This window comes from Triturus cristatus, chromosome 7, assembly GCF_964204655.1.
Source record: "Triturus cristatus chromosome 7, aTriCri1.1, whole genome shotgun sequence".
Lineage (NCBI taxonomy): Eukaryota > Metazoa > Chordata > Amphibia > Caudata > Salamandridae > Triturus > Triturus cristatus.
In genome coordinates this window covers 1,819,252,495-1,819,540,852 of record NC_140590.1, presented here as the reverse complement: position 1 = coordinate 1,819,540,852, position 288,358 = coordinate 1,819,252,495, and the positions used below count along the sequence as shown (strand labels likewise).

The 288,358-nt window shown below is 45.1% G+C and overlaps 1 protein-coding gene across 5 annotated transcripts; it reads right to left on the bottom strand.

The window, feature by feature from the left end:
- Nucleotides 1-140,468: 140,468 nt before the first annotated feature.
- Nucleotides 140,469-268,060, bottom strand: LOC146813264 (uncharacterized). Of its 5 annotated transcripts, none has more exons than XR_014966966.1 (5): nt 267,996-268,060; nt 241,764-241,872; nt 163,275-164,466; nt 153,021-153,100; nt 140,469-141,507 (listed from the first exon to the last, which is right to left on the bottom strand). XR_014966966.1 is itself a non-coding variant. In XM_085620110.1 (5 exons), exons 4-5 carry the CDS (start codon nt 163,731-163,733, stop codon nt 141,475-141,477), a joined length of 492 nt encoding a protein of 163 aa, XP_085476236.1. In that variant the 5' UTR covers nt 163,734-164,466; nt 173,798-173,877; nt 241,764-241,872; nt 264,233-264,359; the 3' UTR covers nt 140,469-141,474. The 5 variants fall into 5 exon arrangements, 3 of the variants coding, with proteins under 3 accessions (XP_085476236.1, XP_085476234.1, XP_085476235.1); XR_014966967.1 differs by lacking the exon at nt 267,996-268,060 and adding an exon at nt 264,233-264,359; XM_085620110.1 differs by lacking the exons at nt 153,021-153,100; nt 267,996-268,060 and adding exons at nt 173,798-173,877; nt 264,233-264,359.
- Between the last annotated feature and the right edge of the window lie 20,298 nt (nt 268,061-288,358).

Sequence of the window (288,358 nt, the reverse complement as noted above, 5' to 3'; positions counted from 1 at the left end):
TTTAGAGTAGGAGGCTGACGGTGTTTTTATAGTAATACCTCGCTTTTTACCCCTTATTTTTTTAGTACTGGCAGGAGTAATCTGTGGGGCTTTTGAGTTGAGGCTAGTCAATGGACAGTCTGCTAAGAATTGCTTGTTCCTTAGGCAATAGCTAGCTCCACTGTTCAATCCACAAATGTCTCTATTGACCTCCCCTATATCCCCCAGAGTCGAGTTACCACCTAATGGTGTTGTTAAGGAAGCCAAGTTCGACGTTAGATTGTCATTCGGAGTTTTATTCTCCGTCTGCTTGCCAGTTGTGGGAGGGGTTTTTATATTTGAAGCCTTCGTAGGGGGAACTCCCTCTAATTTCTTTGCCCTCCTCATGCAGCCCCCTACTCCTACCTTATTCTCCGATTTCTTGTTCCTTGTAACAGGTTCCCCCTTTCTCGTGTTGAAATTCAGGGTCTTTGAATCCTGGTCTCCTGGTGAATGCGCCGGATCCAGCTCCCGTGTCAATTTCGATGTTGGTTCAAACTCCGCTGCTCTGCCCTGGCCGACCCGGAAAGAGAACCTAGCTGCTGCCCTCCAGAAGCCGGTCCTTGCCTCTTGCGCTTCCGCCCAGACGCCGAGCGAGGCGTTGCCATTTGTACACGTGTCCGCGATGTCCGCGACTTTCCAACCACCGTATCTACAAGCTCGGTAGGTAAATCGTATCTCATGACCGAAAAAGTGGGCAGAGGCAAGAGAAACGCAATCTTGCCAACTCCAAACGATCTCTATGAGGGGTTTTTAAATTAGAGTGAAGGAACTGTCATATCTTCATGGCTGGTAGTAGACTGTAGATAGAGAGCTCCCGACCGGTTACGTTAGCCGGCCGCCATCTTCCTCTTTGTTGAATTTGAATTGAACTTCTTGCTCGAGGTTTTGTGGGTCAGACTGAGCACTTTCCCCTATATGATGTTCTTACTTCTTATTGAAACATTTTATTTCGGCTAATACGCCATAAAACGTTACAATAAAAAATAAAAAAAAAATGCTAAATTCAAATCAATTTCTATATGATGTTCTTATTGAAATTTATTTGAATTTAGCATTTTTTTTATTGTAACGTTTTATGGCGTATTAGCCGAAATAAAATGTTTGATGAACAGCAAAATGCTGTGCTTTATTGTTTATGTGCGGAAGGGAAACCATTTTAAAAATGACGACTTGCAACTTCTGCAACACTAAGCAGCACACATAAAAGTTACAAATCGCCATTTAAGATTGTTTATGTGCAGGAAGGGACACCGTTCTGCACATAAAAAATCATCCCCCACAACCCAGGCACCCCAGACTATCATCCAAGGGTGCCCGCGCTGGTGCTAGGCAGGTCATTTAGCGTCAGCGCAGGGGGAAACGCAGGGCTGCACCATATTCTTGTAAATACGGTGCAGCTCTGTGTTTCAGAAGTGGCAGAGTGCGGCCTTAAGCCAGGAAGGCTAACTCTGTGCTCCGTCACTTCCTTGTACATATGCCCCTATATAAGGATGTAGAAATGTCCCGCTGCCATTGGGGTAGAGGAACAAAATCAAATTTCCCCCATCAGGGTTGAGCAGCCACAGTATCAGGGAGAAAATCACACATGTCCAAATGTGCCAAGCGCAGAATCACAGCCCCAACAACAGAGGAGCCAGAAAATATGAAAGTGACAGGAAAGGGCGTGCACACCTGCCTAGTGCCCACAGGTGATCCACCCAACTGCAGGAGTCTCAGAACAAGTAAAAATGCAGCCAGACGTACATTAAAGTGATGGAAGAGAGCAGGTTGGGTCATTGGTGGGCAGCAAGAAATCAGCACAGACCGCGTGCAAAGAGCAGGAGCGTGTAAAATCTAGCTCCATCACTATGTTGTTCTCTACACTGTGGCACACATATGCTCTCACAAGGTACCTCTGGTTGTAAGACAAAACACACTCACTCTTACTTGTTCCCGAGTGTGCATCTCGGCCTTTGATTGTGACATGCTCTTTCAGCGGGTCTTTCCTTTGTCCTATCAAAACACACCCTCCTCGTGGGTGATTTATGTTGCTACTGTGTGACTGAACGTTTTAAAGTGTTGTTGCATCCTGGGGAGGAGGGATTCAAAGAAGTGCACTGAGCAGTGGCTCTCAGTGCTGCAGCCAAACTGGGGCCCTGACTGCTTCAGTGGGATTGTGGAGGGTGCCTGCTCCATCAGGATTGACTGCGTTACTGCCCCAGTGGGATGTGTCTCTCTGCTGATGGGAGAGGGGGCTCTACTGGAGAAGACCTGAATGTCCCACTGATGCAGTGGGGCAGGAGGTCTCCCTGATGATGCGGTTATGCTGAGTCTCAATGCTGATGGGGAGAGGGGGCTCTACTGGAGAAGACCTGAATGTCCCACTGATGCAGTGGGGCAGGGCGTCTCCCTGATGATGCGGTTATGCTGAGTCTCAATGCTGATGGGGAGAGGGGGCTCTACTGGAGAAGACCTGAATGTCCCACTGATGCAGTAGGTTTGGGGGTGTCCCTGATGATGCGGTTATGTTGAGTCTCAATGCTGCAGCAAAGGTGGGGATGCTTTGTTGGGGGTCTTACTCCGAGATAACAGTGTGCTACCACAGACACATCATAAATATTATTGTCCCAGAAGAACTGTGAGAAGTTACCGGTCTTTCATATGTAACGTGATCAGCATGCTAGGAACAGACCCAGGGATTGATATCAGTGTGGCGGCCTTTTTCTGTCTCCATGATGGCTAGTGCAGAGATCAGGAACTGAGCAGATAAAAACCCAACATGCCCTCACTATTGACAAATGGTGAAATCCTTCCTATGTATTGATATTTGCAAAAATAAACAAGCATTTGCAATGCAATAGGTCTCGAATTTGCGTGATCTTCAGCTGTCGTCTTTGTAAATATAAAAGTGGGTGCCGTGCTGCAACAGAAAGTGCGGCACCCGTGCTGTAAATACCCCCTGGGCCTTTTATGTGCAATACTAAAAAAAACCTTAAATATAAACATAGATGCACAGATAGACAAATACACACGTGCAAGTACAGATACAAAGAAACACGCATACACAGACACAAATACACACACAGACATGCACATATTTGGAGACACAGCCACATGTAGCAGTGTACACAGATGCAACCACACAAGCATACATACATGCACATACATGCACACATACATACACATGCAAGCACATACAGACAGAGACACACAAGCACATACAGACATGCACATAAGCATGCATTCACATATATATACAGCATTACCAAGAGGAGATACACACACACACGCATGCAAGCACGAGCACATACAGACACGCAAGTGTATACAGACAGGCACATAAGCAAGCATGCACATACATATACAGCATTACCAAGAGGAGATACACTCACACACGCGCATACAAGCACATGTAGCCGCTGCTTTATTCCTGCACAATTATGGATTTGGCCCATAATCCATCGACTGCTGCATAATCTGCAGTTTTAACAAAAGAAGTGTTTCTAGCTCAAATGTATCAAAAGAACTAAAAAGCTGATGACGTATTTTGTGCACAATAAAAGGCCCTTTACATGATCAATTCGTCATCTTTTTTCTGTACTTGGTAAATCTTTGCCCAGACAGTATTACCACATTCAAAATAAAGGCAAGTGTGTACATGAACACGTGCACCACATGCACTTTACACAAATCTGCAACTCACACAGAAGAACACACAAGTGCTACACCTCTTGCACACAGATAGGTAAATGAGCAGTTTTCATAGTCTGTCAAAAAAATGAAACCCATGGTGAAAACCGGTAGGCCCTCTCTCTAGCTGGAGGCAGGTAAAGAGGTCCACCTTGCAGACCAAAATCAGTATCACTGCTGCCACAGTCCATCCTCCACAGCCCAGTGAGGTGACACTAATCACACTCATGCAATGAGGGGGGAGATGGTTTGCCCATCTATCCTCAAAGCCTGGTTCCATGTCAAGACATGAGTCTCACTTGCTCAGTCTGAACTCCCGTGCACACTTGTGTGTGCACATATTCACGTGCAGCCAATCCAGAGCCTCTGACCCCAGCTGCTCAGCAGCAGACCTTGTTTTAAAAGGTAGACAACGGTGGCTAGCACTCTCAATTTAATTTAAGAGTGTTTACAGTGAGCGAAATTCTGTCCAATAACCAAGCAGTTCAAAACCAAAAAAACTAGGGAGTTAAGTAGGTCGGCACCCATTTTCCTACAATCAATTGAAATAAATTTTCAAAGGGCCTCAAGGAAGGAAGAAAACAAGAATAAAAATCAGTTTATTTCATCTTAAATCACAGTTGATGCACAGTACAGTTTCAGTGACAAAACAGATGAATTAGTTTGGGCTGTCAGCCAATGTTGCTTTATTGCAGAGGACGTGTCCCAGCATTGTGCTGACTCATGTGCAAAACTGTTTACAAGTTGGGCTGTCCCACACTTCTTAGGAACTGAACTTGAGTGTCATGAATGTCTCTGTGGGCAGCTTCCCAGCGCCCTACGCTATCAATGCTTTTGAAATGGTTATAGATATTTATGGGGGAGGAAGCTCTGTGATGTAATGTGCATGCTCCTGATGGCCGGGCCTAGTGTGCTTAATGTGCTCTATTTGTATTAGCTAGTTTACAATGAGTGGTTGTCAGACCAGACTGGGCTAAAGGGCAATTATCACAGGACTTAAACTTACCATGGAGAATGAGAATGAAGTACACAAACTTAGCACTTGACACAAACACAATGAAGAATGGGCGATGGATGAAGTCTTACTCAGGGAGGTGGTGTGGTGATAAAGATTTAGGGGCAGATTTACGTTCCCTGGCGCATCCAGGGATGCGCCAGGGAAGATGCGTCAATCAAGTTTGCCCTTGCGCCACCGCAGATGTGCCGCATTTACAATGCGGTGCATCGTGGCACAAGGACAAGCAGATGCGTGACGCATCTGCCGGCTTAATGTTGGTGCATTGCTTAAGTTGTGTCGCAAGCGCGACTCAACTCCAGCACTGTTCCAACCTGCCCTATCCCTAACATGGTGCGTCACGCCTTACACCTGCTCGAAGCAGGCGTAAAGATTTGACGCCCCTGCGTCGGAAAAGTGACTGCGTGAAATCTTGTAGATTTCACTGCGTCACTTTTCCGAGACTTCTTCCGACGTAACGCCCACCCTGCATACATTAAACCTGACGCGGGTTTACTGTGGCGCAGGGCTGTACAAAGTGACGCATCTCCCTAGATGCGTCACGTTGTAAATCTGTCGCAGGAGGACGCTAGCTTTGCACCACCGCTGCATCACACAAGTGACGCAACTGCGGTGCAAAAGTGGCGCACGGGGCTTGTAAATCTGTCCCTCGGAATTCAACAGATATCAAATAACAACAGTTCAAACATCAATGTCCTGCCAGTACTTTGGCTTATTAATGTAAATGTACTTTATTGCTTTAGGACTCTGTGCACTTTACCACTGCTAACCAGTGCTAAAGTACTTGGTAGAACTGGCTTACATCTCATTGGAATATTTAGTTTACTTATCAGTCCCCTGTAGGGTAACATGCCATTACACTTATTGTACCACGATCTCAATTAACCCTTAAAATTTGTCCCAGGCCTGCCATTGCAGCCTGAATACAGTTTTAAATTGCCAATTTGACTTGGCAATATAGCCCTCTTTTTGTTTTTTAAACAATTTTTGTTGTTTTACATCTAACTCATATGAACAGCACAGTTATGGGCCAAAACAATCAGATTCAGAAACATTCTCCTGTTTACTCTAGCAAGTATTCAGGATCGCCTATGCAAGTAAGTCCTTCCCATTGCTCTGCAGTCTTCTCGACCTTTCGGTCATGGCGCGGTTCAAGTTTGGGCGTTACGCCCCTGATTGTACCCAACTAACCCTAACCCCAACTCCAACTATCCCCATCAACCCCCCTCCCTCACCACCCTCCCAGGCGTGTCAAGTAGGGGCCAACCACTGCAGCTCCGGAGAGCCAATGCCATAAGTGTGTTGTGCATCAGAACAGATGAAGTCGCCACGGGGGCAAGCATCCCTCCCAATGGCCGATTGCAGTTGTGGGCTGACAGGATAAGGTGCGTTCAAACCTGACTGTCTATTAATCTATGGCTACCATGGGGCCATCCGCCGGGGCATCGTCATCTTAGTCCTCAGGGGTCCTAAGATCCATAACCAGCCTCACCCAAGCTCTTGCCCTCTCCAGTGCCTTCTCGCTGCCTGTTCTATGTGCAATTTGAAACCGAATAATTCCCTCACATTCAGCCCACTTTTCGAATTCTGCCTTCCACTTAGCTATGCTGGGGCCCTTTTTCACTTTCCAATGGGTGGTGATGGTTCTTTTGGCCAAGAGGAAACCCAAATCAATAAATTTACTAGTGATTTTGTTCTTTGAGGTGTGGGGAAACCAATGCAGGATACAATGTGCCCTGGTGGGGTTTAAGTCCCTATCAGTAAGATCCGTCAGCAAAATTGTCACCTCCTCCCAAAAGTTGTCAAGGAATGGGCAGTCCCAAAGTGTTTAAAATCCACCTCATCTGCTGCGCATCTTGGGCAGGACGCTGGGTGGGTCGGGAAATACTCATGCAACCGAGCTGGTATGAGATATGCTCTGTGGAGGATGTGGAAGTGTACTAACTGGAATCTTGCGTTTCTCATGGTTTTCCAGGCGCTCTAAACAACTTCACTCCATGCTCTATCCGGGATGTCTATCCCTAAGTCCGTTTCCCATTTGAGCTTCAGGGCTGTCATGGGGGATAAGGATTCTAGCGTCATGTGTCTATAAAGACATGTCACCGCTTTTGTGGTGCCCGCTGCCATCACCGCATATTGACACCCCATAGAAGTAGGTGGTTCTGTGAGGCCCATGTTCCAATGCTTCCTGATGGCTGCCGTGAGGGCTGTATATTGTAAGAAATCTCCTCCTGGCAGGTCATAGCGGGCCCGTAAAGCGTCAAATGGGATCAAGGCTCCCTAATCATAAAGGTCTCCCATTGTCACTAATCCCTGCTGCTCCCAGGCCTTCAGTCTCTGCCAATTGCCCCATGCGGTAGGGCCCTGCACATCTTCAGTGGGATTTCAGGTGCATAAGGGCACCTAATAGCTGCTCTCCACAGGTACCTATTCCAGCATTTCCGTGCCGTAGCAAACTCCAGGGTGAGAGATGTTGCCCCGAGTGGGAGCCGCAGCACTATGCAGGACAACACCATCAGGGGACCCCATACCTCTCTGGCCTCTTCCTCATCCCTGGTGGCTATTGCCACCCACTGTGTGACCACTGAAATTGGGCTGCTAGATAATACGTTTCGTAGTCCGGAACCGTTAGCCCTCCTTCCACACGGGGTCTCATGAGTGTAGCTAGGGGCACCCTGCGCCTGCCCTTACCACACAGAAATGAGGTGACCATTGCTGTGACCTGCTTAAAATAGGTTGCTGGAATCCAGACCGGTAAGGCCCTGAAGAAGTATAGCAGGTGTGGGAGAGTCACCATTTTAAGAAGCGCCACCCGGCCCACCACTGATAGTGGCAAGGATCCCCAGAATTCGAAGTTAGCTTTGGTCCCCCTGATTGCCTTTCCAATGTTCCCTTCGAGAATATCCTCCTGTTCATGGTAGACAAGCGTACCCAAGTAGGACAAACATCTGTCCTCCCATTTCACCCCTTCCGTGTTCTGAAGACCCTGTCTGCCTTTGCCCGTCGGGAATGAACATGATTTTGCCCACTTTACCTTGCTCAGGGCATGCAGCAGGGATTGGGCTCCCCTTAGGGCTTTGCATGTATTTGACAGGGACAGTAAAAGATAATCTGCATATAGGGTAATGTGATGGACCTGTCCATAGAAGTTGAGGCCTTGGTACGCCCGTCCCGATCTAGCATGTGCCACTAAGAGCTCCATTGCCATAGCAAACAACGATGGGGAAAGTGGACACCCCTGGCCCGTGCCCCTCCCCACCCTGCATTCCTCTGAGATCATCGCTCACGTCCTGACCCTGGCGGTAGAGTCTGCATATAAGAGGGCTGTCCAACTCATGAAATTGGAGCCTAGGCCCATCTTTCGCATTACATGGTACAGGTACGCCCACTCCAAGCTGTCAAAGGCTTTTTCTATGTCTATTGCAAAGATTGCGGTGGAGTCCGTGTTGTAGGAATCCGCCTCTAATATATGTAAAAGCGGTCTGACATTAAGCGCTGTGTTTTGAGCAGGGATGAACCTGGATTGGTTGGCGTGTATGAGGGTGGGCATATGGGGGAGCAGTCGAGTGGCCAGGATCCTGCTCAGTATTTTACAGTCAAGACTGAGCACGGATAGAGGCCGATATGCCGTTCTGTCCCAAGGTTGTTTGCCCGGTTTCAATAAAGGGATAATGATCGCCTCCCTAGTGGAGTTAGGTAACCTGCCAATTCTCTTAGTCTCATTATAAAGGCGCGTGAGTTGGGGGGCAAGCAAGTCAGTGTAGGCGAGGTAAAATTCTACTGGTAAGCCATCCGTGCCGGGTTTCTGTTACGGGCCATACTTTTGATGGCTACTCGTACCTCCCTTATTCCAATAACTTTGCCACATCTTCATCTAGGACCAGCAGGTCAACTTCCAGCATAAACTCTTGTAGTTCTTCCTCTGAGGGGACTACTCGACTACGATAGAGCTCGGTATAACAATCATAGAATAATTTGTTGATCCCCTGTTGATCAAATCTAGCTACCCACAGCTGATCTCGCATCTCCAGTATAACTGAACCACGATGGGCCGGATTTGCCAACCAAGCGAGGAGGGCGCCCGATTTATCCCTTTCAGAGTGTGCCTGTGTGATGTAAGTTTTATAGTCAAAGCAACGCAGTCATTCCACATTAGCAGCCACTGCTTCTCTAGCTTCTGTTAGTTCGCAGTGTTTGGCCGGGTTTTCAAGCCTATCCTTCTCCAGGGCTCTCAAGCGCTCGTCGTCTCTTTGAATGTCCTGAAGGAGGACCTTCCTAACCCCGGCCAGAACAGAGATGCACCTCCCCCTGATGACTGTTTTACAGGCGTCCCATTCCACGGTCACAGATGTGGCAGTTCCCTCATTAACTTGAAAGTATTCCGTGATAGCTGTTGCAATAGTGGTGTGGAAATCTTGGTCAGCTAAAGCCTCCGGCCTCAGCCTTCAGTTAGGAATCTTATGGCGTGTGCACGACCATTTTAACTGGGCTAGGACTGGATTGTGATCAGAGAGCATCCTGGTAAGGTATTGGCTGCTGCTAATCTCCCCATGGACGTCAGGTGAGCATAGAATGGCATTGAGGCGGACATGTAGCTGATGTAGGGCGGAGAAGAAGGAGTAATCTCGGGCCAAAGGGTGCTGTGCTCGCCAGGTATCAATTAACCTCCATTTCTGTTGGCAATTATGCAGCGCTTCTGCTAGTTTGTGTGCCGGCGCATTGGGGGGGGGTGATCCAAGTTGACATCCACAGTGCAATTGAAGTCGCCTCCCAACAGCAGTGTCCCCGTAAGAGAAGTCGCTAATTTAGGTGACAGTAAGGAGAAGGCCGGTTGATCTGTATTAGACGCGTATATGCAGCACAGGGTGAGGTCCCTACCATCTAGCTTCCCCTGTACCACCACATATCAGCCCTCAGGGTCAATCACTTGTGTTGTGCATTGGAATGGGTCTCCAGCTCTTATCCATATCAGTACCCCTCTCGCAAATGCAGAGTATGCGGTGTAGAAGACCTGACCCCTCGAGTGGCGCTGTAACGCTGTAACGCTCTCCCCTCTTGTGCCAGGAGGTGGGTTTCCTGAACGAATTCAATTTGAATGCCCCTACGAATCAGATAGGACTGTATCTTGTGGCGCCTGAGCATAGAATGCATGCCCCGGACATTCCACGAGAGACATGCTAAACCTAATGGGGGTCCCATTGCATATATTTACTTGGAACACATTTAAAAATACTCTCCCTCGTGACACGCCTGGATCCCCCTAAAAAAAGACCCCCCAAAAAGTAAAACATCCCCAACTCCCCCTCCCCAGGACAGGCACCCAACAAGGCCTCCCCATCCAATCTATGGTGGTACCAATCAACGTCTAGTGACTAAATAAGGGGCTGACTCCCGCTATCTACCTCGTAGAGGCTTCCTAGCATGCCGCCCCCCAACTATTGTTCTAGATTAGAAGCCCCGTGTCGGTTGTCTGTTACCTAACAGTCCATGTGAGGCTGCCACCAGTTCAAAAAGGTCACACCCTTGAAGCAGGAATGCCAGGCCCCCTGTTTAAAGAACGGTGATGGAGCAAACCCAGATCTGTTGACTGGGTGTGAGTGTTTGATTGGTTGTAATGCTCCGTCCATCACCACCCCCTTTTGTACCGCTTTGTTCGCCATAAGTTGGCAGGGTATGCTCAGACGTGAGTCCCTTGCTCACTTTGCCACTGGATTCAAGCAAGCCTGGCTGAAGACGGCTGAAATGCCTGAAACCGGTCCTAGGAAGCTTGTTTCCGGTCCAGGGAAGGCATGGCTTGGCAGTTCGGGCTGGACTGTTCCCATGAGGCACAGGGTCAGACTGATTTGCATATGGCCATGTCTGAACTGGGGTGGCAGAGTGGGCTAAAGAACGGTGATGGATCAAACCCAGATCTGTTGACTGGGTGTGAGTGTTTGATTGGTTCTAATGCTCCGTGCATCACCACCCCCTTTTGTACCGCTTTGTTCGCCACATGTTGGCAGGGTATGCTCAGATGTGAGTCCCTTGCTCACTTTGCCACTGGATTCAAGCAAGCCTGGCTGAAGACGGCTGAAATGCCAGAAACCGGTCATAGGAAGATTGTTTCCGGTCCAGGGAAGGCATGGCTTGGCAGTTCGGGCTGGACTGTTCCCATGAGGCACAGGGTCAGACTGATTTGCATATGGCCATGTCTGAACTGGGGTGGCAGAGTGGGCTAAAGAACAGTGATGGATCAAACCCAGATCTGTTGACTGGGTGTGAGTGTTTGATTGGTTGTAATGCTCCGTCCATCACCACCCCCTTTTGTACCGCTTTGTTCGCCATAAGTTGGCAGGGTATGCTCAGACGTGAGTCCCTTGGTCACTTTGCCACTGGATTCAAGCAAGCCTGGCTGAAGACGGCTGAAATGCCAGAAACCGGTCCTAGGAAGCTTGTTTCCAGTCCAGGGAAGGCATGGCTTGGCAGTTCGAGCTGGACTGTTCCCATGAGGCACAGGGTCAGACTGATTTGCATATGGCCATATCTGAACTGGGGTAGCAGAGTGGGCTAAAGAACGGTGATGGATCAAACCCAGATCTGTTGACTGGGTGTGAGTGTTTGATTGGTTCTAATGCTCCGTCCATCATCACCTCCTTTTGTACCACTTTGTTTGCCATAAGTTGGCAGGGTATGCTCAGACGTGAGTCCCTTGCTCACTTTGCCACTGGATTCAAGCAAGCCTGGCTGAAGACGGCTGAAATGCCAGAAACCGGTCCTAGGAAGCTTGTTTCCGGTCCAGGGAAGGCATGGCTTGGCAGTTCGGGCTGGACTGTTCCCATGAGGCACAGGGTCAGACTGATTTGCATATGGCCATGTCTGAACTGGGGTGGCAGAGTGGGCTAAAGAATGGTGATGGATCAAACCCAGATCTGTTGACTGGGTGTGAGTGTTTGATTGGTTCAAATGCTCTGTCCATCACCACCCCCTTTTGTACCGCACACGGTAGGCAGCTCATCTCAACCCAGATCATCGCCTGATCGGGGCTTGATCTTCAGCATATCTGCTCCCAAGCCCTTGCCGTCGCTGCGGTCCATGGAGGTCTCCGATCCACTGCTATGATGTGTGCTCACACCTGGCGAGGAGCCTGGGCTGGCCCGGCTGTGCAACACCACCGCCTGCAGTGCCTTACGCCATTCAAGACTAAGTTCCCTGGGTGAAGGAGCTTTGGTGCCTGTTCCCTGCTCCTGCGGGCTTTGCCGCGATGTTCTGGTAGCTGAGGTTGAACGATCCAGTGGGCTACGGGTTTCCAGCCAGTCCCATACATCCTGCAGTGAATTGAAGAATCGTGCACCCGCTGAATCTGCCACCCTGAGACGAGCAGGATACAGCATTGAGTACAGCAAATTCATTTTGCGTAGCCTAGTCTTGACAGCAATGTATGAGGCCCTGCTTCGTTGGACCTCTCTTGTAAAGTTTGGGAAAATCATAACGTAGTTGTTGCCAATGCGGAGCGATCGTTTTTGATGGGCTCTTTGTAAAATGTGGTCTCTATCACGGAAATGTAACAGTCTAGCCACCACTGGCCTGAGGGGAGCTCCTGGTTTCTGTGGTCTTGCCGGCACTCTATGAGCGTGCTTCAGTGCATAGAAGGGGGATAGACCCTCCGGGGCCACCTCGTTTCAGAGCTAATTTTCTAGGTAGTTGACAATGTCTGCCCCTTCTGACTTTTCGGGTATCCCGATGACGCTGATGTTGTTCCACCGTGATCTCCCTTCACTATCTTCATCTCGCAATTGCAGGGTTTTCACCTTAGCTTCCAATGTTGTCAGGGATCGACGCATCTCTTGCACCTCGGTCGCCAGGCCACATAGTTCTTTTTCAGCGGCTGCTACCCTGTCTTTGAGCTTTCGATGATCATCCTTTAGCAAGCTCAGGTCCGTACTAATGGCGTCTATCTTCCCCTCCAGTGCCTCTCTGGAGGCCGTTATAGCCTGCATTATGCCATTTAATGTAGGTTTCCTGGCAGTCCGCTCTCCCTGTGCATCAGGGACTTCCTCATCATCATCCGAGTGCTGATTAGGAACATCCATGCTAAGAGCCGTGAATCCCCGCTTCTTCTGTGGCCTCCCCATCCTGGGCCCACTGCCAGCAGTCCGTACGTCCGGCCGAGCACACAGACCTCTGGGTGGAGTGCAACCCAAGATCTCTAGCTGTAGTCGGTGATTTCGCAGGGGACGAGCTCTCACAGCGCCAAATGCAATCGACGTCCCCACGACGGGGACTCTCTTCCACTGTTAATCTTGTGAGCCGATGGGTCTCGCCGAGGCGACTCCGCACTTAGCCACCCACCTCTCTTACAAGCAGACCCCTACTTGCAATCACCCCAATGTGGCACAGCTCCTCACTTTTGTTGTGCTGGATGCTAGGTCAAACAGTCAATGTTAGTATGTCCCCTCCGGTAGTGCCACCAGTCCCTCTCACCTCTGGTACACATCCCGTGGGGCCAGCCAGGCATCTCCCTGGGCCTGGTGTTGGTCCTACTTGCGGACTGTGTCCCTCTCTCAGATCTCCGGTAGCGCTGGGACCTGCCGGTTCTCATGGGGAGTCCAGAAGTCGCGTGGGGGGATCACAGGGCCTCAGGGGAGACTGCTGGTTCTTCAAGGTTGTCACTCCTGCGCTTCTCCCCTTATTTGGCTCAACTCAACATTCCTCTTTGGGGCAGCAGTGGGCTTATCATACTCGTGGGCGGCCGCCCGCCGCTTCAGTGTGCTCCCTGTCCGGATGCCATTTTGCGCCAGGGACCGAGGCAAAGCTGGGGAAAATGCGTGTAACCCCTGACGGGCATCCAGGCCTCACCGCTTCTCCACTAGGCGCCTGGCAGCTCAGGTGAACTCCTCTGGCTCAGATCACTCCCCTAGTAGCCAGGCCTCCTCTCGCTGGCTGTCTTGCAGGGGATTTACCACCCAGCTGCCATTTTAGTGCCCAGTCTAGGGCCGCTCAGGGGGCCACTCACCTCGTGGACCGGACAAGCCCCTCAGTAATGCCACTTCACATCTGCAGTCCCCCAGGAGCTTGTCACCTCCCGACAGGCTGCTCGATCAGCTTCCTCCGCTCTGGCAGTGCGGCTGCTCCGTTGTTGCGGTGCCGCGGCTGGTATCAGCTTTCCAGCACCATTTTAGAGTCAGGCCCGCCGCGGAAACGTCCGGCTGTTTAATCCTGGGGGCACCGCCAATTCCGTTGTTTGTTACCCACAAGGTTGGCCCCAACGTCCCGAGGGCTCGCAGTTCCAGTTTCAGCCCCCTGCAATGTCTCAGGGGATCAGGATATCTTGGGTTGGGGAGATGGCAAACGGAGCTCCTCAGCTCAAGTCCGTCTCCGTCGGCTACTGCCCATGCCCCACTTGGCAATATAGCCCTCTTGCCCAGCCCTAAAATCCCTATTTCTTGCCAATATGTCACCTCTATGTTTTGCAATAAGTAGCCCATTGGGCAAGGTGCATTGTAATGAAAAGGTTGGAAATGCAATTTTAAGTTTTACACATTCTGGTAGTAAAAAAACTCCTAAATTAGTTTACCTTTCCCATTAAATAACACTAGGTTTCCTTACTACATTTAATAAGTGATTACTTTTGATTGAGACCTGGTAAACATTTCATTTTTAGTATCTATGAAAATGTAGCAAAAAATCCTCTTTAATGGTAAAGTCGGATTTAAAATAACACTCTTGAAAATGACACTTTCAGAAAGTTGGCATATTCCTGCCCATAGCCTTTCAGTGCCTGTAGCCTGTCTTAGGTCACTTGACTGGGTGTAACTGGCAGTTAGACATTGTGAATATGTCCAAACACACAATAGAGGGATTGGGTGTGCCTGCGTGGGCCATCTTCTAACTAGGGGTGGGAGGAATTTGCGAATTTGCCTTCTGCAAAATTCCGTGAAACTGCAAGAAATCTCCGCGAACACGCAGAATTTTGCGTGCTCGCTGGCATTTTGCTGCGCCCGTTGCAATCTATGCAGGGTCACTCTCAGGGAGTCAGGGGCAGACGAGCATCGTGCCAGATTGAATCCTGCCCTGCATATTTATCAAAGAAGATGCCACCATTTTGTGCAATTCCTCTACTCAGCTGGAGTACTTTCTACTGGCTAATCAGTAAGTGCTACCTCGTTGGATAGATGTATAGTGCTTTTTCCTACACTACAGCTGCATAAAGGGACAGAAGAGTTGTCTCCAGTGACCATGTGTCTGTAACTTTGTCACCGCACCGAATAGCGCTGAGGTCCCTTGATTGAGCTGTCCATCATAGTGGTGAAATGCCAGGAGGACGTTGCATACCGATAGTGTGTATGGGGCGTTTCCAAACAGACGGGGCTTCAATGCGAGTTCACATGCCTCTTGTTTATGAGGGTCAGAGGCCGATCAGAGCAGCAGATGAGGAGAAAGCAGCCTCCTGGTCACAGGAACTACACGGGGATTGCGCTTGAGAAACTCATGGATGCAAAGACCTCCATCAAGGATTGCAGCTAATTTTCGACGGTAGATATGTGGAGAAATCACACTTCGGGATCCTGCTTATTTTATTTATAATCTGTAAGTGCTTCCTGGTGAGGTTTAATATTACCGCATGCCCCCGAATTCCATTCCACTGCGGATTGCGGATGTTTCGACATTTTCGCGTTCTGCGCGGAACGCGGAAATGCCGAAATTTCACAAGTTCCGCGAGTGGAACAGAATTTACCACCCACCCTTACTTTTAACATGATGGGGAGGAGCTGATCATAGCCAACTTACAACTGAATAGATTGTGCTCGGCCTTCACACAATGAGCTTGTGCTCTGCCTTCACACAACAGGCTCATCATTGCTACATTGTTCCTGCAACCAGCTTAGAGTCAGGCCAGGGGAGTCAAGAAATTCCAAGCACTCCAAAGAGAAACTTCTAGAACTTCAAAGAAGACACCAGGTTTAAAAATAGGGCCCTCAGACCCACTCTTCTGTTCACTTCTGGAGCTGCAGATGGACGCTCAAGGACCTGCCTGCTATGCACTCTGCAAGATTGTTTTGCTTAACAACATTAAGTTCCGGCGAACCAACTCTTCATGTTACAGCATCGACCTCTCTCAGTAAGAACCACCCCCAAAGCTGCGTCTGCCATCATCCGCAATGCTGACAGGATTCCCGCACTACAGAAAAAACCATCTGTGACACCCCAGCCAGCCCTTCATGCTACTTTGGCAGACAACTACAAAGCTATCCCTGCTACACATGACCCCTTCCACAGCGAATAGAACTCTGCACTGGACTCAGAAGGTAGGTTTTTCAGAAGGACTTTTCAGGTCCTTGTATCCGTCCAGCATGGTTGGCCTGACCTTGTGACTTTCATCCAGTCTAGAACGACCAGATAGCAGCGAGTGATGCTTTGTGCTTTTTAGCACTGTTTATCACTTAAATATTTAAAACTTCATAACTTTGGTTGTACTGATTGGATTTTTGTCTTTTGGTGTTAAATAATTTATTAAAATGTACTCAATTTTTCTAAATTGGTGTGGGATTTTTCTTGTGTTGTGTTTTCACTTTACTACTGTTAGTGTGCTGCATAAATACATTGCCCTTAAATTAAGCCTGACTGCTTTTTGAGCAGATCTACCTAGGATTAAGCACAATTGTTTTTAGTGGTTCATCCTGCCAGGTATTGTGGCTATTATTTGATCATGGCTCACACCCCATTGAGACAACAACTCAATTTTTGACCCAGTAGCAGTGCCCACCGGGATTACAAGGCCAGTCTCTCTATAATGTCCTGGCCTACTGCCCATGATGGGAGTTCTCAGTGATACCACAGGGGGGAGCCAATCCTGCTTTTACGCTCAGATACAGTCAATGGTTCTTCCCTTCCAACCACTTCCCACTCATTAGGGATTTAAGTTTGCAGTACCATGTGTCTGGGAAGGTTCATGCAGTTTATTTGGCGGGCTATGCCTGTAGTGTTGCTGTCAGCGGATGTAGCCCTGATCTGGGCAGTGTGCAGTGCAGAACCTGCTGAACACTGAAAATCTGGCTCCAGCCCAGCTGAGAAAGCTATTGATGAGATTTGTTAGCAACAAGCAGAAGATGAACCAGCACCGTTCCACTGAGAGTGCACAGGAGCAGGTGGTTCCAGGAATTGTGGTGCTTGAGTCTTCTTTGAACCAAATTGCAAAACACCCCAACCCTAAAAAATAACAGGTGCCGAGGCTTGGTCTCAGGCCGGTCTAGACTTTTCTTTGGCTGGGTCCGATCATGTCTCATGGTCACAGCATTCAGAAGTTCTTCAATACATCTTGGTACTAATTGATGATTACAACTCACCTTCAGTTAAGATCCAGGGCAACCTTGATCACAGGGAGTCACTGTGACTACTGCAGGAGATACATGTCACAACCCACTCACATTGCTCTCACAAACACACTTCTTAGTTGTCTCCTACACCAGCTGTTTTACACTCACCACTTTACCTGCACACAGGCACATTTGTCACTTTTCACACTCACTTCTCACCCTGCACACAAACTCACTGCTCATCCTGTACCCACAGCTATTCCAACACACACAGAAAGCTCATAGTGTACTCACACTCTACTCACCTTACACACTAATACACTGCTAGCCCTGTACACTTACATACCTCTCACACTGCACACTCACGCACAACTCCCTCTCCCCTGACATCTCAACATGTGCTCAGATATTGCTGACCCTGCACTCACATACCATTGACCTACATCCCTCTCATCACTCACACAATTCTTACCTTCCACACTTCAACACACACTTCCAACCCTGAACTCAAACTACTTACCTTGTACACATCAGCATCTCTCATGCTGTGCACACACCTGCTCACACTGAACACAGTGCTCACCTTTCACACTCACACACTTCTTACCCTGCCCAAACACACATCAATCACCTCTCACCCATCAAGCATGCACCATTCACACTTCACAGACAGCACTCACACCATTCTTCCTACACTCATACACTGCTCATGCACCTCACCATCCAATCATACTGCTCATCCTGGAATCACACAACCTTCACCTTGCAATCACATACCTCTCACCTAGCACTAATACACCGATCACCCAGTATTCACCCACTACTCATCCTGCACTCTCTTACCACTCATACACCTCTTACCTAACAGTCAGCCACTGCTTACCCAGCAAACACTTACTGCTCAACCAGCAGTCAACCATTTTTCACCCTAAACGTACCCACCATTCATCCTGCCCTCACTTGCCACTCACCCTGCACTCACTCACTGCTCACCCTTTACCAACACTGCTCACCCAACATTCACACATCATTCACATCTCTTACACTGTACTTACACACCACATGCTCACAGAGAACTCTGCCTGCACATGTGCTATTCACTTTGCACACACACCAAGCACCTCCCACTCACACAGCTCACAAAGGACAAATGTCTCATCTTGCACTCTGACACAGCTCACCCTTCTGCCAACCTCCACTTACCCTGCACTCATACAACCTCATCCTGCACTCACTTGCCACTCACCCTGTTCTCATATACCTCTCACCCTATACTCAGACACCTCTCACCCTGCACTCACACACCTCTCACTCTGCACTTACCTTGAGCACTTATACATCTCACCCTCTACAGTCAACCTTCTCTCTCTACACATACACAGCTTACCCTGCACACACACACCACTCGCCTTAAACATATTGGCCATGTTCACCATTCATTTTGTGCTTGATGACTGTTCATCTGACACTCATGCACCACTAACCATCTAATCACTCAGATTCACACCTATGGAGGAGGCCCCTCAGCAGTGATTAAGTCACGGCACTCGGGTGGAATCTCTGCTATGAGAATTCTCATTCCAGAGATTCTGCCCCCAAGTGCGGAGACTTTCCAATGACTGTGGGGCCTCCGCAATGTGTGTGGAGGCCCTTTGTGAATCAGGCCCTCACTGTTCACCTTGCAGACATCCACCAATCACCTTGAACTCACTTGCACACTGGTTGATCATCAGAATCCATCCTTAGAGCACTGTTGCCCCAAAACCTGGTAGGGACACAACTGTGCCCTGTAGGCTTGTAACCGACCAGTCTGAGCCACAGAACCGTGAAGCATTTATAAATTATATTTATGGTTAGTAACAGTGTGACTTGATCTGCAGGTGGCTGATCTGCAGATCTGACTGACAGGAGCCTTCTTCAGATGAGCACCCAAGATGCCACACCTCAGCTTGGATGAATTCTATACTTACCTAGCTGGGATTTCTTAGCATTTTAAAAACAAGAAGTCAGGTAGGACACCTAATGAGCAATGAATGGTTACAAGGTGGTTTAAAGCTGTATAAATAGACCAATAGCTAAACAAAGCACATAGCAATTTTCATAGCACAATGGGATATTTAGTAACATATTAGAATAACAGAGGCAGTCATTCCTTGCAACTTTAACAAAAGCATTAGGGGACATCCCCCAGCCCTAAGGCATTTTAGCTTAAATACAGGAGCCTGACACTAGCTGAAACTTAGAAAAAGATGGTATAACACACATCATTCAGTACAAAGTCATTACACTCCTAAACATAAAGAGTGGGGAAATGCAAAACCTTTGTGCTGGAATAAACTGTCAGCAAGCTTCTCATATTATCATAATACAAGTAGTTGAGCTTCCCTCAGTTGTTCAGTCCTCTCTGATCCAGTCATCAACTTTGTTGTTTCAAGTGGGATGGAGTGATCACTCGCGGTCTGCTGAAGGGAAGATATAAGCTACGGAATAAGATTCCGCTCTGCACAACGTGATTCATTTCTGTTTCTACTTCTTAAAGAATCCAACCGGATGGTGTATTTCTAACAACTTCTAAGTGGTACACCGCACCATTTCTACTTGCTGTCCTCCCCTGAAGAAGACCCGCTGTGACTCAGTTGCAATCACGCACAACCCTGGGTCGAAACGTTGACGTATCCTGATAATCCACAACCTCCGTTCTCCATCCCACTTAAAACAACAAAATGAACAAGAGATGGATTGGAGATTCATATGTTTAGGGACTGATGTCCATTGAGTTCTACATTGTATATACTGTTTTATATAGCACTGTACATATTATCTTGACTCAAAACACCCTTTCACTTCTAGATCACTTATTCACTTATAAGTTACCCTTTCGCCTTTTTATCGTGACAACCAACAAAAAAATTGAGAAAAATTGTGTGATAAAAAGCAAAAACAAAACGCAAAAGATTACAATATACTAATTTTGATTGACTTCATCTATGTGTGTTTCCTTTTTTCAGTACATTTATTGTTTGAATTGTAAAGAAATTGTTTATCCAACAGAACCAATTATAGTATACTTTCTATACGCCCAGGTTCTGAGGGATACTGGGTCACCCATTATATTTTGTGTCCCTGTCAATGTAAGGCACCCTCTTGAAATGTCCTCTACCCTCTGAAACTCTATTGGTAATGTGAATGTTTCACTGTGGTAAAACAAAATGCTAAAAAGACAGGTGCAGTATATTATTCAATGACCTTACCTTATAACAGTGCTCCTGACTGCTACCCCGTGAGATTCAGATCAACTATGTGCAGATCATTCAGTTCTGTATTGACCTGGTACCAGCAGCTTGTCCTTCTATCTTGGTACATGTGACTGGTCCTACTGTCCTGGTACCTGCAGCTAGTCCTCCTATCCTGGTACCTGTGGCGAGTCTTACTATACTGGTACATGCAGCTGGTCTTTCCTCCTGTCCTGGTACCTACAGCTGGCCCTACGTTTCTAGTATCTGCAGCTGGCCTTACTGTCCTGGCATCTGTAGCTAGTCTTACTGACATGGTACCTACAGCTGGCACTTCCTCCTGTCCTGGTACCTGCAGCTGCTCCTTCTGTTCTGGTACCTGCAGCTTAGAATCTCATGCCTCAGCCTACAATCAGAGTCAAACTGCAATCACCAAAATACAAATTCAAATAAAAGACTTGGGGTCTTATTTTTCAAGTCCATTGCTGGTAGCGACACTTTTTTGGACACACTGGTGGCGCATTTTGCCTGGCCAAGTTTACAAGGACACATAAAGCCACCCTGCCCTGTGTATATATGCCCCCCTTTCATGCATTTCTCTGAGTGAAAGGCGCATTCCATGGATGTTGCTGTGGGTGTTCCCATGCAGCATCCATGGAACCCGACGCATTTCCATAAATCCAGGAATGCGTCAGATTCCATTGCCATCCCCAGGTGAAGTATAAGGTAGGAGCAAAGAGGGGAAATACCTTTATTTCTCCTTGTTTTCCTTTTTCTATGTGTGCTGCATTCTGCAGCACACATAGAAAACACCTCTCGTAATTGTTTTTGTGCAGAAAGGTGGCCCATCCTGCACAAAAACAACCACACCTACAACGCAGACACCATTGTACCATGGTGCAAGGGTGCCTGTGTTGGTGCATGGCAGTCCATTGTGCTCCAGCATAGAGGTAAATCTACAGGAATTTGCTGTATCTTGTGGATACAGCGCATTATTGCCCTTTTCTTTTAACGCATGGCAGCACGGCAGGAAGCCTTACTGCTCTACAGTGCATCAAAGTATTGCAAATGAGGCCCTGGGTGTACCACTGTTAACAGGTGCAGAAACCTATTCAAACTTGCACATCTGGGGGCTTATTTCTAAGCCCATTACGAACCGGTGCATCACTTCTTTGGGGGCATATTTACAAGGCCATGAAAAGCCAAGCAGGGTGGCTTTATATGGCCTTGTAATGCACCAGTGGCACAGTGTACCTGCCCACTGGTGCATTACAAGGTCATATAAAGCCACCCTGCTTGGCTTTCATGGCCTTGTAAATATGCCCCCTTTTCACACATTACTCTGCATGAGAGGGGCATTCCATGGGTGCTGCTGAGTGTATTTTGATGCAACATCCATGGAACCTGACGCATTACCAGATTTACATGGTTTAGGAAACCTGGGAGTGAGTCAGATTCCTATGCCTCCCAGGAGAGGCGTACGGGAAGCACAACCAGGAGAAATACCTTTATTTCTCCTTGTTTCTCGTTTTTCTATGTGTGCTGCATTCCGCCGCACACATAGAAAGAGAAAAACACCTCTCGTGATTGTCTTTGTGTAGGAAGGTACCCCTACAACACAGACACCCTTACACCATGGCACAAGAGCCTCTGCTTTGGTGCATGTCAGTCCATTGTGTGCCAGCGCAGAGGAAAAGGACAGGAATGCACCATATTGTGTAGATATGGTGCATCCTTGCCCTTTTCTTTTGACGCATGGCAGCACTGCAGGAAGGCTTGCTGTGCTGCACTGCGTCAAATTATTGTAAATGAGGCCCATGCTGTTTTTTCAGATGCACGCATGTTGGCTTGTCGCTGATATGTGCTCGATGGCTCAGAGAGCTAACACTTGCCGTGATATATGCTGGGTGGGTTCAGAGAGCTAACTCTTGCTGCTGATATGTGCAGTTGGCTAAGTGGGCTAACACTTGCCGCTGATTTGTGCTGGATGGCTCACTGAGTTAATACTTGCTACTGATATGTGTAATGTTCTACAGGTCATGAGGCTGAAGCGAAGCTGACTCAGCCTTTCATCTTTCCAGTGAATCACACTTTCCAGTGAATCTGCATGCCCACATATTGCTTGTGACACTGTAAATCAGTCCTGGCATTTTGGCAAAACTACATTGCTTTCAGGATCTTGTAGGCTGTTGAGCTTTTAAACTAGGTAGTGTAGGTACATGAACTTGCTATTAGATGAGGACAGGAATTGAAGGTAAAAAGAGTATTTTTAAAGTAGAAATGAGGAAAAAGAGCATCCAATTACCACTTGTAAAACTGGGATTTAGTGGGCGAAAAGGGGAATGTGCATGAAGAAAAGACCTAAGAGCATCGAAAAGCCAGTTTTGGAGGTCAACAGGTGAAGACTTAGAGGCATAGAGACGTGCAGCGGCCCAGCCGCATAGAGAGGTGCAGGGGCTCAACAGCATGGAGATGTGCAGGGGCCCAGCAGCATAGAGAGGTGCAGGGGCCCAGCAGCATAGAGATGTGCAGGGGCCCAGCAGTATGATGACAGGCAGGGGCCAGGTAGCTTAAAGAGCTGCATGGGCCCAGCAGCATGGAGACGTGCATGGGACCGGCAGCATAGAGACCTGCATGGAACCAGCAGCATAGAGGCGTGTAGGGGCCCAGCAATATAGAGATGTGCTGGGGCCAAGCACCATAGGGATGTGCAGGGACCCAGCAGCATAGAGACCTGCATGAGCCCAGCAGCATAGAGAGGTGCAGGGGCCCAGCAGCATGGAGATGTGCAGGGGCCCGGCAGCATAAAGGCATACAGGGACCCAGAAACATAGAGCCATGGAGGGGCCCAGCAACATAGGGATGTGCAGGGGCACAGCAGCAAAAAGACAATGCATGGGACCAGCAACATGGAGACGTGCAGGGGCCCAGCAGCATAGAGACATACAGGGGCCCAGCAGCATAGAGAAGTGCAGGGGCCCAGCAGCATAGAGATGTGCTGGGGTCCAGCAGCATAGAGATGTGCTGGGGTCCAGCAGCATAGAGATGTGCTGGGGCCCAGCAGTATAGATACTTGCAAGGACCCAACAGTAAGAGGCGTGCAGGGGCCCAGCAGCATAGAGACCTGCAGGGGCCCAGCAGCATAGAGACGTGCAGGGGCTCAACAGCATGGAGATGTGAAGGGGCCCAGCAGCATAGAGACATGCAAGAGCCCAGCAGCATAGAGATGAGCAGGGGCCCAGCAGTATGATGACATGCAGGGGCCCAGCAGCAGAAAGGCCTGCATGGGCCCAGCAGCATGATGAAATGCAGGGGCCCAGCAACATTGAGATGTGCTAAGCACAGCAACACAGAGATGTGCAGGGGCCAGGCAGCATAAAGACCTGCATGGGCCCAGCAGCATAGATACGTGCAGGGGCCCAGCAGCATGGAGACGTGCAGGGGCCCAGCAGCATCAAAGACCTGCATGGGACCAGCAGCATAGAGACGTGTAGGGGCCCAGCAATATAGAGATGTGCTGGGGCCAAGCATCCTAGGTACGTGCAGGGACCCAGCACCATAGAGACCTCCATGAGCCCAGCAGCATAGAGAGGTGCAGGGGCCCAGAAGCATGGAGATGTGCAGGGGCCCGGCAGCATAAAGTCATACAGGGGCCCAGCAACATAGAGATATGGAGGGGCCAAACAACATAGGGATGTGCAGGGGCCCAGCAGCAAAAAGACCTGCATGGGACCAGCAGCATGGAGACGTGCAGGGGCCCAGCAGCATAGAGACATGCAGGGGCCCAGCAGCATAGAGAAGTGCAGGGGCCCAGCAGCATGGAGATGTGCTGAGGCCCAGCATTATAGAGACTTGCAAGGACCCAACAGTAAGAGGCGTGCAGGGGCCCAGCAGCATAGAGACGAGCAGGGGCTCAACAGCATGGAGATGTGCAGGGGCCCAGCAGCATAGTGATGTGCAGGGGCCCAGCAGCATGGAGACATGCAGGGGCCCAGCAGCATAGAGATGAGCAGGGGCCCAGCAGTATGATGACATGGAGGGGCCCAGCTGCAGAAAGGCCTGCATGGGCCCAGCAGCATGATGAAATGCAGGGGCCCAGCAACATTGAGATGTGCTGCGGCACAGCAACACAGAGATGTGCAGGTGCCAGGCAGCATAAAGACCTGCATGGGCCCAGCAGCATAGATACTTGCAGGGGCCCAGCAGCATGGAGAAGTGCCGGGGCCCAGCAACATAGAGACCTACATGGGACCAGCAGCATAGAGACGTGTAGGGGCCCAGCAATATAGAGACGTGCTGGGGCCAAGCATCATAGGGACGTGCAGGGACATAGCAGCATACAGACCTGCATGAGCCCAGCAGCATAGAGAGGTGCAGGGGCCCAGCAGCATGGAGATGTGTAGGGGCCCGGCAGCATTAAAGCATACAGGGGCCCAGCAGCTTGATGACGTGCAAGGGCCCAGCAACATAGAGACATGGAGGGGCCCAGCAACATAGGGATGTGCAGGGGCCCCCCAGCAAAAAGTCCTGCATGGGACCAGCAGCATCGAGACGTGCAGGGGCCCAGCAGCATAGAGACAAGCAGCGGCCCAGCAGCATAGAGAAGTGCAGGGGCCCAGAGGCATAGAGATGTGCTGGGTCCCAGCAGTATAGAGACTTGCAAGGACCCAACAGTAAGAGGTGTGCAGGGGCCCAGCAGCATAGAGACATGCAGAGGATCAGCAGCATCAAGACATGCAGGGGCCCGATAGCATAGAGACCTGCATGGGCCCAGCAACATAGAGACATGCAGGGGTCCAGCAGCATGAAGACATGCAGTCGCCCAGCAGCATAGAGACACGCAGGGGCCCAGCAGCATTGAGACCTGCATGGGCCCAGCAACATAGAGACATGCTGGGGCCCAACAACACGACTGTGTGTGTTTTGTCTGGAACCGAAAGACAGAAGCCCTCTGTGCAGCCTTACCACCGGCTGAAACCAGAGGCCTTCTGCCCCGGGTTCATCAACTCTGTTTATTTAATATTATCTTAAGTCAATAAAACTTGTTTCCTTCCCGTATCTTTTGTTATCACATTGTGTGCACTCACCTTCCCGGAGCAGTAATCAGCCTTGAGTCTTTCTCTGAAAGTCAAACACAATTAACCACACATATGTACATCCTGCTCCGCACCTGGAACCTTTTGGCTACTGCAATAGACATAAATTCAGAGCATGGAAACCGGTCACAAGCAGGAATCCCTCTGGCTTTGAAAGGAGAGTGTGGTGACCCACCTGGCATGGAGGTACATTTAACCAACCAAACACAAAAAGTATGATAGGGTCTAAGGGAAAGTTTAATGACCTGCCTCAGTTCTAATCCCCTAATCCTATAATTGCAAAACAAATGAAAGGAACTGGGGGTCTAACAAAATCCTGCAGAGTGAGCAGAAGTGTAGGTAGAGGGCTAATTAGTCCCACATGGCAAAAAAGGGAGTAAAAGAAGAAGAAAGAGACATCCAAATGCAATCTATGAGGACCACAGAGCGAAGCTTGGATACCCATCAATTGTCTGAGTGATCAATCCTATCATCTGGTCATCCAATCAAGGATAAGATACTTCTCTTGATCATAGAGAGCATCTAATTTGGAGTGATTTCACTCAAAAAAAGGCCCAAGATCGTCAAAGGATTGGAGCGAGAAGACCAACAATTGCAAAGTGATAGAACAATTGAAAGGAATGCAGTGCTAGCAAAAGAGAAATTAAAGTGGTGTATTAAAATAGAATTGTGAAAAAACACTACTAGTTTAATATGTGTCTCACACTCTAAATAAAACAACAGTGCAAAAAGCAGTGTTAAACAAATAACTGCTATATGGAGAGGTCGACATGTTTCAGCCCAGTGGGAACCATTTCTCCCTGCGGCTTTCTTCAGGACCCTTGTTGTTAAATTTTCGCTACTGCAATAGTGTGTAAAACATAGTGTATAGTGAAAAAAAAAGAGAAGAAAAAGCTTGTCTCACTATCATCTGAAGGTGGCAATTTATACAACCTTCAGTAGATCCTCCGCTTCAAAAGGATGCGGTGAGCATCTGTCAAGAAAACATATGAACAACGTCTCAGTCTTGAAAATAGTACTCCCAAATGTGCATTTATACCAAACCTCATATTAGAGGGTGCTTACCCGTAATGATCGAGGAACGGACCTCACCTCGCCTGGAACCTGGCTCAGGACTAGGAGGCCCTGCTCTGTTTGGAAGAGAAAAAATAAACTACCAAAAACCAGAAAGTAATCTGAAAAGATTTATCCATCTTTTGAGGGGCGCTAGTGAGAATTACTACTAGCAACTGTATTCCAAGTGTGTATATATATGTAAAATTCACATGTATGTCAGCCTAAGAGAGGAATCCCTAGTCCATTATCTGTAACAAATGACCGTAAAAAGTGGGAATGGGCAATGTAAAAAGGCCGTATCTTGCTGCTTCCCCGTGGTGATCAACGCCATGTTTGTAAAGGCACTGTGAAAGCTCCTACGGAATATACAAGTTGACAGGTGGTTGTCCATATTATAAATCACTGCGGATGGAAGGGGGTTCTGTGAGATGCCAGAAACGCAGTGAGAGTGTCAATCTATATCATTCAAACACGCTATGGTTTAAAATACGCTGTAGTTTGAAGTACACACCAACAGGACCTTAACCACATAGGTAATAATTCCCCCGTGATATGAATCACTCCAGATGAACCGGGGGGCGCAATGGTAATGTTAAAGCCTGTCATGAGGATATCGTACGAGGGCGCTACAAGCTAAGCTGCCTCGAAGAAAGCTGGTATTGGTAGGAGAAAAGTGCTCACCTATCCGTCGTTGCCCCGTTGTGGCTACCGAGTCAGGAGAAAGGAGGTAACCGGAGCATTCTGCAAAGGATGTTTATAAAGCCAAGAAGCCTCGTCAGTTTCGAACGCGAGAGCGTGCAATACGCGTCATCGCCTGACCCCTGATGGATGATGAAAAAACATCAAGGACTACAAAATGACGTCAGTGTAATGACGTCTGTAGTTCGTAAAGCATATGAGCACTCTGGCTGGTTTAATCTCTATGTAGCTGTATGTATCTCGCTCATTACAAGGTTTGAAGACAATGTCAGAGCGCTGAAAACCTCGGAATTAACAACTACGAAAGCAAAAGAGGGAACATCAGCGCGTGATCCCTAATGGGTAGTAAAAACGTCAAAGGACTACAAAATGACGTCAGAAAGATGGCGTCTGTAGTTCATAAAGTATGTAGGTGCTCTGCCTAGCCACATGTATAGCTATCTGGATGCCGTGTAACCTGTAACTTTAGTGCAAGGTTATAGAACTAATAAGGACACCATAGTATCAAGACATTCCAAAGGCAAAATGCCATTATAGCGTGAAGATGGATATAGACACCATATATTTCAGAAAACATTTAAAGGGCGGTCCACGGGATGTCATCATTGAGACCCCTGACATCACTTTGTAATTTGAACACCTATTTCTGTTCCTTAATAAATAGGTATTTAGAGATATCGCTGATATGGGATGGTATAATGGGCTTTTCAAGCACTGTCCAGGTGAAATCATCTGCCTTGTGATTGTTTTCAATGAAATGTCTGGTTAATCTAGTAATCGATTGATTGCATCTAAATGAACTCTTGTGTTCTAACATGCGAGTCCTGACTTTGCGAGTTGTCAAACCTACATATTTACATTGACATGGACAAGTAAGTAGGTAAATGAGGTTATCGCTGTTGCAATTAGTGAACTTCCTTTGCATCCAAGGTCTGTTAGTACCTATAGCGATGGAAGTAGCATTTGTAGTTTGTGGGCAGATGGAGCAATTGCCACAAGGAAAATGGCCTGTCACTGCGGGGAGATCCCATAAAGTGGCTACAGCTCTCTGAGGAATGGATTTCGGGCGTGTGTGTACTAGACGATCTCGTATGTTCCCAGATCTCTTAAATGAAAACAGAGGAGGTGCCAACGTACCATCACAAGAATTCAAAATGCGCCAATGTTTACGGACACTCTTTTGTATCTCATTGGCCATCGTGCTAAAAGTAGTGACAAAAGTCATCGGTTCAATTATTGGTTTCTCAAAAGCGGGTTCCAAAAGCGCTTGGCGATGATTGTTAGTAGCCCGCTTGAGTGAACGCTTAACCAATCTACGAGGATATTGTCTAGAAACCAATTGTTTCGTTAAGACATCAGCGTGTTTACTGAAGGTGTTGTCAGTAGAACAGTTCCTATGAACTCGTAGGAACTGACCAAAAGGCAAGATGTCCCTTAATGATTTGGGGTGTTGACTATCATATCGTAGTAGGGAATTCCGTGACATCGGTTTTCGGTAGAGTTCACTCTCTAGACCTGTGGGGGTGACAAAAATCGACAGGTCTAAGAAAGCTAACCTTTTGTCATCAATTTCAACTGTGAATTTCAGGAACTGATTTCTGGTATTGAGCCACTGATGAAAGTGATGGATAGACTCACGATCGCCTCGCCACACCACCAACACATCATCTATATAGCGTTTCCATAATCGGATAGATGGAAGAAACGGATTAGTGGAATTGAAGATGTGCTGTTGTTCATAAGAATGGACATAAAGGTTGGCCAGACTCGGCGCAAAAATGCTGCCCATGCTGGTACCGGAGACTTGCAAATAGATCTGATCTTCGAATCTAAAAAAGTTGTCCTTCATGGCAAGTTTTGCCAGTGCCATAATGAAATGAACCGGAGTTTGGAATTCAGTTCAGTATCATATAGGATTGCAGACACTGTATCCAAAGTCTCGTCTTGGGGAATCGAGGTATATAATGCTTCCACATCAAAAGAGACTAACAGGTCTCTGTTCATGTCAAAATCAATAGTGGGTAGCAGACGCAATATGTCTTTTGTATCTTGGAGATACGTAGGCATCTTACTCACAATAGGTCTCAAAAAGAAATCTACAAACGTGGACAGAGGTTCCAGAAAAAGAGAATCATTAGTGATATGTCAGAGGAGGCACTCTGTGAAGGTTGGATAACCACAAAAGAGTCCCAATTTTTACAGACAAAACACCCCATCATGCCGTATTTTTACATTTTACCCAAAATACATAAAGCCCAAAGACCTCCGCCGGGCAGACCAATCATCTCGGGACAAGGAGCGATTCTGGAACCTCTGTCCACGTTTGTAGATTTCTTTTTGAGACCCATTTCTCAAGATGAGACTTTGGATACAGTGTCTGCAATCCTATATGAAACTGAACTGAATTCCATCACTCCGGTTCATTTCATTATGGCACTGGCAAAACTTGCCATGAAGGACAACTTTTTTAGATTCGAAGATCAGATCTATTTGCAAGTCTCCGGTACCAGCATGGGCAGCATTTTTGCGCCGAGTCTGGCCAACCTTTATGTCCATTCTTATGAACAACAGCACATCTTCAATTCCACTAATCCGTTTCTTCCATCTATCCGATTATGGAAACGCTATATAGATGATGTGTTGGTGGTGTGGCGAGGCGATCGTGAGTCTATCCATCACTTTCATCAGTGGCTCAATACCAGAAATCAGTTCCTGAAATTCACGGTTGAAATTGATGACAAAAGGTTAGCTTTCTTAGACCTGTCGATTTTTGTCACCCCCACAGGTCTAGAGAGTGAACTCTACCGAAAACCGATGTCACGGAATTCCCTACTACGATATGATAGTCAACACCCCAAATAATTAAGGGACAACTTGCCTTTTGGTCAGTTCCTACGAGTTCGTAGGAACTGTTCTACTGACAACACCTTCAGTAAACACGCTGATGTCTTAACCCCTTCAGTGCCCCGCCCTTTCCCCCTCCTGTGCCGGGTCTTTCATTAGCGGGCGGGGTCCATGACGAGATAGTCTCGTCATGGGCACAGCGCAACCGTGCTCCATGACGAGACTATCTCGTCATGGGCATAGAAGAGGTTAACGGAACAATTGGTTTCTAGACAATATCCTCGTAGATTGGTTAAGCGTTCACTCAAGTGGGCTACTAACAATCATCGCCAAGCGCTTTTGGAACCCGCTTTTGAGAAACCAATACTTGAACGGATGACTTTTGTCACTACTTTTAGCACGATGGCCAATGAGATACAAAAGAGTGTCCGTAAACATTGGCGCATTTTGATATCTTGTGATGGTACGTTGGCACCTCCTCTGTTTTCATTTACGAGATCTGGGAACATACGAGATCGTCTAGTACACACACGCCCGAAATCCATTCCTAAGAGAGCTGTAGGCACTTTATGGGATCTCCCCGCAGTGACAGGCCATTTTCCTTGTGGCAATTGCTCCATCTGCCCACAAACTACACATACTACTTCCATCGATATAGGTACTAACAGACCTTGAATGCAAAGGAAGTTCACTAATTGCAACAGCGATAACCTCATCTACCTACTTACTTGTCCATGTCAATGTAAATATGTAGGGATGACAACTCGCAAAGTCAGGACTCGCATGTTAGAACACAAGAGTTCATTTAGATGCAAGAAATCGATTACTAGATCAACCAGACATTTCATTGAAAACAATCACAAGGCAGATGATTTCACCTGGACAGTGCTTGAAAAGCCCATTATACCGTCCCATATCAGCGATATCTCTAAATACCTATTTATTAAGGAACAGAAATGGGTGTTCAAATTACAAAGTGATGTCAGGGGTCTCAATGATGACATCCCATGGACCGCCCTTTAAATGTTTTCTGAAATATATGGTGTCTATATCCATCTTCACGCTATAATGGCATTTTGCCTTTGGAATGTCTTGATACTATGGTGTCCTTATTAGTTCTATAACCTTGCACTAAAGTTACAGGTTACACGGCATCCAGATAGCTATACATGTGGCTAGGCAGAGCACCTACATACTTTATGAACTACAGACGCCATCTTTCTGACGTCATTTTGTAGTCCTTTGACGTTTTTACTACCCATTAGGGATCACGCGCTGATGTTCCCTCTTTTGCTTTCGTAGTTGTTAATTCCGAGGTTTTCAGCGCTCTGACATTGTCTTCAAACCTTGTAATGAGCGAGATACATACAGCTACATAGAGATGAAACCAGCCAGAGTGCTCATATGCTTTACGAACTACAGACGTCATTACACTGACGTCATTTTGTAGTCCTTGATGTTTTTATATCATCCATCAGGGGTCAGGCGATGACGCGTATTGCACGCTCTCGCGTTCGAAACTGACGAGGCTTCTTGGCTTTATAAACATCCTTTGCAGAATGCTCCGGTTATCTCCTTTCTCCTGACTCGGTAGCCACAACGGGGCAACGACGGATAGGTGAGCACTTTTCTCCTACCAATACCAGCTTTCTTCGAGGCAGCTTAGCTTGTAGCGCCCTCGTACGATATCCTCATGACAGGTTTTAACATTACCATTGCGCTCCCCGGTTCATCTGGAGTGATTCATATCACGGTGGAATTATTACCTATGTGGTTAAGGTCCTGTTGGTGGTACTTCAAACTACAGCGTATTTTAAACCATAGCGTGTTTGAATGATATAGATTGACACTCTCACTGCGTTTCTGGCATCTCACAGAACCCCCTTCCATCCGCAGTGATTTATAATATGGACAACCACCTGTCAACTTGTATATTCCGTAGGAGCTTTCACAGTGCCTTTACAAACATGGCGTTGATCACCACGGGGAAGCAGCAAGATACGGCCTTTTTACATTGCCCATTCCCACTTTTTACGGTCATTTGTTACAGATAATGGACTAGGGATTCCTCTCTTAGGCTGACATACATGTGAATTTTACATATATACACACTTGGTATACAGTTGCTAGTAGTAATTCTCACTAGCGCCCCTCAAAAAAAGGATAAATCTTTTCAGATTACTTTCTGGTTTTTGGTAGTTTATTTTTTCTCTTCCAAACAGAGCGGGGCCTCCTAGTCCTGAGCCAGGTTCCAGGCGAGGTGAGGTCCGTTCCTCGATCATTACGGGTAAGCACCCTCTAACATGAGGTTTGGTATAAATGCACATTTGGGAGTACTATTTTCAAGACTGAGACGTTGTTCATATGTTTTCTTGACAGATGCTCACCGCATCCTTTTGAAGCGGAGGATCTACTGAAGGTTGTATAAATTGCCACCTTCAGATGATAGTGAGACAAGCTTTTTCTTCTCTTTTTTTTTCACTATACACTATGTTTTACACACTATTGCAGTAGCGAAAATTTAACAACAAGGGTCCTGAAGAAAGCCGCAGGGAGAAATGGTTCCCACTGGGCTGAAACATGTCGACCTCTCCATATAGCAGTTATTTGTTTAACACTGCTTTTTGCACTGTTGTTTTATTTAGAGTGTGAGGCACATATTAAACTAGTAGTGTTTTCTCACAATTCTATTTTAATACACCACTTTAATTTCTCTTTTGCTAGCACTGCATTCCTTTCAATTGTTCTATCACTTTGCAATTGTTGGTCTCCTCGCTCCAATCCTTTGACGATCTTGGGCCTTTTTTTGAGTGAAATCACTCCAAATTAGATGCTCTCTATGATCAAGAGAAGTATCTTATCCTGGATTGGATGACCAGATGATAGGATTGATCACTCAGACAATTGATGGGTATCCAAGCTTCGCTCTGAGGTCCTCATAGATTGCATTTGGATGTCTCTTTCTTCTTCTTTTACTCCCTTTTTTGCCATGTGGGACTAATTAGCCCTCTACCTACACTTCTGCTCACTCTGCAGGATTTTGTTAGACCCCCAGTTCCTTTCATTTGTTTTGCAAATGGAGGTACATTTCCCAGCAGGGACTGTAAAGATTCAGGATTACATGCATATCCGAAACAAAAAACAAGCAGTAATACAAAGTTGCTTCCACTGCAGGGGCCTGTGTTCTTTCTCATGGTGCCAGGTTCAAATCTCGGCAGGCCCAATCAGCCTTTCATCCTTCTGAGACCGATAAAATGAGCACCATTAAGTTAAGTAACAATAAACATCTCTTATTTAGCGCCCAGGTACCCTCGGGTGAACATGTGCTTTACAAATACATGTTATGCTATAAAAGTAAATAAATAAATCGCTGAAAAATGTAAAAATAGTTGGTGTTCTTTGGTTTGTATAATTGAAAGAGGTATTGGGCAGACATTCATATGTAACTAGACTTGTTTAAAGACTATCAGAGCCATCATATGCTGCGAGGACAGGGATGTCCCCAGCATGGTGTTCAGGTGGGTACTCTTAGCTTTAGCGTCTGACTGCATGTATATCTTTTATTTTGACCCTGGTCATATGCTAATATAGCATGTGTGCAGGGGCCTGTCCCTGGCTATGTGAGGTTCTTTATCTGTCCTTAAACGCAAGAGGTCACCAAACATGCTGTCATTATGGCAGTAGATTACTGGCTCGGCCCTGGGTCCTGCACAAACAGCGGTGATGACAGCATACCATGGCTGAGAAGTGGGCAGCAGTGTGGCCAGACCACATCACTTGTGTAACTGAAGGCTTGCTGACCCACCTGTGTAAGATCCACTGTTATATGTATACCAGACCCTTACGCTGTAATTCGCAGTGCATGTGTAGTGCATGTGCATGTGTAGTACGAGTAAGAGTGCCGACCCAACAGTCAGTGCCCACAACAGTGGTCAAAGCCCTCCTCCCCTGCCCTAGAGCAGGACAGACCACCCACTCGCCCCCAACCAAACCCTTCTGCTTTCTCGCAGTGTGAGAAGCAGAAACATAAAATGGCATTTATAATACCATTTTATGTTTCTGCTTCTCACACAGCGAGAAAGCAGTGGGGCGATGCTCCTCCGACCACATGGAGGAGCAGCCCCTGTGTGAGAGTGAGTCTGAGTAATGAAGGTGAGTGGGGTTGACTTTCGATGCCCCATGCCTGCATCAGTACAAGATGGAGGGTCAGGACATTGTTCCTGAACAGTGGATGTATATTGCTGGCGTTCCTGTAGGCGATGGGGTGGGGTTGGAAGATCCAGACACTACACAGTCTTCCTGTGCAGAGATGTTTTAAGGCATGGGCAAAGTGGGCTCAGGCCAGTGCCCCAGCCATTCAGGCGGCTCCATGATAGCTCTGTTCTCAAGAGTCTTACCCTGATGACCTTGAAAAATTCTTAAACAGATTGTTGAAAATAACGTTTTCTTTTAATTTATTTTTAATGTGGGTAATATGCGAGAATCTATTATAGACTTTTTGCAGACAAATGCGTTTATGTTTCATGTAACATCCCTAAAAATAGTTTCTTTTAGAACAATATAGGACCTCACATATGAGAAATGAGAGGATGTCACAGAGATTATTTGCAGTAATATTAGTGAGCTGCTGCTGTGTTACAATATTGCAAGCACAGATCACTATCCCTGAGTATTAGATATGAACACATTTAGAATATGGACCAGTGTGCCTGTGTACTGCCAGTGACCTGGCCAAAGAGGGCATGAAAGAGCTGAAACTGCATCATAAAACCAAAGCTGTTTCCATACATGGGCCCTCAAAATACTTTTGGCCCAGGGCCCCAAAAATCCATAAAATGTCCCTGTTCCTGTGCATTGCCCATTGGTGATGGTAGGGGTGAAGGGTGGGGCTGCAGTTTCTGTTGTAACAGGAAATTTCTAGGTGAGCCGTTTGCCTGTGTCTGTCCCTGATTACTCCTCTAGTTGGGCTGATGACAGCCAGGTGCAGAAGCCTCACACCTCTTTGTGCCTGAGTTGTTTGTGCTTCAGGTTTCACACAGTTGCAGCGCCTGGAGAGCTGCGAGGAGGAGACCTTAAGTAAGGGCCAATCCAAACCTGTTCTACAGTTTGAGACAGTGAATCCACAAAACCTGTCTAAAAGTTGTGTATAAAAGTGGGACCCCACCTACAACACTTCAGTTCCACATTCTTTATGACGAGGGATAGGAGTGCTCTGCAGTGCACACAGAGGACTATTGTGAACACAGGACCGGTGTGTGTGTGACAGCTAGTCTCCCAAAGGTAAGGGGACATTCCCTGCAATGTCAATGTTTCTATCTTTCTCTGACTAATTCTTCCTCTCTCCTCTGCCTTTCTGTCTCATGGTCTAGGCCAACTTATGAAGATAAAAAATAAGTCCAGGTCCCAAGAAATGAGAGTGTGTGCCCGCCTCCTGCAATCAACAACACAAATTAAACACTAAGGGGCATATGTAATGAAGTGGCAGAGCGTATCGTTAGCCACCCTGGCTTACCAACACGCTCAGCCACTTCCGAAACACAGGGCTGCACCATATTCACGAGAATATGGTGCAGCCCTATGTTTCCCCCTGGGCTGGTTCTACGTTTAGCAGCCTAGCGCCAATGCAGGCACCCTTTTACCATAGTGCAATGGTGTCTGTGTTCAGGGGAAGATTGCTTATGTACAGGAAGTTCCCCCTTCCTGCACATAAACAATCTACAAATGCTGTTTTGTCTCTTCTATGTGTTGCAAAATGGCATTTAAAAAAAATGATTGCTTACGTGCAGGAACGGGGACCTTCCTGTACATAAACAATCATTTGCCTTTAGCTGTTTTCATGTGTGCTGCACAACACACCACACATGAAAACAGCAAAAATGAGGAGATATGTATCAATTCTCCTTGTTGTGCCAAGGTAAGACCAGGTTTTCTCTGGTCATAATTCTGGTGCTGCCTCCTATGTATGCTTCCCTTGTAAATATGGGGCAGCATCGGAATCAACGGGTGTTGCGGTGGAACGCCCATAGGAACACCAGCAATGGGTGACTTTTGCACCAACATATCTGACGCATCTGTCAATCCTTACGTCATGGTGCGCTGTATCATAAATATGGCGCATCCATGATGGTGCAAGGGTGTCACAGGCTCTACAGATGCGTCAGTTTCTTGTAAATCTGCCCACCAGTATTTGCAAGTGCTATAGACACATAACTCTGTGGCGCGTTTTAAGATGGGGGATTAAGTCCCCTTGACCCCTTGAATCCTGAAGGTCCCTGGGGTTCAACTAGCCCACCAGGTACCTCCAGTAAGCGCCACAGAGCTGTGTTGCAGAGAGGTGTAAAAAAGGGAGTGGCCTCTAAACACCTCTCTGCAACGCAGCTCCCTGGCGCATAATGGATGTACCTCGTGGGCTAGTTCGACCCAGGGACACTCAGGATTCAAGGGGACTTCATTTCCCAACTTCAAACGCGCCACAAGACCCGATTGCACAGTGGTAAAGGGAGGGGGCGGGGCCTGAGGTGACATGTGTGCAAACACGCCCTGTAGCGCATTCTGAGGACCTTACCTGTGACCCTGCCACCTTGCTCCTGCTATCGCCGTGAGGGGAACGGCCAGCGCAGGGGAGAATAGAGCTCTGCTACTGCCCCGGAAACGCCGTGAGGGAAACGGCCGGCGAACAACAATACCCAGAGGCCCTGTTGCTGGGCGCCCGGCTGTGACGAGATCAGCCCACGCCCAGCTCGTTTAAAAATCACACAGGCTCAACGCAGCGCGGGACGCGCATTCTGAGGACCTTACCTGTGACCCTGCCACCTTGCTCCTGCTATCGCCGTGAGGGGAACGGCCAGCGCAGGGGAGAATAGAGCTCTGCTACTGCCCCGGAAACGCCGTGAAGGAAACGGCCGGCGAACAACAATACCCAGAGGCCCTGTTGCTGGGCGCCCGGCTGTGACGAGATCAGCCCGCGCCCAGCTCGTTTAAAAATCACACAGGCTCAACGCAGGGCGGGACGCGCATTCTGAGGACCTTACCTGTGACCCTGCCACCTTGCTCCTGCTATCGCCGTGAGGGGAACGGCCAGCGCAGGGGAGAATAGAGCTCTGCTACTGCCCCGGAAACACCGTGAGGGAAACGGCCGGCGAACAACAATACCCAGAGGCCCTGTTGCTGGGCGCCCGGCTGTGACGAGATCAGCCCGCGCCCAGCTCGTTTAAAAATCACACAGGCTCAATGCAGCGCGGGACGCGCCCGGGCGAAGCCCGGGCCAAGGGCGGGCCCGTCCTTGCCCGTCGTGGACCGGTGGAGGCCGGGCTGGGCCAGGTGTCTTGGCTGCCTCACGCCATTTGACTCATAAAAAGGTACTGTGTCACATAATAAGCTTTGTAAGCTATATGGTATCCAGTGACTGTTAGATGTCCAAAGGAGGTGGTCTTCCAGATCAGGAGTTGGTGAATTACATAAGGTTCCTACAGAGACAGTGCTTTGGTGCCTTGGCGTGGTTGTTTATAGCTCTGGTAGTATTATTACTATCTATAAAATAGGGTTCTGCACTGATTCATACTGATTCTTAGTATCTGTGAAAGGGTTTGTAACTGGGTACACTATGGGGAAGAGAAAAACCTCCTCCACTGCTCCCTCCACTGCAAATAAGAAAAAATCGAGTAAGGTTGGGGGAGGCCCCTCCTTGTCATTATTGACATATTTAACAGGTGCTGTGGGCGCCTTAGAAAAACAAATACTAACGGTGGAGGAATCAATGAAACCTGATAAAGATGTTCCTGATAAGGGCGCGGGACTGATTACATCGGTTACTGATAAAGGTGCAACTGACCCCCGGGTGGACCCTATAGCGGACAAGCTCAGTGGGCCAGGTAGTAGTAATTGTTGTGTGGTAAACATATCTGACCACATCAGTGACAGTGACCAAGAGAGTGATCTTCAACCACCCCCGAAGCGCCCCAGAAATCCAGACTCTATCAGTAGAAAGAGTAAGGAACCAGGATTAAATAACAAGACAAGTGTGGCCTTAACTCAAAGAAAGTTACCTAAAAACGTTAAGGCTTCTGCTATGAATAAACATACGGGGGGGGGAGTCAGAAATTAACATCTACGGTGATTTAATGCAGAGTGAAGTTCTGGATTTGAAAAATAACTTCAAAGCTCTAGATAGCTTTTTAAGGGACTCTGTAACTGACCTAATAAGCAGGGTGGGGGAAATGGAAAAAGTCTTGTCAAAACTGGTTAAACGAGAGCTCCCAGAACCCAAGGATACCCTGAAAAACAGGAATATAAATATCAATCCTGTAACTCAGACAAATATTCCATTTACGCATGAACAACGGCCTATAAATAATGACTCAATAAGACCGCTTCATAATCCATCTGACCAAAGTAGGCCTAGAAATGTTTCTAAGGTTGGGCCCACGGCCGACGGCACAAGGGGACTTGTAACGGCTGAGGTTGTTGAAAATGTATTTCTGCATATAGATCTTCCCCCAGCTTCAACACCATATACAATTATTTTAGCCAATGTCCCCAGACTACAACAAGGTATGAATGAAACCTGTGAGAGCCTAAGAAATAAATCAATATCTTGGCTGGGGAGCAGGATGGGTTAACTGAGAGACTTTTTCAAGAGTTCAAAATGGCAAGAAGGGTGAGGTGGATAGGCAGGGGTACTAAAGACTTGGCAGGTGATTGCGTGATACTAAATTTTAAAACTCCCCAACTAATTGACTTAATCCTAAATAGGGTTGGGAGCAATCAGATCTCACCACATTACATCAATATTGTACCCTTGGGTTTTTTCTATAAACCCAGCCATTATGGCCATATTGGACAAGGTTTAAATGTTCCACTGGTGGCACAGAATTCTATGGCTGGCGTAAGTACATATAACCGCTTTCAGGCACTAGCAAATCTGGAAGAAGTGGATTGACCGAGGGAAAATGGTTTTAATATAACCAGGCTTAACCCTAGTAAAAGCAAGGAGGAACTAGGTGTGGGTAGACCAGCCTCGGACTCCACTACTGGGTCTACTAAATTTAGGATATTGAGCGATGAGAATATTTTAGAGGAAAGGGACACACTGGCTTTAATTGACCATATGGGTCAGGGGGAGTTATCGGATTTTGTCCTGTTACATAACTCATATGATATTCCACCTTTAGCAGCCTGTAAAAAAATATCAACCTCTACGTCACTGGCGGGTAAAAACACTATATCATCATGTTTAACACGGGAGGATACTCAACCTGTACTTAAACCAGGGGAGAACTTAAACGATTGTGTAAACGACTCAGATAACAATAGTCGTAACTTCCTGTTCTGGAATGTAGCAGGTTTAAAATCAAAAATAAGGAATGTAGAATGGAACAACTTCGTACATAGGTTTGATTTTATATGCTTACAGGAAACCTGGTCAGTGGAGCCGATACATATAAATGGCTATAAAACTATACACAGGCCAGCAATAACTTCAAAGCATGGTAGAGCTAAAGGTGGTCTATGCACCTATGTTTCTAACTTATTGAACCTTGGTAATATCCACACGGTAGCGGAGGACTCATACTATATTATTATTAGTTTATCCTTGGAAAGATCTCAAATAGTAATATTAGTGAATTACTATAACAACGCGCCTCAAGACCAAATAGTAATGATCATTAAAACTATATCTGGTCATATCTACAAGACACAGGAATCTGAATCTAGGGACTTATTGATTATTTGGGGTGGGGATTTTAACTCTGGGTTGTGTCAACACTCAGATACTGGGAACTGTGGTATGACTTACGATACGGAAACAACTTTCCCTCATTTCCCTCATTCAAAGTATGGTGAGAGCCTAAACGACATAGCATCTGACTTTGATTTAGGCTTTGCAAACATGTTGTGCTCCCCTCCGGTTGCCTTTGGTCCAACTTTTAACGGTCGCGGAACCTTCTCTACAATTGATTTTATTATGGTTACTAACAGGCATTGTTCTAGAATCAGATACACAAGGGTTCAGCACTATATAATATACATTTGTTTGTCAAAATTCAAGATTCACACAAAAATGAATTATCCCAAGTCTTAATTTCTTGAAAAAAAATGTTTTCTTCTTTATTTTTCTTTAAAATGTTTTCTTTATTTTCAAGAGGTCAAGAGATCATAGCCAACGCGTTTCGTCTCACATCGAGACTTCTTCAGGGCTTGACAGTAAGATATAGCGTGATCTCATCAATTCTTAAGTACTTCAAGTTTTCTAGATTTCTCCAATATTCCAGAACCTCTATATCGTACACAGTGTCCGCAATGGCATGGTGGCCTATGATGTCGGTACTTCGTGTTGTGGATGATCCACAACACGAAGTACCGACATCATAGGCCACCATGCCATTGCGGACACTGTGTACCATATAGAGGTTCTGGAATATTGGAGAAATCTAGAAAACTTGAAGTACTTAAGAATTGATGAGATCACGCTATATCTTACTGTCAAGCCCTGAAGAAGTCTCGATGTGAAACGAAACGCGTTGGCTATGATCTCTTGACCTCTTGAAAATAAAGAAAACATTTTAAAGAAAAATAAAGAAGAAAACATTTTTTTTCAAGAAATTAAGACTTGGGATAATTCATTTTTGTGTGAATCTTGAATTTTGACAAACAAATGTATATTATATAGTGCTGAACCCTTGTGTATCTGTGTAAAATAGCACTTGTTCCTAAATAAGGAGTATAGAGGGGAGTGCTCCTTGGTTCTTTGCGCTATCGTGTGGACCTAAAGACACTTGTCATCTGTTGGGTGCGGATTCTTATAGCCTCTACCCTCTTTCTTTGTGTTGTCATTGTTCTAGAATCACTAGTTTCCTCATACATAAGATTGCCATAAGTGATCATTTTGCCGAGAGTGTTGCTATCATATTATCTGGAAACGAAGCTCTGAGATTTAAAAGTCCTAATCCCATACTAAGGGATATTTGTCTCTCAAGGCTAAACGGCTATGCGTTAAGATGGGACAAAATAGAGCCAAATGAGGTAATGAACAATGTCCTAATGAAATGTAACGATAAGTTATTGGTCTGTTTGAAGGAGGATTCCACAAGCAATGAAATCATTAATGGTTTCATTGCTATTACAAACCAAATTAAGGAGGAGCTCACTATTAAAATTAAAAGTAAGAATGCACTAAGAAGAATGAGGGTTGGTTTGATTCCAACTGTACTAGGGCCTATAGGAATCTTAAAAAGGCTCTCCACTCGGGGAAAAAAGATAAGTCCAGGATTAGAGAGGCGCGAAAAAAGTACAATCATGCCCTAAAAGAAAGAAAAAAGGGCCTTAAATTGGAAGCATGGACGGCTTTACGCGAAGCATCCCTTAGTAGAGACACTAGCGCGTTCTGGAAGGCAGTTAACGCCCCTTTTTTTATCCAAAAAGATATAGCTGCTATAGAGGTAGCAATATCTGAACAAGAGTGGATTGAGCATTTTTCTGCTCTGTATAATGATCCTAATGTAGGACCCCAGACCACTCCTGAACAGGAAAGAGTGCATGGGAATATAGCGGGTCAAGGTCCATATTTGCACTTTGAACTCAATGAATTAATCCTTGCGATTAACAAAAGTTTGGGCGGAAAAGCCGCTGGCCCAGATGGCGTCCCAGTTGATATTTTTAAACATAATTTGGAAGTTTGGGCCCCATTGTTGACACAAGTTTTTAATGCATGTGGCCCCGCAGGCCTTCCTTCCACATGGTATGAATCCATCTTGGTACCCATCTTTAAAAAAGGTAATAGGTCTGATCCGGCCTGTTATCGGCCAATATCCTTGCTGGATTCTACCGTAAAAATTGTGGGCCGAGTGATCCTGAATAGACTACAGGACTGGGCGGAGGAACAGGCAGTTTTAAGTGACCTGCAATATGGGTTCCGCAAAAAATTAGGCACAATAGAGCAGGGCCTTAATCTCAACATTTTGATGAATAAATATATTAAGGCCAAAAAAGGTCCTTTATACATGGCATTCGTTGATTTGTCATCAGCGTTTGACTGCGTAATACATGATAAATTATGGCTCATACTTGAGGAGATGGGTGCGGATGTGGTTTTAATCTCCTATCTTAGGCAGTTATATCAAGGGGCGAAGGCGCAGGTTCGTTTTGGGGTAAGGGGGGAATGCACTAGACACTTTAAAGTGAGGCGCGGAGTGAGACAAGGCTGCGTCCTTGCGCCATTTCTTTTTACGTTATATACAAATAGTCTGGAAAAGGTTTTAATACAGGAGTGCAGGGATTTACCACAAGTCGCTAAACGACCCATTCCTGCGTTATTATACGCAGACGATGCGGTCTTAATGGCTCGCACCTCACAAGGATTACAAAGGGTTGTAGATAGTTTTGCAAATTTTATGTCAGAGAGGGGCTTAACCATTAACTCATCTAAGACACTCATAATGAATTGCGGGAATAGATGCATAAAGCCCCAGACTATTTTTATCGATAAAAAACAGATCGAAAGTACTAAAAAATGTTCCTACCTTGGGATCTTATTTGATCGTACGGGTTCCTGGCTGGAGGCGGTCAAAATAAGAAGGTTACTGTTTATAAGAACCCTTTCTGCCCTATCTAACTTTAGTAGGAAAATGGGCAGACGACCAACGGTGGAATTATTAAATATTTATAAAGCAAAATGTGTTACTGTAGCCACATATGGAGCGGGCGTTTGGGGTTATATGGATGTATATCCCATCCAGGTAGCCGAGAACACCTTTTTAAGGTTTTTATTGATGGTTCCAAATAGCACTTCCACTTTTATATGCCATACTGAATTAGGGTTGACATACTTGGAAGACATTATAAAGATTCAACCGATCCTGTTATGGCATAGGGTTTGGACAACAGAGGAGATGAAACTTAATCGTATGATTATCACTGACTGTATGGGTCTAGACGGAGTGAAACAAGTTAAATGGTTGCTTTATGTTAAAACATTCCTTTATAATTTGGGTCATCAAGAATTTTATGATGATCCTATTACTATGCTCAGGATAACCAGGAAGGACCTTAAGAGAGAGTCCTTAGGCGTTCTCAGCGACCAGAGGCTCTGCATAGAAATGAATAAAAAAACGGTCCAGGCGCATAATCTTACTTTAACATCTCTAAAACTGCAACCATATCTAGACCTGACAGTATGTGATTACGATAAATTTCTTTTAATCCGTTTTCGTTTAGGCATTATACATAGATTAACAAGCTTTCCTATAGCCAATGATTGGTCAAAAGAACTGTGTAAATGTCCTTGTGATGATACGTCACTACAATCGACCATTCATGTGGCATTCTTTTGTAAATTTTATTCAGTGCAGAGGAATTTATGGATCATTCCTCTGTTAAAACTACTTGGTCTGAGGCAATGTCGTCCAGCCCTTATAGCTTTACAACAGTTAGAGACACCATATGTGATAGCCTCTATATCAATCTTTAAAAAAAATGTTTTTAGGTGTAGGAAATCGATCCAAATGTAAGATGTATAAACATAATGTCTTTTTAAAGGGCTAACTGTTTTAAATACAATGTAAATATATGAATTTTAAGAATCTTTGAACTGTAATTTTGAGATGTAATGTTTTGCACTACTTTGATTCAACTCTGCACATTCAAGCACTAGCACTTTGCCCCCCAAAAGATAAATGTATTGCTCCTTGGACTAATCTTATACGCCATACTGCACCCTGAGTCTACATGGGACATTATGAGTCCCCTACTGTATCTCTTTTATGTATCTTTAAAAAAAAATCATTTAATATATTCACATGAATTAATGATGTATAAATATGCTGTGAGTTTATTCTTTTATGATGTGATGTTTTCACACCGAATAAAGATGATTTGATTTGATTTGATTTGACATGTGTGCAAACACGCCCTGTAGCGCGTTTTAAGTTGGGGAACGAATTCCTCTTCAAACCTGAGGGTCCCTGGGGGTCAACTAGCCCACCAGGTACCTCCAGTAAGCGCCATTGCGCTGTGTTGCAGAGAGGTGGGCCAGGCCATGCACCTTTTTACACCTCTCTGCAATGCAGCTCTCTGGCGCTTACTGGAGGTACCTGGTGGGCTAGTTGGACCCGAGGGACCCTCAGCATTCAAGGGGACTTAATCCCCCAACTTACAACGCACCAGGGGGGTGTGTTTGCAGTGTGGTGGCGAAAGGGGGCATGACCTTTGTCTACCTCTCACGAATCCCACTGCGTGGGGCTTACTGGAGGTAAAAGGTAGGCTACTTGGCCCTTAAAGGACCCCCAATAGTGAAGGGGACTTCAATCATCATCCAAGAGCATGCCAGGGAGCGCATTTGTAGAGTGGTGGGCAAAGTGGGCGTGGCCTGGTACGAGTACTTACCAGTGCTGCTGTGTGGGACTGACTGGAGGTAATAGTTTGGGAAGTTGGCCCCCAAGGATGTCCTTGGGGGCCAACTACCCCTCTTGTTACCTCCAGTAAGTCCCACACAGTGGGATTGCTAAGACGTCTTCAGAGGCCATGGCCCACTTCCTCTACCACTCTGCAAAAGTGCCTCGTGGCAGACTACGGGATGGGGGAAGAAGTTCAATTTAGTCCTGAGGGAGTTTGGGGTCCAAGAATCCCTCCTGGTAACTCCTGTAAGACCTACGCAGTGGAATTCCTGAGCGTTGGTTGGACGCCCGGCACCCTTTCTCCACCACTCTGCAAACGTAACTACTAGTTAAAGTAGCATATTTCTGTAACCCTGACTTAGAGGTAATTTTAATTCCCCTGCCCTATTATGTATTAGGGATTTACAGAGGAGGTCATGCTAATCACAGCGGTACCCCAATGCATAGTGTTCACTAGTGTATGTAGCTGTTTTCACTGTATTCTAAGTGCATGGCACTGGCTCTAAGCCTGGTTAGTCAGAGTCAGTTACCACCAGTACCCGTCTGAAAAAGTTGTGGGCACTGGATGATTTTGCAACAAAGCCTCTTTCTGCTCCTCTGTTGGTTCTTTCTGCACATGTCTTGCTTCTTCCTGCACTTTTCTTCGTCTTTGTCGAATTCTGTTGCTTCTTTCTGCATTTCTTTTGCGTCTTTCTGTGTGTTTTTTCTTCTTTTTTCACATGTCCTACCTCTGTAGGCATAGTTAGAAACTCGCATTTAAAAAACCTTTGAAATTCACTGAAAAAAACATAGGTTTCAGGGACGTTATAGTCAGAAATTAGCATTTAAAAGACCTTAGAAATTCACTGAAAAAAACATAGGTTTCAGGGGTGTTATAGTTAGCTGGACATTTCACTCGTACAAAACCATAGAAATTCCTCCATTATAGTTAGTTCTGCTAACTATAACTCGCGCGCCTGCAATGCATTGCTGTTGATGTCACATATTACATCATTCATGACATGGTCAGTGACATCACTGATGACATCACATGATTTCAGTGAATATATATATATTTTTCTCCAATTTCCCATCAGGAACTTATCAGCGCAAACCAGCTCTCACTTCAACAAAGCAAAGCAGATTGCTTTTGAGCAAGGGGAGCTGCATGTTAGCAGCTCTACTTGTCCAAAAGCAATGCTGGCTCCAGCAGGAGGCGGGGACCCGGCTGGGACCGTGGGGACATTGGGGCTCCCCCCACAGTCCCCAATACTAAGGGATGGCCCCGGGGAATGGGGTACCCGGGCCAGAAGTGGCCTGGGAGGAGTGCTACTCGGCCCCCCTCCCCTTTATTTTGTTTTTTAAAAGGGGCCATGCCCCAAGGATGCAGTCCCTGGGGCTAATAGTGGCCCGGGAGGGGAGGCCACTGAGCCCCCTCTCGTGTATTTATTTTAAAATAAGAGGCCAGCCCAGGGGGATGGGGTCCCAGGGGCCAATAGTGGCCTAGGGAAGGGGGGCCACCAGGCCCCCTTCCCAATACATATTATTTTTTTTAAATAGGACATGCCCCGGGGAAATGGGATCCCTGGGGCCAAAAGTATCCCAAGGAAGGGGGGTCATGCAGCCCCCCTTCCCTATTAATATATTTATAAAAAGGAGGCCATGGCTCAGGGGATAGGGTCCCCGGGGCCAAAATCGGCCTCGGGAGGGGGGCCCCGCGGTCCCCTTCCCATTTTTTATTTATTTATTTTCATTAAAAAAAGGGTCAGGCCATGGCGGATGGGGTCCCCAGGGCCCCAAAAATACAAAAAGAAGGGGGGCCACACAGCCAGTAGATAGTTATAGTTAGAACCTATTTTCCATAGGAAATCCGCAACATTTTATTCCCAATAAGTCTGGTGCCGGTTGATGAATCCTCGCGAAATTTTCCAAACTTTTTGCCAGCTCCGCTCCGCTCCTACCCTGAAAGTTTCGTGGTGATTCGTCAAGCGGGGGCCGAGAAAAAAGGGGGGTCCCAAAACGCGTTTTCCCCATGCATTTTCCCATAGGATCTGTTGTCGCAGCTACAGCCCGAACCGCTGAACGGAATGACACCAAATTTGGCAAAGAGGTAGTCCTCAGTTCAGACTCATGCCTTTTGCATAAATGGTGTGAATCTGTTCAGTAGTTCCTGAGAAAATTACGGTGAAAAAGTTAGTGATATCTATAGCCGGGGAGGATCCACGCACCCTACCCGCACCGTAAGCGCACCCTCCCCGAACCGAGCGTGCCCCCTCCCGATCACGTGCTGAATGCTAATTGGCTGTCGAGTGTCTGTCTACATTCGAAACCAGGAACTGTTGGCGGACATTTTCTGCCTCGGTAGAAGCGAGGCTGAAGAAGCAAGGGGAATAAGTGTGTAAAACATATAAAGGGGGCAGAGTGGAAATACTCTGACCCTCTAGAGGTGCTTAGGTGGTCCCAGAAGGACCCCCTGGGGCCCTCTTTTAAAAAAAAAAAAAAAGGCAAAATGCGCGCAGGGTGCACGGATTCTCTCGCGTTGGGTGCGCAGATTCAAGGAAAAAAATTGAAATTTTGGGGAGATAAACATCAAGCTTAAGTGTTTTGTTCTTGAGTGGCTCTAAAAAGAGCCGTTGTGTTCATTGAGCGTTTTTGGTACTTATAAGTAAGTACCTATACAGAGTATAAAGTTGTTGAGGAAGACTCTGTTTCCTTCATCAGTAAAGTGTACTCCATCTCTCCTATACATCTCTTGCATATGAAAGCGCAGATTGTTATTGTAAATGGACCCCATTCTATAGTCTCGGAGAAAAGCAGAAACAGATTTATTCATATGTTTCCTAGCTTTCTCAATTTGTGGATAAAAATGATCGGACCAGTTCCATTTCTGCCTTTGGCATATGTTAGAATACACAAAGGCAGTTTTGGGGAAAAGTGAAATCAGTTCTGCCAAGGTTTCCTTCATAAGCATTTCCAGACCTACCCCAGTCAAAGTGCCTAGGTCATTGCCACCACAGTGCACTATTATGAGGTGAGGGTGTTGGATATGCATGAAGGATTTCACCAATGGCATCAATTGGTGCCACTTTAACCCTCTCTGTCCAATCCATTTTGGTGCCGATTCCGATCCTTGGGAAACCGGGTACGAACCGTCGGACGGAGCGTATTCTCCGTCCGACTCGTACCCAGTAGAAATACCTTACAAACATGCAAGTATGATTCGTACGCAAACACCATTTGCGTACGAATTGTAAAAAATACCGACCGAACAAAAAATACCCACAATTCTGATCCGGGACACCGCGGACGTGACGTCCGGACGGAGTCAGGCAGCGTTCCACGAACCAGCAAGTACGATTTGTACCGACGTCACTCCGCACGGAAAATATTTTACAGGAGCCAAAAACCGCCGGGAAATCAGGACGACGCGCACAAGGACCACCTGGACGCGACAGACAGCCATGGACCCCAACCTACGTGTCATCCCGACCCTCATTGCAGTCCACCTGGTGTACAGGAACCGACGCAGATGCCGCAGAACAACACCCAGGGTCAAAGGGGGGGGGGCAGGGGCAGGAAACATAACCCCCACCCAAGTCCAAAATCAAACATGCCCCGTACATACCTGACCCCCAGGGCCTGGTCACTTCGGGGGTAGGGGCGTCTCCACCAAGGCCTGCGTCCGCCACAACGGAAGTCAACATGGACGCGAACCGGCAACACAGCAATTGTGGTACGCACCATACCCACGCCTTAAGAGCGTGGGTACGGGACGTACCACGCCCACCCCTACATCACCCCATCAATGTTGGTACGGCCCGTACCCACGTCCCAAAGGCATGGGCACGGGCCGTACCACCATTGTTGGGGTGACGTAGGGCTGGGTGTGGTACGACCCGTACACACACATTTAAGGCGTGGGTATGGTGCGTACCCCTACGGCACCACAACAATGGTGGTACGGCCCGTACCCACGTCCCACAGGCATGGGTACGAGCCGTACCGCCGTTGTTGGGGTGACGCAGGGGTACGCTTGGTATGAGCCGTACCCACGTCCCACAGGCATGGGTATGGGTCGTACCCCCATTGTGGCGGTGACGTAGGGGTATGCGTGGTACAGGCCGTACCCACGCTCTGGGGGCGTGGGTACGGGCCGTACCACCATTGTTGGGGTGCCGTAGGGGTACGCTTGGTACGAGCCGTACCCACGCTCTGGGGGCATGGGTACGGGTCGTACCACCATTGTGGGGGTGACATAGGGGTACGCGTGGTACGGGCCGTACCCACGCTCTGGGGGCGTGGGTACGGGCCGTACCACCATTGTTGGGGTGACATAGGGGTATGCTTGGTACGAGCCGTACCCACGCTCTGGGGGCATGGGTACGGGCCGTACCACCATTGTTGGGGTGCCGTAGGGGTACGCTTGGTACGAGCCGTACCCACGTCCTAAAGGCATGGGTACGGTACGTACCCCTACGGCACCCCAACAATGGGGGTATGACCCGTACCCATGCCTGTGGGACGTGGGTACGGCTCGTACCAAGCGTACCCCCATATCACCACTGCAATGGTAGTACGGGCCGTACCTAGGCCGTAGGACGTGGGTACGGGTCGTACCACGCCAGTGGACAGACACATAGGGGTGTGTGGCCATCAGCCCCAGCAGTGCCCAGACATATGAGGGGTGGGTGCAGAGTCCTCCCAGCAGTGCCCAGACATAGGAGGGGTGGGTGCCTATCACTCCCAGCAGTGCCCAGACATAGGAGGGGTGGGTGCAGAGTCCTCCCAGCAGTGCCCAGACATAGGAGGGGTGGCTGCCAACACTCCCAGCAGTGCCCAGACATAGGAGGGGTGGTGCAGAGTCCTCCCAGCAGTGCCCAGACATAGGAGGGGTGGGAGCAGAGTCCTCCCAGCAGTGCCCAGACATAGGAGGGGTGGGTGCAGAGTCCTCCCAGCAGTGCCCAGACATAGGAGGGGTGGGTGCCTATCACTCCCAGCAGTGCCCAGACATAGGAGGGGTGGCTGCCAACACTCCCAGCAGTGCCCAGACTTAGGAGGGGTGGGTGCAGAGTCCTCCCAGCAGTGCCCAGACATAGGAGGGGTGGGTGCAGAGTCCTCCCAGCAGTGCCCAGACATAGGAGGGGTGGGTGCCTATCACTCCCAGCAGTGCTGAGACATAGGAGGGGTGGGTGCAGAGTCCTCCCAGCAGTGCCCAGACATAGGAGGGGTGGCTGCCAACACTCCCAGCAGTGCCCAGACATAGGAGGGGTGGGTGCAGAGTCCTCCCAGCAGTGCCCAGACATAGGAGGGGTGGGTGCAGAGTCCTCCCAGCAGTGCCCAGACATAGGAGGGGTGGGTGCCTATCACTCCCAGCAGTGCCCAGACATAGGAGGGGTGGGTGCAGAGTCCTCCCAGCAGTGCCCAGACATAGGAGGGGTGGCTGCCAACACTCCCAGCAGTGCCCAGACATAGGAGGGGTGGGTGCAGAGTCCTCCCAGCAGTGCCCAGACATAAGAGGTGTGGGTGCAGAGTCCTCCCAGCAGTGCCCAGACATAGGAGGGGTGGGTGCAGAGTCCTTCCAGCAGTGCCCAGATATAGGAGGGGTGGGTGCCTATCACTCCCAGCAGTGCCCAGACATAGGAGGGGTGGCTGCCAACACTCCCAGCAGTGCCCAGACATAGGAGGGGTGGGTGCAGAGTCCTCCCAGCAGTGCCCAGACATAGGAGGGGTGGGTGCCTATCACTCCCAGCAGTGCCCAGACATAGGACAATATACTTCATACACAAGTACAGTGACCACCAAGGATGCCACAAATGATGCAGGTGGTGACATTGCTGAGCCTGCATGGCCAAAGGGATCCGTCACACACCCAGGAAATGTAGACACAGCTCAGCACAACAATTGGGAAACACCCTGCAGGGAAGATGCCAGGGTCCACAGAGGAAGGAACACACCTTGGGACAATGTCACTATACAGTAAGAGCGTACATGACCAAAGATTTTTTGCTGAGACCTTGTGATGGCACGCAGATACCAGGGTCCACCCTATGAGCGGCACACTACAACATTTCCCAGACACCTAACACATTATCACCACCCCAACTCAGGGAGCAGCAGCACCAACAGCAATACTAGAAAAGCATTTGTGTGCAAATGAAAATCAAAATGCTTTATTCAGCATTAAAACAAAATATAGTTTTTGAAATGTACACTATGTACAAGGCACATAGGCCAGTCCATATTTGAATTAGGGGGGTACACACTGGGACGCGTCTCCCCTAGCTTGCCTGCACAGTTCAGTCTTCCATTCAATCCCCAGAAGGGGGGGCATCATGTGGGGGGGGAAGGACCAGGCACCGCAGGGACAGGAGGGGCAAGGGTAGGTGTCGTGGGTGCAGGGAGGGACAACTGCGCCACAGGGGGTGTTGCAGCGACAAAGGTGGTGGTCAGGATGGCGCTGCACACCGACGCAAGGTCTCCCAGCGTCTCCCCTGCACCCGATGGACCCACAGGCCCCAAGGAGGGGGGGGGCAGAGGGACAGGTCGCAGTGCTCCTGGGGGAGGGTGTGGACAGGGGGGGGGACTCAACTACCCTGGCCGGGTCCTGCCTCCACCGCTTGCAAGGCGGTGTCATCCTGGGGCTGGGGGACACACTTGCAGTGAATGCTGCCTTCTCCGACTGGTGGACAGGAGAGCTAATGGGAGTGGATTTGGAGGGAGTGGGTTGTGAGGACTGAGGACTCCCACTGTGGCTGCGTGTCTTCAGTTTGCCCCCCGACCCAGTGGGTGTGCCTGCTTCCCCCTGTGTGTGCGTGACAGGAGGTGTGCGCTTTCCCTTCCCTGGTGGTGTGCTGCATGTGGGTGGTGGGGTGCGTGCATGGGGACGTCTGGGTGTGCTTGGGACAGGCATGGGAGTGGGAAGTGTGGATGGTTCAGGGGTAGGGGGGGCAGAGCGCTGCAGGAGACCCATTGCTGCAGTCAGTGTCGAGTCTATGGACCTCAGCAACCTCCGTTGGTCAGACATCGCTGATGACATGCAATCCATGTACGACACCATCTGTGTCAGCTGTTTTGTGTGGCCATGGAGGACATTCAGCAGCGATCTCTGAGCAACCTGCAACTGCCGCAGAATGTCCACAGACTCGGCATTGACGGCAGCAGGGGAGACAGGGGCAGGGGGTGCGGTGCCTGGCACGAAGGAGACAGTTGGGCGCCTAGCACGAACGGAAGGGACCTGACTAAGTGGGAGGCCGGTGATATCAATGGAGGGGGCGGCGAGAGATGGAGTGCTGCTTTCAGCACTGGGCGCAGCCTCCGCCCCCTCTGGGAGCTCAGCCTCGGACCCGTCTGCGTCATAGTCGGTGGTGTGACTGGACAGGTCCTCTGCATCACTCCCTCGGCCTCCCTGCCACTCGCTGCGCCAGACTCGGCAGCACTGGTGGCACCGCTGCTGGATCCCTCCTCATGGTCCGTGCCAGTGTCTCCCTCGGTTTCCCCCGACGATGCTGTGGGCAAGGTGAAGAGACAGGAAAAATCAGACACCTGTACACATATGACACATGATTCAAAACTACATAGGTCACAGTGCATAGCATGAAAAACTACATGAGTAACATCTACAATACTATGCACATATGGAGGTCCTGCACTACACAGTTGGAGGACCCAACATGCCACTGGGAAACAATGGAGAGCATGTCACAACAGCAAATAACTTGATATCAAATTAGACAGAGGAGCCAGTCCCTGGGGACAGTCGAGCACAGCATCTGGACAGCAAACCGTTGCAAAAAAAGGGATGCGCAGGAACCATGTCTCCTAACTTTTGGCACATGCTGCTTAGCAAATACATTAAACCATGCCCAACCTGACTGGGTCACTGCATGTTGAGTGTATGTTCAGACAATCATCACACACAGGCAAGACCTGGCAAGGAGACATAAGGTTTGGACATGTAGGCCTTGCCCGCACAAACCCCCCATACCTGAGACAATGTGATAGAGACAGATAAAGAAGTGACACCTATTAATCAGGGTTTAATAAAATGTGCATCAAGAACTCCTAAATGTACTCAACATCACCTCGTGAGGCTGACCACACATATTTGTGACAAACAACCATCAGCAGATAGTTGTACCAAGACACACAGGCACTGGCCACTGTGAGTATGCACAAGCAAAATTGGGTCACCCTGTACAGTGGAAACATGTAGCACACTTTAGGTAAATACAAATTAGGCCAGGGTACGATGCCGCAGAGCCCAACCTATGCTGAAGACACAGAGAATGTCCACATTGTTGGATGACACACATGATACCTAGGAAAAGGTGCCCCAGGGGACTGTAGTGGCCACACTCCTCCATGGTCCTGGATGGATATGACAGCAACAGAGGCATTCCTCCCTGCACTATGCACATCTCCCACTCCTGCACATCATGCCTGAGGCCACAACATTGTTCATGCATGCTGTAAGGCAGCACACTTGTGAGACACACTCCTATGTCGGGACTCAGCATCAGTGGCAACTAACATGGACCCCACAATGACTGAACTGGTCAGGGCACAGGCAAGGACCCATCACATGTCACACACCACCCCCACACATGATGCTGCAAGCATTGGGCAATTGGATTAACTGGCAGCCTAGATGACCTTGTGCAAGAGTGACTACACACAGACCAGGGAACACGTGTCAAGGAGGGGAAGGGAGGAAGAACAGCACCGCTTTACTTTGGGGAACAGGATATGTACTGCACATATGAACCCTGGCAGTGTATCCATGCAACTGCGCACTTCTAAAAGCTGGTGACACACAACAAACACACATGTACCTACCCCCTTCCTGCTGCTGCTTCTCCGCTAGGCGCCTATCCAAGTCAGGGAAGACCACCGGCAGCACACGCTTCATCAGGTGGGTCAGGCGCCGGCGCCCACGGTTCTTGTGGCTCTCAGGTGAGTGCCCCAGCAGGACCCGGGCGATCCTCCTGGTCCAGCACCGGATATCCTGCCAGCGTTTCCTCACCTGGGGCAGGCGCTGCCTCCGACCCTCCACCGACCTCACGGCACTGACGGCTTCCCTCCAGATCTCCCCCTTGGCATCGACGCATACCTGTGAGAATGACAAAGTGAGACAACATCAATACACCTGCTACATGTCACAGAGACACACATTTGAACAATTTGGCTGGTTTGAACAGGGCATAGTATGCAGCAAACTCATTGCACCTTCATCATAGGGACATTATCCTCTGGGGAAGGCCAAATGCACGACGTGGCATTGCAAGTACACAGGTGGAATGAGGGGTGCAACACAATCACTGATCCCGGCTCACACTGTGCATCACAAGCTACACCACGATTATGTACAGCACCTCAAAGCAGTCACATGCCCCAGGCCACTGGCGCATCCTCAGCAGGGTACACAGACACACACAGGCACAGGACAATCACCTGCCATTGGCAACTGCGGGTACAAACATCACTCTGCACATGTGGCACTAGGCTGGGGGGTGTCACAGGTGTGGGGCAGGCTCAGCACGTCAGACACACAGCACTGCTCCCTGCTCACATCAGATGGGTACGGTATATGCATCCCTCATGCAGCTGGGGTGCAACACTCCACATAGACACCCACCCACATGACAGGGGACTGACACACACACCAATGTCCAGGGGACGAACACATCATTTGGACACTCTCACCACAGGTACACTCAACACACACACATCTGTGGGTACAGTCACCTGTCACACTGGGGGGGACCACGGAATCACATCAGGACTGTAGAAACAACATTCCCAGGAGGATTAGCCAGGCTGAATGTGGCATGCACCATGCAGTGATTGTCACAGTAAGCACTATGCAAGTGAGGAGTGCAGACATACACTACAGCATGCTCTGCATGGGAGACATGAGCCATTCCCCCCCCTGGGACCCACTCTAAAGAACATTGCATGTCTGTCACACCTGGACACAATGCCAGAAGTGACAGTCACAAAAAAGGGGCACAGTCTAAGCTAATGGAGTCAGCATTCACCTGCTCCCCTGGTCTCCCATACAGGCAAGGGTACTGTGGGAGGATCACATCCAGCAGGGCCTGGTTCTCCTCCAGGGTGAATGTTTGGGCCCTCTCCACAGACCTGGACATGGTGCCAGAGGAATCACGAGCAGCAGCAGTGGTGTGGAATGAAAGGTTGTGCAGGCAAGTGCTCTCTCATGGGGCCTGGCTGCCTTATATTTGCCTTGCTGGCCTGTTTCATTTACAGGAGTACAGAGTGATTGGTCAATCTCATTTGCATCCTACGTTTCCTCCAATCCCTTTAAACCTACCCCAGTGGGTGCCTTTGCATGTTATAAAACATGAGCATGATGTCAAGTCAACAACCACTTTGCAACTTTGTATATTTTCTCCAACTGACTTCTGCTGGCCACCTGATGAAAAAATTTGAACTTGAAACTGGGTCTCCATGACAACCAGCATGCATTTAGGCCCTTAGACTTGTCCCTCATGTGTCCCCTATGTAATTTCACTATACACACACAGGTACGGTGCGTTCCACGCCCCTAGGGCACCACTACTCCAGTGATACGGTCCGTACAGGCGTCTGTAGGGTCCGTATCACGGTGGCGTACGCGTATGGCTACACTACCATAGTGATGCGGACCCTACACACGCGGGTACGGTCCGTATCACGGTGGCGTACGCATATGGCTACACTACCATAGTGATACGGACCCTACACGCGTGTACGGTCTGTATCACGGTGGCGTACGTGTACGGCTACACTACCATAGTGATACAGACCCTACACACGCGTGTACGGTCCGTATCACGGTGGCGTACGCATACGGCTACACTACCATAGTGATACGGACCCTACACACGCCCTCAGAGCGTGTGTATGGTGCGTTTCACGGCTTACACAGGTGACAGGCGGCACACAGAAAGGAATTGAGCTGTCATACTTGGCCAAGGCTGTCAGTGCAGTCTCACATGTCTCAGGACTAGGTGTGTCAGGCTGTGATGTGCCACACATCCCCTTCCCACCTTTGACATGTGTGCATGAAGTACAGACTTGTTGAGCAATGCATCATTGGCATGGCACAGTCAACAACACCCGCAAGTGTCCCCTGATGCCATGTACACAGTATATTACACCTGACATGTAACTACCGGTGTGGCACGTTGTGACTATGTCATGTGTGTGTCATGTGTTCCCATAAGCTTGCTGTTGGTGTACCGTCAAATGCATCTGCAGTTGCTGCATCTAAGATGTGTCTGTGTGTAGATGGGCATGGCACACCATTATGCACACCAGGACACATGTGGCATCAGGCGTAACGTGCGTATGTATGCATCCCACATGGACTTGCGAGACAAGGACGTATCAGCGTAGTCTCAATGTATGTGTGATCTGTCTTGACATGTACCCCGTCATGGCAAGGTGTGTGTTCTGTCCTTTTTTAACGGACATGTGACCTGTGCCTCTAGTGTTCCACAACCTGTCTGTATGATTAACATACTTATTCTGCACATATGCGGATGTCTGGCACTCCTGTGATGCGTCTGCCTGTTCACTCACACTGGCCCACAGCTAGTTTCATGCCATGTCATGTTGAGCTTGAGAATCCACGTTTGTGGCTGGCTCTTGGTAGGAGTGTCACCTGCCTGGCATACATGTCCAGGATATGTTGCACAGACCTGACTCTGTATGTAGCATATGTGTATTGGCTGTTTAACATGTGCTCAGTACATTGACATTGTTGTTGTACTGTACTCACTCTTCGTTGTCCCTTCCAAATTACTGCAGGGCTCCGCCTCTCCCCCGACCAAAGCCAGACTTGGCTGCCCTGAGGGAACATGACTGTATACGCCGCTACCGCTTCAGCCAACCGTTGATTGAGGACTTGACCGCCCGGCTGGAAGCACACCTCCAACCGCGACACAGGTATCCTACTGCACTGACACCCAAGATGAAGGGGATGGCAGCCCTACATTTCTTTGCCACGGATACATTTCAACATACCATAGCTGATGTTGGTGGCATGTCCCAGACCATGTTCAGCCGTGTCCTGCATGATTTTATAGAGGCCATGTTGGTTCACCTGGATGAGTTTATTCATTTCCCAACTCCTGAGCAGTTGACACGTGTCAAGGGTGACTTCTATGCCCTGGGAGGGATGCCCCATGTCATTGGGTCTATTGATGGGACACCTGTGGCTTTGGTACCACCACAGGCACAGGAGGTAGCCTTTCGCAACAGAAAACATTACCACTCCATTAATGCCCTTGTGGTGTGTCTTGCTAACATGGAGATTTCCCATGTCTGTGCCCGTTTTCCAGGATCAGCACACGATGCCTACATCATGAGCCGTAGCAGGGTGCCTGAAATGATGCTGCAGCTGCGCAACGAACTAGCATGTCTTGTTGGTGGGTATACTCTGTTACTCCTGTATTTAGCGTCATCTTTCTGTCTTACTGCTTCTCCTGACCCACTTCTGTCCATGATGTTTCCATGTAGGGGACTCTGGCTATCCCAACATGCCATGGCTGATCACGCCGCTCCGCAACCCCAGAACGGCTGCCGATCACCGGTACAACAACGCCCATGGGCGGGCCAGGTGAGTGATAGAGAGGACCTTTGGCCTCCTGAAAAGCCGATTCCGGTGCCTCCACAAGACCGGCGGCGCACTCCCATATGCCCCGGTGAAGGTCTGCAAAATCTTCCTCGTGTGCTGCATGCTGCACAACATGGCAGTGGAGAAAGCTATGCCACTCATCCTGGATCCGGATGAGCAGGAAGATCCACCCGTGGAGGATCAGGGGCTTGGTGACGAGGCAAGTGATGTTGAGGAGGAGGAGGAAGAGGACATCCGGAGTCGGCTCATACGCAACTTCTTTGCTTAGTGGTGAGTTGCAGTGTCTGAGTGTGCACGCATTGAGCCTTGTGTGGCATGTGTTGCAATGTGTGTGTCCATCTGCATGTATGGCAAGTGAGTCAGAGGTGTGTTTGGATGTGTCACTCCAGTGATGGTGTAATGTACGAATGTCTTTCCAGAGACACTATTTTCACCTAGCATGTTGACAACCTTATACGTGTCGAGTACATGCCCATGCATGCGGATGTTCTTCTTTTGGCTCACTTCTTGTGTGTCTCTCATCCACAGGTCTTTGCGCATGCTGTCTGCTGGTGGCATTGTTGTGCTCCTGCTATTCCTCATGAATACAGCAACGTGTGCTGAATCAGCGTAACATGCACGGACATGTTGAAAATTCTCCTTAGGGTAAGGGATGCAGCAAGGCTTTTTGGGTGTGCTATATGTTTGGAATGTGTATGCACTGCTCCTGTTCATGTTTGGTTACTTTGCATACATGTCGAATCAACATGGGGCACATGACATGGAGCTGGATTCACCTGAAGTGATAGTCACACTTCGTGACAGTCATCTGTCATGTGATTGTGGATTGTGATGAAAGCATCAATGTGTGTAACACTGCCCTCGGAAACATACGGGATGCACCGGGTTGACATAGTGTGGTACATCCCCAGTAGAGGCTCAATGGTGAATAGCAGCCTCTCCGTGAGCAGCGCGGGGTGTTTGCCTCACACCCGTCACTTGTGTGCCAGTGCAATGGATCTCCTGCATCTGTGGTGCAAAGGGGGGTGCTAGTGTAAATCCCACATGTACATCCACATGACCTGTGCATCTGTCAATATGGATGCATTTGCATTCCGGCACACATGTCCAATAAAGGTGTCCCTCAGCCTCCAATGTGCCTCATCTCTGTCAATGCAGGTCTCTTGCCACTGTGCATGCGGCATGTCTGGCATAGTTATCACAGATTGTGCATATGAGTCTATGTGTCAGGGATTATGATATGTATTGTGCATGATGTACATGTCTGTGTGGGTATTTTGGCATGTCAGTCCCCACAACGGCCACTTTGCTTTATGTGCATCCATTGTCTGTGTGTGTGCCATGTAGAACCAGACACTCATTCCTTTTCATACACCTTTTGCAGTGGTCCTTACTGACATGCTTGTGTTTGTGTGCAACTTGTGGCATGGTATTCAGGGCATGGCGCATGCTGCTGCAGGCCCTGCAGCAAGGGCACACAGAGTTTCTATATTTGCACTCACGCACACGCCTCTAGGATGCACCCCCCTTCCTCCCTCCACCCATTCAGTTTGTTGTAATCTGCTTGTGTGTGACACTGTTGCGGTGGCAAAGGCTGGAACGTCTGCACATGCAACGTGCACATTGCACGACCCTCATGTCCTTGCATAACCCACATCACACTACAGTCTGATGTAGCAGACGCACTCCTAGCAATGTCCATCAGAAAATCTACCCCCTGCTGTCAGACACACCCTAAGCACACACACGACACGTGTGCATGCTGAGCGTGCAACTGCCTACACAGCGCTGGCATGCCTTCCAGGCCCTGCCACTCCAACCAGGTTGTTAGGAATGGCGATTACTGGTTAGCTAGGGCTTGCGTCAAAGCCAGGCAGAAACCACCACTCTAGTCAGGGCTGGGGAGTTACACGCCAAAGATAACCCCTGCTCACCCCCTTGGTAGCTTAGCACGAGCAGTCAGGCTTATCCCGGAGGCAATGTGTAAAGAGTTTGCGCGCGCACCCAGCAACAACACCCAAGGCCCACCACAAAGGAAACTCCACACAAGGTATTATATAAAAATAGCCTTTGTATTATACCAAAACACATTAGATAAAAACACACACTTTACAATGTGCCAACAGGCACGGGCAGAATTTACAGGGGATATGTACAAGACAGGGCCACCTGGACCACTGTCAGGAATAAACACTTTTAGAACTAGCACGTTGTAGAAATAACACAGCACATATAATCACTGTAGCACCAATCAGAAAATGTAGCGCACAACCAGTAACCACTGGTAACAGGTAAGTACCACCTACGCAACCCTAACCACCTTAGGAAAATATTACGCAGGGAATCAGGACCTCACTAGCACCACCTGTACTAGGGAGAATAACCACCTAAGTATCACAATACCTGTATGGGTAGAAACACATTACACATGATGCATCACAACACATTCAGAGGTGTAAACACAAGGCACATGATGCATAAGAACACATTCAGAGGTGCAGGAAAACACAATTTCGCCAAACGGCGCCAGGTACCCTAGGGGAGGGCACAACACAGGGAAACTGCCCCCAGGCCAACTGGCCTCTCACGGGTGCAGAAATGCCCAATATCCAGCAAAGTCAAGGCAAGGCTGCGCAGGCTGCGCAAACCAGGGCGCACAAAGCACAACCTAAACGTTGCAGCTGCCCACTAAGTGCTGGGCAGCTGGGGAAAGGAACCTGGCACCGGCGTGCCTCTTGAGCCCTCTTTGGGCCCGTTAACAAACAAATATGGCCTGTTGGAGCCTCTCTGGCTCGTGAACAAACAAATATGGCCTGTTGGAGCCTCTCTGGCTCGTTAACAAACAACCATGGCCTGGTGGAGCCTCTCTGGCTCGTTACAAATGTGGGGGCAACGTTGGAGCGGCCCGCTGCCTTCCGGGGCCGCTGTTAACAGGTGGAAAAATGCCCCCGTATGTTGGAGCCTCTACTCAGGGCTCTGCACAACACTGCGGCGCGTGGGAGCCTCGTGGGCTCACCACCCCAAAGATATGCCCCTCGACGTTAGAGCGCCGCGCTCTCTTAGCAGATAATGTCCCCCTACGTTGGAGTCCCGCTTCGGGGAACTCACGAGCCTCGCAGGCTCTTAAAACAATGTGCCCCTTCGTTGGAGCGCCACTCGCGCTCGAGAACACTAAAGAATAATGCCCCCAGGAGCTGGAGCCACGTAGGCTCTGCACAATGATGCGCCCCGTGTTGGAGCGAACCGGCACCCACAGCACACGCACGGAGTCCCCCAGCCCTGCTTAACTCACCGGGCTGTTGCTCTGGGGGCTCCCGCGTCGTCTCTGCTGCCGGTAGCACTCCGGCGGGGCAGCAGCGCCTCGCGGCCTCGCCTGGACTTCGTTCTGGGCTTGTTCTTCGGAGCAGACGTGCCTCTTCACCCGGGCCCCCTCCTGGGACCCGGGACTTTCTCCCTGGAGCGCGGGGAGGCGGGGTAGGCTCCCGTCCTCCTCCGTACGTCCCGGCGCGGGGTAGGCCCCCGCCTGGGTTTTTGATGATCCGCTTCCTGAAATCAGCGCGCGGCTTCCTTCCCTCGAGGCCCCGGTCACGTGGGCAACACTCCCTCCCGCTGGACCAATCCCAGCGTGGCAGGGAGATGACGAGGCGGGGACTCCGGGCCTGCGGCGGTGATTGTCGAACGCGGTGATGCGGGGTGGGCACCCGCTAGGGGGATGAAAACAACCGTGGCAAAGTCCCTGGCGGGGTGGGCACCCGCTAGGGATATTAACTCTCCAATAAAGCGGGGAGGCTCCCGCTCGAGCACCACAATGCGGTGTGGGCACCCGCTTCACAGCCCGGCAGCAAAGCGGGGAATCCCACGCCGGGGTTCCCTCGCTAATTATCGCAGCTCCGCGCTGCTGCCCATAATGCAGGTGCTCCCTGGTAAAGAAAGAGACAGCGCTCCCCAGGCACTTTGAGCCAGGTCCAGCAAAGTCCTGGCAAAGTTCAGGGAGGTAGGCAGGGGGGGCAAGGCTGGGCCAGGGGCCAGCTCACTGGGCCCTCCAGGCAGGAAGGCAGTCCCAAGTGGCGGTTCCTCCTGGCCTCCAGCAGCAGCAGCAGCCCCCCTCAGATAGGATCCTGGAAGAGAACAAATTGTAAGGGGACACAGCCCCTTTTTATACAGTGAAACCCTTTTTTTCAAGGTGCAGGGAAGGGGCGAACCAGTTACAACTGGTTCCTGAGCACTTTGTTTTGCTCAGCCCCTCTCCCTATTCAGAGAGCAGGCCAGGGTCATCAGTCGCACCACAGGGGGCGGAGCCAGCATTGTGTGGGGAAAGCCCAGCCCTATTCAGGTCCTAGGTGTACTCCTCCCACCCCTCTGGCTGCTGATCTCCCCATTCACCACTAGGCGACTCCTCCTGACTGGGGATTCCCTAGCCCATCACATGACCTCTGCGAGCCAATCACGCGACAGGCAGCCACTGCACATTTATGCCAGCGTCTAGAAGTGGCACTTCCATACTAGCTACATGGACACCGCACACATCATTGTGCAGCATTTCATCACACGAGTCCGTACATACCAAACTCGCACCTGCACTCCCCACGCATCAGGAACTACCAGGGACACATACATTCGCCCATGCATTCCTATGGGAGGGCAGGCCAACCTCACTACACGCACGCACTTTACCCTGGGACACAGTGGTAAAGTGCGCAGAAACCAAAAATCACTAACACCAGGTCACAATAAAAAGCAAAAAGTTTAGGGGTGAACCTGCCAGAAGGGCCAAGTCCAACACAGGTCATGTCCCTCCTACTCCCCACCGGCTCTGTGCCCCAACAAGGCCATGGGAGTGGTACTCCAGGCCTTTGCATGTAGTATGGTGTCGTTGTGGGACACATGGCACAGGTATCATGTCTCAGCGTGTCATTCTACAATGTGTCCAGGATCCCCCTCTACACCATGGCATGCACACTGCATCTCAACATCATCTGGTGTCCCATTGCCAGCCAGTTGCTTCTCACCCTCCCCAAAGACGCAGTCCTTGCCAGTTCTCATGTTGAATAATGCATGGTGTCCATTGGCAGATGGCTGTACATCGGCCACCTGATGCTGGACTTGTACACGACTGAGGTGTTCATCTGCGGATTGTCCCCTTACAGCTGGGTCAACTGCTTGTGTCCCACCCGCAAGGGCCCTGCACAGGCAGACAGTGTCCACACACACGAGCTGGTGTGCATCATGGTTTGCTTGCTCACATGTGCTATGCTGATCACCAGGATCTGTACCTGAGGCTTCAGCACACTCTGCATTATGCACAAGATCCACAGTTCGACCCACCTCAAGGCAAGACAGACCATCCCCCAGGTCAACTACAACATCCGTGTCTAATCCTACCCTTCAGTCTACGGAGAAGTACGTTACTACTCCCATGATACTTGTCCACATCCAGGGTGCATCTGCACAGCTCTGCTTCAACATCCGGCGACACAGCCACATCACCGTCCAACAGAGATAGCTGCAATGGATCACTGTCAGCTGCATGACCCCATCACAACCTTGTGGCACTGTCATCCAAGACCCCATTGTGCCATCTCCATGCATCCAACCTTGACCTGGCCACCATTCTCCACATCCACCTGACTCCAGCATGCAGGATATAGTTCTCCCACCTGGCTACACATACCTGGGACTCCCACCCCAGGACACTCCACATGATCCCTGACCTCTGCGCATGACTTTTGCTCTTCGAAATAGGTCTGTCCGCACAGTTGTGCAGGAACCCCCTCAACTGGTTGGGCCCATCACGGGTGAGTATGGTGCGCCATGTCTGTATTGGATGATACCTTGTGACCCATGTGTGTCCTGTACCAGACTCAGATCCCAGAGTATGGATGGCTGGAGTTACTTCAACACTCAGGCATGGTTTGACATTTACACACACATGTGTTGTTGAATGATGCAAAATGACAGCAACGTCTCATGACCAAAAAAGATGTATTTATTTGCGGTGGGGTATGTGTCTTGGTAGGTGACATCAGGTGCTCTACCGGGGGAATAGAATCCAAAGTTCACAAGGGGAGATGGGATCCTTGCCATTGGAAGTCATCAGAGTCCATGCCACAGTCTTTGTCAACATTGGTCAGACTGGGACCAGCAAGTCCATGTGGCAGAGAATGTCATTGTATGAGGTGCTGCTGTTGCGCCAGAGGGCCAGGTGCCAGGCCAGGTGACCTGGGAGATGGTGATGGTCTGCTGACTCTCACGGTCTTTTGCGTGGACGACCCACCTTCCTCCGGGGACCCTCAGATGCAGGCCTTGACGATGCTGGGGACACTCCGTCAGATAAATCCTCCTCCTCCTCCCTCCCTGTGTCTGGTGCTGGTCTACGCCTGGTGGCACAGGGAGGGTTTGCCAGGCTTTGGGCGATCTGACAGAGTGATTGGCTCACGTCCCTGTGCACCGCCAGGAGCTCAGCCAGTCTTGCCTCCATCCGTCCTTGGTGTTGTTGATGACTGGCATGATGCTCGACCTGCAGGTTCTTAATCTCATCGAGGGTCCCCTGCATCCCTGTGAGGGTCTCCACTACCTGGCTGATGACCCTGGTGTCACGCCGGTATGTGTCCAGGATGTTGCGGACCTGTGTCAAGACCGGTTCCTCAGCTGTCTGGTCAGGTTCGCGCCTCCGCCGTCCTCCACTCCCGCCACCCCTGCCCACATGTGCCTGGCCTGCCGTTGTGGGCACATCGGCTCTCCGGGATCCCTGAGGGATGGCATTTGCGGGGTCGCCTGCCTCCTCCTGGGTGCCCGGAGTACCTTGTCCCTCCTGGGCAGACTGGCTGCATCATTGTGTGTGAGCAGGGCTCCGGTGTGTATCCTGGGATGTGGCAGGAGTGGGGGTGGTGGTTGGCACAGTTGTACCTGACGCAGGTGCTGGAGGTTCTGGGGCACCAGAGGGGCCAGGTTGGTCGGGGTCATCCACGGGGTGGTGAGAGTCGGCGCTGCCGGTGGGGTCCTCGTCACGCCGAGCCTGGTCCTGTGACTCTTCCCCCCCATTGTTGGGGGGAGATCGCCGACGTTGCCCTGTGTGTGAGGGAGAGAGAATGTTAATGGTGTTTCCTGCGACATCCATGTTTCATGCATATTCAAGTTGGCACAGTTCCTCTGGGTAGTTGGATATGTCTACCATACCTCTCACAGTACACTTGTGGATGGGTATGTTGCGGGGGACAGATTGATATGTACTCCTGGTTATTTGGCCTGTCTAGTGGGTGTTGGGATGCTTATTTGGCTATGGATTGGTCTTGTTGTGTCACATATCCATTGTGGGAGTGCCAATTTGCGTTGCCTGCCCCGGGGGGGTGTGTGCTTGTGTGAGGGGGGGTGTGTGTGACCGGGCATGCTGTTGGGTGTGGTGTGATTTGTCATTGGGTCTACCAGGTGATGTGTCTATCCCCTCATGGTGCATGCTGGCATAACAGTGAATGTGAGTTCCTGTGGTAGGTAGGTGGCATGTGGAGTTTGTGTTTGAGTGTACAGTGGTCACAGGATTGGCTTGTGCTGTCTACAGCAGGGCCGAGTGTCATGTACCGTGTCTGTACTTGGAGAGTCCCTGTGCATTGTGCATGGTGCATGGGTGTGTCTCTTGGCCACAGCTTTCATCACTTTTCCTATGTGTGACACACTCTTTGTTGTTGCATCATTTGTGTACGCAGTGAGCAGTGTAGCGAGCGTGCGTAGCGAGCGATGCAGAACCGGCTTACGTGTTGCACTGTACGTGGCCAAATGGTGCTTTTTCATATCTATTGGAGAATGCAGGTAGGTAACTTATGCATTTGTGACTGGGTTCTTACAAACACAGTGAGTGGGTATACTGGGTGTAGGGTTAGGTTTGTGCCTGCAGCAAGGATCTACTCGTGCACAGTTTGACACATGGCCCAGTGATTTCCAAACGTAAAAGGGGTGTTTGACGCACTGCCAGACCTTGTCAACATGCACACAGTCCACCTGCTGACGAGCCGACATGGCCACACCACCCAAGGGTGTTTTGTCTCCCTCTGTCACCCTCCTCCCTCTGTCTGTCTCCCTCTGTCGCCCTCTCTCCCTCCCTCTGTCACCCTCCTCCCTCTGTCTGTATCCCTCTGTCACCCTCTGTCGCCCTCCCTCTCTCTCCCTCTCCCTCCGTCTGTCTGTCACCCTCTGTCACCTCAGCCCAGCTTCCTGGGCACACACACTTTGCAGGTCTTTCAAAGGCCATTGGCTTGTTCATGTGGCTTTGTTTAGTATCTCCCGGCACCCATTGGGCAGTGTGTCTGAGTCTGGCGCTGCTGCGGCGATGTGTGCTGACACTCTCACAGTGATGCCTCTTCATTAGCTGCTGTTATGTGCAAATTGGGCCTTCATTCCCATGTCATCCTGCGACACAGCCACCATGTGCAGGCGACACTGTACAGTGTCGGGACGCACTGTTTGTATGGCTCTGCCCTAGGCCATATGGGCTGAGGGCATTGGTGTCTGCTTCTGAGTTGCACAATGTATTTTTGAAGGCCCACCCTCCCGGCATCACGGACATCCTGTCTTGTGTTGGTGTTTTGTGTGGCCTGTGACTTGGCATGGCCTTGCTTGGTGCATGGGGCATGGAGCCACTGGTGGCATGTGCATGTTTTTGGTGTGTGGTTGTGACCAGTGATGGCTTTGGGGTAGTTGCGTGCATTATTGGGAGTTGGGTTGTTGATGAGGTTCCCCCCATGTGAGGTGAGTTGTTTGTGTACTCACCAGGCTCGTTGACTCCTTCTAGTCCGTGGACTCCCAACGGCGGCAGCGTGCGCATCACCTTCTCCTCCCAGAGATGGTAGTGTACGGGTCTGCGGGGCAGGCCACCTCCAGTGATGTTGCTCTGGGCGTGTTCTTCAGTCATTTTTCTCTTCACCGTCCTCCGCAGATCGTACCACCTGGCTTGGCATTCATGCCTGGTCCTTCTGATGGGCACAACAGCATTCACCCTGTCAACGATCCTCTGCCACATGGCTGATTTTGCTGCTATGCTGGTCTGTCTGACCGATGTTTCAAAAAGCTGTGGCTCGACTCTGCTGACTTCATCGACTAGGATCTCCAGCTCCGATGTTGTGAACTTTGGATTCTTGTCTGTGGGCATGGTGTGGGGTGTGGGTGTGGATGGTTGTGGGTGTGGGTGTGTGGTTGTGAAGGTGTGTGTGTGTGAATGTGATGAGGGGGTGTTTGTGAAGGTGGTTGTGTGAAGGTGTGCAAGTGTAAGGTGTAGTCAGGGTCAAGTATGGTGCTGTGGGTTGTCTGTGGGGTCTGGCAGCAGTGGGTCTGTTGCAAAGGCTCATGGTTTGTGTGTGTGGGCCCTTTTTATTGGTCCATTTGTGGGTGTGGCTGTGTTTGAACTTTGGGTGGGTGTGTTATAAGGAGTGGTTGTGTTTTTGGCCTCTGTTTCCCTGTTTGGCTGTTGCAGGTCAGTGTATTGGATGTATTTTGGCTTGCTGGACGTGTTTTGTGGTGTTGTTTGATTTGAATGGACTCTCCTTGTGGTGTTTAGCAGTCCTGGTTCAGTACGTGTGTTTTTCGCGTCTGTAAGGTGCGTACATCGGCCATGTTGTTGTACAGTGCTCACATTTGCTGTGGCTTGGTACGACTCGTACATGCTCAATGTTGGGTGAGGGTGCTGGTGTAGGGGCCTGGGGTAGGGTGCGTACGGGGCAGGATGTAGGGGCCTGGCGGTACATGCCGTACATATGGGAAACGAAGGTACGGCACCTACATATGGGGTGCTGGGGGTACGGTACGTACCCCCACCCCGTAGGTACGGTGCGAACCCCCACCCCACCCCGTATGTACGGAGTGAACCCCCACCCCGTGTAGGTACGGTGCGGACCCCCACCCTGTGTAGGTACGGAGCGTGCCCACACCCCACCCCGTAGGTACGGTGCGGACCCCCACCCCGTGTAGGTACGGAGCGAACCCACACCCCACCCCGTAGGTACGGTGCGGACCCCCACCCCGTGTAGGTACGGAGCGTACCCACACCCCACCCCGTAGGTACGGTGCGGACCCCCACCCCGTGTAGGTACAGAGCGAACCCACACCCCACCCCGTAGGTACGGTGCGGACCCCCAGCCTGTAGCGCTGGGGGTTCGCACCATACCTACACGGGGTGGGGGTCCGCACCGTACCTACGGGGTGGGGTGTGGGTACGCTCCGTACCTACACGGGGTGGGGGTTCGCTCCATACCTACACGGGGTGTGGGTACGTTTCGTACCTACACGGGGTGGGGGTTCGCTTCATACCTATATGGGTGGGGGTTCGCTCCATACATACGGGGGGTTCGCTCCGTACCTACACGGGGTGGGGGTTCGCTCCGTACATACGGGGTGGGGTGGGGGTTCGCTCCGTACATACGGGGTGGGGTGGGGGTTCGCACCGTACATACGGGGGGTGTGTGTACGCTCCGTACCTACGGGGTGGGGTGGAGGTAAGGTGCGGACATGGGGGGTATAGGGGGCATGAGGGTACGGTGCGGACATGGGGGAGTTGGGCTGGGGGGGTGTTCGGCGCGTATGCGGGCACATGTTTGGACGTCTCCATGGTTGGTATGGGAGTTCGGTCCGTACGGTGTTTTTTCCATACGGTTGTGCATTCGGACGGACGGGACGGATCGTACTTGCGCGCTCGGACTTCAGTTTCCCGATTCGTACGTGAAACTGTCCGGGGACGTGTCGGACACTTTTTCCAACCCGAGGGATTGTCGGGGAATTTTCCCAATGCGATTCGTATGGATTTTTTAACATATGAATCGTACTTGCCAGTTTGTACGGGACTTGTACGATTCGTACGGAAAAAAATCCGGATACGAGTCGTACGGGGAATATTTCTAACGGATCGGAATCGGCACCTTAATGTCTACATTTGGAAAACCTACGTCTTTGTGAATGCCTTTGTTTTCTGCATACCTTTGGCTCCAGAAAGTATAGCTGTGTCCCACAATCCACACTCTAAGCATCTTGAAAGGAGGTCTGCATGCACTCAGATGGTCTCTGTAAATGAAATGGCAGTTTGGAAAGTAAGATGTTTCTAAAATGGTGGCTAAGATGCAGTTTTGAAAAAAGACAAGAAATCATTGGTTGTTTGACAACCTTCTACACTGAAAGGTAGGGTGTATATTTCTGTTTTTTAAACGCATGATTCTTTTTGGTTAACAAAAACTGATTGTAAGGAACATTATATATGATAAGCTGATATGTTGAAAAGTCAAGCACACTTGCTGTCTTGATTAGCATCATTGTGTGCTGAACTTGTGACCTGTGTGCTCAGTACAGTCTTCCATGACCTGTTTCTATGGTAACGGGCAGAAGGCAGATTGGGGGAAGGGTTCAAATTTATGTCATTTGGAAAGGGTTGAAATGTTTAACCAATAGAAATGTGTGTTTGCTTTTGAATTTATGTAGGAAGGAATGTGATTTGATGTTTACATGTATATGTGTGGAAAATGCGAGGGACACTTTGCCATTCTTTGGTTTTGCTGAGAGGTGCACAGTGCAGAGATTCTGTATAAGAAAATCTGGTGTGTGACTGATATACTTCTTCATCTACAAAACAACTTGAAAGGTGAGTTATTTAATTGTGAGGGGATGTATGTAGACTGTTTTGATTTTAATCAGACTAATGTATTTCTCCTGCTAAAGTGTAGGGAGTACTTTTTTTGTCTACAATCTTATTGACAGTGTGTGTGCATGTAGAAACAATTCTGTGATAGCATTTGTGTTTTTCATGTGTTTGCAGACAGATAACTGTGCTGTTTTTATATTTTGGCAGAATTAGAAACCAGTCATTGTTTATGAATTTGTGAAATGAGTTATGTTTCTACATTAAAATGTAGTACTCCTTCTAGATGAAGAAATGTGTTTTGGTATAGTGCAAGGGATAGTGTTGTTTGTCTAGAATCACACAGTGAGTCTGTGTGCATTTGGGAACCACTGTGAGAGAAGCATTTGGTAACATTGTGTATTTGCTGACAGATAACTGTTTTAAAACCTGTCTTGTTGTCAAGTTTTAGTAGCATTAGAAGGCAGTTTTTGCTTATGCTTTGATTAAATGAGTCAGGCTTTGACTCTAAAGTGCAGTTCTGAAATATGTAGCTTGTGTGCATTCCCCTACCTCTTCCACTGTAGTGAATGAGTTTTGGTAAACTCCTAGGGATAGTGGTGCTTGTCTAGAATTACACTGTGAGTGTGTGTGCTTTTGGGAACCACTGTGAGAGAAGCATTTGGTAACATCATGTATTTTCTGACAAATAACTCTTTTAAAACCTGTCATGTTGTCAAGTTTTAGTAGCAGTAGAAGCCAGTCTTTGCTTATGCATTGATAAAATGAGTCATGCTTTGACACTAATTCTGCTGTACTTTAATATGTAGATTGTGTGTAGTCTCCTTACCCCTCGCACAGTAGTGAATGAGTTTTGGTAAGCTGCTAGGGATAGTGTTGCTTGTCTAGAATCACACTGTGAGTCTGTGTGCATTTGGGAACCACTGTGAGAGAAGCATATGGTAACATCATGTATTTGCTGACAGATAACTGTTTTAAAACCTGTCTTGTTGTCAGGTTTTAGTAGCATTAGAAGGCAGTTTTTGCTTATGCTTTGATTAAATGAGTCAGGCTTTGACTCAAAAGTGCAGTCCTGAAATATGTAGATTGTGTGCAGTTCCCTTACCACTTCCACTGTAGTGAATGAGTTTTGGTAAACTCCTAGGGCTAGTGGTGCTTGTCTAGAATCACACTGTGAGTGTGTGTGCATTTGAGAAGCATTTGGTAACATCATGTATTTTCTGACAGATAGCTCTTTTAAAACCTGTCATGTTGTCAAGTTTTAATAGCATTAGAAGCCAGTCTTTGCTTATGCGTTGATTAAATGAGTTAGGCTTTGACACAAAAGTGCAGTCCTGAAATATGTAGATTGTGTGCAGTTCCCCTACCACTTCCACATTAGTGAATGAGTTGTGGTAAACTCCTAGGGATAGTGGTTGTTGTCTAGAATCACACTAGGAGTCTGTGTGCATTTGGGAACCACTGTGACAGAAGCATTTGGTAACATCGTGTATTTGCTGACAGATAACTGTTTTAAAACCTGTCTTGTTGTCAAGTTTCAGTAGCATTAGAAGGCAGTTTTTGCTTATGCTTTGATTAAATGAGTCAGGCTTTGACTCTAAAGTGCAGTTCTGAAATATGTAGTTTGTGTGCAGTCCCCTTACCTCTTCCACTGTAGTGAATGAGTTTTGGTAAACTTCTAGAGATAGTGGTGCTTGTCTAGAATTACACTGTGAGTATGTGTGCTTTTGAGAACCACTGTGAGAGAAGTATTTGGTAACATCATGTATTTTCTGACAGATAACTCTTTTAAAACCTGTCATGTTGTCAAGTTTTAGTAGCATTAGAAACCAGTCTTTGCTTATGCATTGATAAAATAAGTCATGTTTTGACACTAATGTGCTGTACTTTAATATGTAGATTGTGTGTAGTCCCCTTACCCCTTCTACAGTAGTGAATGAGTTTTGATAAGGTGCTAGTGATAGTGTTGCTTGTCTAGAATCACACTGTGAGTCTGTGTGCATTTGGGAACCACCGTGAGAGAAGCATTTGGTAACATTGTGTATTTGTTGACAGATAACTGTTTTAAAACCTGTCTTGTTGTCAAGTTTCAGTAGCATTAGAAGGCAGTTTTTGCTTATGATTTGATTAAATGAGTCAGGTTTGACACTAAAGTGCAGTTCTGAAATATGTAGTTTGTGTGCAGTCCCCATACCTCTTCCACTGTAGTGAATGAGTTTTGGTAAACTCCTAGGGATAGTGGTGCTTGTCTAGAATCACACTGTGAGTGTGTGTGCTTTTGGGAACCACTGTGAGAGAAGCATTTGGTAACATCATGTATTTTCTGACAGATTACTCTTTTAAAACCTGTCATGTTGTCATGTTTTAGTAGCATTAGAAGCCAGTCTTTGCTTATGCGTTGATTAAATGAGTCAGGCTTTGACACAAAAGTGCAGTCCTGAAATATGTAGATTGTGTGCAGTTCCCTTACAACTTCCACATTAGTGAATGAGTTTTGGTAAACTCCTAGGGTTAGTGGTTGTTGTCTAGAATCACACTGTGAGTCTGTGTGCATTTGGGAACCACTGTGAGAGAAGCATTTGGTAACATCGTGTATTTGCTGACAGATAACTGTTTTAAAACCTGTCATGTTGTCAAGTTTCAGTAGCATGAGAAGGCATTTTTTTGCTTATGCTTTGATTAAATGAGTTAGGTTTGACACTAAAGTGCAGGTCTGAAATATGTAGTTTGTGTGCAGACCCCTTACCCCTTCCAGACTAGTGAATGAGTATTGTTAAAATCCTAGGATAGTGGTGCTTGTCTAAAATCACACTGTGAGTCTGTGTGCATTTGGATAAGGATTGTGGGAGAAGCATTTGGTAACATTGTGTATTTGCTGACAGATAACTGTTTTAAAACCTGTCTTGTTGTCAAGTTTTAGTAGCATTAGAAGTCAGTCTTTGCTTATGCATTGATAAAATGAGTCAGGCTTTGACACTAAAGTGCAGTACTTAAATATGTAGATTGTGTGCAGTACCCTTACCTCTTCTTGACTAGTGAATGAGTTTTGGTAAACTCCTAGGATAGTGTTGCTTGTCTAAAATCACAGTGTGAGTCTGTGTGCATTTGGGTAAGGATTGTGAGAGAAGCATTTGGTAACATTGTGTATTTGCTGACAGATAACTGTTTTAAAACTGGTCATGTTGTCAAGTTTTAGTAGCATTAGAAGCCAGCCTTTGCTTATGCATTGATAAAATGAGTCAGGGTTTGACACTAAAGTGCAGTACCATGTACTATTCTCTTCACTGCGCCAGAACTGAAAATGTAAAAGTTTTACCCAGGCACTGTCCTAGCAGTAGTCTGATGATTTAGTCAGTTTCCAAGTACTCATGTTGTGAACCATGCATTACCACATAGACTGCTTCAAATGTCTATGCAGTATGCATGCAGTCTTCTAACATACTATACACTTGTCTTTCACACCTTCAATTCCCTAGTCAGTATCCATACAGTCCAGCAAACATCCTGTCACTCCCTTTGCACTCCTCTAGTGACCCATTCAGTACCAAGTACTAATCCATTCACTGTGCCAAAAGCCAACCACTTATAAATTCACCCAGGCACTCTCCTTGATGTACTCTAATCATTCAGTCAGTACCCAACTACTCATGCAGTGAGCCAGGCCTTAGCACATAGACTGCTTCAAACGCCTATTCACTATGCATGCAGTCCTCTAACCACCCTCACACTTGTTTTTCACACCTTCAATTCCCCAGTCAGTATTCATTCACTTCCAGCAAACACCCTGTCACTCCTTTTGTACTCCTCTAGTGACCCATTCAGAACCATGCACTAATCCATTCAGTGTGCCAAAACCCAAACACTTTCACCCATGCACTCTCCTTGCAGTACTGTAATCATTCAGTCAGTACCCAAGTACTCATTCAGCAACCCAGGTCTTAGCACATGGACTGCTTCAAACCCCTATCCACTATGTATGCAGTCTTCTAACCACCTACTCACTTGTCTTTCACACCTTCAATTCCCTAGTCAGTATCCATACAGTCCAGCAAACATCCTGTCACTCCCTTTGCACTCCTCTAGTGACCCATTTAGTACCAAATACTAATCCATTCACTGCGCCAAAAGCCAACCACTTATAAATTCACCCAGGCACTTTCCTTGCTGTACTCTAATCATTCAGTCAGTACCCAAGTACTCATGCAGTGAGCCAGGCCTTAGCACATGGACTGCTTCAAATGCCTATCCAGTATGCATGCAGTCCTCTAACCACCTACACAGTTGTCTTTCACACCTTCAATTCCCCAGTCAGTATTCATACACTTCTAGCATACACCCTGTTACTCACCCAGTGTGTCTCCTTATAGTACTGTAATCATTCAGTCAGTTAGCATGTAGTGTTTTAGTGAGGTAGGCTTTAGGGCATGAACTGCTTCAAAGTAGTATGCACTATGCATGTAGTGTTTTAACCATCGTCACACTTGTGGTTCAGGGCTATAGTTTCTTAGTCAGTTTTTATATAAAATGTGTTTGTACAGTAATGGAATAGTATAAATGTGAAAGTTATTAATATACATTTATTTGTGATTCTTTTTTACAGATACTGTTTTTCAATGTTAAAATAGAGAAATCATGCCAGAAAAAAAAAGAAAAAGAAAAGAACAGAGACAGGAGGATTATTTGAAGAAACATCAACTACAAGTATTGAATGTACAAGATAATGTGGCTAAAAGGAAAAAATCTTATGGTAAGATCACAAAGCAATTTATAAAAACATGTTTGTAGGAACAAACAGAATGTAGATAATGCTGGAACTACTGAGAATTCTTCAAGTAAGAAAAACATTCAACATAAGAGGAAAAGTAAAAAAGCAAATGGTCAGTCAAAGGAGATAAAGTATGGTAAAAGAAGGCAAAATCAGTATAAAGAATTACGCAAAAAAATATTTTACAAGAGAGTAGTGCATAATTTGCTGAAAGATGTGAAGAAATATAAAAAGAGAGCTTTATTTTATAAAAAGAAGAAGCATATTGAAAACATTGTGGAAAAGGCTTTTGAAGTAGAAAGGAAACTGTTTATTTTAGCAATAAACAGAATTCGATCACTAGATAAACCAATCCATGTAATGAAGGCCAAAAGTAGGAGGAAAACAGTTATTAATAAAAAAAAATGTGTGATTTTTTTGGGGAGAATGGAAACACAGTTCCAGTTCAGAGCCTTTTTTTAACGAAGAGAGTTATTCACTGAGCGAAAAATTATTGTATGCAGTTGACACCAGTGGTAGAGGTTATGAGGTTAGCGATGGTTGTCCAATTGAGAAAGAGAAAATGGTTGAAAGAAATGCAGAAGAAGTGATAGCTGATGAAGTTTTAGGGAGACGTGCTAAAAACCCTGTGTACACTTGGGATTGCAGTAGTGTTTGCAGTGTACGACAGGAATCTATTGAAAAATATGTCGTTTTTTACGAGCCTATACTAAAAAAAGTGTAAAACAAAAGATTAAGCTGTTGCAAGGACTATACCCTTGCAGAGTGAGAAAACATACTGGTTTGCAAGGTCATTCTCTGGCTTGTCTTTCTAGGAAAGTTTGTGAAAGTGTTTTTCACCATTTCAGAATGCTGGCAGTACATCATACTCAAATGCGGAAGTTATTGAGATAAGGTTGTATTATGCAAAAAGTCCAGCACTAAAGTTAAGTGAGTTGAACAGTGCTCTTTTGCGTGGGTCAGTATCAGATGTGAAGCAGGTCTGTGATGATATTGAGTTTTGTTACTTTGGTCCTCAGCAAGAGAGTGAAGAAACTGACACATTAGTAGAACAAAATGTTGAAGACAATGTACAACCCGTAATTACAGAAAAATTTGAGGATGAAATCACAAAGTTTAAGGTACTTTCAGGTGAAAGACTAAATGTTTCTTGTATTTGTTGTCGGCGAAGTCACTATAAAAATCAGACTAGGGGTGTCAATCTGTATTTAAAAAGTGAAATAGAAGATAATGATAAGTGGATGGAATTTGCAACTTATTTGCTGGTAGAGGATTGTTTTGATTTGGGATGTGAGCAGCGTATTTGCAAATATTGTTATAACAAATTAGATGAGAATAAAATGCTGGCTAGAGCTGTTCATAATAATCTAGAGTTGGTTGCTATTCCTCCAGAGCTGATAGATTTAAAAAATGTATGAGTCTATTCTCATACAATGTATTCAGCCGTTTCAAGCTATTGTTCGTATGGAGCCCAAAACAGGTAAATTACCTCCTTCAGAGTTGCAAAGAGGATTGAAAGGAAGAGTTGTGTATTTACCGTTAGATTTAAGGAAAAATATTGAAACTATTGGTGTAGACCATGCAGAAAATGAGCCACTAGTCATTCTAGTTAATGGTGTTCCTACTAAGAATAAGAAAATTTGGCAAGAGTTAGTGGATGTTAGAAAAGTGCAAAAGGCATCATTGTATCTGTTAAAAAATAATGAGTACTATAGAAATGTGTTTGTAGGAGAAGAAGAAATAGATTTAGCAGAAGATACTGAAACATTAAGTGGACAAATAGAAAAAGTGGACATGTCCAGATGTGAAGAAATCTATGAACATTACAGTGTACATCCACTTCATTCCAAAGAGGTGATGGGGAATACAATTGAGTTGTTTCAAATGAAAAAAGCAACAGGAAGTCCCATGAGTGTATGGGAAGAGAGCTTGGAAGCTCGTTGTTTCCCGCAGTTGTTTCCAACAGGAAAAGGTGGACGATATGATGAACGCCCTTTGCAGATTCCTGCATCTGAATATCAGACAACAAGATTATATGCAGAAGATCCAAGTTTTCGACAATGTATCCCTTATATGTTTCATCTTCTGTTTGAAAGTGACTTGTCTGGACTTTCATATGCAGTAAATCACATTTTAAAAACTGGAATGCATCTTCAAAATGTAACTGCAAAGGATTTTATGGATAAAGTGCATCAGAGAGATGATCATTTAGAATCTCAGTTGATTAATCTGATGGCATGTCAGCGTGGGACTAATGAATATTGGTACCGTCGACATGGAGAACTGAAATGTATGCTACGGAACTTGGGAACTCCTACATGGTTTGTTACACTAAGCTGTGCTGAGTATGCTTGGGATGAATTACTTGAATTTCTTCGAGAGGCAAATTCTAATATAAAAAATATTGAATACAAGACACCTGGAGAATTGTGCTCTTTGGATCCTGTCAATGTATGCAGATATTTCAATCATAGAATTGAAGCTATGATGTCTTTCATCAGCAATAAAAAGAATCCTCCTCTTGGAGAAGTTGTGGATTTCTTTTGGAGAAAGGAGTATCAAGCAAGAGGTGCTCCTCACATACATATGTTGTTATGGATCAAGGACGCCCCCAAATTTCGAACAGATTCAGATGAAACTGTTTTGTCTTTCATTGAAGATTATGCTACATGTGCTCTTCCCAATAGCCGAGAAGAACAAAACTTAAAACAACAAGTCTTACGATTTCAAAGCCACAGGTGTGGAAAATACTGTCGACGAAAGTACAAGTCAAAGGATAAGTTCTATACCAAATGTCGTTTTGGATTTCCACGTCCTGTATTATCCAAAGGAAGAGTGAACAGTTTTATGTCAGCTATGCGACATACCATCACAAGAAAGTCTCCAAAAAAACACCTCCAACTTAAGAAGAAGCGAAGAATCAAAATATATAAATTACTACAATCCAGTTATTTTATCCATGTGGAACGCTAGCATGGATATTCAGTATGTTGCGGACAATTCCATTGCTGTTGCTCGATATGTAACGTCTTACATTACTAAATCAGAAAAGACTGAATTGAAAGAAATGTGGGAAGAGATTTCTCACGAGAAGACTCTAAGTAAGAAATTATACCGTTTCAGTTTGAAGATGTTATCGCATCATAAAATTGGAGCATATGAATGTTCAGATCGGTTATCATCTGCAAGTCTATATTCCAAAAGTAGAAGAATCATTTGGGTGAGTCTTGGTCTTGCAGGAATGCGAAATCGGGTACTGAAATCTGTTCAAGAAATTGAATATTTAGCAGAAAATGAACCAGAAAGTACAGATATTTTGAAAACGAATATGTTGGACACATACTACCCAAACAGAAGTCATCATCTTGAGAACATGTGTCTCTATGAAGTGCTGCAAAACTACACTTTTAAACGGAATACTACAGAGATCATCAACGATGGAAAATATGCAGTTATTGGTTCCGAAGGATGTCTGGTGAAACAAAGGAAAGGAAATTAAATTAATCACAGGAAACTGAGTTGCGACACTGCTGACAAAAGGGAATTTTACTATTTAGCACTTTTGCAAATGTTCAAACCATGGCGTTCAGAACTGGAATTACTTGGAGATTTTCCCAGCTATGAAGATTCATTTAATGCTTCTAAAGATAGCATACAATGTAGTGCTTTCGCAAATTATGTCAAAATCTTGAATGATGAAATTGATCAAGAAGCTACAATTGCAGCTGAGATTGCTAAAGACAGTTCTCAAGAGAGTCAAAGTTCTGCTGCACTGAGTCAAGATCCACTAGGACAACCAATTGTTGAAAATGAAGCAGCGATTGCAATGAATGAGGTGGAAACAGCAATTTATCAAGCTCAAGAAGATGCGATACAGTTAGGAAACTTGGAAGAACAACTAAATGTTGAACAGAAACAAATATATCAGCAAGTGAAAGAGCAGATTGACCATGGATTACTTCATGAAAAGAGAGGGTGCTCATGTACATAATTTCAACCTATCCGAATGTATGTGAGTGGTCAAGCTGGAACAGGAAAAAGTTTCTTAATTAAAGAAATTACAAGTTATCTGCAGAAAACAACTGATTTGCATTTGTCTTGTGTTGTCACTGCTCCAACTGGGTTGGCAGCACATAACATTAAAGGAAATACTTTACATCGTTTACTAATGCTGCCAGTAGAGCATGAGAACAAATACCACAAGCTATCTGGAGAAGCTTGTTGTGAAGTTTCAAGAGTCCTGAAGAAAATGAAACTTCTCATTATTGATGAGGTGAGCATGGTCTCAAACTTGATGCTTGCCTTTGTGCATTTAAGAATGCAGCAAATTCTTAAAACAGAGTATGACGTGTTATTTGGAGGAAAACACGTCATAGTTTTTGGAGATCTACTGCAACTGACTCCGGTAAATGGACAACCGGTATTTAAAACACTAGCCCATGAAGATACCAGAAAGTCTCTTGGCAGTGTTGGTAATGTGAACATTTGGACTCATTTTGAATACAAAGAACTGACAAGAAATATGCGGCAGGCAAATGATGCTGAATATGGAAGTATTCTTCAAGATATAAGAATTGGAATCTATCAAAACAAGGCAAACAAGATGTGTACGTGGAAATTGCTAAAAATAAATCAGTGATTTGCTTAATGCCAACACTGCGCTTGTGTTCCATATTCAACGAAGAACTATTGAAACTGGAAAATGAAGAAATTGTAAAAATGGAAGCCATCGATAAAATACAGCATGAAGGAATCACCGTTATTTTGACGGGAAAGTTGAGATCAAAACTGGATTGTTTAGAAAAAAAAATATCTAAAACTGCTGGTTTAGAAAAGACACTATATGCGTGTGTAAACTGTCGGGTAATTTTAAGGCGTAATTTGGATGTAGAGAAAGGTTTAGTTAATGGTGCAATGGGTAAAGTGGTGGATTTTGTGAATTATCAGAAAAAAGAAGGAATTTAATTTTTTTAAATTAAATTTGATCAGATTGATGAAGTTAAAGAAATTGGTTGTTGTTCAGTTCGTTTTTTGCTTGTTAGAGATTTATATGTCCGTAGGAAACAATTTCCATTTTCTCTGGCATACGCAGTGACTATTCATAAATCTCAAGGATTAAGTGTAGACAGTGCATTGGTGAACATTGGATCTGCCGTATTTAAAGAGGGTATGGCATATGTTGCTTTGTCATGAGTCAGAACATTATCTGGTTTGTTTTTATTGATTTTGATGAGACGAAGGTTATTTCCGATGCAAACTGTGTAAAAGAGTACAATAGGTTAAGAAGGGTGTATGCTCCCAATTTAGGTCAATATCCTGTATTTGAAAAGTGTGTGGTTGGTCGAAAAAGAAGGTTTGAGAATATCTGTACTGAAGATGTCAAGAAGGGAAAAGAACAAGATAATGTTGTGATTGCAGGTAAAAAGAAAATGGACACTGTTGAGGAGATTGTTGGTTATCAGTTTGAAAATAGTTCAGGTGTCAACTGCTATGCTAATGTAGTGGTCAATGTTGTTTTTTATCTGGAAGGTTTGCAAGAACAAATTATGCAGAATCGGCAAAAAAGATTTTGTTCTCTGTTGCATTCTGTTTATGAAAAATTGACAACAGATACAAGTAAAATACAATCTGTTTCAGATGTTCGTAGTGTTTTGGATGTGTGTTCTGGTTCTACACAATTTTCACAAAATATCCAACAAGATGCTCAGGAATTTTTAATGTATATGCTTACCATTTTTAAAAATGAAGGTGTAGAAGTAGAAAATATTTTTGGCCTTTCTTACAAATGGGAATATGATTGTGAAAATTGCATGTATACATGTAGCACCAATGTAGACATTGAGAGATTTCTGTATTTAACATTACCAGACTGTAAATCAGTGTCTTTCAATAAATTAGTTAAAGGTGCAAATCAAAAAAAGGAGTGTAGCCAATGTAAATCAGAAATGTTATCCACATTATTATTAACAAAATATGGAAAATACATAATTTTAATGATGCAACGTTGTACAGCTGACGGAAGAGAATTGGATACTTTAATAAAGCAATTTGTAGCAGCACAACTATCAATATCAGGAAGGACTTTTATAGCAATTGCTATAATTTTCCATGATGGTCCTTCCACCACATCTGGACATTACACTGCCTATCTAAAATGTGACAAAGGCTGGACACTTTGTAATGATTCTCAGTTGGTTTTTACACAACGTTTGCCTAGGGAATTACAAAATTCCTACCTAATATTTTTAAAGTCAAAGTTTTAGGAAGATAAGTCATTCTCTAAGGAATTTATTATTATAATTTAATAGGACTACCATTGGACAATTTACATAAAGAAGGAGTGCAAAAATACCATTTGGCCTCAAGGAAAGGTATATTTTTGAATTATGGACTTTTTGGTGGTCATTGATTCGGTGAATATTTTAAAGCGGCAATATTTACAGTTGTTATAAGTTAAAGTTATAAAATGTTGTAATCCGTAAGCATTTCATATATGTGTGATTTGTATTTTCTGGTATTTTACTGAGAATAGCATGTTGGTTTTTTTTTAACAATCTTTCTGATTGTTTTTTTTTTGCCCGCTATTAAGTGATGAGTACGATTGAAATCACTATTTCTAGTGAAATTCAATATATTCTGAGAACAGCAAAAAAGGCAAACAAATTACTTTGTGGAAATTAAGCTGTGTTGTAAAAAATGTATTATTACATGTTATAATTTGTTTTTCTTTTCTTTCAGAGATCCAAATTTTAAAATAAGCAATTTATATCAATTTAGATTGCAATGAATAGCTGGAAAAAATGTATACCATTTTTTATACCTATTACTGTGAAGGTAAGTTTAACTAAGTCTCAATATGCAGACTGAGGAGGTCTGCAAGAAGCTACAAAGTTGAAACATGTTTCTAAAAACACTCTGTTTTTTCCTATGTAGTTTTAAAATCTGACCATAATCAGATATCATGAGACCTGCAAAAAAAGAGATTTGAGGGGTTCATAATATTTCCCATTGTAACTATTGAAGGACCGCAATCATTTCAATCGTTCTTCTTTGAGCATTTTTGCAGACAAAACTCTGTGCTTACCTTCTATCATTCGCAAGCAATTTTAAAAACAGAAATATGTCACTTTTTGTTACATAGTTATTGCGCAAGACAGTCTTTCATATTTACAAACAGAGGAAAAGGCTCTCTGTGCACTTTTTCTACTCCATGTAAATACAACGTCATCATACACACCACTTTGCGTTGAAAGAGTGTTCTATAAGTGTTGTTGTGCATGATTGCACTGAATACTCATAGAACAAGACACATCTCTAGATTTGTTAGAAATCATCAATCTCTATATGTGTGTGAATGCTGCACCATTCTGAAATTGGTGTAGGAAAGCACAACAAGGAGAATTATTTTCATTTCTCCACATTTTTACATCTTCAATGCATGCTGAAATGTTCAGCATACATTGAAGGAGAAAAATGCATTTTCTCATTGTTTTTGTGCCGGAAGGTGTGTCTTCCTGCAGAAAAACAAACAGAACATGACACAGATATCCTTGCACTATGGTGCAAGGGTGCCTGTGTCACCACATGGCTGCAGTTTAAGCAGCCGTGCAGAGAGAAGCATAGATTTGCAACATATTTATGTACATATGTTGCATCCCTGTGCTTCGGAAGTACTACTGCACACTGCAGTTAGAGGTTACTGTGTGATGCTGCAGCACTTCCTCATAGTTCTGCACTTATACATTCACCATATGCTACTAATGCATTCATTCAGTCAATTACGTACTACACATACAGTCATCTAAAATTTCACACACTAACAAAGAAATTTAGCTCTTTTTTTAAACCGGGAATGTTAGTTCTTAGAAGAACTTTTTTTTTTCTTCTTTCTTCTTTTATATATTTTTTTTGGTTTTTCCAACAATTTTGTGACAAAACAGGAGGAACCAAACAATGAACTTCAGGGAACAAAAAAAACAAAAAAAACCTAGCAATTGTGACTTTCTTACCGGCGGCAGATCAGATCGATCGACTGCTCACCGTAGCACAAAGTCACATTGCACTTAGTGCAGGGCACTTTTAAAAATTGAAATTGAGGACGGATGTCCAAGTTTTGGGCTGACGGATGCACTCTTGAAGTGCTTGGCTGCGATGAGGTGGAAGGCGCAGGAGTGTTTCTCATCCGTCGGCACTCTTCTCGTGCAAGATTGTTCAGATGAAGGGTCCTTAGGTGCTTCATCATACTAGCCGTCCCGCACGAGTATTTCTTGCTAGGATCCCCTCGAGACAGCACCCTTTTGCAAATCTTGCACGTGACCAAGGTGGCATTGGTCTTCGTCTGCCCCTCGGGAAAAGTAAAAAAATTCCACACCACTGAAGAAAAACGTGGTGTGCGTGGTGCCTCCTCCAAAAATTCATCCTCAGATGTATGAGGAGATGTAGGTGATGTCTGCTGCCCTGAAGCCATTTTTAGTTGAAAAAAGTTAGAGCTAAGTGTAAACTTAGTCTAAAAAATCTTCTTCTCTGCAAGAGATGCTCCTCCAAAGAAGGTTAAAGAAGAATGATTGAATTGGGTGGGGTCTTTCAATAGTTAGAACAGGAAGTGTACTGAACCAATCAAATCTCTTTTTTTGCAGGTCACATGGGTTCCGCGCACCCTGCGCTTACGCATCACGCACCCAGTGCGCATCCGCGAAATTGAATTAAAAAGAAATATAGGATTAGATGTAAAAATATATTACTTTTAAGACAAGTTTAGAGTTTGTCTTCAATTAATATTCATATGAAATACATATATATGTTTTTTTAAATGTTAAATATTTTGCGGGATCCGCACACCTACCGCGTCATAGACGCAGATGACGCATCGCGGAAGCGCGTAAACGTCGCGTTACGTACATCGAATGTGTCGCGTATAGACTGAGAGTCGCGTACCGGTCGCATTGCGATCGCGCACTAAACACATACCCAACGCATACCATGCGCGGATGCTATCGCGTAGGAATCGAGAACGGTGCGCATAGGGTGCGCGGATCCCAAAACATGGAGAAAAAAATATATAAAATAAAGTTTTGAACATATAATTAAAAATATATTTTTAAAAATATAAAAAAATATGTTTGAAAAACCCAATAAAAACAAATAATATTTTTTAATTTTGAAAAGATTTAAATGAAAAAATAGGTTAAAAAAATAGTGTTAAAAAAAGAATTTCAAAAAAACATAATTAATGAAATTGATACACTGAATTTGAAAAATATAGAAATCCAATGAAAATCATTAAACATGATATCTTTAGAGGTAAGTTATAGATAGGAATTAGCATTTAAAAAACCTTTGAAATTCACTGAAAAAACCATAGGTTTCATGCACATTATAGTTAGGAATTGGCATTTAAAAAACCTTTGAAATTCACTGAAAAAACCATAGGTTTCATGCACGTTATAGTTAGGAATTGGCATTTAAAAAACCTTTGAATTTCACTGATAAAACCAAAGGTTTCAGGGGCGTTATAGTTAGGAATTGGCATTTAAAAAACCTTAGAAATTCACTGAAAAAAACATAGGTTTCAGGGGCGTTATAGTTAGCTGGACATTTCCCTCGTACAAAACCCTAGAAATTCCCCAGTTATAGTTAGTTCAGCTAACTATAACACGTGGCCCCCCTCCCCCCCCCAAAAAAAAAAAAATGTTTAAACGGCCCCGGGGGATGGGGTCCCCGGGGCCATAGTTGGCCACAGGAGGGGGGCTACGCAGCCCCCTCCATAAAAAAAACATCATTTTTTTAGAAAAGGGCCATGCCCCGGGGGATGGGGTCCCCGGGGCAAATTATGGCCTCGGGAGGGGGGCCACGCAGGCCCCATCCCCATTTTTTTTTTTACTGTTTAATAAAAAAATACAAATTGGGGGCAGGCCCTGGGGGATGGGGTCCCCAGGGCCAAAAAAATAAGAAAAAGAAGGGGGGCTGCACAGCCCCCCTTCGTAAAAATAAATATTTTTTAAATAACGGGATCGCGGAGGAGGCCACGCCCCCTCCTTTCATCACTCTACAAACGCGCCCCCTGACGCGTTTGCAGAGGGGGAACAAATTCCCCTTCAATACTGGGGGCCCCTGGGGGCCAACTAGCCCACCAGGAAACTCCAGTATGCACCAGGGGGCTGAGTTGCAGAGAGGTGTAATGAGGCCACGCGCCTTTTTACACCTCTCTGCAACGCAGCTCCCTGGCGCTTACTGGAGGTACCTGGTGGGCTAGTTGGCCGCCAGGGGACCTCAGGACTCAAGGGGACTTAATCTCCCAACTTAAAACGCGCCACGGGGTGTGTTTGCACAGTGGTGAAGGTAGGGGGCGGGGCCTGAGGTGATACTGTGCAAACACGCCCTGTGGCACGTTTTAAGTTGGGCAATTCATTCCTCTTCAATCCAGAGGTCCCCTAGGGGACAACTAGCCCATCAGGTACCTCCACTAAGCGCCACGGAGCTGCGTTGCAGAGTGTTATAAAAAGGGGTGTGGCCTCTGAACACCTCTCTGCAAAGCAGCTCCCTGGCGCATACCGGAGGTACCTGGTGGGCTAGTTGGCCACCAGGGGACCTCAGGATTCAAGGGGACTTAATCCCCCAACTTAAAACACCCCACGGGGCGCGTTTGCACAGTGGTGAAGGTAGGGGGCTGGGCCTGAGGTGAGATCTGTGTAAACACGCACTGTGGCGCGTTTTAAGTTGGGGAATTAATTCCTCTTCAATCCTGAGGGTCCCTGGGGACCAAGTAGCCCACCAGGTACCTCCAGTAAGCGCCACGGAGCTGTGTTGCAGAGTGTTGTAAAAAGGGGCTTGGCCTCTGAATACCTCTCTGCAATGCAGCTCCCTGGCGCATTCTGGAGGTACCTTGTGGGGTAGTTGGCCCCCAGGGGACCACAGGATTGAAGAGGAATTAATTCCCCAACTTAAAACGCGCCACAGGGCGTGTTTGCACAGGTCGCCTCAGGCCCCTCCCCCTTCCTTCACCATTGTACAAATATTCCTCTAAAATCAGTCGAACTACGAATTCCGATTTACTCACCTGTTATCAGGAGAGAACCCAGGGCTGCATCTTTTAGCCCAGCACTGACCCTGAAAAGTAATTCTAAGCATACTTACCAGTAACTTGTATTTCCTTCCATAGGAATCCATTGAGTGGTTTTCACCAGAAAATTTTCTAAGTGTCCATTTTTGAAACGTACAAATATTCCTCTAAAATCAGCCGAACTACTTATTCCGATTTACTCACCTGTTTTCAGGAGAGAACCCAGGGCTGCATCTTTTAGCCCAGCACTGACCCTGAAAAGTAATTCTAAGCGTACTTACCAGTAACTTGTATTTCCTTCCATAGGAATCCATTGTGTGGTTTTCACCAGAAAATTTTCTAAGTGTCCATTTTTGAAACGTACAAATATTCCTCTAAAATCAGCCGAACTACGAATTCCGATTTACTCACCTGTAATCAGGAGAGAACCCAGTGCTGCATCTTTTAGCCCAGCACTGACCCTGAAAAGTAATTCTAAGCGTACTTACCAGTAACTTGTATTTCCTTCCATAGGAATCCATTGTGTGGTTTTCACCAGAAAATTTTCAAAGTGTCCATTTTTGAAACGTACAAATATTCCTCTAAAATCAGCCGAACTACGAATTCCGATTTACTCACCTGTTATCAGGAGAGAACCCAGGGCTGCATCTTTTAGCCCAACACTGACCCTGAAAAGTAGTTCTAAGAGTACTTACCAGTAACTTGTATTTCCTTCCATAGGAATCCATTGTGTGGTTTTCACCAGAAAAGTTTCTAAGTGTCTATTTTCACAAACTAAAAATATTCCTAAAAAATTGTCTGTATGACTTAAACACATTCTTTCAACTGTTTACAGGAGGTTGGCCAGTGCTGGATCCAGGATCCACCACTGAGTAAGAAAAAGTAACAATAACACTACTTACCTGCTAAGTGAATTTTCTGCCTTAGGATAACATTGGTGATTCTATGTGAAAAAATTTCTAAGTGTCAACTTTTAAAATATGATAATATTCCTTAAAAATCACTACCGGAACCAAAGCACTTTTACTCAACTGTTTACAGGAGATGTCCAATGACTAAATCTAGGATCCAGTCCTGTGGTTAGAAAAGTAATCCATAAAGTAACTAATTGCATTTAAGTAGAAATTCACATTGAGCTCAATGTTGCTTTGTGTTTGAAATTGTGTTGCCCATTGCAACAACTGTAACTACTGTACTTAAAAGTCTGTTGCCTATTTGCCAAGTATTTAAACTAAAGTAATTCATTCTGAGAAAGTATATTTTGCATTGTAATGTATAATGTAATTATAATGTAATTTAAAAAAAATATATCTAACAATAAAATGTAGTAAATCAGTATCAAAAAATCAGTATAACAATTAATACATTCAAAATTGTCATTTACAAAACCTTTGAAATTCACTGAAAAAACCATAGGTTTCAGGCCTGATATAGTTCGGAATTAGCATTTAAAAAACCTTTGAAATTCACTGAAAAAAACATAGGTTTCGGGGGAGTTATAGTTAGGAATTGGCATTTAAAAAACCTTAGAAATTCACTAAAAAATCCATAGGTTTCAGGGGCGTTATAGTACAAAACCCTAGAAATTCCCCCGTTATAGTTAGTTCAGCTAACTATAACTCGCGCCCCAGCAATGCACTGCTGATGACGTCACATATTACATCACTCATGACATGGTCAGTGACATCACTGATGACATCTGAAATGACATCACTGATGACATCACTGATGACGTCATCCATGTGATAAATTAGTGCATCTTCTCACACCCTTTGATATACTCAATCAAAATTTCAGAGGTCCATTCTGAAAACCATAGATACTCCAATACCAATAACTACATACCAACTCATTGACTCTTAGATCTACACACACATCCACTCACTCACCTGTACAGTCACTCATACTTACAGTCACTCAGTACTGGACTATCATATGCATTTATACACCTACATAGACACTCACACACCACCAATCATCCATAGAGGTACTCTCACACCTAGTCAGTCATGCAAATAATTAATCACACTCCCATTTACTCACCTATGTAGTTATACACACACAAATTCACTTACTCATAAAAATAGTACCCCATTCTTACGCTCTTATACAAACACTGATACAAGCACACACTCATCCATACAGCCACTCTCACAATCACACACTCTCACATATACCCACTTATATACTCTTACACACATATATACTGCCTTTCACATATGTAGTTACTCACACATGTACCACTGAGATATACATTCAATCACTAACACACCCATACATACACTCACCCAACCATACAGTCCATCACAGATGCACTCTTAAAACCATGCACCCATAGAATCAACCACTCACACATGTATGCACAGAGTCACACACACCCCACCCACACAAACACTCAGGCACCCAAACAAATACTCAGACAACCAATCAATAACCCATAGAGACACTCATATAGCTATTCACAAAACCATGCAGCCGCTTATACACCAACAGACAGACAGATACAGACATTCACACATTTTAGTCACTAGTCTGCAGTAAGATATGTTTAATGACTCACTTATAGAGTCAGTCACGCACCTACTAAATCATCCATTCACACACTTATACACCCACTCATTCTTCCATAGGTTTTTCCCTATATATATATATTAAACATATTTAAAATTTACAGAAACACACACTCACTGGATGACGTCATCAGTGATGTCATCAGTGACGTCATTTCAGATGTCATCAGTGATGTCATCAGTGATGTCACTGACCATGTCATGAGTGATGTAATATGTGACGTCATCAGCAGTGCATTGCGGGGGCGCAAGTTATAGTTAGCTGAACTAACTATAACGGGGGAATTTCTAGGGTTTTGTACTATAACGCCCCTGAAACCTATGGTTTTTTCAGTGAATATATATATATATAGATATAAGAAAATCCTGCATCTCGCCGGAGGCTCCGTGCCCTCCCTGCACCACTCTGCAAACCCGCCCCCTAGCACGTTCTAAGTTGGGGAATTAAGTCCCCTTGAATACTGAGGGTCCCTGGAGGCCAACTAGCCCACCAGGCACCTCCAGTAAGCGCCACACAGCTGCATTACAGAGAGGTGGTCTGAGGAGGAGCCCCTTTTTACTCCACTCTGCAAATGCACCACTTGGCGCACTGCTGGTCGGGCAATGAGGTCCTCTTGTGTATATGTAGATTTATTACCCAATGACGGTCGCCACTGGGTAGTTATAGTTAGGACCATGTTTCAATAGGAAAAGCATTTATTTATTTTTCTTATAACTTAAAACTTCCCCCCTCGCAAAAAATATCATCCATCTCAGCTCCTTCCTAGAAATACCGAGATGATTCGTTAAGTGGGGACTGAGAAAAAGGCATTTTCCCCATTAATTTTTCCATAGAAAAGTAGACACAGCTACAGCCAAAACTGCGAGAAGGAATTACACCAAATTTGGAAGAAAGCAAGATCTTGGTGTGGAAAGGATGCTTTTTGTGATTTATTGTAAAATCCATTCAGTAGTTTTAGAGAAATTTACTCTAAAACAATGTTGCCGTGGAGGATCCACAGAGCTGGCAGATTTCAAGGTGACATCTGTTTGGCTGCCACCATAACAAAAAAGTTATAATGGCAGCCAATATAGCGACGGGCTAGAGATACCCTGCTCCTTTAGGCCTGGTGGGGGGTCCCAGCGGGACCTCTTTTGGGGCCAAGAATTGTTTTCTTTTTTATCTGTGCTGTGGATCCAGGGCTCCGGGGGATGGCACAGTCATGTTTTTTGAGAGGGGGCATGTGCCCCTTTCCCAAGCCTCAAAGAGGCCTGGGGATAAAAGTGAGGGGACATGCAGTCCATTCTCTGAGTCACTGTTGTTCCTGGCGCACCTATACCCCTGGGCTGAGAGTTTAAAAATGTGGAGGGGTGCTTGGGCCCCCTGTGCAATGCCCAATGAGGCACCAGGGACAGGAAATTTTTGTGGTGCTGCAGAGGTGTAAAAAATGTGCCACACTGCGCCATATTTACAGAGTGGCATATCTAGGCAGGTGCTTCCCTTTGTAAGCCCCTGCACTACTTTATACTGCGTGAGATTTCACTGAAACACTTCTATGGCGTCAATGCACCAAATTCTTATACCTGCTTGAAGCAGGCATAAGGGATGATGAACGCATTTTCACATGGAGCTTGCCCCATGTGAAATGACACATTGCTGGAGTTGCGTCTGTTTCCAGACACACCCCAGCAACATGCCATTTTTGCGCCGAGAGATATGTCAGTCCTTGCAACATGGAGTGCCACACACTTAATACTGCGCATCCATGGTGTTGCAAGGAGGGCACTCTGAAAAGTGTTACATCGCTGGTTTACCACAGCAATGCAACACTTTTCATAAATGAGTCCCTGTGTTTTCCATGTGTTTTCCCTGCTCAAGAGTGCAGACAGGGAACAGCAATGTGCTTCAATTCAGCTTTCTGCTCCTGCTTTTTCCCTGCCTGCCATCTTGGGCAAAGAAAGAATTGTTCCCGCCGTGCAGAATCAAAAACAGCTGCCATGGGGTGGGAGCAATGCCAGCTCCCACAACAACCTGAATTGGTCCTGGAACAGGAGCTGTGGGGACTGAGAGGGCATTAGGGGTCCACCCACAGCCCCCAACGTGGGACATGGTGTGGGTTGCTATTACAAAAAGATAGGGAAGCAGTCCAATAGAACCCCACCTAGCAGCAGGGAGGTGGAGATCTTAAAGAAAAATAAAGTCCCAACAAATACACTCTTCCTAATCAAGTAACGCAACAACAAATTAAGTATCCCTTGCCCTACAACAGAAGTTCCTATTCCGGTCAAATAAGTTTAGAGAACAAGAGGAATCCCTTTCTTTTTTAAGTATGACCCTCATCCACTCTAATAGTGGCATGCTACATCCTTGGGTCCACCCTGGTCCCTAAAAGCCAGGGTTGGCTTAACCATATGCCTGGGAGCTCTTTTGATATTATTTTTACCAGGGAGACTATAAAGGTATCCCTTTAATAATGGCTGGAGTTGGTGTGAGTTAAAAAAGTCTATGTTGGTGGGGTTCTTAGGATGTAGTGGTTTTATGACCCTAAAATGATTGCTGACATGTTTCAGCCCCTATTCTAGGGCAAGGGATGCTCCATTTGTTGTTGTGTTAAATGCTGAGGGTTGCCCTGGGTGGGCACACCACATAACAAAATTAAAAAGAAAATGCCAGTTCCTGCTGCTCCCCCATGCACTGCTTATGACCTCACGTGACGTATTCTATGACATTATTGATAACAACACTACAACATTTGAAATTACATAATTGATGACAACACTGTGAACACTGCCCCCTGAAGCTATGCCCAAAGCTGGTGCAGTGAAACTGGATAAGTGCACCCACCCTCTTGAGGAAGGAGGAGTGTGCAGACACAAAACCGGATAATGTTTCAGAGATGCAAAGAAGCACCACCACCACGTTAACAGCCCTGTTAAGTTTCCCAGGTCCATGTGTTATGTGCTGCTCGAGTTCTGGCTTTTTTTCTGAATTCTGGGACTTGGATTCTAGTTTATTCCATTATGAAAACAAACAAGCAAAAAGCCTCGGCTGGAGTAAAAGATCACGCCTGGACCTGGGGAAACTTGGTAGATATGCGTTAACAAAGGGTTGTTTCACAGGAACAATTGTTGCACTTCCTGGCGCATGACGTCACAATGTAGGAGCATCATGGAGATTGGAGACTGTCTGCATACACCATGACCTGGGGCTGAAAGGGGAGGCTAAACCCAGGTTTAGGGACTACAAATCCCAGCATGCAATGCTCTGTTCCACACTGGAGAAACCATCCATCAACTAATACCAGTGAAAACAAGTATTCTTTTGGAGGAAGACTGGAACCTCCGCAAATTAAATCAGGTAAACATGGCTTCCACCAGAATATAACAACCAAAATAGCGAGGACAGTTTATTGAAGAAATGCAAGGCACCCCAGAAAGCTGATCTTATAAGTAAATAGGAATGGGCAGGATGTTTTGTTCTATTGGCAGAATTGACTGAATTTTGGCGTTACAAGAGTAACGCAGAGTTCCTGCCAAATTCTGCCAATCACCGCATGGCAGAATTATTTTATTATGCGCGTGCCAAAACAGTAAGTTGGTGAGCGCTGGCGAGATTTGGCATCCCCTAGCGCAATTTGGTCTCCAGGAGAACATCTGGTGAGATTTTTGCAACGCTGGCGGTCACGACCATTCATGGTCAGAAGGCTGAAGCCTGAGTAGGAAATCTACTTGAGCGGCAGGAAAATCACCTTGAGTGTTGCCATTCTCACTGATTTTTCAGCACAGAAGGCTCTCACTCCAAAACCACAGCGCTAGCATTGCAGCATTCCTATTTCCGCCCATCGGCAGAGCTCCATTGAATCTCACAGTTTTTTTTTTAACTCCGGGTGTTCTGCCCACCTCTATAGGTAAAGCAGACTGAGCAGACTCACCATCAGCCTACAGCATCCGCAGTTAGCCTGTATCTCAGCAATGCAGCGCCTTCAATGATCCTGCTGTGTGGAACACACTGAGCAAGTAAGAACTCTACCCCACGAGCTGCCTGCTGGTCCTCTCTGTCACTGGCAGAGCACTCTCAGAGTGTGGTTATAGCGCTCAACAAAGGCGGCAAAGACAAAAGCAGGGGCAACTCCAGAAAAGAGAACAAAGAAATCACTAAACCATGGCAAACATAGCCTTTGGGGCCTATTTGCTTTGCCAATGGGTTTAGCCATGCTGTACAGCACGGCTGTAGAAAACAGTACAAAAAATGATACGACCGGTCATTTGTTTAACTTTTTGGCCGTAAGCACCGAACATGCAAAGCAACACAAGGATTTTTTTCTTAACTCAGTCTGTTCCGTAAATAAAAAAAAGGTATGCAAGTGTTTTTTTTGTTATTCTGTTTTCTTTTAAGCATGGGTGGGAGTGGAGCAACACAAAGGGCTGAAAGAATGAGAAGCAACAACCATGGACAGTACAGATGGGGGAAAGCAACACTGATGCAGTGGTGGGAAGGAGAAGCAATGGGCAAGAGAGCAACATGGAGCAGGTGGGTACATGCACACTGGTCAGAAAGCAGCAGGAAAAATGTGCAGGCACATGGATAGGAGCGAAGAAAAGCACACAGGTGACAAAGAAACAGGGATTGCAGGAGGGGAGAAGTACATGAGGAAGACAGCTTAAAGAAACATGCAGTCTCAAGGATAGCTTTGCCTAAAATAAACAAGCATTGGCATAGCCAATAGGTCTCGCTTATAAGTGTTTAGCCATGCAACACTTGATGTTGTTTAATCAAGGATATTGTGCTGGATAACTAAACACTTATAATGTCCTAAAGGCGAGACCTATCGGCTATGCATTGGGGGGCCTTACAAGTGTTTAGGTAGAGCTATTGACTTTGCCAATGTTTCTAAGCTGTGCAGTAGAGAAGTGTGGCTGCTGTGCAGCATGCTGAGAAGTTGTAATTAAAAAGTGTAAGAAGCACTGAGTGATGCTGTGGTGTCGTTGAGTGATGCTGGGCTGGCCCTGAGATATGCTGTGGTGGCATTGAGTGCTGTTGTGCTGGCCTTGAGTGATGCTGTGGTGGTCCTGTGTGATGCTGTGGTGGTGCTGACTGATGCTATGGTGATGCTGTTTGATGCTGTGGCGCTGCAGAGTGATGCTGTGGTAGCATATAGTGATGCTGTTGTGGTACTGAGTGATGCTGTCATGTTCCTGGGTGATGCTGTGGTGGTGCTGAGTGATGCTGTGGTGGCGTTCAGTGATGCTGTGCTAGCCCTGAGTGATGCTGTGCTGGCCATGAGTGATGCTGTGGTGGTCCTGAGTGATGCTGTGGTGGTCCTGAGTGATGCTGTGGCACTGCATAGTGATGCTGTGGTAGCATTTAGTGATGGTGTGGTGGTACTGAGTGATGCTGTGGTGTTCTTGAGTGATGCTGTTGTGATGCTGAGTGATGCTGTGGTGTTCTTGAGTGATGCTGTGGTGGCACTGAGTGATGCTCTGGTGGCCCTGAGTGATGATGTGGTGGTGCTGACTGAAGTTGTGGTGGTGCTGAGTGATGCTGTGGTGTCCCTGAGTGATGCTTTGGTGGTGCTGAGTGAAACTTTGGTGGTGCTGACTGATGCTGTAGTGGCATTGAGTGATCCTGTGCTGGCCCTGAGTAATGCTTTGGTGGCCCCGAGTGATGCTTTGGTGGCCCTGAATGATGCTGTGGTGGTGCTGACTGGTGCTGACTGATGCTGTGTTGATGCTGTGGTGCTTTAGTGTGATTCTGTGGTGGTACTGAGTGATGCTGTGGTGTTCCTGAGTGATGCTGTAGTGGTGCTGAGTGATGTTCTGGTGAAGGTGAGTGATGCTGTGGTGTCCCTGAGTGATGATGTGGTGGTGCATACTGATACTGTGGTGGTGCTGAGCGATGCTGTGCTGGCCCTGAGTGATGCTGTGATTATGTAGCATTGCGGCTTCCTGATTCTCTCACATTCGTTGTCGATAGCGCGGGGGTGGGGGTGGCGTTAAAGCCAGAACTGCCACATTGGAGCTGTGGAGCAAGGATCCAATCTCTGCGTTGGCTCAACGTTCTGTGATTCTGGGCAAATTATCCAATCTCCTTTTACCTAAAAAAAAAACTGAATCTGACCGTGTGTAATGTAACTGGTGTCCATGTAAATTGCTCCAATACATTCGGATCTAATTTGCGCTACATTAAACTGCCTACAAATATTTTTTATTCTCAGCCATATGTACAAGCGCACGACATTTGTATGCATGAGCAATAAGAGTACTTATTTCATGTCAGTGAAATAAATATGGCACCATAAATTATATTTTTGGAAACAAACATACAAATAAAATTAAATTTACATTTTTATTACAGTGCGAAGGCCAAAGTTAATGTTACTTATTACCCCCCAAGTCAAATATGGTAATACATTATATATCACAATGAATGCATCTGCAGTCTGTAGAATTGCATATGCAATAAAATCTGCATATAAAGTTGTACGTCTCTGGACTTAATATTATGTCTACACATATATTTTTATGTATCGGTTGCTGCCGAGGTGTTGAGGCTATTAATTGTACCCAGTCATTGGCGCTTAATATATCAACACAAGAAATACTACATAAACGTATTTTTTGGGGGCCATATGTTTGGTTATACTGCGACAGAGTTAAAGAAAGGGAGAACTGCTTCCGGACGGACACTACAGACCGTGCTCCAGCCGTCTTCACTATTGAGGCTCTCACTAAAAGTGAACGGAAACGGTGGTCTCTACTCTGCACTGTCAAAATAAAATCCTTCTTTTTGACACCGCATTCACGCTATTTGCCATTAAATGTCACAGTCCAGAGTAGAACATGAAGTAAGTTGGATTTGCTTAAGTGAGCATTCCTTGCATTTGACGGTTCACACCGGCCGCGAGCAGCACACTGCGTCTAGTGGTGCAACAAGAGTGAGTGCTACGGGCAATAATGCAAGCAAGAAAGTGAGGCCTTACGCCACAGTTTGTAAAAAAAGAAAAAAAATTATAAAACCTTCAGACCACTGTGTCCAGGTGCTACTGTACCTGTGGTGCTATTGCAAGCTACACCCCTAAATACCCCCCTCTAGAACGGTTTGGTGTGTGCGCTACCCCAGGGAGATAATAGTACAGCCAGTACCATCACATGGAGACTGGTGGAGTGTGCACATCCAAAACAACAAAGGAACAGCAATGAAAGCGACTCTACGTAATGTTAACGCAGTCTATATAATGAGATCATTTTGCATTACAGTTACATCCATTTTCATTTAAAAATGAAAATTACTTCACTTACCTGATCACGCGGGACAGTTATTATGAAAACTATGCAGCATGGGGGCGAGCGGGTTTAAGTTCAGTGCACACGAGGGGGACGAGAGATGCACAGAGAGGCGGAGTGAGGCGCCCGCACTTGGGAGAGCGAGAGGAAAGCCAGATGGCGACTCTGCTTGTGCCTGTGCGCGTAACCGCACGCTCTATGCCACCCGGTCGGACTTTTGAAAGCCCACTTACTAAATGTCTCGCCAGTGCAGTGCATGCGCTGGCTCAGGTGAAACCTAAAAAGGATTTGATAGGACTTTGGTATCACTTCCTGTGACTTCATTCCTTCTGTTGTCATCGAGCATCATCAGGAATAATTAATCCCTTGAACATTTTTGGGGGAACTTGTGCCCTAATCATGAGTTGGACAATGCAAACCTGACATTTTATCCATCATTTCCTTAAATCGTTTCAACTACTAATGCCTGCTGTCATTCCTGATCCGAAACAGTGCTTTACACTTTCTCGCCCTCTGGTAACACCCTTTAGCCTTGTTGCTGATCACGTTTCCACACTCATTTCCAATCAAGTCTTCCATAGTTTTCGCCGGTGTGATTTTCACTCGTGCATTGATTTAAAAAAATTATATAACATCCACATGTGGACATAGTGACGCTAGAGGACAGACCCATAAGCAAATGGAAGACAAAAGGCACACGTGATAGTGTGGCCGAGTGGTCTATGGCGCTGGATTTAGGCTCCAGTCTCTCTGGAGGCGAGGGTTCGAATCCCACCACTGCCCCAAAAAATGATTGAAAGAAATTCTATAAAATTAAATAGTGGACTTACTTTACACTGAATACCTGAACTCACCTTTCCTTTGAATGATTCCAGACTTTAAGCACACGTTGAAGCCTCGGCTCCCATCTCTGTAACTAAGATATGAAGTAAAACAGAAACCTTACACCGCACAGTCGGTGACAAAGTAGCCGCGCGAGCAGACGGCTTCCGGAAATATATGAAAGCGGTGCCGCGCTGAAAGAAAGCACGGCACCCGTGCACATAAGTTAGACCATTGGCGGCCCCTGAAGCGGGCAACATGGTAATAAGAAATTAATAATGAAAGCGTGCGCCGTGCATATTAAATTTATGGGCTGAGAAGCAGGCGCCATGGCAATTAAAAAAAAACAAAGTAGCAGATACAGACCTACAGCGTAACTAAGCTGTAGTTGTTCTGTGCTGCTTACCTTAAATCGGAAGTGACTTTCTGAAAACCACCCAATAATGCGCCAGCAAAACAGAGCAAGACCTGAATGAACCAATGCCAAGCGGCAGGCGGGATTACACACTGTCTACTAATTACTGCAGGTCTTGCAGATAGCTCATGCGCACTGCCTAGGCTCGACCTAAAAAGAAGTGTGCATGAAGGGTCATCAGTGGATCTAGTAGTTCAGCAGTTACTTGGCAGCTGCCAGGACCTTGTTAAATCTTTTTATTTTTTATTTTAAACACATGGAGCTGGGCCGAGAAGCGTTGAGAAGTGAGAAATGAATGGAACTTATAAGAAGCAGAAAAAGCAGGGAGAGAGAGCATGGGAACAGATGGAGTGCTGTATATAAAAAAAAAAAACCTATTGGCCGTGCCAATGCTTACGTGTTTTGCTAGAGCTCTTGGCTTTGCTAACGTGTTAAGGTATGTTTTAGACTAGTGTGGCTGCTGTCTAGAATGCTTGAGGCAGTACAAAAGGGCACAGTGTGTATGCGCATCAATCTTTGAATTTTAACAAAAATGAGCACCTAATTCACTGGGGATTCCACTTAATAAACTGCAGCTGTTCTCCCTGTTTGGTGGAAGTCCCGGCACAAAGGGGCGGTTTTAGGAGAGGGTGGAATACAATATATCACAACTTCATCAGGAAAGCTGTGATAGTTCGATAGATTTCTTTCTGATTTTAAATGGAAAAATAAACAAAAATTGGCAATGTTTCTACAAACGGAGGCACGGGTTGGCATGTAACTGTGCCCTGAAGGGATCCGATAAGGATAATAAACCTGTCGCAAGCCTTGAATTTTTTAGTATGTGTCCCTACCAAGGGGAGGGATTACGGACACCGATATTTTAAGGGGAAGGGAAGGGTTTGTAGAGATGAAACAAGTATAACACAAACACACTCAGTCCTTCAGGCTGGCACATGCGTCCTCTCTACCTTTGTTGAGAAGCCCACCCAGAGAAGGTTGCTTGGCAGCTTCCTCATACAATGCAAAATCCAGTGTTCACTCTTGAGAACTCGCTGTACTGGAAATGTTGGTAAATGAAAGCCAAACTAAATATCTATTCAGAAGTGTAACTTAAAAGTGTTTGCTCCTTACCTTGCAACTCGCACCTTCGTTTAGCTTGCAAATACAGTAATTGAGGAAGGGGGTGGGAGTAAAGACAGCATGAGCAACAAAATGGGGGGCGGGAGCAAAGAGAGCACAGAGAACGGGTGGTGGCGGGAATAGAGACAACACGGAAAGTGGGTGGGGTGGGAGTAAAGACAACCCAGGAAACTGGTGGGAGTAAAGACAACCGGGAAAACGGGTGGGAGGCAGGAGTAAAGACAAAAACGGGTGGGGCGGGAGTAAAGACAACATGGACAACGGGTGGGGGGCAGGAGTAAAGACAACACGGGCAACGGGTGGGGGCAGGAGTAAAGACAACACAGACAACATTGTAAGTGAGGAAGGCGGCAGGAGTAAAGACAGCACGGACGACAACAACAGGGGGACGGGAGTTTGGAGCGCATGGACAATGGGAGGGGGGCAGGAGTAAAGACAACATGGAAAACGGTTGGGGGGATATGTAAAGATAACATGGACAACGGAAGTGGGGGGGCGGAGGTAAAGACAACCCGGACAACAGGTGGGGGTAGAAGTACAGACAACCCAGAAAACAAGTGGGGGTGGGGGTAAAGACAACCCGGAAACGGGTGGGGCAGCGGGGGTAAAGACAACACGGAAAAAAGGTGGGACAAGAGTAAAGACAAAGCAGAATATGAGTCGGGCGGGAGTAAAGACAGCACAGAACACAACAGGGGGGGCAGGAGTAAAGAACACCCAGACAACGGGAGAGGGTGGGAGTAAAGACAACACAGAAAAAAAGTGAGAGTAAAGACAACACTGAAAACGGGTGGGGGTGGGAGTACAGACAACACAGAAAACGGGTGGGAGTAAAGACAACACAGAAAGCAGTTGGGGGTGGGAGTAAACACAACACAGAAAGCAGGTGGGGACTAAAGAAAACACAAAACATGGGTGGGGACTAAAGACAACATGAACAACAGGAGGGGGGGGCAGAAGTAAACACAACCCGGACAACAAGTAGACGGCAGTACTAAAGACAACACAGACAACGTTGTGTGGAAAAATAGACATAACTGTCTAGCAGGGATTGCAGAGGAGAGTGATGTGAAGGGGGGAATAGAAGTGACAGACACTCCAAAGACCACTACCCCTTACACAGACCTCAGTAATGTCGAATTTGCAATCTTATTTTTTCCGAATTCAAGTATGTTAAATCCATGTCCTTAGTCCCATAGCCCATGCCTTTTTGGAAAGAGTCAGAGTTATGAAACTTTGGGCATGGCCCTTTCAGAGAGGCCATCACCTCTTTTTATCACACTTAAAGCACCAACTCAATTCAGCGGCATGTTTCTAGAAGGGACTGTTGTGGTTATTTTGTTTTCTTGATGACAGTCTCCTGACCGTGATAGCATAGTCATTCAAAATATGAATATTGTTGCAGGATGCAGTCTCATTTTGCAACAAATATAAATGAAATTAATGGTGTAAAAAGGCCAAATGTACCTATTTTTCAAGAAAAATTTCTTTAAGGGACAACCCTCACCTGAATCCCACTTTGAGGAAGGCAGGCTTGCTCGCTTCACTCATCTTATGCACTTCACCTCTGGGCACTGTACATGCAGGCAGCAGCTGGTGAGAATTTTGGAAGTGTGAGGAGCCAGCGTGCCAGTCGAGGCAGGCTCATACATCAATTGTGAGCACCTCCATTTATATCTCTTGATTTACAAAAGCATTTGATAATGGTGCTTCAGCGACTGACTCTCATGGGTACAGTTAATAACACGAAGGGTCAATGCGGCTGAGGAAAGCCAGAAAAAGAGCCAGTGACGTCAGCTTCTGACCTCCTGCGGTGTGGGCGGGAGAGGCAGTGACATCCAGCTCTAGAGAGTGGACAAGACTTTGGGGGAGCACGGGACTGCTCACATCTGCTGCTTAATCGGTCACACACAATGCTTGCAGAGGCAGCAAGAGTGCTTAGAGAGACATGTTAGAAACAGCTGCTTCTAACGTCAGAAACGTCAAGTCTGATATCCTGTCTCTAGCCTTATGATGTATAAAACTTTATCTAGATCACCTTAACTTTCCATGCACTGCAAAGAAGACACCGGGTGGATTATACTGGCCCCGAACTGCACCGCCTGAAAGTACGCAATCTGTACATAATATGGTGGCAAAGTGATAGCATTCATACCCCGAAACACTGGCACCGCTCACTGCCATTCCTTCCTTCCGGCGTCACTGGCAGTGCCGGTACATATAAACACGTTCTTGAATGGGAGCATACCCCAAGCTGAGCACGGGGAGAGTTCCCTTAGGATCTTTTCTTTATTTGCAGGTTGCATACAAATTCTTCATACAATAACATTCATGACGCACTGCACCATTAATATAGAATAAGAAACGCTTTGCAATATCACACTACTATTAAAAACAAGATGAGGGAAAAACAATGAACACATCACGTTCCAACCTTTACAGACTTACACGCACATCGTCTGTGCTTTTATATTTGGGTTTATAATTCCGACTGCCATTTAGTTACGACAAATACTGGTTAAACAAGGCACAGACAACGGGTGAGGGACTGGGATAAACAAAGCACAGACAACGGGTGGGGGGGCTCAGACAATGGGTGGGGGTAAACAAAGCACAGACAATGGGTGGGGGGCGAGGGTAAACAAGGCACAGACAACGGGTGGGGGAGCGGGGGTAAACAAGGCACAGGCAAAAGGCACAGACAACGGGTGGGGGAGCGGGGGGAAACAAAGCACAGACAACGGGGGCGGGGGGAAACAAGGCACAGACAACAGGTGGGGGCGAGGGTAAACAAGGCACAGACAAACATGAGCAAGAACAGACTTTTTTTGCTAAAGGAATGACTGGCATTCAGTCAAACATTTTAGATGACAACTCGGAAGTTTATCTAACCAATTATAAATGAAAACGATTCAAGTACTAAAACACAGCTTCACAGAGATGGGCTCTGTAAAAAAGTCTGAGTGACTTTTAGGGTTGAATACATTCTGGAACAATGAGCAGTGCCAGCGCTGACGACATGCATTGTTTTTTCATGTCGTTGTTGTAAAAAAGTACAAATAATTCACCAACAAAAAGAAAGGGGATTTGGGGGGCAGCCGAGCACCGCGAGGTCTGCCCCCCGGGCAGATTGGGCCGGGGTGGGGCCAGCCGGGCACGGCCATTTGTGACATTTGGGCTCCATTCGGACCAGCCCTATTGTAGCCCAAATTTTAGAAATAGCCCAAAGTATTTAGGGGTGTTTGGCGCTTTCCCAGCCACCATTTTAGGTTTGGTGACCTGGTGGTTGGGAGCACTGTAGAGTAGGTTTTTGTCTACATAGTGAGGCCTTGGGTGGTAGGGTTTCATTGTCGCTTTAATTGCGGTTTTTGTCGCGGGGGGAGGTTAAGGAAAGGGACATATGTGATTGACGTTGGAGTGGGGACAGAGGACACAGACAGGGGGGCACAGGAGGACGCAGGTAAGGCGTCCAGGGGAAAAGAGGGCCCAGGTAAGGGGCCCGAGGACAAGGTGACTGCAGGGGTCAAAGGGGTTGACGGGTCCGGGGTGGACAAGACGGGGTCGGGCGGCAGGTCACCCAAGGAGGAGGGAGTAAAATTGGAAAGTAAGGAGCTGAAGATAAAGCGTTTACCGTACATGGGTGTCATGAAACCGTTGGGGGTGCATTTAATGCTGTCCACCAAGGAGCATATTTGGAAAGGAGAGTATGTAGAGATACTGAAGCTCCTTCATAGAGAGGTCAGGGTCGAAGGAGGAGGAATACGAGTTACAAAAACGGCCGAAGGTGCTGCGTACGATAGAGAACTGGATGGCGACTTTCCTTATATATGCCAGCGTATACTGTGAGAAGTTCCCTGAGAGGTGTGTGGCCATGTTTAAATACATGGATGTGATTAGGAAGGCCCAGATTACTGGGGGGGGGGATACACCTGGGCCCAATATGATGAGGAGTTCTGGGCTCACATGGCGTGGGACCCGGAAGCGAAGTTGGAGTTGGGCGAGTTGGACTCCGAGCTGTGGCAGCATACGATGGGGCTAGCTGGGTCAGGGAAGACCATTTTTATGGCCAGCGGGCTACCCATAGTATACCAGCCCTTTCAGGGCCGCCCCACCCGAGGCAGGGTGGGGGAGCAGGGAGGGACGGTTGGGATCCAAAGGGACCTGCTGGGGTTATAATAAAGGGTTGTGCATGTGGGAATGTTGCAGGTTCAGGCACGAATACTCAGGCTGTAGAAAGAGTGGGCATGCCTTGGTTAAGTGTTGGGGGGTTCAGGTCAGCAGCAGGGACAGGCCAGGGGGTCCAGGTCAGGGAGTCAACAACAGCTCGCGCGTGGGCGAGGGGCCAAGGGGCCTGGCCCAAGGGCTCGTACGCCGGTTAGAGGGGACAAGTTGGTTGCAGCGCTGCGGGGATACCCAGACGCGGTGGCGGCAGAACGTTTGCGGGTGGGGTTTCTAGAGGGATTTGGACTTGGGTACAAAGGACCGCGGACAAGACATTGGGCTGACAATTTGAAGTCTGCAAAGGAGCACCCTGAGGTGGTGCAAGACAAACTGAACAAGGAAGTGAGTGAGGGCCGCATGGTCGGACCCTTTGAGGATTGGCCTCTGAACAATTTGATTGTGTCATCCATCGAAGTGGTGCCAAAAAAGGAGCAAGGACAGTTTCGCCTCATTCATCATCTGTCGTGGCTCTGTAAATGATTTCATTGATGAGCAGGAGACCTCTGTATCATATTCATCAGTTGACGCAGCCATGTCACTCGTGGTGACAGCGGGCGCAACGGCGATGATGGTAAAGTGCGACATTAAGTCGGCTTTCCGGCTGCTTCCAGTCCACTCAGATGATTGGGACCTACTGGGGATCCAGTTTAACGGGAGCTGGTATGTGGACAAAGCACTGCCGATGGGCTGCTCTATGTCCTGCGCACTGTTCGAATGTTTTAGTACATTACTGCAATGGGTCACCACGGAGTAACACACTACCTGGATGACTTTTTCTTTGTGGGCACCCCAGGCTCCGCAGACTGCCAGGATGCACTGGACAGGTTCCAAGAGATCATGGGGGAGTTGGGCGTACCGCTGGCACCGCAAAAGACGGTGGGGCCTTGTATGGTGTTCTCATTTCTAGGAATTGAATTGGACTCTGAGGCGATGGAGGCACGCCTACCAGCAGACAAAAAACAGCGGATGGTGGGACTGCTGACAGCTATGTTGGCACGACACAAAGTCACAGTGACGTACATCCAGGTGCTTTTCTGACACCTGATCTTTTCATTTAGGGTTGTGAGAGTAGAGAGGACTTTTTGTAGGTGACTGGGCAGGGCACTGGCGGGTCGGAAACCGCTGCATCATCATGTGTGACTGTCAGCAGGGGTGAGGGAGGACCTGAGGATGTGGCAGTTCTTTTTACAGAACTTCAATGGCGTACCAATGATGTGGGATGCCGATATGGTCTGGGATGTGCAGATCTTCTCAGACGCGGCGGTTAGCGAGGGTTTTGGGCTATACTAGCAGGGGAAATGGTGCGCAGAACAGTGGCCCCCTGAGTGGGTGGGCGGGGGGTGAAGCATAGCCTTTCTGGAGTTTTTCCCGCTGGTGATAGCGATCTCGCTGTGGGGGGAACTGCTGGCTCACAAGCGGGTGACGTTCAGAATAGACAACATGGCAGAAGTGGAAATTGTGAACAGGCAAGGGAAGCGCAAGTTTTGAAACTGCTACGAGTGTTTGTGCTGGGCTGTTTGCGGCATGATATTTATTTTCGCGCAGTAAATGTACCAGGGGTGGACAATGACATAGCCGATGATTTGTCTCGTTCACAGTGGGGGAGATTCCATAGGCTAGCCAAGGACGTGGACCAGACCCCAACCAGCATGCCGCAGCATTTGTGGTACATAGGCAACACAGGATGTTGCAGCTGGTTCTAGGTTCGCTGGCGCAGTCGGCGAAGGTGGCGTACACGACGGCATGGGCAGAATTCTTGGGCTCGGGAGCGAGACGGCAGGCTTCACTAGTGGGCCGGCAGGAAGATGTAATACAGTTTATCCTGTCCTTGGTCGTAAAGGGGCTCACGAGGGTGACAATAGCGAGTAAATTGGCAGGGGTCGCTTTTATGGGAAAGTTGTGGTGGGGTTACGCGCCTTCCGCAGGGGAAATAGGGTCACGCATTTTGGAAGGGTGGGCCCGGGAGTGCGATCGAGTGGCTTGGGTAAGGAATCCCCTGTCTTGGGGGCTTCTGGAGAGGGTGTTGCAGGTCTTGCCGAGGGTGTGCAGGGATGACTCTGAGCTGTGCCTGTTCCCCACGCTGATGTCGTGGATGTTTTTCGGGGCTTTTTGGGTGTCGGAGTTGTTGGGTTCCAAATGGGGGGACGGATTGTTATGGACCGAGGTTTCACTACAGGGGAACAGGGTCTGCTTGTGATGGATCTCCTTACAGGCAGTGGGCTCAGGCTTGTCTTGCCCATATAGGTGTGGGGCGAGATGGAGGTCTTTGGCTTCAGACACGTCGGGAGTAGTATTCAGGCATACTGATGGGCGGGTGGCGAAGGGGTCACAGCTCCTGGCAGTGTTGAGGAAGGCTTTGGCCCAGCTGGGATTGGATGGCAGGGGTTTTGGGACTCATTCCTTCAGGATTGGAGCAGCGTCCGAGGCGAATAATAGGGGCTAGGGGCAGGGGGACATCATGAGATGGGGCAGCTGGTCATCAGACTGTTATCAGCGGTGTGTGAGCAGCGGTCCCAGCTCGTTGTAGCGAGGTTATGTGTTTTCCCTGTGTTCATTCATGTTTCTCGTTTCAGGTTCGGTGATGGGTCCCCTTGCCAGGGAGATGTCCATATGGATTGTGGGCCATTCTTTTGTGAAATGGGCTCAGGTCCAGGCCCGCTCCAGCAATTTTGGAGAGAATCTTGGCTTTAATACAGAACTGTTCAGGGTTTATTGGAAAGGGAAAGGGGGTATGCTCTTGAAAGAGCTCTTGCACGTGTTGAATAAGATGTTGGTGGGTGGTAGGTGCCCCGCCATACTGGTCATTCACCTCGGCGAAAATTATATGGTTAAGGAGACGGGATTGGCTCTGATGAGGTGTATGAAGCGAGATTTGGACATGATCAAGCGGCAGTGGTTGGGCTGCGCAGTAGTGTGGACGGAGTTTGTGCTGTGTAGGGTTTGGAGGGGTGCTGTAAACCCAGGGGCCGTGGACAAGGCCAGGAGAAAGGTAAATGTAGAAATGGTACGCTTTTGCCGCCAGTTGGGTTTTGCCAGGATTTGGCACAGAGACATCAGTTACGACACGCCAGAATTTTTCAGGGGGGACGGGGTCCATCTGTCCAGGCTAGGCATGGACTTGTATTTGTTGGAGTTGAGGGAAGTACTGGCCAGGATGTTGGGCATGCGTAAAAGCTGAATGGGGAGTTGTCTGGAGGGGCCGTGGGGGGTTTAGGGGTCTAGGCAGGGAATAGGGGGCAGGAGGTCAGGGTTAGGAGGCGGTGGCAGGAAAACGGGGAGGCGGCGTTGCCGGCTACTCTCCCGCCTTTTCCTGGGTGGCGGGGTTATTTGAGAGTTGGCCAAGTTTGGCTGGAGTTTTGTAGTTTCTTGTTAAGTTTGGGGAGTTTGTGAACAGGAGCAGGGAAAGGTTAAACAGGCAGGAAATTTACATTACAGGTTTCGTTAGTTGCAGTTGCATAAAGGCAGGTAGGATTTTAGGTCATGGGAGATTAGGATTTATAAATGCTATATTGTAAGATTCTGTAATATTGTTATGGAAAGTTATTTATTGTATGTTGCAGGGTGGGGGTCTTATGATGTGGGGATCGTAGGGGTGGGGGGGAACAAGGGGTCAGGTATTTTATGTATAGAGAGGTTTTAGTTTTGTAAGGCAAATTGCCAGTGTTAATAAAATTGTGATATGTACCTGTTTCGATAAAGCGGCCTTTTACACACACAAAATGGTTTCCCTCCCAAAGCATTTCACGGCATTCCTCGCTTTTCTCTAAGCAGCCATATCAAAATCTACCGAACAAACATTTGATATGAGAAGGGTTCGCAGAAGCGACCCGTCACCACCCACGACCATTACTCTCCTTTCAGTTCTCGTTAGTTCTTATCTTTAGGTCAACAGACTTTATACCACAGAAAACGCCCTGGTGTACCAAAGCAAAGGGCATGCCTCACTTTCGCAATGAGGCCTTGGCACTCCCGGGGAAATGTCGGCTGGTGACTGCAGTGCAATGCCTTACTCTTTTCACCGAGTGTGGATGGGGGAACTGCCTCACAACAGAGGGCTGAATCAAACCGCACACATCCGAATCCCCACCTCAATGATGGGGGCAAGGACGAGGGGCCTGCGAGCCTACTCTTAGTATGGACCTGGGGATTCCATAACAAACAAGCACTGATAGTGCTAATCTTCTTGCCTTATGTAACGTCATAGACTTATAAAACAAGGGACCCACTAGCAGCTGAGCAGCGGCGCTGGTATTGTGTGTGGCAGGCTTCGGCTCCCGTCACTTCCTCCTGCGCAGTACAACTGCCAGGCCCTTCCCTTTCAGTCACGGGTCTTCAGGCCGCTACACTTTCGTTTGCTGCTTCTGTGGCTTTTTTTGAAGTTTCTCTTAATGCGCAGGAGCGTCTGTTTAGCGGCAGCTGGACGACGCATGCACAACATAGCCACCTGGACAGGTCAGGCAAAATAAAGTGTGAGACTCAGCCAGCCAATCCCATGAGTAAACAAGCATTTCAAAATGCAATAAGACTCGTCTAACGCGAGCCCTATTGCATTATAAACAAAAGTGTGTGTGTCCAAGAAGGCATGATCGGGAGTGGGTGGTGGTAGGCAGAGAAGTTACAGACTGCAGCATGGAAGGGGTGGGGGCAGAGGAACAAAAGAGTTTTTAAAGTAAAGGGACTGATAGCCATGGAGGGAGAAAAATGACGACATGGCTGTTAGGAGGAGGGACAAACAAGGCGAAAACAAATCAGGATACAACATTTCTGATTTAAGCAAATCAAAACCATGGATGGAAAGTGGGCAGAGCTCCCCCACTATACTGTATACTGCATGTCTCGCAAAGCGAACAGCGCGTTGCGCTGCAATGCTATGCGAGACCTAAAAAGTAGTGATTGAAAAGCAAATAAGTTTCTGTATTTGTAAGCCTACAATATGTATTTCACAACCTGACAACTGCACTGTCTGGTAAGCTCGACATAAAAAGGAGAAGCAAAACATTAAACTTAAAGTCAAGTTTCTTAACAGATTCTCTGCCGTTGTCACTTTACATTCTCACCCCCTCCTCCTCATCTGACTCTCCTCATACCTATGGTGTATACAGTTAGTAATACAAGAGGATTCACTGCCCCCTTGTCATATAGACCCTATGGCCTGAATCCATTTTGTTGAAAATATGACTCCATTTTGTCTTAGGCCTACTTGGAAAATGGTGACCTTTTACCTAGATTCTCAAATATGATGGTGTTTTTCCTCCAAGGTTGAATAACAGTGTAGCCTTTATTGACATAATTTTACCTTATTAGTACAACTGCCAGATGTATATGAATATGTCAGTGCATTTCTTCAGAATGATAAGAGGGGTGAATAAAAAACTCTGAAATCACTATGAAATTGCAGATGTTTTGACCCAGATTATCTCACCAGATGCTGACTGAGATACTCCTGAAAGATCCTCCTAGATCGACATGGTGTCTCGGCCTCCAGTCCCATGCTAGTGCTGATAATGTGCCAGAGGAGAAGAGCTTAGCCCAGCTACTGTGTGTTTTATTTCAGGAGAACACTCGCTTCCAGACGTCCTGATAACCACAGCACTTTGCTGTAAACAGATGTGCAGTACGTCATCTCCATAGAAACTCTAGATGCAAGTTAATCTACTCCATGCTCTCATAGTTTAGCACATAGAAGTAGTCATTAGGGTGCTAGGTTGATAAGTGAATTTCTTACTATGTTTGAAATGTTCATATTGTTCTCAGTGCTATATTAATCATAGTGTGTGTGATTACTTTTCATGTGCAAAGCAGCTGAATTCAAATGTTGAAATAAACACTTTTGATCCATAAAGTGTCTTTAGCTTAGTACAGTGCTGTGCTTGTATGTGATATTCTAAAGATTGGAATTGGGTCTTAATACTACTGCATCCCTGAAATATTTACGGCATTGTTAGTAACCTAGAAAACAATGACATCACATCAACCAGAGAGTTGACCAGGGTTGAGTGGGGCTACAACAACCTGGACTCATGTTCAAGCGTTGGTGCCCTAAACTAAGTTCAAGCATTCGCGGGCAGGAAAGTCAGACATTGTAGACTTAAGATCAAATACTCAACATCCCCTGAAGAAAATGTACTGAGAGTGTACATTAGTTAAATAATTATTCTCAATAAGGCAATTTTACATATATGGAAGCAACAAGAATGTGAAGTGATTGGCGACTCCTGTTGAGGCCCCTATTCATCCCCATGTGACACCAAAGCCTCAGTAAAAAATAACCCTATATGGACCCATGATGTAATACAGAGATATCTTTCTACAAAGTTGGTCTCGTTCAGAACCCCTGTCTTGCACAGCCTCATAACTAGGCCCACTATTACTAGAGATGCGCCCTGTGCTGCTGTCTGCCATGGGTCCAGTAAACATGGGTTGTTTCCCACTCTGAAATAGTACTATTAGTAAATGAAATCAGTCAGGCCTGCCCACTGGAAGAGCTACACTCAGAGGAAGAAAACTCCTATCAATTTAGCACCAGTAAATGGAACACAGAAGTCTTAACAGAGATGCTTTAAGCTCAAACAAAGCACTTATCTAGGGCAAAAAGACAATTTTATAAAGGAAGTGTCTATTTTCCAGGCCCCCGGTCAAATAGTATATAATCTCTGCTACTTCACCGGCAGATGGTAAAATAGTACATAATCTCTACTGCTTAGCCAGCCACAGGCTCAATAGTAGAGACTGTTAGTCTAATAAACAGTGTGGGGGAGATCTGTATTTAGCCATCCGCAAGGACATATACAAATGTACAATATTGTCTACAAAGATAAGTGCATGAATTAAGCTAAACTGTTTACAGATGGAAAAAAACTGTAAAATCAATGTTGAATGAAAAAAAATGATTAATGTTCAGACAGGACATGTAGGAAATAAACATCTTTTTCAGGAGCTTCAGGATATGCCACTCAAATATTTTATGCTGCCGTCTAGGACTGTTTGGCTGAATAATGAGTATGGCTTTAAAGCATGCCACCTAAATGTGTTATTCACTCATGAGAATGCTTTGTTATTTAACGTTCATGATCCTCTTTTTGAAGGTTTTTGAGGGCTGGGTTTCCTATGGAAGACCTTGTGCTAGCTTTAGGCTTCTTTGAAAGAGGGGTTGCACTTGCTTAGTGTTTTAAACCTGGCAAAACAGCGCAGTCGACAAGTAGGAGCAAACAGGGCATGCAGACAGATACATGGTATGTGGGCCCCAGAGGGAGGGGCCCGTGCTATAGGTAATTGGTGCTTGGGGGCATAGTGCTTTGAGACAGTTGGAGGAGGTAAATTGATTGAGGCATAGTAATGAGATTTTGTGGAATGGGGAAGTGAAAACAGGCGACAGGTCAGTAATGCAGCTGGATAATTCACAGGAGGAGTTCACTGTGTTAAGTGTTATTAAACACACTTCTTCATAGGAGAGTTGGTTTCAAGCATAGATGCTTGATGATCCCATGTCATGAGCAGCTCCTTTAGCCACACTGACATTTTCGTCACCAGCACAATTCATTCTGGGAATGATAGTTTTGATTTTTAACATGACAAGCAGTGTTTTAAGTGAGCAAGGTCCTGTCTGTACTGAGCCTTCACTTCTGTCCTTGGCAGTGCTTTCCAGCAAAATAAATCTCTAAGCCCCAAAAAAGTATCTAGATGACATTATTGGAGGCTGTACCTGACTAAAATCATTGTGAAGGTGGTATGGGGAAGAAAGGAATAGGCTCGGTAGGAGGATGTTGGTGACAAGAAGAAGAGAATAATATGGACCAGAAGGTGGACCTCCGGGTGGGCTAGGATGACCATAGCCACAAGGGACAGGACAAAAAAATCCAGGCCAAGGGAGGCCTATTCTATGAAGAACAGTGTTACTAATGCCAGGGGAACCAGGAACAAATAGATGATGAGGAAGAGGACACAGTAAAACAGGGCTAGAGTCAGCAGGACCAGGGTGAGAAGGATCAGGAGAACCAGGAGGATGTCTGACAGGGGGATTGGACCCAGTAGACAAGGGGTAGAAGGAACTGAAGACCCTGGACCATAACGCCAATGAGGGCCTGAAAGAACTGAAAAGAACCAGAGGGACAGGGATGACCAAGCAGACCTAGATTGACAGACCAAGGAGAACCAGCACCAGGAGACCAATGAAAAGAAGGACTAGAGTCAGGTGTGTCAAGACCATAGAGATCAGATAAAGGAGGACACAGGGGACAGAAGTGAATGGACCAGTACTGGGAAGAACACAAACAGATAGGACCTGGGCTTTTAGGAACTGGAGACCCTAAACCAGAATGATATAAAGGACCAGGATGTCTAGGCCCAGTGGGTTCAGGATCAGATGGTCCATGATGATCGGACTCAGGAGGATCCATAATCAGGGTGAACAACCCCATGGGAACTAAAAAGACCAGTGTCATTGGGATTAGAAAATCCAGCCCAAGGATAGCTATTAATAGGAGGACCATGATGGAAGGGACCAGGGTCAGACTGACAAGAACAAGATGGAATAGGAAAACCAGGTGGACTAGTAAGACTAGGATTTGGCAGGAGGACTTGGGACTGGGAGGGCTAGGGAAGCCAAGGTTTGTGGGACCAGCACCAGAAGACTAGATAGATTAGGACCAACCAAATAAGTGCTAGAAGTAAGACCAGGACTGCATGGACCAGAAGAACCAGGAGCAGAAAGACTAGGAACTGGCAAACTAGGGGAATAAATAAACTAAACGACCAGAAGAGCTGATAATGAGAATTAGGGTGAGGGGTGAAAGATTCTGGGCCGGGAGCCTGTGAAATAGGAGACCAACGATGCAAAGGAGGAGGCAGGAGTACATGGAAATTAAGAACAGACAGACCAAGAAGTCCAGGGCCAATAGGTTCTAAGGCTAGTATTCAGAACTATGAGTGCAAGTAACAGGAGGCCTAGGACCAGAAGGGTCGGGACCAGATTGAATTGAATGACTAAGATCAGAATTTGCAGGGCAATGGCCAGTAGTAAAATGATACGTAGGACAAGGACAAGGAAGACCAAGCGCACCAGTACCAAGTGCACCCAGAAGACCGGTGCAAGGGGGTATAGTGAACAAAAATGACGATGACCATGCCAGAGCTAAGCACGCCTTCAAGCTTAGGATGAAGGGGATCAGGTCACAGATAACTCAGTGGAGCAGAGCAAGGGGACTAGACAGTGGCAGCCAGGAGTTCCAGAACCAAAGTTACCAGGCTCAGGAAGATCTAAACAAGGAGAACCTGGATCAAGAGGGTCAAAATAAATGACTGCAGTCCAAGTAGGACTAAAAGGCCAAGGAAAAGATCCAGGAGGACAAAGACATTTCAAGCCAGGAGGACAAAGATAAAGATGGTCAGGACAAGAGAGGCCAGATGGATAAGACACTGCCTATATTTTTCTATATACTGTCTTCACACATATTTATGGTTTCTCTCTGGGCACAGGACCTGTCTTTCTAAATGTAGAGCACTCACTGGGGATGTTTCTAGAGAGATACTAGAACATTTTCCTTCCTAAATGGATGAAAGGGTGATCCCCTTACATTATGAAAAAAGTATATCATATATACAAAGGGTTGTTATGATTAGTCTGAGTGAAGGGCACCCTTCATTGATTTCCCTCTATAGCTCCCCCTTGTTTGTAGAGTGTTTGAACACTGACTCATCTGTGAGAGCATAAACTAATTTTGATAATCAGGAGTAATCAGGTGCACAGCAACATAGTCATGTTCTGATACTGAGGACTTCCAAAGTAGAGAGCCAGATTCTTTGAAAAATACACCCCCCACAAGTCCCATTTTTCCCTTCTTCCCTTTCCCTCAGTTTTTTATTCATTACTAGGCCTGGGCTAAATTTCCTGTCCGCTCGCGGAAATTGCGATAATTTGACATTTTTGCGTTCCGCGGAGCGCGCGAAAATGTCAAAATTTCCGCATTCCGCAGCTTAGCGATAATTTGTTTCTTGCTCGCGCTGTAAAATAATACGCCTTACCTGAATCCCCGCGTTCGCCGACAAGTTTTCCCGATCCGGTCGCGTTCTCCACTAGATGTTGGATTGTTGGTAGCCATTTGCGCTGTCTCGCGACAGTTCGCACCCGCAGTAATGTCATTGGTCGCGCGATCACGTCTTTCTTCTCGCGATCATGCACCGCGAGAAGAGTGAAAACAAGATGGCCGCGCCTGCGAGCAACCGCATGGGTAAGTTGGCGAGCCGCGACCACGCAGAAAATACCGCGAACGGGCGGGAAAAAAACTTCCGCATCTTCGCGATATTTCCACGTGTTTGCGGAGATTTTTAACATTTTCATGATAATTTGCGAAAGTCACTTTCGCAAATTCCGCCCACACCTATTTATTACCCGCGTATGTCTGGTTGAGTAGCGGAGACATTACTGAATAGAGAAGACTCTTTCTGGTGGTGATTTGATCGGGTTTGGGATTCTCAGACAATAAATATGGAAAGCAATTGTTTGGCCTTCACAGATTACCAGATCATACAAATTCTGGCAGGACCTTCACTATTACCAGATACTCCAATGCTGGCAGGGGCCCCTGCTAGGGACGAGTAGGAAAATTATCCAACTCAAGAAAACACCAGATATGTATTGCCATACATGGGGCATTGATGACAGAATACATGCTTGCTAATGCTGATTTCGCTAGTGTTTTGGCTCAGATTGAGCCAAAAATATTTCTAGAGGATAGGCAGCTCCAAATGGATTGGAGCTATATTGATAAGTGCACTAGAGGGTGGTTACTTCTCATTATATCAAAGATATTTTGTATTTAGAAAAGTTTTTAAAGAATGTTTCCACCATCGTGGGTGCTGAGAAGCAATTAACCCGAATCCAGAGTGATCTTTCTGACTACAAAACATATATTGTGAACCAGAAAATAAGAGGTCTTAAAACAAACCTTGATAGGTACTCCCACGAATAAGCCTTTCCGTACATAGAGGACAAGCATTACCAGATGGAGACAGAGACAGTCCATGCACAAAATCAAAAAAGATCTGGCTGGTTTTATAAAAAGTGCATGCCCCAGAACTGCAATTTTGATAACAACAGCAGTGAGGAGGAGGGTTCTGTTGAACAGTCATCCACATCAAATAACACCAGAGTGCATTTTGGCCCACAGATTCAACATACTGACAATGTACGTGTCCTTCTGATGACTTTTATAGGATAGAACCAACAAGGAGGTCGAGGGAGAGGGAGAGGCAGAGGTGGAGGCAACAGGACCCTGTATGGCAGAAAGACTCTCCCACAGAAACACGCAGCAGCAGGAGGGGCCTTCAATGATTCCCTCTATCACAGTTAATCTGTCTTATTATGCTTTGTCACAGCCTGAGCCTAATGTCCTGCATAAAGGGTTGGGGTTCGTCCCCACATCCTAGTATGATCCTTTTAAATGTAGGACAGAACTTTTTGAGACTATGCCAAAAATCGGTCTCCATAATTGTTTTATGGAAAGATGAAAGGACCCTCCATCTATATTCTCTACCAATCTCCATAGACCATCCTCTTTTTGTACCCCTGTTTTCACAATTGGCTAAGCCTGGGCGGAGTTTGATAAGTTCTGCTATGAGGAACTCCGCGAAGTGCAAAAAACTCAGCCGCACTACAAGGAGCTCCGCAAGCAGCAGAGTGTCTTTAGATAAATGCCGTTTGCGGTTATTTTCACTGCCAAGTGCTTGTCCACACTGCAATCATCACGAATGGCACCATGCACCGTGCAAGCGGGTGCTGCTTCCTTTCTGACGCTCAAGTAGATTTTTACTCCAGCGGCAGCTTTCTCAATGGGAATGGACAGTTTCTCTTACGCGACCACTCGCAATGAGAAATCTGACGATCCGTGTTGAGAAATCTCGCTCTGAGGTTGACTGTCCACGCTTGCACTCGCCAACTTGATGTTAATGATTGTGAACATGGAAAAATCTTGCTGGGAGGTACATTTTCCTTTCTTTCTCTCTCCAACTTGAGGTTGATGGACGTAAGGGGATAAACTCGAGCTCCATGTAATGAGAGGACCCCTACAGGGTATAATCAAAATTCATGGTGGAAGATGCTAAAGATTACTGCAAAGAAAGCTGACTTTGTGATGAACTCCTTGCCGCAGATACCAGCATTTTACATCTTGCCAAAGATACACAAACCCCAACGTCCACCTCCCGGTCATCCAATAGTGTCAGACATCCCATAAGTACTGGAACTATTATGCTGATTTTTTCTGAGAAAGAGTGATCAACTCGCTTATGTACGGAACACAACTGATATGTTGAACTTGTTGCAGGACATTGAATACGACCCAACAGCCCAGTTTCTTATCACTCTAAATATTGAATCTCTGTACACCAGCATCCCCCAAGATGCTACGGTGATGGCAGCCTTGCAATCTCTTGAGATTCAAGAGTGGTTCTATGATACCCCTCAGACCTTTGTACTGAAGTGCATTGAACTTGCACTTAAAAAACATTTCTTTGCCTACAAACACTAATTATTCCTACAAACATCACAGACTTTGATGGGAGCCACAATTGGCCCTAGTCTTGCCTGCATTTATGTAGGCATGTTCAATGAGAACTGTAACTCTGTATCTTCAATGACACCAATCCTTTTCGGACAAATCTGTGCATATGGAAATGCAATATCGATGCTGTCTTCTGTATCTAGTTAGGTACAGAGGATGATCTGATGCTGTCTTTCGATTTGATCAAATTCGTTAACCATGTCTCCACTTTGCCTGGTCTATCAACAGAGACTCAGCGGTATACCAGGGCATAGATATCAGTGCCAAAGACTCTAGGTTGTGTATAGCAGGCCATCAGAAGCGTACAGACAGAAACTCCCTTTTACATTACTCACCCTTCCATCCTGGGGCTTTGAGAGATAACCAGCCTGTGGGCTTATTTTTTATGTACAGAAGGAACTGTACCAGTGTTGAAAATGTTTGCTGCTCAACCCATTATGTTGGTGGAGTGCTTAAAATTTAGGACTTATCTGTCCAGAATAGTCAGTTGGGCCCAAAAAAGAGTGTTAAATACTGCAAGCACAGCACTACTTGAGAAGAATAGAAACATCAATAATCCTTGTATTCCAGTGCGATCCGCATTTGATCTCTTATTCACAGGAGTCAGACAGATTATATGCAAAAATTGGCATTTACTTGACGTGGACCCAAAAAAAATTCTGCAACCAAGATTTGCCTTCCGAAGAGCCCTTAATCTTTGGGATCGATCGTTACATACACTCCCCAGTGACCAACAGAAGAGGTCTTCCAATGCCCCATCTGGACATTTTCCATGTGGTGGCTGCACTGTATGTAAATTGACCACAGCCTCAAAAAGCGTGGTCCTCAACAACGGCCGCACATGGATTCAAACTAAATTCAGTCAATGCAATTTGACTTAAATTGTGTATAGGCTTACCTGTGGGTGGGGTTTGCACTACATTGGACTAATCACTCACAAGGTGAAAGTCTGGATCCTGGAGCACATTAGCACATTCAGGGCAGGAAAGTTCACAACACGCCTGGCCAAACACATCCATGAAACAGGACATGGAACCCAGAACATCAAATGTACAGTCCTTGATGCAGTCCTTGATGCAGCCTGCTGAATTCTTTCTGAGAAAACGGATAAAGGTGGCTTGAATGATGTGGTTGAAAGCCACAAACTTAGAGGCTAATTGACTATTGGTCACCCCATCCACAATATGTATTCATTGAATTGGGACTTGATCCCCTTAGGAGGCGGGGCTTCTCTGTATATATAAAAGATCTTTGGGGCACATAAAATATTGCCCCTAATGGGGATAGATGAAATATGGTATTGAACCCATTCTCTTTGGGTGTACTTTTTCAATACCAATTTTGTAGTAGTTAGGGTGCACCTCCCACCCATGGCCTCTGAAAATGACAAACAGAGATACTACTCACTGGCTATATATGTGTTTCCCCCAATGTACTGTGTGAGCCACGCCACCCTTGCCCCCATAAACGTTTTAATTTCCAATCTTTATAAACTCTATCCCCTATGGAATGGAAAGAAAACATATCACTTTGATTACAATCAAATTTAATCTCTTTGGGCCTTGATGGCCATTACACAGCATTTTACAAAATGCTCGTAATGGATTTTAAGGGTTTCAGCACACATTAACTGCACCCTTCTAAGATGGTGCCAGGGCTTAAGGCACGTATGCAGCCTTTCGTTGCATAGGACATGCCCCTAGGATGCTTAAGATTGGAGATGGGGGTGAGTATGCTGTTGGGGTCCTGCTTGACTGTGTGTGCCAACACCGGCAGTGAGTGAGATAGAAGGGTAGGACTGCTCAACAGTGTCTGAGTCCATGCCAGCGTGGGGTATTAATCACACAGATCGTGGTCTCGTCTGCACGCATCTCCTATTTATGGAAGTCATGAGCGTATGCCATTTGTAAATATTGACACATAGCACCACTTGGATATTTGTGAAAATGGAACGCAAGAGCATGTATAAAGTGGTGTGCCCTGATGTGTCGAGCTGTAAGCCAATATGTGTTTGATAGTTTGGAACACCCAGTGGCCTAGGATGGTAGTGAGTTTTTCTTTCCACAAGGTTATCCTAAGTGTCAAGCAGTGCAATGTACACATGATGGTTTGAGATGTCTCTACCTACAGCTATGTGAAGCTCACCTTTGGTCGCATTGACATACCCTGTGATTTTTTTAAAATGCATACAACATGAAGGGATGTATGCCATTTGTTGTTTAGGCAACCTTACATCTTCAAAAGTCTTCTTTCCCCCACTGTGGCTTACTGGTAGGCACTCACCCGGTGACCGTGTGGTAACTATCCCCTCCCCTTATTTGAATTAGAGGATCTGGTTGACTCTTTGTAGGGTTTGACACACATATGTTTGTTCTGTTGTCTGTCCTTTTTATTCCATTTAATACACAGGTCTGGTGAACACATGAGTGAAATATTGTCCTCATGCCCTGATGATATTGAGTAAGTAAGGGTTGACAATGAAACATGTTGGCCATTCTTCTTCAAATGGCATCATGCATTTAAGCATGAGCGTGGGTGTAAAAATGTAAGACTGTTTCTACATGCCACACGTGACTCATGTTACTGTTTTTTTGTGAGGAAGATTTCTCTCCCCCCCATATGAGGACCTAGGGAGCTTTTTGGAATGTGTGCCATCCATGATAGGGTTATATGGATTTACACACACACATAACATTCTTCTAATCTTGTTTGGGTGTTGGTTCCTCTGTCTACATGGGAAAGTTGCAGATGAAGACAATGGGCCTCATGTAGGTAAATATAATTTACCGATTCTTAAATACCGAACTTTACCGAATCGGTATTTATGAATCGGAAAGTTATATGTAGGTAATAATTCGGTAATAATTACCGATTCGGTAACATTCGGTATTAAAGAATCAGAATTTTCCGAATCGGTAAATACCGAGGTGGTATTTACCGAATCGGTAAAATCCAAAGTGGTATTTACCGAATCGGTAAATACCGAATCGGTATTTACCGAATCGGAAAAACGAAAACACATGACTGGATGAAACAGCCAATCCTGTGCAACCACACCCCACCCAACCAGGAAGTGGCCACACCCAGGCAGGTGCACACAATCAACAGACCGTGGAGAGGCTGGGAGTGCAGAGGAGAGGCAGGGAGCCAGTGCCTGATTGTGCAGCTCAAAATCACTATGTCCAGCCAGAGGACACAGAGAGATGGAGGGGAAAGGAGGAGGAAGCAGAAATTCAGCCCCAGGGAACTCCAGGTGCTAGTGGAGGAGGTGGTGAAGCAGCACCAGAAGCTGTTTGGGAGGCAGTCCCTGCAGGTGCCAGAGTCAGAGAAGCGCAATATATGGCTGGGAATCCAGGCGCAGGTCAATGCTGTTGGAGTGAACCCCAGGGACATTGAGGTACTTAAAAAGCGCTGGTACGACCTGAGGATCGTCACAAAGAGGAAGATGGGGGAAATACAGAAGGAGGCCAGCCGGACAGGAGGTGGAATTAACAGGGCACCTGCCCTCACCGAACTGGAGGAGCTGGTGGAGGCCACAATAGAGCACGAGAGCGTCGTGGGCCTTGGGGATGCCGACAGCTCTGCCAGAGCCGCCACCCAACAAGGTAAGACGAATGCACAGCAATGTAGCCCCCACTACCCCTATCCCACATCCCCCATTGTGAAATGAGTATCCCACTCCAGTCCATGTGTTAGTGCAGACAGGCAATGCATTATGGGAGATGTAGTCAGGGAAACCCCAACCATGAACTGAATAGCACAGAACAACAATGCATGGTACACACATTAGCCAAAAGCAGGCAGAGGACAATGTGAGAGTGTTACATAAATTTATTGTGATGCTAGCAATGCAGGGCTTCAAGTACACTGAGCTGATGTTGCATTTCTGTCCACAGATGTAACATCGTGCAGGACTGCACATGCTACAGGAGAGAGGGCACACCGGCAAGACAGGTCAGCTCTGTCCAGCACAAGTTCTGCCCAGGGAGCATTGCCACAGCCAGCATCACCACTACCACAGCCAGCATCACCACCACCACAGCCCGCATCACCACTACCACAGCCAGCATCACCTCAACCACAGCCAGCATCACCTCTACCACAGCCAGCATCGCCACTCATGTTTGAGTTACCGGCCACATCACCGCCTGCATTTGTGAGGTCGAGGAGACATGCTGCTGCCAGGTTGCGAGCGTTAGAGACCTCATCTGACGACAGCAGGGGCCCGGAGCCAAACACTATGCCCCAGGATGGGAGCCATGCCACTGTGCCCTCCACCTCACAGGGAGAACACACGGGTGCAAGACGGCGCCGCAGGTCGCGGGTGCAGAGTCCACCAGCAGACGTCGACAGCCATGGGGTCTTCTCGGGGCTCGAGGGCAACATGCTGAAGCAACAGTGCCTGCAAACAAAGGCAGTTATGTCAGTGCAGCGGCATATGCGGGGACTGAAAACCACTTTTGTCAACATGGACAGGAACATCAGCGCAATGGCGGTGGGGATGGGTGACATGGCAGCGGGCATTCGGGACATGTCCCAGTCCATCAAGCTGTTGTGCAGCAAATATGATGCAGACAGAGCTGCACGGCGCCGGTAACGGCAGAGGTGAGACAGTCACACCAGGGCACTCAACCGGCTGGCAACTGCCACTTTACTACTCTGCCGGCGCTCTGTGTCTATGCAGGAGGGCCTGACACACTGTAGCAGCGACGTGTCTTGGGGGATGGTGCAGGTCACAAGTGCACTTGAGGTGCTCTTGACAAGTCAGGCGGCCACAACTGGTGCAGGGGATGCTGCGGAAAGCATCGACACCAGCAGCAGGAGCAGCATAACACCCCCGGTCCCAGATACACGCAGGAGCAGCAGGCGGCTTGGGGCTGGCACTAGTGAGGAGGCTCAATCCGTGCCATCCCACACTGTAGCGCGTGACCGCAAACATTAATGCAGCACCGCATAGCCAAAGACTATTGGGTGACGTAACCCTGGACTTACTACTTGTAATTACGCAATGTTGCCAGAATGGCATATTCTTGGTGTTGTGGCGTAGTGCCGCATTATTAAACTACGTCATGACATCCAACAACTGGCTGTGTCCACTTACTTACTCAGAAATAGTTGCATGTGATCTCTGCCCGTCTCTCTCTCCCATCTGTTGCTGTTGGCATTCCAGCTGCATTGGCCTCTGGCTGACCTGACTCATCCTCATTGTCCTCAAAATCTGTTAGTTCCACCTCTGTACCTCTCTTCGTGGCAAGGTTGTGCAGCATTGCACAAGTGGCATTGATCTTGCAACAGATGATGGGTGAGTACTGGCGTGCGCCTCCGCTCTTGTGGAGGCAGCGGAACCTGCTTTTCAATAGTCCAAACGTGCGCTCCACCACGTTGCGTGTAGATTTGTGTGCCACGTTATATCGTCTCTCACTCTGGGTTGATGGGTGTAGGTAGGGAGTGAGGATGAATGACCGCACGGCATATGCACTGTCGCCTAGGTGAGTAAAAGGGAACCATCAGTCACATGCCTCAATACACTATGATTTGCAAGTTTCATGGGGCGTCACTTTTACTTACCTAGCAGGTATCCCTCTCCAAATTCTCCGTCAAGCAGTCGTGTGTAGATCCCACTGTTCTGGAAGATGTAGGAGTCGTGGGTGCTCCCAGGAAACTTCGCAACAATATCAGTGATGATGTTCCCTGCATCGCAGATTACCTGCACATTGATGGAGTGGGTGGACTTTCTGTTCCTGTAGATGTGCTCAGTGGCAGCTGGTGGGCAGATTGGGATGTGTGTGCCATCAATACAGCCAATGACATGGGGGAACTGTGCCATGTGATAAAAGTCAGTTTTAGTTTTCTGCAGTTCAGCCTGTGTGTTTGGGAAGCTGATGTAGTGGTGCATTCTCTGCATCATGGCATCCAGGAACTTCCTGAAGAAACGGGATAGGCAACTCTGGGATACACCGCCCACCGCAGCTATCACCCCCTGGTAACTGCCAGATGCGAGTAGATGTAGGCTGCAGAGCACCTGCACATGTGGTGGTATGGCATGCGCCCTTCTTGTTGGTTGGTCCAGGAGTGGGTGCAGGTCCCTTATCAGGTCCATGATGGTTTGTGGGTGTAGCCTATACCTTTCATGTATCTCTGCGTTAGTCTGTTGAAAGAGTGTGATGCGCTGTCTGTAGATGCGTTCCTCCCGTCTCCAAATCCTCAGACCTGCTGCCTGTAGACGTAGGCGCCTTGCAATGACATACAGAGCGGCCATGTTGTCCACGCTGTTGCATTTTGGGATTGCTTATATGCACTGTTGTTGATGCTTACCACCTGCTTTCAATCTGTGTTAATTACCGACTCTTAATTACCGAATTTCATGGATTTCTTAATTACCGAATTTACCTACATGTCTTTTTCCGTTTTACCACTTCATATTTACCACTTCATATTTACCACTTCATAATTACCACTTCATATTTACCGAATCGGAAAATATGTATTCGGTAAATATGAATCGGTATTTTAGAAATCGGTAAATATGAATCGGTATTTACCACTTCATATTTACCGAAAACTGTTTTTTGGCCTCCTACATCTCACTTGACTAAATACCGGTCGGTAACGGGATATTTACCGAATTTCGGCCGTTACCGACCGGTATTTAGCTACCTACATATGGCCCAATGTGAGCAAATTGGTGAGAACCTTCCAAGTAGTCCAGGTTGCTTATGTGAGGCTCGTCCTGAATTTTTCTATAAACTTTCTTCACACATAGTTGCGTGCTGGCCCTACTCCTTTTTAACCTGTTCATATCGGACCTTTCGCCAATACTTGACAGCGTCAATTGTCATCCCCCTCAATTAGATGGAGTATGAATCAGCAACCTCCTATACGCCGGCGACTTGGTGCTGCTCAGCCACACGAACGTGGGCTTACAGAGGCTACTAGATGAACTACTCCCCTACACTGAAACTAACCTCTTAGAGCTAAACCTATCAAAAACAAAAACAATCACCTTTGGGAAACCCAAGAAGTTGCGCGGAGGGTGGTACTTCAACAACGTAAAAATTGACTCAACACCTCACTATAAGTATCTGGGAATATTTTTAGACTCCAGAAGCTCATTTGCTAAGCAAAAAGAAGCACTGAGGACCAAAACTCTGGCTTTAGAGGCAGCAGCAACAAAACTGTCAAAAAAATATTGGGTCCCAGCTTTATCCCACTGTTAAAAGTGATGTAGGCAAAAACATCTAATTCCCTGACACACGGCCAAGAGATTATGAAGGGAACCACATACATTCTTCGAAATAAACTGATAACTAACATTTTTAAATGTGCATTCCATCTTCCGAATTCAGCATCACTGGCACAAATTCGACTGGAATTTGTCTTACTAGACCATCAGGGCGTAGAGGCTGGGGCATTTATAAAGTTTTGTAACAGACTGCGTCAAGCCCGGGAAGACTCACTGGAGACCAGACTCTGGCAAGAAATTCAGAAAAGTCATGCCACCTACAAATCACCTGGAGCACAGCTTACAATTACTTGGTATTAAGGAGTTTTGGGGAACAACCCCCCCCCCCCAGTCTGCATTAAAGATAGTTATCAAGAAGAGTGCCAGGTTGTGGTCCTTTCACACAGACAGGGCAATACTGTCAAAAAGGAAACACGCCAGGGCAGTAATTACTAACTTTAACCCAGGAGTAGAATCCTGTCATCTATCAAGCACCACGGCACTTTACCTGAAACGAAAGTTCATGGCACTGAGGTTGGGTGAATGGCCTTTCTTGAAAAATCTTCCAGAATAGTGCCGGAAAGACAGCCATACCCAATGCAGGCTGTGTGGTTACCACACCGAGGGGTTGGAACACATAGTCTGCTTATGCCCAACAATGCTCACTTTTAGATGCTCACTATTGCGGGAAGAATGGATAAGACTTGGAATTCGATCTTGCCGCCTAGCTATAATAGCAGCTTTCAACCCGGATAACACAAAGCTGAATATCGGGCTAACAAAATTTGTAACTAAAGTATTATGCCAGTTGGAAGTTATCAGGGCCGCCAACCCTGATGGAGTTTCCCTCAGCTATAATAGGACCTATTAGAGCTGAGGGAAACTCCATCATTGGACACACCAACGCCTTGTCGGCTGTCAACAAGTTGTTGATTCTTACTTGGTCCATGAGACTTTTAAGAGCAGTTAAGAAGTCAAGTTGAGTTTTAACCAAAATGTTATTCCAACAATTTTTAAGAAATGTATCCATTTTATCAACACGATGAGTGCTTTTATATTGTAAGGTTTTAATTTACCAACAGTAAAGTTTTACTCACAGTATTTATCATTTATACTTGGGCACAGGCACTGCCTTTTAAATCTAGAGCACACATGAGGGGTGTTTCTAGATAGTTACTAGAACCATTTTCTTCCTAAATGGTTGAAAGGGGGAACCCCTTGTATTAAGAATTAAGTGTGTCATATGTGCCAAGGTTAGTTATGACTGATCAGGGTGAGGAGAACCAGGACAAGGAACACGGGCTAAGAGGGACAGAAAGGAACAGAGCCAGATTGGACAAGACAGGGGGAAGCAAGAAGGACCAGGATGACCAAAAGTCAGGATTTATGATAGCGAGCCCTATAGGATAAGAAGCAGCACGACGACCAGGGCCAAAGAGACCAAGGATAGGATGATTGGTGAGCCAGGTCCACAAGAACTACCCATAGATAAAACCTATAAGGACAAGGACCAAGAGGATCAGAAGAAACAAAACAAGATTAGCACCACCATGTATGGAGTGACAGGAACTTGAGACCACGGACACAGGCAAAGAAAACCAGAAGGAGCCAGAAGCAAAAGTTCTAAGTAGACCCGGAAACGAAGGACTAGGAAGACAATGAATATCAGGGCAAAGGGAATAAGGACCTTAAGAACCAGGACCAGGAGGAGAAGGGTGAGGAGAAAAAGGAGATGAGGACCAGGATGACCACACCCTGGAGGACAACACCACAGGGCTAGGCACAAGATAGCCAGTATCAATATAACCAGAGAAGGTGGATCATGATAAGCTGCTGTGGAAGCATGAGGAAAAAGAGCAAGAAGATCCAGACCAGATCTTGGAAGATTAGGACCATGACCATAGAACCAGTGCCCAGAATACCACATCTAGCAGCAAGACTAGGACCTGGGTGAAGAAGATCAGTAGGACCAAAAAAGTCAGAGCCAGGAAGACTAAGAGTACTGGACCTGGATGTCTGGGAGGACCAGAACCAAATTGATGAGAATCAAAAGGACCCAGATAAAGAAAACCAGGAACTAGAGGGCCCATATTATTGGATTCAGAGCCAGAAGGGATAGGAGGACAAGGCAAAGAGCCAGGAGGGCAAGGATTACCCAAACCAGGAAGATAAAAAAGAAGAAGTCAAGGCCCTAAGAGGATCAGGATACAAGAGGCTAGGTAGGACAGGGGGACCAGCAGGACTAGCAACCCATGTACTTGGGTTCAGATGAGCAGGATCAGAAGGACCAGTTCCAATGAACAAGAGTCAATAGGATTGGGAAAGAAAAGGGAGAGCTAGGAGAAGGGGGTCCGAAAGGACCAGTGTGGCCACGAGGAGCAGAACCAACAATATTTGACATGTAAACACATAAATAAGGAGGACCAAAAACAAAAGGAAGGAGTCTAGTTTGCACAAAACCAGGAAGAGAACATGAACTTTGAGGACCAGGATTTGGAAAACTATTGCTATGCAAACCAGAGTGAATGTGAGGAAGACTAGGAGAACAGGACCTGAAGAATCATGAGGAGATGGCCAGGCAACCAGAGACATCATGGGAAGAGCTAAGAGGACCATGGCAAGGAGGACCAGGTAGACCTTTACATGGGGAAAAGGAAGCTCAAGTCACCGGCTCCAGGAGTATCAGCACTGGAATACCATGACAAGCAAGACCTGGAATAGGAGGAAAAGGAGGAAAAGAAAGCCAAGGAGGCCAGGAGCCATGATGGCTAAGAACAGGATGACCTGAACAAGTAAGATCAGGACAAGGTAGACGAGTTAGTCCAGGATGACAATGAGCAGGGAGACCAGGGCCTAGAGTATCACAACATGTTGGAGAAGGTCCCAGAGTACTAGTCAGGTCAGAAGAGGTGTACTAGGGCTTTAGACCAGGAACCAGATGAGGAAGGATTAGTGGACTAGAAGGATCATAATAAGCAGGACCAGGAATAGGCCCAGGAAGGCCAGGGTGGTCAGAACCAAGGGAACTAGGACCCGAAGTTCCAAGTAGAGGAGGAGGACTAGAGACTGGAGTATAGGACCAGGCTGGCAAGGATCAGGAGAACCAGGAACACCAGAGCCACAATGACCAATGGGACAGAAGGACCAGGAGAAGAAGAATAGGAGCAGTACAACACCTATGTGAGTCAATTTGTAAAAAAAAAAGGGAAGGTGCACCAGAAATTAGTCGGCAAGCTTCAAATCAGGTCAAAAAAATATATCCTTTGTTGCTCTGTAGTATAAAGAGTAATCATCAGCCAACGCATTTAGTTCACAAAGAACTTCGTCAGGGCTGAAAGAAATTCATAAATAAAAACAAAGACATGACTCAATATACAATAATGACAAAATATAACAAATCACATACCACCACTAGAAATAAATACACATATATATACATAGACCTAACACGTTATATATAGAACGACATAGAAAAACAGGAATGTAAATATATCCACAGACAAATAATCCGAAAAGGACAACATAACAATTATGTACATAGATAAAAACGTTGATATGTTTAGACAAAGTGTCAATAAACACATCAAAAAGGATGTGTCATTGAGAGGGAGCATGCTTGGGGCAAAGCTGCCTCCCCCTGGACTAATTACATTGTGTACTGGGGGAGGTATATTGATGATGTTATTTGTCTCTGGTCCGGGTCTGTTGAACAGGTACAGGAATACTTGACGTTTTTAAATAATAATGCCTACAACGTCAAATTTACCATGACCTTTGACAGAGAACGTATCAATTTCCTTGACTTACAGTTCTATATCAAAGAAGGGAGGATACAGAGTACTCTTTTTAGGAAGGAGACAGCTTATAATTCTGTTTTACACGCGACTAGTGCACATCCTAACTCTGTGATTAACAATATACCTTTTGGCGAGATGACAAGGATAAGAACAAACTGTAGCGAAGAGGAAATTTTCAGAACAAATATCAGCGCCACAAAAAATAGATTTGCCAAAAGAGGCTATACACCTACAACACTAGATAGAGCAGAATCTAGACTCTATAATCTAAATCGGAGCGACACATTAATGGACAAACCCACCTTAAGCAGAACAAACCAGAAAGCTAGATTTGTAACACAATACACCACTCATAGTGGCGCTATTTTTAACATCTTCCGCAAGCATTGGCATTTATTCACAGAAATTTGTGGCCTTAAAAATAACATTGAGGATAAGCCGTCTATCGCATATCGGAGGGGGATGGCTTTAAGAAACTCCCTATGCCCTAGCTATGTTACTACACCTACAACAACACAAACTTGGCTACCGACCAAACCGAAAGGTTTTTACACATGTGGCATGTGCAATACATGTCCACTAGGTAGAAATAAGACTTTGTCTTTCTGTTACAACACTGCCAAAAGTTTTTATGCAGATCATTTTTTGAATTGTAATACCACACATGTAGTATATGTACTTGGCTGCAAGTGTGGTATTATTTATGTCGGCAGCACAACACGCTTCCTTAAGCTGAGAATCCAGGAACACCGCCGGGCAATCAAAACCAAGGATGATAGATATCCCATCACAAATCACTATACTAGTTTACATCCGAATGATCTTACATTCTGGTTTCATGCAATAGATCATGTTCCGATTAGAAATAGAGGTGGTAACAGGGATCTGTTACTTAGACAGATGGAGTCTAGATGGATATGTCATTTGAGGGTAACTAGTCTAGGACACAATTCAGATGGGGAGATGCATTATTTCCTTTAAAGCTATATGGGAAATATTGGGGTCATGTTTAATTAGGGACATAATGAATGTCTAGGTGTTGTCCCTCCTCTGGGATCCATCAATTTTCCACAAGCAATATGTACCTGTGAAATGATGCCTGGAATACTGTCACTCTTATATACAATTGTATTATCAGATTTTCTATTTTTCTTTCCGACCTTTTAATTATACTTTTGTATTTGATATGCTTGTTCTTTGACTCCTTTATAGCAGCCATTTTTTGATACGGTATCCAAAATCAATGTGTGTGCACTTTAGACTGGTGGAATTATTATTCTCAATGGTTCACTGTGAATATTGTTTTCGCTCTGGTTGGGTCTTAATATGGACGACCATTCATAAGATGGCGCTCGCCCTGATGATATTGCCAAATATGTATTGATTTAACTAGGTTGTGTTTTTGTCCTAGTCTAAAGGTACTGTCTTTATCCTTGGTACCCAATTCTTTGAATAATATGTTTTTCATCTGGTCTCGTACTTGGTATGGCATTTTAAAGTGGCGTTTTTCCGATTGGGTATTACTATGGATTAGCATTGAAAAGATGGTACCCGTTTTGACGATCTTAGAAAAATACGCATTGACTTAATTGGGATTGCGTGTTTATTTTAGTTTAAAGGCACTAGCTTTACTCTTGGTACTGAATCCTTCGAATAACATTTTTTTATTAGTTATTTATAATTTTGTTTAATGTAGGGATCACTATTTGGGACCCGTTTATTTAGTCGCTAAGTGGTCGAAAATGGAGTTTTGTTTTTTTACGATTATTTCATTCAGTCAGGAACACTGGCAAAACATTACTCTGTATGAACACATTACCATTTCCACTCGTGTGATGTATTTATATTTGTAAACATTGAGCAAGTGACGCTGTACGTATACGTCACGCATGCGCAGGTTCCGTTTTTCGATATTTAAAGGGATCGGAAAATGGCACATTTCTTTGACACTTCGAACAAGGGATTCTGCTCGTTGACACCGTTACTATTCAGGTGAGGCAAATGCTTTTTGTGTCTTTGGGACACAGTTTCTGCATTATCACAATGTTACCGATCTGACCAGAGATTTGATATTCAGGCATGGTGTAATATGATAGCACCATAGGAATCTTGGTTTCGACCTACCTTGTCTTTGGCTTGTGATTTAATCTTTACTTGCCAAGCATATACTTACAGGATGATAATGCCTGGTCCGTCTTACTTTTTTCTATATAATATAGGGGCATACATACGCTGTGATTTGCCCCATGTGGAATATTTGCTTTTCGTTTGATGTAGGACGTTGTTTGTCAATAAAGTTTTGGATCTTTAGTGTGAACAATATAGGTGATATAGACAGAGGTGCTTTTTAAGATGGCCCGGTTAGATTTTGAATGTGTCCCCCGCTGGGAGGCGATTTACCTATACATGGTTGGGATCATTCCTTGTTGATTATGATACTATAATATATGTATATATACTTTTTTTAGGATTACTGACATTCATATTGACCTTGTGCACTGTGCAAAACTGCGAGGGATTGTTTGACGATAATTCAACTCTTTTTGTATATTGGAGAGGTAAGACGCCAATATTAACCTCTTGTCCTACTGTTTATCTAATTGTCCATTGAGTTATTTCTCGGTGGAGTCATTGTAATAAGACAAATGGGATAGTAATATGTACGATATTTAATGAGACTATATATTCTATCTCTCATAAAAACTTTTTGGCCAGCAATAAACAATCTTGCTTTGGGATACCTTTTGTGTCTCTTCCCCTCAGTGGGGTCTATTGGTCCTTCTTGGCTCTGACTATTAACGTCAACATTATACTATGTGAGCTCTAATAATGAGTTAGTTTTTAAGTAGAGTCTGAGACATTGCTTTTTCTTTCTTTTTTATTCTCTTTAATAGTAAACTGTGTTTCCATCTATACCATGCGGTAATTGGATTTTATTGATTAACATATATGCCAATCGGACTTTCATTGAAACATTTTGAGGTGAGATTTTTTGGATGGCTTTTGTTGTTTTGCTTGGGTTATTGAGTTATGCCAGCACTTTCTTGCGCTTTTCTGCTTTTTATTTCTCTTATTTTCTTATGGGTGTTATTTCTATTTTCTTTCTCTTTTCTTTTGCTCCTCTTCTTTTGTTTTTGTTTTTGCTCTAAGATGTTTGAAATGTTTCATTTGGTCTAATTTTCGAGCATGGGATTGTATGAAAATACCCCATGGGAGATAAATTGAATTTTAATTGACACTTATCATTGTTGATGTGTTTATTGACACTTTGTCTAAACATATAGACGTTTTTATCTATGTACATAATTGTTATGTTGTCCTTTTCAGGTTATTTGTCTGTGGATATATTTACATTCCTGTTTTTTCTGTGTCGTTCTATGGATGTTTTGTATAACGTGTTAGGTCTATGTATATATATGTGTATTTATTTCTATTGGTGGTATGTGATTTGTTATATTTTGTCATTATTGTATATTGAGTCATGTCTTTGTTTTTATTTATGTATTTCTTTCAGCCCTGATGAAGTTCTTTGTGAACGAAACGCGTTGGCTGATGATTACTCTTTATACTACAGAGCAATAAAGGATATGTTTTTTTGACCTGACTTGAAACTCAGGTGCACCTTCCCTTTTTTTACAAATTGACCTATCTGGTTTCCAGTGGAGTAGAGGTGTGGTGAACTCCAGAAGCAGTTGCACAGACTTTATACTTTCTCTCTAAACGTTGGAACTGAGGTGCTGAAGCCTGGTCAGCCGCACTTTGCTTTTGTCTCTACCTATGTGAGTCAATGCCATCCCTTTTATAAATGCTTCTTATTCATGCTTCTTATGTTGCCAACCCCTAGAAACCACCACCTGTTCAGTCAATGTATAGAACTGTTAAGTATTTGCTGAAAAATCAGAGCATGAAAAGTGATTAAAAAGTTGGAACTATCATACTCTTACCTCTGACTGTTGGAATGTTCTGTCTGATGCAGGCAGAGTAGTCTGAGGGTGAATCTGAGGGCATAGGGACTGAAACTTGGCAGAGTAGTTTAAAGGTGGATAGGTGAAAATGAGTGTGGTCTGTGAAGGATGAAAGAAAGGGTTTGGGAAACTCAAATGGCTGAAGTCAGGAAAATGGTTAATGGCTAGCAAAGGGGTCAACGGACTATGGCAATCAGCAAAGGTGATCTGAGGGTCGTAAGAAGGCTCTGATGAGCAGCAGAGGGGGTAATGGAGGCTCTAGATAGATCATCTTAGATCTCTCAAAGATGGATTCTGTGTGACCACCAGATATTGTGTTCACATTCCATGTGCATGTATATGTGGTGGGTATATAGTTAGTCTGTAGTAGTAAGACTGCTTAAGTTATTGAAAATCTAAGCACATGGAACTATGGGATACAGTTTGCTTGTCAAGATGGAGAGTAGATACAGCTTCACTTCGCAGTTGGCGTATATTGACTGCATCCCTGTTGTTGGAAGGTGGAAAACCAGAGCTGAAGTAAGGGAGAATGGAAAAAAGGATACCGATGAAATTCTGTGAGGTCCTTTTTAACAAAGGGATAGTAATCAGTAGGTCATGGGTTTCTCTTGTTAAATGTGTCAACGTTTCTTAGCAGGGCTACCCTTTTGTCTGTGCCTGATGACTGCTCAGGAAGGCTGACAACAGTCAGAGCTGAGATCTCATGAATTCTTGTGTCCTTATTTTGGAAACTTCTTCTTGGAGCCAGCACTATTGCTTCTGCTATGAGTGCCATCAACTAGTGCAAAGGCTGTGTCTGAGCTAAAGCCAGAAGATGATATTTGAAAGAGAATCACACCATATCAGTTCTGAAACCTCAATAGTGGATCAACATCCCTTGTCTGGAAAATGCATATTAAAGTGGAACTGTGAAATGATAAATCCGTAGAGCACAAGAATGAAGGTAACAAAATGTCTCTGTTTATTCAGTTGCTTATTTCTTAAAATATTTGTGAAAAAATCAATGAAAAACAATGTCTGTGAGTTTATTTTTCTTCTAGGTCTTTGATGCCTACATATTTTTCTATAATTTAGTGGGAAAATTAATTCATATTTCAAAGACATTCAGTTCAATTAATTTTAGACTTAATCTTTTGCTTGTGGGTTCTAGACAGAATACTTACACAGATGACCCGACAGAGTAGAGGCCATTGAAGGAAGGACAACCCTATATCCAGTAACACCTGGCTGTAAGAGACAGGACAAGAAATAATGATCCCATCACTCCCAAGGTTTGGAGTCATTAGTTTTTTTGTTTTTCAAAACCAAACTCCCGCTTTAAATTTTTCTGGCTTGCCATCATGTCTGATGGTACTGTCCTTCAAACTTTCAAGCATTTCTTCCATAGACAGGAACCAAACATGACAGTAGAGAGTTGTACACAGGCCAGCAGGCAACACTAAATTTGATTGGCGAAGGTCCCTCAGGACAGAGGAGTTATCAGGCCCATAGTTTTCCTTCCTTCTGTCATGACACTGGAATTAAGACTCTCAATTATGCTCTGTTGGTCACTTTATAAGGGGTCCTCTGCAACTGATTCTATTTTGATGTAGTCACCTAAATATGAGATAGCTCTTTGACTTTTAGAAATCATTGATATTTGTTGTTTTAGCCTGGTTTGTCTAATTAAACTGAACCAGAATTTATAATTCCACAATGCACTGATTTGCAGCAGAAAAAGAGGATAACATGGAGCTTTTAGGTAATCTTTAGGCCTGGGCGGTGAACTCCGCTCCATATGCAGAGTTTGTGGAGTTTTATGCACTCCATAGAGCACATGGAATTCTCAAAAACTCTGCATCTGGTAGGAAAATAACCTCCCGATGAGTTTCTCAACGCGGGCGGTCCGATTTTTCAAAGCAGGTGGTCATGACAGCTCTCTTGAGAAACTTTTTGTTCCCATTCAGAAAGCTGCAGCTCAAGTAGAAAATCTACTCGATCGGCAAGAAAAGAAGCAGCTACCTCTTGTGCTGTGAATGGTGCACTTTGCACTGATTTTACAGTGCGGAACAAACACCCAGCACTGTAAATTAACGCGAACGGCATGACCAACACTCTCCGCAGCTAGCTGTAATCCACGTAGTGCAGCAGATTTTTGTTTGTGTCACTTTCTGGAGTGCCACATAGCGGAACTCTGCGAACTCTGTCCAGGCCTAGTGATCCTATCTCTGACCCTGGTACATTCCCATGGCTTTCCGAGTACATAGTTTTAGAAGAGTAAACAATTTCGACTAGTCTTGTAAAGTTTCTAATGACCTTTATTATTCATCACCTCTGCATGTAAACTTAAAGCAGTAGGAGCACAAGACACCTACTTAAAAGCCCTCTCAAGTCACTGTTTTGTCTCATGGTGTAATGAAGTGCCATTCTGTGCCATGTCTGTCTAAAAAACTTTGAAACATTCAATCATGTCTGCCCTTTAGACCTATAAGTTAGTGTCTGCATCAAAGTAAGTTTTATTCCTAACTGCCTCCAGTTGCAAACCATTGATAAGGCATTTAAATTCGAGTTGGGGTGGTATCTAATTTGGAAATGAGAAGAGTTTCCCCTAGTACCACTGTGCCTTTCAGAATCATGTTTGCAGCCACAGGTAGAAGACGTTTTTGAAAACCAAAACCATTTTCTTTAAACCAACACTGATTCCTTTAAGGAACACAGCTGCTTTGAAAATATATATATATATTTCCCATTTTGGAACGCAGTCATAGAGATGATGACATGCTGTCCTTAGCAGGCAACCATCTCAGTCATTACGGACAATCATAGTGGGTGTTTGGACAAAATATCGGAAACATAAATATTGTGCGACTGATTATCGTGTCAAAAATATCAAGGACAAGAATATCTTGTAGGTCATTTTCTATGGAGAGGTAAAGTTTTACTATATATAACTCCACATTTATGTACCTTGACAATATATTTATTCAAGGTACGTACTTCGGGATTTGCACTTGCCTTCTCAATATTCTCGTCCTTGTTATTTTTTACATGATATTCTGTCCACATGATACTTGTTTTTTCAATATACTGTCACTGATCCTCACAGGGTGTTGCAATTTGGCACCTGTCTAAAGAATAATAATTAGGCAGGTTGTTCTGCAACCCCTTGCGATTCCGTATTATTTTTTAACCTACCGCGCAGTACATTTGTTGGTTTGCAAAACACTATTCCATTCGCAAAACATATGTGCAGAATTTGCAACCATTTGTTGCAGATTAAATAATACAGAAGGACATTATCTTTCAGAAGGACGTAGACACCAACTTTTTTCACTCATTGTTTGCAGTTCTACAAGGAATAAGTAAATATTTACCATTTACCTGGCAGTGAGTAGCCACTACCTTTCATAAATGTTCTTATCTCCATGCCAATCTTTATTTCTCAATCCCATCTATTTGGCACTGTTTATTAACTGATGATGAGGAATTCACAGCTTGTAAACAAAGCTGAGTAGCCCTAGCTATGAAAATGTAAGGTGTTATGAATAATGTTGGTCCTTTGTGTAGCATAGGCCTTTTACTAGCACACGGGGCCTGGAGCAGGAAGAGCAGAGGATATAATTTTCTTTCATTTTTAATGAGGTGCCAATTAAAGGCGAGGTGGTAGCCAGCCATCTGGCCTCTCTGTTCCCATATCTCGCACCCCTGGTTCTGTTGCACAAATGCTGCCAAACCACCACCGAAAACTCCATTAAATTACCGTCTCGTCGCAAAGGCATTCAAGTTCCGCTTTCCTTTAATGTTCAAAAGAGTCCCCTCAGTGACTGAACTGGGAAAGTAGAGGGAATGTGAAGGGAATTTTTAATTGATCTGGCGCTTTGCAGTGATCAATCAAACAAGCATTCGCAAAGCCAGTAGCTCTCACCTACGAGAGCTATTAGCTCTTTCAATGCTTGAAAAAAAGAGGCATGAAGCGGTCTGCACTTGTGCCGCATCTTCGTGCTTTTACATCATGTGGGATGGGAAATCAAGGTGGAGGGAAGTGGTGTGGTTATGGAGAAGCAACTATAAAGGGATAGAGTAGTGTCTGTAATATGGACGGGAAGAGGTTCAAGAAATAGTACCTCAATTACAGTTTGAGCCGCAGATGACACTAATCAAGAGGAACCTTGGTCCATGCTCCACAAAAGAACCAGGAAGTGACTCGGAGCATGCACTGGCCAATTATGAGGCAGCAAAGAAGAGCGACAATAAAGCCAAAGAATTGTAATCAATGGATGAGTTCAAAGCCCTTTATTGCAAACAATACCCCTTGCAGTGACAATGCATTTACTGTTGGTAAAACCTCCGTGATGCGTGAACTGTAGAACCCCACAGCCATCAAATGAATTCATTAGAAACTGATCTACCCACTGAATAGACTACAACAAAAGAACGAAAATGTGCTCCAACTGGCAATGGAAATGTGAGTAGGGAGCCACAAAACCTCAACTTTCACAAACTCTACCCGAAGTTTCTCACCAAAGCCCAAGTCCACAGAGCACAGTCCTCTATATGCAGACAGACCAGCCATTAAGTAGCTTCAGAAATAAGTGCTTTTAGTGAAAATGGTAAGCAATGAAATGAGAATGCATGTAACCCTGCAGCTCAAGCCCGCCAGCCACCACCACCCTCAAACAATCTAGCGCCATGAATTTTCCTGTGTATTTTTCATTTTTTTTCTTGCTGGGAAACAGACTCAATAGACATTGTTTAATTGTAGTTTGTGGAACTCACCCATGCTGTCCTTTAGATTCTATCAACAAAAAACAAAAGTCTTGCTCCCTAGGCACTACCAAGTAATATGTAAGAAATCTGCTGTTTGTCTATAGCAAACACAACAAGATGATGAACGGAATGCTGAAACTTTTCAACCACTAACCTCCATCCACAGATCTGGGTTTAATTAATTGTTCTTTTGCTCACTATGCCACCCCAGTTTGGACCCAGCCATTTGCAAATCTGCCCAAACTGCCAGGGCAGGCCAGGTACTCCCTGGACCAGAAACAAGCATCCAGGGACCGATTTCGGGGTAACACCCCTCATCAGCCAGGCAAGCTTGAATCCAGTGGGAAAGTGAGCAAGGGACCCACGTCTGGCATACCCTGCTAACTTAGGGTGAACAAAGCAAACACAAGGAGATGATGGACGGAGCGCTGAAACTTTTCGGATACTCACCCCCAGTCACAGATCTGGGTTTAATCCATCATCATTCTTTAGCTCACTTCGCCACCCCAGCCCAGACCCAGCCATATGCAAATCAGTCTCGACCCTGTGCCTCATAGGAACAGTCCAGCCTGAACTGCCAAGCCAGGTCTTCCCTGAACTGGAAACAAGCATCCTGTGACTGGTTTCGGGGTATTACCATTCATCAGCCAGGCTAGCTTCAATCTGTTGGCGTAGCGAGCACGGGACCCACGTCTGGGCATACCCTTCCCACTTACGGCAACAAATTAAAAAAGAACAGATGATAGACAGTATGCTGAATTAATCAAACATTCACCCCAGTCACATTAAATCCATCATTTTTTGCATGCCATGCCATTCATCATCATCATTTATCTTTATTTCGGTCACCGGGACCATAAAATAATACAGATACAATAATAAGTGTGCAGAGTAAAATATGCAGAGAGAGTACAATAATAAGAGATAAAACAATTAAGCTAAAATCATCACACTAAATCATTCAATGTTGCGGACTTAAGACAATGCAAACGAATAAACCACATCGAAGACAAGAATTTTGCAACCGCAAATACGATTGGGGCGGAGAGATCAGATTTCAATATTCTAAAAGCAGGGGCATACTGTCTAAAGCCCATGTTTCTGAGAAGGGGTCGAAGCCAATAATTCCTAGGTTTATGGTATGCAGGGCAGAAGAATATAACATGTAAGTCCGTTTCATGGGGGTATGCACAACTAGGGCAATGGGCTGTGTGATTTGATTGTGCCCATGAAACCGTGTGTGCCCTAAGGGGTAATGTGTTGAAACGCCATTGCATGTAAAGTTTCCTAGTCAGTGGTGGGCCCATATCATCGAATACATACTCTAGATTATAAAAATCGTTAAATCCCAGAAAGTATGCTGTCTGAGAACCCTCTCGTGTGCTCATTATGGCAACACGCAAGTTATATTCATAATATGCATTCGAGAGACCCTGGGGCAAGCGGACATCGGATCATGCCAGAGTTCTGGTCTACCCATTGCCTCACAAATGCGCTTGATATAGCTGAGCCAAGGGATTTGAATATTTTTGCAGAGACACATGATCTCCACCAGCTCAGCTCTATATTTCAAAAGATCCGGGGAAGACCATATTTTACACCAGAAAGTTAAGGGTTTAAGTCCCAAAACCTCTGAAATCGGTCTTAGACCCCGGTCCAGTCTAAGAGGCAAAAGGGGGGTACTAGTGGGTAAGGCTGTCAGTTGTCTAAAGAAGTTGTTTTCCGTAGTCTGCGACTTCTGCCCTGACGTATGGCCCCATATTTCAGCCCCATATGTCACTGTTGCTCTAGCCTGGATTTGATAAATTAGCAGGCATGGCGCAAATGGCCTATAGGTTATTCCTCTTGTCATCCTTGCAATACCCCCCGCCAGCTGGGAAAGTTTCAAGTTTGCCTTGGTTTTATGGGGTTCCCACGACATAGATTGATTAATTACTACCCCCAAATATTCGATCGTGTCGACCCGCTCTAGTCTTGAAGTCCCTATAAGGGGAGCTGCACGAGTTTTGGAAGGCGGGTTGAAGATCATGTACTTCGTTTTTGCAGCATTGATCTCCAAACCGCGATCAACACAGAAACATACAAACCCATCCAGGACCCGCTGCAAGCCCATAGGGGATTTGGAAAGCAGCAGGGTATCATCCGCAAACATAATGGCGGGAACCCTGCTGCCGTCGAGCTTAGGGGCATCGAAGTTACTTAGCTCATTAAGATAATTTATGACCCCATTAACAAAAAGGCAAAAAAGGGTGGGTGCAAGGACACAGCCTTGTCTAACCCCCCTATCGACAGGAAAAGCATCCGAGAGAGAACCCCCTCTGCCACATCTTACCCGGGCGAAATTTCCCTGGTGGAGTCTCTTCAAGATTGATAAAATGTCCGTAGGGACCCCGAGGTCCGATAAAACAGCCCACAGTTTGTCCCTTGGGACTAGGTCGAAGGCGGCACGTAAATCCACGAAAACCGTGTATAGACTGCCGCCCTCGAACAACACCGTCTTCCAATATATGAGGTTCAAACGGAAGATTTGATCGGTAGTGGAAATCCCCCTTTGGAATCCTGCCTGGTATGGGCTCATAATCGCATTCTCCTCGATCCAATCCTGGAGGCGATTTAGGATGAGTCTGCCAAAGATCTTTTGTGGCACATCAATAAGGCTAATGGGTCTATAGTTGGCTGGGAGCAGAGGAGAGCCCTTTTTGAAGATTGGGACAATCTCTGCGCCCAGCCAAGTGCCCGGTATAGCCATGCCTTCCAGGATAGCATTAAATAGGATCATGAAGTAAGGCGCCCAGACGTCTGGTTCCTGTTTGAATAAGTCACTGGGCATACCGTCCAAGCCTGGAGCCTTTCCCGATGCCAAGCCAACTACGGCCACACGTACCTCCGCCACTGTAAATGGCTCCCCATCTCAACTGGACATGACCAGTTGAGTAGTGGTTATCGGGTCAATCTCCGGTAATTTATACAGAGACTGGAAATGGTTTTGCCATGCCTTGGGTGATATATTAGGTTGAATGGCAGAAGCCGGCTCCTCCGAACCCGAATAAACACAGCACCAAAATTTACGTGAGTCCCCTCTAGCCAAATAGGTGGTGAGTCTTTCCCATGTATCATGCTCCCATTCTCTTTTGGCGTTGGTGGTCAGGGACTTATAAACTGCTCTTCTTTCCCTGATTACCTCCCTGGCCCTTCTCTCATTAATTGAAAGCAAAAGATCAGTTTTTGCCTTTCGACAGGCATTGTTGTACCAATGGGGACCAGCGATTTTCCTGTTTGATATATTAGTATTCTTGGTTAGACATTCAAACAGAGTTTTCGCTAGATCACCATGGATCTGCCCCATTTGAATAAAAGCATCCTGGATAGTTCTATTCATCTTAAATACCAGGAGCTTTTCAAAAATGGGAATTACCTGTGCACATAATTTGGGTATCCTCCCAGGGTGTAGAGCTAATTGCTCCCATTTAACTCTGCGCCTGTTATTAGTAAGAACCAGGCTATCGTCAGTGGGCACCCTTGGTTTATCCCTGGTTTCAAGCCCAGGATGATCATAGACTAACTCGAGGGCGTTATGGTCACTGTCATCCCTAACTGTGACCCAAAAGTCTCTGATATATAGCCATGAGGTCAAGGGAACCAGGACGTAATCTAGTCGTGATTCGCTACCCATCCGGTTAAAAGTACATCTAGGAGGAATATCAGATTTAAACCTTCCATTGCAGGCCCTGAGACCAAATTTCAGCAACAGGGAAATAATTTGTAAAACTAAAGGAGAACACGTTTTCGGGGCCGGGGCCTGTGGAGGGGGAATAGACCACAAGAGGTCCTGCTCCAAGGCCAAACCTTCCAGTATGCCTGGGAATGGCTCATAATGGCAATTTAAGTCGCCTCCAATTAAGAATGGCATACCCTCTGGGATTTCATTGAGGAACAGCGCAAGCTTCGCAATTGTGGGCGACTCCTGCGTGATTTTAACTGGCCTTGAGTATATATTAATCACTAAAAGGCTTTGGGAATTGGGCCATTCCAGCAGTACAGCTAAAATGTCTTCCATGTGAGACGGAAAGATAAGTGCCTTACAACCCAAATCGGAAGCCACCCATATTGCTAGGCCTCCGGAGGGGCGCCCCTTCCCCCCCAGGTTGCACGGGTAGAAAATGCTGCAAAACCCGCTTGAGTAATGTCTTCCCTTGCCCAGGTCTCTTGAAACAAACAAATGTCCTTGTCCTCAATAAAGGAACTCCAGGCCGGATTATTCGATTTGGTAGCTAAACCCGCTACATTCCACGATAGGATCTTAAGAGAGGAGGAAGCACCCATCGCGGGAAGTACAGTAGGGCTTAGAGCCAGGCCTGAATTCATCCCAGCAGATAAGTTGGAAGCAAAGTTATGTTCGTGGGGGCGCCTGTCCATGGCTAGGTTGGGTATAGGACAAGTGATCTCTAAACGTCCTTCTCCAACCGGTTGGCCATGTTCCAGGTGATCCCTCTCAATAAGAGTTACTAAATGAGCGGGGGAAGTATTAGGCTTATTTTGGATCAAAACACCACCACCCCCCGGGGTACACGGTCAGTCCACCATATCTGAAGGACTAAACCTGTTGTAGATGGGAAAATGATCAGATCTGAGAGGGCCCAAAAAACGGTGCTCCTTTCTTGTCACTTGGTCACTACTATTCCCTCTCCCACCCACTCGTACCCATTGTGCCTCATTGTGGTCAAAAATCGTAGGCGGGTAGAAGAATGAGAGTGGAAGAGATTGAATAGAGGACCCCTGGGCATTATAGGGCCAACTACATGTATGGGAAACTGTGCGGGAGTCCCTAAAATTGATCAGTACACAGTCGCCAGGAATTGTTTTCCTAGTATTGCCTAGCCACGGGACTCTCCTCACCATAAGGACTTCACTATGGATGCCCTGGGGAAGGGGTCTATTTAAGGAAAGCCAGTGAATAACCTTGTTTTTTAAAGCCTCCACTGGTTCCTTGGCAGAAGATTTTAATTCTGGAATATCAGCTAGGATGACTGTGTAAGGGACTGCCTCTGGAGGTAAGTTGATTGTCCTACGTCCCATATCATTACCTTGTATCGATACTAATGGAACTGCTGGCGCCCCGTGAGAGCTAGGGTTAGCAGTACAAGGTGAGGTCAAAAAGTTTGATGTACGTGGAATAAATGGCCTAGGGTGGTGCATTTGGGGAGATTTGGGTAAGGGACCACCTTCCTTGGCTAAAAGTGCTTGTGTGGGGTTCTCATGTTGAGTGACTGCTCTAGGGGCATCTAGGAGTAGGTCAATTCCCCTTTGAAGATTCGCTAGGGATGCTTCTAGTTGTACCAAGCGATCAACTATAGGAGTAAGCCATTCCAGTTTAGACCCACCCTATGAAAATCGGTTTACATTTTTTTGAAAACATGTTGGTGAATTGAGTGACCACCTTTCACAAAGACAATACTCACGGGACCTTGTTCGCAGGCCCTCTCGGAATCGGTTACACAACCGAGCACAGAAAGATTGATATGTGCCAGCACATATAGTCACCTGACAGACACAGTCAAAAAAGCGATCAACAAAAACTGGCATATTCTCAATACAGGTGACAGAACAATAGCCAAACCCCAGTTCACTCTGAAATGCAGTAAAAATATTGGAGACCTTGTGGTTCATGCAAGACCACGATCAAGCATTTTGAGGGAGATACCACCTACTCTATGGTCATTGCGCCCAGTCAAAGGACATTTCCCCTGCGGCTCCTGTTCTGTGTGCCATTTAATGCAGCCAACTGCTCATCTCAATCTTGGTTTGAGGACATTGTGAAAACTACACAACCACACAAACTGTAACGGGGGGGGTTATCTATCTCATCACCTGCCCATGCAGACTCATGTTTGTAGGTATGACCACCCGCAAAGTTAAGACAAGAATGATCGAACATCAGATGAAAGAAATCCAACACTAAAATGAATAGACAATTTTACAGTCTGAACATATAGATGAGGACATCAGGTGGTATATTTTAGACAAACCCTACTACACCACAAACATGGGTGGTTTGGAGACAGTGGTATTCCCCAGGGAACAGCGCTGGATTTTTAGCCTCAATAGCCATGAACGGCTTTTAATGATGACATCCAGTGGGCCGCCTTTTGAGTATTATGAATTGTCTGTCAACCTCTTAATTACATGGCTACAACCCTTGATTTCTGCAATCACTCTCTGCTCCCTTCAACCATTAGGGTGACACTTATGAGGATCTTCCAACCTCCTCTGTACCACTAGGGGGACTACCAGTAGGGCAGTTTTTCCAAAGCCATGGGAACGCTTAGTGAGGCTGGGAGTATGCCCTGTGGCATCTGGTTCTGATACACTGACAGGTTACTGGTGGGATACTTGTAGCTGGGCACTTAGTTTTTGATAACTATGGTTTTTTGACCCAGCTTTGACTGTCCCCTATTTAATTGATTCTGACCATCTCATCTGACATTGAGAACTGGGTTAAGACACTGATATTCGGGCATAAAAGTCATCCCAGTTGAGTTTTGAGCTTGCCATCGTTGTCTGCATGTACTACGTGTCCCATCTTTCCCGGGTCTGCAACAAATTCCTGGTGGGAGACACTGGGCCTGGAACTCAGGTTGTTAACATTTGTTTCTGTGACTCAGATTCTTCCATGTTTTTAATTTAGTTTTTTTTGGCCTCCCCATTGGAGTGCTGTTTGCTGAGTGACTCACAATCAGGATGGCATTCATCCCTGAAGTGTTCTCAGCTCGACTACTTTGGCTATTTGGACCACTGGTTCTATATTCCCCTGCAACTCTTCCCTTTACCAAGCATGTTCCTGACCTAAAGACATGCACAGTGTCAATTATTTTCTCTTGTCGGCACGCCATTGGAGACGCCGACAGTGACATTGAAGTTATGGGGGCTCAGGATATTTTTTACTTTTAGTCCTGCTCAGTTTAATATATGATTGAGTTGAACAGCGGAATAGGGGTATAATCATGTGATTCCTGTGACCAGCATGTTTAATTCCAGTTCCCATCCTTAAACAGCGAGACCTCGCATCTCCCTTCACACTGTTTCCTTAACCCTAGGTGGCCCATATGGCTGCCCATAGTTGATTGGGTTCTCTAGGGACCCTATGGTGAGGTCCGCCCCACTTTGATGACAATCTGCGGTTCCAACATCTGCAAGGGCTGCTAGTGATTTCAGATGTCCACTCGCCATTAATAGGATTAGTTCTCTTTGTCTTTTCTCTGGAATATCTCCACCCAGTAACTTGTACTAAGATATTATTTCTCTTGTCATTAGTCTTTTTTCCTTTTTGTCTGCACATAATCTCGTGCATGAGGACATTCCTTGCCCTTTGTGCCTGTTACACATGTTTTCACTGGTTCAGTGTTTTATTTTTTATTTTTATTCTCTCCATTTTTATGTACAGCTCTGTGACGTAAGCGCTGCCTGAGGCTTGAGAGCGTAATGAACTGATACACTCTTTGGTAAGAGTACACTTGATTTCTCTATAAAATATGAGTAGAGATATTGGTGCTGGGTATGAGACTCACCCTAGCACTGGGGGCACTAGAATAAAGTATGGATTTAGCCCACAAGTAGGTAGTTTTATTTACCAGACTCTTTTCCTTCCACTCTGCCTTTCCCTGAGAACCTTTACTCAGCTCGTCTAATACAAAACCCCTCTGATCCTCTCCGTTGGAGAGTTGTAGCCCACACCAGGTACTTTGCAGTCATGGCGTGAGGAGGGAACCCTATGATGAAGCATGTCACCCTCAGGTAAGTGAGGGTTCTTGCCCTTAAAGGAGTGCTTTCCCTTTGATCCTTAACATTTGGGTTCCTCCCCTTTACATGACCAGACATACTTTTTGTGTGTATTCTCATTGACCAGGGAGTACTACATCATTGATTGGGTTTCTGCTTCTCTACAACCACTATGTGTATTCATTGATTAAATATTGGCAGCCACAGTCATGACCCATTGTGTTTACCAGATTTACTCCATCGTGAAGGTGGCAATCCCCCCCACATTATTGACAGGGGCTGGCAATGGCATTGCCCTTTATCCTGCAGGTCGTGACACTGAAGTGCCCATGGCTGATATTCTGGTTGTTTCCATAAGATGATCCTGTTTACAGAAAATCAGCTTGGATCAGGATCTTAGGGCCATGGATAAAGGTGTTGGTCGCTTTGCATGGGGCCTTGGGGTGATCCAGGTTTATCATACACTTTTTGTGCATCATAGTGTTGAAGTAGTCATCACCAGGGATCTTCTGATTGTCAAAATGTTCTCTGAGGAATCTCATGGAACCAGTCTCTTCCAGAGATGGTTTGCTGTCATTGGAGGAGATGGCAGACAATGCCAGAAGCAGGAAGTGCACCAAGAGTAATATCCTCAAGGGCCATCTTGATTGTCAGGTGATTGGATCTATAATTTTAGAGAAAGAGAAAGCATATTAAGTAGCTGCTGTAAAGAGGATAATTATTAATGATCATTTAGTCAAGTGGTTTGAAAGCAGACAAAAAAACTGTACAATGACCAATAAAAAAAGTCCTTGCAAAAATAAATGTAACTAGTCCTCCGTTGCAGCAACTGAGCAAGTTGTTATTGCTTGATCCCTACCCACCACAAGAGTTTTACCTCTCTAAAACAATATTCTTTGCAAAAGGTTGTTTTAAACAGTACATATTACTCACAGTTTTATGCCCATTAGGTATATTTCTCTTTAGAAGAGTAACTTGTTATTTGCCTTGCTCACTCTTTACTCTTTGTGTTTCCTTTAGCTACTTTCTCTCTTCTGCATTGTTGTACTCTGACATGTGCTTCCAGTCTGTGTTACTTTCCCCTCTCTTCCAATTCACTCTCCTCAGCTTCACTGCCTCAGCTCCTTACATTAGGGCATAGTCATGAAAGATAGTATCATCACAAAGGCCTGATTTAGAGTTTGGTGGGTGTGCTACTCCATCACATTTGTGAAGGCGGGATATCCCGTCCAACTTATTACAAGTGTATTATACCCTATAGCAATTGTAACAAGACAGGCTGAATATAGGTCACATTGTGATGAAGTAACTCATCTGCCAAACTCTAAATCAAGCTCTAAGTCAAAAAAGTGTGCTAATACAGATGAGGAAACTGACATTAAAGGGCAGTCAAGGTTGATGTGGTATCAGTGGAGGCTACAAGGGGTGGCTACTCTGCTATGGCGGAGGAGCGTCGACCCACTAAAAAATAAAATGATAACAAACCCATTATTTATCCTTTTATTTTTCTTTCCCTATTGCCAGCCAACGTTAGAGCGGGGGAGTGAAATGCACTTGTAAGTGAGCATGCACGTTTGGCCGGCAGTCTTAGGCTGGCCAACAGATGTGCGCACTTAGGTTTCTCCAACCCAGCTGTGTTGTACCGCCGGGTTGGAGAAAAGCAACAGGCTCCCTGTGCCTGAGGGAGCATTAAACCAAAGTGCCCAGGCAAGTCCAGGTGCTGCTCTAATACTAGGCATAGCATAAAATCAGCATCTAGATTGGACGGAGAGCCTGCGCAGTGAACCCCACCCACTTCCGGGATGAGAGGAGAAAGAAGGTGATCCAGCGGTTTACCAATAACAGATACTCTACTACCATATACTCACCTGAGCCCATCAAACACACAATTGAGTAAAACCTCTGGGTGGCGAGTTTATGAGTTTCCCAACAGTTTAGGATTAGTTTAAATACTTTTATTTTCGTAAACTAATTCTTCACAGATGAAAAAGTTCTTACCTCTGGTCAATGGACCATTAGTTGAACTAGTTGATGGTGAAAATGACATAAAGCTAACTTACTCATACTTTAAATTAAAATAATCATAGACTCCTTTAGCGTTTTACATTTTTATCTAAATCTTTGAGCATGTGAACCACTTCAAAGGTACAATATATTCGCCTTTCACTCATTGGAGAGAAAAATCAATCAATTATACATCATATAGGCATCACAAATTCAAGCAATGATCAATGCATAGAAAAGGAGAGGACAGAGAGAGAAGATCATTAAAATAACGAGAAAATATTTTACCAAGAATGGTGTGAAAACCAGCACCCTGGCCAAAGGGCAGGTCAGGGTCCCCTGAGATAGATTCAGGAAAAAAAGACTTTAAGGACAGGAATCAGGACAGGATATTTATCTCTCTAACACCGACAATTGCGCTGCACCCATCTCTGACACTCTCTTCCTCCTCGAGATTTTTCCGCGAGTCTTCTTCTAACCCAATTAAATTAGGAAAGTAAGTTCTGCTTCAGATTCTGCTTTTGATTCTTCATCAGCATCTCACAGCATCCCTCTCAGCATCAGTATCACCCGCTACACCAACAGCATCTCCGCTCAGCAGCATTCAGCGAATCTTCTTGTGTTCTAACTAACTAAAACTGCCTTAGTTATACCTTTCGTTCGGATTGTTCCACCCATTAATGTTTCAATATCGTAAAAATACAAACTGTGATTGGTCAGGCAAGGGGAGGATGATCATCACACCATGCTTACATAGCAATTTTCAGTTAGCCCATCCCCTTAATTCTTTATTCAATCTTTATTTTCCCACCTGCATTCACATTTAATCAGCAACAAATGTTTTAAATTGAACATGTGCGCTCATTCATTAATGTTCTTCACTGCCGGTTCTTAGGCTCCAGCACACTGCAACCTTGTCCTCCTCTCGACCCATCTGTCATTCTTCTGTTTGTTTTTCAATTGCCATGCTCAAAACCCACGTGACTCAGCTAGCTTCAGACATTCACAAGAGGCCCAAGGAGCACTAATGATAAAGTCAAAAGACAGATGTTATTTTCAAGAATAAAGTGGTTTCGCTGTATACCACCCACCTCTACTCTATTCCTTTTTATTAAATAATACTTTTTCCCGCATTAGCGTTAGTATAATAGCATACTTTCTTTCCAGTGAAGCAGATGCCATGCACGCGAGCCTTCAAGCCGCCATATTAGTGCCTCCTGCTCATGCGCAAAAATTTCCCTCCAAGCGTTACAACGTCATACTACGTAGATGCAGTTGACGCATGCGGAGTAAAGATTTCCCAGTTTAGAGCATTTTAGTCCTTCGTTCATTCTGTTAACATTAGCAAACACATAGGCAAGCTTCGCTAACCCTTGGGTTTATGTGGTGTGCATTAGTATTACACAAAACAAACTTAATAACTGGTTAGTAATTTAAAGGAGCAGATTGCGTACGAGCAAGTCTCTTTTCTATGAGTCCTTGCTCCATCAGAGGCAGCTGGCAGCGGGAATACAATCTGATTGTAAATAATTGTATTGAATTACTTCATCTTCCCCTAACTTTACACAAGCACTTTTTTCAAGCAACTGTTATGCACTTTCTCTGGAGTGACCAATGTATATAAAAAGTATATCATGTTCATATGTTAAAAGGCCATTACAATTTTTTTATTAATTTTCGACTGGACTTGGTTTTTTTGTGTTGTGGTTTGATTGGGTACACTCATTCTCATGCTGATTAATGCGTTATCCCCCAGATTTCTAATTGGGGTGGTTCTACTACCTTTTATGGAGTTCAGATTTGTCAATAATATTGCCATATCTGCATACCTTCCATTGAGACTATTTTTGTCTGTATCATGCTTTGCCACCAGCCTCACACACTCCCAGAAACACATTTGGAAGGGAAATACATGGAAGAAACATGCATTCCTCCTAAAACACAGACAGCCAAAAGAATAGAAGAACCTCTTCCTTACAGCTGACAAACGCACCCCATAGGCAGGAATGTGCACTAGTCAATAACAGCCAGTCAGTAAGAGAATGGCATGGATGTAGAACCTTTTGTCAGTGACGAAGTACTCAACAGTGCATGGAGAGTTCTCACAAAATATTGGTGAGAGTCAGGTAACCCATGGATAGAGGAAACCACAGCTCAGGATGGAACCCCGAGAGCCAATGGCATATGGAAGCCTCCACTGTTCTTGAAACTCCTGGACATCCACACACAGTGGTTGACAAGGGCCTTCACCACACTACCAATGTGCTCAACTGGTAATACCCACTACTAGATAGGAAGGCTGGGGTGAATGCCGCTTCACTAGTCCGCGCTGATCAGCTCATATGTGCAGTGACAACGAGCACCAGAAAAGGCTGATGAAATCAAGCAAATGCCAGACTTAGTAAACAATATATTGGAATTGGATTCATATACCAGATAGGTGTGATCGGGTCACCGAGGGCAGAGTCAGCACAGAACCAAAGTTCGGCGCCGAAGAGAGCGCAAGCGACCGCCCTAACAACACCCGCTGTTGCCCGCAATCAGGCGATACAGGTTCAATTGAACAGTTACTTCTGGGACTATCTAACCCAACTCTCCTCACTACAAAGACCTTGTGAACATTTAGGTCTTTCACCACCCAGGTCCTGAAGAAAGCCCGCTTGACCCCTCGGGGCAGAAGAAGGGCTGAAACATGTCGACCTTTTTATGGACACTTTTTTAGCATGCACAGGGTCCTAAATTACCCCTGAGTGCACACCAAAGACCTATGAATCCCCCAACATCCAGTACGATTAAAGTTTTTTTACTGGCTCTGTGGGCTTTTAAGTATATTCTTTTCACCACTAATCACGTCACTAAAACTCACTCTCCTTTTTTATCTACGATCACTACCAATACAACCAGTGGTATGTTCTCCAGGTGGAGAAAGCATTACAGCAAAACCCAATGATGATGCTGTCACGTTACATATAACGAAGCGGAGAATGAAAATATACCGCTAACATCGATCCCAGTATAACGTGATTGAGGGTTTTTTAACAGTACCTTATACTGTCCGTGCACACCCTGGTTCCTTGGGACTAGTGATCCACTCCCCTATTGATTTTTGGATATTAGGTAATGTCAGGTTACAGGGATAAGGTTTTAAAGAGGGGAAGTTGTGATCAATGAAATGAGGTATCAGCCAATTGCAGAATTACAATAAGAAGGATTAAGGCAGACAGGCATCAGACTGAGAGGTGGACATAGAAATGGATGGTATGCATAGCATGAAAGGTAAGAAGAGGGGAAAGAAAGTAGGTCAATGTTCATTTTTCTTGCAGGGTTTTAGGAGTGTAGTGGGAAAGGCTTTCTGGAATGCCAAGCAACTGGAGAATGTAAATTGGAGGTAGAAAGAAACAACATTGTACATTGTGCTTCATATCTAGGGCAGACAGCTTAAACATGTGATTCCGAGTGAACCCACCATTTAAATATTAATAGCCCTACTCTGTTGTGTGCAAAGTCAGGGACAGCTCTTTTAAACATAGTCTGGAGTATTCCAACTATTGGTACAGGGTTTGTATGCTGCACAAAGAGACTTTGCACAGAAATAAAGAAAGGTCCTATTTAAATCTCTGCCCTGACTATGTTGTAAATTAAATGTTTTTCATCTAGTCACTAAATGCGTTATTTGGCTCTGGCTGAGATTATATGTACAGTCAGATTAATACCCTGTTTCGTTACCTAATCCCATCCAAGGGAATCCTTTGCATGTTTGCATATGTAGCTAATGTAGTATATCCATTACATGTATAAGTGGAGCAGATTAATGGAGGCCTGTAGATTCTATTTTGGTGTTTCAGGACGCAGGAGGGAGGAGACCTGGACAGTGAAGTGAGGACAAAGGAGACAAGGCTCCTATAAGCAATTTGATTAGGGGCTTCATGTTGCACTGCCACCTAGAAGATGGTGTGGGGTAAATGGGGTTGTAATCTGTTGTTCAGAGTGAGAAGGGTCTTTTAGGTAAAAACACCTTTTTGTCTCTTTCCTGACCACCTTCTTTGTGTCTGTTTACAGCTAGGTGCAGATAGTTCAAACATCTTTGTGCCTCTGTTGTGTGTGCTCCAGACTGGAAACTATCCATCACCTCACTCAAAGGCTGCCTTCAGAACTGCATAGAGAGGTACTTGAAAGAAAGCTACACTGAACCTGTTCTCCTCCATGCTGCATGAGAAATGAACCCCAGGTTTGCATGTTTTAAGCACAGCGTGCCTGTTCTGCTGACAAGAGAATCGCTCAATGCATTGCCTGACATTGCCGCAGAAACCCAAGCCAAGTGCCAAGTAAAAATGCCATGACCTTCATTGTGCTTGGCTTGCTGGAGACAAATAGTGTCAAGGGCACCAGGATAGTTAACCGTCTAGCCGAGACCATTTATTATTTATTTTCAACACTTGTAAAGTGCACTATCACCTAGCAGGTATCCTGGTGCTAACATATGTGTACACATCCTGACTAATGCTACGGGGTATATGCAGTGTTTTTGCATTAGTAAAGGCAGAAACAGGTGTAGGGATGCAGTGGAATATAAAAATGCCACATAAGAAAAGCGCATGCCAAAAAACACAAAAAGGGAAGACTTCATTCTAGAATGGGCACCTATAGAAAGCACACTGATTAAAGCACAGATTAAATACAGACGGTCTAGACGTGGTCCCAAATATCTCTCACAGTCAAGATGATACGTTGGTCAGCATTAGGTGGGTAAGCTAATGGCATGGCACGGGTGCAGTGGGCCCCTAATGCTACAAATAATTTGTGCTCCTTGACTATTTGGAATGGTGCACCACTGAGCTTCTTTTCCAAAGTACAATAGTACAGAATATAGGGACAAGCATTCCTTTTAGGTTTCTCCTTTACTAGAAAAGATCACATTTTTTGCATCAACGCACATACTCCAGCCAATGCGTTTCCTTACAGCAATATCACAATTTGCGATGTTCATTAGAGTAGCATTTAGGGAATCGTAAATTGCGATGCTCTAAATGCATGCACAAAATAGGAAATTGCACACAGCTAAATTGTGAATTTCAGCGTTTGCGTTTACAATTTAACTTGATACATCTGGCCCTTAATTTCTAAATGTAGGTTTGGTGTGTTTGGGTTAGATACAGATAAAAGCTGTACGTACTAGGGCATTTGTTTTGGAATTCACTTTTTTGTCTTTCTCTGAACAGGTGCATACAGATTGAACACCATACGGCATACTCAATGAGGGTTTGCCAAATATCTATGGTTGATTGTTAATGTGAACTACGCAACAGGTGAACCCATAGCAATTTATACGGCAGTATGTGGGAAAACGAAGCTTGTATGATGTCATCAACGATGTAATCAGTGATGTCATCAATGATGTAATTTGAGATGTCATAAATGATGCCATAGTACATGTCATGAGTGATGTCATATGTGAGGTCATAAGCAGTGTATGGCAGGGGCGCAAGTTATAGCTAGTTTTGCTAACTATAACAGGTGAATTTCTGTGTTTAACTTTTAGTTCAAAATATTAGCACTGTCACTGAGAAATTCACCTAACTATGCCGTCACTTTAACCTTTGTGTGTTTCAGTAACTTTCTAAGGTTTTAAAAAAAGTTGAAAGCACATATATTTACTGCACCTAACTTTAACTATACTATTACTATAACCTTTGTTTGTTGGTGAATTTAAAGGTTTAAAAAATAAAATACAAATATGTCTAATGATACATAGAACGAAACTACTCCAACAATGTTTGCACTCAGAATGTACAACTTTTTGTACCTCATATGCACAGAAATATTCCCAGCATAGTTTTCATACTCTTTTTATGTATCTTAATATAAACTTGATATGTATATTTCAAAAAGACACTGATCAGTTTTTCCAGTACTGTAAACTATGTTTTCACTATGTACATCCATTTTTAAGGTGTGTGATTACTCTTGTGGGAGGCTCGGACATGGCATGCAGGAGACTGGCGGGATCATAGAGTTATACATTTTGTTCTAATCTATTGTACAGAGATCTTTTTCATGTGGTCAGTTATCATTGAATGATAATCTTTAATAATAAAGTAGTACAGTAAGTATATTGCATTAATTGGTCAGTTTACATACTTATGGCTCTCACAAAACTATCAGGGGAGTCGAACACACAAGCCGCTTGTGAGATCGTATATTTGGAATTAAATTCATAACAGTGTATTTTTCCTATTTTGAAGACATGAGAAGTGTTGCTTAAAGTAGAAAACCAGTTGGTGTATTGTTGCATTTGAGATATTAAGAAAATTATCTGTTTATACTATCTCACTGGCCTCTTGCAAGGAACTTCTGAGGTGCACAGGAGAGGAAATTGATTGATTCATATGGATGACTTTATTTAGCATAGAAAGATTCCTTCCTTTTTGCCTAATTTACCTATTGGGTTTTGCTGTGGTAGATCGTTTTGGCTAGCTCTGTGTCATTGCTGATTTTCTGTCACAAGAATGTCATCCTCAGATTCAGATGAGAACCCCACTGCTGTTCCGGCAGCTCAGCTACCTCAGCAACACAAGGAGTCATTGGAATGGTAATTTTTATAAATGGGGCCAGGTGGGAAAAAAGGATCTGAGAAATATGTGATTTGTAAAATATGCAAAAATGAGTTCAGTGGGGTAGCCGGAAAAAGCAAAACAGCATGAGTACCTCTAGGATGTGGCAACATTAGAGGGCTACGCACCCTCAACGCCCAGCTCGAACTTAGTTAGCCCGCGCTGCAGCACTTGATAACTCGTCAGGGGTGTCGAAATGTTTTCAACTTGGTGACACTGTGTCTGCTTAGGTACTCACCGCTAAAGCAGACAAAAACTTTGCTTATCAGAACAATCCCTTTATTGCTGCTTATGCAAGCAGATAAGGTTTTCTTCTGAGACAAGCCGGGTTGCACCGGACAGGCTTGTCCAGGATCCTAAACACCCATCTAGGCAGTAGTTTAAAAAAAAAAAATCACAGTTTTTTCTCTTCTATGTTTCTGAAGAACTTGTTTGATTTACTCCCAATTTCTTTTTTGTTGTACCCTTTTTAAACAAAATATGATTTTTTTTTTTAAATGTGAAAAACACAAAAATGCAGTTGATAAAAACTGATAATTAAAAAAGCTCTTTTCAGAGCTACCACTTTACTTTCATTATGTATGTTGTTTGTACTGTTAAACTTTTTTTCATACTTGAAAGCCAAGAGGCTCTCATGCATAGCGTGGATGACTCTAGTGGGCCTCTCGTGAAAGCTACCTTTAGAATGGAATTAGCATTTTCATTGAACATATCCTTCTGTAATAGATATAACTTATATGCATCCGATATTGGCTACCCCCTTTTTTATATGATCCAACGAGACTCTGTGAGATCGTAAAAGTTATTTAGAGGAATAATTTACATTTTTATTCATTACAATACTTTCTTCTTACAATCCCCACTATTAGAGCATGGCCTCTCCACTGAGACCTTGTATGAAGATAACTAGTGTGTAGAGTAGGGTGAAAACAGACAGTGCCTCTCCATTCACACCTTTCCCAGACTCAGTAAAATGAATAGTAGGGTGGGGATGGAACTCACCTCACGAGTAAGACCTCACTATTCCATACCAAGTATATCAAGTACTAGCCTCCCCACTGACACCTCTCCCAGGGCAATAGCCATATTTATTAGTGAGTGGTAAAGGATGTACCTGTCCACTCACAGCTCTCCCGTGCTCACTACGCCACTGGAGTCAAGCTATCCTGGCTGATGACGGCTGATAGCCAGAAACCGGTCCTAGGATGCTTGATTCCGGTCCAGGGAAGACATGGCTTGGCAGTTCGGGCTGGACTGTTCCCATGAGGCACAGGGTCAAGACTGATTTGCATATGGCCATGTCTGAACTGGGGTGGTGTGGTGAGCAAAATAACGATGGATTAAACCCAGATCTGTGACTGGGGGTGAATGTTTTGCCATTGTGCAACATTCCGTCCATCATCTTGTGTGTTTTGCTGTTCACCCTATGTGGGAAGGGTATGCCCAGACGTGGGTCCCGTGCTCACTACGCCACTGGAGTCAAGCTATCCTGGCTGATGACGGCTGATAGCCAGAAACCGGTCCTAGGATGCTTGATTCCGGTCCAGGGAAGACATGGCTTGGCAGTTCGGGCTGGACTGTTCCCATGAGGCACAGGGTCAAGACTGATTTGCATATGGCCATGTCTGAACTGGGGTGGTGTGGTGAGCAAAATAACGATGGATTAAACCCAGATCTGTGACTGGGGGTGAATGTTTTGCCATTGTGCAACATTCCGTCCATCATCTTGTGTGTTTTGCTGTTCACCCTATGTGGGAAGGGTATGCCCAGACGTGGGTCCCGTGCTCACTACGCCACTGGAGTCAAGCTATCCTGGCTGATGACGGCTGATAGCCAGAAACCGGTCCTAGGATGCTTGATTCCGGTCCAGGGAAGACATGGCTTGGCAGGTCGGGCTGGACTGTTCCCATGAGGCACAGGGTCAAGACTGATTTGCATATGGCCATGTCTGAACTGGGGTGGTGTGGTGAGCAAAATAACGATGGATTAAACCCAGATCTGTGACTGGGGGTGAATGTTTTGCCATTGTGCAACATTCTGTCCATCATCTTGTGTGTTTTGCTGTTCACCCTATGTGGGAAGGGTATGCCCAGACGTGGGTCCCGTGCTCACTACACCACTGGAGTCAAGCTATCCTGGCTGATGACGGCTGATAGCCAGAAACCGGTCCTAGGATGCTTGATTCCGGTCCAGGGAAGACATGGCTTGGCAGTTCGGGCTGGACTGTTCCCATGAGGCACAGGGTCAAGACTGATTTGCATATGGCCATGTCTGAACTGGGGTGGTGTGGTGAGCAAAATAACGATGGATTAAACCCAGATCTGTGACTGGGGGTGAATGTTTTGCCATTGTGCAACATTCCGTCCATCATCTTGTGTGTTTTGCTGTTCACCCTATGTGGGAAGGGTATGCCCAGACGTGGGTCCCGTGCTCACTACGCCACTGGAGTCAAGCTATCCTGGCTGATGACGGCTGATAGCCAGAAACCGGTCCTAGGATGCTTGATTCCGGTACAGGGAAGACATGGCTTGGCAGTTCGGGCTGGACTGTTCCCATGAGGCACAGGGTCAAGACTGATTTGCATATGGCCATGTCTGCACTGGGGTGGTGTGGTGAGCAAAATAACGATGGATTAAACCCAGATCTGTGACTGGGGGTGAATGTTTTGCCATTGTGCAACATTCCGTCCATCATCTTGTGTGTTTTGCACTCACAGCTCTCCCCAGCATCATAGATATATATACAGTAGTATATAGGGAATCCTTGTCTTATGCACTACACCTATCTTCAGGACTACTTGGATGTACATTACAGTGCAGTGAACCAGTGGCGTCTGACCTCACACCTCTCCTTAGATCAACAGCATTGTGCAGTGATGTCTCAGAAGGAACTCATCTCTCTGCTAATACATCTTACCAGAGTAAGAAGTGTCTCTAGTAGGGTTTGAGAAAAATGAATCTCTCCACTCATACCTCTTCTCATGCTGACAGGTATGCATATTATACTGTGGGAAGAAACAGCTGTGTTTCCTGACACAATTCTCTTGCATGATAACTCTGGTTAGTATTGTGTGTCGAGAGACTTGCCTCTGTCCTGTGATGTGTCTCTTTGATAATGCTTATGCAAATTAAGGTGTAAAAAGTGGCTTACCTCTGTGGTCACATCTCTTCCCAGTATAAAAGTAGCACAAGTCAAGTATAGAGTGAAGTTACCATTCTATACTCAAAAGTATGACTTACAAAACATCTTTAGAGACTTTGATATGAAAACACACTGTCCTCTCAAGTGAGACATCTCCCCAGAATAACATGTGCAAAGTAGGCTGTGGGTAAAAACCTTTCTCCCTGCACATACTTCTCCTCATATTGATGAATGTCCACAGAAGAGCATACAATTGAGTATCCTCTCTATTCAGAACTGTGTCTTAGATATCTAGTGTCCATATCATTGTGGAGATATACTTACCTGTGAATCAAACACCTACCAAAGGCAACATCCATACATAATAGGGTATGCACAGCCGCTGATAGCAATGTGTTTTAAAGTATGCACATGTACTTACCTCTGTGCGAAGATGCCTCTCTTGAATAACAGTTACGAACAGCATTCAGCATCTCACTGTTGCATGACAAGTCATCATATCTGCATGGAAAAATAATTGGCTCCTCCATTACCAACTCTCTATAGGACAAAAGATATGCATAGTACCATTCACATCCATATACATGTAATGGCATATTCTCAGTCACTTAATATGGTTGTGAGAGGCTGGCTCAGTATATGATGTGCCTTTATGTAGGTGGACACCTTTCACTGATCCAGACAACCCTTATGGGTATTTTAATGGTCATAGACAACCTTAGAAAGCTCTCTAAGTGGTAGCTGGGGAGAGCAGCCTTCAGGCTTAGTCCAGAAGGGGTGTAAAGCAGCTAGTTTTTACCGGAATACAATCTTTTAGGAATAGATTAAATGAAAAAGAACAAGACAATGTATTTATAAACATATGTATTTATTATAAGACACTCACTAACACATACAGATATCGCTTACCCGGAGATATACACAATGCACACAATACTTTGCAATAGAAATACGTAAGTAGCACAGAATACACATTGGTCCCCAGGGGGAGACCAAACCATAAACTAGAATTGTTATTGTTAAATGGGATTTCTAAAGCACATTATTACCGACAGGTCTCAAAGTGCTGCAAGAGAGAGCCAAACCTGGGCACATTTACAGGAGTGTGCCTTGAAATCTTGGCTTAGGTGGTGCCCCAGGCTTCAACAAAAAGTAGTGTTTTTAGTTTCTTCCTGAAGGGGAGGATGACAGATTCTTTACGAAGGCTAGCGGGTAGCTTGTTCCAGAGTTGGGGGATCATCGAGGAACAGGCCCTGCCCCCTTTAGAAGAGGTATAAAAAGGGGCAGGCCAGCAGGCCAGCATCCAAGGAGCGGAGGGACTGTCCTGGCACATAGCTTACCAGTCGGTCCCTGATGAAAGCTGGGGCCTGGCCGTGGATAGCTTTATGGGCCATGCAAAGCCCTTTGAACATGGTTCTTTGCCGAATCAGGAGCCAGTGCAACTGCTGCAGTAGGGGGTGGCGTGTGCCCACCTTGGGAGTCTGAAAATCAGTCTGGCAGCATCATTCATGACTACCTGGAGTTTGGTTTGCAGCTTCTCCGGGAGGCCAATGTACCAGACGTGACACAATCATTGCTGACACTACCATCCGGAGTGCCTTAAAAGAAAGAAGGGGGGCGAGTCATCGTAGCTGTCTTAACAGGCCCAAACATGTTCCCACCACGGAAGATACTTGGTGAGCCATGGAGAGCTTGGCATCAATTTTTATGCCAAGGCTCTTTACCACTTGGGCTGGTTTGGGGATAGTGCCGAGCTCTTGTGACCAAAAGAGGTCGCACCAAGGATTGGTGTCCGTGGTGATTATCAGGACCTCAGGTTTATCAGGGTTAATTTTAAGGGAGTTGGCAGTCATCCAGTTGACCATGTACTTCAGGATATTTTGCACCCGTCCATGGGCTGCGGGGAAGTTGTCAATCTGGATGATAATTTGGGTGTCATCTGCATAATTAAAAACTTGGCACTCCATGAGGCTCAGTGCGGCTACCAGAGGCTGAAGATAGGCATTGAAGAGGAGGGGGGACAACGCCGAGCCCTGGGGGACCCCACATGAGAGCTCGCCGGTGTTGGACATCTGATCAGCTAGTTGGACCTGTTGGGATTAGTCTGACAGGAAAGACGAGGGCCACTGGAAAGCCGTCCCCTGGATGCCCAGCTCCGAGATTCATGACAAGAGTTGGCTATGATTGACCGCGTCGAATGCCGCAGACAGGTCCAATAGGACCAGGGCTCAAGGCTTCCTGTTGTCGGCCATGGTCCTAAGTTCATCTGTCACTGCCAGCATTACCAATTCTGTACTAAGATGGGCCCTAAAACCTGCCTGTTTTATTTGGAGTAGCTGATTTACCTCGATGTGGTGTGATAGGGTTTGAAGCACATGCTGTTCCAGCACCTTTGCCAGAATAGCGAGCTGGGCCTAAAGTTTTTAAGGTTCTTTGAATAAGTCCCAGGTTTTTTCAGCAGGGGAATGACTCTCGCCTCCTTAAGGTTGGTCGGGACCTGGCCAGTTTCAAGTGACCGATTTAGCAGCGTAAGAAACTTGCTCTCTACCCCCGGGAGTGCCATCCGAAACACCCTGTGGGGACAGGGATCCACTGGTGACCCTGATTTGACCCGGCCCATTAACTGATTCAGAGAATCGTGATTTAGCTTTGGGAAGACGGTGAGGGGTTTGTCATATGGAAGTGGTATGTGGTCCACCGCCGAGGGGCTGTGTACAACGGGGGTGAGCTAAATTTCCATCAGCCTCATTAAACTAGGGGGCCCCTTTACCTATATTCCTCACTCTTTCCCTATGTGCGGGAGCGACTTAATCAATGGCATTGCTCAGCCTAAGTGAGAGGGTCTCACTTTCCTAGTCAAGGTTGCCCTGTGCAAGCCTCATTGAGGCTGAATTACGCAGGGTCCCGACAATGTCATATTCTTTTATTTTTCCCCATCCACACAGCACTTTCCACTCGGGGAGGGTTGGACACTATAGTGGTATGCGAACCACGACTCGAGTCAAGGATATACTCAGAGGAGGTAGAAGTGCAGGGGACCCAAGAAACCATCCAAGGTGAGTATCTAGGAGCCCCATGCCACGGAGGTTGTGTGCAGTGTAAAAACACAACCACGTTCTCTGTACAAATCAATGTGTAAGTTACGGTTTCAATTTTAAAGAAAGAGGACCCTTCCCAGTGGACCCTGAAGAAACCCATAGAAGACAAGAGGTTGGAGAGCCACCCCACCTGTGGATACCCTTAGAACCAGGTAAACTGCACCAGGGAAGCCGGGTGCATAAGTGTGAAGTGACGTCAGAAACCGTCATTAAACTCAAAGGAAGACTTCAGAAAAATGCCGCTGCTGGAGAAGGTGAAAGTGTCTGGTGGAACCCAAAGGTGTATTCAAGATGTGAAGAACCTGCAAAAAGAGGGGTCAGAGTCTATGCCACTCAGGAGTGACCAGGAAGGAAAGAAAACGAATGCCCACCAATATCGGGTGTTGCAGGAGAGCTGACACTGACCATGGATCTGCAGCTGTGTGGACCAGGCGATGCTGTGGAAAACCAGGGACCATACACGAGCTGTCCCACATCGGATGTCGAGAGTTGAGGGGTCGGTGCCTGGCAGGAGCACCATCAAGCCTTGGTAACTGCAACCAATGTGGAAGTTGAAGAAGGTGCAATGTCAGGACCAGGAGTTGCAAGAGGACCTACAAAAGAAGCAGGCCCACGGTGCAAGCAATGCAGTGTGTTCAAAGATTCTGGTTACTGGAGATACTTGAGGTTGGGGCTATTAGGAGCCCAAAGATCTTGATGGAAGGAAGCCAACAAGCCTTTGCAACAGCAAGTCGATGCGGTACACAGGGGTTCCATTCCTGTGGCTCCGACAATGGATACTGGCCTCAAACTTGGTGAGAGGACAGGGCAGTCCTTGAGGGATATGAAGGACTACCATCTGTCTTACGGAGCCTTTCAGAGTCTGTGGGAACCCAAGATTAGCAAACTGGTCAGCTTAGTCCTTCATGTGTCTTAGATGCCCACAGGCGTAGGAAGGTTTCCTGTATGGAGCCCAGGCACAGACATTGCAGCAGATGAGCAGGGCAAAGAGATCAGGAGCAACAGGAGTCTTCGCGGTTGCAGCCTTGATGCCCAGAGCGAAGTCCAGAGTGCCCAGATGGTCGAAGTTGAAGTGGTATCAGAAATTAATCGAGTCCCATGGCGAATCTAGATACCCACCCTAAGGTAAGCCCTTAAGTACCCTAAGGAAAGGGTTGGAAACATTCATGGTTCCCTCCCTGGGGAAGGGGTTGGACAGTGGGGAGGATACTCCCATGTCCTTTGTCCAGTTTCGCGCCACAGAGGGAACGAACGGCTCCCTGAGCTGGCTTGAAATGTACTATGCAAGGAGGGCACCAAGTGTGTCCCTCAAGCAGACTGAGTGGTGCTGGCAAGCGCTACCACCGGGCCCCAATACACTAAACCCTGTCTGGGAGGTGACCACACCTCACTGTGACAGGATACCTATTGTTCTGCCTTCCCCTTCTCGGGCATGGCTTGGTAGAAGGAAGGCAGAATCATGTCTCTGGTGGGCAGCAGCCATGTTGTGCTGTCTGGGTCTACAAAAATGGTACAGGGAGCACTGAGGACCTAACGGAGGGCCTTTACAGTGCCTGGAATCATACCTCCCACACCGTTTATGGTGGGGGGTATGATTCTTTTTTTTTTTATATAGCGTGAAGTTGACACGAATCCAATCAGGTATGAGAGCGCTTTACAATGCACCAGTTACGTTACATGAGGACACACATTCATTTTTTGTTAGGCACAGGGAGATTAAGTGATTTGCCCAGAATCACAGGATTTTTAGCGTCATTACCGAGACTCGAACCCAGTTCCCCAGGTCCGAGGTCGAGTGCCCTAGCCGTTAGGCCAACTCCTCTCCCCATGTTTGATACCAAACACAATAGGGTTAGTTACCGCCAGTTTCAAGTTAGTCATTAGGCAATGATGTTGTGCCCCTCTATATGTTATATGGATGGTTTACTTACAACCCGGGAGATTGGACTCCATAGGCTATAGGGGTATCCTGCTCATGCAAGGGCACCCTCACACTTAGAAATGAGCACCCTGGCTTCAGAATTGGAAAGGCCTGATTTAGGGGTGACTTATTGGTTCTCAGTGCAGTGACCTTAGATATAGGGAAACCTATATCTTTCGTAAGTGGTGCTAGCACCAGCTTATACAGGCCACAATGGCAGGCCTGAAGTTACAGTTTGAGTGGTACCCCATGGGTGGCATAATGCATACTTCAGCCCATGGGGGATCCCTGGGGTATCTATGCCCTGGGTACCTTAGTACCATATACTAGGGACTTATAAGGGTACCTCAGTATCCAATCTGGGATGTAGCTAAATACTTCCCATATCAATGTAGGGGCGGAAGCAGAGAGACTGGGGTCCTGATTAGCAGGATCCCAGTCAGACTAGTCAGAAACAGCAGAGCAGCAGGCAAAATGTGGGGGTAACCATAAAAGCAGTTCCTATTTTCCTACATAACCCCCAAACATAAGGATATGAAACTAACCTTGCCCAGTGGAGTCTATCAATGGGAGAGTCCATCTGCATGGTTACTCCCAGGTCTATGTTCCACTGTATAGTTCCCTGTAGGGAAATGGACCACCTCAAAAGTTTGGGGTTTTCACCAATCATCTGTTTAAGCCATAAGGGGAGCTTGTGGTCTGTCTGAACAATTAAGTGAGTGCCAAACAGCTTCTTCAAGGCCCAGACCACAGCAAAGGCTTCCCTCTCAATGGCTGACCAACTTTTCTCCCTGGGGTTCAACCTTCTGATGATAAAAGCTACTGGTTGATCCTGGCCCACTGCATTAAGTTGTGATAGCACAGCCCCTACCCCTATCTCAGATGCATCTGTCTAGACAATGAATGTTTTGGAGTAGTCAGGACTTTGCAGTATGGGAGCAGTGCACATAACCTCCTTTAGGTCATCAAATGCCTTTTGACAGCTAACTGTCCACTGAACTTTCTTGGGCATTCTTTTTGATGTCAGATTATTCAGGGGAGTCACTCACAATGGACCCATATCGCTTTACAGATCTTCTGGAGTACCCAGTTAGGCCCAAGAAAGCTTTACTAGACACATGGGACCCCTAACTGGATGTCCACACAGAAGCTCAAATGGGCTGTAGCCAACCCCCTTCTGAGGAGCCTCTCTATAGGCAAAAAGAAGACAGGGTAGTAAAACAACCCACATTTTAGCGTCGTGCTGGGTGAATTAGAACTAGGGTCCCCTTGGCACTTACAAATTCACGACTTGCTATTTAGCATCCAACTCTGCTCGCTCGCGGTGCTCTTGGGGAGGGAAATCACCCTGAACCCTCCAAAACTCATCTCTAGGGTCATTGTCCAACTAACTCACAATCCTATGCACACACATCAATTTACATTACATTCATAAATCAGTAATTGCACAAACAGAACGAAAAGTAGATTAAGGTTTCTCTTTCTTTGTCTTTTAATTATTTATGCCCAGTCAACACGTTTCGTCATATGGAGGTTACCCCATGTCTTCTTTAGGGCTACAAAACCATAATAATGCCAAATTACCAACAAATTGTACTCATAAGATTAAAAACATGGTGAAGACACTTTTCACCACTCTATTATCCCCAATTTGGAGGATACATCCTACTTGTGGAGCAGATAGTAATTCCTGGGTGCTGTGGAAACCCATGCACTATGTGGACTCTTGTGGCGCTTACCCTATTATGTGCTACGATCTATTGAACGTATGGTGCCCGTGATGGTCAATACCTATTAGTGTGGTGCCTGTGATCTGAATATTTTTCATCATGCTATTATGGTGTGCTCCACTGTGGCCAGCCACGACCATGTGACCCCTCCCTTTGTTGTCAGATCTTCTAACATGCCTGTCTGGCTTGTCGACTTTTTTGGTTCTTATCTCCTAAAATGTATGGAAAAGCACATGCAACAGACATCACCAAATGCACTGTAATGTGCTTTCCAAGTCCTATCTAATGTTGAGATACCCAACAGTACTGCCCTGAAACCCTCAATGGTATCACGCTCCTCTTACCTCTCCCCCAGTCCTACTTTCGACCTGGCTGGTCAAGTATTAGCGAATCCGCCTTAATATTGGCCTGTTGCTTACAATGTAGCTATATTCCTGTTAATGTAGAGCCACAGCCTTATTTTTTGCTTAGTTATAACCTCAAACAAATGTCACTGTACAAATTGTGCAGACATCGCTGTTATATCACAATGTCGCTTTTCCCTGTTAATGCAAAGCCATAATCCTTACTTATGGCTCAGTCATGCCCCCAAAATTCTAAATAAAAGCATATAAAAATATATTGTTGTAGATCTAATGTAGCACCACCGCCTACATGTCATAATCTCACACAAATGTTCCTATATCTCTAGCACGGACATTGTTGTGTTATCACAATATCGCTGTTCCCTTTGATGCAGAGCCCTCATTGTTAATCATTACTTAGTCAGGCCCCCAAACAATGCCGCTGTTGAAATAGTGCAGACAGTGTTATGGAAACTCCACCCAAATAGTGTTCATAGTATTATTCACTACTTATCACTATATTACTGTATTTATTCCGTAATCTACGTCGTTGTCCTGCCCCATATTCAAACCCCTGAATCCTCTCACATATCCTAGTCCCCCAACGAATCCTGCGGGTGTCATTATACACCTACCTTACAGCGAGTATGCATTCTCATTTCATTTCTTCCGGGACAGTGTGGAGACCTACGCACAAACGGAAGTGGAAGAGGTGTCTTCCGCCCCAGTACTTATGTTCTATGACACACCAAACACTAAAGAGCTCACCCGCATGATGATGTATCGAGACGTAGGTGTATCTCTTGTCTTGCTACTATCTCTGGGGCATATCATCAAGCTGGCGATAAAAAATGATCGCCGCTTTTGCGGAAGTTTTCGGCCGAAAAGGGCCGATAATTTTATCGCCTAATTAGCAAGGCCACGCTAACGCGTGAAACCTTGCATTTGTGTGGGGATTCCTAACGCCCAGCTTTGCATCTCTAATGAGATGCAAAGAGGGCGTTCCTGACCTGACATGACAGGAGAAATGTCGCTAAGCGACATTTCTCCTATCATCAAGCCCCACGCTATGAAGCATAGCGGCAGGAAAAGTAGCAATGACCCCTGTTATCGCTACTTTCCACACGCCTGCTTCAGGACTGACTTAGCCATGATATCCTATGGAAGGTGGATATCATGGCTACATTTTTGAGTTCCTATCAGCAAGCTAACGCCACACTATGTGAGAATATCGCTGGGTTTCCAGCGATAATCTCACGTTAGGTAGTTAGCGCTAGGATTTTTATCGCTTTTGAGATAAGCGTTGCTAATAGCACACTATCTCTGCGATAAAAATCCACGCTAGCCGGCGATAATTATCCTAGCGCTAAGTGCGCTTAGTGATAATTATCGCCAGTTGTTGCTGATATGCCCCTCTATTACTTACTCCTGTCATCCCACATCAGCTGGCACGTCGACTTGCACATCGCGTAAATCAGAATTCCACGCAGGCCTGTTCCCTTAGGTAGACCTACATCATATCTGCACTAAATCCGGCCCCTCCGAGATTTTTTATAAATTATAGCACTCACATGCCCCTCATGTATCATCAAGAATGACGCAGGCACTCATAATCTTTCCTCTCTGTCTGTTATCGGATATTTTTACTGATACGGCACCTCCCCTAGTATGCACCTCTTGATACTTATAACCGCGTCTATTTGGATTATTGGTCATTATCTTGGCCTATGCCCAATCTCTGTCTCTACCTATATCCACTTTGAAGTGATTCCCTCAGTGAGACTGTCATGATTATATTTTGAAACATAAACACTTGAGACCAATCGCATGCATATGTTTTTACTCCCAGTGCAGTTAAATTACTCATCATGCACATCCAAGTGGCACGCCAGCTACAACCAGCTGGTCCTATTCACCGCAAAAACAATCAGTGAAGGACAGAATGCAGAAAAATGTCATACATTCACCCCAGTACAGAGATCTGGGCCTAAATCCATCGGTTTTTTTTTCACCATGCCATTCCAGTTTGGACCCAGCCATATGCAAATCAGTCTTGACCCTGTGCCCAATGGGAACAGTCCAGCCCGAACTGCCAGGCCAGGTCCTCTCTGGACTGGAAAAAAGCATCCTAGGACCGGTTTTGGGGTTTCACCCCTCTTCAGCCAGGATAGCTTGATTCCAGTGGCATGGAGAGCACGGGACTCATGTCTGAGCATACCCGTCCCACTCGGGGTGACAAATGCAAAAAGAACTAGTGATGGACAGAATGGAGAACAATGTCATACATTCACCCCAGTACAGAGATCTGGGCCTAAATCCATCGTTTTTTTGCTCACCATGCCATTCCAGTTTGGGCCCAGCCATATGCAAATCAGTCTTGACCCTGTCCCCAATGGGAACAGTCCAGCCCGAACTGCCGGGCCAGGTCCTCCCTAGACTGGAAACGAGCATCCTAGGACCGGTTTCGGGGTTTCACCCCTCTTCAGCCAGGATAGCTTGATTCCAGTGGCATGGAGAGCATGGGACTCATGTCTGAGCATACCCGTCCCACTCGGGGTGACAAATGCAAAAAGAACAAGAATCCCATTAGAATTTAGTCAAACCCCCATACCTGAATAGTGAGAGTGTGGGACTTTGTCCTGGACTTGAGCAGGACACCCTGCAAGGGATCGTCAGACCACTGTCAGCTGGAGCGTTGGCATGCCGGAGCTGCAGCGTCTATTGTCAGTGTGTCAGCCTTGAAGTCTTGGTTCCCTCCTGCTTTCTGATAGCAAGAGGTGCTGTATTTAGACAGTCTATGTGCAAATGTTCCCCATTGTTCAGTATGAGGATGACGTGGGGGATTAAACCTTGTGCGTCGATGGGAGAGGCGAAGTGTACCTCCCGGAGAGTGTACTCATAAATTATTCATATGTGCTAAGGATGACGTCTTAGCAATATTGATTGGGAAAAACCCACCCTCTGCATGGAACTAGGTGAAAGGTTTAGTCCATAAAAGGCTACAGTCCTTATAAGGTGTTATGTCCATACACGGCAGTCCTTCTTTGGAGTTATGTCCTTATACGGCTCGTTCATATGAAATGAAGGGGATAGTGATGATGTAGGGAAAGAGTACGATGTTCTCTAAACCAATGTCAGGGTACTGATATGAAATTAAACACCCACTCCACCTTATACTTAACAATAATAGTACACATTCAGGATACACATTTATAACGGTGTCAGTGCATAAACATTGTCAAGATGTCATTTAAAATGTTTCTAAAACGTTAAAATTACATTTAAAAACTGTTTAAAAAACAAGGAAAAATGTTCTTTGTGAAAGTATGACATTTGTAGTAAAGTTCTGCAAATCACAGTTCTAAATGAATTCGATCACACAAGTTGAACTACTGCAAGCGTACTTAGAAGGCCATGCTTTAGTATAGAAAGTGTAAATTTGAAAAGTTCTTTAGAGTAAAAAGAAGGGGAAGGAAATAAAAAAAACTGAATTTGTTCCCAGCACACGGTGAGCCAGATTCAGATTATATGTCCTGGTTGGGAGACATAACATGATGTCGTAGGGGACAAACATTGCAGTACCTTGCACAGCACATCAAGAGTGCATAGATGAAACTCATCAGTGCTGCCAACAGTTGTTGGTGAGGAAGCCGTTGCTGTATTCGATACCTCAGTGCCAAGGGTGGAGCTGAAATCCAACTCGGTCAAGGCCACCTGCGGATCCTCGAGGAATGCATGCGTTAAGATGGGAATACGCTGAGGACAGAGTCGAGCATTGGACCGCAGTGGTTCCAGCCTGGAGTCTAAGTCCGCTGGCAACTCCGTTAGAGTTGTCAGACAGATGTCTAACTCGCATTCTTCTCCCAAAAACAGGCATCGGAAAACAGGTACAATGCATTCTTCGAAGACTGGTCTGAATGACAGGAACCAAGAAGTACTTAGTTCTCGAAGGCGAGGCACACCCAGATGTTGTATAATGCGCTCACGGTAATATCTTTCCAGGAGAGCTTTTGCAATCTCGCTGGAGGATGGTCCGTCCATTGCGAAGCAGGTAAAAGACAATCAGGATTCCAGCAATAGCTAGCAGGATCAGCGGTAGATGCTTCCAAATACGGAGTGTATAAAGCTAGGAATAACTCTGAGGATGGTCTGGAAGGTGTTAAGGAATCCTGACCCTATGGTTTTAAATAGGTGTACAAAAGTGCTCGTATCTGACATATTTACGATACGAGCCACCATTTCTACGAAATGTCGGGGGCAGTTTGTATGGATTAGCTCCTGTATCTCTGTCGAGGTCCTTGCAACTTGAAGTTCAAAGGTTTCTCATGCAAAGGTCACTGGCACGGTTTGCTGTAAAAGCATGGCTTTCATTCTGCTCAAACTATTAACAGGGGCTGGCAATGGCATTGCCCTTTATCCTGCAGGTCGTGACACTGAAGTGCCCATGGCTGATATTCTGGTTGTTTCCATAAGATGATCCTGTTTACAGAAAATCAGCTTGGATCAAGATCTTAGGGCCATGGATAAAGGTGTTGGTCGCTTTGCATGGTTCCTTGGGGTGATCCAGGTTTATCATACACTTTTTGTACATCATAGTGTTGAAGTAGTCATCACCAGGGATCTTCTGATTGTCAAAAAGTTCTCTGAGGAATCTCATGGAACCAGTCTCTTTCAGAGATGCAGTCATTGGAGGTGGTGGCAGACAATGCCAGAGGCAGGAAGTGCAACAAGAGTAATATCCTCAAGGGCCATCTTGATCGTCAGGTGACTGGATCTATAATTTTAGAGAAAGAGAAAGCATATTAAGTAGCTGCTGTAAAGAGGATAATTATTAATGATCATTTAGTCACGTGGTTTGAAAACAGACAAAAAAACTGGACAATGACCAACAAAAAAAGTCCTTACAAAAATAAATGTAACTAGCCCTCCGTTGCAGCAACTGAGCAAGTTTATTGCTTGATCCCTACCCACCACGAGTTTTACCTCTCTAAAACAATATTCTTTGCAAAAGGTTGTTTTAAACAGTACATATTACTCACAGTTTTATGCCCAGTAGGTATATTTCTCTTTAGAAGAGTAACTTGTTATTTGCCTTGCTCACTCTTTACTCTTTGTGTTTCCTTTAGCTACTTTCTCTCTTCTGCATTGTTGTACTCTGACATGTGCTTCCAGTCTGTGTTACTTTCCCCTCTCTTCCAATTCACTCTCCTCAGCTTCACTGCCTCAGCTCCTTACATTAGGGCATAGTCATGAAAGATAGTATCATCACAAAGGCCTGATTTAGAGTTTGGTGGGTGTGCTACTCCATCACATTTGTGAAGGCGGGATATCCCGTCCAACTTATTATAAGTGTATTATATCCTATAGCAATTGTAATAAGGCAGGCTGGATATAGGTCACATTGTGATGAAGTAACTCATCTGCCAAACTCTAAATCAAGCTCTAAGTCAAAAAAGTGTGCTAATACAGATGAGGAAACTGACATTAAAGGGCAGTCAAGGTTGATGTGGTATCAGTGGAGGCTACAAGGGGTGGCTACTCTGCTATGGCGGAGGAGCGTCGACCCACTAAAAAATAAAATAACAAACCCATTATTTATCCTTTTATTTTTCTTTCCCTATTGCCAGCCAACGTTAGAGCGGGGGAGTGAAATGCACTTGTAAGTGAGCATGCACGTTTGGCCGGCAGTCTTAGGCTGGCCAACAGATGTGCGCACTTAGGTTTCTCCAACCCAGCTGTGTTGTACCGCCGGGTTGGAGAAAAGCAACAGGCTCCCTGTGCCTGAGGGAGCATTAAACCAAAGTGCCCAGGCCAGTCCAGGTGCTGCTCTAATACTAGGCATAGCATAAAATTAGCATCTAGATTGGACGGAGAGCCTGCGCAGTGAACCCCACCCACTTCCGGGATGAGAGGAGCAAGAAGGTGATCCAGCGGTTTACCAATAACAGATACTCTACTACCATATACTCACCTGGGCCCATCAAACACACAATTGAGTAAAACCTCTGGGTGGCGAGTTTATGAGTTTCCCAACTGTTTAGGATTAGTTTAAATACTTTTATTTTCGTAAACTAATTCTTCACAGATGAAAAAGTTCTTACCTCTGGTCAATGGACCATTAGTTGAACTAGTTGATGGTGAAAATGACATAAAGCTAACTTACTCATACTTTAAATTAAAATAATCATAGACTCCTTTAGCGTTTTACATTTTTATCTAAATCTTTGAGCATGTGAACCACTTCGAAGGTACAATATATTCGCCTTTCACTCATTGGAGAGAAAACTCAATCAATTATACATCATATATTCATCACAAATTCAAACAATGATCAATGCATAGAAAAGGAGAGGACAGAGAGAGAAGATCATTCAAATAACGAGAAAATGTTTTACCAAGAATGGTGTGAAAACCAGCACCCTGGCCAAAGGGCAGGTCAGGGTCCCCTGAGATAGATTCAGGAAAAAAGTCTTTAAGGACAGGAATCAGGACAGGATATTTATCTTTCTAACACAGACGATTGCGCTGCACCCATCTCTGACACTCTCTTCGTCCTCGAGATTTTTCCGCGAGTCTTCTTCTAACCCAATTAAATTAGGAAAGTAAGTTCTGCTTCAGATTCTGCTTTTGATTCTTCATCAGCATCTCACAGCATCCCTCTCAGCATCAGTATCACCCGCTACACCAACAGCATCTCCGCTCAGCAGCATTCAGCGAATCTTCTCGTGTTCTAACTAACTAAAACTGCCTTAGTTATACCTTTCGTTCGGATTGTTCCACCCATTAATGTTTCAATATCGTAAAAATACAAACTGTGATTGGTCAGGCAAGGGGAGGATGATCATCACACCATGCTTACATAGCAATTTTCAGTTAGCCCATCCCCTCAATTCTTTATTCAATCTTTATTTTCCCACCTGCATTCACATTTAATCAGCAACAAATGTTTTAAATTGAACATGTGCGCTCATTCATTAATGTTCTTCACTGCCGGTTCTTAGGCTCCAGCACACTGCAACCTTGTTCTCCTCTCGACCCATCTGTCATTCTTCCGTTTGTTTTTCAATTGCCATTCTCAAAACCCACGTGACTCAGCTAGCTTCAGACATTCACAAGATTCCCAAGGAGCACTAATGATAAAGTCAAAAGACAGATGTTATTTTCAAGAATAAAGTGGTTTCGCTGTATACCACCCACCTCTACTCTATTCCTTTTTATTAAATAATACTTTTTCCCGCATTAGCGTTAGTATAATAGCATGCTTTCTTTCCAGTGAAGCAGATGCCATGCACGCGAGCCCTCAAGCTGCCATATTAGTGCCTCCTGCTCATGCGCAAAAATTTCCCTCCAAGCGTTACAACGTCATGCTACGTAGATGCAGTTGACGCATGCAGAGTAACGATTTCCCAGTTTAGAGCATTTTAGTCCTTCGTTCATTCTGTTAACATTAGCAAACACATAGGCAAGCTTCGCTAACCCTTGGGTTTATGTGGTGTGCATTAGTATTACACAAAACAAACTTAATAACTGGTTAGTAAATTAAAGGAGCAGATTGCGTACGAGCAAGTCTCTTTTCTACGAGTCCTTGCTCCATCAGAGGCAGCTGGCAGCCGGAATACAATCTGATTGTAAATAATTGTATTGAATTACTTCATCTTCCCCCAACTTTACACAAGCACTTTTTTCAAGCAACTGTTATGCACTTTCTCTGGAGTGACCAATGTATATAAAAAGTATATCATATTCATATGTTAAAAGGCCATTACAATTTTTTAATACATTTTCGACTGGACTTGGTTTTTTTGTGTTGTGGTTTGATTGGGTACACTCATTCTCATGCTGATTAATGCGTTATCCCCCAGATTTCAAATTGGGGTGGTTCTACTAACTTTTATGGAGTTCAGATTTGTCAATAATATTGCCATATCTGCATACCTTCCATTGAGACTATTTTTGTCTGTATCATGCTTTGCCACCAGCCGCACACACTCCCAGATGCACATTTGGAAGGGAAATACATGGAAGAAACATGCATTCCTCCTAAAACACAGACAGCCAAAAGAATAGAAGAACCTCTTCCTTACAGCTGACAAACGCACCCCATAGGCAGGAATGTGCACTAGTCAATAACAGCCAGTCAGTAAGAGAATGGCATGGATGTAGAACCTTTTGTCAGTGATGAAGTATTTAACAGTGCCATGGAGAGTTCTCACAAAATATTGGTGAGAGTCAGGTAACCCATGGATAGAGGAAACCACAGCTCAGGATGGAACCCTGAGAGCCAATGGCATATGGAAGCCTCCACTGTTCTTGAAACTCCTGGACATCCACACACAGTGGTTGACAAGGGCCTTCACCTCACTACCAATGTGCTCAACTGGTAAGACCCACTACTAGATAGGAAGGCTGGGGTGAATGCCGCTTCACTAGTCCGCGCTGATCAGCTCATATGTGCAGTGACAATGAGCACCAGAAAAGGCTGATGAAATCAAGCAAATACCAGACTTAGTAAACAATATATTGGAATTGGATTCATATACCAGATAGGTGTGATCATTAGTGGGGGCAATGCAGCTTCAGGTGAATGATTGGCGAGATAGATCAGTTGGCGGAGATTAGGTAATGTCAGGTTACAGGGATAAGGTTTTAAAGAGGGGAAGTTGTGATCAATGAAATGAGGTATCAGCCAATTGCAGAATTACAATAAGAAGGATTAAGGCAGCCAGGCATCAGACTGAGAGGTGGACATAGAAATGGATGGTATGCATAGCATGAAAGGTAAGAAGAGGGGAAAGAAAGTAGGTCAATGTTCTTTTTTCTTGCGGGGTTTTAGGAGTGTCGTGGGAAAGGCTTTCTGGAATGCCAAGCAACTGGAGAATGTAAATTGGAGGTAGAAAGAAACAACATTGTACATTGTGCTTCATATCTAGGGCAGACAGCTTAAACATGTGATTCCGAGTGAACCCACCATTTAAATATAAAGAGCCCTACTCTGTTGTGTGCAAAGTCAGGGACAGCTCTTTTAAACATAGTCTGGAGTATTCCAACTATTGGTACAGGGTTTGTATGCTGCACAAAGAGACTTTGCACAGAAATAAAGAAAGGTCCTATTTAAATCTCTGCCCTGACTATGTTGTAAATTAAATGTTTTTCATCTAGTCACTAAATACGTTATTTGGCTCTGGCTGAGATTATATGTACAGTCAGATTAATACCCTGTTTCGTTACCTAATCCCATCCAAGGGAATCCTGTGCATGTTTGCATATGTAGCTAATGTAGTATATCCATTACATGTATACTTGGAGCAGATTAATGGAGGCCTGTAGATTCTATTTTGGTGTTTCAGGACGCAGGAGGGAGGAGACCTGGACAGTGAAGTGAGGACAAAGGAGACAAGGCTCCTATAAGCAATTTGATTAGGGGCTTCATGTTGCACTGCCACCTAGAAGATGGTGGGGGTAAATGGGGTTGTAATCTGTTGTTCAGAGTGAGAAGGGTCTTTTAGGTAAAAACCACCTTTTTGTCTCTTTCCTGACCACCTTCTTTGTGTCTGTTCACAGCCAGGTGCAGATAGTTCAAGCATCTTTGTGCCTCTGCTGTGCGTGCTCCAGACTGGAAACTATCCATCACCTCACTCAAAGGCTGCCTTCAGAACTGCATAGAGAGGTACTTGAAAGAAAGCTACACTGAACCTGTTCTCCTCCATACTGCATGAGAAATGAACCCCAGGTTTGCATGTTTTAAGCACAGCGTGCCTGTTCTACTGACAAGAGAATCGCTCAATGCATTGCCTGACATTACCGCAGAAACCCAAGCCAAGTGCCAAGTAAAAATGCCATGACCTTCATTGTGCTTGGCTTGCTGGAGACAAATAGTGTCAAGGGCACCAGGATAGTTAACCGTCTAGCCGAGACCATTTATTATTTATTTTCAACACTTGTAAAGTGCACTATCACCTAGCAGGTATCCTGGTGCTAACATATGTGTACACATCCTGACTAATGCTACGGGGTATATGCAGTGTTTTTGCATTAGTAAAGGCAGAAACAGGTGTAGGGATGCAGTGGAATATAAAAATGCCACATAAGAAAAGCGCATGCCAAAAAACACAAAAAGGGAAGACTTCATTCTAGAATGGGCACCTATAGAAAGCACACTGATTAAAGCACAGATTAAATACAGACGGTCTAGACGTGGTCCCAAATATCTCTCACAGTCAAGATGATACGTTGGTCAGCATTAGGTGGGTAAGCTAATGGCATGGCACGGGTGCAGTGGGCCCCTAATGCTACAAATAATTTGTGCTCCTTGACTATTTGGAATGGTGCACCACTGAGCTTCTTTTCCAAAGTACAATAGTACAGAATATAGGGACAAGCATTCCTTTTAGGTTTCTCCTTTACTAGAAAAGATCACATTTTTTGCATCAACGCACATACTCCAGCCAATGCGTTTCCTTACAGCAATATCACAATTTGCGATGTTCAGTAGAGTAGCATTTAGGGAAACGCAAATTGCGATGCTCTAAATGCATGCACAAAATAGGAAATTGCACACAGCTAAATTGTGAATTTCAGCGTTTGCGTTTACAATTTAACTTGATACATCTGGCCCTTAATTTCTAAATGTAGGTTTGGTGTGTTTGGGTTAGATACAGATAAAAGCTGTACGTACTAGGGCATTTGTTTTGGAATTCACTTTTTTGTCTTTCTCTGAACAGGTGCATACCGATTGAACACCATACGGCAAACTCAATGAGGGTTTGCCAAATATCTATGGTTGATTGTTAATGTGAACTACGCAACAGGTGAATCCATAGCAATTTATACGGCAGTAGGTGGGAAAACGAAGCTTGTATGATGTCATCAACGATGTAATCAGTGATGTCATCAATGATGTAATTTGAGATGTCATAAATGATGCCATAGTACATGTCATGAGTGATGTCATATGTGAGGTCATAAGCAGTGTATGGCAGGGGCGCAAGTTATACCTAGTTTTGCTAACTATAACAGGTGAATTTCTGTGTTTATCTTTTAGTTCAAAATATTAGCACTGTCACTGAGAAATTCACCTAACTATACCATCACTTTAACCTTTGTGTGTTTCAGTAAGTTTCTAAGGTTTTAAAAAAAGTTGAAAGCACATATATTTACTGCACCTAACTTTAACTATACTATTACTATAACCTTTGTTTGTTGGTGAATTTAAAGGTTTAAAAAATAAAATACAAATATGTCTAATAATACATAGAACGTAACTACTCCAACAATGTTTGCACTCAGAATGTACAACTTTTTGTACCTCATATGCACAGTAATATTCCCAGCACAGTTTTCATACTCTTTTTATGTATCTTAATATAAACTTGATATGTATATTTCAAAAAGACACTGATCAGTTTTTCCAGGACTGTAAACTATGTTTTCACTATGTACATCCATTTTTAAGGTGTGTGATTACTCTTGTGGGAGGCTCGGACATGGCATGCAGGAGACTGGCGGGATCATAGAGTTATACATTTTGTTCTAATCTATTGTACAGAGATCTTTTTCATGTGGTCAGTTATCATTGAATGATAATCTTTAATAATAAAGTAGTACAGTAAGTATATTGCATTAATTTGTCAGTTTACATACTTATGGCTCTCACAAAACTATCAGGGGAGTCGAACACACAAGCCGCTTGTGAGATCGTATATTTGGAATTAAATTCATAAGTGTATTTTTGCTATTTTGAAGACATGAGAAGTGTTGCTTAAAGTAGAAAACCAGTTGGTGTATTGTTGCATTTGAGATATTAAGAAAATTCTCTGTTTATACTATCTCACTGGCCTCTTGCAAGGAACTTCTGAGGTGCACAGGAGAGGAAATTGATTGATTCATATGGATGACTTTATTTAGCATAGAAAGATTCCTTCCTTTTTGCCTAATTTACCTATTGGGTTTTGCTGTGGTAGATCGTTTTGGCTAGCTCTGTGACATTGCTGATTTTCTGTCACAAGAATGTCATCCTCAGATTCAAATGAGAACCCCACTGCTGTTCCGGCAGCTCAGCTACCTCAGAAACACAAGGAGTCATTGGAATGGTAATTTTTATAAATGGGGCCAGGTGGGAAAAAAGGATCTGAGAAATATGTGATTTGTAAAATATGCAAAAATGAGTTCAGTGGGGTAGCCGGAAAAAGCAAAACAGCATGAGTACCTCTAGGATGTGGCAACATTAGAGGGCTACGCACCCTCAACGCCCAGCTCGAACTTAGTTAGCCCGCGCTGCAGCACTTGATAACTCGTCAGAGGTGTTGAAATGTTTTCAACTTGGTGACACTGTGTCTGCTTAGGTACTCACCGCTAAAGCAGACAAAAACTTTGCTTATCAGAACAATCCCTTTATTGCTGCTTATGCAAGCAGATAATGTTTTCTTCTGAGACAAGCCGGGTTGCACCGGACAGGCTTGTCCAGGATCCTAAACACCCATCTAGGCAGTAGTTTAAAAAAAAAAAAATCACAGTTTTTTCTCTTCTATGTTTCTGAAGAACTTGTTTGATTTACTCCCAATTTCTTTTTTGTTGTTCCCTTTTTAAACAAAATATGATTTTTTTTTAAATGTGAAAAACACAAAAATGCAGTTGATAAAAACTGATAATTAAAAAAGCTCTTTTCAGAGCTACCACTTTACTTTCATTATGTATGTTCTTTGTACTGTTACCCTTTTTTTCATACTTGATAACTTTTGCGAGACACTCATGACAGCCATGAGGCTCTCATGCATAGCGTGGATGACTCTAGTGGGCCTCTCGTGAAAGCGTACCTTTAGAATGGAATTAGCATTTTCATTGAACATATCCTTCTGTAATAGATATAACTTATATGCATCCGATATTGGCTACCCCCTTTTTTATATGATCCAACGAGACTCTGTGAGATCATAAAAATTATTTAGAGGAATAATTTACATTTTTATTCATTACAATACTTTCTTCTTACAATCCCCACTATTAGAGCCTGGCCTCTCCACTGAGACCTTGTATGAAGATAACTAGTGTGTAGAGTAGGGTGAAAACAGACAGTGCCTCTCCATTCACACCTTTCCCAGACTCAGTAAAATGAATAGTAGGGTGGGGATGGAACTCACCTCACGAGTAAGACCTCACTATTCCATACCAAGTATATCAAGTACTAGCCTCCCCACTGACACCTCTCCCAGGGCAATAGCCATATTTATTAGTGTGTGGTAAAGGATGTACCTGTCCACTCACAGCTCTCCCCAGCATCATAGATATATATACAGTAGTATATAGGGAATCCTTGTCTTATGCACTACACCTATCTTCAGGACTACTTGGATGTACATTACAGTGCAGTGAACCAGTGGCATCTGACCTCACACCTCTCCTTAGATCAACAGCATTGTGTAGTGATGTCTCAGAAGGAACTCATCTCTCTGCTAATACATCTTACCAGAGTAAGAAGTGTCTCTAGTAGGGTTTGAGAAAAATGAATCTCTCAACTCATACCTCTTCTCATGCTGACAGGTATGCATATTATACTGTGGGAAGAAACAGCTGTGTTTCCTGACACAATTCTCTTGCATGATAACTCTGGTTAGTATTGTGTGTCGAGAGACTTGCCTCTGTCCTGTGATGTGTCTCTTTGATAATGCTTATGCAAATTAAGGTGTAAAAAGTGGCTTACCTCTATGGTCACATCTCTTCCCAGTATAACAGTAGCACAAGTCAAGTATTGAGTGAAGTTACCATTCTATACTCAAAAGTATGACTTACAAAACATCTTTAGAGACTTTGATATGAAAACACACTGTCCTCTCAAGTGAGACATCTCCCCAGAATAACATGTGCAAAGTAGGCTGTGGGTAAAAACCTTTCTCCCTGCACATACTTCTCCTCATATTGATGAATGTCCACAGAAGAGCATACAATTGAGTATCCGCTCTATTCAGAACTGTGTCTTAGATAACTAGTGTCCATATCATTGTGGAGATATACTTACCTGTGAATCAAACACCTACCAAAGGCAACATCCATACATAGTGTATGCACAGCCGCTGATAGCAATGTGTTTTAAAGTATGCACATGTACTTACCTCTGTGCGAAGATGCCTCTCTTGAATTACAGTTACCAACAGCATTCAGCACCTCACTGTTGCATGACAAGTCATCATATCTGCATGGAAAAATAATTGGCTCCTCCATTACCAACTCTCTATAGGACAAAAGATGTGCATAGTACCATTCACATCCATATACATGTAATGGCATATTCTCAGTCACTTAATATGGTTGTGAGAGGCTGGCTCAGTATATGATGTGCCTTTATGTAAGTGGACACCTTTCACTGATCCAGACAACCCTTATGGTGATTTTAATTGTCATAGACAACCTTAGAAAGCTCTCTAAGTGGTAGCTGGGGAGAGCAGCCTTCAGGCTTAGTCCAGAAGGGGTGTAAAGCAGCTAGTTTTTACCGGAATACAATCTTTTAGGAATAGATTAAATGAAAAAGTTCAAGTTCACGAAAACTTTATTTCGGACAAAGTACATCATAGAGCAAACAAATACATAAAAAGCAATAGTAATTGTACATACAATTTCAGATTAAAAATACATTAAGTTTTGGGATGTATGATTTGGACAAAAGATAGCAAAGTTGGAATAGAAAGTGCATGGTGCAATAAATACTTAAATTAACTAAAAACAGGGCCTCGATAAAAAAAGGAAACATAAGTTCCTATATATAAAACTATACATGAACAAATAACGGGAAATATATTTACACATTTGCTACCAGGCAATCAATTCATCATTATGAGATCTCAAATGGGCCCTTCTAGTGCACCACATAGAAAACAAAAAACCAGCCACCGAGTATACAATTGGAATTCCCGAGTCGGATTTCAGTATCCTAAAAGCTTCGAAGCAGGACCTGCTGCCAAGATTCCTGCAGATTTGAGCCAAGCAGCGACTCCTTGCCTTCTGGTAGCCAGAGCAACAGAAGAAGACATGAGGCTCTGTTTCCTCGGAGTGGTCACAAACCGGGCATTGGGTCATATTTTGATTCCTCCACTTAGATGTAAAACAGCGAAGTGGAAGTACCCCATATCTAAATTGTAGATAGAGCTTCCTAGCCGCTGGTGGAGTGATGAGATCTATTGCCGGTTCAAAACAAGAAAAATCTTTTATTTCTAAGAAAGCAGTAGTGCATTTCCAAATCCCAGAAGAAGTATTAAGTTGGGTTAGACAGTAGTCTCTATAGCATGCCTTCATATGACCCTTAGATATTAGCGGACAAGCTGACTCAGGGTCAAGCCAACAATCTCCTAGGCCCATGCTAGATAAAAGAAGTTTTATATGGTCAAACCACGGAATTTTTACAGCGCCCCGCGTCCTCAATACCTCTGAGAGCTCCTCCCTATATGCTATAAGCTCAGGGGAGGTCCAGAGACGACGCCAATACATTATGGGCTTGAGGCCCGCTACTTCAGCTGTTGGTGTTATACCTGTATCCAAATGTAGCGGGACCAGAGGGGTACTATGAGGTAGTCTAAATAACTGTCTTAAATATTGATTCTCCACCTGCGATAGTTTGGTCAAATTTTGGTGGCCCCATAACTCTGCGCCGTATAAAGCCCCACCTCTTGCTTGAGCCCTATAAATTTCAATTGCTGGACTAACAATGCTTTTACTAGACTTGTTAAGAACCTTCATGATGCCTCCTGAAGATTGTGCTAGTCTTAGCGTAGATTTTGTAATATGTGCCCCCCATTCCATAGACTCGGTAATTGTGAAACCCAAATACACAAAAGATGACACTCTTTCAAGAGGTTTACCATTTAAAAATGGGTTAGGGCATGAGCTTTTTGGACAATTGAATGCCATAAATTTAGTTTTTTGAAGGTTTATTTCTAAACCTCTATCCCTGCAAAACTCCTCAAATTTGTCCAGAACCCTTTGTATCCCCATAGGTGATTTGGCAACCAAAAGGGTGTCGTCGGCAAACATCATAGCCGAGATTCTACGAGAAGCTAGCTTGGGGGCATCCAGGTCTTTTGCTGATGACAGGGCATCAATCAGGCCATTGATGTAAAGGCTAAATAAGGTTGGCGCCAGCACACAACCCTGTCGGACACCACGATTAATTGGTATAGGGGCGGTAAGATTACCATCCTTCCCAAACCTTATTTGGGCATAGTTGCATTCATGCAAGCGTTTAAAAATGAAAAAGAACAAGACAATGTATTTATAAACATATGTATTTATTATAAGACACTCACTAACACATACAGATATCGCTTACCCGGAGATATACACAATGCACACAATACTTTGCAATAGAAATACGTAAGTAGCACAGAATACACAGTGGTCCCGAGGGGGAGACCAAATCATAAACTAGAATTGTTATTGTTAAATGGGATTTCTAAAGCACATTATTACCGACGGGTCTCAAAGTGCTGCAAGAGAGAGCCAATCCTGGGCACATTTACAGGAGTGTGCCTTGAAAACTTGGCTTAGGTGGTGCCCCAGGCTTCAACAAAAAGTAGTGTTTTTAGTTTCTTCCTGAAGGGGAGGATGACAGATTATTTACGAAGGCTAGCGGGTAGCTTGTTCCAGAGTTGGGGGATCAACGAGGAACAGGCCCTGCCCCCTTTAGAAGAGGTATAAAAAGGGGCAGGCCAGCAGGCCAGCATCCAAGGAGCGGAGGGACTGTCCTAGCACATAGCTTACCAGTCGGTCCCTGATGAAAGCTGGGGCCTGGCCGTGGATAGCTTTATGGGCCATGCAAAGCCCTTTGAACATGGTTCTTTGACGAATCAGGAGCCAGTGCAACTACTGCAGTAGGGGGTGGCGTGTGCCCACCTTGGGAGTCTGAAAATCAGTCTGGCAGCATCATTCATGACTACCTGGAGTTTGGTTTGCAGCTTTTCTCCGGGAGGCCAATTTACCAGGCGTGACACAATCATTGCTGACACTACCATCCGGAGTGCCGTAAAAGAAAGGAGGGGGGCGAGTCATCGTAGCTGTCTTAACAGGCCCAAACATGTTCCCACCACGGAAGATGCTTGGTGAGCCATGGAGAGCTTGGCATCAATTTTTATGCCAAGGCTCTTTACCACTTGGGCTGGTTTGGGGATAGTGCCGAGCTCTTGTGACCAAAAGAGGTCGCACCAAGGATTGGTGTCCGTGGTGATTGTCAGGACCTCAGGTTTATCAGGGTTAATTTTAAGGGAGTTGGCAGTCATCCAGTTGACCATGTACTTCAGGATATTCTGCACCCGTCCATGGGCTGCGGGGAAGTTGTCAATCTGGATGATAATTTGGGTGTCATCTGCATAATTAAAATCTTGGCACTCCATGAGGCTCAGTGCAGCTACCAGAGGCTGAAGATAGGCATTGAAGAGGAGGGGGGACAACGCCGAGCCCTGGGGGACCCCACATGAGAGCTCGCCGGTGTTGGACATCTGATCAGCTAGTTGGACCTGTTGGGATTAGTCTGACAGGAAAGACGAGGGCCACTGGAAAGCCGTCCCCTGGATGCCCAGCTCCGAGATTCATGACAAGAGTTGGCTATGATTGACCGCGTCGAATGCCGCAGACAGGTCCAATAGGACCAGGGCGCAAGGCTTCCTGTTGTCGGCCATGGTCCTAAATTCATCTGTCACTGCCAGCATTACCAATTCTGTACTAAGATGGGCCCTAAAACCTGCCTGTTTTACTTGGAGTAGCTGATTTACCTCGATGTGGTGTGATAGGGTTTGAAGCACATGCTGTTCCAGCACCTTTGCCAGAATAGCGAGCTGGGCCTAAAGTTTTTAAGGTTCTTTGAATCAGTCCCAGGTTTTTTCAGCAGGGGAATGACTCTCGCCTCCTTAAAGTTGGTCGGGACCTGGCCAGTTTCAAGTGACCGATTTAGCAGCGTAAGAAACTTGCTCTCTACCCCCGGGAGTGCCATCCGAAACACCCTGTGGGGACAGGGATCCACTGGTGACCCTGATTTGACCCGGCCCATTAACTGATTCAGAGAATCGTGATTTAGCTTTGGGAAGACGGTGAGGGGTTTGTCATATGCAAGTGGTATGTGGTCCACCGCCGAGGGGCTGTGTACAACGGGGGTGCGGTAAATTTCCATCAGCCTCATTAAACTAGGGGGCCCCTTTACCTATATTCCTCACTCTTTCCCTATGTGCGGGAGCGACTTAATCAATGGCATTGCTCAGCCTAAGTGAGAGGGACTCACTTTCCTAGTCAAGGTTGCCCTGTGCAAGCCTCATTGAGGCTGAATTACGCAGGGTCCCGACAATGTCATGTTCTTTTATTTTTCCCTTTCCACACAGCACTTTCCAATCGGGGAGGGTTGGACACTATAGTGGTATGCGAACCACGACTCGAGTCAAGGATATACTCAGAGGAGGTAGAAGTGCAGGGGACCCAAGAAACCATCCAAGGTGAGTATCTAGGAGCCCCATGCCACGGAGGTTGTGTGCAGTGTAGAAACACAACCACGTTCTCTGTACAAATCAATGTGTAAGTTACGGTTTCAATTTTAAAGAAAGAGGACCCTTCCCAGTGGACCCTGAAGAAACCCATAGAAGACAAGAGGTTGGAGAGCCACTCCACCTGTGGATACCCTTAGAACCAGGTAAACTGCACCAGGGAAGCCGGGTGCATAAGAGTGAAGTGACATCAGAAACCGTCATTAAACTCAAAGGAAGACTTCAGAAAAATGCTGCTGCTGGAGAAGGTGAAAGTGTCTGGTGGAACCCAAAGGTGTATTCAAGATATGAAGAACCTGCAAAAAGAGGGGTCAGAGTCTATGCCACTCAGGAGTGACCAGGAAGGAAGGAAGACGAATGCCCACCAATATCGGGTGTTGCAGGAGAGCTGACACTGACCATGGATCTGCAGCTGTGTGGACCAGGCGATGCTGTGGAAAACCAGGGACCATACACGAGCTGTCCCACATCGGATGTCGAGAGTTGAGGGGTCGGTGTCTGGCAGGAGCACCATCAAGCCTTGGTAACTGCAACCAATGTGGAAGATGAAGAAGGTGCAATGTCAGGACCAGGAGTTGCAAGAGGACTTACAAAAGAAGCAGACCCATGGTGCAAGCAATGCAGTGTGGTCAAAGATTCTGGTTACTGGAGATACTTGAGGTTGTGGCTATTAGGAGCCATAAGATCTTGATGGAAGGAAGCTAACAAGCCTTTGCAACAGCAAGTCGATGGCTCCGACAATGGATACTGGCCTCAAACTTGGTGAGAGGACAGGGCAGTCCTTGAGGGATATGAAGGACTACCAACTGTCTTATGGAGCCTTTCAGAGTCTGTGGGAACCCAAGATTAGCAAACTGGTCAGCTTAGTTGTGGTGCCTGTAGATGCAGGGAAGAGACTCCTTTACTTCAAGGGAGATTCCTTCATGTGTCTTAGATGCCCACAGGCGTAGGAAGGTTTCCTGTATGGAGCACAGGCACAGACATTGCAGCAAGCAGATGAGCAGGGCAAAGAGATCAGGACCAACAGGAGTCTTCGCGGTTGCAGCCTTGATGCCCAGAGCGTAGTCCAGAGTGCCCAGATGGTCAAAGTTGAAGTGGTATTAGAAATTTATCGAGTCCCATGGCGAATCTAGATACCCACCCTAAGGTAAGCCCTTAAGTACCCTAAGGAAAGGGTTGGAAAGATTCATGGTTCCCTCCCTGGGGAAGGGTTTGGACAGTGGGGAGGATACTCCCATGTCCTTTGGCTTGAAATGTACTATGCAAGGAGGGCACCAAATGTGTCCCTCAAGCAGACTGAGTGGTGCTGGCAAGCCTTACCACCGGGCCCCAATACACTAAACCCTGTCGGGGAGGTGACCACACCTCACTGTGACAGGATACCTATTGTTCTGCCTTCCCCTTCTCGGGCATGGCTTGGTAGAAGGAAGGCAGAATCATGTCTCTGGTGGGCAGCAGCCATGTTGTGCTGTCTGGGTCTACAAAAATGGTACAGGGAGCACTGAGGACCTAACGGAGGGCCTTTACAGTGCCTGGAATCATACCTCCCACACCGTTTATGGTGTGGGGTATGATTCTTTTTTTTTTATATAGCGCAAACTTGACACGAATCCAATCAGGTATGAGAGCGCTTTACAATGCACCAGTTACGTTACATGAGGACACACATTCATTTTTTGCGTCATTACCGAGACTCGAACCCAGTTCCCCAGGTCCGAGGTCGAGTGCCCTAGCCGTTAGGCCAACTCCTCTCCCCATGTTTGATACCAAACACGATAGGGTTAGTTACCGCCAGTTTCAAGTTAGTCATTGCGCAATGATGTTGTGCCCCTCTATATGTTATATGGATGGTTTACTTACAACCCGGGAGATTGGACTCCATAGACTATAGGGGTATCCTGCTCATGCAAGGGCACCCTCACACTTAGAAATGAGCACCCTGACTTCAGAATTGGAAAGGCCTGATTTAGGGGTGACTTATTGGTTCTCAGTGCAGTGACCTTAGATATAGGGAAACCTATATCTTTCGTAAGTGGTGCTAGCACCAGCTTGTACAGGCCACAATGGCAGGCCTGAAGTTACAGTTTGAGTGGTACCCCATGGGTGGCATAATGCATACTTCAGCATATGGGGGATCCCTGGGGTATCTATGCCCTGGGTACCTTAGTACCATATACTAGGGACTTATAAGGATACCTCAGTATCCAATCTGGGATGTAGCTAAATACTTCCCATATCAATGTAGGGGCGGAAGCAGAGAGACTGGGGTCCTGATTAGCAGGATCCCAGTCAGACTAGTCAGAAACAGCAGAGCAGCAGGCAAAATGTGGGGGTAACCATAAAAGCAGTTCCTATTTTCCTACACAACCCCCAAACATAAGGATATGAAACCAACCTTGCCCAGTGGAGTCTATCAATGGGAGAGTCCATCTGCATGGTTACTCCCAGGTCTATGTTCCACTGTATAGTTCCCTGTAGGGAAATGGACCACCTCAAAAGTTTGGGGTTTTCACCAATCATCTGTTTAAGCCATAAGGGGAGCTTGTGGTCTGTCTGAACAATGAAGTGAGTGCCAAACAGCTTCTTCAAGGCCCAGACCACAGCAAAGGCTTCCCTCTCAATGGCTGACCAACTTTTCTCCCTGGGGTTCAACCTTCTGATGATAAAAGCTACTGGTTGATCCTGGCCCACTGCATTAAGTTGTGATAGCACAGCCCCTACCCCTATCTCAGATGCATCTGTCTAGACAATGAATGTTTTGGAGTAGTCAGGACTTTGCAGTATGGGAGCAGTGCACATAACCTCCTTTAGGTCATCAAATGCCTTTTGACAGCTAACTGTCCACTGAACTTTCTTGGGCATTCTTTTTGATGTCAGATTATTCAGGGGAGTCACTCACAATGGACCCATATTGCTTTACAGATCTTCTGGAGTACCCAGTTAGGCCCAAGAAAGCTTTACTAGACACATGGGACCCCTAACTGGATGTCCACACAGAAGCTCAAATGGGCTGTAGCCAACCCCCTTCTGAGGAGCCTCTCTATAGGCAAAAAGAAGACAGGGTAGTAAGACAACCCACATTTTAGTGTCGTGCTGGGTGAATTAGAACTAGGGTCCCCTTGGCACTTACAAATTCACGACTTGCTATTTAGCATCCAAGTCTGCTCGCTCGCGGTGATCTTGGGGAGGGAAATCACCCTGAACCCTCCAAAACTCATCTCTAGGGTCATTGTCCAACTAACTCACAATCCTATGCACACACATCAATTTACATTACATTCATAAATCAGTAATTGCACAAACAGAACGAAAAGTAGATTAAGGTTTCTCTTTCTTTGTCTTTTAATTATTTATGCCCAGTCAACACGTTTCGTCATATGGAGGTTACCCCATGTCTTCTTTAGGGCTACAAAACCATAATAATGCCAAATTACCAACAAATTGTACTCATAAGATTAAAAACATGGTGAAGACACTTTTCACGACTCTATTATCCCCAATTTGGAGGATACATCCTACTTGTGGAGCAGATAGTAATTCCTGGGTGCTGTGGAAACCCATGCACTATGTGGACTCTTGTGGCGCTTGCCCTATTATGTGCTACGATTTATTGAACGTATGGTGCCCGTGATGGTCAATACCTATTAGTGTGTTGCCTGTGATCTGAATATTTTTCATCATGCTATTATGGTGTGCTCCACTGTGGCCAGCCACGACCATGTGACCCCTCCCTTTGTTGTCAGATCTTCTAACATGCCTGTCTGGCTTGTCGAGTTTTTTGGTTCTTATCTCCTAAGATGTATGGAAAAGCACATGCAACAGACATCACCAAATGCACTGTAATGTGCTTTCCAAGTCCTATCTAATGTTGAGATACCCAACAGTACTGCCCTGAAACCCTCAATGGTATCACGCTCCTCTTACCTCTCCGCCAGTCCTACTTTCCACCTGGCTGGTCAAGTATTAGCGAATCCGCCTTAATATTGGCCTGTTGCTTACAATGTAGCTATCTTCCTGTTAATGTAGAGCCACAGCCTTATTTTTTGCTTAGTTATAACCTCAAACAAATGTAACTGTACAAATTGTGCAGACATCGCAGTTATATCACAATGTCACTGTTCCCTGTTAATGCAAAGCCATAATCCTTACTTATGGCTCAGTCATGCCCCCAAAATTCTAAATAAAAGCATATAAAAATATATTGTTGTAGATCTAATGTAGCACCACCACCTACATTTTGCTATGTCATAATCTCACACAAATGTTCCTATATCTCTAGCACGGACATTGTTGTGTTATCACAATATCACTGTTCCCTTTGATGCAGAGCCATCATTGTTAATCATTACTTAGTCAGGCCCCCAAACAATGCCGCTGTTGAAATAGTGCAGACAGTGTTATGGAAACTCCACCCAAATAGTGTTCAGAGTATTATTCACTAATTATCACTATATTACTGTATTTATTCCGTAATCTACGTCGTTGTCCTGCCCCATATTCAAACCCCTGAATCCCCTCACATATCCTAGTCCCCCAACGAATCCCGCGGGTGTCATTATACACCTACCTTACAGCGAGTATGCATTCTCATTTCATTTCTTCCGGGACAGTGTGGAGACCTACGCACAAACGGAAGTGAAAGAGGTGTCTTCCGCCCCAGTACTTATGTTCTATGACACACCAAACACTAAAGAGCTCACCCGCATGATGATGAATCAAGACGTAGGTGTATCTCTTGTCTTGCTACTATCTCTGGGGCATATCATCAAGCTGGCGATAAAAAATGATCGCCGCTTTTGCGGAAGTTTTCGGCCGAAAAGCGGCGATAATTTTATCGCCTAATCATCAAGGCCACGATAACGCGTGAAACCTTGCATTAGTGTGGGGATTCCTAATGCCCAGCTTTGCATCTCTAATGAGATGCAAAGAGGGCGTTACTGACCTGACATGACAGGAGAAATGTCGCTAAGCGACATTTCTCCTATCATCAAGCCCCACGCTATGAAGCATAGCGGCAGGAAAAGTAGCGATAACCCCTGTTATCGCTACTTTCCACACGCCTGCTTCAGGACTGACTTAGCCATGATATCCTATGGAAGGTGGATATCATGGCTACATTTTTGAGTTCCTATCAGCAAGCTAACGCCACACTATGTGAGAATATCGCGATAATCTCACGTTAGGCAGTTAGCGCTAGGATTTTTATCGCTTTTGAGATAAGCGTTGATAATAGCACACAATCTCAGCGATAAAAATCCACGCTAGCCGGCGATAATTATCCTAGCGCTAAGTGCGCTTAGCGATAATTATCGCCAGTTGTTGCTGATATGCCCCTCTATTACTTACTCCTGTCATCCCACATCAGCTGGCACGTCGACTTGCACATCGCGTAAATCAGAATTCCACGCAGGCCTGTTCCCTTAGGTAGACCTACATCATATCTGCACTAAATCCGGCCCCTCCGAGATTTTAATAAATTATAGCACTCACATGCCCCTCATGTATCATCAAGAATGACGCAGGCACTCATAATCTTTCCTCTCTGTCTGTTATCGGATATTTTTACTGATACGGCACCTCCCCTAGTATGCACCTCTTGATACTTATAACCGCGTCTATTTGGATTATTGGTCATTATCTTGTCCTATGCCCAATCTCTGTCTCTACCTATATCCATTTTGAAGTGATTCCCTCAGTGAGACTGTCATGATTATATTTGAAACATAAACACTTGAGACCAATAGCATGCTTATGTTTTTACTCCCAGTGCAGTTAAATTACTCATCATGCACATCCAAGTGGCACACCAGCTACAACCAGCTGGTCCTATTCACCGTAAAAACAATCAGTGATGGACAGAATGCAGAACAATGTCATACATTCACCCCAGTACAGAGATCTGGGCCTAAATCCATAGTTTTTTTGCTCACCAAGCCATTCCAGTTTGGGCCCAGCCATATGCAAATCAGTCTTGACCCTGTCCCTAATGGGAACAGTCCAGCCCAAACTGCCGGGCCAGGTCCTCCCTAGACTGGAAACAAGCATCCTAGGACCGGTTTCCGGGTTTCACCCCTCTTCAGCCAGGATAGCTTGATTCCAGTGGCATGGAGAGCATGGGACTCATGTCTGAGCATACCCGTCCCACTCGGGGTGACAAATGCAAAAAGAACAAGAATCCGATTAGAATTTAGTCAAACCCCCATACCTGAATAGTGAGAGTGTGGGACTTTGTCCTGGACTTGAGCAGGACACCCTGCAAGGGATCGTCAGACCACTGTCAGCTGGAGCGTTGGCATGCCGGAGCTGCAGCGTCTTTTGTCAGTGTGTCAGCCTTGAAGTCTTGGTTCCCTCCTGCTTTCTGATAGCAAGAGGTGCTGTATTTAGACAGTCTATGTGCAAATGTTCCCCATTGTTCAGTATGAGGATGACGTGGGGGATTAAACCTTGTGCGTCGATGGGAGAGGCGAAGTGTACCTCCCGGAGAGTGTACTCATAAATTATTCATATGTGCTAAGGATGACGTCTTAGCAATATTGATTGGGAAAAACCCACCCTCTGCATGGAACTAGGTGAAAGGTTTAGTCCATAAAAGGCTACAGTCCTTATAAGGTGTTATGTCCATACACGGCAGTCCTTATTTGGTGTTATGTCCTTATACGGCTCGTTCATATGAAATGAAGGGGATAGTGATGATGTAGGGAAAGAGTACGATGTTCTCTAAACCAATGTCAGGGTACTGATATGAAATTAACCTCTTCTGTGCCCATGACGAGATAGTCTCGTCATGGAGCACGGTCGCGCTGTGCCCATGACGAGACTATCTCGTCATGAACCCCACCCACTAATGAAACGCCCGGCACAGGAGGGGGAAAGGGCGTGGCACTGAAGGGGTTAAACACCCACTCCACCTTATACTTAACAATAATAGTACACATTCAGGATACACATTTATAACGGTGTCAGTGCATAAACATTGTCAAGATGTCATTTAAAATGTTTCTAAAACGTTAAAATTACATTTAAAAACTGTTTAAAAAACAAGGAAAAATGTTCTTTGTGAAAGTATGACATTTGTAGTAAAGTTCTGCAAATCACAGTTCTAAATGAATTCGATCACACAAGTTGAACTACTGCAAGCGTACTTAGAAGGCCATGCTTTAGTATAGAAAGTGTAAATTTGAAAAGTTCTTTAGAGTAAAAAGAAGGGGAAGGAAATAAAAAAAAATGAATTTGTTCCCAGCACACGGTGAGCCAGATTCAGATTATATGTCCTGGTTGGGAGACATAACATGATGTCGTAGGGGACAAACATTGCAGTACCTTGCACAGCACATCAAGAGTGCATAGATGAAACTCATCAGTGCTGCCAACAGTTGTTGGTGAGGAAGCCGTTGCTGTATTCGATACCTCACTGCCAAGGGTGGAGCTGAAATCCAACTCGGTCAAGGCCACCTGCGGATCCTCGAGGAATGCATGCGTTAAGATGGGAATACGCTGAGGACAGAGTCGAGCATTGGACCGCAGTGGTTACAGCCTGGAGTCTAAGTCCGCTGGCAACTCCGTTAGAGTTGTCAGACAGATGTCTAACTCGCATTCTTCTCCCAAAAACAGGCATCGGAAAACAGGTACAATGCATTCTTCGAAGACTGGTCTGAATGACAGGAACCAAGAAGTACTTAGTTCTCGAAGGCGAGGCACACCCAGATGTTGTATAATGCGCTCACGGTAATATCTTTCCAGGAGAGCTTTTGCAATCTCGCTGGAGGATGGACCGTCCATTGCGAAGCAGGTAAAAGACAATCAGGATTCCAGCAATAGCTAGCAGGATCAGCGGTAGATGCTTCCAAATACGAAGTGTATAAATCTAGGAATAACTCTGAGGATGGTCTGGAAGGTGTTAAGGAATCCTGACCCTATGGTTTTAAATAGGTGTACAAAAGTGCTCGTATCTGACATATTTACGATACGAGCCACCATTTCTACGAAATGTCGGGGGCAGTTTGTATGGATTAGCTCCTGTATCTCTGTCGAGGTCCTTGCAACTTGAAGTTCCAAGGTTTCTCATGCAAAGGTCACTGGCACGGTTTGCTGTAAAAGCATGGCTTTCATTCCGCTCAAAGCATAAAACTGTATAAAAGAAACATTCAGTGAAGGCCATACTGTCACCTCCCTGACTGTATTTGTTGGAGAAAACAATACTTGCATACAGCAAGTAACCCTGGTGTTCATGGTGACCAGATAGGCAATACCCGGGAGAATCTCACAACAACCTTGATCGCTCAGCATCAAGTACGGCAGCTGGAGTTCCTTTCATGCGGCAAGACAGATTCAAAACTGAACCACTATAGGCCCGTGCAAAATGAAATCTTGGCACATGAGAGAACCGCTTAAAGTGCTCTGGCAGTTAGTACCACTAACAAACACTTCTTGATCCCCACTCCGGCATCGAAATCTATATGGTAAATGCCAGTATTCTTTACCCAATTTTTCAAATTTGCATGCCTGCCTTTGTTCAAGGCAATAGTGAAACTGAAAGGTAGTGACCTGGAGAGTGATTTGGCAGTGGATTAGCAACTCTGTGGATGGTAATTCAGCCACTGTGAACAAAAACCTGTCCAGATTTTTAATTTGCAGCATTGTATATTTACCTCCCCTTTGTGCCATTTCTATCTGTGTATCAGTTAGATTGTATTCTGAAAACAGAGACGTACTGTTTATAAAACGCCAAGGCACAAAGCCTGCACACAAAGATTGTAGCGTCCAGCTCAATAGAACGTGACTGTGATTGGCCGTGTTGGAATATCGCTAAATCCTGTTCCAGTATGTCAATAGCAGAAGATACAGTGTTGCCCAATGAATATACTCTGGAGGTCAAAGCTGTTAACCCATTATCCACCACAGCTAAAGCTTTTGTCTAAGTTTATACGGTCTATTTCCCGTATTTTCTCTGCTGCTTCCTGTTGGGAAATCTTCAGGATTTCATTATAGGCAGCATAAATGCATGCATATATGAAACGTTTTTGACATTATTTCCTAGGTCCTAGTAAAAAGTCCCTAAGATCCATGGCTTGTGCGAGCAAATATAAGTGTTATTTAACTTCTGCAAGTGTTGAGGTTTCTAGCCATTCTAGGCACAACTTCCCAACATTATATGATGTCACTACCCCTGGATGTTTTCTCTGTATATATCGTGGGTATGGCCTATGCATACTGATTCCCTTGGTGATGTGCAGGAACCGTTTATGGCATGTGTTTGTGTCTAAGAGCCAAACCAGCCACTCCTTCCAATGTGGGTCTGATCTATTGTACTTTAGTACATCATCAATTGTTGCCCCTTCCTTTGAAGAATAATTCTGCCACCCCTCTGATGGTGTAGGAAATTTTGAGTGTTCAGGTCCTTTATCTTGCCTTTTCCAAGAGAGGATGTCTCTTGCACAGTAACATTTAACACCTTGTTCTATGCGATGGGTAGGCCTCACAGTAGTGAATAATGAATTTGGTGGTTTTGCACTACAAGGACGTGTAAAACTTAAAAACATATGTCCCACTTTTTAATGACACAGCACCCTCACCTATGGGCTACCTAGGGCCTACTGTAGGGTGACTTATATGAAATCCAGTATTTGTTAAGCGCACAATCACTCGAGGGTTTTAAGGCGCTGGAGGCCATTGGGAAGATTAGGTGAGCTATTGCCCAGAGGAGACACATGGTGCTGGGCTAACCTGCCCCTGGCACCCGGGATCGAACCGTGAACCCTGTGCTTTGGAGGGAGGCACCCTTGCCACTGCGCCACACCTCTTTCGCATATGTAGTATAAGGTGAGTTTAAGCCTTGGCATGGTGTTTTAAATGCTAAGTTGGCATAATAGTATAACACAGCATTCTGGTAGGCAATGGCAGGCAATGGACAAGTTTTAGATTGATACTTTTTTTGTAACTTTATTTGTCATTTTTCAAAAAAATTTAAGATACAATTAGATGCAACCCATCACTCCCGCAACTGTCTACTATTTGGATAATTTAGCAAACATCTCTGTACATTTACGCTGTACAACTTATGCATGTTACATTTTGTCATCCTCGTTACGTTTCCCGCCCTCTGCTGTATGTGTCAATACCCAACACTGACTGCGTCATGTAGCACACTTATGTTTCCTGTATACCTCATGTAAAAGCACTAATGTATCGTGCTCTGTTGATCACCCCCCCCCCGACTGGGTTGTTTGTCATGTTCTCCCTGTTGCCTTAGATATTCCCTCAGCGGTTGCCATATGTCCTTTGGGCGAGATGTCTGGGGCTGGAGCTCTGTGTACAGTTGACTTGTGGTGTCACGGTATGTCATACTCTTGATCCAGCCTTTAACCATGGGTCCCTGTCTGCTGCTCCAACGTATAACTATGTTGCATTTTGCAAGGTGCATTGCCATTACTACAAATCTGCGACTTCTCTTAGGGAGTTCATCTATGTAGCCCAGTAGTGGTAGCAGTGGGGAGAGGTTCAGTTGTAATCCGGTCATCTGTTGCACTTCACTAAATATGTCTTGCTAATAGGAAGCTATTATATTACATGTCCATGTCATGTGTACAAAGGGGGCCACATTTGGGACATTGTGCAAACCTGGAAATTTTTTATCCGAACCATCTGCTGCGACGTTACATAGGCCCGTCTTAAGATCCTAAAATAAAGCAATGTGTGTCTAAGGTTGGTTTGTGTGCAACATCTTTTCCACATCTTATCTGTAATAGGTTGCCCCAGATCAGCTGTCCAAACGTCCCTTACTTTAGTGTTGTGTTGTTGCATAAGCGCCAGGCATGCTTTGTATAATCGGGGTGTGATGTGCTCTCCACTGCGGTCTGTGACTACTAGTGTAAGTGGTGTGAACTCCTAAGGCTCGATGGGATAAGTGGGTATTACGTTTCTTAGTGCACTCTGTATATGAGTCAGAACAAAGAGATCAATAAACATGGCTGTCGAAAAGCAGGAGTCTTCTGTATGGGAAAACGCATGCCCATTTGGGAACAGATCTCCTATATCACTTATATGCAAGCGGCGCAGAGTGTGTTTTGTCATGGGTTGGCAGATATTGGTAGTGCTGGGGAGTATAGTGTCGCCCCTTCTGTTTTCCTGAGTAATTTTTACCATGCCCAGCAGGTGGCGGCCAGTGTTTGGATGACATGGGGGTCTCATCATATCCCAAATTGCAAAAGTGCATTCAATGGGGTGGGGTCAGCTAGATCTCTCTCTGGCTTAGTATAAGGCACTCGTGCGTCAGGGTGGTTCCAGTGCCAGGTGTAGCCACACTGCACCACTAGGTAATATAATGGTACGTCTGGCACCCCGAATACTCCCCTGTCATAGGGTAGGGTTAGCATGTTCCAGCCTACTCTCGGTTGTTCCCCCATACCAGTTTTATTAATAATGTACAAATCTGTTTTAAAAAAGCATTCGTGAGCGGGAAAATGATAGAGCAACCTATCTAGTTTTGTGAGCTCATCCTCTAATTTAGTAAGGTTGCGTCTCAGGTCTCTCAGGACCCCTGTGTGCATGGAAATGCATACCGATTTGATACACGCATTAAAGGCCTCCCATAAGACTCCCTGTGTTGAAACTGACTGTTGGACCCGGCCTCGTGGCGTGGTCCTTAACCCCCTGGATTGTGCCCGTTCCCCGCCCCGGCCTTCACGGGCCACCCGTCTGAACTGCACCAAGGCCCTTCACCCGGAGCTGCACGTGGTCGCATACTCCTCGGGGCTCCGCCATCTTGTTGGCATCCACGTCACACCGTGCACCAGCCAGCGCGACCCCGCTCAACCCGGCCGCGACCCCAGCGAAGCCCCGACATCGGGGCACCACGAACTGGCCAGGGGGTGCCGCAGGAACCATTCATCGCCCCCGGCGTAGGACAGTATCGATGGGACCCCCAACTGTCCTCCCCTCTCGAGGTGTGATCGTCCTGCAACTCCCGTGGGCCTGGCGCCTCTCCTGCTGGGCGTCTGGCCACCTCCACCCGGCCACTCCGCCCCCTCGGGCGCATAGGTCCGGACATCAAAGGGCTCCAGACCTATATCTGGGGCGACCCCACCACAGATCGGCAGTTGTATCCCGGAGTCGAGAGCCCTGCTGATTGAATCGCGGCTGACCCTACGGAGAAGAACTCTTGTCGGAACCATCACGAGCCCTGCTGACTGCGTCGCGGCTCCCTCTTGTGAACAATCTGAACCACCTGGAACATCGGAGCCCTGCTGACGCTGTCGCGGCCCAACCTTGCTGAAACCTTCCTCGGAGTCCTGCTGACGACGTCGCGGCTCGAGCTGAGCAGAAACCATCTTGAGAGCCCTGCTGATTGGATCGCGGCTCTCCACGAACTATACGCCAGAGCCCTGCTGACGCCGTCGCGGCTCGACCCCTCCGAGATCGGAGGTCCTCCAGCTTGAGGATAAGAACTGGGCCCCAGGTACCCTCGTACCGCATTCCTGCCAAAGACTGTCCCGCTACCCCTACCCTTCCAAAGAGACATTGAGACTGTGGGTGGATCCCTCGATCCCTTCGTGTAAATATTGAACTCGTAACCTTTTATTGCTGATAAAGAATTGCTTGTCGTAAGACAACCTCCTTGAGTCCTGTGTAGTGGTGTTACTGTGCTAGTACGTGATAGGGGAAGGATCTCTCAGGAGACTTCTCGGCAGCGCTCGGCTACTTCGTGCAGAGTGAGGGCTCCCCTTGGTGGTCTCGCCGACTCCTCGGGGTCCGCCTTCCAACACTGACCCTGTGTTTTGAGGAAACTATTCCACTATATTTGGCAGCAATTCATCCTTGAAGACTGCATTCTGCAGCGCCATGGAAGGGAATCGCCATGGCCCTTCAAAGCCTTCCTCACCTGAGAGTTGTATTGTTAGGAGCACTGGGGAATGGTCGGATAGGGTGAGGGGTAAATGTGTGGCTGATTGGACCCATGGTTTCTTTGAGCTGGACAGTAGCCAAAAGTCTAGTCTCATCCAGGTGTTATATTGTTGTGCATAGTGGGTATACTCTGTGCCCTGAGGATTTTGGTGCTTCCATGCGTCTGTTAGCTCCCAGGTTTGGCATATTTCTTTTAGTATTATGTGAGATCGGGGCTTTTTAACTGGGGATGCAGCTGTACTGTCAAGTGTGGAATTCAACAGGATATTTAAGTCTCCCCCCAGGAAGATGTAGTCAGCTTCCAGAGAGTCTATCTGTGACTGCGGCCATTCATAAAAGGTTGGCTCATCTATGTGAACATTAACTAGTAGGACCTCATCTCCCACAAGTTTCTCTGCCACCAAATTCAAGTGTACCTCCTGGTCAGTGTCTTTAGCAGTATGTGTGAAGGGTAGTTTTTGTTTCTCAATACTGCTACACCTTGAGAGTACAAGCTATAACTCGAGAAAAATTGATGGGGTCCCCAAGCACCCACAAAACTGGGCAGATTAGTTGGTGATAAATGTGTTTCTTGAAGGCAAACAATATCAGCGTTATGCTGTTGCATATATTGAAGCACCTGTCTTCACTTTTTTCTGATTATTAAGACCCCTTATGCTCCATGTCAATAGGATGATGTTCATGCAACTGCAGATGTCTACTCTGTGTGCCATTGTTGGTGTACTAGTGTATGATGATATATCTGCAAGTCATTTATGGTGCATGCATTTGGCAACATATAAAACAAAACCATAACTTTAGACATTCTTATCTTTACTGTACCCAACCCCCTCCCCCACCCCACCTAGTGGCTGTCTGCTAGGTGCAATCCCTTTTCTCCCTAGGATTAACTGCTGATTCTTACAGCGCCAACGTGGCGAACATCCTCATTCCAGTACCATTGTGAAAGCAATGTCATGGCAGCAATGCCACGTGGTTCCCCGTGCACCAGCACTATTCTTAAGTCTCGCCCAACTGCGTCCCCAACTGAGCTTACTTATACATTTTCACCATGTCTTTGGTTATCAATGTACTGTTGCAGTGCAGTTCAGTGTCCCCATCTGCTTCTCCAGCCTCAGCCCCCAGTTCCACCAATGATGGCCTTTAGTTAGCTGTGAATAGATCTGCACTTGTTCCTGATTGGGCACTCTGTAGTGCTCCACCTGAGGAGGTTCCACCATTCAAAGCACCTGCTCCAGCTTGTTGTCTGCAAAATTTCTGGTTGTCCTCAGGATTGCCAAACACCTTAGTTTTCCCATTCATGTCGACTTGCGAATCATGCACGCACGAACAGCGCCAGGAGGCACATTTAAACAGCGCAAAGGCCGGCGGAGCGGGGGAACTCACCTTAGTACCAACGCCGCCACCGCCAGGAGTCACACGAAGCAGCAGGTTGTGCCGCCACCGCCAGGAGTCATCGACAGCCACTCGCAGCGTCGCCGCAACAACAGGACTATAATTCCCGGCAGCACCAGCGGCGGCGCGCGAATCACGCACGCACGAACAGCGCCGGGAGGCGCATTTAAACAGCGCAAAGGCCGGCGGAGCGGGGGAACTCACCTTAGTACCAACGCCGCCTCCGCCAGGATTCACACGAAGCAGAAGGTTGTGCCGCCACCGCCAGGAGTCATCGACAGCCACTCGCAGCGTCACCGCAACAACGGGACTATAATTCCCGGCAGCACCAGCGGCGGCGCGCAAATCACGCACGCATGAACAGCGCCAGGAGGTGCATTTAAACAGCGCAAAGGCCGGCGGAGCGGGGGAACTCACCTTAGTACCAACGCCGCCACCGCCAGGAGTCACACGAAGCAGCAGGTTGTGCCGCCACCGCCAGGAGTCATCGACAGCCACTCGCAGCGTCACCGCAACAACGGGACTATAATTCCCGGCAGCACCAGCGGCGGCGCGCGAATCACGCACGCACGAACAGTGCCAGGAGGCGCATTTAAACAGCGCAAAGGCCGGCGGAGCGGGGGAACTCACCTTAGTACCAACGCCGCCACCGCCAGGAGTCACACGAAGCAGCAGATTGTGCCGCCACCGCCAGGAGTCATCGACAGCCACTCACAGCGTCGCCGCAACAACGGGACTATAATTCCCGGCAGCACCAGCGGCGGCGCGCAAATCACGCACGCACGCACGAACAGCGCCAGGAGGCGCATTTAAAAAGCGCAAAGGCCCGCTATGCGGGACGCGCGCGGGTGTGCGCAGGGCTAAGCCCGGGCAAAGGGCGGGCCGTCTGTGGCCGTCCGGGGCAGGACGTGGCTGGGCTGGGTCATCTCCCTTGAAGTTTGTCATAGGTAATTTGATTTATGTTAATGCTATTGTAACGCTTGACTGCCAGTAAAGTGGTGTTTTATACAGCTGGATTTTACGTGACGTAGTAAGGATGGGCAAAACTACACCAATGTCTACTCGTTCCACCGCAAGAACTAAAGTCCAACCAAAAACCCTTTTACCAAGCCTGACAGCAATAGACAGGATGCTGCAAAAAACTATAGGGGTGGTTGTCAATGCTATTGAGAGCACAGAGAGGCGGCTGTCATTACCTCCTAGTTTGTGTTTACCAACTCAACCTACCCAAGATAACATTACACAAGTGAACACTACCTTGAATACGGCGTACTCGCAGGAATCAATTCTTATGGATTCATATGCGGATTTTCCTGCCAAAGACTCTAACTGTGTTATTATGTCGCAAGTTACATCTCTCGCCGAGTTTATGAGTCGGGTAAATAGGTTGTCTCTTACTCCCAATTTACGGTTAAATGAGGAATCTCCCATTTATAAATAATGATATTAATACAGTAGGATCGACATATAATGCGACTTCCCCACAAGGATTACAAGGGAAAGGCTTAAAAACTAAAGCTGTATCAAATAGGAATTTGCGTAATGTAACTAAAAATAGAGGGAAATTAAAAGGTAAGCAGAAGAAATCTGTACCTATTTCTCTAAAAGAAAAAGGGGAGAAAAGCAAGCCACAACATAGTATAGAAACGTTCAGTAATGATGATAGGCACACTGTGCAACAAGGAATTACATTGACAGATTTAGTAGACCTTATGATAAAAATCCAGCAGTTAATGAAATCACTTGTTTTGCCAGTAGTAGGAAGACTAAAAGTACTTGTTGAAAAAGTAGAGGGTCTAGAAAAGCAGGGAGTAGTTAATTCGGACACATTGGAGCACCTGAGTTTATTAATTAGGCCTATAGCTTCCTTAAATTCTAGAAAATCAGATAATGTTGTTATTGGTGTTTCAAAGTCAGCCGAATCCACAATACCAGCGGTAAGTTGGGATAAGGGTAGTGTACCTCACACCACACCTATGGGGACTAACTTGTCAATCCATAGGGATTCGGGACATAAAGGTGCTGAGAGGGAGACAGGTAAGGGACCCATAGGGAAGAAGGGTACGACAGACTTGATTGCGACTAATCGAGATAAGGTTGTAAATACCAATGATAAGGCCAAACACACACACATTGATCTCCCCCCCGTCAATTCCTTACACAGTGGTGTTGGCAGGGGTGCCGGAGCTGAGTAATGGAAAAAGAGAAAATTACCAAGAACTTAAGAACAAGGTAATGCATTGGCTGAATTATAATAGACCCTTACCCGGACAAATACGAGTGGAGATTTCAAATGTTAGGAGAGTACATTGGATTGGTCATAGGCAAAAAGACTTACCTGGAGATCGTATAATTGTAAATCTCAGAGATAGAGGAGCGGTAAGTTTTATATGTCATTGGGAATCTAATTATGATATAGGCAGAATTCAAACTGTAGATCTGACCTATTTTTACCCACTAATGAACTTAAGGGGAACTAACACGTGGTATCAAGGGGAGTATAGGTCTAGATACAGAGACAATGTCATCCCCAATGTTGATATTCCACTAGCAAACAGATTTCACATCTTGCAAGGGCTAGAAGATATTGACTGACTTAAAATAGATAATAGGTCCACTGACATAATCTCCAGTGGACGGCCGGAGTTTGAGGACCGAGGGATGGAAAGTACCACCATAGATACTGAGACAGTCATGGTGGTCGATATTAGAAAAGGGCAAGGTCCTGTGTGTCAATATAGCCCGCAAATTGAGGTACCTCAAGGGGAAATAACATACTCAATTAGCAATATTGACTTAGCGGTCGGCCAGACAAATGGGGAGGCATGGTCATTTCTGAGATGGAATATTGCAGGGTTGAGATCCAAATTGTGTAATGAAAATTGGAAAAAATTGTTAAGTAACTATGATGTCATAAGTCTCCAGGAAACCTGGACAATCGAACCAGAACACATTAATGGATTTAAAACCTATTTCTCCCCAGCAGTTAGCTCACCTTATGGTAGGGCCAAAGGAGGTTTGTGTACTTACGTTCCAAATTTGTTAGTAAGTACTAAAATTGAGTTAGTTTTTAACAACACGTACTATCACATTATTAGGATCACAACTAATAAAGGGATGTTCTTAGTTTTGGTTAATTTTTATAATAATATTCACGGAGAAGATATAGATGACGTCTTTAGATTATTATGAAATAACATTATATCCGCTATAGGGAGGAGGTCTAAGGAGACATGTATCATATGGGTCGGGGATTTTAACTGCCCAATATGCAGGAATGCAGAGAGTGGGACATGTGGGGTAAAATTAGATAAAGATATTAGTCTCAGTCATTTTGAACATTCTAAATGGGGGGATCATTTAAATGAACTTATATTTGAGAATGATATGGACTTTGTTAACAGATTGATTAGTCCAGAAGTTCCCTTTTTCCCAACGTTTAATGGCAGAGGGGCAAACACAACTATTGATTATGTCATAATGACTACTAGTCATGGGGATCTGATACAGGATTATAGTATTCTTGATTGCCCGCTTAGCGACCACTTTCCTCTCACTCTCAAAGTGAGACTGAGATCTAAAGAATTTTGTGATAGGGCCAAATCTAAAGTGTTAGTAGATAATATTACTATGGCCCGAAAAAATGGATACGCTTTAAAGTGGACAAAAATTTCTCCAGTTGACTTTCAGGAGAAATTAATAAAAAGTATGTTGCCCCAATTCTATGCATGTACAGAGGAGAATGTTGATGACTTTGATATGATTAACAACTTTCTAATGATTGTTGCCCAAACTAGAAAGTTATTATGGGTAGGTATTAGAGGTGGAAATAAGAGGCAGAAGGGGTGGTTTGACTCTGAGTGTACAAAGGCATACTCAAGCCTAAAGCAAGCCCTACATGCCCCGGAGAAAGATACTGGCCTAATTAGAAATTGTAGGAATGTCTATAAGCAAACCCTCAAAGCTAGAAAAAATGCTCTAAAGAAAGAAGCATGGGACGCTTTATGTGATGCTTCATTAAGCAAAGATTCTGCTCTATTTTGGAAAGTTGTCAATGCCCCTTTTTTAAATTATAGTAATATAGACCCATTAGAAGTGGCAATCACAGAGAGTGAGTGGGTTGAACACTTTGCAAAGTTGTATTCCAATGTACAAGATAAGAGGGAATGTGTTAATGAGAATATTCAAATGGGAGCATGTACTTACTCTGGTAGCACTATTGTTCCCGAAATTACAGTAACAGAAGTGCACAAATGTATTGATGCCTGTCTGGGGGGGAAAGCACCCGGCCCTGAAGGGGTCCCCGTCGACTTATTTAAAAATAATAGGGAACTGTGGGCCCCTATTCTCACACGCCTTTTTAATGCCACTTTAGATAAAGGTCTTCTCCCTTCGTGGTGTGAATCCCTGATAGTCCCTATTTTTAAAAAGGGCGACCGAGAAAACTGTCAGTGTTACCGCCCAATATCACTCCTGGATTCCACTGTTAAAATCCTAGGAAGAGTAATTTTAAATAGACTTCATGTGTGGGCAGAAGAAGCTAAAATTCTAAGTGACCTGCAGTATGGTTTTAGGAAAGGGCTTGGAACAATTGAACAGTGTTTGAACCTGCATATTTTAATTGAAAAATATACTAAAGCCAAAGAAGGACGAATGTTTTTAACCTTTGTTGATCTTACTTCTGCATTCGACTCTGTAGTACATAGCAAACTTTGGCTAGTTATGAGAAACATGGGTGTAGACCAACCAGTTATTAATTTTCTCAGAGATCTCTATGCAGGAGCCTCGGCCAGAGTTAGATATGGAAAAAATGGTGAATGTACTAAATGTTTTGCAATTAAAAGGGGTGTGCGCCAGAGTTGTGTCCTGGCACCGTTCCTTTTTACACTCTACATTAATAATGTGGAAAAAATGTTGATAGCTGAGTGAAGGGACGTGCCGATGGTGGGAGAAAGACCAATCCCAACTCTGCTATACGCAGACGACGCGGTCCTGATGGCTCGAACACCGCAGGCCATGCAGAGATTAGCTACCTCCTTTTCTGACTTTATGAAACAGCTTGATTTGAGTATAAACTGCACTAAGACATTTACCATGCACTGTGGGCCGGGGGCACAGAGAAAGAAAAAAGTAATTTATATTGGTTCTACCCCAGTAGAGGCTATTTTAACATTTCCCTATGTAGGGGTTTTAATTGATAGTACAGGCCTATGGAACACTACAATCAAGACTAGGAAACTGTTGTACTGTAAATCTATTATGGCATTGAAAAACTTTAGCCGTAAAATAGGGAGGAAACCAATTAAAGGTATGTTGACTGTATATAAAGCGACTTGCGTAGCCATTGTTACATATGGGGCAGGCCTGTGGGGTTATGCAAATGTAAGTGCTCTGCAAGTGGTTGAAAACAATTTCATGAAATATCTCTTAGCTGTTCCACAAAGTGTCTCTACATATGTCTGCCATGTGGAGCTTGGGGAGCCATATTTGGAAGACACAATAAAAACGGCCCCGTTCTACTTTGGCATAGAATATGGACTGTGGATGAGTCTGGATTAAATCGACTGATTATGGAAAATGCGATGGGATTAGAGAAGTGTGGAAAAATTAGATGGTTGAATTATATTAAGAATTTTTTCACGTTATTAGGCATGGGGAATTATTATTTAGAACCATCTTCCCTATGAAATATCTCTAGAAAATGTTTAAAAGAAAAATGTATGACCTACTTGCATGAGACTAGAACTAGAAATGAGATTAAAAAAACCACGGTGGCAGCTCATGAGCAAATAATTTTTTGTAAGAATACACAGCCGTATCTTAACCCCTTCGCTGCCAGGCCTTTTCCCCCTCCTGTGCCAGGCCTTTTTTTGGCTATTTGGGGTATTGCGCGCTTAGGCCCCTGTAACTTTTTGACCGCATTAGGTAGCCACGCCAAATTTGCGTCCGTTTCTTCTAACATCATGGGGATTCTAAAGGTACTCAGGGTTTGTGGAATCCCCTGGAGGGGTCACAGAAAAGAGCCAAAATACAGCAAAATTGGAAAAACGGGCTGCAAATGAAAGCATCTGGGTTTTTCCCTGCAAATGTTATCAAAAAAGGGTTTGTGGGGTTGAAATCACCATTTTCCCAGCTTTTCGGGAATACCTGACTTTTGTCAGAAACCCAACATTTTTTACACAGTTTGGGCATTTTTCTGGGACATAGCCTATTTTTGCTATTTTTTGTGCTTTTGACCTTCCAGTTAATGTTGGAAATGGGTAAAAAAGCAATAATGGATCCTGGAAAGGTATACATTTTCGAAAAGAAGACAACATTCTGAATTCAGCAAGTGGTCATTTGTGTAGATCCATCAAGGTTTTTTTATAGAAACAAACAGTTAAATGTAGGATAAATTGAAATTTAGTTGAAAAAAACAGCCTTTTGTGTCAACGTTTTCACCTGTAACTTCTTCTAATTATGACAGCTCTTTGAAAGCAATATACCGTTGCATCTGCTGGACATTACTGGTTGTGGAGACATATAGGACTTGTAGGTTCACCAAGAACCCAACGAACCCAGAGCCAAAAACTGAGTAGTAACTTGCAATGGTTTTTTATTATGTACCGGGTATATAGTAATTATTCTGTAAAAAAGTGTACATGGAAAAATCGATATGAAAGACACCTATGTATATCTGAAATGGGAACAAAATATAGAGTTTAGAAACAGTAGATATTTGCACATTTCTGAAATTGGGAATACTCATACTAGCATGAGAATTATCTGTCATTTTTTAGAATGACTTCTTTTTTACACAATATCTTTCATTTGGAAAGCAGAAATGCATGGAAAGTCAATAGATAATAACAGTTCCTTTACAAATCTGAATTACCCTAAGTCTCCCGATAAAAATGGTACCTCACTTGTGTGGGTAGGCATAGTGCCCACGACAGGAAACGGCGCAAAACGCAACGTGGTCACACCACATTTTCACAATGCAAAATTACCCTTTTTTTGCAAAGTGCCTAGCTCTAGTTTTTGAACCCTAGCTCTGCGGGCACCTTGGGAAACCTAGCAAACCTATACATTTTTGAAAACTAGACACAAAGGGGAATCCAGGATGGGGTGACTTGACTGCCTCCCACCAGGGTCTGTTACCCAGAATCCCTTGCAAACTTAAAAAAATTGTCAAAAAAAACACATTTTCCACACATTTCTGTCGTGGAAAGTTCCGGAATCTGTGTGGATCCACAAATTTCCACCCACCCCGCGTTCCCCAAAGTCTTATGAGAAAAACGGTACCTCACTTGTGTGGGTCGGCCTAGTGCCCGCCACAGGAAACGGCGCAAAACGCAACCTGGTCACACCTCAATTTCGCAGTGAAAAATGACCCTTTTTTGGAAAAATGACTAGCTGTAGTTTTTGAACCCTACCTCTGCGGGCACCTTGGGAAACCTAGCAAACCTATATATTTTTGAAACCTAGACACCCAGGGGAATCCAGGATGGGGTGACTTGACTGCCTCCCACCAGGGTCTGTTACCCAGAATCCCTTGCAAACCTAAAAAATTGTCAAAAAAAACCACATTTTCCCCACATTTCTGTCGTGGAAAGTTCCGGAATCTGCGTGGATCCACAAATTTCCACCGACCCCGCGTTCCCCAAAGTCTTACGAGAAAAATGGTACCTCACTTGTGTGGGTCGGCCTAGTGCCCGCGACAGGAAACGGCGCAAAACGCAACCTGGTCACACCTCAATTTCGCAGTGAAAAATGACCCTTTTTTGGCAAAATGACTAGCTGTAGTTTTTGAACCCTACCTCTGCGGGCACCTTGGGAAACCTAGCAAACCTATACATTTTTGAAAACTAGACACCCAGGGAAATCCAGGATGGGGTGACTTGACTGCCTCCCACCAGGGTCTGTTACCCAGAATCCCTTGCAAACCTAAAAAATTGTAAAAAAAAAACACATTTTCCCCACATTTCTGTCATGGAAAGTTCCGGAATCTGCGTGGATCCACAGATTTCCACCCACCCCGCGTTCCCCAAAGTCTTACGAGAAAAACGGTACCTCAATTGTGTGGGTCGGCCTAGTGCCCGTGACAGGAAACGGCGCAAAACGCAACGTGGTCACACCTCAATTTCGCAGTGAAAAATGACCCTTTTTTGGAAAAATGACTAGCTGTAGTTTTTGAACCCTAGCTCTGCGGGCACCTTGAGAAACCTAGCAAACCTATACATTTTTGAAAACTAGACACCCAGGGGAATCCAGGATGGGATGACTTGACTGCCTCCCACCAGGGTCTGTTACCCAGAATCCCTTGCAAACCTAAAAAATTGTCAAAAAAAACACATTTTCCCCACATTTCTGTCGTGGAAAGTTCCGGAATCTGCGTGGGTCCACAAATTTCCACCCACCCCGCGTTCCCCAAAGTCTTACGAGAAAAATGGTACCTCACTTGTGTGGGTCGGCCTAGTGCCCGCGACAGGAAACGGCGCAAAACGCAACCTGGTCACACCTCAATTTCGCAGTGAAAAATGACCCTTTTTTGGAAAAATGACTAGCTGTAGTTTTTGAACCCTACCTCTGCGGGCACCTTGGGAAACCTAGCAAACCTATACATTTTTGAAAACTAGACACCCAGGGGAATCCAGGATGGGGTGACTTGACTGCCTCCCACCAGGGTCTGTTACCCAGAATCCCTTGCAAACCTAAAAAATTGTCAAAAAAAACACATTTTCCCCACATTTCTGTCGTGGAAAGTTCCGGAATCTGCGTGGGTCCACAAATTTCCACCCACCCCGCGTTCCCCAAAGTCTTACGAGAAAAATGGTACCTCACTTGTGTGGGTCGGCCTAGTGCCCGCGACAGGAAACGGCGCAAAACGCAACCTGGTCACACCTCAATTTCGCAGTGAAAAATGACCCTTTTTTGGAAAAATGACTAGCTGTAGTTTTTGAACCCTACCTCTGCGGGCACCTTGGGAAACCTAGCAAACCTATACATTTTTGAAAACTAGACACCCAGGGGAATGCAGGATGGGGTGACTTGACTGCCTCCCACCAGGGTCTGTTACCCAGAATCCCTTGCAAACCTAAAAAATTGTCAAAAAAAACACATTTCTGTCGTGGAAAGTTCCGGAATCTGCATGGATCCACAAATTTCCACCCACCCCGCGTTCCCCGAAGTCTTACAAGAAAAATGGTACCTCACTTGTGTGGGTTGGCCTAGTGCCCGCGACAGGAAACGGCGCAAAACGCAACCTGGTCACACCTCAATTTCGCAGTGAAAAATGACCCTTTTTTGGCAAAAAGACTAGCTGTAGTTTTTGAACCCTAGCTCTGTGGGCACAGTGGGAAACCTAGCAAACCTATACATTTTTGAAAACTAGACACCCAGGGGAATCCAGGATGGGGTGACTTGGCTGCCTCCCACCAGGGTCTGTTACCCAGAATCCCTTGCAAACCTAAAAAATTGTCAAAACAAACACATTTTACCCACATTTCTGTCGTGGAAAGTTCCGGAATCTGCGTGGGTCCACAAATTTCCACCCACCCCGCGTTCCCCAAAGTCTTACGAGAAAAACGGTACCTTACTTGTGTGTGTTGGCCTAGTGCCCTCGACAGGAAACGGCGCAAAACATAGTGAGGTGACATCAAAATTGCCTATCTCAAAACCACCTGATTTTGCAAGGGGGGTCACTTGGGTTTTTGGCCCGGTACACGGCGGCCATCTACGGAAGCCTACCAAACCCATACATTTCTGAAAACTAGACACCCGGGGGCTTCCAGGGAGGTATGACTTGCATGGATCCCCCAACGTTTCCTTACCCAGAATCCCCTGCAAACCTCAATTTTAGCTGAAAAAATCACTTTTTTCACACTTTTTTGTGTGGGAAAGTTGTGGCATCACCAGGCTCACTAAAATTTCACACCTCCCAGCATTCCCCTGGGTCTCCCGGTAAAAATGGTGCCTCACTTGTGTGGGAGGCCCAAGTACCCGTGACAGGCAAGGGCCCAAAACGTAATGATGCGACATCAACATTGCCTATCTCAAAACCACCTGGTTTTGCAAGGGGGCGTCTCTTGGGTTTTTGGCCCGGTGCACGGCGGCCATCTAGGGAAACCTACCAAACCCATACATTTCTGAAAACTAGACACCCGGGGGCTTCCAGGGAGGTATGGCTTGCGTGGATCCCCCAACGTTTCCTTACTCAGAATCCCCTGCAAACCTCAATTTTAGCTGAAAAAATCACTTTTTTCACACTATTTTGTGTGGGAAACTTGTGGCATCACTGGGCTCACTCAAATTTCCCACCTCCCCGCGTTTCCCGTGTGTCTCCCGGTAAAAATGTTGCCCTCACTTGTGTGGGAGGCCCAAGTACCCGCGACAGGCAAGGGCCCAAAACGTAGTGATGCGACATCAACATTGCCCATCTCAAAACCACCTGGTTTTGCAAGGGGGGTCTCTTGGGTTTTTGGCCCGGTGCACGGTGGCCATCTAGGGAAACCTACCAAACCCATACATTTCTGAAAACTAGACACCCGGGGGCTTCCAGGGAGGTATGGCTTGCGTGGATCCCCCAACGTTTCCTTACCCAGAATCCCCTGCAAACCTCAATTTTAGCTGAAAAAATCACTTTTTTCACACTTTTTTGTGTGGGAAAGTTGTGGCATCACCGGGCTCACTCAAATTTCACACCTCCCAGCGTTCCCCTGGGTCTCCCGGTAAAAATGGTGCCTCACTTGTGTGGGAGGCCCAAGTACCCGCAACAGGCAAGGTGATGTCATTTGAGATGTCATCAGTAGGGGTGGACGGAATTTGCGTAATCGCGTTATGCAAATCTCCGCGAAACGGTAAAAAATCTCCGCGAACATGCAGAAATTCCGCGAACACGCGGAATTGCTTGTTCGCGATGCTTTTTTCCTGTTCACAGTTGCTGTTTGCGTGCTCGGGGAGAAATATCTCGCGAACACGCATTTTGAGAACGCGAACAAGAAAAAATTTCGCAAAGTCGCGGAAAGCAGAATTTCGGGCAATTTCGCGTTCTCCGCGGAACGCGAAATTACCGAAATTCCGCAAATTCCGCAAGCGGAACGGAATTTACCACCCAGGCCTAGTCATCAGTGATGTCATGAGTGATGTTACTGACCATGTCATGAGTGATGTAATATGTGACGTCATCAGCAGTGCATTGCGGGCGCGCGAGTTATAGTTAGCTGAACTAACTATAACGGGGGAATTTCAATGGTTTTGTACAAGTGAAAAGTCCAGCTAACTATAACACTCCTGAAACCTATGGTTTTTTCAGTGAATTTCTGAGGTTTTTTATATGCTAATTCCTAACTATAACATGCCTGAAACCTATGGTTTTTTCTGTGAATTTCAAAGGTTTTTTAAATGCTAATTTCTAACTATGCCTACAGAGATAGGACATGTGAAGAAAGAAGAAAAAATGCACAGAAAGAAAAAAAAGAAGTGCAGAAAGAAGCAACAGAAGTCCTCAAAGACGAAGAAAAGTGCAGGAAGAAGGATAACGTGCAGAAAGAACAAAAAGAAGAGCAGAAAGAAGCCTTGTTTCAAAATCATCCTGTACCCTCAACTTTTTAGGACGGATACTGGTGTAACTGAGTCTGACTAACCAGTCCTAGAGCCAGTGCTATATTAAAAGACACTTAGAATACAGTGAAAACACCTACATACACTAGGGAACATTATGCGTTGGGGTCCCCCTGTGATTAGCATGACCTCCTCTGTAAGCCCCTAGTATATAATAGGGCAGGGGGATTAAAACTACCTCTTAAAACAGGCCACAGAGCGTTTTTGCACACGTTAACTCAGGCCCCGTCCCCTCCCTTCACCACTGTGTAAACGCACCCTGTGGCTGTTCTAAGTTGAGAGATTAAGTCCCCTTGAACCTAAGGGTCCCTAGGGTCAAACTAGACCACTAGGTACCTCCAGTAAGCGCCACAGAGCTGCGTTGCAGAGAGGTGTAAAAAGGGGCTTGGCCTCAGAACACCTGTCTGCAGCGCAGCTCCCTGGCGCATACTGGAGATGCCTGTTGGGCTAGTTGGCCCTCAGGGACCCTCAGTATTGAAGAGGAATTAATTCCCCAACTTACAACTCGCCAGGGGGCGCGTTTGCAGAGTGCTGCAAGGAGGGGGCGTGGCCTCCGGCGCGATGCCAGTCTTTTATTTATTTTAATTTTTTAAGAAGGGGGGCTGTGTGGTTCCCCTTCTTATTCTAATTTATTGGCCCTGATGACCCCATCCCCCAGGGCCTGTCTCCTAATTATATTTTTTTGACCCCAATCCCCAGGGACGGCCACTGTTTTTTATTATTTTTAAAAAATATATATTTATAGACACACCTAGGACATGCTGGACAAACCGTACGTACCTATCACCATGACGATTTGCGTGATATTCATTAAAAGGCGACTATGCATACAATGAATCCACGTGGAATGTATTTGCACCACTAGTGAAGCTCTGACATGTCTGATGCCCTACCGTGCCTAATCCCGGTAGACACCCTTGTCGTTTATTTATACAAACATGGGTAACTATTGACGGGCACATTTAATACACATGCACACCAAGCCATTCAAAGGGGATTCGACAAAAATTCGACCAAAACTATGCAAGAAACCCCCCTCACGGTTAATAAAACACACATCCACTGCCGGATGTGTAATACTTTTTATTTTACTCTCTGGAAAGGGGACGAACATCACTTCAGAGTCACAGCGCGCTCCTGGCAGAGCCCAATGCTGTGTTTCACCCACCATTGCCTGCTGAGTGCCACACACCTCTGTGTTGTATTCCACTAGCTAGTGCATATGCTATGACACTCTCTAGCCCATGTGCACTGTAACACCACCCCGTGAATATGTCATGCCACACTTGTCTTCGCACGGGTTATATTGCCCCATCTAACGTGCCTTCCTCGATGACTATGTTATAACGCACAGTGCTATGCCATACATATTACAATCTGGGATCCATATCTTTGTCACAGTGCATATGCAACGTTACACTCCCCAGCACATATTTTATATTACAACTTTAGAGACTAGCTAGGTTACACAACACTGCCCTTTGCATATTATTACACTCCAAGGCGCATATCGCTTAGCACGCGCTAGTGCCTGTGCTATCTCGTGCTCTCCAATGAATCTGTAATTGCGCATAATGTATTGCATATTATATTTCACGCCCGGTTCATCTTATATCACACTTTTTGGTGCATAGTTTACACCATACACTATATCTAGTTTTCATTTTCAATCGTGCTCTCAGGACTATGTTCTATATAACACTGTGTTCACCTACCCTTTTCGCGGGCATTACATTTTGCGATATGGGGTGGAGGGTCAGGGGGTGTTTCTGCCAAGTGAGCCCGGAGTCACAGTCACAAACGTCCTCTTCTTCCTGAATAAAAGTGAGATTATGCTGCATACTTGTTCATATTTTAAGTAGTTTGCACAGACACACGTTTTAAAAACAATAAAGTTCCTAATACCCGCCTTCTCTGAAAAGTTAGCTGGCTGCCCCATCCCCCTCCTCCCTATCCTCTGTTGTGTGAATCCATGGACTAGCCTCCTCCCTCCTGCCATGCATGGTCTGATGTGCTGCCAGTGCCCTCAATTTAGTATGATGTACCAGTCCACTCCTCCTGCCCTCCATTGCCCAATTCTATGCCCCATCATTGACCTTCTGCTTAAACTCTGTGCTTAGCTTGCTGCCCCTATTCTCCTTCCCCCTGCCCTCCGATGTCTTTGTGCATGTCCCTGCTCCATCCTTTTTGCCCACCATGTTCCATGGACCTGCCACTCCTATCTACTCTGAGTGTTCTGTTGAGCTGCCACTCCCCTCCCACCTGCCTAGCATTGTCAGATGACTGAAACCTGTCCCTGCCACCTCCACCCTGCCTGTCCACATGCCATGCCCCTATCCTCTTCCTCCTGTCCTACATGGTCCATTGTACTGCCACACCCTTCTGCCCTCCCTGGTCTGTTGTGCTGCAACTGCTCCTCCTGCCTTCCCCGTGTGGTCTGTTGTGAGGCCCCTTGCCCTGAACTTTCTTGTCTGTGCACAGGTCCTGACCCTCCCTTCTATCCTCCATGGTCCTTTGTGCATGCCCCTGCACCCTCCTTCTTGCCCATCATAGCCATTGTGCTCCCACTAACCCTCCCACTTGCCATGCATGGTCTTCTGTGTTGCCATGGCCCCTCCCACCTTCCCTGTGTGGTCAGTTAGCTGCCCCTGACCCCCTCCCACCTTCCCTCCATGGTCTGTGTGTATGCCATCACAGTCTCACTGTTGCTCTTCATGGTGTGTCTTGCTTCTAGTGCCCATCCTGCCTGACCTCCATGGCTATCTTGCTGCTCCTGCCCTGCCCCCTTGCCCCCAGCCCTCTGTTTACATGTGCAGACCCCTACTCCCTCCCTCCTGGCTTGTGTGTTCCATTGTAATGCCCCTGATCCGTCCCTCCTGCCCTTTATGGTCTGTTATGCTGCAGCTTTCTCTCCTGTCTGTCCATTATGGTCAGCTAGCTACCATTGCCTCTTGCCCCTCTGTTCTCTGTTGTCCATGTGCATGGTCCTGTCCCCTCCCTCTTGCTTTCTATGTATTGTTGTGCTGCACTCCCGTCCCGCATGCCCTGTGTGGTGTATTGTGCTGCTGCAAACCCTGATGCCTGCCCTGCAGGGTCAGTTTGGTGCACCTCTCCATGTCCCTCCTGTCCTCTGTTATCCAAGTCCATGTCCCTACCCCATTTCCTTCCATGATCCAATGTACCATACTTGCAAACATTTTGAACTTGGTAAGGGGGAGATTTTGACAAAAAACTGGGGTATTGATTTTCCCCTTTGAGTTACTTTGAAAAAGAGGAGATTGTAGACAGGAGACAGATCAAATAAAGGCCATTTGAGCTTAAAAACATTGGACGTCTGTTGGCATGTATGGTTGTACTACCATTGCCTCTTCCTTCTGCCCACAATGGTCTATTACATTGCCACAGCCTCTCTTGCAAGTCCTGTATTGTTGGTTTGTTGCCCCTGCCCCCCTTCCACTGCCCTCCATAGTCTGTTGTGCTGCCACGGCCCTTCCTGCCTGCTCAGTGTGGTTAAATTGTTGCCTTTGCACCCTCCTACCTGCCGTCAATTTTCAGAGTCCGTGCCCCTGGCCACTGCCTCTCAACAGTATCCTAATGAACAACTAGATTGATAACATTCTATATTTATTACAAAAGTGTGGAACGCCTGACGTCATCTTGATGTAATCAAAACTGTAATACCTAGAGCATTTCCTTTAGAAATTAAATATATGAGAGGGTCTTATTGGCATCAAAATTATGGTTAGTGCTCTAAAAGACTAAAATAAGGACATATTTTCTGAGTTTTCAAATAGCGACAAAGCACTTTTAAATTATTTGTTATCTTTATGTTTTTTTATCCAGTTGACCACTTGATTAAATGTTGCACTTAGGTGAGAGGATGTGGTGTTACTTCCAGAACTGCAGACTTTGCAACTGGGGAACCAGGTTGGAGTTTCTGCTTCAGCTCGACATTCTGTGATTCTGGTCAAATCACTTAGTCTCCCCATGTCTACAACCAAAATGAATTTGTTCTTGTGTGATGTAACCACTGCTCATGTAAAGCACTCCAATACCTGACAAGTCTGCACTATATAACACTGCAAAAACACAAAATAATAAGTGTTTTGCACACTTCTGTCATTGGGCTATATTTGGGCTACATCTGGGTGATTTTGGGCTACATTTGGGCTCTTTTGTCTCCGGTGGCCATCTTGGGAGATTTATTTGTTATGAAGTTTCCTAATTTCCTCATGTCCTGCAGTCTCCTCAGTAGGAAATACTTTCAGTTTTTTACTTTGATTCCATCATGAAGGTATTCAGATATGTCACACATTTGCCATAAATTCTGAATGTTAGCACTCTAGTTGCTCATTAGATCACTGTAGTAAAACTACTGTTCACCATGGAAGTCTGCTCCTGGTATTAAAAGTGCATGTTTCAGTCTACATGTCAGAATTTTTTAATGAAATAGAAGAGGATTTGAGAAGTCACCCAAAATGTGCCCTCATTTTCTTTCTTCAGCATTAATCATAATTTCTATGGCAAAATGAACCCCCTCATTGTGTTCCTTTTTAAATTAAATGTTTTAAGTATTACCGGTTTATTCCAATCAAGATGGCTTCAGGTGTGCCATACTTTTGTCATAATGAAGACAGTAAGCGCTCTAGTTGTTTTTAAGAACACTCTGGGACATTCTGTCATTGGGCTATTCTTGGGCTACATCTGGGTGATATTTGGGCTACATTTGGGCTCTTTTGTCTCTGGTGGCCATCTTGGGAGACCTATTTGTTAGGAAGTTTCCTAATTTCCTCATTTACTGCAGTCTCCTCAGTAGGAAATACTTTCAGGTTTTTTACTTTGATTCCATCAAGAAGGCATTCAGATGTGTCACACATTTGCCATAAATTCAGAATGTTAGCACTCTTTTTGCTCATTAGATCACTGTAGTAAAGCTACTGCTCACCAGAGAAAACTGCTGCTGGTATTGAAAGTGCATGTTTCAGTCTGCATGTCAGAATGTTTTAATGAAATAGAAGAGGATTTGAGAAGTCACTCAAAATGTGCCCTCATTTTTCTTTCTGCAGCACTAATCATACTTTTTATGGAAAAATGAACCCCCTCATTTTGTTCCTTTTTAAATTAAATGTTTTAAGAGTTACCACTTTAATCCAAGCAAGATGGCTTCCGGTGTGCCATACGTTTATCATAAGTAGGACTGTTAGCGCTCTAGTTGTTCTTTGGAACACTCTGGGAAGCTGCAGTAGAACACAAAGGAATCAACTGACAGTCTCTGCCCTTGTTGGATGTACATGTTTTAGTGAGAATGTCAGACTTCATTCTCACATGACTGAGAAAGCTAATGTGAATTTACAGAAAAAAAGCTCTTAGTTTAGCTTAAGATCACCTTCCAAACCTCTGTGGGAAAAGCATGAGAAAATATTTTTCTCTCAATCATGATATCCCAGCAGAAGGCTTTTTCACATGGTGAAATCACCTTAGAACATACCACACTTCCTAAAATGAGTATGGTACCTTCAACAAATGATTTATAATGTAACTAAAGTCTTAAAACCGTCTATTAACTGCAATGCTTTTTAATGAGGTGCTATCATGTATATTGGTCCCAAGATGGCTGCCAACACTTCTTGGATGAAGTGCTGACAGCCAATCAGATCTCAGGATGAGATGTGTGGTTAGGCTCCGCCCACATATATATATGATTTTACTTTTGATTTTCTCAGGAACTACTGAACAGATTGACTCCATATATGCAAAAGGCACATCCCTGAGCTGAGGACTACCTCTCTGCCAAATTTCAAGTAATTCTGTTCAGCCGTTCGGGCTGTACCGTGGACTAAAGGTCCCTATGGAAAATTGCATGGGGAAAACGCGTTTTGGGACCCCCCTTTTTTCTCAGCCCCCGCTTGACGAATCCCCCCGAGACTTTCAGGGTAGGAGCAGAGTGGAGCGCTCCACCTATTTTGAAAATTTCGCGAGGATTCGTCAACCGGCGCCAAAGTTATTCCAAATAGAATGTTGCGGATTTCCTATGGAAACACGGTCCTAACTATATCTATCTACTGGCGACCGGCAGTAGATAGTATATATATATATATATATATATATTTATATATATATATATATATATATATATATATATTCAGTGAAAAAACCATAGGTTTCACACACGTTATAGTTAGGAATTAGCATTTAAAAAACCTTAGAAATTCAGTGAAAAAACCATAGGTTTCACACATGTTATAGTTAGCTGGACATTTTACTCGTAAAAAACCAATGAAATTGCCCCGTTATAGTTAGTTCAGCTAACTATAACTCGCGCGCCCGCAATGCACTGCTGATGACGTCACATATTACATCACTCATGACATGGTCAGTGACATCACTCGTGACATCACTGATGACATCTCAAATGACATCACTGATGACATCACTGATGACATCATCCAGTGAATGTGGGTTTTTCTGAAAATTAAATATGTTTTATATATGTATATCTCAAGGTCGATGGAAGAATAAATGGGTATATAAGTGTCTAAATGGATGATTTGTTTTTGAAAAATTGATTGTTTAACTGACTGATTAAGTGTATCATAGTGAATACATGTTTTAGTGAGTAATGTTTAAATATGTATATATCTGTATCAGTCTCTCACTTTGTGTATAAGTGGCTGCATGGGTTGGTGAGTAGCTACATGGGTGTCTATATAGGTTATTAGTTGGTTTTTTGAGAATCAGTCTGAGTGTCTGCATGGTTCGGTGGGGGGTATTACGTAGTGCATAGGTGCATGAATGAGTGACTCACTGTTTGTATGTGTTGAACAGAGCATGTGTGCAGGACTGCATGGGTGGATGAGTGTGTGTATGGGTGTGTTAGTGAGTGAATGACTGTCTCAATAGTGTCTTTATGAGTAACTACATATGTTTAAAACTAGTATATGTGACTATTGGTGTATATATGTGAGTATATGCAAGGGTGAGAGATTGGAAGAGTTCCTGTATGAATAAGTATGTGTTTCTATAAGTGATTGTTTAAAAGACTAAGTATGTGTAAGTTTCCGTAGAAGTAAGTATGGTGGTGTGTGTATAACTGTATATGCAAGTAAATGTATGTTTGATTCTTTATTAGCATAAGTGACTATGTGTGTGAGTAACTCTATGGATGAGTGGCATTGTGTAACAGGATGTATAGGTGTATGAGTACATATGATGAGTGAGTACATGTATGAGTGACTGTATTGGACTGTTGGTGAATGAGTGGATGTGTATGTGGATCTTAGAATTACTGAAGAGGTTGTTGTAACTGTTATTGGTATGTCCATTGTTTTTGAAAATTTTAGTCTCTATTTTTGAATGTGTGTGTCAAAGGTTATATTAGGGTGAGAGGAGGTCTGCCACTCTATCACAAGGATGATGTCATCAGTGATGTCATCAGTGATGTCATTTGAGATGTCATCAGTGATGTCATGAGTGATGTCACTGACCATGTCATGAGTGATGTAATATGTGACGTCATCAGCAGTGCATTGCGGGCGCGCGAGTTATAGTTAGCTGAACTAACTATAACGGGGCAATTTCATTGGTTTTTTACGAGTAAAATGTCCAGCTAACTATAACATGTGTGAAACCTATGGTTTTTTCACTGAATTTCTAAGGTTTTTTAAATGCTAATTCCTAACTATAACGTGTGTGAAACCTATGGTTTTTTCACTGAATTTCTAAGGTTTTTTAAATGCTAATTCCTAACTATAACGTGTGTGAAACCCATGGTTTTTTCAGTGAATTTGCAAGGTTTTTTAAATGCTAATTTTTTTTTTTTCTTCTATTTTTTCTAACATATTTTTAATTTAATTATCTTACCTTTTATAAAGACTATGATTAAATTTTTAAAATTCTTTAATATGTTTTTTTAAATATATTTTTTAAAATAAACATGTAAAATTTATTTGCAGTACTTTTTTTAAAAAAAAAAAAAATTTTTTAGTACGCGTACCGTAAGCTCACGGTAAGCGTACGGTTTACGCAACGTCCGTAATCTATCTACGCTGCTTGCGTATAGTTACGCACTTTGCGTAGCCGCACGTATTGCGCGTGGGACGCGTGCGCGCTTACGCCACACGCGCACGTTACACGGAAGTGTCGGGTAGTGACTGTTATGCGCATGCGCGCAAGCGCGTGTCTTTTTTACGCGCATGCGCACTTTTGCCGTAAGCGTACCGTAAGAGTACCGTAAGCGTACGGTAGGTCATGTGATCATGAAACACAACTTTTGATTGGTTGAAACTACTTTCAGTTCTAGAACTCTCCTACACCACACCCATTCCCCTCATTTCTGCTTGTGATCCCTTGGGAGAAGGAGCTGGTTTGTCTTTGGGATACGATGGCAGAACAGCAGAGCTCTTCTGAGAGTGAGGCTAGCACTAGCAGCACTGTCTTGAGGCAGAGAGCGAGGAAACAAAAGCCCTCTTATGTATGGGATTATTTTACTTTTCCTGAAGGTCAGCAAAAGGTGAATGCACCCTTAGTTACTTGCAGGCTGTGTAAGCGTGTACTTTCTAGAGGCAATCCTGACAGGAAGTATTCCTTTGGGAATCACACCATGAAGAGACACCTCCAGGATGTACACAGAAGGACACATGGTCATCTTTTTGTAGGTAACTCTTCAGAAAGACGAGCCAGTACATCCACAGCAGCTCAGCCTGGACCATCATCTGCAGGGCTGACTCCTTCTTCTGCAGGTCAGGTGAGCCCTTCATCTGTGGGGGGAGAATCTCCTTTTGCTGGCCCTCTGGAAATGAACCCTCGATTTCGGAAGGTTGATATTCATTGCACATTTTGTAAAGATCTAATTTGCCATAGGGAGACCAGTGTTTCCCTAGTGAACAACAAAATAGATCAGCACATTTGTCGCTTTGAATAATTTTCCCATGCTTCCTTTCCTCTGTCCCTGCATGAACACAACGGTTCTTTTAAGAGCCAACCTTATCTTTCATCTTTTTTTTACATATGTTTTTAAAAACTTTTTTTTATTTTTTTTTACCGTACGCGTACGGTGCGCGTACTTTTTTTTTTTTTTTTAAAAAACCCACTAAAAATCATTTATCACATTACATTGTCCTTGAGAGACTACAATTATTATTATTGACTTACCATACTCACTGAAAAAATATTTATTCATTTGTTTTTTTAAAAAATAGTTTTAAAAATGTTTGTAGTTTTCGAAAATTTTCTATATCTATCTGGAAAAAAAGAAAAAAGTATTAATATTTTTAAAACATTTTATAATACAGTACACATATTTACATTTTTTTCCAAAAAATATTTTTGCCTTATTTTTGCTGTTTTCAGAATATATTGCATTTCACTATAAATTGTGAAAGCAATTGCATTCATCATTTTACAGCGGGCAAAAAAAAATACCAATCACAAAGATTGTATTAAAAAAGCCCTGATTCTTTTTTTACTTAAACTTAACATTATAGAAATGCATAATATTGTAAAAAAATATCATCTAATACCAATACTTATTTCTTTAAAATACCGTCTGATATGTTTGTTTCAGAAGTATAATCACAATATTATATCTCAAATAACTCCAAAATACATCTGATTTCATTTCCTTTAGACCAAATAGTAATTTAAAATTTTTTTTGGGAATAAATTTCCAACGGTAATCCAATAAAATTCTAAAGTTTAATTTGTCCAGATCTCACCGATTCTCTGTAACATTTTGGTTCACGAAAATTTTTTGAATAATTTATTAAGTCCACAATAGAATTGGTTACTTTTCCACATGGCCAAATAGTAATTTTTTAAATCATTTTTGAAAAAATTTCCAATGGCAGTCCAATAACATTCCAAAATTTAAAATGTGCAGAAGTTACCGATAATCTCTAAATTATTGGTTTTTCAAAGTTTCATTAAAAATTAAAAAAGTCCACATTACAATTGGTTATCTTTCCATTAGGCCAAATGATAATTTAAAAAATCTTTTTTTTACAAAATTGCAATGGTAATCCAGTAAAATGGTAAAATTGTTTTGTCCAGATCTTGCCAAGTCTCTCTAAAATTTAGGTTTCAGGAAGATTAGATAGGAATTTGCTAAATCAAAAGGCAAACGTTGTTTGAAAATCAATTGGGAATCATTACACAGTGTCCAGCCTTTTTCACATTTAAGATAAACTGTGTAATGTCCAGAAGTAACAGTAGGTCCATCATGGAAAATTATTGCAACAGTTACAAAAGTTTTTCCTGAAATTGATAATTGCTGTCCTGTAAACTTCTTTATTAAAGTATCCAATTTTGAACCATCAGCTCTACATCGTTGCATCATTAAAATTACATACTGTCCGTATTCCTTTAAAATTAATGTTGAAAACATGTCAGAATTACACTCACCACATTTCATGCTATGATTAGCATCTTTAACTAATTTTGCAAAAGTGACTGTTTTACTCTCTGGCAATGTCAAATAAATAAACCTTTCATTATCAACAATAGAGCCACATATATTATAACAATTATCACAACTGTGTTCCCATTTATAAGAGAGACCAAAAAAAATGTCAATGGGAACTCCTTCTTCTTCCACTACCTGAAGAAAATACATCAAAAATTCATGTGCATCTTGCTGTTCATTTTGAGAAAACTGTGTTCGTCCTGAACATACATCTAAAAGTTTTCTAATGTCAGTAGCACTTTCTATTTGAGTTTTATCTTTACTCAGCTTTTGAAAAAGGAGACTCAGCTCTGAACAGAATCTTTTTCCCTGATTTACTATTATCTGCTCTTGCAAACTTTCCAGATAAAATGCAACATTCAGCACTACATTTGCGTAGCAGTTGACACCAGAGCTATTTTCAAAATGACATCCTACAACCTGTTCTTCATTTTCCTTTTTCTTTTTGCTTGCAATTACATCACTCCTCTTTTTTTTCCTCTTCTCTACATCTTCATTACAGATATTCTCATTTTTTCTTTTACGAGAAACTACACGTTTCTCCAACACAGGATACTGACCTAAATGAGGAGCATAGCTTCTTCTTAATCTATTATACTCCTTTACACAGTTTGTATCAGCACTAACTTTTGACTCATCAAAGTCTATCATGAATAAACCTGATAATGTTTTCACTCGTGACAAAGCAACATATGCCATACCTTCTTTGAACACAGTTGAACCAATGTTCACAAATGCACAATCTACAGTCAATCCTTGAGATTTGTGAATAGTTACAGCATATGCTAGAGAAAACGGAAACTGCTTCCTACGTACATATAAGTCTTTCACAAGCATAAAACGTACTGTACAACGACAAATATCTTTAACTTCATCTATCTGATCAAATTTTATTTTTAAACATTCAACTCCTTCTTTTTTCTGGTAATTAATAAAACCCACAACTCTTCCCATCGCTCCATTAACTAAACCTTTTTCAACATCCAAATTTCTCCTTAAAAACACTCTACAGTTCATGCAAACATATAGATTTTTTTCTAATCCAGCTGTTTTGGAGATGTTCTTCTCTAGTGAGTCCAATTTATTTTTCAGTTTGCCTGTTACTGTGACACTAATTCTTCCATCCTCAATTTTGTCCACTGCTTCCAATTTCCTGATCTCTTCCTTTTCCAATTTCAAAAGCTCCTCATTGAATATTGAGCATTCACGTAGAGTTGGCATTAAGCAGATGACACTTTTGTTTTCTGCAATGTTCTTGTATATCTTCTCTGCAACTATTTCTTCCTTTGGAAATAAATTATGTAGCAGCCGACTCTGTAATGTTTTTTTGCCAACTTCTGTCAGTAGTCCAATCCTGATATCTTTCAGAATACTTCCATATTCTTCATCGTTTGCTTGCCTCATATTAGTAGTAAGTTCCTTGTACTCAAAGAAGGACCAAATATTTGTATTTCCGATGCTTCCCAATGACTTCTTCGTGTCTTCATGTGTCACAGTATTAAACACTGGTTGTCCTTTAACTGGAGTAAGTTGCAAAAGATCTCCAAAAACTATGACGTGTTTTCCACCAAATAACATGTCATAGTCTGTCTTCAAAATTTGCTGCATTCTTAAATGCACAAAGGCAAGCATTAAGTTTGATACCATGCTCACCTCATCAATAATGAGAACTTGCATCTTCTTCAATACTCTTGAAACTTCCAAGGATGCTTCTCCAGTTAGCTTGTTGAATTGTATTTTGTTCTCATGCTCCACTGGTAACATTAGCAAACGATGTAAAGTGATTCCTTTTATGTTATATGCTGCTAACCCAGTTGGAGCAGTAACCACACAAGACAAAGTAGAATCCGTTTTCTGCTGTAGGTAGCTTCTGATGACTTTTATTAAGAAACTTTTTCCAGTTCCAGCTTGTCCGCTTACATACATCCTGATTGGATGAAATGATGTGCATGAGCACTCTTTTTTTACATGTAGAAATCCGTGATCAATTTTGTTTTTGATCTCTTCATAAATTTGTTGCTGCTCTTGATTCAGTTGTCTTTCCAAATTTTCTAAGTCTATAAATTCTTCTTGAGCTTGATTCATAGCCGTTTCCACTTCATTCATGGCTATTGATGCTTCATTTTCAATGATTGGTTGTCCTAGGGGATCTTGACTGTGTGTTCCTGAACTTTGGCTGTCCTGAGAACTGTCTCTAGCTATTTCTGCTGCAATTGTAGTTTCCTGTTCAATTTCTTCATTTAACATTTGCAGATAACTTGAGAATGTACTGCATTGTATGCTGTCTTTGCAAGCATTAAAAGAATCTTCATAGCTCTGGAATTCTCCCAGTAGTTCATCCTCTGTACGCCATGGTTTAAACAACTGTAAAAGAGCCAAGTAGTAAAATTCTTTCTTGTCAGTAGTGTCGCAACTCAGCTTCCGGTGATTTATCAAACTTCCTTTTGTTTGCTTCACCAAACATCCTTCTTCACCAACGACTTTATATTTTCCATTATTGATGTCTTCTGTGGCTTTCCTTGAATAAATGTAGTTCTGAAGCACTTCATAGAGACACATGTTCTCCAGATGTTGACTTCTCTTGGGATAATATGTGTCCAACATGTTTGTTTTCAAAATATCTGTACTTTCTGGGTCATTCTCGGCCAAATATTCAATTTCTCCTACAGATTTTAGTACCCGATTTCTCATTGCTGCAAGGCCTAAACTTGCCCAAATTATTCTTCTTGACTTCGAGTAGAGACTTGCAGAAGATAACCTATCTGAACATTCGTAGGATCCAATTTCTCGATGCGATAACATCTTCAAACTGAAACTGTACAGCTTCTTACTGACAGTCTTCTCGTGAGAAATCTCTTCCCACATTTCCTTCAATTCTGTTTTTTCTGATTTCGTAATGTAAGACGTTACATATCGTGCAACAGCAATGGAATTGTCAGCTACATACTGTATATCCATGTTAGCGTTCCACATGGATAAAATGACTGGGTTGTAGTCATTTATATTTTTTGATTCTTCTTTTCTTTTAAGGTTGTAGGTATTCTTAGGTGATTTTCTTGTGATAGTATGTCTCACAGCTGACATAAAACTGTTTACTCTTCCATTTGAAAGAACAGGTCTAGGAAATCCAAATCGACATTTAGTGTAGTATTTTTCTTTGCTCTTGTATTTCCGTCGACAGTATTTTCCACACCGATGACTTTGGAAACGTAAAACTTGCTCCTTTAACTTGTTCTCTTCTGTGCTTTTTGGTATAGCACATGTTGCATATTCTTGAATGTAAGATAACACTGCTTCATCAGCATCTGTTCCAAACTTTGGGGCATCCTTGATCCACAACAGCATATGAATATGAGGAGCACCTCTTGCCTGGTACTCTTTTCTCCAAAAGAAATCCACTACTTCTCCAAGGGGTGGATTTTTTTTATTGCAGATGAAGGACATCATAGCCTCAAATCTATGATTGAAATATCTGCAAACATTAACCGGATCCAATGAGCACAGTTCTCCTGCTGTCTTGTATTCGATGTTTTTAATGTTTGAATTGGCCTCTCGTAGAAAATCCAGTAAATCATCCCAAGCGTACTCGGCACAGCTTAGGGTAAGGAACCATGTTGGTGTTCCTAAATTCCGTAACATGCATTTTAGTTCACCATGGCGTCGGTACCAATATTCATTTGTCCCACGCTGACAAGCCATCAGATTGATCAGTTGTGTTTCCAAATGATCATCTCGGTGCTGCACTTTCTCCATAAAATCCTTAGCAGACACATTTTGTAAATGTACTCCACTTTTTAAAATGTGATTTACTGCATAAGACAGTGCAGACAAGTCGCTTTCAAATAAAAGATGGAACAAATAAGGAATACTTTGTCGAAATCTGGGATCTTCAGCATATAGTCTTGTAGTCCGATACTCAGAAGCTGGAATCTGTTCTGGACGTTCATCGTATCGTCCTCCTTTTCCTTTAGGAAACAGCTGGGGAAAACATCGAGCTTCCAAGCTCTCCTCCCATACACTCACAGGAGTTCCTTTTGCTTTCTTCATCTGAAAGAGATCAATATTGTCTCCCATAACTTCTTTCGAATGAAGAGGATGTATGCTAAAATGTTCATAAATTTCTTCTTCCTTTGACTTGTCCACTTTTTCAATTTGTCCAGTTGGTGTTTCTGTGTCTTCTTGAAAATCTTCTTCTTCTTCTTCTTCTATATAAATTGATTCATACCATTTGTTATTTTTTTTCAAATACAAATTTGCTCTTTGTACTTTCCGCACATCTACCAGCTCCTGCCAAATCTTCTTATTCTTTGTAGGTACACCATTAACCAGAATAATTAATGGTTCAGTTTCCAAAGTATCCGCATCAATAGTTTCCATATTTTTTTTCAAATCCAAGGGCAAATACACCACTCTACCTTTTAAACCTCTCAGTAAATCTGAAGGAGGTAATTTACCAGTTTTGGGCTCCATACGTACTATGGTCTGGAACGGATGAACACATTGAATGAGTATAGACTCATATGTATTTAATTCAGAAAGTTCAGCAGGAATAGCATCCAATTCTAAATTATTATGTACAGCTCTGGTCGGCATTCTATTTTCCTCTAACTTGTTGTAACAGTATTTACAAATACGCTGATCTTCACCCAATTCAAAACAATTTTCTAGAAATATATATGTGGCAAAATCCTTCCACTTATAATTATCTTCATTTTCACTCTTTCTGTAGAGATCAACATTCCTAGTTTGTTTTCTATAATGAGTTCTGCGGCAACAAATACAAGTAACATTTGGTCTTTCATTAGAGACTATTGCAAATTTTGTTATGTGATCATTAAATGTCTTACTTACAGAAGGTTCTACATTCTCTTCCACTTCTTCCTCATTTACTGTGTCCTTCTCTGCACTGTTTTGTTCAGGACCAAAGTAACAAAACTGAATTTCATCAACAACCTTCTCTACATCTGATACCGTTCCTCGGAACAGAGCCCTATTCAATTCATTTAACTTTATTGCTGAACTTTTGGCAAAATACAACCGTCTCACAAACTTTCTCATTTCAGTATGATGAACAGCCAGCATCCTAAAATGATGGAAAACACTATTGCACACTTTTCTAGATAGACAAGCCAGAGAATGACCCTGCAAACCAGTATTCTCTCTCACTCTGCATGGATCCAGACTTTGAAGCACCTTAATCTTCTGTTTTACACTTTTTTTACTATATTCTCTAAGAAACTCTCGAAATTTGTCAATAGATTCCTGACGCACAGTGCAAATACTACTACAATTCCAAGTGTACACTGGGGCTTTAGGACGTCTCCCCATTGCCTCATCTGCCATCACTTGTACCTCATCTCTTGGAACCATTATCTCCTTCTCCATTATGCAACCATTTTTCACTTCGTAAGCACGACCTCTGGTGTCAACTGCATGCAGCAAACTATTACTTTGAAAATAGCTCTCTTCATTAAAAAAAGGTTCACTACTTGAACTATGCATCCACTTTCCTAAAAACACTTTACAAAAGTTTGTTCTGTTCACTACTCTTTTCCTTTTGCTTTGTGATTTCAGTACATTAACCATTTTATCTAATGTACGCATCCTATTCAAAATTAATATGAATAGTTTCCTTTTTAATTCTAATGCCTTTGCTGCAATGGCTTCAATTTCTTTTTTTCTCTTGTAATATTTTGCCTTTTGCTTATATTTCTTCACATCCTTTATCAAATTGGACATAACTCTTCTCTGAAACATTTTTCTACGTATCTCTTTAAACGCTGTTTTTCTGTTTATGTAAATCTTTTCAGTTGCAGAAGGTATATTTGCATTAACTAAATTCTCAATTTTTTCCTGTTCTCTTCGTTTCGTAACATTCTTTCCAGTACAGACATTTTGTACATTTTTCTTTGTTTTGAATATATTTTTAAGAAATTGTTTTTTCTGCTTACCAGAAGATTTTTTCTTTTTCCCAACATGAGCATCTTCTACTAACTTTGGTCCTCCAGTTGTCTTCAAATATAGTTTTTTTTTTAGCGTTTTTTGAACTCTGGATTTTGTAGGCATCTTAAATTTTGTTCACTGCTCTTCAGCAATACCTGAAAAAAACTAAAAAAAAAATCCTTTATTGTATTTAAATATATTACTACATTTCTTTTCACAATAGTCACAAAACGAAATTTCTTTGCCAATTTGAATGCACACAAACTGCTCTTTTTTTTGGGCAAGTGAAAATCACTTTTACAAACTGTCACATTATGAAACCACTTTTCAGATTTTTTAAAAAGCCCATGTCCAGACTGCTACACTCCAGCAAGGGCAACCAGCCTTAGTGATGCTGAATGTATTTGCATTACAGACTGAAACCTGAAAACCCCACTCGCTTGTAAATACTGTGCATGACTATACATGGCAAGCACATGGGTGTGTGCTAAGACTCTGCTTCTTCCCCCAAAAATTCGCTCCCCCTTTCCATCTAATGCAACTGTGAAATCACCAGAGCAATACGCAATAAATCTCTGCCTATAATTCCTCTCTGCACACAGAGTCATGTTTTCACATTAGTCCCAAAACGAAATTTCTTTGCCAATTTGAAAGCACACTTACTGCTCTTTTTTTTTTCGGGGCAAGTGAAAATCACTTTTACAGACTGACACATTATGAAACCACTTTTTTTGATTTATTTAAATGCACATGTCCAAACTGTTTTTTCAGACCACCACCATGTGTATTCTCGGTGACTGCCTACACTCCAGCAAGGGCAACCAGCCTTAGTGATGCTGAATGTATTTGCATTACAGACTGAAACCTGAAAACCCCACTCGCTTGTAAATACTGTGCATGACTATACATGGCAAGCACATGGGTGTGTGCTAAGACTCTGCTTTTTCCCCCAAAAATTCTCTCCCTCTTTCCATCTAATGCAACTGTGAAATCACCAGAGCAATACGCAATAAATCTCTGCCTATAATTCCTCTCTGCACACAGAGTCATGTTTTCACATTAGTCCCAAAACGAAATTTCTTTGCCAATTTGAAAGCACACTTACTGCTCTTTTTTTTTTTCGGGGCAAGTGAAAATCACTTTTACAGACTGACACATTATGAAACCACTTTTTTTGATTTATTTAAATGCACATGTCCAAACTGTTTTTTCAGACCACCACCATGTGTATTCTCGGTGACTGCCTACACTCCAGCAAGGGCAACCAGCCTTAGTGATGCTGAATGTATTTGCATAACAGACTGAAACCTGAAAACCCCACTCGCTTGTAAATACTGTGCATGACTATACATGGCAAGCACATGGGTGTGTGCTAAGACTCTGCTTCTTCCCCCAAAAATTCGCTCCCCCTTTCCATCTAATGCAACTGTGAAATCACCAGAGCAATACGCAATAAATCTCTGCCTATAATTCCTCTCTGCACACAGAGTCATGTTTTCACATTAGTCCCAAAACGAAATTTCTTTGCCAATTTGAAAGCACACTTACTGCTCTTTTTTTTTTCGGGGCAAGTGAAAATCACTTTTACAGACTGACACATTATGAAACCACTTTTTTTGATTTATTTAAATGCACATGTCCAAACTGTTTTTTCAGACCACCACCATGTGTATTCTCGGTGACTGCCTACACTCCAGCAAGGGCAACCAGCCTTAGTGATGCTGAATGTATTTGCATTACAGACTGAAACCTGAAAACCCCACTCGCTTGTAAATACTGTGCATGACTATACATGGCAAGCACATGGGTGTGTGCTAAGACTCTGCTTTTTCCCCCAAAAATTCGCTCCCTCTTTCCATCTAATGCAACTGTGAAATCACCAGAGCAATACGCAATAAATCTCTGCCTATAATTCCTCTCTGCACACAGAGTCATGTTTTCACATTAGTCCCAAAACGAAATTTCTTTGCCAATTTGAAAGCACACTTACTGCTCTTTTTTTTTTCGGGGCAAGTGAAAATCACTTTTACAGACTGACACATTATGAAACCACTTTTTTTGATTTATTTAAATGCACATGTCCAAACTGTTTTTTCAGACCACCACCATGTGTATTCTCGGTGACTGCCTACACTCCAGCAAGGGCAACCAGCCTTAGTGATGCTGAATGTATTTGCATAACAGACTGAAACCTGAAAACCCCACTCGCTTGTAAATACTGTGCATGACTATACATGGCAAGCACATGGGTGTGTGCTAAGACTCTGCTTCTTCCCCCAAAAATTCGCTCCCCTTTTCCATCTAATGCAACTGTGAAATCACCAGAGCAATACGCAATAAATCTCTGCCTATAATTCCTCTCTGCACACAGAGTCATGTTTTCACATTAGTCCCAAAACGAAATTTCTTTGCCAATTTGAAAGCACACTTACTGCTCTTTTTTTTTTCGGGGCAAGTGAAAATCACTTTTACAGACTGACACATTATGAAACCACTTTTTTTGATTTATTTAAATGCACATGTCCAAACTGTTTTTTCAGACCACCACCATGTGTATTCTCGGTGACTGCCTACACTCCAGCAAGGGCAACCAGCCTTAGTGATGCTGAATGTATTTGCATAACAGACTGAAACCTGAAAACCCCACTCGCTTGTAAATACTGTGCATGACTATACATGGCAAGCACATGGGTGTGTGCTAAGACTCTGCTTCTTCCCCCAAAAATTTGCTCCCCCTTTCCATCTAATGCAACTGTGAAATCACCAGAGCAATACGCAATAAATCTCTGCCTATAATTCCTCTCTGCACACAGAGTCATGTTTTCACATTAGTCCCAAAACGAAATTTCTTTGCCAATTTGAAAGCACACTTACTGCTCTTTTTTTTTTCGGGGCAAGTGAAAATCACTTTTACAGACTGACACATTATGAAACCACTTTTTTTGATTTATTTAAATGCACATGTCCAAACTGTTTTTTCAGACCACCACCATGTGTATTCTCGGTGACTGCCTACACTCCAGCAAGGGCAACCAGCCTTAGTGATGCTGAATGTATTTGCATAACAGACTGAAACCTGAAAACCCCACTCGCTTGTAAATACTGTGCATGACTATACATGGCAAGCACATGGGTGTGTGCTAAGACTCTGCTTCTTCCCCCAAAAATTCGCTCCCCCTTTCCATCTAATGCAACTGTGAAATCACCAGAGCAATACGCAATAAATCTCTGCCTATAATTCCTCTCTGCACACAGAGTCATGTTTTCACATTAGTCGCAAAACGAAATTTCTTTGCCAATTTGAAAGCACACTTACTGCTCTTTTTTTTTTCGGGGCAAGTGAAAATCACTTTTACAGACTGACACATTATGAAACCACTTTTTTTGATTTATTTAAATGCACATGTCCAAACTGTTTTTTCAGACCACCACCATGTGTATTCTCGGTGACTGCCTACACTCCAGCAAGGGCAACCAGCCTTAGTGATGCTGAATGTATTTGCATAACAGACTGAAACCTGAAAACCCCACTCGCTTGTAAATACTGTGCATGACTATACATGGCAAGCACATGGGTGTGTGCTAAGACTCTGCTTCTTCCCCCAAAAATTCGCTCCCCCTTTCCATCTAATGCAACTGTGAAATCACCAGAGCAATACGCAATAAATCTCTGCCTATAATTCCTCTCTGCACACAGAGTCATGTTTTCACATTAGTCCCAAAACGACATTTCTTTGCCAATTTGAAAGCACACTTACTGCTCTTTTTTTTTTCGGGGCAAGTGAAAATCACTTTTACAGACTGACACATTATGAAACCACTTTTTTTGATTTATTTAAATGCACATGTCCAAACTGTTTTTTCAGACCACCACCATGTGTATTCTCGGTGACTGCCTACACTCCAGCAAGGGCAACCAGCCTTAGTGATGCTGAATGTATTTGCATAACAGACTGAAACCTGAAAACCCCACTCGCTTGTAAATACTGTGCATGACTATACATGGCAAGCACATGGGTGTGTGCTAAGACTCTGCTTCTTCCCCCAAAAATTCGCTCCCCCTTTCCATCTAATGCAACTGTGAAATCACCAGAGCAATACGCAATAAATCTCTGCCTATAATTCCTCTCTGCACACAGAGTCATGTTTTCACATTAGTCCCAAAACAAAATTTCTTTGCCAATTTGAAAGCACACTTACTGCTCTTTTTTTTTTCGGGGCAAGTGAAAATCACTTTTACAGACTGACACATTATGAAACCACTTTTTTTGATTTATTTAAATGCACATGTCCAAACTGTTTTTTCAGACCACCGCCATGTGTATTCTCGGTGACTGCCTACACTCCAGCAAGGGCAACCAGCCTTAGTGATGCTGAATGTATTTGCATTACAGACTGAAACCTGAAAACCCCACTCGCTTGTAAATACTGTGCATGACTATACATGGCAAGCACATGGGTGTGTGCTAAGACTCTGCTTCTTCCCCCAAAAATTCGCCCCCCCTTTCCATCTAATGCAACTGTGAAATCACCAGAGCAATACGCAATAAATCTCTGCCTATAATTCCTCTCTGCACACAGAGTCATGTTTTCACATTAGTCCCAAAACGAAATTTCTTTGCCAATTTGAAAGCACACTTACTGCTCTTTTTTTTTTCGGGGCAAGTGAAAATCACTTTTACAGACTGACACATTATGAAACCACCATGTGTAACTACAACAAAAACAATTTCCATTTCTATTATTCATTTCTTAAGTTACCACATACATCCCCTCTCAAACTGTAAACTCACCTTTAAAATTAGTTAGTTGTGAAAGAAATGTGACACTCAAACAGCAGATTATCAGAGCCAGGATCTCTGTTGTGTTCACCTCTCTCCTCTCAGCAGAACCAGATAATGGCAAACTTTCCCTCTATTTTTCCACACATATACTTGTAAGTTTCAAATCTCAGTGCTTCCCCCTTTTTTTCAAATGTAATCACACATTTCTATTGGTTGAAAACCAACCCTTTTCCAAAAGTACCCTTCCCCCAACTTGACTTCTGCCTAGTACCCTTCCCCCAACTTGACTTCTGCCTGCTACCATAGCAACAGCTCATGGAACACTGCTGTGTTGAGTTAGGTCAGAAGTTCGCCAAACAATGTTTCAATTCCACAGAGCAAGAGTGCTTGACTTTTCAAACCTAACAGCAAATCCATAGTACTGTTCTTTGGTTACACATTTTTTTGTACCAATACAAAACATGCTTCTATTAATTTACACATACAGCCTAGTTTTTATTCTAGAATGGTATGAAACAGCCAATCAGTTCTTTTTGTTTTGAAAAAAATATGTATGCCTCCATTTCCAAACTGTCTTTCATTTCATATTGCCATTCTACTGAAAGACACCTCCTGAGTGCATCCAGTTCTCCTTTGAAGATGTTCACAGTGTGGATTGTAGGGCACAGCTATGTCTTCTGGAGTGAAAAGTTTGCAGAGAAAACAGATATGGTGAGAGACCTTGCTTTGCCAAATGTAGACATTAAATGGTCAGAGAGGGTTAAAGTGGCACCAATTGATGCCATTGGTGAAATCCTTCATGCAAATCCAACACCCTGACCTCATAATAGTGCACTGTGGTGGCAATGACCTAGGCACTTTGACTGGGGTAGGTCTGGAAATGCTTATGAAGGACACCTTTGCACAACTGTTTACACTTTTCCCTAAAACTGCCTTTGTGTTTTCCAACATATGCCAAAGGCAAAAATGGAACTGGTCCAATCATTTCTGTCCACAGATTGACAAAGCAAGAAAGCACGTCAACAAATCTGTTTCTGCTTTCCTCCGTGACTATGGTATGGGTGCCATTTACCACAACAACTTGCGTTATGACATGCAAGACATTTATAGAGGAGATGGTGTGCACTTCAATGATGAAGGGAACAGAGTCTTCCTCTTGAACCTTAGACTCTGCATCGGTACTTACTTGTAGGTACCACTAAAAAAATGACTTCATAAACACAACAGCTCTTTTTAGAGCTCCCTAATATCTAAACTCTTAAATCTGCTTTTCTTTTATTTATTTTTTTTTTTTTTACCGTACGCTTACCGTAAGCTTACCGTACGCGTACCCCGTGATTTTTTTAAAAATCAATAAATGTTTTTTTTGTACTTTTCTGTCCTTCTTTGACCCCCTTACAAATGTTAGGGGGTCTGTAACTCTCCTCATTGCCCCCTTTCCTTGTTTTCACTCTTTTTTTTCAGAGTGAAATACACAAAATGGCGGCCGCCGCTTCCTGGTTTCGGCCGATTCGAATGTTTACTAAGATCTAAGAGCCAATCAGAATCGCGCTCGCGCACGCCACCGTACGCTTACCGTAAGCGTACGGTAAGCGTACCGTAAGCGGGCTCAGATATATATATTGATTTAAAGGCTATTTTCTCAGAATCTACTGAACAGATTTACACCAAACCTACAAAAGGCACTTCCTTGACCTAGGGACTACCTCTCTGCCAAATTTTGAGTAATTCTGTTCAGCCGTTCGGGCTGTAGCTCGTTCTAAAGGTACTATGGAAAAATGCATGGGAAAAACGCGTTTTGGGACCCCCCTTTTATCTCAGCCCCCGCTTGACGGATCCCCCCGAGACTTTCAGGGTAGGAGCGGAGCGTAGCGCCCCACCTATTTTGAGAAATTCGCGAGGATTCGTCGACCGGCGCCAAAGTTATTCAAAATAGAATGTTGAGGTTTTCCTATGGAAACGTGGTCCTAACTATAACTACCTACTGGCGACCGCCAGTAGGTAATATATATATATATATATATATATGCTGGTATTTGAATTTCCTGCCCACAAACATTGCAAGGTGCAAACCCCAGTGGGTGTCTTGATGCTCCCAAAGTTCAAATGTCTACCCCAGTGGGTGGGGTGATGTGATCACATTGCTGCAACATCTCCAATATGTACCAACAGCTCAGGCCCCTCTCGTTCAATTCACCGCTCTGATTGCTGAGCAGTTTCGATCCGCCAGAAGCAGCGGCGGGGCCTCCCAGCGACCGGACGAGTCGCGTAATATGTAGAAACAGGTTGCCCAAGAAGAGAGGCTCACACTCGAGAGGGTTGACACACACTTGCTGCCGGCGGTGGTGTAACAGCATCGACCACACCCGCCCTCTGACTTGCCATACGCGTTTCGGGCTTGGATTCCGCCCTTGTTCACTGGCTACACAAAAGGAGGACAAGACTTCATTTCACGCACCTGTTTTATTGCACGTTAACAAGTCCCGCCCATTTGGGCTGTGGCAAGGCATGCTGGTATTTGAAGTTCCTGCCCACAAACATTGCAAGGTGCAAACCCCAGTGGGTGTCTTGATGCTCCCAAAGTTCAAATGTCTACCCCAGTGGGTGGGGTGATGTGATCACATTGCTGCAACATCTCCAATATGTACCAACAGCTCAGGCCCCTCTCGTTCAATTCACCGCTCTGATTGCTGAGCAGTGTCGATCCGCCAAAAGCAGCGGCGGGGCCTCCCAGCGACCGGACGAGTCGCGTAATATGTAGAAACAGGTTGCCCAAGAAGAGAGGCTCACACTCGAGAGGGTTGACACACACTTGCTGCCGGCGGTGGTGTAACAGCATCGACCACACCCGCCCTCTGACTTGCCATACGCGTTTCGGGCGTGGATTCCGCCCTTGTTCACTGGCTACACAAAAGGAGGACAAGACTTCATTTCACGCACCTGTTTTATTGCACGTTAACAAGTCCCGCCCATGTGGGCTGTGGCAAGGCATGCTGGTGTTTGAAGTTCCTGCCCACAAACATTGCAAGGTGCAAACCCCAGTGGGTGTCTTGATGCTCCCAAAGTTCAAATGTCTACCCCAGTGGGTGGGGTGATGTGATCACATTGCTGCAACATCTCCAATATGTACCAACAGCCCAGGCCCCTCTCGTTCAATTCACCGCTCTGATTGCTGAGCAGTGTCGATCCGCCAGAAGCAGCGGCGGGGCCTCCCAGCGACCGGACGAGTCGCGTAATATGTAGAAACAGGTTGCCCAAGAAGAGAGGCTCACACTCGAGAGGGTTGACACACACTTGCTGCCAGCGGTGGTGTAACAGCATCGACCACACCCGCCCTCTGACTTGCCATACGCGTTTCGGGCGTGGATTCCGCCCTTGTTCACTGGCTACACAAAAGGAGGACAAGACTTCATTTCACGCACCTGTTTTATTGCACGTTAACAAGTCCCGCCCATGTGGGCTGTGGCAAGGCATGCTGGTATTTGAAGTTCCTGCCCACAAACATTGCAAGGTGCAAACCCCAGTGGGTGTCTTGATGCTCCCAAAGTTCAAATGTCTACCCCAGTGTGTGGGGTGATGTGATCACATTGCTGCAACATCTCCAATATGTACCAACAGCTCAGGCCCCTCTCGTTCAATTCACCGCTCTGATTGCTGAGCAGTGTCGATCCGCCAGAAGCAGCGGTGGGGCCTCCCAGCGACCGGACGAGTCGCGTAATATGTAGAAACATGTTGCCCAAGAAGAGAGGCTCACACTCGAGAGGGTTGACACTACTTGCTGTTGTCTGTCCTCTATTGCCAGTGATCAAGGACTTACGTCCGAAACATGTTTGGCGCTTGGTTGGAGGTGGAGGCTGGCTTTGCTGCTGTCCTCACGAAGGAGGACTTTACTTCCCGGGTGTGTGCCTTTTCTCAGAGGGCAACCTTTCGTTCTACATGTTTAAGCGGCCTGCTCGGTCGCGGAAGGGCCCCGCCGCAAATACAGCGGATCCTGGGTTGCTGATTCAGAGACCTGACTGGAACGGGTTGTACCCAAACGTGAGTGACTTTGCTAAAGGCAGAGGAGGCAGCCTTTTTCTTTTACCAAACCCACTGGGGTGAATATTGTTTTAATGGAGGGCGTCCAGGAGCACCAACATGGATAAATTAACAGTGGGACTACGATAACCAGGGTGCAACACTGCACACGCCTACAAGCGAGACCTCAACGCCCACTGGGGCGGGACTTTATCAAATCAAGAGGCACTTTCCACTACTTGCTGTTGTCTGTCTTCTATTGCCAGTGATCAAGGACATACGTCCGAAACATGTTTGGCGCTTGGTTGGAGGTGGAGGCTGGCTTTGCTGCTGTCCTCACGAAGGAGGACTTTACTTCCCGGGTGTGTGCCTTTCCTCAGAGGGCAACCTTTCGTTCTACATGTTTAAGCGGCCTGCTCGGTCGCGGAAGGGCCCCGCCGCAAATACAGCGGATCCTGGGTTGCTGATTCAGAGACCTGACTGGAACGGGTTGTACCCAAACGTGAGTGACTTTGCTAAAGGCAGAGGAGGCAGCCTTTTTCTTTTACCAAACCCACTGGGGTGAATATTGTTTTAATGGAGGGCGTCCAGGAGCACCAACATGGATAAATTAACAGTGGGACTACGATAACCAGGGTGCAACACTGCACACGCCTACAAGCGAGACCTCAACGCCCACTGGGGCGGGACTTTATCAAATAAAGAGGCACTTTCCACTACTTGCTGTTGTCTGTCCTCTATTGCCAGTGATCAAGGACTTACGTCCGAAACATGTTTGGCGCTTGGTTGGAGGTGGAGGCTGGCTTTGCTGCTGTCCTCACGAAGGAGGACTTTACTTCCCGGGTGTGTGCCTTTCCTCAGAGGGCAACCTTTCGTTCTACATTTATATATATATATATATATATATATATATATATATATATATATATATATATATTTATTACCTACTGACAGTCGCCAGTAGGTAGATATAGTTAGGACCTATTTTCCATAGGAAATCCGCAACATTCTATTTGGAATAACGTTGGTGTCGATTGACGAATCTTCGCGAAACTGTCCAAACTTTTGGCCAGCTCCGGTCCGCTCCTATCCTGAAAATTTCACGGTGATTCATCAAGCGACTGCCGAGAAAAAAGTGGAGTCCCAAAACGCGTTTTCCCCATGCATTTTCCCATAGGACCTGTTGACGCAGCTACAGCCCGAACTGCTGAACAGAATTACACCAAATTTAGCAAAGAGGTAGTCCTCAGTTGAGACTTGTGCCTTTTGCTTAAATGGTGTAAATTCGTTCAGTAGTTGCTGAGAAAATCAAAAGTAAAATCATAGATATATCTATGGCCTCGGAGGATCCGCCCCCTTCCTTTATCATTGTACAAATATTTCTCCAAAATCAACCGAACTACGAATTACGATTTACTCACCACTTCATCTATTCATATAGATAATAGCTCATACTTAGTGTGTTTTAAAATCATTATTACAACTATACAGTTATCCATAAAGTCACTCAGACAATCACTGAGTCTTATGTATACTTATTTATATACAACTGACACATACACTGGCTTTTATTTTTCTAGTTTGTTGGATATGTACCATTGAGACATATATTTGCTCATCGCCACACCCATAAAGATATTCACTCACCCAAACAACTGTTATAACATGTAGTTTTAACTTCATATACCTACTGAATCAACTATTCACACAACATTGGTGAGTCACACACCCCTCACCGAACCACACACACATTCACTCTCCCATACAAATACTCTGACAAAGTGATACAGATATTCACACAGTTTAGTCACTTTCCAATATATTTAGTGAGACACTATAAATTAGTCGAGTAAACAGTCAATCACACTGCTACTAAATCCTCCATCCAGATATTTAATTTTATATATCCACTCATTCTTCAATGCAAATTGCTATATATATAATACATATTTAAATAACAAACCAAACCACATTCTCTGGATGATGTCATCGGTGATGTCCTCAGTGATGTCATTTGAGATGTCATCAGTGATGTCACTGACCATGTCATGACTGATGTAATATGTGACATCATCAGCAGTGGATTGCGGGCGTGCGAGATGTAGTTAGTACAACTAACTATATCGGAGGAATTTCAATGGTTTTGTTCGAGTGAAATGTCCAGCTAACTATAACAGCCATAAAACCTATTGTTTTTTCAGTGAATTTCTAAGGTTTTTAAAATGCTAATTCCTAACTATATCAGGCCTGAAACCTATAGTTTTTTCAGTGAATATATATATATGTAATTGTATTTTAAATGATGTTTTTAATATTTTATAACTAAAAATATGTATTATTCTTTACTATTATTAAGTTATATGCATTTTTATTTTTTTACATTACATTTATTATTTATTAATCTTTTTTAATTATTTTTAAGTATGTTTTACTTAATTATATTTATTATTTCATTAATTTTATATTACTTTTAAGACATTTAAAAAAGTCGATATTTTAGCAAACTATATTATTAACAACGATATTTAGGATTCAATATTTTTGTACTTACCTGTTTGTAGATAGGAAGTCAATATTCTGTCACTCGATATTTTCACCTCGATATTGTGGTAGCTTGATATTCTTCTCCTCGATATTCTGTCAGTGATCCCCACTACCTGGTATCCCTGCACATCATCCCCATTGGGTACAGGTCTTCCCCACAGGCCAGGTCTCAGTGTACAGGTGCCATATGTCTTTCTCTGAGCACTAGCCGTTGCCATCTATATTTGTCAATGTTTCGACCCTGACAGAGCATTATTGGAATGTCATGGTGGGTCCCTTCTCATCCCTTATCATCCTCCACCTGGGAAGAAAGGCCTCAGCGAATCATCCCACTCTCTGGGTGAGTAACGGGACCCCTTAGCTACCTAGCCATCTTGCCTCTTATGTTGGAACACAATTGTCAATTCTCCTCAGCAAATTTTTTTTTTAGGCTGTCTACACCCCCACTTGTCCTGAAGAAGCCCCGCCATTACATTCCAATAGTGCTCTGTCAGAGTCCAAACGTCAACGAATACAGATGGTTCAGATCAATCAAATCTCTGGTTGCCAAATCAATAAGCTAAACCCGCTGTTCATCAAAGCTATTGTCTACTCTCATACTAACCGTATTCTATTCCCCTGTGTAAATAATTGTATATATTCACTTCACTATTATCACCGAGCACTTAATGTCACCTTATCACGTATCACTTTATCAGTATTTCTTGTATGGACAGCCCTCCGATTTTCTGTATATATTCAACTTATGCCTTTATTTGATATAAAAGAAGAGCCTTTAGCACGCATTTATTGGTAGGTGTTTTGCTTAAATCTGTGTCTTTAAGTCATTTGATATACGTTCCAATGTTTTTGTAATATGTTTTATGAACTAACCCTTGTTAATGCTATATTTGTTATACTCAGTCAGTAGATATTAAGTAATTCTCTCTGTCCTTTTCAAAGCAATTGATTTCTCCCCAAAAGAACCATTGTAGCCTGTATACACACAAAGTAGTCCCCTTCAGTGTCAGGCAGTGTTATGGTAATATGTGCTTTTAGAGACAAATGCCCAGCAGCTTTCCAAACAATTAAGGGTCATATGTTCAAGGAAATGGCGGAGTGTGGCATTAAGCTCAAAATGCTAAAGCATGGCTCTGCCATTCCAAAAATGCAGGAATGAGCTGTATTTACAAAGATACAGCACATCTTTGTATTTTCCCTAGCGCTGGTACTAAATTAAGCTGCCTAGCACCCACTGAGGTACCCTTGCACCATAGTACAATGGTGCCTGCATTGTGAGCATGATTGTTTATGTGCCGGAACGTGCCTCTTCCTGCCCATAAACAGTTACAAATGGCGATTTGTAACTTGTATGTGTGCTGCATTGTGCAGCAACATAGAAGTTGCAATTCGCCATTTTTGTAATGATCGTTTATGTGCAGGAAGGGACACCTTTCTGTACATCAACAATCATTCATGGAGTTTTGCTGTTTCTATGTGTGCTGCACCGTGCAGCAGACATAGAACAGCAAACACAAGAAGAAATAAAGCATTTCTCCTTGTTTCACCATGGTCTTAATTTTGGAGCTGCCTCCTGTTTACACCACCCTTGGAAATAGGGGCAACGTCAAAATCAATGGGAGTTGGGGCGGAACGCCCACAGCAACACCCGTTGCTAACTATAGCGTGAATGGGTGACTTATTTGTTTATTTGTAAATAAAGCAAAGCCCCTGTCGCCACAGGAATGTCATTAAAAGTGACGTTCATGTGGTGATAGGGGCTTGTAAAATGCCCCCAAGTTTTGCAAAAGCCATGACAATACAAAACAAGAACTGCCAAAAGCATGGCGGATGATGCTAGACCTAATGACTTTGCCAATGCTTGTTTCCTCTTTTGTCAGTAAAATACAGAGGCGCTGATACTTGCCCCATAATTTTAATGGGGAGGTTTAATAAAATGTATAATGGTATTGACATGATGAAATTTAAAACATAATGAATTTGAAATGTACTGTTATGAAGCTGTGTTTATTTTAAAATCTTGCAACTTTATATTTTCCTAATAAAATATTCAGGGCCTGACCTTGAAGGATTTTTCAGTGGTTAAGACAGTTGTAGGGCTTCAGACTGTTATAAGGCTATCAGCCCTGATTTTCAAGGTTTTTTCATGGCTTCAGACAGGCTGTCTTTCAGGGCCTAAAACTGTATTAACGCTATCTTAAGCATGGGAAAAAACCCTGGGCTAATAAGGTCCAACTTTTTTATATAAAATTCTCTCATTCCGGTTCTTTTTTTGACTAGATTCCCTCCCACTGTAAAAATATTATGCTTCTGATTTAATTACATTTATTTCTATTTCTTTAGCTTAACCCGTTTCAAGCTGAAGGCAGCTTGGAGCCATCCTCAGCTATGGTGGGAGTGTGCTGAGGTCAGCTCCATGCCATCCTTGCACCCATCCTTGAGGGACGCGCCAGCGTTCCCCCCATGGGCCACCACTCTACAGGCTCCTACCCAACGGCATTGTTGTCTAGTGCGAAGCTGGCTAAAATGTTAGCCCTGGACCTTCTCCCTTTTTCATTTGTGGAAGGGGTGGGTTCCATTGAATTTGTGTCAGCCATCTGCCCTAAATGGAAGGTGACCAGCCGGTCCTATTTCACCAGAGTTGCTGTTCCAGCACTACATCACAAATTGCTGGATTGGTTTGCAGCAGAGTGCTGTTCCCAATATCCACCTGACAACAGACATGTGGACCAGTTGCCAAGTCACTGATTACATGTGCATCACTGCACACTGGGTCTCTTTTGTGGGGGTTAGAGATAAGCTATCTGAATTAGGTACTGTTGACACAGCTGAGATTTTGAATGGTACTCGGAAACATGCAACTGTAGCCATGTTCCCATGGAGAAATCTCATACTGCTGTAAACATTTTGGAAGAGTTTCACAGCAAGGTCTTTGAATGGCTGCGCCCAAGAGGGCTTAAGATTGGTTTTGTTTCCACAGATAATGGCTGTAATGTACTTAAGGCCATGGAGCTTGGTTCCTATTTCAGGGTCCCGTGTTTGGTGCACTGCATTAACATTATAGTTCAAGACTTTCTGAAAGATTAAGCCATAGTCAGCAACTTACTGGCCGCCTGCCGAAGAATATGCACTCATTTCAGCCATTCTTTTAAAGCTTGGAAGCAGCTGAGGATCATTCAACGTGATGAAGAATGCCAGTCAAAGCACTCATAGAGGAGGTGGCAACACATTGGAACTCAACTTATTACATGCTTGACCGTCTGTTTGAGCAGTACAGACCAATCAATGAATATGTCATGCAAAGAGGGGATGCTACTGTGAAAGTCATGACTCTTCAGATGGACCAATGGTGCCTAGTTAAATGCCTGACAGAGACGCTTCTTCCTTTCGAGGTCTTCAAACGTGAAGTCAGCAAGGAGGACTGTACTACGGGCCAAGCTATCCCATTTTTGCACATGCTAGAGCAACAGCTGAAGTAGGTGTCTGAAGCGTACAAAGGTGTAGAGGAAAAAACAGAAGCATATGAGTTGCTCGAGAGCTTATCCCGTTGCTTAGCTGACAATACAAGGGTGCAAAAGAAGATTTTGTAAAAAGTACATTACATTTGTGCCACAATTCTGGATCCACGGTCAAAATCGGCACTGAAAAGTAAGACACTAATTCAATTTTCAGAAGTGGATGTTGACCGGTCCAAAACTTGGATAGCTGAGGCAGCCAGTAAGTTGGAAAATGAACGGCTGGTAATTAAAAGCGCGCTACATACAAGCACAACTAGTACTGCAGCAGTGCATCCGGCGTCAAGTTCAACTTCGGAGCCTGAGGGCAGTGCGTTTGGCTCAGAACACTTACCAACACTATCGACAACAGCAAGAACCGGATCATGAGCCCCAGTAAAATCGTTAAAGGATTGGTATTTACAGCAAGCATTTGCTAGGTCCAGTGCTGATGCAAAGACAAAAGGGCCGAACAAAGTGTCGCACCCCTGATCATTGAGGGGATGGTCCAGGCCTTTCTGGATGACCCAACAGAGGTATACATTGATCAAAACCCATTGCGGTATTGGTATGGGAAAAGGGGCCAATGGCCACTGCTCAGCAGGTTGGTGATAAACTATCTGGCTTGCCCTGTCACATGTGTCTCTTCTGAACGTGTTTTCAGTGCTGCTGGTTCCATTGTAACGGTGGGAAGGACCAGTCTCTCACCCAAAAACATGGAGAGGTTAACCATGATCAATGGTTCTTATTATGTCCTCCAGAAATATCCTTGTTCTTGGAGATTTCATTGTACATAGTGAAATTCAAGACAATCCGAAAGCCTCATCTTTTCTGACCGAACTGGCTGCACTCAACCTTACTGTAATAAATAAAGATCCAACCCACCAGGCAGGGCACACGTTAGACATCATCTTAACTAACTCTCCCGACATATCTTACGTTACTACAACTCCTCTGACCTGGTCTGACCATTCTATGGTCAAGTTTTGGATTAACACCCACAAAGCTCACCCCGCTCCTAAATGCTATCCAAATTAAAGCTATAGAAAGTGGAATTTGATTACACCAGCACACTTTGAAGGTGCATTTTGTCCACCTCATCACGCGGAAACAGATAAGGTTGAAAAATGCCTAACCTCCTTTAACGCTAGCCTACTTACTACTTTAGATATTTTAGCACCTCTGAAACAATGCTCTTCAATCATTAAACGACGCCAGGCCCCGTGGTACTTGACCCCCCTGCGGCTAGAAAAAGGCTCATGCAAAAGACTCAAACGCCATTGGCGCCGCTCTCAAAACCCTTCTGATAAAGCTAAATTTAAGGGGGGTTTAAACCATTACCACCGCAATCTAAAAAATGCGAGAAAGACCCATATCGCAGCTTCTCTTGAACAAGCTGGGAGCTCTCAGAAATGCCTTTATCAGATTCTAAAAACCTTCACCAGTCCTTTAGCCTGTGACACGGCATCTGTACCATCCCAAATGTTGAACGATACCATTGCTAGTCATTTCACACAGAAAATAGACACGATCTATAACAAAATCACTTCTGCTATAAATCCCCAATCTAAATCAGGAACTGAACCCCTACACATCCCACCAACAACAAATTCCTTAGGAAATTGTCCACTACTTACTATAGAAGATACAGGAGCTCTCTTAAAAGGCACTAAATCAGGGTCCCCTTTGGACCTGATACCTGCTAAACTAACTGCCACCTTGACCAAACAGCTCGCTGACCCCATTTCTAATATTCTTAATAGCTCTCTGAAGGAAGGAGCTCTCCCTTCAGATTGGAAAGCTGCACAGATATTTCCTATTAAAAAGAATCTCAAAATCTCACCGGAAGACGTTACAAACTACCGACCTATCTCGCTTCTTCCCCTCCACACTAACATTTTAGAAAAACACATCAATACACATCTCTTCAAATTCATTGAATCCACTAACAGCCTAGATTCCTCACAATCTGGATTTCGCCCCAGATACAGCACTGAGTCTACCCTAGTGGCAGTGACGGATAACATCAGGACGCTGTTGGATAAGGGTCAGGCGGTGCTTTTGGTGCTGCTTGACCTTTCCGCAGCATTCAACACCATATCCCACCAAATTTTACTCAGAAGACTGGGTGACATAGGCATCACAGGGAAAGTGCTGAAATGGTTAACCAACTTCCTATCCGACAGAACACAGACCGTTAACCTAGGCTCATACCACTCTAAAACCACCAAAATCACCAAGGGAGTACCTCAGGGCACTTGCTTGAGCCCTACCCTGTTCAATGTTTACATTGCTCCCCTGGCGAGACTGTTGAGAAAACTGGGCTTTATCCCTATATCATACGCTGATGACACCCAGTTACTCCTTCCACTTGACAAATCCAACCCTAACACCCAAGTCATCTTCTGTGAAGGAATGAAATCTATAGCGGAATGGATGAAAATAAATTTTCTCCTATTGAACGCTATCAAGACTGAGATAATGCTATTTGGTGATGCCACTGTGAGATGGTCGCCTACGTGGTGTCCAGAGGAACTAGGCCCCACCCCATGCCCTAAACTGGTAGTGAAAAACCTTGGTGCCCGACTGGACCAAAAACTTACCCTGGTAGACCATGTCTCTTCTACCATCGGAGCCTGCTTCCATACTCTTAGCATGCTCAGAAGAGTCTTCCCTTTCCTACCACTGTATTTGAGGAAAACTGTTAGACCTGGCACCTTGGCGTGGGTCTCCGTTCCATTTTTTTGCTGTTGCCTCATATGTTTTTGCTGGTGTTAGTTGCTCAGGGCACTGTGCCACTGCTGTCCAGTGCCACAGTGCAAGTGCTCCCTATTGTAAATTGATGTGTGACTTTGTGATTCCTTGATTGGCTGGTTTGGTTAACTTGTCAGACCCTAGTACAGTGCACCAGGAGTGCCCGGGGCTTGTAAATCCAAATACTGCTGGTGGGCTTGCAGCACTGGTTGTGCTACACAGAAAAGCAGCCTGTAAAAATGTGTCTAAGTTCTGCCGTTGCAGAGCCGGCGTGCAGTCTGGTACTGTCTTGCTGACTGGGCAAGTGCACCCACTTGCCAGTCCATAAACCTTCCCATTTCTTCATATCAGACACCTCTATGGTAGGCCCATGGGCAGGGTGCATTGCAGGGATAAGGTAGGACATGCCCTGGTGTGTGTGGCATGTTCTAATAGTGAAATTCAGCCACTTTCGGTATTCACAGAAGGCATTTAGGAGTCCTAAAGTTAGGACTCCTAACTTCTGTGAGTACCAATATGAGTTAGTGCCTTCTGTGAATACGAAAATGGTAGTAAGTTTAGGATTTTGTCTTAAGTTAGTTCTGTGAATCGGGCCCATAGTATCTGTTCTGCTAATAAATATGGCAACTGGTCTATTTTGGTGTGAGTGGAAGATCACTTCTGTTATTTTGTTGTTATTATTCAATAAGTGTGTGAGCCTTCCTAGTGCTCACGAAAAATGTAAATCTAGTGCAAGCCTGTTTCTTCTGATCTAAAGTTCTCTGCTAAATACCTCCTCTCAAGCGTGAGCCTATATTAATCATTTCCAAGGGCTTTATTAACAGGAAGTTTTTAAGCTAAATGTAATAATGTGCTTTTAAGTGTTTATATTCTTACAACAAAACATGGGCGAGAGACAGGGGGTGGCAGTGTGTGCTCAAGTTAACAGGGAATTTAACTGGGGACACATATAGTCAACAGAGTGGAGCAGGTCAACATGCATGCACACGACATATACGTACACGCTTTTTATGCATCTGTATTTTTTCTCACTAAAACTGAAACACCATTTTAATTGACGCACCAGGCACCATTTTTAGAAGAAATCCCAACCGAGTCAGTAGAAGATACAGAAAAAAACCTTAAAAACTTGCCATGCAATCAGGCAACTATTTGTCCAAGAGCAAAGAAACAACAATTCCTTCACAATTAATTAAGAGGCAAAAACTGTGTACTTTGTTTGCCAGAAAATAGAAAGAAAGAACTAATTTGTACGATATAAAATATGTCAATAGATAAGAGTGTTTATTTTCTGCTTCACACAGGGAGGACAGGAAGCTACAAAGGAAGCTGTTGTTTAAAAGTGAATCACTTCCTCTTTAGTTTGATACACAGTTCAGAAACACTCTTGTTAAACGGGAAGATATTACAAAGTGAATTATTTGTGTGTATCAGCTATTAACTGTTTTAGCTCTTTAGAAGCTGGGGAATTCTTAATACTTCCTAACACTAAACCTCCCTTGACACCCACGAGACGTAAACTGACAAATAAGTTTAGGAGTTCTGACCCTTTCAGAACCCGCAAGAGCTGAGAGATGCAAAGCACACTCTCCTTTACCTGTCACAATATAAAGACAGTTGAAAACTCCAGGGGCTCTCACCCTGAGCTGTGCTGAAAACTCCAGGGGCCCTCACCCTGAGCTCTGCTGAAAACTCCATGAGCTGTGCTGAAAACTCCAGGGGCTCTCACCCTGAGCTGTGCTGAAAACTCCAGGGGCTCTCACCCTGAGCTGTGCTAAAAACCCCAGGGGCTATCACCCTGAACAGTGCTTCAAACCCCAGGGGCTCTCATCATTAACTGTGCTGAAAACTCCAGGGGCTCTCACCATGAGCTGTGCTAAAAACTCCAGGGGCTCTCACCCTGAGCTGTGCTGAAAACTCCAGGGGCTCTCACCCTGAACAGTGCTTCAAACCCCAAGGGCTCTCCCCCTGAACAGTGCTTCAAACCCCAGAGGCTCTCACCCTGAGCTGTGCTTCAAACTCCAGGGGCTTTCACCCTGAACTATGCTGAAAACCCCAGGGTCTCTCATCATGAACTGTGCTGAAAAGTCCAGGGGCTCTCACCAGGAACAGTGCTGAAAACCCCAGGGGCTCTCATCATGAACTATGCTGAAAACCCCAGGGTCTCTCACCATGTACAGTGCTTCAAACCCCAGGGTCTCTCACCCTGAACTATGCTGAAAAGTCCAGGGGTTCTCACCCTGAACAGTGCTTCAAACCCCAGTGGCTCTCACCCTGAACAGTGCTGAAAAGTCCAGGGGCTCTCACCCTGAGCTGTGCTGAAAACTCCAGGGGCTCTCACCCTGAACTGTGATGAAAACTCCATGAGCTGTGCTGAAAGCTCCAGGGGCTCTCACCCTGAGCTGTGCTGAAAACTCCAGGGGCTCTCACCCTGAGCTGTGCTGAAAACTCCAGGGGCTCTCACCCTGAGCTGTGCTGAAAACTCCAGGGGCTCTCACCCTGAACTGTGATGAAAACTCCATGAGCTGTGTTGAAAACTCCAGGGGCTCTCACCCTGAGCTGTGCTGAAAACTCCAGGGGCTCTCACCCTGAGCTGTGCTGAAAACTCCAGGGGCTCTCACCCTGAGCTGTGCTGAAAACTCCAGGGGCTCTTACCCTGAACTATGCTGAAAACACCAGGGGCTCTCACCCTGAACAGTACTTCAAACCCCAGGGTCTCTCACCCTGAACTATGCTGAAAAGTCCAGGGTTTCTCACCCTGAACAGTGCTTCAGACCCCAGGGGCTCTCACCCTGAACAGTGCTGAAAAGTCCAGGGGCTCTCACCCTGAGCTGTGCTGAAAACTCCAGGGTCTCTCACCCTGAACTGTGATGAAAACTCCATGAGCTGTGCTGAAAACTCCAGGGGCTCTCACCCTGAGCTGTGCTGAAAACTCCAGGGGCTCTCACCCTGAGCTGTGCTGAAAACTCCAGGGGCTCTCACCCTGAACTGTGATGAAAACTCCATGAGCTGTGTTGAAAACTCCAGGGGCTCTCACCCTGAGCTGTGCTGAAAACTCCAGGGGCTCTCACCCTGAGCTGTGCTGAAAACTCCAGGGGCTCTTACCCTGAACTATGCTGAAACCCCCAGGGGCTCTCACCCTGAACAGTGCTTCAAACCCCAGGGTCTCTCACCCTGAACTATGCTGAAAAGTCCAGGGGCTCTCACCATGAACAGTGCTTCAAACCCCAGGGGCTCTCATCATGAACTGTGCTGAAAAGTCCAATGCTGTCACCCTGAACTGTGCTGGAAACTTGGGAGGTGCCACATGCACTCTCCTCTATCTGTCGCAACAAGAAAATACACAGTATAAAAAAAACATGCACGGGAAACCCAGAAACCACAACCTTAAATGTCAAAATCTAACAATAAATCCTGGCTCAGTGCCGGCTCAAGTGTGTCACGTTACAAAGGGGTTGTTTTTTCTTGGCAAGACACCAGTTCAGCAAGGAACTGTGGCTTTGGGCAGCATTACCACTACAAGTTCTCAACCTACCACAGCCATACACTACACCTGGGCAAGGCAATGAGGAAAAAAAGAAAAGCTCTTGACCACATGTGGGCGTGGTCGTTCAGACTAGAAGAGGCACTGAGGGGCAATCTCCATCTGCCACAGAGGAATGTTTTCTCACCTTGCAAGCTGGAAATTCTATGCACGGTCCTTTTTTTGAGGTTACCAGCTGTTGGAGGGTGGTTTTAGGGTGGTTCTTTACCACCTTAATTTGAGAAGGGGTGTGTTATCTAAAATAATAAGACACAAGTGTGAGATACGGGAACTGAGTCAGAGTGGCACAATTTATTTAAACAATTTATACAATTAATGGAAAAAACACTTGATTAATCAAAGGTAACACTAATGCAGTGTAGCAAGTAAAAAGTGTCAAAGACACATAGCAAATTATGAGCCTAAAGATGCAATCTAGTACATTTCAAAATCACGTCAATGCAAAGGAAAGAGAGAAGGAGAGAGAGAAAATGTCAAAGTACAAAAAAGCCTTACAACCTCAATCAAAAATGCTAAAAAACAATGGTTAACTGGTAGCACCCACACATATCTTGTCCCAAGAGTTCACTCTGCGAGGTGCCCATCGAATAGACTGGGGGCAGTTCTTTTAAATTATTTTAATGAGGAACTGCTGACCACAAGTCCAGATTCTGACTGATGTTTGACCATAGATCATCATAACAAAAAATTGAACATTTATCAAAACGATTTGCGTCACTTCTCGGAAACTGATATGAAAGCAGACGATTATAAAAGGTTATTGGTTATGTTGCTGTCATAATTTCTAAAGCTAGCAGAAAAACATCAGATGTGAAGTAATGAAATGTTCCAGCTGGCCCCCACCTGATTCTTACCGAATTGTGCTCTTCTAACTACTGGATGGTTCTTGTGTTTGCCACATTATCGTGATGTGCAGGAAAGATGTGTACATCGGGTACAGCGGCAGGCAGTGGGGGTATGGTGACTTTGTTTACTATGAAAACAGTGAGTTGAGGTTTGTCACCTTTGCAAGAGAAATATCTGTAGTCTAATTAGGGAGGCAGAAGGCCTACTGTCTTCAGTGAATGTTTGGGGGCAGTATGGGCAATTTAGCAAACCCCTACATGTGAGCTGGCATGGCCATCTAAGACCCTCATGTTTCAGATGTGGGACAGAAATGTCTAAGGCATTATCTGGTAAAACTAGACCCTGCTTCAGAAGATAAGTATCTTCAGTGCAACTATCTATCTCATGTATGTCTTCATTACCTCGGGGTGCAGTGCAACCACAAATTCACTGTGACATGACTTAAGCAGCTCACTGAATTACAATCATGAATCTCAACTCTCCTTTAACAGGCCACACTATAAAATAGCATTATATCAACCATGCCAGTCAAAAGGAGCAGGCTTATACTATGAAATCCAGTACAGTACACGTATGGTATAGCCATGATCACAATGTGTATATGAGAACAACTTACCTTAGGGCAGTATATCTGCTTTTGGTGCTAACTTGTACCACAGTACACCCACATTCATCTTCCTCCGTGAAAGAGTAGTTTGGAGAAATAAGCTGTTATCCTACACCTGCTATCATGTCCAGAAGCCATATTTATTTATTTATTATATGTGTCTATCTTATCTTTGTAGCACTTTTTGCCACTGGAAATGGTTGAGATTGCAGGATCAGAAGGAACCAGGGAAGTCAAAGCCTAGAAAAGAGCCATATTTCAATTTAATTTTTTTCTTGGTGTTCTGTCAAATAGTGTAGGAAGAAAGTGACGAAATGGGCACAGTTCAAGTGCCAAAAAAGAAACTGGCCTTTGTCTTAGATATGCCATTATATTTCAATTTACTAAAGATTCTGGTCTAGAGATGAATTTAGTCTGTACTGGAAAAACATTCTGAGAATGAAAATGGAAGCCTTGCCATAGATGGACTTATGGGGAAGGATAAAGCCCTTGATCTGCACACCATTGTCACCAGAAGCTTAACTAGCTATGTGGAATGCTCCAACCTGCTAGTAGCCATCAAAAGGCAAGCAGCATTATGGACAGTCTAACTGTTCCTTCAATTACTTAGGAAAGTTGAGCCTAGTTACAACAAAGGATTAATGTTCTTATGTGGGGTTGTCGCTGTATGTAGACAAATCAGTATTGCACTTTTGGCATTTTTGTATCCTGCCATGTATTCTAAACAATGTTTTGCTAATAAAATGGCTCTATGGAAACAATTTCATTGCTTCCATGTAAGTGTTTTAAAGGCCATTTCCTACTTGGCATTACATTTTTGTAAGAAGCGATCCCGCCATTTCATCTAAGCCCTTTAATCAAAATGCGTCAACAGGGGAAACAAAAATATGGCTGTGATGGTAGCCAACAGAGTAGCCAAAGCACCGCAGTAGAAGGACAGACCACTCACCATATTTTAAATAAGCCCCTACATCTCCAAAGGCATTGCAGTCTGAATACAGTTTTAAATGTCAATTTACCTTGGGAAGATATCCGCCTTGGCTACTCCAATGTAATCCTATTGGAAAGGTAGGCGGTAAAGTATCTCCCAGCATAAACACCACATAGGCTTGCAGTAGTGAATAACTAATTTAAGAGTTCTTCACTACCAGGATATGTAAAGCTTAAAAGAACATGTCCAACTTTTTAAATACATTGAACCCTGCCCTCTGGATGGTTCAGGGCCTACCCCAGGGTTGACATATATATTTAAAAGGAAGGTTTGGGCCTGACAAAAGATTTATTTTGGCAGGTTAAAATGTCAGTTTAAACTGCACGCACAGGCTCTGCAATGGCAGGCCTTAGACATGTCTAAAATGTTACCTTCACAAGCCATGGCAGTGGCAGGCATGTGCTTCAACCTTATCGAGTCTCTTAGAACGTTTTTTGACTTTCTTCCTTTAGCTGCCAATAAATAGGATTAATTTGTTCTTATCACCTCCCGGCTTGACTTTTGTAATGGCTTATAAATGCCTGAGCCTCGAAAGACATTTTGCATAAATTGCATATTGTGCAACATGGAGCCACCAGACTTGTGCTAAAATTCCCCACACGGAGCTCTGCCTCCACCACCTTGAAAAGTCTACACTGGCTACCAGTACATAAAAGGCTCTTTTTTAAGATCCTCCTACTGGTGTACAGATCACACAAAGCTACTGGACCAAAATGCCTTACTGCTAGTTAAATGTCTGCACTATACCCCAACAAAAGCTCTTAGATCTTCCCATGCTAATCTTCTTAAGCCCCCTTCTTTCAGACTAAAAACTAGGGGAGCTAAATCCTTCTCAGTGATAGGATCCATAGCATGTAATTTTCTTCCTAGTCATCTGCATTTCACCGAGTCGTAAGCCCTCTTCAAAAAAGCTTCTGAAGACCTATCTTTTGCAGGCCCTGTACATACTCTGCTATTCCCTTATTTTATGACTGTTTTTTATTTCTACTCTTCTCAACTGAATTCAATCAGTTGCAACCCCAGCACCAGGATGCTCCTTTGGGAGTGACAGAGTGATTTATAAATTCTATATTAATTCATTCATTCACTTAGGTGGGTGGCACAACCCATCTTAATCATTAAATAGGAATTTTCATTACAATTCCAAAGACACCAAATATGATATAGCTACCTGCTCCCAATCGTAAATTATAGCTGATAAAATTTAATAACAAATCTCCAATGTTAGGGTAGGCCTCGCAGTAGCAAAAAATGAATTTAGTTTTGTATTACCATGACATGTAATACATGTCCAACCTTTTAATTACATGCATCCTTCCCTAGAAACTACCTAGGGTCCACATTAGGGGTGACATACACAATAAAAGGGGAGTTTAAGGCTTGGCAAGATGGATAACTTGCCAAGTCAAATTGGCAGCTTAAAACTGGATTCAGACTGCATTGGCAGGCTGGGGAAATGCTTTAAAGGGCTACTCACGTGGGTGGCACACTAAGGAGGACCAAATATGCTAATTTTGCTTCATGGATTAAGTGCAATGATGATGATGACTCTTTTTCACGAAGTACAACTTTGCCATAACATTTTAATTAGGCCGGGAACCCAGCAAGTCAGATGCCCCATCCCAAAATATGTTGCGGGAATTATGAATATGTAGGGAAATCCAGATTTCTCAATTTCATTAGACAGGATTATTCTAACAAGTAGGCACCCTGAGAGCATGATGAAAGAAGCAACTGTTCCTGTGAAATCAACAGTCGACCTGAAGTGTACAACATTGTGGACTGACAGAGAGAACAAGACCTGTCTATCTTAGTACAAAAGGTGGATAGTCCTACCATTATATGTTGTGAAAAATCAGGATTTGTTATGTTATGTTTTGTCAGTTGCGTAAGCCGCACAAATCCCCCCAGCAGGGTTATCTTGGTGAAGCGTAGCACTAAGGCAAACAGTACACACTAGGTCAGAACAGCTCAATCTTAAGATGTTTTCTGAATTTGAGGTGATTAGTGCATTTCCGTATGTTTATAGTTTTTTAGTTTGTTCCAGTACCAAGGGGTTAAATAGGAGAAAGGTCGACCACCCAAACGGGATTTCTTGATTCGAGGAATAGTAAAAAGGGATTTGTCTGTGGATCTTAAGGTTCTGCCTTGCAAGGTGTAAGCTTTGCTGCAAGATAACTAGCTCCTTTCCCATTGAGAGATTTATGAGTTAACTCCAACAAAGCCATGACCACATGAAGCTGTAAAATTATTGTTGTCTGATTTGTGAATCGTTTTTTAAAAAATAATTAGCCCAAACAATTGTATGAAATATATGTTCTTTTCTTTGTTTGTATTTTGGATCTATGAAGAAATACAAACATGATATGTAATTTTCTCATGATCTATATTTAATGTGATAAAAATAAAAGTAATTTCACATTCCTGTATACAATGTCACATACATTCATTCTATTGGTCCGTTTTGCCAACAAATGTTACTAGCACCCTGATTTAGGAATAAATTCCAGGGGCACCCCTATTTTTTCAGAAAAAGAGATTTATGAGTTATACAGTTATACAGTTGTCCTTGAAGATTATTCCTTTTTGCACCAGGAGCCAGTGAAGCAGCGTAAAGGGGGTGAAGAGGCAGCCCTTGAAGAAAGATTTTGGATGAGGTGAGCTGTTGTGTTTTGGGTCACTTGTAGTTTAGTAAGAAGTGTCTCACTGGTATTGGCCAGAAGGGTGTTATAATAGTCCAGGCAGCTGATAACCAATGATTGGACCAAAGTTTAAAGCTCAAAAAGCAGAAGTACGGTAAAGACTTTTTGCAGCAGATGCATCATGTGAAAACAGGTGTCAGTGGTACCCACTACTTGTTCTTTCATGGTCAGCACCTGATCAAGGCAAACGCCCAGGTTTTTTACTACCACTTTAGGAGTTGGTGCTGCGCCTAATTCAGAAGGCCACCAGTCAGGGGCCCAGAGCCGTTGGGCTCTGCCAAAATGCATGACCTCCGTTTCGCTGGTGTTCAGCTGGAGACAGTTATTGGTCATCCAGGAAAAGATGGCTTTCATCCCGGATGCAAAACAGACGAGTTATATTCAGGTCTTTGTCAAAAGAGATTAGGAGCTGAGTATCGTCAGCATATGAGAGGTTTGAAACCAAATGCTCTGATGGTTTCAGCAAGGGGGGCTATGTAGATATTAAACAGTGTGGGGCTGGAGCCCTGGAGCACCCCCTTGTCAAGGTCTATGGTGCGTTATTTAAAAGGATGCAGGTTCTGTGAGAGCCATTCCATGGATTTCAATAGTCTGCAGCCTCAAAAGTAATCTATGGTGAGACACAGTGTCAAAGGCTGCAGACAACTCAAGCAGCACAAGCAAAGATTACTTATTCTTATCTGGAAAGCATCTAATGTGGTCTGTAACTGCAATAAGTGCAGTTTCTGTGCAGTGCACAGGTCTGAACCTGGATTGGGAGGGTCCAGAATCATATTAGATTCTATGAACTCCATAAGTTAGTTGTTTATTTGCCCTTGAAGCAGCTTACTCAATACGGGAAGCAGCAAAATTGGACGATAATTGGACAGGTCTGTAGCAGGAAGATTAGCCTTCTTGCAGGTAGGTATGACCTGAGCGGCTTTCCAGGCTAGTGGAAGTTTTCCAGAGCTGATCGTAAGGAGAAGATGGGCGGGACAAGCTGATTGGAGAGAGCTGCTGAGACCCTGGCAGGGACGATGTCCGTGGGAGACCCTGATTTGACAGCTTTCAGTGCTTTACAAGTGAAGCCTGGCCTCAGAGGTTTGAAGTTGCCTAGGGTGCAAGTACGATTGGCAATATGCAGGCTGATATAGGACTCTAGACACCTTTGATCCACAGTTCTGTGGAGGTTGTTATAAATCACGTTAACTTTTACTTCAAAGTGAATCGCAATAGAATCACACAGAGCTTGAGAAAGTTGGGTGTCAGATGAACAGGAATGAGGGTTTAAAAAAGTGTTGAGAACTTTGTATAACCCTTTAGAGGAGTTAGCTGAGTTGAAGTGCAATGTGTGACTTACGCAGCTTTTATTATTGTTACGATGATACATCGCTAAAGTTACTTTTTAAGCTTCTTTATCCCTGGGGTTATAGGACTGATGCCAATGTTTCTGTAGCTTTTTAACCAGAGCTTTACCACAGCGCAATTCTGATGTGTACCATGGAGCATGTGTACCATGTCTAGCTAAAGGGTGGGTCTTTCTCCACATCTCGATCCTCCATCGTAGCCATAAAATTGAAGTCCGGGGTGACTTTGTGCCAGTGTCTCTAAGGTTTTGCTTAGCTTTTTGGGGTGTTCTTTCACATTTGTTGTGGTGACCTGAAAACTGACTAGGGAATGATCAGTCCATAGGAGTGGACAACGGGGCTCACAAGACAAGGTTGGAAAATTAGTAAGAATTAGTTCAAGGATGTGGCCCATGATATGCATAGCTCCTTCGACTATCTGCTTGAGGCGAGCATGGAAAGGTCAGAGAGGAGTTGCATATATTCTGTATTTAAGGGATCTTCCCCATGGACATTAACATCGCCCAGTAGGAGTGTTTGGAAGTTAAAACATGAGTGGCAATGAGTTCAGTAAGCTGAAGACTAAAATCTCCTTCGGGTCCAGGGGGGCAGTAAACAAGAGTACCTCTACAACACTTGTGATGGGAGAACTCAACCTTGAAAACACATATCTCAGCTCAGTCCTCCGAAAGGGTCTCAATAAGCGAGACTTTTGATGTGTCTTTAAAAATTATAGGGATTTCACCGCCTGTCCTACCTTCCCTGTCCAATCTCAGCATGCAATAATTAACCAGGAGACCTAACGCAATGGAAGGAGTCTGTACTAGAATACGACCATGTCTCCGTTAGAAATCCAATTTTATGTACTATTGAAGAAAGCAAGTCCTAAAATTCAATAGTGTGTTTAGGTAGTGATCTTACTTTGCATAAAAATCCCTTGCAGACCAGAGAGGACAGAGAGAGAGAGAGGTTATAAGGGGGCAGAATTGGGTAGGTCACAGGAGGTATTCGAGGTTATGATATTTAGGTTGTCTTTTGGTAAACTGGGAGTGTGCCTGTCTTACCGGTCGACCTTGAGACTTTGAAAATGTCATTTTAGACAGGCTACAGGTCCTTCTAGGTGAGATCGAAATCTACCTCTGCAACTGGTGCCCTTGAGGGTAGAATCCTCAACTTGGTTACCTATACAGATTAGCTTCTCAGTAGAATAGGTAATTCTAATCAAGTACCTCTTATCTGTAGTAGAAGGAGCAGGGGTCCTGGCTCTTGGCTACAGCCAGGTGTGGACGGGCTCAGACGTGCTTGACTTTTTATGCGCACTTTTGGAATGCCAACTGCATGTCCGTTGTGCATTGTGCGCTGGCATCATTAAATGAAACTGAGGGCGCTGGAAGCCATTTGCTTCCCGCACGTCCAGGACAGATGCGGTGCGTTTCTTCTCGGGGAGGGGGGATTTTGAAATCAAAGAGGCATCGGGGGAAAGGAGAGGGTTTTCCTTTCCTCTGATGCCTCTTTGAGCATTCCTGATGCACGATTGCGTGATAGTGCGGCAGGAATGCCCACTAGATAGCAGGGATTTTTTTTGTTTTAGTTAGTTTTTTTATTGTTTGTAATGCATGCAGAGAGCGTCCCCTTGGGCAAGGGTCACTCTCCTTTGGGGGACATTTTGTTTGGCTGTTTCTGCCCCCCTGGGGGGTAGCTTGGCCCAATGTGATTTTAGATGGCCCACTAGACCACCATGGATTTTTTTTGCTTAATTTGTTTTTCTATATATTTAATGCATGCGTGGAGCGACCCCTTGGGCAAGGGTCACTCCCCTTTGGGGGGCATTTTGTGTGGCCATTTCTTTCCCCCTGGGGGAGTCTGACGGCCCAAAAAATGTTTAGATGGCCCACTAGGCCACCAGGGATTTTTTTATAGAAATATTTGTGGGTAGAATCGCCCCCTGGGCAAGGGTCGCTCCCCTTAATGGGGATGAATATTCTGCATGTCTCTGCCCCCTTTGGGGGCAGGTCAGCATTATGTTTTTAGTCCCAGAAGCCATTAGACACCAGGGATTGTTTTTGCGTTGTTTTGAGAGCAGCTCTTTGGGGGCAGATAGGCCATATGTTTTCAGATCCATCTGTCCCCAAGGTGGGCAGAAGTCACTAGACAGCTGTTTTTTATTATGTTGTTGAGGAGCAGCCCCTTGGGCAAGGACCACTCACCTTTTACCGAGGTGAATATTTTGGCTGTTTCTGCCCCACTTGGGGGCAGATCGGTCTTGTGCTTTTAGGCCACGTACCCCCCAGCTTGGCTGGTGGATTGTGTGTAGACTGGTTCATTATTTGCATATGTGATTGTAATGTTTTAGTTCTCCTTTTTATTCTAGTGCAAAGCGTTTGGTTCTTGTTTGTGGTTTCATCAGTGGTTGATCCGCAGTTTTGCGTAGTTGCATTTATTTGGTAGGAAAAACACTTTTTGTTGTGTTTACTCCAAATGAGTATTATTGTCATGCATGAGTGAATTTTTTGCAAGTGGTTTCATAAAAGCAGCATATTTAGTTTGTGTTTTGAGCGTGAAATTCTTTGCAATGCCTTTTGTAGGCCTGGGCGGTGAACTTCGCTCCGTTCGCAGAGTTTGCAGAGTTTTCTGCACTCCACACTCTGCTGAGCTCGCATACTGCAGAAAACTCCGCCTCACAATGTACAGCAGCGTTTTTTCCCCGCTCGCGATCGTGAGCAGTTAGAAATTGTACACGAGCGGCAGCTCGCGCTCACAAACTTACCGTTCACGATCGCGAGCTGCCGCTCGTGTAGAATTTCTACCCGGCTGCAGGAATACCAGCACAAACTGCAGTTCGCACTGTACTCCACCACTTGCGGAACTTCGTGGAGTTTTTTGTAACTTCGCGAAGTTCCACGTAGCAAAACTCTGTGAGCTACTCCCAAGCCTAGTCTTTTGCGTTGTTTTATGTGTCATTTTCTTTTCTTTTTTTTGTGGGATATTGTTGGCCCTTACTGTGTCTGTGCAGAGTAGGTGGTGGTGAGTATAGCTGCTTCTGACAAGTTAGCGGTATAGTTTTGAAGCATATAGGTCTTTGTGATAAAGCCACATTTTGTTTATTACTTATTTTACAAAGTTTGTTGTTGTTGACTTGTTTGACAAGTTACCTTTGTTAGTAAGGATTATGGATAGCGGCAGAATTACTGCTCAACAGGTATTTGGTATGCTTTTTGAATCTTCCTCTGACCATGAATATGAGACTGACAGTGCGTCTGATGGAGAGGAGGGAGTGCAAGATTCTGGCAGTGAGTTTAATATCCACGAGGAATCATCTGATGATAAAGCTACTCTCAATGAGGATGAAGCTACTCTCAGTGCGGATGAAGGGCCTGTTTTAGAGGAGGACACTGATGTGTTGATGGTGCAGCAAGAGGCACCTGGATTGCAGCCTGGGGTTGCAAGGCTTCCCATTTGAAGTGCTGGTCTCTGGGTTGATCCAAACATGATGCAGCCGATGTTACATGCCTTTAGTGGAGATGCCGGGTGCAGTGTGAATTGTGAACATTTTTTGCCTATGTATTTGTTTCTCTTGTTTATGGATGATGTATTTTTGGCTGAGATTGCTGAGCAGACTAATTTTTATGCTGAACAGTAGTTGAGGGACAACAGTGACATACTTAGGCCCCACTCTAGAGCTACCTGATGGACGCCCACAAATCTGGATGAGATGAATAGGTTTTTGGGGTTTACTTTTTTGATGGGATTGATAAAAAGCCGTCCATGGCTTCATATTGGTCTACCAGTCCATTGATTGCAATGGCCATATTTACTGCAATTATGAGTCGTGATCGATATTTACTTGTGCTTCAAATGCTGCATTTTGTTGATAATGCTTCGGCGTTGCCACGAGATCACCCTGACTGTGACTGTCTTTTTAAGATTCTGCCTGTCCTTGATTACTCTGTAGATCGATTTTCAGAGATCTATACTCCAGGGAACAAATAGCTGTTGATGAGTCTTTGGTCCTGTTCAAGGGTCATTTGGATTTTAGACAGTACATTCCTAGCTAGAGGGCACATTATAGAATTCAGATGTATATGTTGTTTGAGAGTCGGACAGGATATGTCTATTATTTCCAGGTGTACACTGGTAGGGATTCCACTATTGTCCTCCCTGGTTGTCCCTCCACTTTAGGAGTTTCAGAGAAAATTGTGTGGGAACTTGCTAGAGGACTTTTTAACAAAGGTAACCTTTTGTAACTCGATATCTTCTACACTGCTGTGCAATTGTTTAAGGAATTGTTCAAAGTGGACACTCTTGCTTGTGGCACAGTCCACTCTAACTGTAAATGTTACCCAGAAGAGCTTTGCAAAAAGCTGCAGAGGGGACAGTGCAGTGCATTGCGTAGTGATGAACTGCTAGCTGTGAAAATTGTAGGCAGGAGGGATATGTACTAACCCTGGCCAGAGCTAGTGGAGCGGCACTATGCTGAGGTCCACGGAGTTGAGGACAAACTCCATGGAACTCCACTCCGCTCCGCCACCCGCCTCCACACGCCATAATAAAAATTAATTAAAAAAGCACATTAAAGTAAAGGAAAAAGATTTATCTTCACTGCGGTATCCCCGGGCTGCCTTCCTCCTCTTGCTTGAGTCTCAGGGTGATCTGTGCATGCGCGCACTCCAGCACATGCACATTTCTTGCAAGGAAGGCGCGCGCATATGCGCAGATCAACCTTAGATGCAAAGAAGAGGAGGACGGCATACCGGGTATGCCACAGTTGAAGGTAAGTCTTTTTCCTTTACTTTAATGGGCTTTTTTAAAATTAATTTTTAATAGGGGTGGAGGCGGGGGGCCGGCCAACTCCGCTCTGCCGTAGAGTGTGCAAAGTTTTGCCTACTCCGTGTTCTCCGCAGAAAGTGGAGTAGGTAAAACTCTGCACACTCCGCAGGCGGGGCAGAGTTATTCACCCACTGTTAATGTGTACATGTTGACTATCATCCATGATGAAAGAACTTCACCGGTGGCTGTTTGGGGTCAGGTTGCTCAAGTGCGCCAACCTATGTGCATTGTAGACTACAATAAGCACCTGGGTGGTGTCAATAGAGTAGATCAGAGGTTAGAACCTTACACTGCTACTCGTAAGGCTTACATTTGGTATAAGAAGTTGGCCACCCATTTTTCAATTTAGCACTATTAATGCTTTTGTTCAAGGAGTGTTCTCCAACGTCAAAGATGGCTTTTGTTCCGTTTCAGGAGTCTGTGATAGGCAGCCTTGTTGTAGTGGAACAGGCAAGTGTTCCTATAGTTGGAGTGGTACAGGATGTGGCTAGATTGAAAGATTTCCACATTCTCGAATTAAATTCCTGCCACGTCCCAAAAAATAATCCCAGTAAGAGATTTAGAGTATGTTTGCGAAGAGGTCTGAGGAAGGAGAGTCGTATGCACTGTGCTGATTGTCCTTCTAATCCTGGGCAGTGTGTGCCCATATGTTTCAGATTGTATCACACTCAAAAGAGATTTTGGGAGCAACCGTGAGTCTAACAGTGTAGTGCCTGGTCTGTATGGTTTTATATTTGTTGTTCAGTTTCACGGTTGGCATTAGAACGATGTCTTCAGTTACCGCTGTTGTGTTTGTAGTTATAGTTTTGTGTCTAGTTTCATTTGGTTTGTGTTATCTTTATCTAGCGGTATGCTTGAGCTGGCATTTGGCTGGTGGTGCGCATGGGCTGGCACTTAGCTGGTGGTGTGGGTGGGATGGTGCTTGCCTGGTGGTGTGCATGGACTGGCGTTGTGCCTGGGCTGCCATTTGGCTGACAGTGTGTGAGTTGTGACTTGCTGCTGGTCATTACACACACTTCTAGCCAAACGCCACTGAACACACTATGTCAAACACCAGGCGGTGTGATTGCTGTGTCAGTCATGTGGGCGTATAAAAGTGATGGACCCTTGAATGGCACTGTCTGTTGCTGTGATTGTTGTAATGTGCTGGGCCCACGGCTGGCGGTGTGAATGGTCTTGTGTGTCATGTATGAAAGTTGTGTGGATTGCCTGTAAAGAGGTTGGTGCCTTGCCGTGGCTTTACAGCTCACGAGCTGTGAGTCATTGGTTCAGATTTTTAACATTTTATTTATTAACTGTGCATTTCCTTTTTGTAAAATCTCTTGTTTACAGAATTTTATGCTCTGAACCTTCACTCACCCTCGTGCCAACTCCAACCAGTATGTATGTGTACTTAAGAAATTGTTCATTTTGAGGTATCATTTTATTCTGGAGACCAAGGGGATGCTATGTGGTAGGACATTTCTGCGGCACAGTCATCCCACGCAAAACTGTGTGGAAAAAGTGATTTCTTCAGGTAAGTTTGAGGTTGAAGGGGATTTTCGGTATGAAAACTTTAGGTGATCCACGCGAGATATTCCTCCCTGGACTACCCAGGGTGTCTAGTTTTCAGAAATGTGTGGGTTTGGTAGGTTTCCCTAGATGGCTGCCGAGCGCGGAGCCAAAAACCCAGCTGACCCCCTTTGCAAAACCAGGTCATTTTGTGATAGTAATTTTGATGTCTCCACAATCCATTTTGGGTCCTTGTATGTCACGGATACTTGACTCACCCACACAAGTGAGGTACCATATTTATCGCGAGACCTGGGGGAATGGTGGGTTGTAGGATGTTTGTGTCAGCCCAGTGACCCTACAACTTTCCCAGAGAGAAAAGTAAAAATGTTTAGCTTTGCAGGGGATTCTGGGTAGGAAAACATTAGATGATCCACATGAGTCAAACCTCCCTGGACTCCCCAGGGTGTCTAGTTTACAGAAATGTGTGGGGTTGGTAGGTTTCCCTAGTTGACCACTGAACCCGAGACCAGTGACAGGTGACCCCCTTGAAAAACAACACTCTCTGGTTTTCAGAAATGTGTGGATTTGGTAGGGTTCCCTAGATGGATGCTGAGCTTGGGGCAAAAAACCCAGGTGCCTCCCCCCTTGCAAAACTAGGCCGTTTTGTAATAGGTAATTTTGAGTCTCCACAATAATGTTTTGGGCCCTTTCCTGGCGCGGGTTCTTGACCCACCAAACGAATGAGGTACCATTTGTATCGGCGGACTTTGGAGAATGCTGGGTGGCTGGAAGTTTGTGGACCCAAGCAGATTCCAGAACTTTCCATCACAGAAATGTGAGGAATATGTGTTTTTTTTTTTACAAAGTTTGAGGTTTTCAAGGGATTCTTGGTAATAGAACCTGGTGGGAGCCAGACATGTCACCCCCTCCTGGATTCCCCTGGGTGTCTAGTTTTCAAAAATGTATAGGTTTTCTAGGTTTCCCTTGGTGCCGGCGGAGCTAGGGTTCAAAATCCACAGCTAGGCACTTTTCCAAAAAAGGGTCAGTTTTCACTGTAAAAATGTGGTGTGTCCATGTTGCATTTTGGGCCATTTCCTGTCGTGGGCACTAGGCCTACCCACACAAGTGAGGTACCATTTTTATTGGGAGACTTAGAGGAACACAGAATTGTAGAGTAACTGTTATTACCTATTGACTTTTGATGCGTTACTGCCTTCTCAATGTAAGACTTTGTGTAAAAAAGAAGTTACTTTGAAAAATGTCTTATAACTCACATGCTATTATGGGTACCCACAATTTCGCAGATTGCAAATAGCTACTGTTTCTAAACTCTATATTGCTTTCCTGTTTCACAAACACATAGATGTCTTTGAAATTGTGACTCATCACAATTGAATGCCTTCATGGGAAATGGAGCTGCATTTAAAAAGAAAAGATTTTTTTCCGTAACTTTGTTTGAGAGTTGAGAGTTTTTTTAGAGTCTCAAAAGGAAAGGGGTCTGAAGAGGACCCCTTAGCTTTTTGTGAATGTGTTATCACCCCAACTATGGAGTCTCTATCTTTTCATCTCTCTAACTTTTTAATTTATTGCCACCAGAGTTTAGTCACCAAGAGGCATATTTGCGAGGACCCTGCACCACGAAGCATCACTTTTTGTGACACCCTAGAAGAACAGATTACTAAATCATATCTATGAAGCCATGCAAAGTCACTTTGGATGGGCCCATAGATATAGAGTAAAGCAAGACAGTGTTGCCTTACTCTGAGCTTGGGAGGAGTTCCATTTGCATTGTGGTGGGTTTTCCCATGCAGCACCCATAGATTTTGGTGCTAGATTTACAAGATCGTGTAAAACTGGGGAGACACCACATCCTTAAGCCTCCCAAGGTGATGCATAACGAGGAGACAGTTCTTTAATTCTCCTTGCTTTTGCCTCTTTCGTTCTGCAGCATGCATAAAAAGAGGAAATCACCTCTTAGGATTGCTTTTGTACAGGAAGAGGCAAACGATCTTGACAACAACCCATGCACCCTTGCACCATAGTGCAAGAGTGCCTACGTTAGCACTAGCAGCCGGAACAGCACCACCACAGGGAGAAAGGACAGGGATGCACTTTACTGCATAAATAAGGCTCATCCTGCCCTTTTACTTTAGCATAGAGCAGACTCGCTGCACTGTCCTACGCCAAATCCCCATAAATAAGGGCCCAACTATTGAAATAGAACATAACAAATTCCTGTTTATAGCAAACACCCTAGACAAACCCCTTCCAAATAATGCTTGATTGTGCCCATCTAAACGTATTGTGCGATTTGGTAACCTGTGGACGGTTTGGATAAATGGGTCTAGCACAGCTAAGAAAGCCATTTAGCGGTTGCAAATCCTGTGATTTAGAAAGTCACAGGCTTTTCATCCGCTAAACGGGATCCTACATCTAGCCCTATTTTCTTTCCTGTGGAGCCAGTCAGAGGGGTGTGGATCCTACATCTAGCCCTGTTTTCTTTCGTGTGGAGCCAGTCAGAGGGGTGTGGATCCTACATATAGCCCTGTTTTCTTTTGTGCAGAGCCAGTCAGAGGGATGTGGATTCTACATCTAGCCCTGTTTTCTTTCGTGCGGAGCCAGTCAGAGGGGTGTGGATCCTACATCTAGCCCTGTTTTCTTTTGTGCAAAGCCAGTCAGAGGGGTGTGGATCAAACATCTTGCCCTGTTTTCTTTTGTGCAGAGCCAGTCAGATGGGTATGGATCCTACATCTAGCCCTGTTTTCTTTCGTGCAGAGCCAGTCAGAGGGGTGTGGATCCTACATCTAGCCCTGTTTTCTTTCGTGCGGAGTCAGTCAGAGGGGTGTGGATCCTACATCTAGCCCTGTTTTCTTTCGTGTGGAGCCAGTCAGATCAGTCTGGCATTTCTCCAGTGCTTGTCCCCTGCGTCGGTCTTACACTCACGTCTATGAGTGTAGCTGCCCTGTGTATGGGATGATTTGGGAAACAACTGTTTGTATTTATATCACAAAGTTGTTGAAATGTGTGTTTATTATAAAAATGAGGTTGAGTGAGGCAGAAGGGCCAATTTGCGCAGCAAACAGACTCATACCTTGTCTTTGTCTTCTGGGGTCCTATGATGAAAACCTGCGCTGGCTCGGCGGTAAACCACACTTTAGTATTTTTTATTTGCAATTGCGGTGTCTCGAGTTCATACATATAACTATGACAGCAAGGCACAAACTTCAAACAGCCCCGGGCAGGGACAGAGAGAGGTAATCCCAGCTCAGTGTTTCTGACTTGAGCTATCCATATTTCATGCGTTAATACAGAGATATTACGACTTTTACGTATTGCCTTTAGACACTTCAGATACAAAACAAGCATTGGCACAACTAATAGGTCTGCCTTGGCATGCTGGTGAGATGATTAGATTTTTTATTGCAAGCATATTTTGCACAAAAAAAATGAAAAAATATATGCCACTACCTAATGTGGCAGACATCTGTTTGCAACAAACAAATTAAAATGAACAATTATTCACAAAAATGACTGTTTTACTAGTGATGTTTATTAAATATCAAACTTTTATAGTTGTGCCATGCATTTTGTCAATATGATTTGTTAAGGAGTTAAGATGTTATCACCAAATAACCAACCACTCGCAGCTACAGTATTAGAATGTCACATAAACAATTAATAATAACAACTTTAAAAGAAAGCAAAAAATAAAATTCCTTGTAAATGGACGTCTATAAGTTAATATAATACATCAAATAAAATATACTTTGAACTAGGCTTGTCACGGAAAAGAAGGGGACTACTTTTAGATAGATGTGAACAGAGTGCACAGGTTTTGTGCAGTTGCTTAAAATGAAAGGAGCTTTAGTAGTCTGCCACACTGTCCAATGCTGTATCCTGTGGTAGGTGAGAGCAAAATGTGATTGACAATTTAACTGACCAATGGATGAAGTACCTAATTAAAAGCCCCTCTATGTATGTGTATTATGGACTTTTTTTAAAAACAATATTCTATCACATAAACAATTAATAATAACAACTTTAAAAGAAAGCAAAAAATAAAATTCCTTGTAAATGGACGTCTATAAGTTAATATAATACATCAAATAAAATATACTTTGAACTAGGCTTGTCACGGAAAAGAAGGGGACTACTTTTAGATAGATGTGAACAGAGTGCACAGGTTTTGTGCAGTTGCTTAAAATGAAATGAGCTTTAGTGGTCTGCCACACTGTCCAATGCTGTAGCCTGTGGTAGGCGAGAGCAAAATGTGATTGACAATTTAACTGACCAATGGATGAAGTACCTAATTAAAAGCCCCTCTATGTATGTGTATTATGGACCTTTTTTAAAAAAAATATTCTATCACATAAACAATTAATAATAACAACTTTAAAAGAAAGCAAAAAATAAAATTCCTTGTAAATGGACGTCTATAAGTTAATATAATACATCAAATAAAATATACTTTGAACTAGGCTTGTCACGGAAAAGAAGCGGACTACTTTTAGATAGATGTGAACAGAGTGCACAGGTTTTGTGCAGTTGCTTAAAATGAAAGGAGCTTTAGTGGTCTGCCACACTGTCCAATGCTGTATCCTGTGGTAGGCGAGAGCAAAATGTGATTGACAATTTAACTGACCAATGGATGAAGTACCTAATTAAAAGCCCCTCTATGTATGTGTATTATGGACTTTTTTTAAAAACAATATTCTGGCTAGGGAGGTAAAACTGTCTCAAAGGCCAGAACTAAAAACAGGGGCTCAGCTCTGCACTCAGCCAGCTCAGCCCTCCATGATGCGGCCCAACGTGTGGATGTTCCAGGTTATGGTGAGCCCCTCATAAGGAGGTAGGGCCACCGCTGACATTTAAAGATGGATGTGAACTCCTTGTCCATCATGTCTGGCACTTTCTGATGTGGAAGTAGACCGTAATAAGGCTGGGCGGAAGCATTTCCCAGTAACTGCTGAAAGCTGTGGGTGCAGAATACCAAGGCTGTGAAGTCTTGATTCCACCTCATACCTCTTTCATCCACCACTATCCACTACTACAATGGTTTTGCAGACACATGCAATATGAAAAACAACTTGGCAAACATATTAAAAATTGTAAAAAATAAATAGCTGACCCAGAGCCAGCGGCCCCCAAACACCAGCCCTGGCACTGAAGGGCACTTCTTCTCAGGCTGCTGTGCATGTGATCAGGAAAATGCCATCATGTACAGAGTGAGGCAACTCATAAAGTCAGTGGACCCTCTGAAGGAACATGTGAACTACATTTGAACAGACGTAAAACATCTCCCAATAGCTGGCTACTAGAGTTACCAGAGTGACTACAGAATGTATTGAGAACATCTAATGCAGTGTAAAGAAGAAGAAGTAAAATAAAAAGACGAAGCACAAAGAAACGCTACTGTACTCATGTATTTTTATTCTGGACATTGGGTTGCTGAGGGGTCACATTAATGTATCTCCCAATAGCTGGTGGTGGTTGCTCATTTAGGAAAATTATAAAAATATTACAATGACCTTGGACACCCATACCACCATGGATCTACCAGCAGCATACACCCTTCTGGGGCTGAAAGATAGTCCCTGTTGATCCTCATGCCAAAGACATAGACATAGAGGAAGGACATGTTACAGCTGCTAGGCCTGAGAGGGGGCACCCTACAAATTAGAATCCACTGAAAATGAGGACACTCATAGATACTGAGGGCAATTTGCTCGGTTATTGGGAATACTGGCAGCCATAGACATTTACAAGAGCCTTACAACAGTTGCAAGACAGCAGTCAAAATAGCTAGCCTTCAATCTGCTTCACATCCTGCACTGCTCTCACCCACACAGTGACGCATTTGGAAGCAAGACTTCACACACAGTGTTTCACAAATCCTCTCTGAAGCGATGAATGACCTACTGATGCATGCAGGCAACAACATTCACTTTGAAAATGTCATAAAAGGGTATTTCTAAGCCATTCCATTCACATGTGATGTCCTTGGTGCTGTAGACTGTCCACACATCCTATTTTGCCCAAGGGCAAAGTGTGTGTATTGTGCAAGAGGAGTAGGATACACTCTTACATGTGCAGAGGACCAGTGATGCTAAATTACTATTTAATCATTGCTCTATATGCTGTCCTAGGTCTGTCCATGACAGCATGCTCCTCTCAAAGAGCTCCATTCCCAATAACAAGAGGAACCACCTTCACCGACGATAAGTCACACAGGGATGGTTGGGAGTTAACACACATGTACTCACAAAACTGAAAGTTTGCACTGACACCCAAGATGTGTTGAAAAGATGACACTAAACAGCACCCAGGTGACACCTCATTTGTCACTCACAGCCAGAACATTTGTTGAAACAACTGGGTGCGGGATTAAAACACATGCACACGTACACAGACAAACACACAGACTACACAAGACACTCGACCACAGCCAAAGTCCCAAGATCAAATGAGTATTCAATAACAGATACTGATAAATATGAGTAAATGAAGGTGTGTAGCTGCAAAGTAGTCCTGGACCTTTACTGTGACCCTCTTACACATGACTTTGGATGCCCGTTACCTGGATTCCCCCCTCAGAGACTCATTGCAGTCCCATTTCAATAGGACTTTGGAAATACCCAAGTGTTTTACTGCACAGCAGTCGGGCATGTTGTGCATCAGTCACCTGTGTCAGCTGCATTTGTTGTGCTCGCTTCTATGCCTCGCTGTCTCACAACAGGCAACATGTTATAGAGGGGTGGACAGAGTCCGCCCATGGGCGCAGTCTCAGTTCTGGAGTTTATCTATATGATTATATGTGACTGTTTGTGTGACTGCGTGTGTGCGTGTGTGTGTGTGAGGGAGAATGTTTGTGCTTAGGAGTGTGTGTGCATGAGTATATGAAAAATCACCCTTATCTCCCTTTACCTATACCTACCATGTAGCCCTAAAACCGCACTTATCTCCCTTTTCCCCTACCTGCACTTAAATGTACATACCAGCTTCTGCTTACCTGTGAAGTAAAGACTGTGGGGTAAAGGCAATGCAGGGTAAAGAGTATAGGCTAAAGGTAACATGCCACTTAAACTCTTGATAGAGCAAATGTCGTAATTTTGCAAATCAAAGGCCTTTAACTGATAAGTGCTAATTTCAATGCTGAATAAAACATGCACCATAAAGACAAAATATTGTGATAGGTAATCATAGGCATTCAAGCACACACATGTTTGCCTAACTGTTGATGCCATTTTAAATGCTGACTTCACATGTTAGTGCAAAGAGGCCTGTATTAGCATTTAAAGTGCTGTTTTGCATGAGATGTTTTTTCTTTCTTTCTTTCTGGAGAATGATTAGTTGATGGGAATGCTAGATGTGTTGCCATTAGTGTTTTGATTGAGTTATAGTAGTGTGTTATGCTTACATCCAGTGGCGGCTGGTAACATTTGAAAGTGGTGCGGCATAAAACAACTGTAGTACTTCACTGCGACGAGCGTGACTAGCGAGTGAGCCCGAACCACCCATGGGGGGTTTGGCGGGGGTTCTACCCCCGAGAAAAATTTGAAAGAAGAGTGGGCAAGGTGCATTTTCAAGCAAATTTGAGAAAGCAGGAAGGTGTCAACTACTCTAAGGTCTGATGACAAGGCACCAGAGCCAGACAGCAGGCAAAGCACTGCACACAGTATGTGTCCTTGACCAAACCAACTTAAACAGGCGGCTCAAAGATGATGTCACCCACTCTACGGCACAATACTGCATCACTGCTGGAGAGACTCAGCATTTTGGTTTTCAGCGGGGGTCTATGGCATATCCCAGCTATTACCTGTATCCCTACTTACACACATGTATTGATTCATTCAGCCCTCCTGTCTCCCATTACCTCTGTGCCTCACTACACCTCACAACTGATCCTTTTTTCCATACCTGTGCCTGGTGCCATTTTCTTCTCTTTTTGCAATCACAAAAGCAATCAATTTTTCTACATTCCCACAATAATCAGTATTAAAACTAAATTATCAGTTACAAAAAGTCACGCTTTCATAATTACATAATCACAGTTTATATAAGCAAAAACGTGTTTCTGTTCATCTCATTTTTGTATAAACCACTTTAACACTCTTATTACAAGGAAAGAAGGGTTATTATAAGGTTGCTTCTTGTCAAGCAGGTTATGTGCTCGGGTTCTATGGCAGCTAGATTAATTTCTGACTTTGCTGAGCCATAAACCGGTTCTGCGCCTGCACCTCACCCCACACACCACACCGCACATGTCTACCAATCCTCTGCGTTTTTTCTGTGCATGATGCTACTCTCTGGCACACACAGTGCACAAGTGATTCCAGACAGGCCACCTTTCCAGGCTGCCCACCACTCCAAACAGAGTCTAACACAAGTGGCTCAGCAGTAAAACACTTCGGTCCAAACTAGCGACAGCAAAATAACAGTCAAGATTAAATCTGCAAAGGAATATAATGAAAACCAGCACGAAGGAGACAAATTCAATTGAAATGATGTCCGTTTACCTAAAAGCTGTGTGGTGGGTGAGATCAAACACGCAGGGCCCGAGACAAATGTTGAGGCGCGTGAAGCAAGAAGGGGGCTTCTTGTGTAAAGAAATAAGCGACTCTTTGAATTTCGGATATCAAACAATAGGACACATTTCATGAACTGGTACCAACAAGATTGTATTTCTCACCTTGGGAATGATCTGCTTAGTGCAGAGGGACTCAAGTGTCCTTTGTGGAGAGCAGTGTCTCAATGGCTAAAAGTCCAAGCAGCAGCGTTCATGGGATGCGAGCGCTGCGAGCCACTCAGAGGACAGACTTGTTTCACGCAGTGGAGGACGGGATAATATATAGTCACAACAATATTGAGGGAGAAAAGTACGAAAGGTAAGTTTCTGTACATTTTCTGTACCCAACTCTACTGCTGCGAGCCTTGTTGATTCATGTAGGTGCTGTTAACCGCCCTCAGGCACTTACATTTCGATAGTCTGTCCTCGATATTGTTTTGATGATATTCTGTCTCACGAATAATTGGTATTTGATATTCCCAGCCACAATCATTTCTTGGGGCCTCCGATGGTGAAGCGTTCCTGCTCAGATCAGACCTCACAAGAGACCGAGAGCAGGAAGTAACTTAGCCGGCAGTCTCTCCGAAGGCAGGGCCCTCTCCGATCTCAACACAGACAGTATTTGCCAAATATGCGCTCTAAGCCGTCTGTGCACACACTGCAGAGACAACTGTAAGGAGGTCAGGGGTATTTTCGGAGAAATTGCAAGGCGCATCTTGCCTTTCATCTGATCGGTTATTGTTTTATAACGTGCACTGTTGGAAAAGCCAACCTTTGTTCTGCCTAACGGCAATGTGAAAGCTTAAACAAATAACCAGCCCCGAACTATGCACAGGGCAGCGGCTTTAGATAACACTTTAGATAGCACTGCGACGCACCTATATTTTAATATGCGAATCAGGCCCCTCTACAACCAAACAAAAAGTATTGCACGACAGTGGTTGTGTGCAAGTATGGTCAATTAACTAACAGTGGCAACAGTCGGCAGAAAACTACGTCATGACCAGATAATCCTGCCATTTCGTTAAGATCATAACATTCAGTTGATTTGATCGTTTTAAGACATCCATATTTCTGTCTTTGCATTTGGACACACAATCGTAACACAGCAGGGCGCATTGCATACATACAGCAAGGACAGCCCTTAGAAGGCCGACGGCGACACTGCCTTCAGTATGAAGCGGCCCGGGCAGGTGGGGTGGGGGGAATCTACATATAATAAAAAAAGTAAAACTTACCTTTCTCCGTGACCGTTCCACCGCCTCAGTTCCTGCCGCTCTGGAGTCCTGGCGCGTTGTAGGCAGCCTCCCTCCTTCTGCTCATCTAAGCCAATCACAACGCTGCAACGGCAGAGTTGTGATTAGTGAGGCGCAGCGGAGAGCGCCCCAGCTGGGCCATTTTCTCTATGTAGGCTGCATGCAGCAGGCTATATAGAGAAAAAGGGAAGTGCGCATGACTGCTTTGTTTGGCCCTGGGGCCGACCAAACAGTCAGTCCCCCCCTGCCCTCGAGCGGGACCGGCACACACGCCCTCCCACAACCAGGCACCTCTGCTTTCTCGCAATGGGAGAAGCAGAAACATAAAATGGTAGTTTTACCATTTTATGTTTCTGCCTTATCGCACTGCGAGAAAGCAGTGAGGCGACGCCCCCACGCCCCTATGGTGGAGCCGCTACTGCTTACATCAGTCAGAGCCCTGCCCAGCGAGAGACCCTTCTTTTCCAGGAGCCCTTTTCTCCAGTGAACTAGATGCGGAGAGTTTTTCGGAGACCTTGCAGCAGAACTTACGCGGTAGATCGTATAGATGCCTGCTGACTTTGAACTGTGAATACATTTTCAGGGTTTGCTAATTTCCGCTGCTTGAGCGCTAAAGCTTCATGCCTAAGCATGCTTCTTCTCTCATAAGAATCCTTCATTTGAGGTTTCTGAACTGACAGCTTCCCTTGTTTCCTGAAATTAAATGCCCTTTATATCCATCTTTATTAAATTCGAATAGGGATTTTTCTTAATGGGACACACCTGCGGCATTTTCTCTATCTTATTTGTAATTCTTATGAATGTGGAATTTTATCTTGTCTTGAAATGCCTACTTATGCATTATTTGGTTCTGTAACAATGACTGCACTTTGATACTTTTTAAATTAAATAATTTGATTTGAATTAATTTGTTAATAAAACCCTTCTAACTCATTCCAAATCTCTTTGTTGATTCCTGTGAAGCCCCCATTGGATTTCCCTGTTCATGGTAATTGATGTAAATGTTTGCTCCTTATCATCGCTCCTTGTTGACTAATAATGGTCCTTACGCCCAATGGCGGGTGTTATTCAATGATTATACCTGACGATTGAGATAGAACAGTCTCTGCTCCAGCACTCTCATAATCCCCATTTACAATAGCATAAGAGGAGTGCTTAAGAATGTATAGCGTCCATATATTTAAAAATCTTCCATTAGATCTAACGTATATACTTTGTGGTCAACACAAGTATAGTACATTATGCCCCTTTAGAGGAACACAGTTGTCCTATTTTTCATAGTGAATCAGTCACACACAATGCCACTCACTCTCAGTTTACACAATTGCACAATTGTCAGCCACTCAGTCAATGGGTCTGTTTCTTAAGATTACCTTTTATGGGGGTTTTTCTTGAGTTCAGTAAGAAATTCAAGTATGGCTGATGACGTTGAATAAATTGCTCACAACGTTAATGTGGGACCCCAACTGATATCAGATACAATTATTAGATTTCACAGCAGATAAGGAAACACAATTCTGCCAACCTACCCAAGCCACCCTTTACTGTCCACTTTCACAATCAGGTCCATGATTACCAGTTTGACCATAACTGTGTCATCTCTGCTGCTTTGTTGTGCCTGCCAGCTTCTATTGCTTTGCTGTGCCTGCCCAAATCTGTTGCTTTGCTGTGCCAAGTGCATGTGTGTTTAAATTGTCTGTATTTTCCAGTATTCCTGATTGGGATTACTCAGAACCAGATCCAAAGGCAGCAAGAATGTCATATCAACAGGAAAATAGAGCTATGTGTCAGAGATGTACAGCTAGAAAGTACCCCAGCAGAATCCTTAAACACACCATTCACAAATCACTTGCTATTGAAAGACCAAGTGAGAAGGAAAGCAAAGTAACTGACGAGCATCAGATTCATAGCATACACAAGGAGATAATGGACGGAGCGCTGAAACATTTCAGATGCTCACCTCGGGTCACAGATCTGGGTTGAATCCATCATCGTACTTTAGCTCACTTTGCCACCTCAGTTCAGACCCAGCCATATGCAAATCAGTATTGATCCTGTTCCTTATGGGAACAGTCCAGCCTGAACTGCCAAGCCAGCTCCTCCCTGGACTAGAAACAAGCATCCGTGGACCAGTTTTGGGGTAACACCCCTCATCAGCAAGGCCATCTTAAATCTAGTGGCAAAGTGCGCAAGGGATCCACATCTGAGCATACCCCACCAACCTAGGGCGAACAAAGCAAACACAAAGAGATGATGGACAGAACACGGAAATTTTTCAGACACTCACTCCCTGTCACAGATCTGGGTTGAATCCATCATTGTTCTTTAGCTCACTTCGCCACCCTAGTTCAGACCCAGCCGTATGCAAATTTGCCTTGACCCGCTGCCTCATGGGAACAGTCCATCCCAAACAGCCAAGCCAGGACCTCCCCAGACTGGAAACAAGCATCCTGGCACCAGTTTCAGGGAAACAGCCCTCATCATACCACTTCCAATCAAGGATCTCACAGGAAAATTATTTCCAAACATTCGAAAGTTGATAACTTCATAACAAGGAAAATTCCCCATGTGCACCAATCACATATCATACAGGCAAGGACTTAATGAACAAATTAGCTCCTGGCCATCTCAATGCATGAGACACTAGCACCAGGCTTCAACCGTCAGTAGGCTTTCATAAGTGTAGGAATTGTACAGCTTGCAAGAATAGAGGTAATGTTGAGAGTACTGGCTACCCAGAGCAAAGATGAAACACATAAACTGCTCTTCTGCTTTTTTTGTTTACATCGTCCAGTGCCCAACTGATTTGCTCTGTATTGGTGAGCTGGAACCCATAAGTGACATAAGAAATCAGATCCAACTTATCCAGTTACTAAGAATTTAACTCTGATCTTGTATGTGTCTTTAGCATTGGCAGGGTCCTGAGGAATCAGAGATCAGAGATGGCACTCAAGAGATGCAACTCAGGAGATGGGACTCAGGACTCAGGAGCCTAGAGTCCAACTATACCATCACACTGAAAACCAAACAACTGCTAGTTCACATTGGTTGATCTCAGTGAACATTCTCTTCACAACTCTATTTTGTTCTGTGTTTTGTGGGTTCAGTAATTCCTTGCATTCTATTATTAAGTGGTATACTTCAACATGACTTAAAGTGATGCTCTATGGAGCACTTTGATGGTTGACACGTCGCAACTTGGGATTTGTGATTCTAAAGCAACAGGAAAGCACATATTTCCTCCTCACCTGCAGTCTCCTCTCCTCACCTACATATAGAGTCCCTAAGCCCAATGGGGCAAAACATGAATTATTTGGTAACGCTAGCTTTGGGATAAAAATAAAGACAAAGGGGCCGATTCACAGAACTAACTTAAGACAAAATCCTAAACTTACTACTTTCTGTATTCAAAGGAGTTAGGATTTTGTCTTAAGTTTGTCTTAAGACAAACTTGAGACAGACTTAAGACAGACTTAAGACAAACTTAAGACAAAATCCTAACTTAAGTCTGTCTTAGGTCTGTCTGAAGTCTGTCTTAAGTCTGTCTTAAGTTTGTCTCAAGTCTGTCTTAAGTCTTTCTTAAGTCTGTCTTAAGTTTGTCTTAAGACAAACTTAAGACAAAATCCTAACTTCTGTGAATATCAAAAGTAGTAAGTTTAGGATTTTGTCTTCAGTTAGTTCTGTGAACTGAGCCCAAAGAAAATGTGGTAAATACCAAAAATAAACTCAATTTCCTGAAACTTACCAAAAGGCCTCTAAATACCAGTGCTGGTCTCTGTGGCGCAGACAAAGACAAGTTTCTGGTTCCATGGAGTCCCATCATAGCTGATGGCTTTTTATCCTCCTTTTCCTGGCTCGCCTCCAGGAACAGGCTGCAAATTTAATCGGAAATCCAACCCTGACCGGGCCTCTTCAGACTTGCTGACAAAGTGCTTCTCAGAAAACTCCGTTGCTGATTAGATTACCCAATTGCTCCTATTACAAGAAACAAGAATAAAGCACATAGCAATGAATAGCAGTGCACACCTATTGCTAAAAGTAAACATTGATTCCCTATGTGTGCTCGTATTTTTTTTTTTATCACTTTTGCAACAATCGCTATAACTTCTTTTTTGACCTGAGAGTATCATTGTGCAGTTAGTGCTCTGTTGCCATAAATGACACCTGGCTCCATGTTACTCAATGATTAATGCACCTAAGCCCAAGGTCATAAAGTTTTATACCAGTTTCTACAGACCATGGGGGAGATTTACTAAGATTTTACACTGTGTTTGTGTCACAAAAGTGATGCAAATCGGCGCAAAATATTTTTTTACGATTTTCTTTCCAGCACTCCCCAGAGAGGCAGAATGTGCCTCATAATAAGGCATGAGACATCCAATTTGAAATACATTACGGCTTTCACCAGGAAGACCTGTGTGAACTTAAATGAATAGAGTGTAGACCTGGCCCTGAGAAATATGTGCCGGTGCTAAGCACCGGATAGCACCAGCAGAAATTAAGCACTGTGTGCAGGAAGGGACACCTTCCTGCACATAAACAATCATTCCCCATAACACAGGCACCCTTGCACTGTAGTGCAAGGGTTTCTGTATTGGTGTTAGGTAGCTAAATTTAGCACCAGAGCAGGGGGAAACGCAGGGCTGCACCATATTGTTGTAAATATGGTGCAGCCCTGCGTTTGAGAAGTGGCGTAGCGTGGCCTTAATCCTGGAAGGCTAACGCCAAGTTCCGTCACTTCCTTGTACATATGCCCCTACATAAGGATGTAGAAATGTCCCACTGCCATTAGGGTAGAGGAACAAAATCAAATTCCCCCCATCAGGGTAGAGCAGCCACAGTATCAGGGAGAAAATCACACATGTCCAGATGCGCCAAGCGCAGAATCACAGCCCCAACAACAGAAGAGTCAGAAAACATTAAAGTGACAAGAATGGGCGTGCACACCTGCCTAGTGGCCACAGGTGATCCACCCAACCGCAGGAGTCTCAGAACAAGTAAAAATGCAACCAGACGTACACTGACGTGTTTGAATAGACCAAGCTGGCTCATTGGTGGGCAGCAACAAATCAGCACAGACCGCGTGCAAAGAGCAGGAGCGTGTAAAATCTAGCTCCATCACTATGTTGTTCTCTTTACTGTGGCACACATATGCTCTCACGAGGTACCTCTGGTTGTAAGACAAAACACATTCACTCTTACTTGTTCTCGAGTGTGCACAATAACAGCATCTCGGCCTTTGATTGTGACATGCTCTTTCAGTGGGTCTTTCCATTGTCCTATCAAAACACACCCTCCTCGTGGGTGATTTATGTTGCTACTGTGTGACTGAAAGCTTTAAAGTGTTGTTGCATCCTGGGGAGGAGGGATTCAAAGAGCTGCACTGAGCAGTGGCTGCCAGTGCTGCAGCCAAACTGGGGCCCTGACTGCTTCAGTGGGATTGTGGAGGGTGCCTGCTCCATCAGGATTGACTGCATTACTGCCACAGTGGGATGTGTCTCTCTGCTGAAGGAGAGAGGGGGCTCTACTGCAGAAGACCTAAATGTCCCACTAATGCAGTGGGGCAGGGGGTCTCCCTGATGATGCGGTTATGCTGAGTCTCAATGCTGCAGCAAATGTGGGGGCGCTTTGTTGGGGGTCTTACTCCTAGATAAGAGTGGGCTACCACAGACACAACATCATGCAAAAGTGCGCCCAGTGCCCATCGTATATATTATTGTCCCAGAAGAACTGTGAGAAGTTACCGGCCTTTCATATGTAACGTGGTCAGCATGTTAGGAACAGACCCAGGGATTGATATCAGTGTGGCGGCCATTGTCTGCCTCCATGATGGCCAGTGCACTGATCAGGAACTGAGCAGATAAAAACCCAACATGCCCTCACTATTGACAAATAGTGAAATCTTTTCTATGTATTGATATTTGCAAAAATAAACAAGCGTTTGCAATGCAATAGGTCTCGAATTTGCGAGATCTTCAGCTGTTGTCTTTGTAAATATAAAAGTGGGCGCCATGCTGCAACATAAAGTGCGGCGCCCGTGCTGTAAATAACCCCTGGACCTTTTATGTGCAATACAAAAAAAACTTAGATAGACAAATACACACGTGCAAGCACAGATACAAAGAAACACGCATACACAGACACAAGCGCACACACAGACATGCACACATTTGGAGACACAGCCACCTGTAGCAGTATACACAGATGCAACCACACAAGCATACATACATGCACATACACGCACACATACATACGCATGCAAGCACGAGCACACACAGAGTAGACACGCAAGCGCATACAGACAGGCACATAAGCATGCATTCACATACATATACAGCATTACCAAGAGGAGATACAATCACACACACACATACAAGCACACATAGCCACTGCTTTATTCCTGCACAATTATGGAGTTGGCCCATAATCCATCGCCTGCTGCATAATCTGCAGTTCTAACAAAAAAAGTGTTTTTAGCTCAAATGCATCAAAAGAACTAAAAAGCTGGTGATGTATTTTGTGCACAATAAAAGGCCCTTTACAATGATCAATTTGTCATCTTTCAGTTGCTTTTTTCTGTACTTGGTAAATCTTTGCCCAGGCAGTATTACCACATTTAAAATAAAGGCAAGTGTGTACATGACCACGTGCACCACATGCACTTTACACAAATCTGCAACTCACACAGAAGAACACACACGTACTACTCCTCTTGCACACGGTAGGTAAATGAGCAGTTTTCATGGCCTGTCAAACAATTGAAACCCATGGTGAAAACTGGTAGGCCCTCTCTCTAGCTGGAGGCAGGTAAAGAGGTCCACCTTGCAGACCAAACTCAGTATCACTGCTGCCACTGCCCATCCTCCACAGCCCAGTGAGGTGACACTAATCACACTCATGCAATGAGGGGGAGATGGTTTGTCCATCTATCCTCAAAGCCTGGTTGCATGTCAAGACATGAGTCTCACTTGCTCTGTCTGAACTCCCGTGCACACTTGTGTGTGCACAAATGCACGTGCAGCCAATCCAGAGCCTCTTACCCCAGCTGCACATCTGCAGACCTTGGTTTAAAAGGTAGACAGTGGCTGCTAGCATCCTCAATTTAATTTAAGAGAGTTTACAGTGAGCGATATTATGTCCAATAACCGAGTAGTTCAAAACCAAAAACCTAGGGAGTTAAGTAGTTCGGCACCCATTTTCCTACAATGAATTTAAAGGAATATTCAGCGGGCCTCGAGGAAGGAAGAAAACAAGAATAAAAATCAGTTTATTTCATCTTAAATCACAGTTGATGCACAGTACAGTTTCAATGACAAAACAGATGAATTAGTTTGGGCTGTCAGCCAATGTTGCTTTATTGCAGAGGACGTGTCCCAGCATTGTGCTGACTCACGTGTACAACTGTTTACAAGTTGGGCTGCTCCACACTTCTTAGGAACTGAACTTGAGAGTCATGAATATCTCTATGATGGCAGCTAGCCATCCCTCTAGGCTATTGATGGAGCAGGGGCAACGAAAATTGTTCTACCCCTCGAAAATTAATGACCTCCAAATAATTAATGATACTAACGGTTTGAAAACGCATGAATTAATCAACAAATGCACCATTTATTAAACAGTACATGTGGGTAACCTGCTAAGAATGCGAAATATTATTTGTTTTCCAGCAATTAACATGAATATTGTGATTTACGTAGTGGATAGAGTACATTGCATGATTTGTGTGGCATAGTGAACTTGCACTGCGACAAAGAATGCAGGTGGTAAGTAAAATGGCTTTAAATGTCGCTTCTGCTAGGTAACAACTAACACAGGACTTTAGAATGGTGGGTGGTAACAGAAGGGCTCATTTTCAATGTTTTAATTTTCGTTGTGTTTGTTCTTATATTAGTTTCGTTCGGGCTTGCTAGGCCATGCTTCGAAAATGGCTGCTGTAAAGAACGGGATGACGTGCGCTGAATGAGATGGCCCTCACGCAGGCGGAGAAAATAAATTACAGTCACGAGGGTGCGGCCTGTGCCCAGAATGAGAGATGTCAAGGCCAGAATGACCTGAACCGAAGATGGTGCCAAGAGCTCAACGTATCTGCATGGGAACCAGTGAATATAACGGATGAACTAATATGTGACACTCAGAGTTGTTACAAAATGAATAAAAAATTGGACTACTTTTTGGACATCACAATCGTGAAATATAATGTGTATGTCATTGTCCCCAATCTGGTTCGAAAAAGGAGGGAGATGAAGTGACCATCACCACCAGTCAAATGGACCAATTAGCGTGATTCTTGTCATAAAAATTGCAACTTCTATGTGTAGAGAGCCAGAAAATAGGGTATAAGAGGGTCTGCTCTGTCACTGTGAAAAAAAACAACTTTCTTACTACATACTTCTTAATGCTGCGAGAGACTCTATCATTTTCGAACTACGAACTTTGACAGAAGGAGGAACAAGATCATTGTGGGAATTTCCCGAAAGGGAACTGCATCCGGGGAGGTTAGAAGGGATAGACAGTTTTGGGGGAGTTCATTCTGTAATCTGCGGTTCAATTTCTTAATGAATCATTCTTGTCATCGCCCTATGGCCAAGGGTAATGAGAATATCATTTTTTTTCTTTTTGCTAAAATAATAAAGGTGTTTTGCTTTAAATTGAATTTGATTTGCTAAAGAGTTTGATAACATTTCTATTCTAATTCTAAAAGGAGTCAGTGATTTCTTTAAATAAATCTGTGATTTATAAATGTAAAAGGTTTTAATTGTGATTGAGCTGGTCTTAATCTCCATCAACTAATTCTACTAATTGGTCCATTGACCAAATGGCAGAATACCTTGATATTAAGAACCGACAGGATCCGAAGTTAATATATATATGTGTAGGATCTAATTCTGTCACTTTAATAAGGTGTCCCGCTTGTCCAGCAATTCATTTTTCCTTGGTGTATGATCCCAAGAGAGATTGAGTAAGTGTATGTGTGCGGTGTCATGGGCCCCACCGACATAAGTTTGGGTGAATGAGGTTGCGCATGTGTAGATTTTTCTGGATTAGTGTGCCAAGGAAAGAGTTTTAGTTAGCCGCGCTGGATCAGATTTCTTGGTAGCAGAGTTATGGTTATTATAGATTATTTTGGAGATTATTGATTATTGATTCATGTGTCTAACACTATGGTGCCGATTCCGATCCGGTAAAAAAAATTCCCGTACGACTTGTATCCGTATTTTTTTACGTACGAGTCGTACAAGTCCCGTACAAACAGCCAAGTATGATCCGTACCGTTAAATTACATACGAATTGCCTCGGGAAAAGTCATACGAGACGTCCCCGTACAGATTTACGTACGAGTCGTAAAACTGAAGTCCGAGCGCACAAGTCCGATCCATACCGGCGTCCCGAATACCCAAGCGTATGGAAAACGTCCCGTACGGAGCGAACTTGGTACGACCACTACCCCGGGTACACTTGGGCCTGGGGTATGAGTCGTACGGGCCCCCACCCCACCCGCGCATGAACGTGCTGTGCCCCAGCACCCGCGTATGTACGTGCCGGACCCCCCCACCTCAGCAGCCGCGCCTGTATGTGCCGTACCCCAACACCCGTGCATGTACTGGTCGTACCCCCCACCCCAGCACCCGTGCATGTACGTGCCGTACCCCAGCACCTGCGTATGTAAGCGCCGTACCCCCACCACAGCACCCGTGTATGTACGCGCCGTACCCCCCCACCCCAGCACCCGCACATGTACGCGCCATACCCCCCACCCCAGCACCCGCTTATGTACGCATCGTACCCCCCACCCCAGCACCCGAGCATGTGCGCGTCGTACCCCCACCCCAGCAACCGCATATGTACATGCCGTACCCCCCCACCCCAGCACCCACGCATGTACACGCCATACCCCCCACCCCAGCACCCGCGCATGTACGCGCCGTACCCCAGCACCCGCATATGTCCACGCCGTAGCCCCACCGCAGCACACGCGTATGTAAGTGCCGTACCCCCCACCACAGCCCCGTACTTGGACGCACCATACCCCAACACCGTACCCCAGCATCGCGTATGTACGAGTCGTACAACACCATTGCACATGTGAACACTGTACAACAACATAGCCATGGATGCACCTTACCTACGTGAAAAAGACTTGTACTGAACCAGGACCCTGTAAAACAGCACAAGGACCGTCAATTCGACACGCACAGCACTACAAAACAGGTCTTCAGGACAAAAAACAACTAAAAGACTGACCTGGCTCATCCAAACAGTCAAACAGAGGCCCAAAATCAAAACCACCTCGTATAACACACCCACCAAAATGTTAAACACAGCCACACCCACAAATGGACTCGCACAACACCACAAAACACGTCTACATGACAAAATACATCTCTATGACTGACCTGGCACATCCAAACAGGCAAACAGAGGCCCTAAACCACAACCACCTCTTATAACACACCCACCACAAATTCAAACCCAGCCACACCCACAAATGGACCAATAAAAAGGGCCCACAAACACAAACCATGAGCCTTTGCAACAGACCCACTGCTGACAGACATCACACACAAACAACTGCACCCATACACCTTAACTCACACACCTTCACACAACCTCCTTCACACAGACCCCCTCTACACATACACACACACCTACACATTCACACCCACACACCCGCAACCATCCACACCCACACCCCACACCATGCCCACAGACAAGAAACCAAAGTTCACAACGGAGGAGCTGGACATCCTTGTCAACGAAATCATCAGAGTCGAGCCACAGCTGTTTGGAACATTGGTCAGACAGACCAGCATATCCCAAAAAACTAGCCTGTGGCAGAGGATCGTTGATCAGGTGAATGCTGTTGCGCCCATCAGAGGGACCAGGAATGAATGTCAAGCCAGGTAGTACGATCTGCGCAGGGCAGTCAAGAGCAAAATGAACAAGGAATACGCCCAGAGTAACATCACAGGAGGTGGGCTGCCCCGCAGACCGGTACATTACCATCCCTGGGAGGAGAAGGTGATGGCCCTGCTTCCGCCGGTGGGAGCACACGGAGTCGAAGGAGTTCGAGAGCCTGGTGAGTACACAAACAACTCACATAACATGGGGTAATGGTATCCACACCCCAACTACAACAAATGCACTCACCTACCCCCAAGCCCTCACCTGACACAACCACACTCTAAACAAAGCTCTGGCCACTAACATGAGTATGCCCCATTTACAAAGCAAGGCCATGCCATGTCCCAGCCTACACAAACCACAAAGCCAAGACAGGATGTCCGGCATGCTGGGAGGGTGGGGATCACTAAACATATTGTACTACTCAGAAATAGACACTATTGCCCTCACCCCATATGGCCCAGGTACATACACATGCACCATGCGCAATGCACAGGGACTGGCAAAGTACTGACAAGGTAGCTGACACCTGGCCCTCCTGTTGGCAGCACAAGGCCCTCCTGTGACAACTGCAAAATCTATCACAAACACAACCAGCTCAGATATCTAGGACAGGAACTCACACTCACTGACATGGCAGCATGCTCAATGGGGGGACAGATACATCACCTGGGAGACCAACTGCCAATTCACACTACACCCACCAGCAGGCACCGTCAATCAATCAACAATTGATCAGGGTACTTGTAAGGCGCGCTACTTACCTGTGAGGGTCTCAAGGCGCTGAGGGGGGGTGTTCCAATACTGCTCGAAGAGACATGTCTTGAGGAGTCATCAGAAGGCAAGTAGGTCTTGGGTAACCCTGGGCGTAGTTCGCGAAGTAGCACTTCGCGAAGCTACGCAAAGTGCAGTTCGCACTACGCGAGCTACGCGTAGCACTTCGCGAACTGCGTTGTACCTTGTTCGCACTGTGCCAGATGTCGTTTTCAATGATTGCACAGTGCGAACAAGCAACCGGCACTGTGCAATCATTGAAAATGGCATCTTGCACAGTGCGAGCTGTAGTTTTCTGCTGCTCGAGTAGATTTTTACTCGAGCGGCAGCTTTCTCAACGCAAACTGGTAGTTTCTCATCGCGAGCGGTCGCGAGCATACGTGACCACTCGCAATGAGAAACCTGACCACCTCGCGTTGGGAATCTCGCCGGGAGGTTTATTTTCCATGCTCGCGATCGCCAACTTGATGTTGCTGATCGCGAACAAGTAAAAAGTCTCGCCGTGATGTCATTTTGCTTGCTCGCGGTCGCCAACTTGACGTTGAGGACCACGAGCAAGCAAAAAATGACCGCAGCACTACGCAACAATACGCTACGCGTGTTCGCACTGTGCTATGTGCAATTCGCGTAGTGTGAAGTAGCGCGAAGTTCGCAAACTACGCGAGCGTAGCGTAGTGCTTTGCCCAGGCTTAGTCTTGGGTCAGTCGTAGGTGGGTTGGGAGGGTGCTCCAGCTCCTGGCGGCGAGGTAGGAGAAGGATCTGCTGCAGGCGGGCGTAGGTTGGATACAGGGGACAGCTGTGAGGGCGAGGATGCCGGAGCGGAGCTTGCGGGTGGGGGTGTAGAAGCTGAGTCTGATGTGCAGGTAGGCCTGTCCAGCGGTGTGGAGTGCCTTGTGTGCGTGGCTGAGGAGCCTACAGGTGATCCTCTTGTCAATGTGGACCCAGTGCAGGTCTCTCAGGAGGGGGGTGATATGGATGTGGCGGGGGGCGTTGACGATCACTTGTGCCGAGGCGTTGCAGAAGCGTAGTAGCCGCCTTTGGTGTGGATGGGAGTCCTGCGTAGAGTGCAGTGGCGTAGTCCAGTCAGCTGCTGACGAGGGCCTGTGTCACAGTTCTAATTGTGTAAGTCGGGATCCACCAGTAGATCCGGCGGAGCCTGCGTAGGGTGTCGTAGCAGGAGGAGGAGACGCTGTTGACCTGCTTGGACATGGAGAGGAAGGATGCGAGGATCAATCCTAGGTTGCGTGCTTGTTTGGTGGGTGTCAGTGATGTCTCCAGAGCGATTGGCCACCAGGAGTCGTCCCAGGGTGAGGGTGTGGGTCCCAGGATGAGGACCACCGTCTTGTCCGAGTTCAGTTTCAGATGGCCACTCCGCATCCAGTCGTCGATGGCCCTCAGACCCTCGTGGATGTTTGTCTTGGCGGTGTGAGGGTCCTTGGTGAGGGAGAGGATGAGCTGGGTGTCGTCGGCGTAGGAGATGTCTTAGAGGTTGTGGTGGCGGGCCACTTGTGTGAGGGGGGCCATGTGGATGTGGATCAGCGTTGGGCTGAGTGATGATCACTCACCCCACACACAAGCACACACCCCGGGGCAGGCAAGGGAATCACACAGTCTCACAATGGACATGTGACACAACAAGAACAACAGTGTAAATAACAAGGGGACCCGATCAGGTAGCTTAGGACCTCGGGTGATTACTTATTTTGAAGAACAAAGGTCCTTAGCTTAAAGATAGATAATGAAAACATTTCGACATAGACTTCAATAAGCGCTATGGATAGTCTTCCAATGTCCAGCCGGACAGAGGAACATTTATTTAGAGCAATACACAGGGATTAAACAACGTAAAGGAAACAAAAAGGGTGGAACAAAGGCACAATCCTGTACCGAGCTTTAAAAGAGAAGAAATTTAGAAAATAATAAGAAGACAAAATAGCAGGCAAAAAACTTTGGGAGCAATTGGTGGCTTACTTTACAGAACAATCTTAAGTAAGCTCTAGCCAACAGTAACCACAATATAATTTACACAATGGATCAATTGCGGTACTAATAGAAAAGTCGACGTTTCGATCCCTAGCTCCTAATACAATGGGATCATCTTCAGGACTAATTAATAAACAATTGCCTGATTTGATTTAGACGCCTTTGGCGTTGGCTCCTGGAGTGCCAATTACAGGAATACGGGCACGTGGATGACTATTGGATCACCTTGATGTAAGGTGAATTGTTCCTGGTCTGGGAGATTTGGAATTTCTAAGCCCAGCTCGGCGAGGCGTCTGCGGGATTGGCGCAGGGTGTCAGGCAGCAAACAATGGCTGCTGGTAAAACGGGAGCTGTGGCAACCAGAACATGTATGAAACATGGATGTCGCATGAAACAGCATTAACATTGTCTCTCTCTCACACACAGGGCAACGTCATGGATCTCCCCCCAACACTGGGGGGGGGGGACAATCACATGCCCAGGCTCGGCAGGAAGATGATCCCACCGGCAGCGACGACTCTCAGCACTCTGTAGATGACGCCAACCAACCTGGACCCTCTGGTGCCACAGCACCTGCGTCAGGTACATCTGTGCCAACCACCACCCCCATTCTTGCAACATCCCAGGAGACACCCAGGAGCCCTGTCCACACAGAACAACTGAGCCAGTCTGACCTGGAGGGACAAGGTTCTCCGGCCACCCAGGAGGAGGCAGACAATCCTGCAAATGCCATCCCTCAGGGGTCCGGTAGGCCCGATGTGCCCACAACGGCAGGCCAGGCTTGTGTGGGCAGGGGTGGTGGGAGTGGAGGCAGGCGGAGGCGCGAACCTGACCAGCCAGCTGAGGGAACCGGTATGTCACACATACGCCACATCTTGGAGACATACCGGCCTGACACCAGGGGCATCAGCCAGGCAGTGGGGACCCTCAACGAGATTAAGAACCAGCAGGCGGAGCAACACGCCAGTCAACAACAACACCAAAGACGGATGGAGGCAAGACTGGCTGAGCTCCTGGAGGTGCAAACGGACATAAGCCGTACACTCCATCGGATCGCCGACAACATGGGCAACCCTCCCTGTGCCACCAGGCGAAGACCAGCACCAGCAACAGGGAGGGAGGAGGAGGAGGATTCGTCCGACAGAGCGTCCCAAGCACCGTCAAGGCCTGCATCTGAGGGTCCCGCAAGGAAGGTGGGTCGTCCACGGAAAAGACCGTGAGAGGCAGCGGACCATCCACATCTCCCAGGTCACCTGGCCTGGCACCTGGCCCTCTGGCGCAACAGCAGCACCTCATCCAATGACATTCTCTGCCACATGGACTTGCTGGTCACAGTCTGACTAATGATGACCAACACTGTGGTCTGGACTCTGATGACTTCAACTGACAAGGATGCCATCTCCCCCTGTGAACTTTGGATTCCATGCACACTGTATAGCACCTATTTGTCCACACTAAACAGGCCCCCCACCGAGAATAAATCTCATTTTCTACAATTACATGTTGCATTCATTTTGTATGAGTACACAACCTATGTGTGGGGAAATGTCAAACTATGCATGAGTGTTGAACTAACTCCAGCCATCCATACCCTGGAATCTGAGTTTGGGACAGGACACACATTGGTCACAATATATCATACTATACAGACATGGAGCACAATTCTCACCCGTGATGGCCTCAAGCTGCTGAGGGGGGGCATGCATTACTGTGCGGACAGATCAATTGGGAAGAGTTTCCTGAAGACGTAGAGGTCATGGCTCATGTGGATGTTGCCGGGGAGGGAGTAGCAGGTTTGTCTTGCCAGGTGGGAGAACTATGTCCTGCATGCTGGAGTATGGTGGATGTGAAGAATGGTGGCCAGGGCAAGGTTGGATGCACGGAGTTGGCACAACGGGGTCTCGGACGACAGACAGCCAAGGTTGGTGTGGGGTCTGGGTTTGTGGCCTGCCTCCTGAGTGTGGGTGAGGAGTCTGAAGGTCATCCTGCAGCAGACAGTGATACATTGCAGCTATCTCTGGTGGACGGTGATGTGGCTGGGGCGCAGGATGTTGAAGCTGAGGTGTGCAGATGTAGCCTGGATGTGGACTTGTTTCCCGGGTGTTAGGATGTACTTGCTCCGTAGAGGGCCGGGCAGTAGTTGACACGGCTGGCGTCGTGGTCCTGGGGCATGGTCTGTCTTTCCCTGGAGTGGATCTATCTGTGGATCATGTGCATTATGCAGAGGGTGTTGCACCCTGAGGTACAGATGCTGGTGATTAGCAGGGCAAATGTGAGTGACAAATCCATGATGCACACCATCTTGTGTGCGTGGAGACTGGGTGCATGTGCAGGGCTCTTGCGGGTGGGACACAAGCAGTTGACCCACCTGTAAGGGGACAATCCTCAGATGATTACCTCAGTCCTGTACAAGTTCAGCCTCAGGTGGCTGATGTTCAGCCATCCATCAATGGATCTCATGCCTTCTTGAATGTTGGAACTGCCAATGTCTGCGTCTTTGGTGAGGGTGAGGAGCACCTGGCTGTCAATGGCATACGAGCTGATGAAGAGGTGCTGTGTGCATGTGATGCCGGTGAGGGGGACCTGGACACATTGAGGATTGACATGCTGAGAGAGGATACCTGGGCCATGTGCCAGATTATGCCACTATACTACATGCTGAAGGCTTGAGTCCCACTCCCATGGCCCTTGCTGGTGTACAGAGCCGGTGGGGATAAGGAGGGACATTACCGGGTTGTTGTGACAGGGCCTGGAAGGTGGGGCAACGCTGTGTAGGCAGTTGGAGTTGCACAATCATCATGCAAAGGTGTCGTGTGTGCGCCTAGGGTATGCCTGAAAGCAGGCGGTAGGTCCTTGGATGGACAATGCTTGGAGAGTGGCTGCAACATCAGACTAAAGTGTGATGTGGGTCATGTAAGGACAAGAGGTTCGTGCAATGTGCACGTTGCATGCGCTGACGGTCCAGCCTTTGGCACTGCGTGGGCGCAACAGTGGCACTGACAAGATTATGACAGCCAAATGAATGGGTGGAGGGAGGAAGGGAGGAGCATCTTTGAGGTGTGTGTGTTGCCGAATCTGTAAACTCTGTGCCCTCGCTGCAGGGGCTGCAGCAGCAGGTGGCAAACCATGCCACTAGTTGCACACAAAGACAAGGATGTCAGAAAGGACTACTGCAACAGGCGTATGTAAAGGAAGTGTGTCCGGTTTCCCATGGCACACACAAAGACAACGGATACACAATCCCCAAAGATGACTGACACCGGATCATTAAACTGAAGTACGAGCTGCGCACAGGATACACACCCTCAGCAGGTGTTGACGGTCTGTTGTGGCAACCAACATGCCCAAATACATACACAACCATGGACATCATGCACAATTGATATTCAAATCCCTGAAGAACTGCATGCATGTTGCTAAACTATACATGGACTAATATGCACAATCTTTGACAACTAGGCCAGAGATGCCGCATGCAAAGTGGCAAGAGACCAGCATTGACAGAGATGAGGCACCTTGGAAGGTGAGGTACACCTTTATTACTCCGGTTCACACCTAGGGAAAAGCATCAATATGAACAGACTCACAGGTCATTTTGCAGAACATGTGGGACCTACACTGGACACCCCCTTCATAACACAGATGCTGCAAATCCATTGAACTGGCACACAAGTGAAGGGTGTGAGCCAAACAGCCCCTGCTGCACACGGAGGGGCTGCAATTCCCCATGTATCCTCTAATGGGGATGTCCCACACTATGTCCACCCGTAGCATCCCGTATGTTTCAGAGGGAAGTTGTACACACATTGATGCCTTCATCAGAATCCACAGTCCCATCACAGATGACTGCTACGAAGGGTGACTATCAATACATGGGAGTCATGCAACATGTCATGTGCCCCATGGTGAGTCGACATGTATGTATAGTAACACAACATGCACAGGAGCAGTGCCCACACTTTACAAACACCTACCAACACCAAAATGCCGTGCAGCAATCCTTAACCAAATAGACTTTTCCCCATGTCCGTGCATGGGACGCTGATTCAGCACACGTTGCAATACTCATGAGGAATAGCGGGAGGCCAACGATGACACGAGCAGACAGCATGCAAAACTACCTGGGGATGACAGACACACAAGAAGTCAGGAAAGAGATTGTCATCCGCATGCATGGTCATTTACTCTACAGGAATAAGTGTGTCAGCATGCTATATTAAAATTGAGTGTCTAAGCTAAAATGTGTGGAAGGACATCATCACTAGAGTGACACATCTGAACACACATCTAAGTCACTTAGCATACAGTCAGCTGGACACACACATTGCAACACATGCCACACAAGGCTCCAGGCGTGCACACTCATACCCAGTGACTCACCATTATGAGAAGAAGTTGCGTATGAGCTGACTACGGATGTCGTCCTCCTCCTCCTCCTCATCGTCACTTGCCTCGTGACCAAGCCCTTCATCCTCCACGGGTGGATGTTCCTGCTCATCCAGATCCAGGATGAGTAGCACAGCCTTCTCCACTGCCATGTTGTGCAGCATGCAGCACATGAGGAAGATCTTGCAGACCTTCACCGGTGCATATGGGAGGGACCCGCCTGTCTTGTGAAGGCACCAGAATCTGCTCTTCAGGAGGCCAAACGTCCTCTCAATCACTCGCCTGGTCTGCCCATGTGCGTTGTTGTAACGGTGATCTGCAGCTGTTCTGGGGATGCGGAGGGGCGTCATCAGCCATGGCATGTTGGGATAGCCAGAGTCCCCTACATGGAAACATCATGTAAAGAAGTGGGTCAGGAGATGCCGTAAGATACAGAAATAGGACGAAACAAAGGACAAACAGAGTATACCCACCAACAAGACATGCTTGTTCGTTGTGCAGCCCCAGCATCATTTCTGGCACCCTGCTATGCCTCATGATTTAGGCATCGTGTGCTGACCCTGGAAAACGTGCACAGACATGGGAAATCAGCATGTTAGCAAGACACACCACAAGGGCATTTATAGAGTGGTAATGTTTACGGTTGCGATAGGCGACCTCCTGTGCCTGTGGTGGTACCAAAGCCACATGTGTCCCATCAATAGACCCAATGACATGGGGCATCCCTCCCAGGGCATAGAACTCACCCTTGACACCTGTCAACTGGTCACGAGTTGGAAAATGGATGAATTCATCCAGGTGCTCCAACATGGCTTCTAAAAAATCATGCAGGACACGGCTGAACATGGTCTGTGACATGCCACCCACATCAGCTATGGTGAATTGAAACGTACTGGTGGCAAAAAAAATGTAGGGCTGCCATCACCTTCATCTTGGGGGTTAGCGCAGAAGGATACCTGTGTCGCGGTTGTAGGTGTTGTTCAAGCTTTGCGGTCAATTTCTCAATCAACTGTTGCAAGAAGCGGTAACGTCTTATGCAGTCACGTTCCCTCATGGCAGCCAAGTCTGGCATTGGTCGGGGGAGAGGAGGTGCCCTTCAGAAAATTGGAAGGAATAACGAAGAGTGAGTACCTAACAACATCAATGTCAATGAACTGAGCACATGCTCAACTGCTACTACACATCTGCTATATACAGAGTCAGGTCTGTGCCATCCATCCAGGACACGTATGCCAGCCAGGTGATACTCCTACGACAAGCCAGCTACACCCGTTGATAGTCAAGTTCTACATGACATGGCCCGAAACTAGCTGTGGGCCAGTGTCAGTGAACAGCCAGAGACATCACAGGAGTGACATACATCCACATATCTGCTTTTGAAGGATGTCATCTCATACAGACTGCTGGCGGCAATGTCATTGGAAATGTACAGATCATACACATAGCGAGGAAGGGGTACACGTGAAAAACGAAAACACAGACATGGATACGGCGCAGATATGTCCTCATGTCATAAAATCATCTTTGAAGCATCCAGACACACGTAACTTGTGAATCCACATGTGGCATGGTGTGCGTATATGTGTGCCAAGGCCATCTACACACAGACACATGTTGGATGCAGCAACAACAGATGCAGTTGACGGAACAACAGCAAGCTCATGGGAACATATGACACACACAGGACATAGTCACATCGGGGCACGCTGGTACTTAGATGTCAGGTGTTAGTGTCCCTGTCCCTGGCATCAGGGGACATTTGCGGGTGTTGGTGACTGTGACATACCAGTGATGCAGTGCTTGACACGTTTGTACTACATGCACACATGTGCAAAGTGGGAAGGGGAAGTGTGCCACATACTGCCCCATCACACATGACATGTGTACACAGGTCATCACACATCTATTGTGCTAAAACATGAGGAGACATGTGCCACATCACTGCCTGACACACCTAGGCCCTGCACATGAAGGACAGCAATGACTATGACTTGATGTACAGCCGTGCACGAGTCTGACACCTCCATTCCATTTGTGTGCGCCTCCTATCACCTGTGTAAGCTGTGAAATGCACCGTACACATGCTCTGAGGGCGTGTGAATGGTCCGTATCATCACATTGGTGTTCCCGCCGGAGTACGGCTGTGTGTACGGACCGTACACCCGTACGTGTACTACCAGTGTGTCCACGTACGTGTATGACCAGTGTGTACACGTGCGTGGACTACCAGTGTGTACACGTACGTGTATGATCAATACGACCAGTGTGTACATGTACGTGTATGACTAGTGTGTACACGTACGTGTACACACTGGTAGTCCACGTACGTCTACACACTGGTCGTACACGTACGTGTACACACTGGTCGTACACATAGGTGCACACACTGGTCATACATATACGTGTACGCGCAGTGTGTACATGTACACACTTGTAGTCCACGTACGTGTGCACACTGGTAGTCCACGTACATGTACACACTGGTCGTACACGTATGTGTACACACTGGTAGTCCACGTACGTGTACGACCATTTTGTTCCCCGAACGTGGACTACCAGTGTGTACACGTACGTGTATGATCAATACGACCAGTGTGTACATGTACGTGTATGACTAGTGTGTACACGTACGTGTACACACTGGTAGTCCACGTACGTCTACACACTGGTCGTACACGTACGTGTACACACTGGTCGTACACATAGGTGCACACACTGGTCGTACATATACGTGTACGCGCAGTGTGTACATGTACACACTGGTAGTCCACGTACGTGTGCACACTGGTAGTCCACGTACATGTACACACTGGTCGTACACGTATGTGTACACACTGGTAGTCCACGTACGTGTACGACCAGTGTGTACACGTACGTGGACTACCAGTGTGTACACGTACGTGTACGACCAGTGTGTACGCGTACATGTACGACCAGTGTGTACACGTACGTGTACACACTGCTCGTGCACGTATGTGTACGACCAGTGTGTGCACGTACGTGTACGACCAGTGTGTACACGTACGTTTACGACCAGTGTGTAGACGTACGTGGACTACCAGTGTCCCCCCACCCCTGCACCATCCATACTTCCCACTCCCATACCTGTCCCAAGCACACACAGACATTCACAAGCACGCACCCCACCAGACACAGGCAGCACACCACCATGTAAGGGCAAGCCCACTCCTCCTGGCACGCACATTCAGGGGGATGAGGGCACACCCACTGGGTCTGGGGCACACAGGCATACACGCAGCCACAGTCTGAGGCCGCATGGCGCACTAACCAGTCCCTCCAAAGGCACTCCCCTCGGCTCCCCTACCACACATCCTGAAAAAGAGGCCTACTTGGCTGTTCTGGGCCTCAGCCCCTCTGTCTCTCCAGCCCGCAAACGGGAACGGCACTCCACAGGTAGGGGAGTTAAGTCCCCCCCGACACCCCCTCCCCCAGTAGCGCTGCACCCCATCACTCCGACCCCCCCTCCTTTGAGGCTGTGTTTTCTTCGGGTGAAGGGGAGACGCTGGACGACCTGGCAGCGGTGTGCAGCGCCGAGCTGACCTCCACCTTTGGCGCTGCCCCACCCACTGTGGTGGAGAGGTCCGTCCCTGCACCCACCACACCTACCCTTCCACCTCCTGTCCCTGCGGTGCCTGGACCTTCCCCACATGATGCCCCCCAGTCGACGAACCTGAGGGTTCCAATGTGCAGGCAAGCTAGGGGAGATGCGAGGCCATGTGTCCCCCCCAAAGGACTTCAGATCTGGACTGGCCATGTGCCTTTGTAAATAGTGTCCTTAACTACATTTTCATTTAATGCTGAATAAAGCATTTTCTTTTCAGTTTGAACACATTTGCATTTCAGGTATTGATGTGGGTGCTGATGGTCCCGGAGTTGGGGTGGTGGTAATGTGTTATGTTTCAGGAAAAAGTTGTAGTCTGATGCTAATGGGGTGGACCTTGGTATCTGGGTGCCATCACAATGTCTCTGCAAAGTATATTTGGTCGTGTGTGCTATTTGTGTTTGGAGACATTGTCCCAAGGAGTGTTCCTTCCTCTGTGGCACCTGACATCTACCCTGCAGGGAGTTGCACTTTTGTTGTGCTGACCTGTGTCTACATTTCCTTTGTTGGTGACGGATCCCTTCAACTATGGCCATGCCTGCTCAGCAATGTCTCCGGCTGCATCCTCTGTGCCATCCTTGCTAGTCACTGTACTTGTGTATTGAGTATGTTGTAATGCTTTAATGGCGACATTCAGCATTTTCCGCACTATGCATGTGTGTTATCCCAGCCTAGCACACATTTGGTACTTGTTCTGCAGGGTATTTGAGCACCTGACTGACAATTGTGGGCATTGTATCTGTGGGAAGTCCACCTTATTCCTTCCATGACAGGCCACATCTTGGTGCCTGTCCCATCACCTGTACATTCCTATCAGTCCTGGGATGTGCGTGACAGTGTGTGTCCCCTTTGGCTCTCTTAGTGTGGTGGCCATTGACATGAGTATATAGTCTTGTGGCATGATTTCTGTGTGTGTATTGTGCTGCATCCGCCAGGGGTGGGTATGCATGTGTCATTTGTCCTCACACCCACATGTGTTGTGTCATGCAGTGGGGGAATGACATCCATCCTCATGGGAGTGGGACACTGCTGTCAGTGATGTGTTGTTATGGCACTATCAACATAGTCGAACATTAGGGATGCGTACATACACCCAATGGACTTGTGCTCATCTGATCTTGATGTACACACCCCCATGACTCTGTCCACTGCTGGGAGTTCTCTGCACCCACCACCATGTCTCTGTCCACTGCTGGGAGTCCTCTGCATCCACCCCTCACATGTCTCTGTCCACTGCTGGGAGTGATAGGCACCCACCCCTCACATGTCTCTGTCCACTGCTGGGAGTGATAGGCACCCACCCCTCACATGTCTCTGTCCACTGCTGGTATTCCTCTGCACCCACCCCTCACATGTCTCTGTCCACTGCTGGGAGTGATAGGCACCCACCCCTCACATGTCTCTGTCCACTGCTGGGAGTGATGGGCACCCACCCCTTACATGTCTCTGTCCACTGCTGGCTTTCCTCTGCACCCACCCCCATGTCTCTGTCCACTGCTGGAATTCCTCTGCACCCACCCCTCACATGTCTCTGTCCACTGCTGGGAGTGATAGGCACCACCCTCACATGTCTCTGTCCACTGCTGGGAGTGATAGGCACCCACCCCTCACATGTCTCTGTCCACTGCTGGTATTCCTCTGCACCCACCCCCATGTCTCTGTCCACTGCTGGTAGTTCTCTGCACCCACCCCTCACATGTCTCTGTCCACTGCTGGGAGTCCTCTGCACCCACCCCTCACATGTCCCTGTCCACTGCTGGGAGTGATAGGCACCCACCCCTCACATGTCTCTGTCCACTGCTGGTATTCCTCTGCACCCACCCCCATGTCTCTGTTCACTGCTGGGAGTCCTCTGCATCCACCCCTCACATGTCTCTGTCCACTGCAGGGAGTCCTCTGCACCCACCCCTCACATGTCTCTGTCCACTGCTGGGAGTGATAGGCACCTACACCTCACATGTCTCTGTCCACTGCTGGGAGTGATAGGCACCCACCCCTCACCTGTCTCTGTCCACTGCTGGTATTCCTCTGCACCCACCCCTCACATGCCTCTGTCTACTGCTGGTATTCCTCTGCACCCACCCCCATGTCTCTGCCCACTGCTGGTATTCATCTGCACCCACCCCCATGTCTCTGTCCACTGCTGGGAGTCCTCTGCACCCACCCCCATGTCTATGTCCACTGCTGGGAGTGATAGGCACCCACCCCTCACATGTCTCTGTCCACTGCTGGGAGTGATGGGCACCCACCCCTCACATGTCTCTGTCCACTGCTGGCATTCCTCTGCACACACCGCCATGTCTCTGTCCACTGCTGGCATTCCTCTGCACCCACCCTCATGTCTCTGTCCACTGTTGGGAGTCCTCTGCACCCACCCCCATGTCTATGTCCACTGCTTGGACTCCTTGGCAGACACCCACCCACCCACCCGCACCCTTGGT

Bases quoted from the DNA above. Each gene is read 5' to 3' on its own strand.
- LOC146813264 (XM_085620108.1), bottom strand. From the start codon at position 163,733: ATGGACGGACCATCCTCCAGCGAGATTGCAAAAGCTCTCCTGGAAAGA. The intron at 141,508-163,274 runs GTACTGCAATGT...CTAAAATTATAG, and splicing joins CTCTTGATGTGCTGTGCAAG to ATCCAATCACCTGACAATCA.